Raw genomic sequence first — 224,545 nt, 5'->3', positions numbered from 1 at the left:
TGGAAATAATTATTTACTTAGTTATGTAAAAGTACAATGATGAATTTCTTAAAATTGTATTTAACTGAGTTTAGCTATTGACTGTATATCAAATACAAAATATTATGCTCAAAAAATTAATAATTAATTTATTATTAGATAATTCCAGCTAATCTTTAATTAATGAAGGGGAAACACATTTCATTTCAATTACACTGCAATTCTATATGTTAATATATTTTCGCAAAGTAAATTTACAGGTACTAATTCTCCATATATTTTAAGACATTTTAGTATAGTCAACCATTTTTTTATGATTTTATTTTATTGTAATGATACTCTAGTTCAATTCAAAAAAAAATACGAAAAAATTGTATGAAAAAAAAATTCTAAATACTTTACTTTGACTTTATAGATTAGAGTTTATTTTAACAATGTAAATTTACATATATATATATATATATATATATATATATATATATATATATATATATTCATTGCAAAAATATTAATTTAATTTTTATTAAAATATAATTATAGATTAACAGATTTTTGTAATTCTATATAAAATCTATGAAGATTATTAATAATTTATAGTCTTCATTTACTGGAGTGTATTTTAAGTGAAAGTGTATTGTTCTAATCTAAGTTTATAAGTTTTTATTACATATTTGTTATATTTTAATATACACGATTCATTTAGATTTCTATTATATGATAATAAAACTGTAACTTTTGCATAAATTCGTATAAAAAATCCTATTTATCAAAATCAATTATTATCAATTTATAAAATTTCAAAAGGGATTATTTCAATATTTAATAACATTTGATCCTTATACATAAAAAGGGAAAATACTTAAAATATAATTAATATTTCATAAATATATTTATTATAAATTTCTTACGTATACAAATTTCATGCATTAGAAATACCAAAAACAAAATAAAATTTAAAAAAATATTTTAAACTAAATTAATTCACTTTTTTAATTATTTATTTTTATGTAACTATACATAAGTTATTTGCAGATTAGTAATTTAGAGTTATTTAGAGTAAAACTTGTATTTACATATATTTGCTATACTTACAAATTTTACAAGTATAACAATATACTTATTTGTATATATTTCCCGCAAAGAAAATTTCATGCAGATACAATATTTATCTACAGTTTCGTGTTCGTGACCCAATATCTTCAATATTGCGGGGGGTTGTTGAGTGGGGTCAGAAATAAAACAGAAATCTGTTTACCTAAATGTCGACGTTTTGACTTATATTAAGTCATTCTCAGGACACTGACATGGATTCAATTTCAAATCTTCAATCATTTCAAATACATAAAAAACACTATTAAAATAAATGTTCTTTACCTATACAAAAATTAAAACAACAAAAAACAAAAACCACGACACAGTTAAAATTACATTCAGGTGCAATCCGTTAAAAAAAAATTTTATAAAAAAAAAACAATATAAAATTAATTTTTTATACATTACATCTCTTACCTAAGTCTAGGTTTCTTTAGTAATAATTAAAACACATTTATAAAAGAAGCGTAGAATTATTTTTAACATGGGTTAAATTGTAGGTGTTATTGTGCGCAAACTAGAATCAACAATAAGCCAAGAAACAAATGTTTTTTTTTCTTTCGAGCGTTTATTTATTTAATTTTTATGATTCAATGTTATGTTGATAAGTTAAGGATTAGTAGATAAGGAAGATGTATGTACCTATACGTTCAAAACCAGAAACTTAATTTTTTGAATACACTGTGAGATCTAAATTTGGGACATATACTCTTTAACAAAAATGACATTTTTGTGTTTTAGTTTTTTTTGGTAATAAATTAATTAAATTATAGTAACTTGCACCCAGATCATCGGTGTCTTGTTTTTTGTTAATACTTTCTTTGTACTTTTTTATATTAACCATTTCTAGTAAAGTTCTTTTTTAATAATTTGATTTTCTGCCAATGATCCGAGTGCTGTTAAAATTGGTGTTGTTGGTTAAAGGAGCGTAGTTTGTTGATTTTACGCCTCTTTCGTGTTTGCTAATTCTGGTGTTTAAGTACCTGCCCGTTTGACCCACATATAGACCTTGACAATCAGAACAGAGTATTTTATAAACCACGCCACTTTGTAACTCATTTGGTGTTTTATTTTTGAGTTTTGAGAAGTATTTGTTGACGGTATTTTAATTTTTGAATGCTATTTTGACTTCATCATCAGAACCAACTCCTGTTAGCCTTTCAGACAAACCTTTGACATACGGAATTTTTGCAAATTTATGGTTTTGGTTTTCTTTGACTTTAATAGGTGTAGGGTTGTTGTTAAGGATTTTGTTTAATAGTTTATGAGGAAAATTGTTTTTTAGTAAAATATCTTTAATTTTGTTAAAATTTTTTTGATGAAAACTGGAATGAGATAAGGCTATTGGGCGGGATTTTAGGTTACTAAATTATGTTTAATTTTTGTTTAAATGAGTGATTTGATTGGTAGTTAAGAAATCTCTCAGAGAAAGTGGGTTTGTGATACCAATCTGTGATGATTGTATTATCTTCTGTTCTGATTATTAGAATGTCTAGAAATGGAAGTTTGTTATTTGTTTCACACTCTATAGTGAACTATAATTTAGGGTGGAAGCTGCTAAATGTACTTTTTATGTTTTCTATTTCAGTTTTTGGGATACACGTGGCAATGTCGTCAACGAATCTTTAAAAAAATTGTAACCTAAATTTTATTTTCCCCATGCAATATTTCTGTAATTCTGATATAACTAGATCAGAACATATAGGTGATAGACAGTTACCCATTCCAAGACCATAAATTTGTTTGTAATATATATTATTAAAAGTGAAATAACTATTTTCAAATACAAAGTCTAAAAGACTTAAAAATTTTGTAAGGCCAATAGCATACTCTATATCGATAATAATCTGCTGAAGAGGAAAGTTATGATTATCATAAGGTAGATTAAATTTATTGCCCAAAGCTAAAGTTACTTCTACATTTTTTGGAAAGGTGTACTTTGTTAAATTTTTAAACCATTTTTTTGTTTGTTGTTATACTGTCAATACCAGTCTGCTCTTAAATAAGACTTTGCAATTTCTTTTTTTTGCTTTTGCTTTTGTTCTTTAAAATGACAATTATAGTACGAAAATTGCGATTGCTCATAAGACAAAAATATGTTATGCGGTAAAGTATTTTTAACAGTTTGTTTTATAAATTTTAAATCATTTTCTAGTCGGGAAACTTTCTAGTGTGTGTACGCAATCTCTAAATTAAGTGATTTTTTTTGAAAGTCTCTAAACAGATTAAAACATTTGTTTTTAAATGGAGTCTCCTCTACTAGTAAATATTGCAAACAATTAATTGATCTACTAAGATGTAAGTACCTGGTTGGTTCTACATTGTAAAAGAAAACACTAACTTGTGATTTCTGTAATTTGCAAGTTGTCTGCTGATATTCGCCCATTTTTTCAAGTATTCATAGGTTTGTATTCCATGATTACGTTTTATATTTTCCAAAAATCTCATGTTGTTAGGTTCGAGTCTATCGATGTTCCAAGTTTTGGTTATTAACGTCAACAATTAGGTAAACAGGTTTCTGTTTTTTTTCTGACCCCACCCAACAACCCTCCGCAATAATATTTATTTAATTTTATAAAAAAAAGATATCGAGACATTTTATTTTAATTAAACTGCAATTTTACATAAAACAGTTTACAGAATATTCTACTAATATTTCTAGGCTTAAGTGTATTTTATCAAAGTAAATTTACGACTCTTAACCATGCATATATTTTAAGTCGTTTCGGTATAGTCAACCATTTATCTTTATGATTCTATTTTATAACTCTATAAATCTATTTAATTCTTCTTAAAATCGCATATATAATTATAATTACAGAATCTTTTAATTTGTATATTTATAGATTTCAGTATATTTTTCAAATACAAATTTGCAATAATTATACCTACTACTTATCTTAAATTTTATTTAAATATGATTATAGCTTTATAGATTATTGTAATTTTACATGAAACCTATAAAGAATACTAATAAATAACATATTTTCATTCTACATGTACTGGCTAGAGTGTATTTCATTGCATATTCATTGTATTTTAATATACTAATCCATTTACCTTAAATTCTATTTTATTATTTTAATACTGTAATTTTTACATAAATTGGTACAAGAAATCCCATTTGCTAAGTTATATTAAGACATAGTGTAAAAGTAATAAACATTTCAAAAGGGATAATTTAATTTTTTTAATGATATTTGATATATACAATATATATTAAATATTATTAAATACAATAATGGGAAAACTGAAGATATGATTAATATTCCATGCATGGATTTAATTTACAATTTTTACATGCACAGAAAATGCCAAAAATAAAAAAAAAATATTTCACATTAAATTGATGCATTTAGAGATATTTCTTATTTTAATTATATATTTTTATGTAATTATACATAAAGATATATAAAGACTATTAATTTACAGTATATTTTATAAAATTTATATTAACATGTATTTCGTATCCACAAATTTTATGCATAGAAAATTCTAATAAAATAAAATATTTATTTTATTTTGCAATCATCTTGATCCTAATAGTTTAACATTCACCTGGTTCCCTTATCTTAAACCCGCCATTTAGTTAAACATCAAAGATTTTCAAAATTAGAAACCAGTTCAGTAGTTATCTCTATTGTTTGACAATGATAACCTTCGCAGACTAAAAAATAATTATCTTACACATTTTTTAACTAATTATTATTTAAATATATGTTTTAGAACTATGAACCGGATTTTTAATCATAACTGATGATGCAATAATGCGGTTTTGGTACTCAACTTCTGGGTATTTAATGTTATCTATACGAAATTTTAAATATTTAGTAAAAAATGACATAACATGATAAGCTTTTTACTATGAAGTTCTTTGAAGTGATATAAATTAAGTAAACATATGTTAGTAATTAAAACTAAACAATATTGTTGATTAATAATATTTTGATATTATATAATGTTAGTTTGGGTTATTTTAATCAAAAGAGGTCAAAATGATACGGAATCCGGTTTTGACTAATATCAAATCGTCCTCATTTTATATCCATATATTAACACAAGAAGAATAATTTTTTTGTAGTATTATAAGATCGCTAGACGAAGTAAGGTGAATTTACTTAAGGCGTATAAAAAATTACTAAATTTTCATGCGGTTTTTATTAAGAATTAAACTACAGCAACATTCAAAAATTATATTTCTTATATACAGTTTCTGACCTCGAATTTTGTATCTGAATAAAATTATTGCATGAACATTATTTATCGATATCACATTTTAATAATTACTATACTTTTTGTATATAAGTCATCTGGCTTATATGGTTAGGACGTTAGACTATGCACGTGACTGGAATGTTTTACATTGACTAAGTTTTCTCTCAACTATATTGATTCCTAACCTACAGAATTTTCTCAGTAAAATATTCCCTAAATCACTGTAAAATAGACATTTTTCCATCAAATTCTAAATATTTTAAGAACATTGCTAAAGAGGGTGCACCCTTATTAAATTTTATGGAATCCATTTGCGATAAGACTGCAAAATCCAAGCGTACCATCCATACAAACTAGGATTTTCCAATAAACCCTTTAGAGGAAAGAATTTGTCTGGGAGAAAGAAGAGAATTTCTGCGAGACCCTTAGGGAATAGATTTGTATAGACTGACATAGTTTTCAGGTCATTTGCTTAAACCATTTTATCTTTTAAACAAAGAGTTGTAACAAAGTTAAATAAATAAAATTTTATGATACTGAAAAGGTTCCGTTTATGTTAGGAAAAATGGATTTTATTGTAAAATTTTTCTGCAGTAGGAGAAAATGTACTTTCTTGCCTCATAACGCAATCAAAACCCGATAGTAATAAAAGCAAAGAAGCCATTCTTTGGCAAATAGAAATGTAACAGGTGTAATAAAACCGACAGGCGGAAGCTTTAATGGATTTTTCTGAAATTGATGGATCGAGAGGGTTCTTATGATCTATTGTTTCAAAAGACGTAGCTTTATGGGCTTTTTTAGTATAGTGATACATAAAATAGTTTTATTTATTACTATGAAAGTATATTATTGTATAGCGATATTATGTAACATGGTTTTACACTATAATTTGATTAGTGTCTCGGCAACATTTTAATATTTTCAGAAAAGAGTTGAAATTATCATCATTATCTCTATATTTGGTAATAAATCTGCATTAATCATTATCAATATTTAAATGGCAAAGGCTATCATTGTCAATCGTTTATAAATATTAATTTTAATAATTCGTGGAAAAACATGGTTTCCGAAAATTTGGATAAAGAAAATTCTAATGCATAGATTTTGTTTATCTGAAATTATCTCGTTTTGGACACGATTTTTAAAAATTCCTTTAAAAAATATCCTAATGCTTAGATTTTCGTAATTTTTTTATGAAGACTGAAGGACATGCCAAGGAAATCTTTGAAATAAAAATTAAGGTCAACTAAGTACTAGAAGTTGAGTTATGATGTTACAAGTTATCTGAATTTATCTGCGAAAAACTTGATTTTTTAATATTCAATTAATACAAGAATTACAATCACAGAATTATTAAGATTTATACAAAAGCATTTTAATAATTAATCGGAAATTTTTAATCTATTCCCAAAATACTCAAATGCACAATTCCTGGATTTTAATAAAAAGTAGAGCAACTGGACAACTGTCAAAAAAATCCAGAAATTAAATCATGAATTTAAAATTCTTAAACGAATTTATAGCTCAACTGCCTGGAATATTGATTTAATTGAATAAACTCAATTACTTCAAGTTTGACAAGACTCTAAAAAAAATTTATTCATTGCTTTATAATCTACGACAAAATCCTGAACTACATGATTTAATTCCTGGAAATTCCATAGCTCAACTGCCTGGAATTTAAGGAAAAACTCACTCATTTACCTGAAATTTGGCAAAATTCTCGCAAATGAAATCTATGGCTTAAGTGCCTGGAATTTATTACAGAATGGATCAACCAACGAAAAAAAGAAATAAGAAAAATAAAAACGAAAAACACAGATTTAAATTTGAGATAAGCTGTGATGAAAGTAACCTAGAGTTTTTGGAATATGAAATATTAAAGGTAAGAATGTATACAAATACTACGAATAATGTTTCCGATGTTTCCTCACACGTGGCAATGATTGGCGACGCCTTAGTCCGGGAGTTACTGTTCAAAATCAGCAACAGATGGGAAAGAAATAAAGTCTTTTAATTTTCACGTTTTAATGAACACTTTATTATGTTATATAATAAAAAGTTATTAAAATTAACTCAATTGCTTGAAGTTTGGCAAGATTCTAAAAAAAATGTACTCATTGCTTTAGTATCTACGACAAAATCCTGAACTACATGATTTAATTCATGGAAATTCCATAGCTCAACTTCCTGGAATTTATAGAAAAACTCACTCATTTACCTGAAATTTGGCAAAATTCTCGCAAATGAAATCCATGGCTTAAGTGCCTGGAATTTATTACAGAATGAACCAACCAGACATATAGGTAGGCCAGCAAGGTCTCTCGATCTGACCAGACGTGTCTTTTTCTAATGGGGATATGTAAAGGAAAAATATACTAAACAACTACTGCAAGTGAAAACATTAAAATCAAAATTCAGCAGATTTTTCAAACCATTTTCGACGCCAATTAGGCTGAGAAATGGTTAAGTAAACTCATCCAATATCATAAACATAGAATATGATGTGATGGCTAAGTTCGTAATAATACGGGATCATTTATAACTAAATGTGGTAGTTTTTTATAGGAAATAAAGCAAAGATTGGCAATGGCCAGATTAGCAATAACTGAATTTATAAAAATATGGAGAGATCAAACCATTACAGAAAAAGTAATGATGGCCAATTCCTTGATCTTCCCAATTATTGCACAACCTAAAGTACTACATCCTCCAGAGTGTAAAAAGACTGAGATGAAATGGACAGTATCTCTAGTTATACAGAAATATGTCAATTAAGAAATTCGTTTATTAAAAATATATTTATTGTATTAATAACGAAATACAAAGGACTTAAAGAAATAAGATTTACAAAATATGAGCACTTTATTATTTTATATAATAGAAAGTTTAATTTATGCCTGAGTAGTAAATTTTTCTATCAAATTGATATTTTTTTGGCTAAAGTACCCGGACTACAACATTAGGCTCGCCCAATCATACGTCGCAAAGTTTGCGATCATATTCCCTCTTACTTTAACGCACTGACGACGCTTTAGTCCGGGAGTTACTGTTAAAAAGCAGCAATTGATAAAAATGACACAACCCCATCCTACTTTATTTTAAAGTATTCGTTACTCAATTTTTACTTGGCAAATCATATGAAATATCAAATTCGTCAAGTAAATTCAAAATCATGCGAATATCTGTATATAAAGCATAATATAATTTAAAAAAATTAGACTACTATGTACAAAACATTTTCTTCGAAGGTTGTCAACTTTTTAGACAATTCAGAAAATTTTGAGCCTTAATGTACCTTTTGGTGATTTCTTAGTCAAAGCACAGGAAAAACTGATCTTGTGAAATTACTAAAAGCTTATAATTTAGAACAATACATTAATATGCAGGTATATTTTCCTAGAGATAATTTTACTTGATTGGATTTAAGTTTATTATTTCTAGTAAGGCAATAAGTTAATATTTATTGTTTTATTTACCCATTTACATCATGTTTTTAATAAATAAACAACTTCCCTTAAAGCAGAATATAATTTAAGGAAGACTCTTTATGCCTTGAATGACGTATAAGATTAAACTACGTTAAATTACAATAATACAATGAATTTTTTTAACGCATGATATAGCCTGTGAAAAAATTACGTAGTTTAAGTCAATTTCCAATAAATAATTATTGTAATAACTCTATTTCTACAGCATACACAATATCAAGTCAAAACGAAAATTTCTATAAATAAAATAGATACGAATCATCTAAGACTAAATTGAAGTTCAGTTAAACTAATAAAGAATTACTAATACAAATTTTAAAATCCAATAGCACCAATGCTACGTGTAAGGACATTTTATCAAAACCTGAGAAGAAATAGTAAGACAAAGAAAACTAAAAAATTAAAAATGACTTTCTTTTTCCTCCTTTAGAACTTTGTTTAATTTCAAAACATTTGTAGAGTATGTTGATATGATATTTTTTTAAATGATACAGTAAGTAAAAATCTCTTGTTAAAATTATAAATAAGAAAGCAATAGCGCCATCTAACGGAATTTCACTTATGATGTAAAACATCTCAGGAAAATCTCTTTGTACATATTGCTTTGCCTTATATCGAGTTTTCCTGCCAAGGTTTTATGATGTACTCCAGGGCCAAAAGATGGTGCTTTTAACAACTAGAAAATCGATTTTGCTTTATAGATTTTTATATAGAGTTTGTTTCGAATCAATAATATATAAAAAGTAGACATTCTATTTTTTTAAAAGCTTTTGGACGCTGTGAATTAAAGAAAAAATGGAAATTGGTTTAAAATTTGGACTAACTTGGACATAATTTATTTATAAATTGTTTATTAGCAAATAATAATAGAGATAATAGATTAAAGCTAATTCTTGTACAAATCAAAAATTCAAAAGTTGTTGCGCCTAATTGCTCAAGCATCACCTTTTTCTTTGGTGTATTTCCTTTCTTTTGCATTTACTAAGTGTAAAATTAATAGGAACATTTTGTTTATCCTGTTTTAATTAGGACATTGTTCGTTTCCTTCTTTTGTACCCTTATGTCTTATAAAAGGATTAAATTAAAATTAAAAACTTGGTAATTTTTAAATAAAATGTTGGTGCTTTTTTCAGCTATAAGTAGAGACTAATTAAATGTAAACATTTAATATTTTATAAAAATAAACAAATAATATTCTTATTAACTTCTAAAATACTGAGTAAGCGAAAGATAAATTGGTGCGGGCGAAAAAGAAGAAGAAAATAATAAAGCGAAAGCGAAAGATAAATAAAGGTTAAAAATTGAAGGAAATGGACATTTTGTTAATTATTTAAAATGTAAAGGAATTAAGAATTAGAAAAGTAAAGGTATTAAAAATTAAAAAAAAAAATAATTTCTTAATGAAAAACAAAAATGTTATTTTCTAGGAAAGTATAAAAAGTTATTCAAATTTATATTTTTTTTAATATATATTAAAAAAAAAAAACGGTTAAGGCATTTAATTTTTTTTTACAATTTTGAACATTAAAAATATTTAAAAATAACAAAGATAATTAAATTTATTCTTTTATTTTCTATATACATCATCACTTTGTTTCCTCATTGTTTTACTTGAATAAATTATTTAATTATATAAAAAATACATAATTTTATTACCATTTTGTATCCCCGGGCTAAGATGATAATATAAGAAAGAAAATTTTATTTATCCACTTATTATATTCTTTTTAAACCAATTTGAAATATGAACAATGAAAACAAGCCTTGTATTTATAATTTGTAAATAAATTAGCATTTTATGATAAAATATGGTTACAAAATTTTCGATGCTGTGAGCAGGAAAATGTTATACTTTACAGAAAGAAAGTTCATTTGAAATCTCATCAATCCTAACTCTAAATAGCCTTCTAATTTAAAAAGATAAAATATGTACGAGCACCTTTCACACAAACTTTAATTTAATTAAAATTATTAATAAGGCACTCTATCCATTTAAGTTATGCTGTTAAATAGGCAATTTGTTACGATAAAATATCTATACATTTTCATTTAGAATTAAAATGTAATTTGTACTAGAATCATAAAGAAGCTAATAATAAATAATAAATTTGCCATGTTTAGAAAATATAAGTACGATTGACAAAATAATTATATATAATATAATAAGTTTCCTTATATATAATAACAATATTTTGATTCGTTTTTTAAATAAAAGGTGCATTTGCAGTGATTTTGCTAAGCAAACATATTGGGAAATTTACATTTTTTAGATAATAATTACTATAATTTTTAAAATTAAACTGTTTATATATTTATATTCTTTAGCGCAATTTAATATTAAAAAATTTATTTTAAAGAGCTAATATAAAATCATAAAAAAACCACTTGTTTCAATGCTTAAATCTTTAAGTATGTCAAACATACATATATATGTAGGTTTATATAATGTATATAGAAGAATAAAACCCTCCCAGCTCATCCCATAAAGTCTCGGCATTAATTTAAAAGCAGCACTTAACTTCCGACAGGATTTTTTGAAAGTCGGATCTCGCTTGCTAGAAATTCTCGTTTTAATGATATGCAGTAATTAATCAGTGTTTTACTTTCCTTTTATTTCGGTACACGTGCATTGGAGGAACTTTTTACAATCTTCACTAACTTTCTGTTTTACTTTTATCTTTACACGGTTGCTACCTCTTAATAAAGAGTTTTTCTGTCAGGAAAAGTTTGCATGAAAATGAGTCTTTCGGTTTTTTAGACTCTGCATGTAAAAGTGAGATAATTTAATACATTTTCAAACACAAATTTTGTTTGCTAATACCAACATTTTTAGAAAACCTTCAATCAGTTTTTATAAAGGAAAGCTATCTGTAAAGATAGATATTTAATTCAATAGACTAAATTAATAAATAAAGTTAATTTTTAAGGGTTAGGATAAGTTTAAATATAGAGGCACTGAGAAACAATAAAAGATGCAATTTTATTGTGTTTCATGCAAGAGAAAAAAAGTATTTTGTTATGATACTAAAAAATATGTACCTATTCATTAAAATATGTATGATTTATTTCGATTTATATTTACTTTTTGTTACTTTAATTTTTTCGAGCACAAGTTGTCATATCAGCGCATCATAAACAATTTTTTACCCTAAAATAATTTTGTATACATTTCATACTTAGACATATCTTCTTTTTAGCTTTATTTAATTTCCAGCTATAAAACAATTTTTTTTATGTTTGCAATATTTTTCTTAATATCTAGTCGCAATATTTAATAAAAATGTGCAAAAAAGTAACTTAATTTTAATTATTAAGTGTAAAAAATTAAAAAACATAATAAAGTACATAATTACGTACATAAGTACGTTAAAAATTAATCTGAGCATCAGCAGATCCATAAATAAATACTTAAAGACAGTATCTTATAATAATGTAATCGTGAAAATGTTTATTAATCTGAAGATGCCCAGAAATGTGAAACACGTGTAACCTTTGACACATAACTTTTAATTAAGCACTTATGAGACTTTTACTTGGAGATTCCTTTATTTTGATTATTAAAACGTTCGTGGTTCGTATGTTTGTCAATAATTAACTATTTCTTGGAACTGTTTTAATTAAATCTACATTTTGCTTTAACTGATGTTTGCTTCGTTTAATTAGAAATTGTTTTCCAGTTTATTTGAATATTTGATTTTTACGCTTTTAGAAAGTCGTTTTAATATTTAAAGCTCTAGGTGAAAAATGTGTAATCAAACATGTGTAATCTTTAACATAAAACTTTTAATTAAATACCTATGAGATCTTGACTTTGAGTTTTCTCTCTTTTAGCTATTGTAGCGTAAATCTATTTCAGAATAATTGACTATTTCTTATAACTGTTTTAATTAAATCTAAATTTTATTATAATTGCAATATTCTTCGTTTAATTAGAAAGTATATTCTAATTTAAGTTTTTAATTTTTTTGTTTAAGTATTTGAGTTTTACCCCTTCAGAAAGTAGTTTTTATAAATAGATTTTCCTTTATTTGTTAACAAAAATAAAAACTTACATAGCAAATGATAAATAAATTAAAAGTAATAATATTACCTAATTAAATTCTTAAGAACTTCAAATATTTTTTTTAATTACTACTTTCAATTCCAATAACTTTCTTTAATTTTCTCAACTCTTATTAGTTGTTTTAATTTTTTAATTTTGTTAATTAAATATTCAATAAATAAACACATTTTAAAAGTTTTTTATTAAAATTAAATGAATTGGGCTATTTTTTGACCGTTTTTTGAATAATATATTTAGTTTGTTACCTGTTTTTTTTTAAATCTCTTTAGAGCAAATTTCTTTTAATTTAGGTAATAATTTTTTAGCCTTTACTAATATTTCAAAAAATGGAAAATTAAAACTTAATAATACGAAATAAATTATTTACAAAATCTTAAAATGGAAATTTCCTCAAAAAGTTTATTTATATTAAAATTTCCTAACTATTATATTCACATTTTAAATATTTTTTTTGTATTTTTTCTAATTTTTATTAAAATTGTTTAAATAATTTTTAAATCTTTCTTTTATTTAATTCCCTTTTAGTCTCTTTAAATATTTTTTTAGTTTAAAGTATTAGTTACGCTTCACTAAAATGTCTTAAAACTGGCAAATGTCAACCTAATAATAACAAGCAAATAAATTTTTATGATACAAAAATACACATTTTTGATTTACAAAAACTTAAATTACAATTTTTGATTTCATTTATTTTCTGTTTATTTTTTAAATTAAGTTTTTTAATTTTACTTTTTAAATTAATTAGGAATTTTATTTTATACATCATTTAGATATTCGATTTTAAATATTGAATACATATAATTTTGGAGCTTTTTGAAATTTAACTTCGACAAAATTTTGTATAAGAATAAAATCTGAAAATCTTCAAAATAATTTAAATAAAATAAAAAATGTTTATTTGTCCTAAAATTTACATATATACCTAGTTTACACAATAATAGATAGATCATACGACTGTGACAAAAAAAAAAAAACAAAAATAGCTAATACTACTGGCAATTGTATACATACATACAAAATACACTCATTCAAGATAGTATACCAATTATACAAATATTAATTAATTATATACAAATGGAAAAAGCCGTATTATCATTTATTTAAATGTGTTGTTTTCCAGCCGTACTTATAATTCTGGATTTATACTTTTATTTTTCCTGTTATGTTCTTCTTCAGTTCATTGGTTATTTTGTCCATTTTGTGTATATAGAAATTCTTATGAGCATTTAAGAAATCATTAAAACTCTTTTTTTGCTAATTTATATCATTTAAACTTTGTTAGGTGATATATTTTTAGTAGCCCATTTTTCTGAATCAACAACCACTAGTATATATACAATTTGTACCGGTAAAAAACATTGTTTTATACTTTTTGACAACCTAATATTTAACTTTATTTTCCACAAATATAGAGATACTTTCAAATAAAGCTCAAATGTTAACAATTACAGGTCTACGTAACCCCTTTAATTCAAAAGGTTTATTTTGTAAATTATTTTATATTTTTCTATTAGTTTAGTTATTTTCTTTAACCCTGATCTATTTAAATAAGGTATTTATTCTTTTAATTTTTGTCAATATTTCTAAAAAAGGCAAAATATTTTTAGCTATGATGAAGTTAAAATAATAATTAAAATATAAGCAAAAATTATATCAAAAATAAAACTTGAGAAACCCTTAGAATTCTTAAGGAAAATCAAATGCTATCAAAATAAATTCTTAAATATGCTACATAATGATGAATGGTCTAAAAAAATTAAAATTGTAAAATCATTTTGTACTTCAATATCAAACAGATCTAAAAAGTTTTAAAGTTAATAAATACTCTTGTCATTCAAACAAAAAATTCCGCATTTCCTCTGCATGGATTTTAATTACCATAAGAGATAATACAGGCAAAACCTGACCCATAAACGCAAGCAACCAAAAGTTTAATCTTTTAAACTTCAGGCACTAAAACTATTATCATACGCTGCAAAAGTTTCCAAAAGTTTCCACGCTACTGGAAAACGCGCCGTGCTTCCACCATTGATCGTTTCCGAAAACAATTGGAATTCAAAAAATTATTTTCTCGAAATGGAGAATTTAACAATGGAGACTTATTGTCGGCCTTGGTATTGTTACTATACCTTTTGCACTTATTGTTACGGTAATAATTTTCCCTTTTCATTTGCCCACTGTGTGTTTTAATGAACCTATTTTAGCTTGGGTCGAATGTAAGGAGCTTGTAGTATGGAACCGGCAAAGTAGCAATTAGAGCGGTGGATCTCTAATTGCTGTTTCGCCTTTTGCGTTTTATTTTGCGCACAACAGAGGGGAATATTAATTACCTTAACGCAAATTGTATTTAATATAGATAGTTAGAATCGCTAATTTTTAACATACAGAAAAAATATATATAAATTAAGTCAGTTCCATAGTTCTTTACTGCTTTTAGGTATAAACTGAAAATGGCTTTGCCACAGGCGTGAAGGTGAGATACTCGTAGTACACTCTACTGGGCATGACTTTTTAAAATTTAGATAAATGTGCCTGAAGTAGATTGATTTTTTTTATTATTTTAATTAATTAAAAAGAATATTTAAAAAAAAATTAAATAAATATTAGAAATAAAGTTATGACTTCAATTACCTCTAACTCCTGTCTCTCCTTGTGAAAATAAGCAAATATGGTTGAAAATTAATGAAATGAAAATTATTTTATTTTTTCAGAGTAGTTTTAGTAAGTCATTCGTGGTTATTTATGTTTTTATAATACTTTTATGACTATGGCATAATGGCGAATACTAAGTTTGAACCCCAATTAAAAACTATTTGTAATATGTGACTTTAATAATCATATTGGCGATGTTTTTAATATAAAATATATGTTTCTAATCTGTGAAAGATAATGATGTAAAAACTAGGTAAAGAAAAAAATGAGAAATTTGTAATAGAAGATAGCGGTTATGTAGAAAAAAACCATCTGCAATAAAAGATAAGAAATTTGAAAAAACCTTTGAATATTGATTAAACCAAAAGAAAATTAATTAATTGCAAAAAAAATGTCTAGTAGGACTTCGTTTATTTTTTTCCTAAATCTTTTAAACTCTACAATTTTTTGCATATTTTTGTCCAAAAATCTATAAAAATCAGGCAGTCCAACAATGCTTTATGCAATTCCTTAAATTAGCCAGGAATTCCTGAACTAGTTTAAGTTATTTTTTAATTTCCTTTAACTATTCGCTAATTTTAACTATTCGCTAGTTTTTAAAAAATATTTATAGGTTTAGATAACTTTTAATTAGAAATTTAAAAAAAATTAATAATTGTAATTTGCATGGATTTTTAAGAATTTTCAGTAAACGGCGAATAACTTACTAAAATTACCAAAATATCAAAAGTTCTGTCTTTTTTTCTTGATTTAGAAATTCTTATACTAAAGTATATATTTTTATTTAATTATTAAAAACTAAAAAATTTTACAAAATTATATGACTGTAAACTACATTAGGAGAAGTTAAATAAGATGTCCATTAGATACAATAAAATTTGTGCATCTTCTAAGTATAGTTTTACTCATACAACCAATAGCTCGTTTGCTTCTGGGTTTTTTAATTAGTTGCAACTGTAGTTTTTGTATTTCTTGAAATCAAGTAATTTTTGTTGGCAAATAAACACTCTTATTATTTTTAATGGTTATTTTATTTTTTTAGTTCCTTTTCTTGATTCTCTCTTACTCCTTTTCCCTTGCATTTAATATATTTCTTCTTCGTTGTTTTCCTAAGTTCTTTCAATTTTTTAGTGTGATTTTTATCAAAATAGATTCTAAATTACTATCTCATTCTATCACATTCTGTATAGAATATATAAGCTCTAAATTATAAACTTACTGGCCTTGCTGATTATTTTTATTTTCCTTTTTTTCTCATTAGAAAACCATTAACCTTCGCAATTTTCTTTCCTGTTCCAATAACCATTTTTTTAAAATTCTTGTAAGTGATGCAATATATAAAAGCTTCCGTAAGATCTTTGGTACAAAGTGGTATACGTGGGGTTCTAAAAACACTACAGATCTTTGTCCATTTTTTTTAAATGCCCATCAGTCTTCTTTGTCTTCTTTTTAGTGATGACGTGGACTGTTTTAGGCTCTATTTTTGTGTGGTGCCCTTAGAACACTGAAATGCTAGAATTAGTAAACAGCAACTTTGTTTGAGTTCAACAGGTGCACAGGGGCAAAGGGGGTGTTCCGTTTACAAACATATTCATCGATTCACTGTTGTCAAGTTTATACGCTTTTTCACAAGAGAGAATTTTTAAAGTGTATGTCAACACATATAATAATGTTAATTTAACTTATTGATGCTAGATTTTGGATCGAAACTAAATGGTAGAAATAAATATATGTTATTTTTTATTTCTACCTTTGCGCAGAACTTACATGTTTAAAGCAAAGAAAACTATTAACATTCTTATTCTTAAAACCGCCTATAAAAAATTTGAAATGTCAATCTTGCGAAATGTCATCATGACAAACGACTTTGTGTTTACCTTCGACCTTTGTGAAATCCTGCGTTTTTTCCTAAGTTTTTGGTTAAAAAAAGGAAAAAGGTTTAGTTATTTCAGTGTTTTTGTAAACTATTACGATAGTAAACACTTGTGCTGTTTGTGCCGCACCTTGGGAAAAAAAAAGATTTTAGCCGATATTGTCATAACATCATATCAAGGGACAACCGTCATCATTAACGTAGAATAATAAAAAATTATTAAGTTTTTATCATTTTATTAAGCAAAATCTATTAATAATAATTATATATCATGTAAACATTTTTTGACGACGTCACTGGTAACTAGTTTTTGCATTAATTACAGCTCTTCCAGATTGAATATAAAAATATACTAATGAATAATAAAGTATTTGTATCTTTTTTCCCACTGGTTGCCTCTTTGTTAAGTGTAAAAGTAGCAGCAATGCTAAATTAAGCCTAAAGTGGTAAATTCTATGTACAATTCTAGATACATGAAAGTTGTATAAAGCAACCTATATTAAATGTAAATTTCATCTCTGTAACGCATGTATATAATTAAAAAAAGTTCATTATTATTAAATTAGTAGTTCAGTAACCATCTGACCATCGAGACTCCCAAAGTCAAGTGTTCGCTCAAACACCCCTCCTCCCCCTCACTTAAATTCCATAAATTATGACAGAATCAGCAGTATTTGCATGCCAATAAACCGTTAAACAACTGCATATACTGCATTTCTGGATAACAAAGGGGCTCTGCCGCTCTGGACCTCAGGTTAAACGCGCTACTATACCTCCACAAACACGGTTGCTCTCGTCTCGCGACGTTGCGGTACTGCGCATGCGAAGAGCAGCCGATCCAGAGAGGTCCAGCCAGTGTGGCACATAGAGCATAGCGGTGTCGATAGTGCTAAATCCACGTCTGGATAGCGCGGTCCGGGTTCGCTCTGACGGTCCGGAGTCAGAGTTCAGATACCTGTTAACCTCACTCTTGCGTGTGCTCTGTCATCTGCATCGCGGGAGGCTAGTCGGTGAGTAGAGTTGAGATCTAGTAAGATTTTAACTTATAAAGTTGAAAAATTTGAATGTTGATATAATTAAGGATTTATTTTTTTAGTGAAAACTGCATCTTATATTTGGTTATACAGGATTCAGTTTTTTCTAATAAATTTAAAATTTTTCAGCTATGGGTCTGTTAGTAGATCCATTAGTCATTAAGATACTTGTTTCTAAAAATAGAATATTTTTACTGTGAAAATTTTAAGAAATATTATTAATTAATTTATTTATTTCTTTATTTACCTAATGACTAATTGAAAATTCTTTATAAAAACGACAACTTATGGTTGACCAAGAAGTAATTAGATAAAACAAATATCTTTATTTAAGATTTATGTTGACACATAAAATGAAATAGTGTCACGCAAAAAGTACATCACAAACATATATAGGAAAACTCTAAAATCTATTCACCCTTTAAAAATACGCGTGTGAAATGTATAGTGCAACGTTAAGCAGGAGTTTAAATATTACTTTCTCCAACAATTCGCAACAAGCAAGCAATAAATGAAGTAAAATCTGTATTGTTGTGACGAATTCATAATGAGTTACTTATTTTATTGGGTCATATATAGCAATATCATGGTCATAAATATCAACTTAAATCTGTAATGATACCGTTCGATATACTTAATTTAATTTAAGTTCATTAAGTTTTAAATACAATAATTTACTTGAGGTGTAATAGATTTTTTATATACCTAGGAGCTAAGGCTCAATCTATTATTTTCTGAGCTCGTTTCTTCTTTTCAATTTCCTACCTAACTTTGTTGTGAATATTAAAATTATTAAACGATAAAAACAACAAAAAGACCTACTTTTTAAAAAATACTCAATTTGAATCAACGTTTCGGTAGTTATATCTACTACCGTTGTCAAGGTAATTGAAAATAAAACTAAATTAAATTAAAAATAAAATATACTTATCTTGTAAATCTTCAGCTATGTAATTATTCTGAATTATCTAAAGATCCTACAGAAAAAATTGAAAGACAAATTTATAATTTATTTATATACTGATAATGATAGATTAAAATTAACTCCCTTTAATAATAAATCACTACATTTTTATGGTTTACCAAAAATACATAAAATAAATGTTCCTTTAAGACCTATAGTTAGTAGCATAAATTCACCTACTCATCCTCTTGCAAAATATCTTTTAAATATCTTAACTCCGTACACTAATAATTCTGATTCTTTCATTAAAAATTCTCAACACTCTTCAGAAAAATTTGCTAAAATTTCTTTTAACCCTCATGATCTATTGGTAAGTTTTGATGTTATAAGTCTTTTTACTAATGTTCCTGTTAACAAAACTTTAAATATTGTTAAAAATAAATTAGAGAATGATAATAATTTTGCAGAATGTACAACACTAAGTGTACAATTTTAGAACTTTTAATTTATTGTGTAAAAACTACTTATTTCCAATACAATAATGAATTTTATCAACAAAACTTTGGTATGGCTATGGGTTCTCCTCTTTCACCAATTTCAAGTAATATATTTATGGAAAATTTTAAATCTGAAATTATTATTGCATTTAATAAAAAACCTAAAATATGGTGGCGATATATTGATGATATGTATTCAATATATCACCATAGCGAAGTAGACCTTATAAATTTTTTAAATTACATTAACTCCAAAGAATCTACTATAAAATTTACTCTTGAAAAGTAGGCTGATGTCAGCTTCCTTTTCTTGATATTTTAATTAAAAAAGATTTACACAATTTTGAAACTAGAATTTACCGTAAACCAACTCATACTAATAGATATCTTAATTTTAATTCTAATCATCCAATAATGGTAAAAAGAGGAGTGGTAAAAAGTTTCTATGATCGTGCAAACATTATTTGTAATAATCAATATTTAATAACTGAAAAAGATTTTATTAAAAATATTTTAATACAAAATAATTATCCCAAAGTATTTTTGGAAAATTGCTTTAAAGAGTTTGATAATCCACGTATAAAATTGAATCAACCAATATTTACGACAAATCTTATTTTACCATTTATTCCAGGTTTTTCTGCTAAGATAAAAATATTGCTAAAAAATTTAATATAAGAACTATTTTCAAATCATAAAACATATTACGATACGTATTAACAAAAACTAAACCTTTCAATGAAAATTAATTTAATAAAAATGTAATGTATAAAATTCCTTGTACTTGTGGTGAATTTTACATAGGTGAAACCCGTAGACCATTACCAAAAAGAATTAATGAACATAAATCTTACATAAAAAATAATGATTTTTAAAAATCCAAAATTACACAACATGCATTCGACAATAACCATAGAATAAACTGAATTGCTTTCTCAATTTTAGCAAAGGAACCATTTTCAAAATTACGTAAACTAAAGGAAAGTGCATTTATAATGTTAAATGAAGATAAATGCTTAGCTACTTGTTCGGTTGATTTTAATAATACATGGATTTCTTCGCTAAAAAGAGAGGTATATTAAGGTATTCTCAAAATTAATTAATGATTTAAAATATTTGATATTCATATATTTTCTATCATTATTTTACATTAAGATCACACCCCTCTAATGATAAAGAAGTAACCTTTGAATATTTTGTTATCTTTCCAAATAGTTTGTCAAACTATATATTAATAAACCGTCAAATCATATCAAAAAGTATTTTCGAATTAGGAAGAAATTTTGATGGTATTACAAAGCTGAAGATTTACAAGATTAGTATATTTTATTTTTAATTTAACTTAATTTTATTTTAATTACCTTGATAACGGTAGTCGATATAACTATCGAAACGTTGGTCCAAATTAGGTATTTTTTAAAAAGTAGGTCTTCTTGTTGTTTTTATCGTTTTTTAATTTTAAGATTCACAACAAAGTTAGGTAGGATATTGAAAAGAAGAAACGAGCTCAGAGATTAATAGATTAAACCTCAGCTCCTAGGTATATAAAAAAATCTATTATACCTCAAGTAAATTATCGTATTTAAGACTTATTGAACTTAAATTAAATTAAATATATCGAACGGTATCATTACAGATTTAAGTTCATATTTCTTTTAAATACGTGAATAAGTCGGGTCTGGTAAAGTTAAAGGGACGTCTAAAAACCGATTTTTTTTGAAAATTTTTACATAGAATGTTGAGTGTGGTCAAAATATTGATAAAAGAGTGAGGATGATTGAAAAAAATACAAAACTTTGGAATTTATGAAGGTTTTTCTATATACGTTAAATACGTAATTATTGCCGGCTTGCACAAGGTTTTTTAGCTCTTGATTTTGGTTTAATTAAAAAATATATATATATTGGGGCAATTTTGGAACTTTTTGGGGGCTATTATTGTAAATTGATAGCATTTTTTATGACTTTGTACCCCTTTTAATTACATATTTTGTAATTGACACACAAGAAAAATAAAAGGATAACCTTATTCACAAAAATGGCAGTGGCTTCACTATGTTTCCAGTAGTATTTTTTGGTTTTGTCTGGAACACTTTTTAGTTAGATGAGTTGGCTGTGGACTCAATTTTAGATAATAAAGGCATAATATAGTTAGACTTTACATTACATGAACAAAATACATTTGTCAGGTGTTCAAAATTAGGTATTATTTATTTAAATTAATTGATATTTTATGTAATTTAATATATTATAATAAGTATATATTTTGAAAAAAAAATCTTTTTTTTTTAATTATTAATAGGTAAATAATAACGATGAGGTTTAATGTACATTAACTTATAGTCAAGACAATAAATATCTTTAAATTCATTATAGGCATTAGGAATAGGAATAAGGCATGGGAATTATAGGTACAAACACATGTTTGTGCCTTTACTCTAAGGTACAAACAAGTACGTACTCTGATAGTACAAGTGATATTTTTGACAAATAGAGAAAATAACAATAGGTATTGTTTGCTTTGATTGCTTCCTTCAAACGCATCACTCAGTGTTAAACACAAATATAATTTTTTGAATGATAAAACCATATTCCAACCTATCGAAGGCCTTCGAAAAATCTGCATACATAACATCTCCTATGTTCCATTGATTCATATTAGTATGAAAGGAAAACTTTGGATTTCAAGGTATTGTTCGACTGCGACTTCCACAGCTTCTTTTACTGCCCTTAACTGTGCTAATAAATATCCTTAGTTAATAGAGACTAACTATGTATTTTTTACTAGAGGGTACTAAAAGCTTAGTGCCTTGAAAAAAATACACATTGTTGTTGAAGTTTCATTTATTCTTGTCTTGGCATATATAGAATATATAAATATTTCAAAATTCAAAATTCTTAAAGACATTATTTATTTGCTTTTTTTCAATCTAAATTATAGTTAGCTTCTAAATAGTGACCATAAAACAGCAACAAGAACTTTAATTTGGCCAAACTTTTACTGGGTTAATTAGTTAAACTTAATTCTATTTTAGTACCAGCATCCGCTGAAAAGTATACTGGGAAGTATTTTTTTATAAACATTAAAAATTTAAAAATGTTTCATCATTTAAATACTTATGCATATTATAATACCCATATAATTAGCACATATATCCAATACAAAGCATTTCTTAAATTACATTTTCCCATTAAATATATACCCTTATAGAACCATCATTTGAAAATAAATCAGAAAAATAAATTTTCACATTCATTAAAAACCTGACGACCGTTAATAATTTTACTCATCCATCAGATTTTTAGATATTAACGAGAATTTACGTCAACATTTTCAAGATGTGATTGATTATGGGCAATTTTTTAGCACCTGATTAATTGCCTTTTTTTACTCTCTCCTATTGTTTGCTTTTTTGGGTAATATTTTAATAAAATCGGTAAATAACCCTTTTAATTAAATATTAGAAAATAAGGCCTCTAAATAAACGCCCTTCGATATACTTCCCATTAATTATCTTTGCTCTGCCGATATCCCTCTCTGTTAAGCCTCATATCAGATTTTTCTTTGTTTTCTTTTCACGGTAATCCTTTACAGTCAAGCCAAAATAGGATTTTGTTGAAACCTGTTATCGTTGCGGGAAGGGGGTCTTAAAATAAATAGAGCGAAATGGGCAATATTGGCTTTCCACTGTCCGGTTTTTGAATGAGAAAAATTGGGAGACTTTTTCGACCTTGTTTGTTTAACAGATGGATCCAATTTATTCGTTTTTTTTTTAAATAATAATATTTCTAGTAAAATATTTTATCCACTTTCATTTATGCTACAGAAGATTAATAGTTCTTACTTGCCATATGAATCAGCATAAAAACGTAATTAAAGTAAGTACCGAACAGAAGTAATTTAATAGCTTTTTTACCCTAATTTAATTTAGAGCCATTATAAAGAAACATTTTTTTAAAATAATTTTTCATTATTTAAGAACTTTTTTTAGGTGTATTAAAATATAGTTAATTTATAAGGTAATTATTTAATATAATTATTCGTATTATACATTCTCATGAATATTAAAGTACTGCCAAAGGCACACAAAAAAAGATCGGTATTAGGGCGGATATTTATTTAAATCAGTATTACCGTGATTTTTTCATCAGTGCCAAGTTAATAAGAGAATCTTAAAAATGTTTTTTTTACTGAAAATCACTGCTTAGAAAAACATTTTCTAGCATATAAACTGATATAAAAATAAACATCTAATTCACCTATTTTTGGTCGTTAAACCTTTAAGCTGATAAAATAGGTATTTTGTCATGATGATTTTTTTAAAGGTTTGAATTTTTTAAATCACTGCTGTGTAAAACATTTTTTTTAATGGAAGGTTAAGACTTTTATATCACTTTACTCCTATAAGACAAGGCACTATGGGCTTTGTATCGTTAAGCTTTTTAAATCACAGCTGTGATAAAGGGATCATAGAATAATTTTTTTAGTAACTTTCAGCAGTTTGGGTTTATTGGACCTTAAGTTTAAAATTATTTTTGTGATTTATTATATTCTATTATATGTTACCAAGTGTTTTTATGTATAAATTTTATGTGTGATATTGATAGTGATTTTAAAGGTAGTGATTTTTAAAATTTGCTGTTGATTAAGTATTAACTCAGTAGTAATTTTAAAAGCTTGAATTTTTGCTTATCGCTTTGGAACTACGGCAAATTATTTAGTATTTCAATGAATTATAATAATAAGTATGTATTTAGCTGCAAGGCTATAAAAGATGTACAACAGTTATAAAAAATATTAAGGCCACTTAGATATAAGAATAAAATCAAAATTTATGGATTGTTTGTAAGGAAAAACACTAATATTTATAACTAAACCTAGACTAATGAAAAAAGTTGATTATAACTGTACAAATAAAATTAACGTAAGACATACAATGTAAAGATAAAATAAGATACATACACTCGCACATTAAAACTAGACTATAATAAATTTGCTCAAAAGCCTCTTAAACTACGTCAAATTATCACATGTTCACAGGTAATTTATTGAATTCTATTTAACCTTTTTACAGAACAGAGCAACTGATTTGTTATATTTATATCTTTCAAAACAGTTTGTCAAGTTATCATTTAACCATAAAATTATAAAAAAGTTATTTTAAGTATTGTCGAGTTTTGAAGAGAGTATAAACGAAAAATTGAAAAGATAAGTATATTTTGTTCATATTTTTAATTTTATTTAATTTAATTTTATTTACCTTGATTACGGTAATAAATACAACTACTAAAACGTTGGTTCAAATAAGGTATTTTTATTAAATAAGTAGGTCTTCTTATTGTTCTTATTGTTTTCAATTTTAATATTCATAACAAAGTTAGGTAGGATATTAAAAAAAAGAAACGAGTTTAAAAATTAAAAGATTAAACCTCAGTTCCTAAATAGATAAAAAAAATTAAAATTATTTTACCTCAAGTAAATTATTGTATTTAAAATTTATTAAACTTAACTTTAATTAAATATAACTAAAGGTATCGTTAAAGATTTAAGTGAATAAGTCTATTTTCTTATTCTTTTTAATTTTTGAGCATCTGAGATGTGCCATTTCTAGTACCATAGTTATGTACTTTTTCAAAAACTTTTAGTTTTTTGCAGATATAGTTAAGTTAAAAATGTTGTTTTACTTAAGTGCGCATCTAAAATTACCCCTGGATATTTAATTTCTTTTTCGTAAGCAAATTTTCCCTGTTTTCAGTTATCGGTACGTTATCAATATCCTCCTGATTCATTTTTGATTTTTTACTAAATACACAAAATGTTGACTTGCATGCGTTTAAACTTAACTTATTATTACCAAGTCAAATAGGTTGCTAAGTTCATTATTTAGAATAATTGACAATTCATGGAAGTTTTTTCCAATTATATAGGTCATGATATTATTTGCAAATAATACAATTTTACATTTTTTGAGCTCTTTCTCCATGTCATTAATATTTACTACAAATAGTAATGGTCCTAATACGTTCCCTGTCGTTACTCCAGATAAAGAATTCATAAACTTATTACATTGGACTGTATTTGACGAATAGGGCCATTTTAAAATAATATCCTAAATTCCCAATTGCTTTAATTTTCTAATTAAAATTTTCCTATCAATAGTTTTAAATGGCTTCGATCAAAAATCGTGGAAGATAATTAGAATGGTAAAGAAATTATAGTTAAATTTAATCGAGTATATAACTGCTTTTACAGGACTATCTTTATTGAGTGTATACACAAAAATAATAAAAGAAAATAATTTAAACAGATTTGCCGAAGACTCATATGCTGTTTGGCATTTGTATAAATACATAAATACATTGTGTGTTTGGTACATGTACGCATAATGTTGATTCAAAATAATTCGATATTGTATATGTAAAATAAATTCGCCCCTCACCCTCCTTATCTATTTAAAATTTATTCCTGCTATTTACAGCGTATTTAATTATTTTCATAACAGCATTTTTTGATGTTTATTAAACTTATTTCCTGTTTTTTTTTAATTAATCATTATTGTTTTTCACATTTCATTGCACTTAAATTTACTTTTATTTAATAGTAACTAGATTTACGTAAAATCGCTGATACATATTGAATTTTAAATAACTTATTTTGGAAAAATACGTCATGTACTACCTACTTTACTTCCACTCTGCTTTATTTAGTGTAAAAAAAAATTAATAAAGTCTTTCAATTGTATATATAAATTGGTATTTTTAATTTCACCATTAATTTCTTTATATGTGATGAACTAGTTTTCAACGTATTTTAAATATCTGGTTTTAAATTAAAGAATTTTGTTGACCAAATAAATAATTTTGCAATTTTATGTCTTTTAATTTATTTATTTGGTATTTACATATTTTGAATATTTCATAAACCTATTTAGCGATTTAGCTATTATTGACTCGGTTGACTTAGATCTCTATGAAATTCGATCAATATAGCACTAACTTTAATAGTATTCATATTAAAATTTTAAATAATACGCGTCTAACATTATAATGTGTTTTTTATAGTACAAAACAGAAATCGATAAAATCGCAAGTGGTACAATAAAGAAACTAAAAAAAACATTTCTAAGAACTTGAAGAAAACTGGAAATTAGTTTTTTTTAGAGAATTATGGTTTCGAATTAATGAGGTTACGTAGCTAAGATAGAAATCAATATCAAATCCGACCCGTAATCTTAATTGGATAATATGTGTCTAATGCCATAATGTGTCTTTTATATTATAAAACAAAAATCGAAAATATCCTATGTAGTACAATAAAAATATAATTTTAAAATGATACTAAAAAACAACATTTCTAAGAATTCGAAAAAAATTTAAAATTAATTTTTTTAAGGAGAATTTAGAGAATTACAGTTTCAAATTTATCATAAATACAGGGATATCTGGTCCCAATACGTATCTATAACTTATAGGTAGTTAATGTCATACCATGTCTTTTATAATTTAATTAAGTGGCACAATAAAGAAATATCTAAAAATTTGAAACTTAAATACAACATTTTAAGAATTCGAAGGAAACTGGAAATTAATTTTATTTAGTAAAGTTGAAATAATTACACGTTCAAATTTATCATAAGATTAGGAATTCCTATTCCCAGTACGTAGACAGAACAAATATCAAATCTGATCAAATCTCAATCTTTTTTATTAAGGAAATGACTTATTGTTTATCTAAGAAATGATTTTAATGATGGTGTCCAATCTTTGAACCGAAAAAAAAATTACTTTTGTTATTAGGTTGGCTTAAATTCAACTCAACTCAATAGTAATTGTAAAGATTCAAAGGTTTGGTCATTTTAAATAATTTATTGGTCCAAGTAATAATTTTAAAAACGAAACAACTTAAAAGCTAAATTTTTTGTTAATCGGTCTCGAAATAGAGTAAATAAGTAATTTTATCGATTATTTGATAAATGATTGAAAAAAACCCTTTTCAAAAAAGACTCTATAAAAGTCAGCTTAAACCACTAAAAAAATTTTATAACATTTTCATATATTCTTTAAAAAACCACTTCTAACAGCCTTATCTCTAACGGTTATTTAACTTAAAGCAATTTTAATTAAACACCCTATCGGTCGGTCGAATGAAAACGACACACAGCTCCAATTCCTTCCTTTTTGCCAGTTAAGAAACTCGAGGCGACTACAAGCAAAAATTCTCAGACGAAAGAAATAAAAGACGCTCCCGTAAGGACCCTCTCGCTTAGTTTGGACCCTGTTTTATGTCAGTTAATTTTGAGCGAAACGAAGAAACGGAGAATTTTGGAAACTTTTGCTGCCGGCATACATTAGTAAAAAAGCAATTTGGTTTTCAGGCGAAGGATAACGAGACCGCGTCATGCTGGATTACCAATGTTCTTTTTGCTAAACTTTTTAAATTTCCTGAATTATACATGTACCTACATCTAAAGAAATTACTACTATAACGTACATTAAAGTTATGCATCCAATTCTCAAACGGCTTTTTGAACGAAAACCGCATCTCGTTATATTTTAATTATTTTTACAAGCTTCGGCTGTTCCATCAGCGCTTTTAGCTTTAATCAAAAAACTTTCCATTCCCACACTAGAACTCGTCAAACCGCTAACGATTCCCGCTTCACAGGCCTGCAAAATCTAAATTTAACTTGTGCCATTTAGATACGGCATATCAGTGAAAGTTTTGACAGGAAAGCTGTAAGCCTGGATGGATGTATCGCAACGGCTTATTTGTGTATAAACTCCGTAGATTAATGATATTATTTACTAAATTTGCCAACATTGGTCGTCATAAAGTGATTATGGATAAGGATTATTAGGATCAATATTAATACATAAATTATAAATACTTAGACGGGTTATAGTAAGTCTTTTTTCATTTTGTCTATAGTTTTCTGCAAAGAATTATTCCGACAATGTCCAAGAAATCGCAGTTTCTTGCCAAATTTTTCCTGAAAAGTCTGTTTCATCCTTAATCCAAGTGCTTTAATGTTTCTCCGTTGTCCTTCCTCTCCTTAGAATTAAGCCACACTTTCAACTCTTGAACACTTTTTAATGAAAAATTTGGAAGCAATTGAAATTATGCATAACTTAAATGCATACTAGTGCCATTTTTCCATGTAGGTTTAATTGGCAATAGTTCAAAAGCCATTTTATTTAAAATGATAAAATTCTTTAGTAAAGTAGTTTGGTATAGTGTCATTGTACTCTCAATGTTTCAACTTTCTGCGTATTTTCAGCAGAAAGTTATTTGCAGAAATTCGGTTAGTATACATAAAATTCTATCTATTAAAGAGTTTAACATAAAGCTTGGGTTTTTTCTACGACAACATCGGTTGTTACAATTTCTTGAGTAGACGTTTCCATTTCCAAGTTTATTTATACCCCAATAAAGCGACATTATTCATTATTTATTCAGTAAAGTCGATTCGTAAATCTGCGTTGAGATATCCGTGACATGAGAAAATCGCTATGGCGGATCCATGTTCGTTCGCTGACGTATTTCGTAAAGACTAAAACTGGATTTCATTGCTAAGTTTATTATTAATGGAGATTGTGCTCGAGTGCGACAGCTGGCTCGGCATAATGTATTGACTGGGTTCAATTTTGTGAGTTATGTTTTTCTTGCGTACATGCTAAGCATTTTTTTGTTTTTAATGGAAAAGCGATTAATTTACGGGAAAATTTCTATGTTAATGGATTAAGAACAACATCAAAATGAATATAAGAATTGCTTAAATAACTTTTTGTGGCACAAATCTGGATATATAATACTTCAATAATACATATTCTATATTATTAGTATATCAGAGTCTATCCAGGAAAGTGTATCTTTTTCAGTAAGTCTATTGTCCTAGTTACTGTATAGCTTTTAGTTTTAGTAAGATTTTTCTAAAATTAAGCAAATATCATACTAATGAAGTCCCAAAGATCCCAGTTTTTTTCTCAATTATCCTAGATAAGTCGTTGAACAGCACATATAAGTTTCACTCTCTCAATCGAAGTTATGTAATGTTTACTTGAAGTCTTGGTTACATGACTATGAAGTCCTTAAAGACCTCTGCATTACCCTTCTTTTTATTAGGATTAGGCCCTACCTTCAGCATTTAAACACATTTTTAACATTCCTTTATAAAAACATGTGAGAACAATTAAAATAGTGCATAACTTAAATGCATACGAGTACCATTTTTTTATTTCAGTTTAATTTGCGATAACTCAGAAACCGTTTTATATAGAATGACCAAATTATTTAGTTAAGTAGTTCGATATAATATCATTATATTCTCGACGTTTTAAATTTCTATGTATCTTCAGTCGAAAGTTATTTGTAGAAATTCGGTTCGTATATATAAAACTCTATCTATCAAAGACTTTTTTTAGGGGCAACATCGGTTATTACAATTTCCTAAATAGACGTTTCCATTTGCAAGTTTATTTATATCTCAATAAAAGACATTATTTATTTAGTAAATTCGATTCGTAAATCTGCCTTGTGACATCCGTGACATGAGCAAATCGCTATGGTGGGCCCATGTTCGTTCGCTGATATATTTCTGAAAGACTAAAACTGGATTTCATTGCTAAGTTTATTATTAATGGAGATTTTGCTCGAGTACGACAGCAGGCTCAGCATAATCTATTGACTGGCTTCAATTTTATAAGTTATGTTTTTCTGAGGAATATCCTAAGCAATTTTTTTGTTTTTAATGAAAAAACGATTTAGTACACACAAAAATTGATGAGTAATTATATTAATGGATAAAAATTAAAATCAATTAAAGAACTTCTTAAATGAGTTTTTTTGGCACAAATCATCAAACATATTATTCTATACTTCATTATCTCATATTCTAGATTCTTGGGATATTAGAGTCTATCCAGGAAAGTGTGTCCTTTCCTGTTAGTCTGTAATTCTAGTTACCTTTTAATACTTTTAATAATTTAATTTAAGAAATGAGGATATAGAAGCCATAAATCTTTACCTTGACCTTATTTATTTTTTTTAGGTGATCCATAGTTTTCTGTAAAAAACTATTTCCCAAATATCACAGTTTTATGTTAAATAATCTAAAAAAGCCTGCTTTGCTAGTTGAATAGGACATCTGGGTTTTACACTCAATCCAAGTTGTATAATGTTTACTTAAAGTCTTGGTTTTAAAACTTCTTTGTTACACTTCTTATTCTCAGGACTAAGCCACACTTGAGATTTCATTAACAAATTTTTAATTATCTATAATTAAAACATGTAAGAACAACTTAAATTAAGCATAACTTAAAAGAATTTTTTTAATTTCTTATTTGAGTTTAATTGGCAATAACTTAGAAACCTTTTCATATAGAATGATGAAATTTTAAAACAAAGTAGCTTGGTATAGTGCTATTATACCCTTAGAGTTTCGAATTTCTGTATATCTTCAGTCGAAAGTTATTTGCAGAAATTTGGTTCGTACATATCAAGCGTAAAAAATGGGTTTTTTATATAATATCAGTTGTTACAATTTCATTATTTCATTTTTAATTTTTTGTTATTTATTTAGTAAAGTCGATTCATAAGTTATTAAGAGTTTTGGCAAGGAACAATTTCCGAAAGTTTGCAAATTTTTGCTTAATTTTCTTGGATAACATCTAGATTTCATCTTCAATCAATGTTCTATAACGTTTACTGGAAGTCTTGGTTATACAACTATAAAGTCTTTAAAGTTTCTCTGCTTTACCCTTTCTATCCTCAAAACTAAGGTCTAAGCGACATTTTTAGCTTTCACATACATTTTTAATAATCTTTTATGAAAACATGTAAGAACATTTGAAATAGTGCATAACTTAAATGCATAGCAGTGCTATTTTTTTATTTGACTTTAAATGATGGCAACTCGGAAACCGTTCTATATAGAATGATCATTTTCTAGTTAAGTAATTCGGTATAGTGCCATTGTACCCTTCGAGTTTCTGTATATCTTTAGTCTAAAGGTATTGCCGGAAATTCGGTTTCCATACATAAAGTTCTATTTTAGTTCTATTCAAGCCCTATAGTACGGGCTTTAAATACATAGGTATTGTAAAAATTTGCAAATATAGTAGCTAGGTGAATTGCCTGATTTGAATAGTTCGACCGCACTAGAAAGTTCGTGGAAATTTTTTTATAAGAGGTTTTATTTTTAGGTTTATTTACCGTTTTCTGTATAAATGTTTTTGAAACAATATACTTATGAAGTGAACTTTTTAATGAACGCACAATTTCCTTATAATGTGCATAATTCAAATATATGATCTAATTTTAAAACTTACTTAGCGATTGTATATTTCCGAGACACTTATGTAATTTCGACGCCAGTGCCAATAATTGTAATAAACTTTCCTATCAGAAATAAATCTAAATTTAACCTGAATCGACTTAACTTTATCCGAAATAATGGATATCCATGGCCGTGGATATCCATTAGAACGAATGTCACGTAATACATCCAAACGGACAGGCCCCGGGTGGTTAGCCGGGAATAATCGTCGAATTCTCGGCTATATATAGATTCACAGGTGTCTGCCAGTATATCTCGGGTATTTTGAGGGATTTCCACTATAAATAGAATTTTTAGACAGCAAAAGGATTTTAAAGTTCATTTAAAATTTATGACGCCGACCCGTTGGGACTACGAGTTAATTTTAGAGAACATTTTTAGGTTTGGTGTGACCTCATCCATATAAAATTAACTCCTTATTATAGAATTCATTTTCTCAATCGATCTATATAAAATATAGGAGAATTTTCTTGCATTTTACTTCCTTAAAAGATTAAATAAAGATTCCAATCGCAGAGCTTTTCTTTATTACAATTTAAAAAAATAAAATTTTTGTATAGGTCTCTCTATAGTGTTTTTTTTAGCTGTGAAACAGATCGAATTCATTTAATTGTTCCAAACATTTCATGGTTTTATTCTATGTGAAAATTTTTAAAAGAATTATAATAATATTTAAGCGTTCACTATAAAAATAAGATATTTTATGTCCTTAACAAGATTAACAATCCTTACAATATCCGATATCAAGTGGATCTTTTTTATAAAAGCAGCTTTATTAAAACTTATGATTTTTTGGCAAAAAAGCGGTTTTAATTTAGTACATATTTATACTTTGATTTGTTTGGAAATTCGTTTTCTAACTCTAGCTGTAAATAGTATATGTAGTACGCAGATTAATTAATAATTGTGGTGTATCTCATATGCTAGGACACGAAAAATTATTCAATGGCAAATCTTCACGGAACATTCAAGAGGAATAATTTTTTCCAGGTTTTTACTAATTCCAGTTAATTAATGGTATAATTGATTAAATAATTCTCAATCCATTTATACTAAGCCATTTTATTTACTCTCACATGAAGTTCATATCTTCCGAAGTTCATTAAGGTCATATTTATCCAAACTCTTTCCCAAAAAGCTAACGCAAACTGTTATACATCTCGACGCGTTAAACTATATAAATATTCCATAATCTGGCACAACAATCTCAAACTTCGCACTCGAATATTATCCAGACGTTTTTGTTAATTAACCCAAACAGACGAATTACCATTAAACATAATTCGAGTTTAAACCAAAAAGCGCAAGAAACGTTGCAGAGGGGAATTTAAGTTTACAGTTTTAGCTCTTAAAGATTAAAACTGCTAAGCCAAGTTTAATTATTTTTTGTAACTATTACATGTTTATCACTTGTACCATCTATAGAGGTTGTTTTATTTACAAGCCAAACAGCGATAAGCTACCCTAGTGTTTACCCTTTCAGAGGTAAGCAAAAGCTAACAAAGCTTAAAAAAAAGAATTTTCACGGGTATTTGCCGCTATTATACTAAAACAATGTGTCCCAAAGCCATATTTGGAATTTAAATTTGCCAGGTCGAGCAGGGGTAATGGACACGGTCAATAAGCCTACACAAACATGTGACCTAAGGCTTGTATTATTGACGCATTCTATGAATTGCTTGATTAAATATTTTATTTATTTGCGGTTTCTTTCCAGATACAAGCCATAAATAAAGTGCGATATACGGGTAAAGCCCCGTCATAAAAAACCGAAACGATTTATATCGGAGCGATACTTCATTTTAAGATAAGAGTTCCATGAAAACCGAGTTCTTAGGGAGCGAAAAAGTATTTTTGGCCATTAGTAATATAAGGGTGAATGAAAATAATTGTATAGAACGGTTGAAAGGGGATAATTTTGAGAGTTTAAAAAAAGTCAAAAATACTTTATTTAGGTTTGTCAAAAGATGGTAGATTAGTCTTTAGGTTAAGTTTTACCTACCTACCTGAAATTGATTGATTAAAAAAAAAATATGCCAGGCATTTGAAGGTTATATTTACTTTTGACTCTTTTGTCAAGAATAAAACGTTCGATTTTATTTTCTTAAATAATTTAGGTCTTAAGTATCCCAATTGATGTGTAAACTATAGCAAGGAGTCTACAGTGTGATTATTGATATTGTATTGACAATATCAGAAACTAGGAACAGTAAGACAAGACCAATTATTAGGTAAGCAAATTTGAAGTTGAACTATTTGTTACTCTTTCTGGAATTTTTAAAGAAAACTTGACCTAAAAAAGCTTTACAAATACTTTTAAAGAATTTTAAATATTTAGGGTGGGCTCTGTTTATAGGGTTTGTATTGAGAATATCAAAAACTAAAAAGGATAGAAAGATAATTAAAAAGGTGAATTCCAAAAATTTTTTTGACATATTCAGAAATAATCTCAATGCATTCTGGTGTCAGAAAAATGGTCTTGACTTCAACAGTTTCAAGACTAATTCTTCACCCACTTAGGATATGAGCTTCTTTCTGAGAGATGGTTCTTATAACTTGTTCCAGTACATTCTCCAAAATTTTTAGGCAATATTGTTTTACAGTCATTTGTCTTGTTATGACCAGGGATTCAGTGTGCAATGTGCAATTGTCTCGAAGCAAATTTGCCATTATGCAGTTAAGAGATTGTGCTGATTTCCTTAGCTTAAAAATATTGTACTATTCTGCAGTTCATTTAATCCCTTCCTATGGTTTGAGTGCTTAAGAAAATTCCTGCTATGTTGAGAGAGTACTAATATGTCAAAAACGCATTATTCGGTCGATGCGTAGACGTCCCAAATGGAAGTGTACGAAATGTAATGCAGGTCTCCCTAGGTTTAGTTCTGTTTATTTGTCAACTGCCTGGAATAAGTCGAATAATTTCATTTAATTTACATATTTGAGATAATTATTTTGTAAGCATCTTTTTCTCAGATTTTCATAGAACCAGGTTATCGGACTTAATTTCATTGATTTATTTGAAAATTCGTTCTCCCAATCACTGTATTTAATACATATGGGAGTATACACAGTTGGCCACAGGCCTCTCCAGGTTCAATTTTATTTCTTTATCAACTGCCTGGAATAGTTCAAATATTTTTGCCTAATGTAGACATTTGAGACAAATATTTTGCAAAATCTTTTCTCTAAAAACAGAGATATGGCTTAAATGAGATAACTATTAGAAAATTCGTGAATCTTTATTCTTTTAATTCTTATCTGCTGTTTGTTTAATTTTAGGCAGTAAAGTTCTTATTTTCATTTTTCTTGGAAATTCTGGCTATTTCATGCATTCCACGCATTCCTGTGTTTCGTTCTCTAATACCTTATTTTTAATGATTTGTTATAAGAGCGTGGCTCTTATAGAGGGCCGCTTCTTTTTGGAAGTTTTCGCACGACCTCGGGACTCGTCGGATAAAAGTGCCTATAACTTTTTTTCTAATTAGGATAGAGAAGTGACTTCTACCTTTTTATAATCTAGAAATATAAGGCTACAATTTGGTTGTTTACAGATTTTCATTTGTTTTTTTGTTAAGGACTAGGACGCCTTCAAACTCAATTTTTTTTTTCTCCAATTTTTTCAATGGGAATTCGCTACAGGTCGCAACGCTTCTTTGAATGTTATGAAACTTCACGGATCGATTAGAGTTTATGTGAGATAGGGCGTTATAGTTTTTGGTTATTCTCAACATACGGGAAGTATTTTTTTTTAACGTCAAAAGTTTTAGACATAAGTGATATTCTAGCCCCTCTGACGGTTTAACAGTTGCTTTCCGGAAATAATGACTCACAGAAGATATGTTTGCCTTATCGAGAACTACAATTTTTATTAAGGACTTTTTTTGAAAAAATGTTTTTTTTCGGGAAAAAAATAAAAAAAAACCAAAAAAAAAATGATTTTTTTAGTTGTTTCTGTGTAAAATTTTATGGTACAAAATTTAAAAAAAATCATTTGGATTAATTTAACTTACACTCTTACCGAATAAAACGAAGTATTAACTTTAACATTATCTTTTATACAGGGTGAGCAGTGCTCAGTTGAAAATACCCTTTTTCACACTTTTTTTTTCCAGCCTTAATAACTTTTTAGTGGCGCCACTTAGAGCCAAATGGCTTATAGGCGGTTTGTACCATGCGATAAGCAGAATATTCTGCAATTTCAACCGTACTTCTAAGTAAAACCGTTTTTGAGTTATAAATTTTTTTAAATTTTTTGTCTTTGGAAATTAACTGTGCACACTTGGTATGTGATAGAAAAACCAAAACTAATCGAGCAGATGCGCCATTCATTTTGCTATAACATACTAAAATCTAATTTTTTCGCTATTTTTACAAGTACCCTAAAAGTAATTTTTTTTAAAAAAAGTCCCAAGCACAAAAAATCGCTAAAAATCTACCCACACAAGAGCTACTATTGAGTCACTTACGGCCGGCGTCTCCATGGCAACGAAAACGGCGATTTTCGCCGAAAAAAGACCCTTTTTATAATTGAAATTTAACTACTAAAACCGATTGAAATCGGTCCAGAATTGATGTTAAACTGTTCCTAAGACTTTATACTATTTTTCCATGTACAAATCATAAGGTGAAAACCTTTTTTTATACCCGAAATCACAGACTTTTACGGCGGTTTTGACAACTTGGCGTCAACGTGGATGAATCAGCTCGGACTTGCTTTCTAATTTCATTGATAAAATGCTTAAAATATCTCAGAACTTCCTGAAATTGATACGGAATTATTCAAGAGACTCTGGAGAATCCGAATATGTGCATATCTTTTACCAAATCGGGTTCTTTTAGCCGTGATAATTCGGCAACGTTTTGACGTTTTAGCATTTTCCGTGTATTATTATAATATTCATGCGACACAATGGTCTATACAAGGCATTTTGCTAGACAAAAATTACAACACAGTGGGTCCTAATGATAAAAAAAAAATCTAATCGGGATTTAATGGGTATTATTATTTTATGTGATAATTTTTTTTTGACACTTATTTGGTATTTGGGTTTGGTTTAGGATATAATTATTATTTTTTTGAAAATTTTTAAAATACTGACTTTTAGGGTTACGTAACAACCAAAAGTTTTTTCCTATGGGTCTGATTTCAGTAAAACTTGGTATTCGAGAGTTTATTTAAGATAAGATTTTTCAATTTTTGCAAAGTTTTGAAATATTGTGCATATGTGTTTTTACGTCAAGCGCTGCAGTCATATTAAATATTAAAGCATAGTTAAATTCGAGCGGAGCTCTTCTCACATCATGGTTCTGTGAAGCATGATACCCCAAAAATCGTAGACACAAAGCTTGTAAGAAATATAATGCGGTGAGTAGCGTTGTCGTTGTCAACAATCTTCAATGGTTATTTCAACTTGAATTGTCTTTAAAAAACTTTCTACTGATCAATATTAAGGAAAATTTCTACTGGTCTCAACTGATCAAAGTATGAGCGAAGCTCGTACTTGTTCAATTTATGACGATCGTGGAAGAACCTAATCGTTTTAATCTAGTCGCTTCTTACTTTTACAATAAAAGACGTTTAAAAAAAAGGAAATGACGAAAAACTTGATTTTTTTTTCCAAAATAGTCTAAAATAAATTATTAATAACTTCAGGAACTAGAAATAATAATTAAATAGTAAAAATTGGACGAATGTTAAGTTAAGACGAAAGTTACTTATTCACAAAATATAAAACCTAGCATTAGGAGAATAGGAAACGCAATTTTTTTTTAAAAGCTTCAAAAATTTTTCCATTTCTGGGCAACTAAAGTAGTCCTTAGTATATTTACTGGAATTTTCTAAAAAAGCGTTATCTTTCAAGCTTCTCTAGGCTTAGTACATTACCTTAGTACACTTAAGAAAATTATTTAATTTCACATAAAAATATATTATTGAACTTATTCATTTAAATAATTTTAAAAACTCTTAAGCAACCACATCTTGAACAAAAAAAAAACTGAAAAAAAATGCATTTTGTCTAGGAAAGCTTCCCATATTTATTTTTTTTCAATTCCAGGCAGTTTATATACACCAGATAGCTTATGAAATTTTTAAGAGAAATGGCTACAGGCCTCTCTAGCATTAACTCTGTTACTTTTTCAATTGCCTGGAATAGATTAAATAATTTTCCCTAATCAAGGCATTTAAGAGAAATATTATAAAGTTTTTTTGTTCACAATCAAGATATGGGTCAGGTTAAGTATTTATTTGAAAATTTGTTCTCTCCAGTGTATATAAAGTGTATTTAATGCATAAGAGAGTATATACAGGTAGCTATTTAGCCAACAGAAAATTTGTTAAAGCAAAATTAATGAAAAAAATATTTCCTGAAGAGTAAATGTTATAGTAATCTTAAGTGACTCTTTTTATCTTAATTTTTTTAAACTTTAGACAATAGAGTTGGTATCAGCCCTAGAAAATCTAGAGAAAACGATATTTTTCATGCATTCCTCTATTTCATTATTCCAGGTATTCCTAAGTTTTATTCTCTAAGACCTTGAATTCTTTATTTCTAAGGTGCCACAGATAATAAAGTGATCAATGTTGATGATTAATGATTTGTCAAATTAATGAAAATGGTAGATAGTTCTAGCAAGCCTAATAAAATCTCATTGTTTCCAAGACATCGACTTTTACAAACAAAAGACGTTCTGAGAAAAGAGAATGACAAAAAAAATTAAATTTTTATTTTTTATTTAATGTTCAATTTTACTAATAGTTATTTTTGGTCAGATGCTGTGCTAATTTTTTCCAAAATACTGACGACTAAAAGTATCTATATTTTTTAAGGATATACTTCTAAAAAGTTAAAAAACAGCCAAGTTAATTAAAATTATTTTTTGTAATGTCAAATTATTTGAATTTTTGGAGGACCCAATTATAACAGTATGAAAAAATCAACAAGAACTACATTACTAAAAAAAATTACGAATAAAAAACTAATCAATTCTCTTGTTCTCAACTAACTATTACATACAGCCATGTTTCGTTACCTTAACATTTGTCTTTATAAAATACGTTTCATTTCACTTCTAAAACTATTTCAGTATTTAATTAAAGCAATTCTTTTAATTTCAGATTAACCATAGAAGTGCGGCTTTTACTGAGCTATTAAATGAAAATAGACGGCTTAATTCAAGAATACCAAAACGTTAACGACTCCACGTCTAAGCCGAATATAAAATGAATTTTATTCTATAGGTACGTAAATTATTTTTATTAAAATATATATAATCCTGACTAAAAATTGAATTTGAAAAGGGAATATTTTTAATAAAGCATAAATTTAAAAAGTAGTACAGCGATGAAAAAAAAGCATTTTTAGCTTAAGCGAACAATAGCGGAATATTGTTTACGTCTCCAGGCGTATACGCATTTCTTGTTTATTATTCTTTTAATATTTTATGTGATTAAAGTAAAATTTTTAAAAGCTTTTTGATGTTCCCTAAGGATATATATCTAAGAAGAGTTTAATTTTTTAAAAGCATAACTAAAATGTATACAGTGCTCATGTATAAATATGTAAGTTAATATAATCAGGCCATGTTTTTTTTAATATTATGAACATTTATGTTCTTTTTTTAATGTACATGCTTTTAAACTTGTTTAAGTGAAGGCAAATTTGTCATTACTTGGGCTTTTTCAAATATTTATTAAAACCTATAAACAGAAAAAAAGTCATATTCCATGGAGGTGTTACGTATTTTATAACTCTGAATTTTGAGTTTGTTTCTTATGTGACTAACCTAGTAATAAAGGCAAAATTTTGATACCATTAGTGATATTCCCAAGACTACAAACTAAAATTATCATTTATCATATAAATGGACTTTTAAAAAACTATTTCTTTGCATATGTATTTATAATATTGCTTTCAGATTTCCGTCTTATAATAACCAGACCCAGCAATGAATCATTTAACAATAACTGCTCACCGGCTCAATCTAACTTCGTCAACGACCTAGTGGAGACTTGTTAGACCAAATATATAGAAAGGCGAGCGGGAAAAGCGGGATTTAAGCACAATGGCCGACCACGATCCTTTTGACGACGAGGTAAGCAAAATGACAAAATTTTAGTCCTTTAGAGCCATAGTCTGAGTGATGGATGGAGCCTCTCCATTCTCTTTGGAGAATTTCGCGCCGAAGCCGTTGGGTTTTACCGCCATTCAAAGTTTTCGTAATTATAATGTGTGTGTGTGTGTTAAATGAGATAGTTTTGAGGGAAATGTCAATTTCGAAAGGATAATTAGGACCAAATAGACGGGGTTAAGTAATTAAGCTTATAAAAATATAAATGTAGTCAAAACATTTTTCTTAAAGAGGGTTACTTATTGCAGAAAAACTGTGTTTGATCAAAAGTCTCGAACTTTATTAAATATTTGTAGCATATCTCATGATTTCCAATATTTCGGTCGTTTTAAATTGGCACAACCTTTACGATAACGATAAAAACCTAAGGTTTTACATATGTGAGACTTTCGGCCAACTGCATAACTTTAATGGATCGGATGCTTATTCCTGACCTATTAGGAAGGTTTTACCCTCTTTCCTCGCGCCACTCTTTTTAAGATTAAATTATTAATTACTTTTAAATATGCTCGAGTTACTTTGAATTTAATAAAACAAGAAAAATGAAAGAGAAATATTATGAAGAAATTATATAAACATATTAAAAATTTACTACTCTGAATTATCTTTACCTTATCCAGGACATTTTTATTTCACAAAAGCTTATTTTTTGACGATTAGATTATAATTCTGTTAATTTCGATTGCAACCTGAAATAATAAATATGAAATGTAGTTTGTAGATGGGAGGTCAAGTTTTTTACATATTGACCATTTGCCTTATATAGTTTTAATGATGTAAAGCATTTTTTCTTTTGATTCCCATGGGCCGAATATTGCCTTAGCAACTTCATTAATGAGTTTAAACATTTGTATATTTTCTTTGGAGTTTTCCCTGCGATTACAGCATTTGCACAGAAAAAAATGACTTTGTACTATATGCATAAATAGATATAAAAAAATATAAAATTTTAAACGTACCATTCTTTTAAAAATGTCTGTTCTCTTTTACTTGGTTGTTCGGAGAGTCGGAGTTCATCTATGAATTTTTCTCGCTCCATGACATAATCAGATGAACATAATTTAAAATTTTGAAGAAGATTCTTTATGGTTGAAATCTTTAGTGTGACATTCAAATCACGAGACAGTTTTACCACTAACCAAAATCCTTTAATTTAATCTCAATACGTGTTTCGCTAATGACGTTAATCGTTAGCGAAACACGTATCGATAGGAAAATAAAGAGGTTTGGTTATTGGTAAAAATGTCTCTCGTGATTTAAGTTTTTCTGTGTTTAAAAGTTTCTGTGACATATCCTTCAAGCAAATATATATATATATTCTATAAATAGTTCTATAAATGCTACTATGTTAAGGTTTAAGTGTGCAAAAAAATATATAAAAAATTCAGATTTTTTACTATACAGAGCATTTTAAATTTGTGGGTTACCTTTGGGATTTCGAAAGCCGGCAAAGATACAAGGTCAATTAAACCGGACATAAAAAAATTAAATGTAAATGCATCATTTAGCTATGAATCTGATTGAATTTAATAATGAAACTCTATAAGTCAATAAAGAATTAAATTTTATTTTTGCCGCTTGGCTAAGACCTCTGTTAAATACGAGTAATTGCTGTATACTTCAAAGTAAGTTAAAAGAACTCATCGTCCATTATCTCAGAGAAACCTAACGACAAAATAAAAACCTCTCCATCTGAAAATATTTTTATGTCTCAAGGGTTACATGTTTCGCTTAAAATAAAGCATTATCAGAGCTTTATGAACTAGTAGTAGACTTAGTGCTTTTAATTTGTCTCTTCAAAGTAAGTTTTCTGAAATTTAGAAAAAAAAAAACTATTATTAAACCTTTATCCAAAAAATATATATTTCTACAAAACCCAAAAATTTAAGGCCCATAAATAAATTGCTTGTGATTTCTGAAATTTTAGAAAACGATATTTAGAGTGAAATATTTCAGTTTTGAAACTAATATAATTCCTGAATTGCCAGTCCGGATTTAGAGAGTAAATAAATACTACATCTAGTCTTATTAACTTAGTTGATGATATAAGACTCAATGAAAGCTTTTGATAATTCTAGTCACACTATATTGCTTGCTAAACTAAACTGTTTCTTTTTTAAAATCTCTTATATTACTGCATACAAATAGGACAATATATCTTGAAATTGCAAGATAGTTTTACTATCAGCCAAAACTCTTTTATTTTATTTTCGACACGTACTTTGATAATGATCTTAGCGTCTTCGGGAGAAGATTTTAAGAATGCCAATACATGTTTGTTTTTACCTAAATTAATTCCCACGGGTTATGGAAGTAGGCATAACTTAAATGGATGTTATTTCCAGTTTCTTAGAAATTATTCTAGTACATATTTAATAAAATAAAAAAATATTGATTATATGTTTTTCAACTTTACTACTTTTCTACTTTCTATACTCATTACAGAAAACTTAAGTTTTATCATTTAAAAAAAAAATAGGTAGCTATTTGCTAAAAAACTATAGAAATTCGTGATTACTGATTTTCGCCTGATTTCGAATTATTACTAAGAGATACATTTTTAATCAAAAATATATTAAGCAAAAAACGCAGAAATCGTAATTTTTACCTAAAACTAATAATAGTAATATAGCAATTACGTTTAAGTATTAAAATTAAATTATTTTCGATTTTTTATAAAATTATTTTAAGGTTCATTACTTTAATCTTGCATAACTTAAAGGAATTATATATACTTTTTTTATAATAATTCTTTAGTATACACTGAATAATGAATTAATTAATTTGTTTATTTACTTATTTATCAACAGCTATTAAACCTTAATATACAATCGAATGGGAAAAATATTAAAGGATCATTTGAACGGATTTGTCTGGATGATACATGTAATCCAGTTCTATCAGGAACTTCAGAACAAGTACTGGGAATGTAAAATATCCTAGAAGACTCTCATGTCATAAAAATAGTACGTTTCAGATAAAACATCAGATTTAAATTGCTGGTAAACTATAGGAAGTGGAATGTTTCTTTTATGAACAATGTACTTTAGGAACTTATACTGAACCTGTTTACCCAGTATAATATAATTGTTATACTGAGGGATCCACATACATGATCTATACTCAAGGTGAGAATCAACTAGGGTGCAGTAGAAAAGCTTAACTAAATGAACACTTTTACAGGCTTTTGTGCGTATTTTGATTAAACTCAGCTACAAATGCTGGGACTGTGAAATAGTACCCACAATACAAGAAGAAAAACTAAGCTTGAAATCTAACACAATGCCTAGGTCCCTTACAGTAGGTACAACCTCAAAAGGACTATTATTAAAAGAATAGATATATAGAGTGACTTTTTTGATATTAAAGTCCATATTGTTGTTAATACACCAAGCTGTAAGTTTAACCAAATCCGGTAGTAAGATAATCTCTGCAAATAAATAAAGCCACGGTGTAAAAAGCAAGTATGAATATTGCTGTTATAGATATTAAATAAATGCGGTTCCTTATTATCCTTAAGAAATTCCAGCAAAATATAAAAAATTACACAGTCTGGCAATTTGCATGCTATCATGATTTACATAGTCAAACGCTTTTGAGAAGTCAGTGTAAACAGCGCGTACCTTTCAATGACAAAATAATAAAATCAGCAAAAGTGAGAAGATTCCACGATTCACTAAATAACTTCTTAGCTAATTATAGAATGATGTACCGACGGCACAACGATTGATTTTTATTGAATATAGTTTTATGATTTACAAGGTCAAAGACTTTTGAAAAGATTGAAAACATCATATGATTCGTTAAGTAACTTCTCAGTCAATTATACAATGAACCACAGGTGCCCTTATGATTTAATTTCTTTAATAAAGTTTCATGATTTATACAGTCAAACACTTTTGAAAAGAAAGTCAGTGCAAATAACATGTAACCTTACTACTGTCTTCAAATATATAAACAAAAAAACAATTAACTCAGTGTACCTGCCTGACATAAAGCCAACACGTCTATTACTAATCGTAGAACCAAGATGAGATATTAAATAATGATGTACTAACTTTTTGAAAATGGATATATCAGAAAAGGGGGTAAACATAAAGTCCAGTAGGAAATAGATTACATGAAGAGCAAAAAGCAAATACTGGCTAAATTGCAGTTGATCCATATTTTCTATAGACACCATCAATAAATAAAAATAATTGCAGCTTTCCATCAAAGTACTCTTCAGTCACCCAGGTCTTGTTGACAATCAACATATGATAACGAAACTTGTAGGAAATAGTACTCTCAAGCACTTGGTCATGCTTCGTGCACAAATAATATTTTCGAAATGCGTAATTATTAAAAAAATAATAAAAAATAATAATTTTCTTGAAAATATTTTAATAAAATACCTCTTTATTCTTTTATAAAATAACAAACCCAATTAACTTAATAATGCATAATTTAAATGAATAGGGTATCCACTTTTTATTACATTGTTCTAAAAAACTAATTCCTAATATTTTACACTATTTTCATATTTACTTATATTACTGAATAATGATTATAATAATTTTAAGCCTTTCTCATTAAAAATAGATTTATTTAAACATTTTAATGTTAACATAAATTTCTTAGTTTTCTTTTAAATAAAACTCCTTAAACCTAAGATGATTTTAATTTTTATATTCAAGCAACTAATTTATTAAGAAGCTCACTGAAACTTCTAATACTTTACAAAGAAGTTTCTTCTAATATTTACAAGTAACATCCGCTTTGCAAACTGAGCAGAAGCTCCTTAATTACAAACTAATTAAAACTCTTTCAAATTATTTATATTTTTTGTTCGTATTACATTTTTCCTAAAGTTGTTTTATATGTTTTTTTTTAAGAACCGTTTCAAAAGATAAGTTTTATTAAAAAAAACTCAATTTCCTTTTAAAAAATTTTACGAGTCATAAACAAAACTGCCATCAAGCGCGATGTTTCACTTTATATTGAACGTAAAATACTTCAGAAAAAAACGCTTTACTTTATCGGTACTTAAGGAGAAAAATGCTTTTTTTAGTTTTATAATACTTAAACATTTTACGTTACAAAAAGTCATATTTTATATCGAAAACAATACGCGTTTTACCTTCTCAATTTCACAAGTCATAACAGTTTACGTAGCAAAGATAAAAGTTAGCAACTCGATACATTAACTTCCGTTTGTGTGACAGAACAGTTTCCGTAAATGATACTTTGCACTTCCACAGCTGTCGCTATGTAGCTATCTCTTACCCGTCCAAAGTGTTTGCTCGAAAACTACCCCATAATTTGCCGATAAGGGTGTTACGTTTGAGACACACAAAGGGCTGTCTTCTTTTTAAGGTTATGTGCTATTATATCAAAAAGGTTATGGAAGGTTTATTTGTTAGAAAATTGGTATTGTTAATATGTTGTCGCAGAAGGGACTAATTATGAATCAGTTATGGCTCCAAAATGTATACAAAGCATTTTTTTATTATTAAATTTTCCTGAATAAAATTGCCTACTTATAAATTCGCATTTTCTTAGAATATAAATTAAAAAGTATTAAGGGCATAACTTAAATGAATACGATTTCAATTATATTATTGCATTGCTTAATAGGACACCATTTTTATTTTATAAATTGTAGTAATAAAAGGAGCAAACTCAACGAAATTAATTGGAAAAATTCTTGTTTATAAGTTTTACAATTATATTGTCTATCTATTATTAGTTTTTAAAAGAGAAGCACTTACCGAATTTGAAATAATTAGTTTTTGATATAATAAAAGAAGCAAACTGAAATTAAATAATTAAAAATATTTCTTTTTAATGATAAATTTTCCAGTAATTTTATCAGTTAATTGTCAGATTTTTAAACAAGAAGAACTTAACAAATTTAAAAAATCAGGTTCTGACATAGTTTTTAAGTTTTCCTGTATAGGCATGTCAATGATAAACACCTGGACTTTTTGTTGTAGATTAGTATTAAAAACAGTCTCCTGTTCATAGAAATAATAAATGCAAAGGACCAAGAATTATTCCCTAAGGAACTCTATTTACAAAACTATTTAAACTGCTTTCTATTTGACAATTCTCCATATCTTTAAAATAAATGTATAATAATTTAAACATCATATTTTTAAATAATAAATTTACTAATATTTTAAGTAGTTCACGATGATGGTTAACTTTATCTATTTATTATATTAGTATTTATTGAATTTTATGTACTAAATTCACATTACTCAGGAAACATTAATAAAAAGAAAAATTTTAACTGTAAATGTCTTTTGTAAATATATTTGTGTCAATTGTATTTAAATGAATTATTACGTTTTGTTTGTATTTAGTTTATTAAAGTTTCCTTAAATTAATGGGTTATATTTAGTAAATAGAACTAATGAATGCACAACCTAATTGGACATGATTAATATTTTATGAGCTGTAAGAATAAGAGACGAAAACTTAAAGTAAATAATTGGAAATATCCTATTTTTATGATAAGTTTTTCAAGTACATTTTCAGTTAATTGTAATTTTTTTATCAATAAAATTTTATCAAATTTGAAAAAAAAATATTTTTTTATTAATTTCTGGCATTGGCAAGGTCCTGAATTTTTCTTTTTAAATTAATATCCAGTACACTGTACTTTTCACGTAAATGAAAAATGCAAAAGGCAAAGAACTGTTACTTGAAATTTATAAGTTTATTATTACTAAGATTTATTACTAAAAGTACCTAAACTGTCCTTTATTTGACATTTTTTCTTATTTAAAAAATAACATTATATTAGTGTAAACTTTACCTTCTTAAATACCAAATTATTTAAAATTTTCAGAAGTTCACGATGATTTATGATAGCAAAGGCCTTGGACAGGTCAATAAAAATGCCAAAATATCTAAGAGGCTCCTATGAACATATCCTAAACTCCTTAGATTTTATAAAGAGTAGTAATACCTCTTTTTCTTTAATTAATTAGTATTTCACTAATTCTCTTTATAAGGTTACCTGTAAATTTATATATTTTCTACAAAAGATTTTTTTTTAGTATAAACTAATATTAAATGTAACTAGTAAAAGCATAACTTAAATGAATACGATTCCAATAATTTAAATAATTAGACGAGCAAACGGAATGCAAATAATATTTATTGAATTTCATGTACCAAATTTAAATACCTCGGGAAACATTTATACAAATTACAATCTAAACTATAGGTGTTCTTCTTGAATAAATACCGTTTTTATCAGCTGTGTTTTAATGAAATATTATTGGAGAAGGGTATCTACGCTTTTTGGAACACCATTTAATACACAACATGTTGAATGATGTTCCGCTAATTGTTCGACACCGAATGTATTTTCAACACGATGTCTTGCCTTATTTTAGTCGCCGAGTGCGTAATTTCTTAGAAAATCATTTTCCTGATCGTTGGATTAGTAGAGCAGTACCTCAAGTTTGGCCACTGAGGTCACCAGACTTAAATCCACTGGATTATTGCCTCTGGGGATGGATGAAAGCTCTAGTATACGAAGCACCAGTAGAAACCGTAGAATTTTAAATTAGTGGAATTTTGTTTTTTACTAGTATTTGTTTGTGTTGCTTTTAAAATAAAAAATTTTACAAAAAACTTCAGAACCGATTATTTCAGAAACGGTTGAGAATCAGATTAAAACATATGGGTTAATTTACCTTATTTTGACCTTCTAAATATGTTCCCAAAATATCTCCGTTTCCTCCCGAAACACCCTGTATACAGGGTGTCCGAGATAAAACAGTCCACCCTGAAAAACTTTAAAAATAAATTGTTTAGCCAAAAACGACCGAACACGTCAAATTTAATATTATGAGGGACATTTTTATTGACAGAAATTGCGTTTCTCTGACGTCATTCCCTCACCCCCCCAGACCACATGTCAATTTTTTAGATGGAATTAGGGGTCGAGTGATACCTTGAATTAAAAGTAATTTTATTTTCTACATAGCCCTATTTTTATTTTTTTTTATTTTATCAATTCATTCTCAAAAAATATGAATAAATATGAATAAAAATTTACCTTATTTTAAATGGAAAAATTAAAAAGTGAGATAATTTTACCTATTTTATTAAATGTTAAAAATGATCTCTGTTGACCTCCATCCAAAAATACGTCTGCGCACATTAGCGAACATTTCGGGCGTTAATAACTGACATTCACAGAAAACAGACCAATGATAGAAGACAAACCTCTGAATAAAGTTCTGCGGAACAAAACGCCACAAAAACGGTGGATGCGATCCGAACTAGCAGAGATACCTGTAAAAATGTATACCGGCCCCTTTATCAAATATTGAAAAATGAACATTAAAAATGTGTTGAAATAATAATAGACAATATTAATCAATTTCAATCAATATTCAGGTAACCTGAAGAGATATTATTACATTTCTTTTAAAATTCCAGTTTACCTCCGAACACCAATTGAAATATTATAGAAAAACTAATTTTTGTTGCCTATTATTATTTTAATCAACGATCTGAAAAAGACATCATCAAGAACATAAATAAAATTCAAATATAGAAGTAAAAAAATATTTATTAAAATAAAAATCTTAAAATCAGTAAGTACTACATAATAATATGCATTTAAATATGCATTTACACGGTATTATATTTTAAATTTAAAAATAAAAATATGAAGGTTGGCAACCTTTTGTATGTATTGTCTATTTTGCATAGTTTGTTTAAGTTTCCTTGACTTAATGGGTTATATTTTAGAGTAAACAGAAAGTACATGATTGGAAGTATTCTTATCTATGATAAGTTTTATAATTATTTTTTCAGTTTATTGTTTTTTGCCACAATGTTAAAGACTAGAATCTGTCATGGCAGAATTCTGAATTTGTAGGCCTTTTATTTGCGTAAATTTATTACTAGATTTTGTAAACTTGTATTTTTTTCTTTCTATGCAAATAAAAAATATTTATTATTATTTATTATTATTAAACACGAAGAACTTTTTTTTTTAATTTTCCATTATTTTGTGTGTAAATAATTTCTATGTTATTATTTCATCGTGTTACTTGCAAGCATTTTACACTAGTAAACATTATCAAAGGCCTTAGGTATATCAATAAACGTGCCAATTTAAAATCAAATAAAAAGTTTCTTGGATAATATATCCTAAACTCCTAAGATCTTAAGCACAGTGTAATAAATATCGTGATTAAATTTGTTCAAATTATCATTTATTTTTCAACTAATTTTCCTTATTATAATAATATAAAAAACACTGTTTTCTTTACGTAAATATTAAATGCAATAAACTAAGAATTGTTCCCTGAGGAATTTCCTTAGATTTTACTTAAACTGCTTTTTATGTGACATTTCTCCTCATCTATAAAACCACTTTATATTAACCTTAACCTCATATACAGGGTGTCAATTTGAAAACTTCCCACCCCTATTATCTCGAAACGGGTTAGGTTTTTATAAAATCGCTAGGACACGTCGATTTTATTATCGAGGGGGAACAATTTTTATGCAGAAATCACTTCGCCTCTTTCAACCCCCTACCCCCCAGAACCTCCCTCTCAAAAATCTTAAATGGCAATAGGGGTTGAGTGATACCTCATTTGAAAGAACTTTTTATTCTCTACATTTTGGCACCTTATTTTTTAAATTTGAGTGCTGCGTTGCCAAGTTAGGGTTATTTAAACATTGTTAAATTACTTATTATTAAACATTATTCCTGTAAGTGTTTTAAATACGTTAAAGCTATGATTTGCATTGAAACATGTTATTTAGGTTAATATTACATTGAAACATGTTATTTAGGTTAATATTATTTTTACTAAACATTTGCATAGCCGTTACAATTATGGTCTTTACAAAAGCACGCCTAAAATTTATTTTATTAACACATCTACTTTAAGAGGTGTTCAAAGTGTTCTCAATTGTTCTCCAAACAAAAATAAAGTCTATTCTCAAATTCTTCCCGAACATTCTGAAATACCTCTTCTGGAATAGCCCTACTTGCCTCTGTAATTCTTCTTTTTAAATCTTCGATATCATCAGGCTGAGTTTTGTAAACAACCGATTTTATGTGCCCCCATAAAAAAAAAATCTAACGGCGTTAAGTCTGGTGACCTAGCAGGCCATTCTATCGGTCCCCTTCTACCAATCCATTGGTTAGGGAATCTGTTATTCAACCACTCCCGCACTGGCCGAAAATAATGCGGCGTAGCTCCATCTTGCTGAAAGTGTAGTTCGTTTTCTTGCAAAATGTTACCAACTTGATTTTCCAGTTCAGTTGTTATCAAAGGATCAATTACATCTTCAAGTAGGTGTAAGTAGAGCTCTCCAGTTAAGTTTTGTTCAATAAACAACGGTCCTATAACAGCATTTCCAAGAATACCGGCCCAAACATTAATTTTTTGTGGCCGCTGTGTAGCACCCTCTCTGAAAATGTGGGGATTGTCCTCACTCCAGTATCGACAATTCTGTCTATTGACATGGCCGTTTAGGAAAAAGGTACATTCATCACTAAAGCAAATGTTGCTTACCACAATTGCACGAGTGTTTATTAAGTTGGACATAATTTCGCAAAACTCTATTCTCCTATCAAAATCGTCCTCATGAAGTTCCTGTAAAATTTGCATCTTGTACGGATGATATTTATGTAACTGTAATGCTCGTCGTACAGTTTCATGTGACATTCCAGTTAGACGTGCTACTGTACGGAGAGAATTGGTGGGTTCTGCAACGAATGTTCCCAAAATCTCTACTTGAGCATCTTCGTTTAAAACACACCGACTTGCCCTTTTTTTGTTTCCAACTGAACCCGTTTCATTAAATTTAGCTACTACGTCCAAAATGTATCTGTGACTTACATTACAATTAGGATTTCTATTATTAAAAACTTCTGCCGTTCTTCTTGCGCATCTTCCTTGCTCGCCATAAATAAAAATCATTTCAATTCTTTGCCTAAGCGTGTATACCATAGTAACTAACAATAGCACACAAATTATCGAAATAAATTATAACTGATTTAAATACCTAGTGACATTGACTGGTAGGAAAGTTCACTAAATACTATTTTAAATTTCGGATCATATCATCGAACTGTATTGAGACGAATTCCATTGCAAACGAAAATAAACAAAAAAGAAAAAAAATTAAATGTTTATCTTTCATGACCAAAAGAATTTGTCGGATTGATAAACACTTTCAGTGAGAAATGCACCGGTTCGCTTTATGGTCAAACACGTTCCAATAGAAATCATAGCTTCGACGTATTTAAAACACTTACAGGAATAATGTTTAATAATAAGTAATTTAACAATGTTTAAATAACCCTAACTTGGCAACGCAGCACTCAAATTTAAAAAATAAGGTGCCAAAATGTAGAGAATAAAAAGTTCTTTCAAATGAGGTATCACTCAACCCCTATTGCCATTTAAGATTTTTGAGAGGGAGGTTCTGGGGGGTAGGGGGTTGAAAGAGGCGAAGTGATTTCTGCATAAAAATTGTTCCCCCTCGATAATAAAATCGACGTGTCCTAGCGATTTTATAAAAACCTAACCCGTTTCGAGATAATAGGGGTGGGAAGTTTTCAAATTGACACCCTGTATTAAAACACTTATTTATGTCATACTTTAGGTAGTTCAGAAAGGTTAACGATATCAAACGCCTTGGCAGATCTAACTATCTTTATTGAATTTGTTCTTATAATTACTTAGTTTTTCACTAATTTTCCTTATTAAGGTTGCGTAAAACTTAGAACTATTTTGGAACATAATGTAAATTTAACTAGTAAAAGCACAATTTGAATTAAAATGATTCAAGTTTATTAAATTAAAATAGTTTTATAAGCAAACGTAATGTTATTAATATTTTTTGCATTTTAAGTACCAAAATTAAATAACTCGGAAACATTACTACAAATAGAAATTTAAACTGCAAAAGTTCTTTTTGGCTCCATACCATTTCTATCAGATGTATTTTAATGAAATATTACGTTTTGTTTGTATTCACTTTATGAAAGTTTCTCAAAATTAATGAGTTATATTTAGTAAATATAATTTATTATTATATAACATAACTGAATGTGATTGTTAGTTATAAAACTGTAATATTAATTGAAGCACAGTGAATGTAAATTATTGGAATTATACGTTTTTATGATAAGTTTTCTAATTATTTTGTCAGTTAATTGTTAATTATTTAAAACAGAAGAACTTATCGAATATAAAAAACTCTATTTATGATAAACAATTTAGGTTTTCTCAGTCATCTCCTGTATAGATAATGTCTATATTATTAACAGTATCCTAAATTTTCCTTTTTAAATTAATATCAAAAAAACTGTACAGGTAAATAGCAAATGCAATGCATGACTTAAATAAATACTATTTAAGTTTATTTAATTAAAATAATTAGATAAGCAAACTGAATTTAATAAATATTTGCTGAACTTTAAGTACCAAATTTTAATAACTAATCGGGCTACAATATTATGGTATTTAGTTTATTAAAGTTTTTTAAAATTAATGGCTTATATTTCGTAAATAGAACTAATTAATGCATAACTTAATTGGAAATGATTGGTATTATATTACTTGTAGTTGTAAGAGGAGCAAACAGGAAGTAAATTACTGGAAGTATTCCTCTTTATTCCTTAATTAGGCTGCTCTAAATTAGGATTCTTTTATAAATTAAAAGTAATGTGAATAAAACCTAACTTTAATCAATACGATTCAATTTTATTAAATTAAAATAATTAGATGAGCGGACTAAACGTAAACAATATTTGTTGAACTTTAATTTACAAAACTTAAAGTACTCAGAAAACATTTATACAAAAAAAATAATTAATCATTCTAATAAATTTAATTTATTTGATGAAATATCATGTTTAGTACGTATTTTGCATATTAAAATGGTTTTTAATCAATGCATAATCTAATTAGACTCGATTATTATTCTAAGAAATCGGATAATAAAAATAGGAAATGGAAAGCGAATTAAAATTAAAAATATTCTTTTTTGTGATGAGTTTTCTAATTATCTTCTAAATATAAAGTTGGTTATAAGGAAGATATTTTTAGCAAATTGGAAAATTGAAAGCATAACTTAATTGGATACGATTGTAATTAGTATCACTAAAGGTTAAAGTTAAAATAGTTTTCTTTTTTATTGAGAATAGCTTTCATGCATGAAAATATGTATTTACCATTTGGAACAGTTAAATAAACAATTTCAATCAAACTAAGCAGTTATACAATTTACAATTCCAAGTAATAGAAAAAGTTTCTTAGTCTAAGGAAATAATGGCCTTAACGTCCTACGCAAAACCCCTAATTGGAAAAGTTTCCAAGAAATTTATAGAAACAAAAGTTTACAGAATCAGATTTTATTGGTTGGCTTACTATAAAACAATATTATTTTTTTAGGTCCTATGGGAAAAATAGCAAAATTAATTAATTTTTCCCAAACTTTAATTTTATAATATTCGCTTCACTGATTCATTTATATAAACCAGTAGAAATTTTTGAGAAAGCATCATAACGAACGTCACGCTATAGCATATGCGGCAACCTGCATTTTAATTGCAATTAAAGTTAAAGTTTTATTTGTGTTTAAAAATCTATCCTGAGAATTTTAATAACTGAGTGCATTTAAAATAAACTATTTCAAAAATACACGTTTTATTTAAAGAATTTAATAAAGCCAGTTTAAGGGTTTGAAGGCCAGCTTTCTTACTATTTAAATAAACTAGGTCACTGAACAGTATAACCGCGGTCCATACGGTGGAAATTTGAAATATTTAACTAGGCTTTCTCAGCCTTTAGAATTCCCACATTTTCCTTTGTAGGTTTTCCGCCGAAATGTGAATAAAACTTTAAAGGGAAATGTATTTTTCATGAAATAAAAAAAAAGGTGAACGACTAGTGCATATTTCAAGAGTTAATGTACACCCCTTCAAATTTAAAGTATTTTTGACACTTCAACAAACAAGAATTATTTATTATATCCCAACAGGAAGATACAGGTTAATCGGCAATATCGGAACCCTATAAATATATCGGTTTGCCTAATATTAAACTATATATTTTTCACTGGTAATTTATGTATTATAATAAAAGCAGCGATATATTAATATGTCCGTTTGTAGCCAAATAAACCCATATATCAACATAATAAAAGCTCGCGTAAATTTAAGGGAAAGTCTAGTAGCGAGATCCCCATCCGAATTAAGTCAATTTGAATATCAAATGGGGTTTCCTAATTAAAATGTGTTAAGTGAAGGAGTCGAGAGTCAATTTGAATATCTTGCTTCATGTACTTCAAGTTTAGGGGGATTGACAAATGGCGTGTCGGCTATTACTACTGTAAACTTATTAACAATGGAAAAAGGATTAAGAAAATAAAAACTTTTTGAGAATTATTTCAACTTAAATATTTTGTTTAATTTTGCATATTGTTCTTATCTCAATAATTGATTTTTTGTTACTCATTTTTACACTAATAATTTAATTGTGGAGAATAATTTTTTCACATAAACCACAAGGCGTTGGGTACAAATATATAATATACAAATTCCAAATATTTCTTAAGATCAGTGACAAATTCTGAATATTTAAAATTTGTCCAGATTTTTCAGCAATTTGGCAATAGCGTCATTTATTAACTAAATTTAAATCGTAAGAAAATTCCTTTCATAAATTTGACTTAACGATTAAATTAAGTCATGGGTTTCATGTTCGGCCTTTTTAACTTTCCGTTCTCGTAACTCTTATAAGCCCTAAAAGTTTCGTATTTGTAGGTTTTATCAGCCAAAAGTTATGAGAGTCCACACATCATAGTAGTATGTAATAAAATTTCAATTGATTGTTATTTGTTAATTTTTAAATTAAAAACTATTTAAGCTAAAAAGCTGATATTTTCTGGAGAGATAATCTAGGGTACTACTTATAGGTGCCAAAAGTTTCTTACTTTTAGGTTTTGTCGGTCAAAAATTATTAAATTCTAAACAATATATGAATGCACAATTTAATAATATTTGAAGCTAGAAAACTAAAATTTTCAAACTTGAGATAACACTAATTTACTATAAAGTTTTGAACTTATAGGTTTTATAAGTGAAAAGTTATTAAAGTCCACAGATCATAGTAGTGCATGATTAAATTGTAATAATTAATCGTTTGTTAATTTTTAAATAAAAAACTAGTTAAGCTAGAAAGCAAACAATTTCTGGAGAAATGTACTAAGATACTGTTGATAGGTCCTATAAAAATTTCATATTTGTAGGCCTCATTAGCCAAAATCTATTTAAGTCTAAGCATTATATAAATGCATAATTTTATTGTGCTTGATTGCCGTTTGTCTATTTTTTGATTAAAAACTATTTAAGCTAGAAAGCTAAAATTTTTTACAAAGTTGGTCTAAAATACCACCAATTTACTGTATAATTTTCGTACTCAGAGGTTTTATCAGTGAAAAGTCATTAAAGTCTGCATACCATAGTAGTGCATAATTTACTTCTACTTGGTTGTTATTTGTCATTTTTAATTTAAAAATGTATTGTATTTAAGCTAGAAAACTGAAATTTTTCAGAAATATGGCAAAAGATACTGCCTATAGGATCTAAAAGTTTTATATGTATATAAAAGTATATGTAGGTTTCATAAGTCATAAGTTATTAGAGTTCACAAATTATAGTAGTGCATAATTTAATTCTACTTGATATTCATTTGCTTATTTTTAAATAATAACTCTTTAGGCTAGTAAACTGAAATTTTCTAGAGAAATGACTTAAACTACTGCCTGTAGGGTCTGAATTAGTTTAGAAAACTGAAATTTTTAAAAATTTAGTCTTATATCACTAATATAGACTAAAAGTTTTGTTCTCGTAAGTCTTATCAGTAAAGTCCACACAATATATTAATGCACAACTTTTTCTATAAATTGTTAATATTTTTAAAATATTTATTTGTTCTCATTCAAACCATCAATATATTCAATTTTTTACCATTTTTTAAACGTTTTGTAAGTATCTCTTTCTTTTTTTTGTGCTATAATTCTGAACTTAGCACTTAATAAGTTAAAATTTATTTAACATTTTTTTTACTAAATTTGCGTAATTTTCTAGTTTTTCTTTAATTTTTGAATAGCTTTTTCATTAAGTCTCTTAAGTTGTTTTGTCGGTTAAAAACCAATTTTTAACTTCGAAAAAACAATCCAGAGAGCATTACAATTTTTTTTAACGGATATCCTAATACTTATTTTAAAGCTTCCCACGTAATCGCATAAATATTAACTATGAAATTCGAAAATGCTTTAAACGTGACTTAAACGACGGTTTAAGTGTGTAAGCTCCCTTAAGCCTTTATACGCAACATTACCTGTCTGTACTTCCTGAATCCCTTTGTGAATAATGTATTAAAGTGAAAATATCTCGCTTTTACTCCATGCTTTGGTGCTAAGAAATTCACAATTCCTTATTAAAGACTGAATTTTTAAACTTTAAAAGCAAGCAATTTATTACAAAACATTGCAATTTTTGCACAATAAATATATTATATATTAATAATATATTATTGCATTTACGTAAATATGCAGATATATAAATTCTCAATTTCCTTTAACGTGACTTAAATAACGGTTTAAGTATGTAAGCTCCCTTAAGCCTTTATACGTAACATTACCTGTCTGTACACCTTCAATTCCTTTGTGAATTATGTATTGTGGTGAAAATATCTTGCTTTTTCTGTAGGTGCCAAGAATTTTATAATTCCTTCGTAGGAAAAGAGTTTTAAGTCTTTGTACACCATATTCACTTAAAGGTGTCTATAACAAAAATTTGTAACCTATTTTTAAGCTTTAAAAGCAAACAATTTTTGCAAATAAACACCGTCATATTTTATAAATAATTTACTGCCTATTTGCATTTAATTTATAACCTAAATATGCAAATATTAAAAGTTCCAATGGACGAAAAAAGTAAAAAACAAAACAAGCAAATTTTATAAAATACGGTTTATTAATTTCGCCAAAGGGGTGCTTTTAAACTTGTGCCTTTTTGAATATTCATAAGCATAAAACGGCAGTTAAAATAACAGTTTGACGATAGTTTCGGCTTTGCCAACATCGGAAACAAAGGATCGCTGTATTTGAAAAGCATAAAAAAACAAAATTAATTGCTTTGTTTTTTTTTTCGCTTTTGTGAAATAAAAAGGACGTGGTTGGAAAACAGATAAAATATATATATTTAATCTTTCAAAATTGTTTGTGTATGTCATAAGGAAAGCTATAAAAGAATAATGAAATATTTAAAAAAAAATTAAATTAAGAGAGAGAGAGAGATATAAGCCCGAAGAATTTAAAAAAAAATCGAAATTTCAAATCAAAACTCGCAATTAATTTATTTATTCGGTAATATCTAAATCAATTATTAGAATTTCCTTAAAATTTCTAAGAAGGTTTTTCATTAATTTTAGACAAAGTACTATACAAACTTATATCTTCATAAGCCAGCCAAATCCTTAAATATTCGAAAGGCAATTCATCCAAATAGTCAATTATTTAGTCAAACGTTTCATTAATTTTCGATATTGTAACAGAAAAAAATTTTAATTCACAAAAAAGCCCTGGTGAGTTTTTTTTTCAAAAAGGAATTTCTCTGTTTTTTACTTACTAAGTTTGACAGAATTGCTTATCTCGTTCTTTTCCATTAAAAGCAAGACCAAAATCTATTGCTTTTATTTTTATATATTTTATGAACAAAACAGGAAAATTGCATTAGAAAAATGTCAAAGGAGTTTAAACCAAGAAATATTTCTTATGGATTTAAGGTAAGAATTTCTATAGAAGCAAGCAACAAAAATTAAAAGGAAAAAAAAAGAAAAATATTAGTGAATTTAAAGCATTCTATGCTATTAGCTACTTGGCAATTCTCCTTTTTTTTACATTGTTTATATTTCATTAAATATTCAGTCTCTGGTCTGATGATGTTTCTCAGTAAAGTTGTTCAAATAAATCATTAATCTTCAAATTTTTTAGCATAAGTACTTTTTTTCCGTACTTTTTATGGATTAACAGTCTTATTAAGTCTAATTACAAATACTTTGAGAATAAGATAATGTCATGTGTAGCTCTAAATTTTTTTTGAAAAAAATGATAGACATAACATAAAGAAATGCTAAAATAATCCAGGTTTTCCTTGGAGTAGTTTTCAGATTATTCCAGGTACTCCAAGTTATCTTCAGTTACTCAGTTCCATTAGCTCTAAAGTACTTTTTCCTTTCTTCTATTTATTTTATAGGAAAAAATCCATGTAGTAAGAAAATATTAATTTAATTCCTATATTTTGTGAGAGAAAAAGAAAATAAATAAAAATTTGAAGTAAAAAGAAATACTAAAGAAAGAATAGAAATAACTATGCATAGTATTTTTTTCTCATTACTTTTATTTTTTTTCCGGTTTGTTATTTTATTTTTTATATATAACTCTTATCTTTGTTTACCTAATTAATTTTATGATTTGTACGAGTTAATAATGTTATGTGATAATATTAGTAGAGTAGTTATATTCATGTTGACAATTGCTAGAGCCATTAATTTTATAGAAAGAGGCAAAAATAATCAAAAAGATAAAGAAGAAGAAGAAGAAGAGAAGAGAAAAGAAAATTATTGATGTATAAAAGTTTGTTGTAATTAAAGTTACGACATTTTGATTTAATTCAATTTTCATATAAAAGCAAGAAATTAATTATTTTGCATAAATCCTTTCTTTACAATGTTTCTATCTTATTAACGGCTTTAACTATCTTTAATTTTATTTTTTTTTTGAGAATTATTAAAATAATTTAATACCTATTTTTTTCCTTTCTTTAATGTATTTCTTGAGGAAAAGGAAAAAATGCCGATAGTAAGAAGAAATAAATTAAGATTAAACTTGGAAACAATGGCTTTATATGCATAAAGTTATGGTTCTTTGTTACACGAATATGAGGATAAGTATAAAAAAAGAAAGAAGAAATACTAAAAAAGAAAATAGGAAATTATTCGCCAAAACTCATTTTTAATTAAATAATAATAGGGTCAATTGTGTTAGTGGTTTTTCACTTATTAATTTTGATTTTTTTTTTATTTTTTAAATATAAAACTTGGACTTTTAGACTTTTGATCATCAAATCAACTAAAGTAATTTTCCAAGATGCTCGTAACACAATTTCCATTCCATTAACATTCTCCTAAAATAAAACTGATATATCGTAAAAATATTTTTTTTTTCTAATTTAGCTAGAAAAACTTTTTCGACTTAAAGAAACTCACCCAAGGAAACTCATCTATTGAAAAAAGGTTCATTTGAAGAAGAATCAAATGAGGACAAAGAGAAACAGAAAAAAAATTGAAGAAATTAAAGAAGAAAATTGTCCTTAGATCATTTACCAATACTTTTAGAGCTAAATATAGAAATACACTTTCTTGGATTAATGTTAATAGTTTTAAATAGGTATTTAATAATGTTGAGTAGTGCCCTTACAGCACTTTAATCAAAAATAAATTATACTCATTGGACATCGACGAAAATAATAATACTATTACTTTAACTGATTGATTTGATTTGATTATGTAATATCCAAAGTACAAACTTATGAAGGTTTTTGATCAAATTTCACTTTTTTGATTATATTTTAATTTCTAAACGTAAGTCTAATATAATATTTTATTTTTTTAGGCATTTTAAAAAAATCATCAAAATTTGCTCATTTTAATTTGTTTAAGAAATTTAAAATATTTAACGTTGGAAGTAAATTTTTTTTGATCAAATTTTAATGATTTTGATTGCACTCGTTAAGATATATAAGAAAATATTTAGATTTATAAGAAGAATTATTTCCGTCTCTGCACTAATAACTACCTCTTAAAATAAGCACACAGAAAATAATAATAAGGTGAAAAATAATAATATTACTAAACAAAAAAACGAAACAGCTTGCATGAAACGCTAACAAAATTGGTAAAACAATAATTTTAGGTGTTACAAATCTAAAAAGATATATATGAATGGGCATTTTAATTAAATAGTTTTTAATTAATTAAGATGCTTTCATAAAATACGAAGTTATATAAACTAATAAGCCTAACACCAAAATAAAGTAATGTATTATAATTTAAGCTTTTTTAAAAAAAGAAGACAATAAAACAATTAAAGTTAAAAAATAATAAGATCTTTAAACAAGAAAATCGAGAAAACTAATACGCTTATAATAAAATCCCCATAGAACTAAAAATTATACTCGTAAGTCGACAATAATTAATGCAACTAAATTAATTTAGAAAACTTTCTTAAATAACTTTGTCAAATTCATAAAAACAAACCCTACATTAATACGCAAACATATTAATTAAAGCTGAAAGGCTAAAACATCTACCTTAAGAAAAAATTTAATTGGAGAAACAGGTGCAGTATTTTTACACTATATTCCATGTCTTGGCAACTAGTTGAAAATATAAATTTAAGAATGTCGCTCCCTATGAATTCCAAGTAATTGAACTGAAATAAATAATTGTAATAAAAAAAACAGGATACTTCACCTGATCTGGATTGTGTACGGTATACGTTACTTATCAAATAATGCCAAGAAACTTAAATGTAATACTTTTAGTAAAATTTTAATAAATGGAAACTTTCATTCTGTGATCAGGGCAATGTACCTTTTACACAAGATAAAGGCAATTGAAAATCCGCACTATGTAATATGCAATTATACAAGTACTGTTAACAGTCTACCATTGGCTCTTTGGATGTCACTCAAACCAATAGGCATCCATTTTTTTAAACCAAGAACTGGCAAAATTATATCTACCACCAAAAAATTCATGTAATGTTGTAAATATCTCGAAGGTAGACAGTACAGTTATCCATTTATGAGTTCAATTTGTACAAATGGTACAAAAAAGATTTAATTGTGTTTTCTTATACCTTGTAACTTATGTAACAATCCTTACCTTGCCAATCGGTTCAGTATTGTGTGTATATAAATCGCCTTGATGGACCCATGGGCATAAAAATTGTGTCCATATTAAAGTTCTCGTAAATAGTGTAGTACAATAAATAACATATAACATACATATAAATAAGGTTAAGGTAGTAGCTGAAAAAGCCATAAAAAATTGTCCTCCGAGGCTATAAGACTCATTTTAATTGTTTCGTCCAAGATACGTAAACACTCAAATAAATCAGCACTAAAAAATCTCTTTTCTATATCTTCTCTAACTAAAACCCACCCTTTCCTAATTCTACTTAATGCAGTTGTCGTACATAGGGCGTAACACGGGAAGCAATTTGGTAAACCAACCGAAATGTCCCAAAGTTTCCCCCAACCGTCAAACCATAATTTGTTGAAGTTCTAAAATATTAAATTGCAATAGCTTTATTACATACATCGTGCACAACCTGCTCCTCTCATATATGAAAATCGAAACAACTTATAAGTAAGCCAGTGACGCAATTACCAAATAACATTTTGATTACCGCTAGGGAAATTTCGGGAACGACGATGCATCGTGGCATAAATTTTGCATTAAATTTCATCTGTTTTAATAAAGTAGGTAACTTCAAAAATCAACGGTAAGTCGTTTTTAAACGTTCCTGTTTGCGGATTTCAAAGTAAGTCTTTTCTATGGGAAAACATAGGCGAAAAATCCATTTCGAAAGCGAGCCACAGTAAAATTTTTCTCTTTTGATGCGAAATTGTAAATTTCGAGGCACAAAAGCTCGGGGCCCCCCCACTTGAATGCATTATTCAAAAAGGGATACAAGAAATTGCTTTAAATATGAGCAGACAGGTAATTTCACGTAAAGGTCTGCAAAAGTTCATGTATTATTCCGGTTTTGAATATTTCAGTTCAACTTAGGGCCGGAAATTTCCCTGTAAAATGAAAGTTTTCGTATAGAAGGGCCTTTGCGGTTTATTTATATTTTCAAGCATTTGAGGGAAACACTTTTTTTACTGGTTATGTCGAACCTTTTATGCCACTGTCAATGAATATTTGATCATTTCTAAAAAGATAAATATTAAATTTAATTTTGTACTCCTTTTGTATGCACTATCAAGACACATTTTTTATATGTAATTATATTTTTATACTTATTACAGGCAGTCGAACCCCATATATCACTATCGATATACACATTTAATCATTTTTAAGAAGATAAGCCTTAATAATCGTTTTTCGTCCTCATTTCAGGTAGATTTATCAAACCTCTCAAACTGGTACTAAAATAAATTTTATATATGTTATTATTTATTAAGTTATTAAATTTCCTAAATAATTTTTAAGAACATGAAGCATGCAAACCATTTTCATACTTGTTTCGGGTGAACAAATATTTTAAATCACTGCTCATATATATATTTAAGTTATCATGTAGTAAATTATATAATAATTTCTGAGCTTTGGTGTAATATACTTATTTACTGTCAAAATATTTGTTTTATAATTTTCATGTATAAAAGGATAATATATGATTTTATTGTCTACAGGTCGTTGAAGCTCTTAAACGATTCTCTATAAAAATATTTGATTATTTTCAGGAAAATACTGTAAAAAAAGAGATTTTTAAATTGATTCTGGTCGGTTAATTGTACATCCTAAATCATTGCTGAGATTTTGTTTGTATTTCCCTAACCCACTCTAATGATATTTTTCTAATTATTTTTGTGAAAAAGAAAAAAAGGTTGTTTTTACTGGTTACACGTCATTAAACCTTTGTTTTCTAACCAGACATAGAACGAAAAAATTTTTTTATGCATGTTCTGCTTACTCAAAGTCTTTAAGCCATAGCTGTAATAGGTTTGTCTTATAACCAATTTTCAAGACAAACAAGATACAAATTTAATTTTTTTCATCAGCAATGGCGCAATATCGATTAGTTTGGATTTCTTTGACCTTTAAAATCATTATCGAGATAAATATTTTATTAGATCCAAATAAAAAAAGGAAATTTTATTTTTAATTAATTACAGACTGCGTAAGGAGTAAAAATTCTTTTACAAAAATATTTTTAAAAAATTTTACGTGATTTTAGGTCTTATATAGCAATTTTATTTAATCAAACTAAATAACTCACTAGTAAGATAAATATTCTTAAAGGTGATAAAATAATTTCTCGAAGCTCTTATTATCTTACTACACCTCTTACGTTACTAACGGTATACATATTTTATTAGTGTTAAATAGGAAAAATAAAGAATATTTATAAGTTGCTTATCAGGTCATCTAAATGATTAAATCTCCGTCGAGAAACATCTTTTTGTAGCTTTTTATTTGAATATAGGGACCAAATATTATTCGTTTTTTATTAAACTGAACTTAAATCAAATGTGTAATGTAATAAATCAATTCTGAAATAAATGTTTCATTAATATCATGATTGTAAGAGATTTTTTTTACTGGATAATTCAAAAACACTTTATTTTTTTTTTAACTTTTTAATTTTTCTTGAATAATTGTTTGTTAGTCGCTTGTCACTTTAACTTAATAATTTTACATATTTTTCTATTTATTTAGTATTTTTAATCCTTCGTTTTTTTTTTAATTGGGTTGGGTTCGTATAAATATAATATAGGGATTCTGTTTTTAGGATCTCTTATCCCTATCAATATCTTACTTCATTTTCTGTATTTAGCATTTAAAATGTTAATGACTTATTATTTCTGTTGTCATGCTTTTTATTTATTTTGTCAGGTTTTTCATTTCTTTATTCTTTACTGCTTTGTTTTCTGTGTCCTTTTTAAATATATTTGTTAACACTATAATAAAATTAAGCCTAGATACAGCCTCAATTTTCGGTTTTAATTTTCGTTCTCATTTTTAATTTGTCTTATTATAATACTCTATCTTTATTTTATTTTTAATGTTTTTGATTTAGCTCAATTTAACGGAAGTTAATTAAATTCTTATTTTTTGCGTTACTCTGGCGTTAATATTTTGTTTTTTCTTCGCGGTTTTACTATTGCTTATTTCATTAATTTTTTTTTAAATAACCTTTGTCCTTATGTCCCCCTGATAGAACTCGATATTTTTCTTTTATTCCTGTAAATTTTTTTAGTATTTTTTTTGTTGGTTTTTTGTAATATAAATTTTGCATAATAATATTTGCCTTCATTCTTATAAAAAAATACTAAATAAACATTAATACACCCTTGCTATCCTAGTTATTTTCTCTGTTCAATTTTAAGTTAGTGAATTCCTATTATTACAATTAAATAACGCACGAGCATATAGAAGAGCCACTTGCGGCTTAAACCATTATATAGTCAGGGCAAAACTAGTAGTCCCGTTCATATCTCAGAAGTTCACAGATATTAAGAAACAGAGAAGTGCCTAAATAACCAAACAATATAATCTATACAGTCTAGATAATGAAAGTACCTAAATTTTGTAGCAGAACATACTAGATGAGAAACTTTATATGACAGTACACCAATAACCCAATATACAAAAAGTATATGACAACATAGTCTACAAGCAGTTCTACTAAAAACTGCACAGCGTAGTAAGAAACTATGGTGAAATGATAAGATTGAAGAATTAGTATATCAGAAAAAAACTATATCAAAAATAGCGCTCAGCACTAGAAAGACAGAAAACAATACTTAATAAATAAAAGAGCAACCGGTAGAAATATAAATATAGCACAAAAACACCTGAGACAAAAAGTGTAGGGAAATTAACATCTATATAGCCTGAAAAAAGTGCTCAGAATCCTGGAAATTTATGAAAAACGCCAACTCAAAAATAAAGCAAATGTTTAAATTACTCCAATAAAGAAATAAATTGATCACTGTCATACGATGTGATGGTAGAGCGTTATACAATTAGCGTCAATATTGACCAAATGAAAATTGCAATACGAAATTTGAAGAACGGTCGGGTTGTGGTCCAGAAGGAATTCCCGCTGAAATAATCAAATGTGATTAAGAAGAACTGTTTCAACAACTGATTTAGTGCAATAACCAATACTTAAATAGAGATTCTGTCCTTGCAGAATGGAATGAAAGCATATAAATCATCCATCCATAAAAAAAGGGAAGAAACTAGAAGGTTCACCTACAGAGGTATATCTATAACCAGTATCATGAAGTCGTCTGTATGAGAGAATTCCAAGCCAAGATCTCATTTAACAGGAATATATAATTAAAGAAGAAGAATAATATATGGATAACATCTTCTCTTTAAGACAAGTTATAGAAAAAGGGTCAGCCGTCAACCAAGAAACCAACTTATGTTCATAGATCTCCAGAAAGCCTCTGATACAGTCTTTGTCAAGAAGTTTTGGAAGTTTTATAGGACAGCAATCTTCAGCAATCTACGAGGAAAAATCATCAGGAGTAAAAATTTGTAATAACTTGTCAGAGAAGTTCCCGGTAGATAAAGGTTTACGCCAAGGCTACTGTTTATCACCTACATTGTTTAAGGTCTATATAGCGCGGGCTCTGTACCAATAGAAAAAAAGTGTAACAGAGTGGATATCGATATCGCAGACATTTTACACTTTACAATTTTTTGACGACAAATTTATCAAAGCGACTTACTATATACGAAAATTGCAGAAAGGGTGTAAAAACTAGGGGCTGGAAATTAATACATAGAAACCGAAATATCTGCCTATAGGAACAGAACCAACTTACATCTAACATTTTTGGTTTCAATAATATTTGTCCTTTTTTTTTAACTATGTAGTTTTTGTCTTTTTTCAGGTTGGAAGTAAAGGTTTTTCACCTAATTTTAAGCTTCTTGTTCAGATTTCCTTGTTTAGTTTACCTGTTATTCGTTTTTTGCTTCACTGTTAACTTCTGTATAATTTTTTCCTATAAACTGGCATTACTTCTATTACTTTTGATACTTCTGCATGTTTGTGATCTTCCTAATCGCTGTCTTACTTTTTAGCTTCTTCATGACGTTAACAAACTTTCATTCTTAAATTCAATTAATCCTTATTTAATTTTCTGTTTTTATTTCTTCTATCACGTTTGACATGTCCGTTTAATATTTAACTTTAATTTTTAGTTTTTTAGCTTAGGTTGGTTTAAATTATATTAAATTCCTCATTTTATTTTAATACATTTTAAGCTTGAGGTATAGTTTGAAAATTTAATAGTAAAAATCTTTATTTACAGAAATTCATATTTTTTTTAAAAATTTTAAAAAGCTAACTGGTATTCCTGCATATTCCACGATTTTAAAAGTCCTAAACGTATTAAAAAGTCTGCCAACTATTGCCATATTTAGCCCAGTTTCGGCGGACAATTTCCAAAGGGGTATTTGCATTTTGCGTGCCTGTAAATGCAGGATCTAACCGTTTCCGGATTACGTAAAAACTCACTGACCCATTTGCGTTGTTCACTTGTTGATTTTGTCGTGGGAAAATTTTCGAAATGAACATTTATTTTTACATTTTCGAGTCCAGTAATCCACTTTTAATCTAAGAGTTTCTTAAGCTTGTAATCGCAGTAAGTAAATATTGCCCTTACGAACTAAAGAAACCGTTTCAGGTAACGAGTTTGCCGATCGATTTTCGCGTTTTTCCGATTAAAAATTGAAAAGAAGCCGGATAAAGTGGAATGTAATAGCCCCCCTTCCTTTCATTACATTTTCAATAACACCGAGTGCACCGAGAGTGAATCTCAGGTAGCGGCTCGCAAATAAACCCAAAAGAAAAGTGTCTGGAAAATCGCTTTGGTTGATGAAAAATAATTTCATTTAAGGATAAATAAAACTAATTTAAATTACAGTAAGAATTTAGTTCAAAATGTATAAGCAAGAAGACATTTACAGACCGTGTTCGTGCTTAACGAAACAGTGAACTGCCTCTTTAATGGTGGTTAAAATCTCTTCTTTTTGGACAAGACATTTTCTTAAAATGGATGCTACGTTAGCCATATTGTGCTCATCGATGACATCTTTCATGTCAACTTCGAAATTGTCCAGGGTCACGGAACCATCTTCTTGCATTATTTTCGCTTTTTTTGCCGCACAGAATAAGTGAAGATAGAAGCTTTCGTCATCACGAACTGTTCCGTCTAAGGCTTCGATGAGGGCATCTTCGTCTACGCCATGGGCGTCGAGACACTCGGAGTGGAAATCGATGACTTTTTGACGTTGGTCAGCATTGATCACCTTAAAAAAAATGCAGGAATAGGTTATATAGGTGAAATAAAGTAAAAAAGTTTATATGAACATAATTTGTATGATTCTTGGAAATACAGGGTCTTATTGTGGGCACTTTTGCATGGTATCTTCGTTATTTTTAACGTAACAGTCTGCTACTTTTTCGTGAAACTAAAGATGGCATTAACAAAATTTTCATAGGCCTTTTACTTCTTCAGGTACAGGGCATTTTTGAAAATCTTGCATTTTGAGACCCTCTTCATATCTCCGTGATTCTAAAACTCATCAAACAGGTAAAATAATATACTTATAGATTTTTTTTCATTAAATGGGGTAGATAATTTTTACTAAATATTTACTGTTTTTGAGTTATAAGCCACATATATATTTTTTTAGACGAAACACCCTGTAGATTTCTAGATTAAAAAAAAAAACTTATTTTACCGTTTCAAATATATATAATTGTATGCACCTTTTCTCATAAATACCCAATAAATGACAATTTTTTAAAATTAAATGCATAATTTAATAGTAGGCTCATACCATATTTAATATCATTAACCCCTATAAACTGTTTATCTATGGCTCATACTATGTTTGTTAATTAGGTCAAAGCTTTCATGTTTGGCTTGCAGTATTTCTAATTCTTCGCATGTCTCTGCTGCTTCTGTTTCTTTAACTTTTCTAATCTTTTTTTTTTATCTGTGCCTTTAGTATTTTTCATAAGTTCTTCTCTGTTCCATTAATTACAAAAAAATAACTGGTGATCAAAGATTTCTTTTTGATTTAAAAATTTTTTTTTTTTTTAATTTATTATCTTGGTGTTTATAATTCCTTAATCTGTGTCTACATGTCATTCACCTCTTTCAATTTTTTTACCTATGCGTTAACGTATTCATTTGCCTTTTCTTTTATTAGAGGTTGTTGTACAGCCTTCACGTTATATTATCTAATAATTTTCTTCTCACCTTTTTTTAGTTTTATTCTTATAACTCATAGAAGATATATATGATTTGATTTAGTGTTCACCCCAGGATAAGTTTTAATTTAAATAAAGCAGTTTATGAACTTCTTGTTAACTAACATATGTCTTCTCTATTATTTATTAGTCTGAATCTAATTTATTCAATGTTTTTATACATATTTTACCATCCTGTAGTTCAAAATTAAGATGTCTATTCATTCTAGCATTACGTCCATAAATTTTGTTGCAAAATTTAAAAAATAACATGCTGTTTATGAAGGCTTCTTTATTTATTGGTTTTTCTTAATGAAAATGAGTAGAAATTGAAAAAACGGCAATTCCTACATATCTTGAAAAATTTAATGAAAATGTATGAGAAAATTAGATTTTTATTTCTGCTAAATGAAAAATCCCCTTTTTTCAAGAAATTAACTAACAGTAACTTAATTACAAACATTTAACTTGGATTACAAACTTTTAAATGGAAAATTTTTAACTACTTTCGCCTGGGTGAAAAAAAGGTTTTATAAGAAAAAATTCAAGAGCCAAAAAGTTTGGATAAAAAAATATATTATAAGAAAAATACAAAATTTCATGATAAAAAGTTTAATTTCTAATAGAAAATGGTGCAAAAGAACTTGTTCCAGTAGGAAATTTTTCTTTCTTCCTAAAATTCTTCAATTCAGTTTAATTAGGAATTTTCTAAACTCATATATTTTTAAATCACTTGGGTATTTCTGAAAAGAGGAATTTTGAAAAAAAACTAAATTTTTTAAGCTTCTGCATACTGATCCAGTACTAACAATTTATAAAATAATAAATACAAACTAACTTATACAATAATAAATTTAAATTATATTAATAGCCATTTGAATTTCTTCAATGCTATTTAAGTACGAGTTTTATAAATTCCAGGATTTTTATTATTTTGAATTCCTTTTAAATACCAGTTTTTGGAAAGTCTTGTAGTTTTTGTCTTGTAAAATATTTCCATTAATACTTGACTAGGATTTGGATTTGAGATTCGTGGATTTTGAAACCTTTTTGATTTTGTTTATTTATCAAAATGTGAAACTCTTATTTTTTGAAATAAAAATTTAGATGAGATTTAGATTATGAATTTTATTATTTTTTAAGTTCCTATAAGTTCGGATATCATGAATTTGAATGCCTTAGATTTTGTAAAAATAGCAGTTTTCAAAAATTCTTATACTTTTTAATATTTAGGATCTCGTTAAAATAACAATTCCTCAAATGCCGTAAAGTATTAGTCTTATAAATATGTAAATTCTTGAATTTTTAAATGCCTTATACAGCATTCCACAATCTATTTTTAACATTTTTTAAAAAATCTTATGCTAGCAAAAATTCCTAGATATCGGTTTATTCCAATCTTTTTATTTACCAATTTTCTAAATTAAATTATTTAGAATAATGGTGTTGGCAGATAACATAATTATAGTAATATAATTGATAAAGTTCTCATACTTCTTTAACATTTAAGAATTAAAACCTTCAGTTCGTTAAAATAACGATAGTCTTAAAAAAATAACCAAAAATTAAAATAACTAAAAATCTAAAACATAAAATTATCCCTGACAAGCCAAAGGCACTAAAAAATCTAATAAACATGAAAGAGAAAGAAATCAGAAAAAAAAGAGAAAAAAAAATGACAACACATATAAAGAGAAATTTTAAAATTATATATCAAGCAGATAAATGAAAAAAATATCATAATAATTATTAATTGGTTGATAGATTTAATGCTTTGACTATTTTTAAAAAATTACATCTGCATAAGACTAATTCATTCAGGATAAAACAAATTTTTGAAAAAAAAATTTTTTTCATGAAGAAATCAAAAAATTTAAAACATTTAACGTTTTTTAAAATTTTGACATTAACAAATTTAAAATTTATTAAAATTCTTTATTCAAGATAAAAGAAAGATTAAAATAGAAGAAAACGATTTTTCTTTTCATAAAAGTGCTAAAAAGTTTGGAAAAAAGCTAACTGTGGGAAAAATATAAAAAAATTTCTGGTAAAAAGCTAAATTTTAAACAGAAAATGGTGCGAAAATTTTGATTCAGTAAGAAATATCCAATTTTTTTTTAATTTCTTTTTTTATTATTTATATATTTCTGAAAGCCATGGATCAATTCCAAATAGAAATTTTGAAAACAACCTGCTTTTTTTTAACGATTGAATACTAATTTAGTACTAATATTTTATAAGCAATAATTTTAAAGATTTATGACTATTGGAATACGAATTTTTCAAAATTTTTATACTAGAATAATTTCATTGTTAATTAATTAAAATAGCAATTTCTGGATTTTAATTTTTTTTATCTTGCTTTGCTTATAAATTTGTTCAATTTTTTGATATAAAATATTAGATGGAATTTTTAATTTTTTTAAATCCTGAAGTTCGAGTATTTTGGTAAAAAAGTAATTTTTGGAAACTCTTATACAGTGCTTTCATTTTAAAATGATCCACCCTTAATATCTTTCTAAAAAAAAAAAAAAAAAAAAAAAAAAAAAACACGTCAAATTAGATATAAATAAAATATTCATTATTTCTAGACATTTTCACTATTTGCTTACACATTTATCGATTTCGACGTGTTTTTTTTTTGTCATAAGAATGTTATTAAGGGTGGATCGTTTTGAAATGAAAGCCTTGTATATTCCAATATTTAGGATTGTGTTTAAGTAGTAATTTTCTACCACTAAACAAATGGAATCTTCTTTAAATAGCATAATGTCTAAAGATTTACGAGATGAATTTTAAATAATAATTATTTGTCTAAATTTAATCTAGCAGGTTAGCATGCTAGCTTGTTAGCATTTTTGTATTATTTATTTTTTAAGTATCACTGTTATAACTTTCTGGGTTTTTAAATAACTTTGCAATCCGTTTAAGTACTTTTTTTATTTCAAGTGGAAATTTCCGAATTTGAGATTTTATTGAATATTTTAAGTTGTTTAAAATATTGTTGTTCAAAAATAAACAATTTATCAAAATTTCTGATTGGTAAAAATCTCCTGCATCTTTAACATCGTTATAAGAAAATTAAGGAATCTATGAGGAAATAGCTCTAAAAATATAAAAACAAATCAGAAAAGAAAACAGGAAGACTGGAAAAAATATAAAACGATAAAAAATCAAAAAGCATAGCTTAAAGAGAAACAATGTAATAAAAAAAAATATCCTACTTACAATAAGCATTGATACTAAAAGCAGAGCACTAAATCCACACTTCACGGTAGTCAACATATTTTCAACCCAAAAGAAACCAAATGCAAATGATTCTGGATTAAAAATGCAATTTTCCAACTAACCCACCCGTCATTTTATATCTATATGCTCACTTGTCACCGTATAATTATAAATCTCTCGATCGACCATTTTTACTCGATAACCGTAATCACGGTGCATTTCTTAATCATTTTCTAAATTAGCCGTTTATCTGTGTATTTAAAGACATGCACATTTCGGATTTTATTAAATCATCGTCATTTTTTTAGGTAATTACATATAGGTACATGCTTGGTTAGTTTAACGGAAGCCACATGGATTTAAAATTAATAATTGTAACTGTGAGAAAACATTTTATTTAAAAAAAGTATAATAATAATTAAATGTTTATACACTATAAAATCTAAATTTAATGAAAATTATATTCAACTGTTTTTTTATGCACATTTTTTTAATTTATTTAATCTTAGGAGGAAATTAAAACAAACAATTACCGGCTTAATCATAGCTTTAATTAATTACACTACATATCTGACTTAATTATAGTTGAATAATGCACGTTACCTATTTAATTGCGCATCCTTAAACAAAGCAATTTAATTTTTCCAAGATCAATTTGGCCTCTAATGTACCATTAGCGTAATTACGTTTAACATTTATTTAAGTATAAATTGATATTACAGTACTTTTGTGTCATTTTTAAAAAGAAAATGTTTTCCTAGAAATTTGTGGAAATCATTAGGAAAAATACTGAATTAAACTGGTATACAAGTTGACTTCGTCAATAGTAAACACATTTTAAAAATGTTGCTCCATATTTAAAAAATATATCATTGCATAATTGCTTATTCATCAGTAAGTTCTCTGACTTTTCCAAATTATACTAATTATGAAAAAAAAACTAAAAATTTGCTGTCTGGTATCTAAGTAAATCTTGATAATGATATGGTTTTACTAAAGTAATAAATAAACAACGAAACTTTTCTAGATAAATCTAATTTAAAAAAAAAAACATTTGCCCTTGTGATTTGAAGGTCTCAAAAGGACACAACTTTTAAAGGGAAGTAGTGAGTGATACCTTTATTTAGTTTGTGCCTCCTAAATGGGCCTTTTAGTTGTCCGTTATTGGAACTTCTTAAATTAATTATATTGAACCTTTATGTATAATTGTTTTAATGCGAAATCTGATTTGTGTGTTCGAAATTATATTTATAACAATTTTTCCCGATTTTTTTGCTTTCCTCTTTTACACCCTCCTTATATAAGTATCCGGATAAAAAAATTAAAATTCCATCACACGCCTCTAACAATTTTGAAACTTGGCAGCAAATTTAAATATTGCCTGCGACACACTTGTGGCGGGCTGAATATTTCACCCTTGTGGCAAAATGAATTTGGTTTTTTAATATTTTGTTAAAACAACTTTGCAGTTTTATCTATCGATCTTTCAGCTTTTTTATTCTTTTCGATCTTAACTTTATTTTTTATTGAAATTGAAAAAAAAAACGAAAAACCTATTAATTGAATAAGAAATGTTAATTTGAAAACTCTTTTCAGTAGTTACATCGATTACAGATCTACGACAGATACCTATGATAAAAACGGTACCCAGGGATGCTCAGTACATCAATACATAAATCAATAGTTAACATAGAAAGATTGAAATCAAGCTTAGCAGCCAATGAGGAAAACTTATTAAAACTTTCACTGAATTGTGTAAATCATTTTTTTCACACAGTTGAAGCAATTTTTTGATTTTTTCCATTCTATTGTGTTTTTTAAATTAATTAAAACAGCTGAACAAATTCCTTAAGCTGGCAACCCCGCTTTTCTGCAACCCTTGAGTATTATTGCGTCTTAGGCAAGTGATTGGTCAGTGGAGGATTAGCGGACGTTAAAGGGCGTTACCTTTGTAAAACCGACGTTGACAATGTGCCTTTTTCTAAAGTGTTTCTTTTATTTATTTAGGAATATATAATAAAAAGAGACATACACATACAGTGCTGTGATTTCAAAACAAGCCACTCTTAATAACTTCTAATAAAAAAAACACAATCAATCTAGATATAATGTAAACAACCAGTTATTGACATTTCACCAATCATTGACACCATTCTACAATTTTCCCTAAAATAAGAAAACGCATTTGAATTTTATATTAAATGTGAAACCTATGCAATCCTCCGTAAATCTGGCAACCCTGAACATATTCCCAGAATTTTCTGGTCAGTCATTTTGTCAGGTCAGTTCATGTTGTAAACCCCTGTTCCAAATTTTTGGTGTTTTTTGTGCTCCTTAGTGTAAAAAATAAGGTAAGTAAATTTTAATGACCCATTTTAAAAATTTAGCATTAGTATGTATTGTTATTTTCTGTGGTTTATTTTTGTTAAAAAAGTTAAAAGTAGATAAAATGAATTAAAAAATCTCCAAATATTTATTTGTTTACAAGAAAATGGAGGTGTCAATAACTGCTTTCAAGGACTATTCCTTCCATCAGTTATTGACACAACTGTCAACTATTGGTGTTTAATACTTTTGACCAATCACATTTTGAGTATGAAATACGTATCAAGACAATGTTGCCAATTACTGGTTTAATGATGACAATATTTGGATGAGCCAAAACTAAATAAATTTAAGTCCTTCTGCTTTTTTAGAAATGTCGCCTAGAAGAATCTATACCTCTGACCAAATGACAGCTGGACTGGCGGAAGTAAGAAATGGTGTACCAGTTACAGTGGCTGCTCGAAACCACCATGTTCCACGGACAGCCCTACTTCATAAGATGCAAGGAAAGTCTGAAGTTGTTTGTACCATGGGGCCCTCAACAATACTTAGCAAGCATGAGGAATCCCTTTTGGTTAAATGGATTATTGAACTATCTGAAAGACATTTTCCTGTTTCAAAAATGCAGCTTTTAGATTCAGTTCAAAAAAACCATGAGTCATTCAGAACGGGCCAAATCGCTTACTAACAATAACCGTCCTAGCGACAAATGGTTTTCTGCTATTTTTGAGGAGACATTCGCAAAATTTCACAAAGAATATCACAGAATTTGACAACATCCAGAGAAAGCGTAACTTCAGGACAAATTCGTAGATGGTTTCAGGCAATAAAGGAGTATCCAACATCCCATGATCTCAATCAAGTAACTGATGACCCCAAAAGGGTATTTAATGCTGACGAAAGCGCGTTTTACCTCTAACCCAAAGAAGGAAAAGTGTTCAAAAAAAGGAGACAAAAACATTTATCGTGCAGCAGGAGATAAAGAAAACTTAACTGTACTGGTAACAGCTAATGCAGCTAGTAATATTGCACCGCCGATGAGAGTTTTGGTCTATAAGCGAATTCCATCTGCCATAGCTTCAAGTGTGCCTAAAGATTGGGCATTGGGTACATCCGAAAATGAATATTATGAATATATCACAAATATATTTAATCCATGGCTTATAAAAGAGGGGATTCAAAGACCTATTCTCTTTTTTGTAGATGGCCATGTGTCCCACTTAACTCGCCATTTATCAACATTCTGCAGTGATAATGGCATTGAGTTGATTGCTTTATATCTCAATGCTACACACATCCTTCAGCCTATGGACACTGCAGTAATTAGGCCCCTTAAATTAGCCTACAGAAATGAGGTACAAAATTGGAGGATGGAGAACTTTGGCAATAGGCTTCAGAAGAAGATGCACTTTGGAGGTGTGTTTAAAAAGGCCCTGGAACACATTAAAATAGAAACCATTCAAAATGGTTTTAAATCTTCAGGTTTATGCCCCTTTAATGTTGAAAATGTCCATTTTAGTAAAATTTCTGCCAAGAATGACGATTCAAGTGACATTCCTGTAGCTGCTATGGCTTCAAACGCTACAAGAGATAAGTCCCTGCTTGCCTTAAAAAATGTTGAGAGCAGGATTGACCAAGAAAAGCTAACTACCTACAGGAACTCCTTAAGCCAACATTCTTGGGATGGTCCAGTGGAAGATAAGCATTTATTAGAAATTTGGAAAAATTGGACACTAGAAACATGTTCAGATGTTCAACATGCAAAAGTAACAAATGAAAAAAGGGCCATGGACTCAGTTGCAGATAATCGATTTAGCCATTCTCCCACTAATCTTGCTCCTGCTTCTGTTGCCGGAGATCTTTGCACTCCAACAAAAATACATGACCAGCCAAGCATCTCCTTTCAAACCCTTGATACATCAAATGTTCCAACTCCTTTTAAGAAGGCGTTATTTTGGCCCGACCTAAAACCTCAAACAAAAAAAAGGAAAATGAAAGAAAAAATTCCATCTCTTTTCACCTCTGACGCATGGCGAAGGTATCACGCCAAAAAAGAAAACGAGAAAATAAAGAAAATAGAAGAAAAAGAAAAAAGGAAATTGGAAAGGGAACAAAAACTTTTAAAGAAGAAAGAGAAGCCGCAAGAAGAGAGTTCTGGTGAGGAAGAAGAATGGATAGAGTGTGGAAATAGTTCAGATGATGTAGACCCTTTTGAAGATCCAAATAAATCATTTTGCCAAGTTTCTAACGGAGACATTCAAATAGGAAATTTTATTTTAGTGAAGTTTCTTGGCGGCAAAAGAAAGAGCACTACATACCGATATGTTTGTATTGTGCAGGAACTAGTTGACAATGATGACATTATGTCACGTGGAGACAAAAAAATGCTTGTGTGTGACGAAAATGATGTGTCATATATATAAAAAAAATAGTGTTATTGGTGTGTTGCCTACCCCTGATTTATTATCTTCTGGTGAGCGAATTAAATATGAATTCAAATCACTTGTGGATGTTTTTGAAGCTTAAGTACTAAAACAAAATAATTTATGAAGGCCAATTCATGTCATTGTATGCATGTACATAGATGTTTGTATTTGAGTATGTTTAAATGAAGCTTTTGTAGTATATTTCCAAAATATACAATATCACAGTACTTTTAACTGGTCTTTTATTAGTGTCTACTACTGGCTGTCAATCATTGGTTTTTTTGGATATGATGATGTCAATAACAAGTATTTTGACAAAACTGATTTTTAATATTTTTTGCAACGCATATTTATATTCTTAAAGCGTTTTAACATTAAAGCGTTTTAACATATGTTGTAGCAAAATTTTACTGCAAAATGTTATGTAAAAAATATTTATCATGGTTTGCATGAAATACCCCCATTGTACTGTCAATAATTAGTCATTTGCCTTACAGGATGACATTTTATTCTAAATTTGACATTTTAAATTTATCGAAATTCAAATTAATCTGATAATAAAATGTTTTCAATATGTTTGGTTAGTCTACTCCTTTTACAGATTTTAATTACAAAATATTATGCGTAATTTTCGGGTAAACTCGTTAATTTTTCTTTGTAAACAAACAGGTACTACTGTTGATTTTTCCAATTAAACACAGTATTTTATTAGTCTTTATAAAATAGTTAATGATATAATTAAATAGTATTAATAATAATTAAATAGTATATGGCCTGACAATTTAGTGTTTTTTTTCTCTTTTAAATTGTTACTACTAATACAATTTAGTCTATATGGAGTAAATGATGATAGAGAAAAAAAAAGAAAAATGATGATGTCACCCTGAAGTAACAAAAAGATAGCAATAAAGTTATATTTCTAAAATGTAATTAAATAAAGTGCTAGAGAATTTTAGTTTGCTTTAACGAGTAAAAATTATTATTTATGTTGTTTTTAGTTATTCTTTTTTTTAACAGTTTGTATCTTTTAATTATTTAGTATGGTTATTTTGATTAAAAAATCACACAAATGTATCAAACATCACGGTTTTGATAAAATTACTATAAAGTTTAATTTCTATACACTGGCTCTATAACCATTCTCCAGAAGCAAAATGTTAAATCAAAAATATCACAACAATAAATAAAAAATATTTATTAAGGTTGAAGTAATATAAAAAAGTTATAAGGAAATGAATACATAAAAAATTACAAATAGAAGTAAATAATAAGCAAAATATTTTTTTTCAAATAATTAAGTGATACTTATTAAAATTCAACTGAGTGAAGTTCCTTAGTATAAATCCTTATTAAAATAATAAAAAAATAAGGTTAATTACCGATATCGAAGCTTCTTCTCTAATGTTAACACTCTTATTAGTAAAGTTTAAAACGATCAAACTACTTCTACGCAAAAAATTTACAAACTTTTCACTTTTATAGTACAACCATCAACCCTAATTACACTAATGATATTAAATCCTAAGACGCCCCCTCAATTCCAAAAATCACTTGTTACCTTAAATAATATATGTGATTATTAACAAGGGTGCCTATTTAAAAAAAAAACATTTAACTTACAATAGCAATTACTCTTATTATACGGAAATCTACTCCACTAATTTTGTCTTTAAATAGACTTTGAAAAAAAATATATTGTTTTTGTTTCACGGGTTAGTTGTGAAAACATTTTGTACTATCTAAAATTAATTAGGGTAGTGTTTGCTATATAAATAATCTGAAAAGGAAGGCAAAGAGCCAAATAAACCCCATTTAAGGGCTCTTTGGGAAAAAAGGTCCAAATTACGTTCTCACTAACAGACTACACCAGTCTGTTAACGTTACATCACCGACATTTTCAGGTTTTGTCCTAGGGGAAAAAATATTGGGCCTATTTCATTGTTCTTTAAAGGGAATCGGAACTTTTTCTTTCAATAAAAACGCTGTGTATTTATTAACATGATGAGGAATTTTAGGAAGAAAAGAATTTACTGAGTTTTGAACTTAAATAGACAAATCAATTTTAATGAAATCATATATTATATTTCTTTAACAAGGAGTAGCCTATATATTTGTAGTCATCACTTTTTACTTGGCTCCATGAATTTCATTAAAAGCACACTTAGCACTACTAAAAACTCTCTCTTCTAAGGTTGCAGCATCAATGTAACATTTGTCATATACTTTCAAGGCTTTGGCTTCATCACCGAGTCTCATGGTCATTCTTTTAATAATTTTATCCTTGATTGGGTTTCCGTTTTCGTCAATAAGTCCGGCCGTTTTTGCAAAACATACTAAATGTGTTTTTAATGCTGGATCGTCTGGAAAATTGCCCGTCATAATTCCTTTAAGGACTTCTTCGGATACTCCCGATTCCTTTATACATGCTCCGTTGATTTCCATGATACGGGTATTCTCTTCTGGAGATAGAGAGATGTCCTAAAAAATAAAAGTTATTCTGAAAATTATGTTGGCTAAGGTATTTTTTTATAAATGTTACCTGTTTGAAATGTTTTACTTAATAAGTTATTTGTTTTTGGTTTTGTTAATTTTAGGTTTTAAGAAACTAAAACCAATAAAGTTGTTAAATTAGTCTTCAATATATTGAGATTTTTATAAAGCCTTTGACAGCATCATTACTTTTGTCAAACTATTAAAAAACTACTCATTGATAACTTCAAAATAAGTGCAGTTGCAAAGTAACATTAACCTTTTTGGTGTTTGTGTGAATTTTTTCCCATTTTCGTTCTTGGGATTTTAAAAGTGCATTTGGGAAAAATAGAAAAGCAATTGGAAAAAAGAACTCACAGAAATAATTTTGGTTCTCTTTTTATTATTTACTAATGACTTAATAATAGTCGATTTTCATAAAATATGTTTTATTTTTATTTAGTACTAATCATTTCATTTCATCATTCATACGTTTCTTATTTTTATTTGTTCTTGTTCTTATACGTAGCTCTGATGCTTAACGAATACTTTAATAATTAATTAATTACTATTTGATATAAATAAAATATAAAGAATATGTTTATAATACGTGAAATTAAAGTAAGCAATTTTAAAAATAAATTAAATCCCAATATATATTATTATAAATATAAAAAGTCAAATCAAAATTTATTAATATTTTATTTTAATATAAATTAAAAAAATTATTTTAAGCTAAAATTGATTTAAATTGTATGTAAAAAATAAGTTAAAAGATTAGAAATGTTATATGCAACTAATAAAAAAAAATGTCCTGCAGGTTATCAGTGGGACAAAATCTAGAACAAAGTAATGGTATTTTTATAATTACTGAAGGAGATATTTAAAAAAAGTAAATATATGTGTACATTTAAAAATTAATATATTAAAGGTTATTTCTTTTAAAATACTTACGGATTTGACAGCAGCCGCAACAAAAAGCACCAAAACCAGAACTTTCATTGTAAATTAAAAACTTTTCAAGTTTAATGGAGATATTTACTTCAAAGGGTAAAGTGATTCTATGCAAATTTACCAAATTTTTTCCTATTTATACAATAACAAGCGAAACTAATTACCTCGACAATAATAAACCATAAACACTCCCCTTTATTTCCAAAAATAATGTTGTCATCCTGTTAATAAAAAAATCACTAATATGTGTTATTAATACTCGTTAGGGTAGGTGCCTATTTCAAGAACCATTCACCATAAAATGGTAATTACATTAGGACTTCGTTATAAATGAGGTTAGGTAATCGCTTTTTTATTAACGGAAATGATTAACCCTAACTAGATTTCAGTCGCGTAAATTCTTAGAATTAGATGAAAAGATGGGATTAACCGCTACTATTATGGAAATATAAAAATGGTAATTATTTTCTTAGTTTTTGTACTTTTTTGCTTTTACTTTGTTGTTTAGAATGACTAGTTAAGTTTATTTATAATTGGTTTACTTATTTCTTCTATAGGACTTAGATTTCCATAATTTATCTTGTCTTAAAAAACCATTTAGGCCTTATTTCAGGTTATTTAATTGTAAATCCTAATAGCCTGAAAAAAATAATAATTTAATTATTTATAATTCGAAATCTTACGATTTTAAAAATGCGTATTTGATTCTGAAGAAGTGTTTAAAAAAATATAATAACCGGGTTGTGAAATATTAAATAATTAAAAACATATTTTTTTTATATAAATTGGCATCGTTTATTTTCTAATTATTTTCAGCACCTTATTCTATTATTTTCCAATAATTTTTTTAAAATTTTATTTTATAGTATTTTCACCAATTATTCGACAAGTATAAAAAAAAACATAAATTCATTAATAAATAAGGCATATGTATTCACATAACTATAATGATATTATTTTATTAATTTAACTAAATTCTCATTTAATTTTCATCTTTTCTGATATATTTATAAATTCTTCTGAATTGACTTTACTAAATTTATATACTTAATTAATTTTTAACTAATTTTTAAACTTCTTATTACATATTTTAAATTTAAAAGCAAATTAAGGATTTATATTAATAACAAAGTATTAAACTAATTTATTTATTGATTTATAATGTATGAATAATAATTAATTGAAAGTAATAAATAACAAATTAAGTTAAAAATAATATACATTCACTGCAAAAGAAGCATACAAAATACAAAATAACTATTTAAATAATTATCATTAAATTAAGTTTAGATTAAATCTTTAATTCTTTTAGTTGTTTGATTAATTAAGCAGACACACAAAGTATCATATGAATATCATTTAATAATAACAAATAAGGATGGGCTTTAATTTTAACTATGAACTGAATTTTAATTAAACATATTTTATGAATACCATTAAACTAAAATGAAAATATAAATTTAATTAAAGAATTACTAGTAGTAAACTATTTTTTATTAGAGCTTATAAAAATTAATTAATCAAAGGTATTACCTTTGATTAATTAATCTTTATAAGAAATCTTTAAAAAATAATAATATATTTGACTAAAAATTGTACTCATAGTATTTGTAGTAATGAAAGCACATAAAAATAATTAAAATTTTAAAAAACTATATAAATCATAATTGTTTAATTTATTCTTAATTAAATCTTTAACTAGTTTATTTGATTTTTTAATAAATTGGCCAAAAACTAAAAACATTATAGGAAAATCTTGGAAAATATTAAATAACAATGGTTTTTAAGTTTAATTATGAACTGAAGTTTAATTTAATTAAACTAAAGCTTTATTTAAAATTTAAAAAACAACAATATATTTTATAAACATAGTAAAATGAAAATGGATGGAATATAATAAAAAAATATTATTAAGGAATTACAAGTAGGTAACTAATTTATTTGTTGAAGCATGTAAACATTAATTTATTAAAAGTAATAAATGACAAATTTATCTATTATTAACATTTATTGCATTAGAAGTATTTATTTATTTATCAACATATAAAATTCATAAATAAATCATATCATTAAATTATTTATTTTTGGAATAAATTTTATTAGTCTTTTTAATTTTTTAATTAATAACTAATTATTAGTTTATTTCATTTAGTGTAAAACTACACTTAAAACTCACAAAAAAAGAAAAATAATGAAAAATTATTAATTTATGAATGCTATAAAATTGAATTTAAAAGACATATTTAATTAACTCTTTTGATTTTTTAAAGTATTAAGCACATACTTAAAATATGATAAGAATATCATAGAAAATAAAAAACAAGGATGGATTTTTATATCAACTAAATTTTAATGAATTTAAAACTACAAGTCTTCTTATTTTATCAAAATGTTAAAATTCTAGCTACAAATAATGAATTTATATTAAAAAATAAATATTTTTTACTTAATTTAATTTTTAAATTAAGATTATTTTTTTTTAATCTTTGCCATATTCTAGCCCTAAAAGATTTTATATTTATTATTAAAAAAATTTAAATTATTCTGGATCAGATTTGAATCCAAATGAAATTTAAACTAATTAAATATAATTACAAAAATAGAAAAAGTTAACTAATTAATTTATTAAATTTTTAATAATTTAAAGTAAATGTGTAAAATAAATACTAAATTTGACAAGAATTTACAATAATATTTACGAAATTTATTTCAATATAAATACATAAAAACGTTGTTTTCTTAATTGCTTTTTATTGAAAGGCTCTAGTCATAGAGAAAGTAAAATAAGAAGAGTTATCACATTTATACCAGATGGCATCACGTTTCCGACGCGTCTACAGCGCACCCTTCGCAGTCATTGGAACTATTTAAGAAATAAATATGAATAATCGATATTGCAGGTAGTTACAATACCGACTGAGTGATGTCAAAAAAAGCAGGAAATTCGAATTCAGTATAACACGGGAGATTTAAATTTACGGCGTGCAGGCTCTACACATTTATGACCAATATATCTCACGAATTATTAGAAATAGGTAGAAGGTGGTAGGGAAAATATTTGCATATTAGAGCAAACTAAGCTTTTAATTTTTCTCAGCTTTAATTATGCTACATTTTTATATTTGTCGCTCTTTATTATGTTACATTTCGCCTTTTGGAATACTTCAAATCTTCCAAAAAATAAAATAAATTTACAGAAATAAATGATTGTGAGAAAGAATCGATAAAAATTTCCAATTCATTTCAAAACATGGTTTATAAAATCAGTTAAGCCTTTATTCAAGAGTACTAAAATGTAGTTATAAATACACAGATTGGTCTAAATTATAACCTTTTCCTAAACAAAGTATAAATATAATTTAATATTTTTTGTGATTACAATATCTTTGGCCAAATTTATTAAAATATTAACAGAAAATGTTTTCTTTGAAATTATTTATATATTATATAACTTACATGTAAGGATTCTTTAAGATAATATTCCAAACCTAAAATTGATCAAGCTGGTAATATCAAGTGCCATTTCAATCACTAACTGTCAAGTGTCAAAACTAAGGTGTCTGAAGCGGGTTATCATTTGACGTCTCTTTTAGGTTTTAAAATTTAAACAACTAAAGCCGTTAAGAAATCCCCGTTTTTTAATAATTAAATTTTTTATTTTATAATTCCGATAATGAATGTTGTTTAAAACCTCAGTAACTCCTCAAAAATGGAGTTAAATTTTATCTCAATAACCACTCAACTTCTTTTATGGTTTATTTAGTTTCTCGTTTTCTTGTTCGGTCCCGGCCCAAATGGCAGATAGAAGACGCCCCTTGAATTCTAATACTCCTTGCGAATACCGACGAAGCACTATCGAGATATTTTCAAACAAAACACATTGTACCTCTTTGGTTTTTATTAACTTTGTAATTTTTAGCTTTAAAAAAAAAACGACACTTTACTCGCTTTTGACCTCGAAATTAAATGTGTTTTTAAGCAGTTTCTGCGCTTTTTAATTTTTTTCCATTAGGGTTTTAATTCGAGCTCGTTTCCCGAGGCCGAAATTGCATTACGTTAACTAAATTACAACAGTTCCATTTTTAAGTAAGACAGATATTCGCGGAGAGCTTAAGATAGAACTCGAAAAGATTAATTTTGCAGTTTCTGGAACGGCCAAAGTAATAAGTAACCTATTAATTAATGAATAATTACGTTCCAGGGCGACAGTTTGATTTACTTTAAACGATCTTCTTTGGAGCTTTTAAAAGAACTTACTGGGAGGCATTTTTTAAAAGATTTAGTAAAGAGAGGTTATTTGTAAGGGTAGATGGAATGATTAACTATGTCAAAAGCTTTGCTAAAATCTGTATGAACTGTATGTAATGCGTGTATTTGGCATATAAAAATAGATTTGTGTCAAGCCAATAGAAATCCATTAATAGTGTTTAACCAGATTTGGTATTGAAGACACTATACTCACAAGAAATTATTTTAAGTCTCACGTTAAAGTTAATATTGATTCTCTAATATATGATCAATAAATAATGCTCTAATAATTTATTTCGGACGTCATATTTATTTTTCGGATACAAACAAATAAAAGACTTATTTTTATGGAAGTATTGAATGGAATTAGTGTAATGGTTATTTTAGGATAATTTAATGGAGAATTGAATAGATGATGGTGAGTTAAAAGAAAATGTGTTTTTTATAGCGTTTATTTAATGATAGAAGTAATTCATACATATATATTAATAAAGCTTATGGCATATTAAAATGCTTTGCCAATATTAAATTTGGTATAAAATATTGTGTAAATAACATTAATAACTTTATGAGTTATTTGACTTTTAATTGAGTCCAATCATTGGAGTACCGACACATATAACTGGGAAATTTCTTGGAAGAACTGCGATAACTCACAAACATCTTGTCAAAACATTTTGAATTATCATAAGAACTTACAGCATAGACATTTTTTAATATTTATGTACTAATATTGTGAAAATAACATAACAACTTTATGAATTATTTGACTTTTAATAGAGTCACATATTTGTAAAAGTGACACAAATTACTGAAAAATCTCAAGTAAGAACCATGATAACTCAAAAACCTTTTGTTAGGAGTTTTGAGTTATTTGACGTTTAGTGGAGTCAAATCCTTGAAAAACTGAGGCAAATAACTGTCTCAAGCTAAGAGTCTAAAATGCAGCCCTCGTAGACCTTCGTATGCAGCATCCGTAGCTTAAAAAAAAATACAAAATACATCCTTTAGTGCGTTAGATGCTAAAACTTATCTTTAGTAAATTTCATTATTGCCTAATTTTATTCTTACTTTATTTCTACTCCTAGAACAGATCTATCAATTTTTTCAAATAGTGTGCGAAAATGATCTGGCGCTTGGCTAATTAATTATACATACAATTATACAGAAAACAACCTTGACTGCCTTTAATTAAATTCGAAAATAGGCCTTTACAATATTGACGAACGAAACAAATAAACTCTTAAAAAAGCACATTTTTAAAGCTCTTAAACCCAACTGGCATCCCTAAAATCAATCAAAATGACCCAATTTCGGCTATTAATATGTATCTCCCGTCCATTCCACTTACGTGCTAAGAAAATTAAACTAAACCAACTCGTTTCTGTTCCATTTCAAACCGCATTAAGATAAAACTCATTACTTATCTGATTCTCTCCAAAAAAAAAAAAAGAAAACCGGCCCTTTTTCGTATATCCCACGATCTGTCTTGATTAACCTCATAACTGTTTCTGGCATTTTGCACGCACTTGCGTGTAATTTGGCCCTTTTATGTCTGTTTTTTTTTAACTTTATTATGTTGATAAACCTTCGTTTGTTTCAGTTGGTGTCAGCGAATACCACACAGAAGAACTGGAAGGGCATTTTTATTGCTCTATTGGTCATCGTAATCGTTTTGTCCCTTATAGTGACGTCAGTGGTTTTACTTACGCCACCAGACGAAGGGCCAAGGGTCAAAGGGACGAGGTTCGAGTTGGAAGACATTTTGAGTCATGAGTTTCAGCCATTGAGGTTTAATGGAACGTGGGTGTCAGGTAAGTGATTAGTTTGTTACCCAACAAATAAAATGTAATGAGAAACAATTTTATTTGTTATAAGCCAAAAAGCCTTTAAGTAAAAGATCGACGTATATGTAATTCTAGGTTATAGGGCAATTTAATATTTTATAGATGCATTTCCAGGGCGATTTACCGACAGAATAAAACAAGCTATAAAGCCTTGTGTTTTATGTTATTGCTCTTTATTGATTCTGTAAATAATAAAAGCCTCGTGAGGGTATAACGTTTAAATTATATAGAGGAAGAGTTTTTTATTGACTTTTTTTTATTTGAAAACAATAAATTTAAATAATTTAGCTAAAACTACCCCAACAGCTTACGCTCGTTTTATATAATAAATTTAAGCCAAGGATAAAATATTCATCCATTTGTTTTTGGCTCCAGGGTTATCTTATTTGATTTACTTTTATATATCTGCATTGCTGTAAATCATCAGAAAGAAATTGTTTAAAATTTTATATTTATTTCAGATGACGAACTGCTTTTTAAAGACCAATGGGGTGGAATAAGTATCTTGCATGCCTCCAACTTGTCAATAAGAACCATCATGTCAAATCAAACATTTGTAAGTATTTACTAAAGCTCAAAAAAAAGTGTTGAAAAATATCAAAGGGTGAAAATTGTACATTCTTTTATATTATATATTTTTTCTACAGTTTCAAAGTAAGCAACTTTTATATTTTATAAATATATTAAAATCAGAGGATGCTTTATTCAACATAAGAATAGTCAATCATTAATTTTAAACTTTGTACATAGAATATTAAACAATTCAAATTTTGACATATTTTTTTAAATTTGCATAAAGCCTTTTTTTAGTGTTGGCAGCTTTTGGATGCGTCAATATTTGTACAATTTTTTTGCTGGTATTTTAATTTTCAATTTGTACAAAATTGCTCATATATACCCTCTGGCCACGCATTAATTAGTAATTGTACAGTAATAAAAGAATATTATAAAAAATTAAATTTCTATTATTCTGGGCTAAGCAAGAGTTAAGAATTTTATAATTTTCTTAAAACAGACCTTTCAAATATTTAAAATTTATTAAACAATGGTACAAAAATCATCAAAAAGATACAGATAACGATTTTATTATAAACGGTAACAATTGAAAAGTAAGAATGATTGGAATGGAATGGAGTTTACATTTTATAAGTTTGGTGAACTATGGATTATCCGCTAATTTGATGGCTTTTGTGGGAAAAGTTAAATTGGACTTCTGAAGAATATTGATGCTGAGTAGACAATAACCATGTTAACGTGGTTATATAACTCATTTTTCCTTCAGTCAAGTTAGAGATTTTTTGAAATTGGAATAGGCTCCTTGGCAATTTGGATCTTCCTTGCGGTTTCTTTATGATAGTCTGGAGAATAGCAACCCTCCATTGGAATAGAAACTCATTCCTCCTTAAGTCAGAGATTTTTTGAAATTGGAATAGGCTCCTTGGCAATTTGGATCTTTCTTGCGGTTTCTTTACGATAGTCTGGAGAACAGCAACCCTCCATTGGAATAGGAACATTACAATGATTATCAAAATTTAGAGTGTTATGGCAACAGATAAAAATAATTATAGGTAACCGATACGTTAACAAATTCTTTTAAAGAAGAAAGTTTTACTCTTAAAGGCTCCTGGTTTTTTGGAAAAATTGACAATTTTTAATTCAGGTAGAATAAGCGCCTTTTCATACTAAATATTGACATTGCTATTAAACCTTTTTTGCCCAACTTGAATTGTTCAATTTCTTGGCATTTTGAGAACAGTAGGGCCTTCCAAGTTGAAAGATTGCTCTGTTTTGAATTGTGTCAGCACTTGAACTTGAAGATTTTTCAGCTGTAACTTGTTCTTTAATATGAGCTTTAATGATTTGGTAGCTATTAGGCTCAATACCATCCAGAATTTAAAGAAGGCATGGATAAAATGCTGTTTTTGCTCTTAATAGGTGGACAACCATTTTCATCGAAGTGGACCTTTTCGTTTGTATGTACTAAGTATTGGTGTTTAGTAATCATCAACTGGGTGCTTTGGTTTTTAGGAAGGAGGTGATAAAAAGCAAATATTTGGGGCTTTAATATAGGTACATACATTCTTTTGTCGGCTAAAGTAACCTGAGTTCTAATAAATTGATAATAATTAATCGAATTATTAAATATTGGCAGATTACCTTTATTATATATTCTTTTTAAGACTCTATCATATTTTAAAGGGTAAAGGAGCACAAAGTCAACGGTCTCAGATATGTTTATTTTATAAACTATTGTAGTGAAATATTATTAGGTGGTCTCTTTGAGAAAAATGGACTAGTTTTTCGAAGTTCATCGTATTTTCTTATTTAGTAAATATAGTAGTGTTAAGCCAAGAATTTAATTTTGCAAGCATCAAAATTAATAAGATTTTAACAATCTACAAAAGGCTTTTTCTTTTCCATAATTTGAAATTTAAATTATCTTGTGACAAATAATGTCATCCGTCAATCGAAACGAGACAGGCATGTTTGTTATGAAAGTAATTGTTTTAGAACCACTGACATTTATTAATTGTAGCTTCTGGTCACAAATAAATTAAAAGGTTGATATAATATCACTAGGTATTAGTTGTCTATTTTTAAAAAGCCGATTATTTAATTATTTTGATTGTGTGAAAAATTATTACGTGATATATAATCTCTAAACACAGCTTAGTTATCGATGGTACAAAGTTATAAAACATGGAAAAATGGACATGAATCTCCTGGGATTGACAAAAATATTCAAAAAAGCCTTATATTAGCCTAATTAGCTTATATTATGCTGAGTGAATCATCCAATATATTTAACAATTTTTTATAGTAAATATAAGCCAAAAATTTATACAAAAGCTTAATTAACTTCTGGCTATGGACACAGGCCATTATGTACATTTATTAATGAATTTCTATTCTTTTTTAGCTACGATTAAATCCTAATCGATACCAACTATCAGCGGACCAAAGGTATCTCCTGTTAGCTCAAAATGTACAAAAGCTCTTCAGACATTCCTATCTTGCTCAGTATAGTATTTATGACATTCATACAGGGTAAGACGATTATAATTTTTATTTTTCTTAATTTACTTGCTTATAAAATGAATCAGCTAAATATTTTATAGATTCACTTTCTAGTTCAAAATTGTTTCAAAATCTATTTATATCCAAAATAAAGCGGTTTTATGTCCGATCTAAAATATCCAATAACCCAACTCCAGTTTCCGCTTTAATAAAAGCGCCTTTTTCCTTTAAAGACCATTTATAACATTTACGTCATAATTTTAGCCTAAATAAAGACACAATAAAAGTATTTTTGCCGTGCCGAGACGAGGGTCCTTTGTGGAGGACGGTCGTCCCTCTCTCCTGTTTTTGCATAAACCTGAATTAATTAATTCGACCCTTTTTTTTTAATTAAAGGACCCTTTTATAAAAAATTATTATGTTTTTTTTTTTAAATAAAATAGTTATAAATATTTATGAAACTTATCAACACCTCAAAAATGTATTGTATTTTATGTTGTTTTTAGTAATGATTTTGCTCTTCGTCCTCTGCCAGAAAACGATGATCACCCATTCCTTTTACGTGCTCAATGGGCCCCTAAGGGGCACAGCCTCATTATGGTCCAGGATTATGATATTTATTATAGGAAAACACCCACTTCACATACAGGTTATAGGTTGACCACCACTGCTGTTCCTGGGGTGGTAAGCCATGGGGTACCAGATTGGTTGTATGAGGGTGAGTTAGAATTTTTAATACTTTTTAATGTTTCTTACCATTTATAAGCCAAAAAATCTTTAATTTAGTCAAAAATCTTAAGTGTCAAAATATTAGTGCTTCTTGATACATTAGACCTGCCTAATTGGTGTTTCAATTCCAAGTACGTGGAATCCTTATCCATTTCAATCATTAAGAGAAAATTGAATTATAGAATGATGGTTGAATATTGTTAATGCTGTTGACGCTTTTGTAAGCCAAATGAAAGAAATATTGACTTTTTTTAAGTTAAATGCTAAAATTCGGACTCTTGAAAAATTCTTGCACTTTATTCTTTGTTTCGAGAGATAGCTTAGATTTAAGGTGTTTTAGAAGATCTTAATTTTTATTACCTGCAGTTAAAATAAACTTAAGGTTTTTTAAAATATGAAAACAGTCATTTAAAAATGTGTTCTAATAACTTGACTCGTATATACTTTAAATTCAGAAAAATATCTCATATCCTTTTATCAAATATCTTCTAAAACGGTAAATATTGCACATTTTATGCATTGTTATAAATATAAAGAAACCTAATAAAACCTGAGCTATTTTTATTACATTCCATAAGCTCAAAACCATTTTTCATAAAAATATTTTCGATATAATACCCGGAGAGCACACTGGGAAAGATCTTGGCAAAGAAGTCGTTGCGAGGCAACTAATTTATTTTTCGCTGTAAATCCATGAAATAACTCCTTTTTCCCATAACACCATTATGATAGGGTGGCTTAATGGACTTTTTAGCATTGTTATATGGCAAATTGCCTTTTTTTATTGCATACTCTTAAAAACCACTGTAACAAGCAACAGACTTTGATGATGAAATTGTAAGATATTCTTGGCATGACCCAGTCATAATTCCAGCATCGATATTGCAGTAAAATATGCCAATTTTGGCAAAAGTTCCAAAGTGCCGAAAACTAGAGCGAGATTTAAGTCGAGTTAAGGGGTTTCTAGCTTGCGGAGTAAAAGTTTCAAGCCAACTTATGCCAACACATCTTTAAGTTCAAAACTTAAAGTGATCCTTTTAAATTGAAGCCTCACATAAACATTGAAAAATCGATACGAACTTATGCAGTTATCCGGCTTTTACTACTCTTAAATTGTTACCCTCGTAACTGATACACTGCAGACTACACTGATTTATTGATGATAAGATTCGATAGCGGGCATAAAGGATGGTTTATTTAGTAATTGTATTGATTTTGCGGGATTACAGATTGGGTAAGCCAATTAAGTCAAAAAATTTATAGATGGGGGACTGTAATATCGGTGTTCGGTAAACAAGGGTTTTGTTGAGTTTTTTTCGCGAGGGTTATTTGGGAGAGTGTCACTGGAAAAGGGTAGATTTATTACGGTTGGGGATCTGATAAACTGTTTGCTTAATAATTATTAATGTAGATTTTATTTTATTTCAGAGGAAATACTTGGCTCTAATTCAGCTATTTGGATGTCCAGCGATGGTTTGTTGGTAGCGTTTGCAACTTTTAATGATACTTTGGTAGAGGAGCTTAGATTTCCCTGGTACGGGTCTATAGGTAAGGAGTATTTAAAATTTTAATTTTACTGTTGTTAAAATTAAATCATTTACCATACTTTTGAAATTAATTAAATCACTATAACGTAATTTAAAAAAAAAGTTTAATAGACTTAATCCAAGCAACACATTATATAATATTATCGTTAAATATTTATTCAACGATTTTTTAGTAAATTTTTGGTTTTGGTATATTTATCAACCATATATGGTCAAGGTATATTTATTAAACTGTAGAATATACGTATATTATATACAATTCTGATTGACATATAAAAATATTGACTTGGGATTTACATATGTAGTCCTTAAAGTCTACTACTACATCTCAGATATTTGATGAAAAATCACTGTTTTTCCTCCATATTATCCAATTTAATAACGCTGTTTTTATACTAAATATTTTTATACAAAATTATATAAAATTTAAATAAACAGTGTTATTAGATTAAATATTGAATATATATGTTCTGCAAAAATAGTATTTTTCATCAACATAACCCTTGACCCCCCACACACCCCAAACATTTGCCCCTAAGAAAGTTTTTTAAAAATCATAGTTTTTCATTTATAATATTCAATCTCATAGCACTATTTTATATAAGGGTAAGTTGGTAAGTATATATATATACTGGTAAGTTGTGTGGGGTTAAGGGTAGGGTTATTGAAAAAAAAATTATAATACTCTACTCTTGGAAAACAAAAATAGTTTAACTGAATCAAACATCGTAGCCATTTAAGTTATGCTATAAAATTATGAAATCTTAACTTACGACTTATCATTACTATTAAAAAGCATTTATTATGAAAATAATGTTTTTTACAATAGAAATTTTAAATCTAAACGACTTGTCGAAATGCCTTCAATTATTTTTCATAATGATTAAACAATGTCATTCCTTTCTCAATATTTATATTTTTTATATGTAATGAGTTATGTGAAAGTGTGTCTTTTAGTATCCGAATTTTTTTTAAAGTTGTTAAATTTCTATATAAATAAAAATAGTGATATAAGTTATTGCTGTAATAATTAAGCGGCATAAAAACTGTTTTTGTAGAATTAATTATTGTGTTGCTCTATTTGTGCTAAAACTTGTTCCTTTAATACTTTTTCGATTTTTTTTTGACAAATTGCTAATAAGTTATATAGGTCTATAAATTAAGATTTGAATAAAGGTCTTACAATTGATTGTTAAAAAGGTGTAAGAAATTATTCATCCTTGATTTGTATTTTTTGATTGAAATTATATTCATTATCTCTATGTTGGGTTTTTTTATTTCTTGTTCATCTACTGCATTACAAAAAAAATTCATTGATTTTCAATTTAATATTTTAGCCTCTGTTAGGCAGCTACTGTTATTTTTAATGTGTTTATAATCCTGCCTTTGAACTTCTGATATTTTAATTTTTTTTTTGTTGTGTACATGACTCAATGCTTTGTTCAAAATAGGTATAAACTGCGTAACGTAATCATTCAAGACTGCTTCATTACACATTGCAGCCCAGTTTCTTCTATTTATTATATTATTTAATTTAGTTTTGTTAAGATATTTTTTTCCTATTTTTAGTAAATTTTAATAGATCTATATGACATTTTCCAAAAATCAAAGTAACATTTTTTTCTCTGTATTTTATTTAAATAGCAATAAATGCTCTGATTGAAGTCTACTTTACCAGTAGACGGTGATTTGTAAAAGGAAAATAACCGATTTCGTATGTATAGTTTAAACTGTTTAAAACGAAAACAGTCAGACCATCACTTTAATTAAAATTTTAATAATATTCTAATTTGATGCATCACCTATATGCGTTAATTTATTATATAATTATCAAATACTCCTTTTTAAACATTTTTACTATTCAGTTTTTAAATGCTTTAAGGAAAGTGGAAATATGCTTACTAGTCTTAAAAGGCAAAAATGCATAACTTAAACGCACATGATACTTTTCTTATAATCTTAAATATTTTATTTAAAATCATGTTTGAATGCCTGGTAGTAGTAAAGAATTCTTTTTACTGCAGTGGGAAAAGAGCACATATATTAAAAAAATAGATGCTACATCCTCTTAAGTTAAGCCAGAAAAATGTTTAGTACTTGATAACTTTTTGCTAAAATTTATAATTTTTTTAAGCTATTTTTTTGGGTGTCACTTGAAAGCTTTTAAAATAATCACCACTATTAATAATTCAGTACCCCAAAATAAAAAAAAAAGTTCCTATAAAAATGTATTAATTTATCCTCCCTAATATTTTTTCCTATTTTTCCCCCAAACATTAAAAGTTCTATATCATATTTCGCCATTTCCATTATTATACCACACCTTTCTTCCGTTTTTATATTACTTCCGAACCATTTATTTTAAAACACTTGTCACCGAAACGCATAAAAAATTGATAAACCGGAAACAAAACGTAATCCAGATTCCTCCTACTTGATCCCGACAGGTGAAGGTCGACTTTATCCCGACATACGATCGCTACGATACCCGAAACCGGGAACACGGAATCCGGTCGTCAGCCTTACGATCGCGGATTTGGCCGACATCTCGAACGTTAAGATGAAGAAAGTGATACCGCCGACTGTGATTGCGAATTCGTAAGTATTTTTTGAATTCGTAGTAGTATTTTATTTTGGTATTTATTTAATATTAAAACCTTTTTTTTCATTCAATAAACTTATAAATTGGTGAATAGTTATATATATACCCGTCGTCCATCAGCCTAGGTAAATTTTTCAATTATATGCAATATTTACAGTATGTAGTATGAATCTAAGTAAATAATTATTTTGCGTATATTTAAATTTAAAAATATTTTGGATTTTGTTACTGTTATAGTTTCTCGAATGTCGTGAAAATGGAAAATCTGTGCCTGGAATTTCTGTTCGCTCTTGTTTTACATAGTGACTTTAGGATCTCCATGCTGTGTAGTCTTGAACCAAATGTCGTGTTGAGCTGATAAAGTTTTTTATTGATTGGTTTAATTTCCCTCCTTTGATAGAGCTGTTCGTTTCTTGGATTCAAAAGTGGGTTTTGAGGAAGTCACCTTTTCATTAAAACTTACTTAAAGAGCCGAAGGTTCAGCAGTGGTTCTGGTTTTTAGAGCAGTTAGTCCAAGATTAAGAAATATTGTGTGGCCATATTCTAAAATAAGTCTGTAGATTTATAAGTTTTTATGGTCGTTCTGATATTAATTCTCTAGCTCTTGTACGTTAATGCTTGGAAATTCTTTGCTTTGTTACGGTCAACTTCAATTCCCAGATATTTTGCTGATCGGTTGGTTGAGGTGAAGTGCTCAAATTAAGTGATTGAATAGGAAGAATTTAGATTTTGATAGATTTGGAGTAAACCGCTATTTTCGGAAGCAGCTTTCAATTTGTAAGATATCTTGTTGAAGCTTAGTGGTAGCTCCTTAAGTAGATTTTGCATGTCTAATTAATGCAGTGTCATGGGCAAACTGCAAGATATATTTGTTTGCATATATATTGATCATGTTTTCTGTTATGTTGTAGCAATATACATTATACAACAAGGGTGGTAGAGATGAATCCTCTAAAACTCTTTATTGTGACTTCTTTTGTATAAAGGAACTTTTCGTTTGTTGAATAGCTAGGATTATTAGACATTTTCTGTGCAATATCACTTCTTAATAATTGAACTCTATTACTTAAACTTTATAAATTTTTAGTTTTATTTGGTCTGGTTAGTAACTCTTGTGTTAGACAATACATAGTCCTATAATCCAAAAACCACTTGTTTAAAGCATATTTTAAACTTACCTTTATTGTCTCCTTTTTCCACTAATTTTTCTTAATGCTTTCGAAAATATGATTATTTAAATTATTATCTAAAACACATCTATTAACAAATGTAATCAATTTGTTACAATTAAGTAGCGTTTAATTTTCTGATATAAAAATTAGAAGTTAGAAGAAGAAAATAAGACAAAAGGTAGAGAAAGAATCCCAGAAGATGTCATGACTCAACGTCTTTTTAAAAAAGTAATTTGGTTATATAGCGGAAAATTCCTTGCTGGGTCCTATTTTTTTGCTTTATATAAACTAACTGCGTTATTATTAATGCGCTTGTAATATCTTTTGTAAACGATACGTCTGTATTAATATCAAAGAAATCAGATAATATGCTTACCAAAAAAATTAACCAAACATTAACCCACGTAAATAATTTGTTTTGTTGCAATTCCTTATACCTGAATATATTAAAGACAGTGCATTAGGTTTGACACTCGACAATGAAACTATATACCTTACAAAATAGATATAAATGCTAAAAGGATAGATAGTCTGGATTCTGTTAAGTGTTTTCTCTTAAATGTTAGGATTATACATTAAATCATGCTTAACATGGAAAAAACACTGGAGCGTAATATATATATTGGTGGTGGTGGAGGTGTTTCAAATTTGACCCACAACATGAAGATTTTCAAATTTGTAAAAGATATAAAGACGGTTAAATTGCGGTAAAGTTGAGAATTGTTGAGCTTAACAATAGGCCGCTTAAAAAATTAAAATAATTCAGAATATATTCGAAAACATCCGATATTTTAAAAAATCGATTTAATTTTTTCTGAGCTTATTTCTTATGCGATTTTATAAATAACATAATTTGGACTTTTGCATTGTGCCACTTTTTTTGTGCTACATGATTTTTATTACGACATTTCGTTTTTTGCATACCATCATCAACTTTGTTTTTTCTTATGGGCGCAATATTGAATTTTTACATTTTTGAAATCTGTGGAAAGTTTCTTCAAAAAAAAAATTTTTTTTAACGATGTATCACAAGATATTTTTATTTTTTGTAAAAACTCAAAATTTTAGAAAAAACTAAATTTGCAGCAGATGGCTGTGATCAACTGACAAGACAATATATAAACTGTCATAAATATTACATGTTTTAAATATTTGTATGTTTTGTACAAATTAACAATTATTTTACTAATTATTTAAGTAATTATGGTATTTACGAATGAAGAAAAGCAAGATATGATTAAAATTTATTATAAATGTTATATAGACCAATAAAAGTACATTTACAAACTACAGCATTTTTAACAGAAATAATAAACGCATTTGGAACCAAAATAATCCCGACAATTTTGGGAATTTATAATTATTTCAAGAAATCGATCTTTTAAATTTAATGATCTTAAATAATTCTTTGGTTAAATTTTTTAGATTCTTTAAGTGTTTTTATGATAGTCCAGGCACATGGATAAAATCTTGTTATATTCCAGGACTATGGGTCAATTATCACGTCTTCCAGGTATTTCAAATAATTTTTCTTTTCATTTTAATGTTTTAAGATGTTTTTGTTTTTAATTTTTAATTTCAAAATTTTTGAAATTTTTAAACTATTTTTTACATTTTTCGGATTTTTCTATAATTCCAGGCAATTGGAATTTAGTATAATTTTGTTCCTTGGGTCATCTTGGGGTCATTTTCCACTTGTTTCAAGTATTTCAAATAACTTTTTTTGTAATTTTATGTTTTCAATTTTTAATTCCAAATTTTTTGGAATTGTTAAAGTTTTTCAGATTTTTTGAGTATTTTTATGATAAAATTATGATAAAAATTTTGTTTACTTTCAAGACTTTGGGTCAATTATCACGTTTTCCAAGTATTTCAAATGATTTTTCTTTTAATTTTAATATCTTAGGATAAGATTTTGTTTTCAATTTTTAATTTCAGATATTTTTATTATTTTTATTTAGAATTTTTATAATAATTTTTGAAATTTTCATGATTTTTTTTTAATTTGGGTTATTGGGCAGGATTGGATTTTTTTAAATTCCGGTTAATGGAGTAAATTTTTAATTTTTTTTGGGCATTTAAAATAAAGTTTTATTTTATTCCAAGCTTTTAGAATCAGTCTTTTCATTTTCCATTTTCCAGAAAACTAGATAAATTTTCGATATAATTTTAGACATTTGAAGGGAATTCTTATGACTTGCCTATTTTTTTTTATACTTCAAATGCCTGGAAAATTCAAAATATTTAAAGTTGCCAGATGACAAAAAAAAATTAAAAAAAATAAACATTGATTTTCTGGAAAAATTAGAAATTTACGTCAAATACATGTAAATTATTATAAATGTCCAAAACGATAAATAAAGTTGCATATTGTTAAGCTCAAAAATTCTCAACTTTGCCTCAATTTAACCATCTTTGTATTGTAAAAGAGAATTAATTATATCGCTAGAGTAAAATAATGGTACATCGTGTAGAGAATATTTCTAAAAATTCAATCTTTCGTAACATAAACAGGGCTATACATTTTTGAATATTATTTACATGTTTATAAAAATAGAGATTTTTTTATGACGAATAGAGATATACACTCTGCTCATACCAGGAAGAATAACAACTTTCACGTATCTTTATATATTACTTAAATAAAATATAAATTTTTAAATATTAGAACAATAAAAATGTCAGATTGTATAAAACAACTGAACTTAATAAATGCTTTTAAATTTTGCCCAAAGTCAATGCTGGTTTCTAAATGCATATTTAGTTTAAACGAGTTTCTTTCATAATAATATGTACATGTTAAGTGTTTTTGAGCTAAATTTTATTAATTTAAGTAATTTGGTTTTGCCTCCTGACTATTCCAGTATGACAATTTTATAGTTGTCATACTGGAAAATCAATAAATAAAAAACTATAAAACTACTTATAGAGCTCTGTAAAAAAAATCCCTTCTGAAGATAAACATAATTCTCCCTAATATAGCAAATGTCAAGAAATTGCCAAATTACCCATGAAAACCGCCCCTGCAGTAAAATCCTTAATTATCCCCAATTCAAATTATCTTTTTTTTTTTTAGTAGAGTCTCGTTTCCGTTACTCTGGAAATTTACCCTTTTTTTTTGTTCCAGAGATTACTACTTTACTGCAGTGTCGTGGATAAGCTTGACGGAAATTTCCGTGGTGTGGCTCAACCGACCGCAAAATTTGTCCGTGGTGACAATATGTTCCAGTCCCAAATGGGATTGCAAAGAGGTGAGTGTCTTTTATTATCACATAGGGGATTATACTTCAGATCAGTTTAATTTTTAATTGTGGCCCTCATCGTTAAATTTTCGGCAATATTGAACATTTTCATACAGGCAAATATTTTTTTTTAACGGGTTTGAAACAAAAATGAATTTTAACCGTTCAGGGATTAAAACTGTCGACGAACAGTTTTTTTTTACTGTGCTGGCGTACTCAAATTAAAAAACTAAATTTTCAGCATGCGGGTAACAGGGGCACGTTTAGCCTATTTTTTTTTGGTGCATAACCTTAATGGACGTGAAATGCTTTTTTGTAATGTTCCTGTAAAATTGTTTTATTGTTAATGGATTTGGAATTTATAATAGTTTAATGGCTATTTTAAATCGATGTAATGTTTGTTCCAACTTACATTTATGGGTACTCTTTTACTGTTTTCAGCCTCATGATAAAGTAAAAAAAGGTATAAAGACAAATTTCTAAATAGGGTACTTTTCTGTGCCCAAAAATATAAAACATATATAGCCTAATAAAAAGAAATGAACAAAGAGGGGACTTTCGTTAGGAGATTACATGTGTACAATTTCAAAATAAATAGAAACCTTTTAAATTACTTCTATAAGAGAGATGTAATTTTTAAGGGATTAAGAGAAAAATTATTATATGCATAACTTAAAAGGATACTTATACAATTTTATCTTTTAAATTTATTTAGCCATTAATATCATTGGGTAGGAAAGTTAAAAAATTTGTTCTGAGAGTTATAATTTATTTCAAACCGAATGTTAAAGAAAATCGTAATGAAATGAAGCTTTTGAAGTCACTAAATGAAAAATCTGAAAAACCCAACGTTGAACCCATTTAAGTTATGCACTTAAATTAAAGGTCATTAAACAAAAACTATATTTAAAATTGAAGTTCTTTCAACTACATAAACAAAATAAACTCTATTTTAATCGTAAATTTATATTTAAAATAATATATATATTGTTAATGAACAAATTAATTTTATATGGTTCTTTGTTGATATAATATGGATTTTTTTTTAAAGACTTTAAGTAAAAATATATATATTAACAAAAACAGCTTCAATAGTAAAAACAATGTCACAATAAAAAAAATATTTATATGGAAATACATTTAACCCTATAAAATTGTGCTTTAAACGCATTTGTTTATTTTCAATGAAAAATGTACCATTTTATTTTATCTTCCTTATTTTACCTTATTTATAACTAACTGGCAACTAAGTAGCCTTACTTAATCCTTCCTTATCTATTTTACTATTTCCATTATTATATTTGAGACTTTTGACTTTAGGTCTATTATTTTAGTGCATAACTTAAATAGCGACGATGCTCATTTTATTAAATTACGTATTTTATATAAAATGTTTTTCGAATGTAGAAGTATGTACTTCTATTTTTTAAGCAGTAACAGGAGAATTAAAAAAGAGCCAAAGAATTAAATATTTTTTTTAATTTCTGGGATATTTAGGCTACATTAGACCCAAGTGTCAAGGTAAGATAGTCAAACATGATTTTATTAATTTTATATTTTTAATTATGATGCTAGAAAAAAATTTACCTTTGTCGTTTCTAGCGAATCAAATTACTTAAAAATAAATAAATTTTTATTAGGATTCGCAGTGATAGGTAGATGAAATTCGATAAGAAAATTTGAATTCTTTTTTTATTTCTGAATAGGATCAATCCATTTCACATACGGAAATTATAAAAAGTTTTCAAGTAATGATGTCCCTCGTAGTAAGAAAAATCACCAAAGAAAATTTAATTTTACGTCCATTTACCTTAAGTATATCCAAGATTTATTTGTATTTCATAAGAGAGCTATGATTCATGTGGAATTAAACGTACAATAACCTTTTTTAGCATCATGCATGATTTAAACTTATGAAGAGTAGACAGTTAAAATTACCTAGCTACTAATGAAGTAATAAAATGGGGTAGAAGAGTTATAAAATTAAATATTTTTTTTGGAAATCATAATTTACTTTAAACTTAATATCAAAGAAAATCATAACGGAACAAGGCTTCTAAAGTCAGCAAATAAAAAAGCTGTCACTACGTAACTACGAGACGTTGGACCCATTTAAGTTATGCACTAAAATTGAATTTCATTAAACTAAAACCAATTTTGAAATTGAATTGCTTTATACTGAAATTGCAATTTTGAGCACTTTTGTATGAAAATATTTGAAAGGAATAAAAAATAAACTCAACTGCCTGACAAAGTAATAATAATTTAAATAACAAAATAAATATCTAAATTCGTGCATAACTTAATTTAATATAGTGGTTGATTTGTATTAGTGAACCGACATAACTCATTTGACCATGCAGACAAAACTATAAAAATGATCCCCAATTATATTAAAATCAAAAGGAATTATATGAAAATTTGGATTTTTTTTAAAGACTAAGTTAAATTATATGAATTAATAGTGTTGGCTTTGTTAGTAAAACATTTTTAAAAAATTCCCTTAAAAGGCAATTTTTAAGTGTAAAAAAAATTCATTGATATCGATAATATGACAATGAAAAAATATATACAAAAATATATATAAGGTGATACATTTAGTTTAATAAAATTCTACTTCAGACAAAAACTCAAAAGGGTATTCTAATTAAAAAATTACCATATTATTTTATCCTTCATATTTTGCCTTACTTATAACACAACAAGCAACTAACTAGTCCCTTTTAACCTTTTTTGTCTATTTCACTATTTTCATTAATATGACTTTTGTTTTCCTTAATATTTCTTCCTAAGTGCGCTCTATATTCCTATATAACTAAAATATTCCTTTTAAATAATCTTTCCTGGTGCATAATTTAAATGGCTACGATGCATATTTTATTTAAATATGTTTTTTAAATAGAATGTTTCTTTTTGGAATTAGAAGGACGAACTTTTATTATTTTAGCAGTAACAGAATAAATAAAAAGAAAGAAAAAATTAAATATGTTTTGAATTTTTTATAACTATAGATCAAACTAAAACATATCGTATATAAAATGCAACACAAAATAAAAACACAAAGTCACTAATAAAGGGATATATCCAGTTAATTACACGTATTTCTCCCTGTATGAGTGTTATTAAATCTAAAAGTAAGATAAAAAAATCACAAACATAAGCCTAATCAAGTACATGAACTTCCAGACCCTACCTCCTAATAAGAACACTTTACTTTGAAGTTAAACCTGTCTAAAAATCTCAAATTATTAAAAATAATGTAAAAAACAAACACTACATGTTTAACAGAAGTACACAATAAAATAGGATAAAGTTATAATAATCTTTTGCAAAAATAAAATTAAGTTAAAAAAATTAATTAAACAACTAAGTTAAATTACACAACAACCTCACTTTAAGATTTGATGATACTCTGATTTAAAACAAAGTATTTGTAATAAACTTAATAAACTTCTTTATCTGTGACTTTGAGTTTGTTTTCAATTTTAAGCATTTGCTACAATAATTTTTTTAATATTTTCTTTCTCTCTTTTATAAAGATCAGGCTTCTTTGAGGCCCAGCAAAGCTTATATCTTTTTCTTATTTAACTGCTGCGAAGGAAAATAAATATTTTGTCAGTTATATGTAATTAATGAAATTACTCTTATGACCCTCTCTGAAGTTTATCAATGGGAAAAACAATTATTTTCATACTCATATTAGGTTTTTTCCTGATATATATGCTTGAAGGAGATAAAAGAACTATCTTACATATTGGCTTTTGATGGAATCGCCATTTCTAAATTTCTTAGAAGACTCCATTGTGTTTTCTCTCTCTCAACTTTAAGTTCCTGGACGAGAATGTTATTTTACTACTTCCAGGCAGTTAATGGCTTGTGAAACTAATTTTGTGATCCTGAAATTTTCCATCAAATTATTTTTTTTCAGGAATGTTTATGTTTGGATCTCTTTCTGTTTTAACTGCCTGGAAGAAGATACCTGTTTCAGGAAGTTGACCGAATAATTTCTGAATCTCTTTTTCTCTCTCTGATATGAAGATATCTTTTAGGCTATTTAGATGTCCATTTTTTGTTTAACTACTTTTAAGGAGAAGAAATACTTTATCAGTTGCAGCATGAGATCTTACAAATTCTGGGCTTTCTTAAATTTTACCAAAGACATTTAGCTTTTTCTCTCTCTATTTCAAGTTCCTGGGCGAATAATATTTTACTGATTCCAAGCAGTTGAGATGTACCAAATCAATTTTCTGATCCTTTGAAATTTGTATGTGTTTTTATCTCTCTCTATTTCAACTTCAATTTTTGTTTTTTTTATTTTGTTTTGTATTTTATATGCTAAGTCGCTTCAAAATCATTTACTTTTTTAGGAAATTATCATATCTAATTAGTAAAGATTCTTGGGAAAAATTAGGTATTGTCACATACTTTTTCCTCTTTTTCGACTTGTTATATTGTTCATATTTAATATATGTACGCTGCTTTAAAAGCCCTTTAGAAATTCTTCTATATTTCTTTTATAAAAATGGTCTACTTCATATAGATTTAGAAGAAAAAGAGCTCTTACTTAAATATTGATGCATAATTTAAATGGGCACGATGCCTATTTTATTTTATTATGTATTTTTTACGAAATAGAGTGACAAGAATTTTTTCGCTTTAGTAAGTATATCCAGGAAGTGGAATATCCATCGAAAGCAAAGTTCTTCTCTGGGAATCTACAGTGCAAAAATAAAACTTTTCAAACTAATTATTATAATGAATTAGCTAAGACCCATTAAAAATACAAAAATTGTTAAAATATTTATCCAATACAAAACCCATTACCGTTTTCAACAACAATATTTTAAATTTAATTCCTAGTTAGTTATTCCCATTTTCGTAAATTATTTTTCGCTTATCCCCATCGTTGATAGACTAAACCTGGGATCCAGGCCGTGATAACACACGGAAACATGACATTTGACGTCAGTAGAAACCACAACGCTCTCGGCTATTTAATTTGCGACACGTATATGCCATTGGTGTCCCAAAACGACAATGTTTGTACACGAAATGAGGCTTCGTTTCACAATATTTATAAAGTTTTATTTATGTATGTATTGTGCTTTTGTGGATTATTTTAGTTAATAAAGAAAAACATAACATAAAAATGTATGTGGAGTTTTTGAAAGGCATCTCAATCCTTTACCATATAAAGATTCGCCTCAGTTGTTTATACTGTAGAATAGATTTCACGGCACATTAGTTCTTTTCTCTAGGGAATTTCATGTTTACTGATTTTTAAAGGGATATTAATTTTTATATATAGTCTGGCCGTGTTCAAAGGCCTAAGTCCAATCGATTGAAGGCTTATTTATTCTTTTGTGTCAAAAAAGCGAATAGTTTTGATGGATTTAACTTCTCTAAAAATGTTTCAATATTCATATAATTTTTATTGTTTGAAAAGGCTAATAATATCTCAAGTTGATTTTGCATTTAACTTTATTATACTCTACAGCTTTTTTTCATTTATTAACTTTTTGAATAGTCATTGAACTAATTTCAAAGTTGGTAAAATTTTTATTTTCTCTTCTCATCTCATAATTTCTTATTAAAGGTTTATAAAAACTTGGTCAATGATCTGCGCTTCCGGTTTTATATTGTCACCCTCTTATGGGATAAATAATTTTTTCGATAGTGATTTATAGGGTTCGATGAACGGAAACCGTTAAAAAATGTTTTTGCTTCCTTGTCGGTTTGGACGCGATCAAATATTTATCTCAGGGGTGAATCAAAAAGATCGATGACTAGAATTAATTTTTTTTTATTTCTGGGCTTAAAACTGGTAAAATATTTATTTTAGAAGCGATTTAAAAAGTTCAGTGATGAATTTTCACCCTTATAGAATAAATATATATATAAAGACTTGTACACTAAAAGCTATCGATTTTTTATTATTTTAAATTTATCATCTTTGTTGCGACAAAAAAATATTATAAATTCTAATATTAATTTTACGCATTGATTTAGTATGTGCACTGCAACTGGTGGAAAATTGTAATGTTTTTGGATGCAAAGATAAAAATCACTCTTGTGATAGAAGGTTTATTGGATTAAAGTGTGATTTAAACTAATAAATTTAAAAGGTTTATTAAACTTAAAAGTGTGAACAGTAAGTCTATTAAACCATCTACTGAAATTTTTGAAAGGATCTACAGGATCTGTAGACAGCAAATAGTACCTACACAATTTGGTTTTATAGATGCAGTAGGAAAACGAGAGGTTGTATCTAGACTTCAAGTTTTATCTCAGCAATGGAGAATCTTTGTTATGTTTTGTTACTTAACAACGAGCTAAAAACATCCCTAAGTTCACTGTTGATGCATAACTTAAATGGACGCGATACCCATTTTATTTTATTTTTTTAACAATTAGAGTGACAGGGGAAAATTTATAATTTTTTTTTTAATTTTGGGTATTATCTAAGATCAAGGAAAAATGTAACAACTAAAATAGGATTTCTAAGTGTCGCTTACCAAAGTGTAAGAGAGATAAAATTCGAGAAAAATTTAAAAAATTATAAATTTGTTTTCCTATTTCTTTGTACTTACAGAAGATATAAAAAGTTGTCCATAAATGAAGTTTTTTGTATGCAGTAATCGAAATTACCATAGAAAATTAAATCTTACGTTAATTTTTTGTAAAAAAAATTATGCATAACTTGAAGGGATACTTATGACAAGTAGACTTTAAAAATTTTTCATCCAGTAATAAAATGGGGTAAAGGGGTTAAAAAATGGAATATTTGGTCTGAGAATGATCATTAATTTCAAACCGAACATTAAAGAAAATCATAATAAAATAAAGCTCCCAAAGTCAGTAAAAGAAAAAAACTGAAATACTAAACGTGGATCCATTTAAGTTATGCATCAAAATTGTATTTTATTAAATTAAAACTAAATCATAAATTTAATTTATTTCTACTGAAAATGCAATTTTCTTGGGGCACAATATAAAAAATTATGTTTTAATTAATTATTTATGGGTAATCCTGAGCTTTTTGTAATTTTCTTATATGGTAACGAGTCTTCACCTTAACCTCTGGTTATAAGACACTTAACACTTTTCTTGTGTTTACCAAAAATCATCAGTTTTGACTTATGACTCCATAGAGATGAGGTTATAAGAAGACCACGACGATTTGAATGTAATAACAATCTATAATTATCTTTATTTATGGCTCTCGCTGCATTAATATGTTAAGATCAAGGAAAAGAAAAATAAAGCTGTGTATTTTCAGCATTTTGATGTACCTTGCAGAATCCGTACAAAATTGGTAACTGAATATTCTTATAAAAAAAATGGTACGCCGCTACTTTTTCTAAACACAAAAATTATTTTTTAAATCCTCCTTCAGTTTGGAGTTAATTTGACTCTTTTTCTTTTGTTCGTACAATGCAAGCTTTTAAGCTCTTGACACCTAGTTTAAGACCTGAAACCAAGTTGACTCATTACCATGTTCAAGTTTTTAAGTTTTTTGGCATCTGATTACTCTGATATAATAATAGTATCAGCTCTAGTTAGAATTTATTTTAAGAAGTTTAGACATTCTATGAGATGAGATAAGCTAACACCCTTACGCCTAATCTACAAACGTATAACTATGGCTGATTGACATTTTCCAGTTCTTTGACTTCTTATATCTCTTGATGGGGCTCTAGAAATCTATTAAGATTCTTAAATAAACTTCTGGTCGTCTCAGAAGTTCCAATTGACAGAATCCACTTATTATAACGTAGATTTTTAAGAGCGAACCTAAGTTTTCTCACGAATATCAGTTCCAGTCAGAGTTTTCGAGCTCAAGCCCTTTAGACCTATTCAAGATGTAAAACTAAGATAACTTTTTGCCTTTACTAACCTTTTAATTCTAGGTGATGTTTCATAAATTAATCAGGATCTCTACGTGAATTCTGGTTCATGTCAGTACCTCAGAATCTATTTACGCTTTACAGCTTACTTAAGGACAAAATCTATGAGAGAAAAACACCTTGATGAATTTTTCTTAACTTTCTTTGAAGTATGGAAACTTTCAATGAAATTACAGTACTCCATCCTGAGCCTTATAACAGATGATTTACATTTTGTTTCTTACAGTCTTTAACAAATGATTTAAGCCTGAAGAGAGCTGAAGATTCCAACACATCCAAGAATTCTTCACATTTTAGCTGGCTTCAATTTCATTATTTTAGTAATCATTCAGATATTTAACCGTTTTTGTGCACTTTTCTAATGAATAAAATCCATCAATGAATCAATCGTTTCTCATAGTGAATTATGACCTTCTGTCTTAAAATACGATATATCTTATCCAGTAATATTAAGTAGTGCAACTCTTCTGCAAGCAACCTGTTTATTCTTATAAAAACTCACATAAAATCTACAGGAGAAAGAGAGGCCAGAAATTTAATTTTGTTTAAACTAAATGAGGATCTGAGAAATAATTTTCCTTTTTAAAAAAGCAAAAGCGTACCATTTTTTCTTTAAGAATATTTAACTAGGGCATTTAAAAAGGCAAATTCAGCCTAAAAAAATCCTTTTGTTACTCTTAAGTTGTGTACCAAATTTTATAAAAATAATTGTATTGTAAGTAATAAAACGTATTTGAAATAATAAACGTGTCTTTTTCTATACGAATTTCCAGAATATATACCCAATATAATATGCATCCAAGTTTAATTTCTTTTCAAAGGAAAACCACTACTATTTCAAACATAATATAAAATTATAATGGAAATGTCTTTTTGGATCAGTACAGCAGAATCAATGTTGCCATTGACTTTAAATTTAAACTTTACGTTTGTTCGATTTCTTGACAGTTCCGCTATTTCCTTGTATATTGAAATGTTATCTTAAAGGGCAATTTTTAGAACTTCGTAGAAATCTGGAATCGTATTCCCTCTCATCAATTTCCGTAGGTTTAAAGTGTATTGATTTACCTCGGGACGATATTATTTAGAGCAATGAAGATAAGGAATTCACCAATAAATATTATTCCAATATTATTATTAAAATTTCTTCCAATTAAATAAGTTTTAATTTTTTCAATTCGTGCCTAAGTAACTATTTCTTTTTAGACACAAAGAATAACGAGTGATGGCCAAGGTTGGGTCGATATGGGTGATAGTCCAGTCTTTGGTACAGATAGTAGTAACTATATTACCATAGCCCCAGTTAGGGATGGGCCCTCGGGTACCTTCAGGCATGCAGTATCAGTAAACATACCCAAAAAACGAACAATCCCATTAACCCATGGAAAATTCGAGGTGCAACGTATACTAACGTGGGATCATTCAAATGATGTTATGTAAGTATACACATATAGAAGATAATTTAACGCAAATGGAACTCAAACCGTTTAATTCTCATTTGATTGAAATGTAGTCGTTCGCAGCGAATATTTTTAATAATAGTTTTTATAGTTCATGCAAGGGAAATTCACGCTGACCGAAAATGGAAAATAATTTTCATGTCAATTTGTGAGTGGGCTAAAATGGAAATTACGTGGAAATCGTCAGTGTTTCCTCTAGGGGTAAATTATTGGCACGCTATAGCACAGTTTTTTTTTTATATATTTACTCCGAAAATGGTAATGTTTTAAACAGGGTTAGTTAACAAAACTTTTAAGTGGTCAGTAAATCGAACTGTCTTAAATTATATGTTTTCAATGGTAAATAAAAAAAACTTGTATTTCTAGATTTTTTCTTGGTGTACCAGAAGATAAACCAGGTGAGCTACACCTTTACAGAGTTACATCAGTCCCACCTAGAACAGGAGCTACCCTACCACCTCCAGTATGCATATCATGTGTAAAAACACCACCACCAACTTCACCACCATACATTACGTTAGATGAGAGTATGTTTAAAGGAAAAAAAGGTAAGTATCTAGATGAGTAGTAATAAATAATATTTCGAAAAAATTAAGGTAATTGGGAAGACGAAGACGAGGATACTGTGATAACCACCCCCGCCCCACGCAAGCGAAAAAGACAAAAACAAAAATCCTTATCAGAACAAGATTTGCCTTGTTTGTATCATAACGCCATCTTCAGGTACAACAGAATCTATATTTATACTTTTACCCTAGTGTCTTTTTTAAATTCTAGCCCAAACTCTCAGTATTTCGTTCTGGAATGCTTGGGTCCGGGAATTCCCACAAGCAGCTTATACAGAAACACCATGCCAAAGCCAATATTACTCATGTGGCTACAAAACAATACGAAATTAAGAGAGAAAGTTGTCAAAATGGCCATGCCACAAATCAGAACTTTCCCGGTGCAGATATCGGGCGGGTACAAAGCGCACGTTAGGTAAAAGATATCTCGTTAAAAAACGTGTTATATAACTAAAATTTGTATTATTAAATTAGGTTACATTTACCTCCGGGGTTACGAGAAGACGAAATAACGAGGTATCCCATGGTTGTGCAGGTGTACGGAGGCCCAGGGAGCCAATTAGTTACTGAAAGGTGGAGGGTCGATTGGAATACTTATCTGGCAGGTACAATTTTATTTATTTGCTATATATTGAACTAAATAATAGTTAAAGATGTTGGTTATAGGTAATTAGGTTATCTGACTGGTCTTGTTATTCTTTAGACGGATAAAGATTATGAATCTTACAACAACTTTTTTCCACTTTCTAGAGAAACCCAAATGCTATTTTAAGTGTAGTTTTAAGGGTCAGCTGAGCGGACTAGAGAGGCTTATTATTTCAAATATAGCAAAATTATAAATATTTTAATAGAATTTATTTTTAATGCGTTTGATGGAATAGGGATAACCTACTATCATTGAATTTAAATTTAAATATTATTTTTCTTTGATTTTTTGACGGTTCGTTTATTTCATAATGTTAAAATATTATTTTAAAAGGCAATGCTTTGGAGAATTTCGAAAAAAAAACGGAATCTAGTACATTCAGATAATAATTAAATCCCTTATTATTTAGAGGGATTAGCGTAATAAATCTTACAATTAAACATAATGATCATTAGTTCGGCCAACGAAGGTCTTAGGGGCGGAAATCATTGTAATAATTTGCAATAAGAAATGGAAATCACAAGTTAAAAGGAAACCAATCTTGTTTCTTTTACTCCTCAGTACTGACTGCACAGCCCGATATAATAAAAACTTTTTAGAAGCAGGTACATGTGCGGCATCAGAAAATTGATAAATCATTGTCGTTCTTTCTTTAACTTAAGCTTTGCCTATGAATTCTTGTTGTATCTTATTCAGTACGGTTTAAAATGTTAGCAGACGATAGGATAATTAGCTTGAAATCCAAAACTATATTCTTTTAGTATCAATATTTTATAAAATAATGATGATAATAAATTTTCGAATAAATTAAATAAGGAAATTACAGGGTATTTTCGAAAATGTAAAATTTAACTTTTTCCTCAATATTTCCAGAACTATAAAAATCATAATTGGAACTTAAATTGCCTTAGATAGTTTCTATTTAATCTTTTTTCCCCATTTATCTTCGAGAGTGCGATAAAAGCTTCAACATCATGATTAATCTATTTATGGAAAACAAAAATGCTACGTTACCTCTATTTGCATTTTGTTGTTGAGACCCCCTCCATTAATTGGTCATTTATTTGCTAAAGTTAGGGTAGCAAAAAAAATTAAAATGGTATGTATGTATTGAACTAAATAATAATTAACGGTGTATTTTATAGGTGATTCTATGTTATCTGACTAATTTTGTTATTCTTTAGAATGATAAAGATAACAAATCTTACAAATACAATAAATTATTATTTATATATATTTTTCATCTTGACTTTTCGGACAAATATACCCAAACTCTATTTAAAGTACGATTTTAAAGGTCAGCTGAGCCGAAAACCTCACTATTATTCCAAATATAGCAAAGCCATGAATATTTGAATAAAATGTGTTTTTAATGTGGCTCTGGTACAGTAGAACGGGATTACCTACTATCATTGATTTCAAATTTGAATATAATTTCTATTCGATTTCTTGACGGTTTTGTTATTTTATCACAATGCTTTAAGAAAGATAATACTAAAATGTTATTTTAAAGGGCAGTTATTAGGTGAATTTTGAAAAAAAGATTCTCTAATAAATTCACTTAATATCCGATTATTATTTAGAGGGATAAGGGTCACGAATCTTACAATTAAATTTGATGATCATTGTCTCACATAGGTCTTGGGTGCGGAAATCAATGTAGTAACTTGCAATAACAAGTGTGTGTTTCTTTAACTTCTCACTACCGACTTTATAGACCGATTTCAATAGAAGTGACCGAGACATGCGAAAATCGATAAAGCATTGATGTTCTTTCTCTAACTTAATGCTTTGCTTACGAATTTTTGTTGCATGTTAATGAATGTGTATTTTACCACTCAAAAACAAAATTTACCTGGCATGTATATAAAGGATATTCGCAAATTGGATCTCGTTCAGAATGGTTTAAAATAATTTTATACAAAACTGAAATTCCATTTATTAAATTTAATCATTATTCTCTAAAGTGATAGTGATAAGAAATTATCGAATAAAGTAAGCAAAGAATTTGCGGGGTATTTTTGAAACTGTAATATTCATTAACTTTTCTTTGAACATTTAGATAAATATTTAGCAAGAGTTGGTCCTAAACTTAAGCTATCAGAAGCCAACAACTCAACCTCGTTTATTTTTAATAATTATTAATGATAATTTCATGTTTAATAAAAATGTTGTCATTAATTTCCCGAGCCTTTTTTTTAAATATATCACCGATGTCTCTCCTATGCATTTTTAAAAAACAAAACATTTTGAAGGTAACAAGGACTTCATAATTGCACAAATTGACGGCAGAGGCACCGGAGGCCAAGGCCATCAACTGCTTCATAAAATTTATTACAAATTGGGTTCTGTAGAAGTTGCTGATCAACTTGAAGTTACTGAGTAAGTATTTTTTTCTCATTAGTAAAAACTATAAATGCTTTATATTTTTTATGAAAATAAAACAACATAAAAACAAATTCCATATTTTGAAAAACCCATCATTTTATGCCGAAAAATACCGAAATCCTCCTTGATTTACATAACCTATTTACCTAAATCGGCGAACTTTTATAAGTATCAATATTTTTCGGATAGTGATATTCGTTCCCGGGGCAGAAAATGACCGTCGATTTGGCGCGAAAGGAAATTGAACTGGAAATTGGTTATCTTCAAGGATGACTATTTGCAATCTAAATTTTCAAATGGTATATTAGCGACACGTGGAGAATCCATGAGTGAACAGGACAGTTTAAGGTCATTTAAAATTTTTTTTTTTCGGTATTCGCGTTATATAGCAATAAATTTTATCTTAAAACCATTTATTTATAATCGGGAAGTGACTGTTAGTCGAAGAAATATTTAAAAACTAGGGGTATGCAAAGTAGTAAAAAATTGTTTATTAGTGTCTTAGCAGAGCAATTTTTGGGTTTTACGGCATTATCAGGACTTACCGGAAGTAAGAACGAAGGTCTATTATGAAAAAATTAACTGCTGTCAGGATATGTAGTATTTAGTTCTCAGATATGTACAGTGCATCCCAAATTCGAAGGGAACTATAATATTGCGTAACTCTGACTAAAATTTTGCATTCTCTTTGTAGTTCTTCGAATTTTTCGCTCAAAAACCGCCATAGGAAATGATCAATTTTGAAAGCCAAAAGCCGCAGCATTAACCCTAATACGAAATATCCGGCACAGAAACTAAAAGGGCATGTGTTTGTGTTTGGAAAACGTGCGGTCCGTATTGCCTAATCTATTGTACCCTTATTGTTGTTGTTATGGCTTATTGTTATTGCTTGATCGTTTGGGACGATCTCTAGTTTACGCTACAGTCATACGTTTGCGATTATATAATTTAAGGGTTGGTGTTTAATCGGGGGTATTTGAACGCATGCTTTAACGCTATTTTGGAGTTGACATTTTTTCATTGTTCTTGCAATCAAATTTTCTGACAAGTTCTTCATGAGCAATATTATAGTATGCACTGATGTAGCTTTCATTTATAACAAAGGCTGTTACAGAATACTTTTTATCTATCTTAAAATCAATAATAAACATGAGATATAATTAGTAAGTTACAACCTTATGCAGATTATAAAATTAAAATTATAAATTAAGGAGGTTTTAGGTTACTGTCTTGAGATACCTCAGATAATCCAAATACTTTATAAGATTAACCCTATTTGTAAGATAAGACTCTATTAACTGCATAGCATGCTTCAAAAATCCAAGCATACCTAAGCTGTCAAGTTATTATTAAGCTGCTGTTTGTTATTTATTGCCTCTGTTGTCACTGACTGATTGTCAATATACGAGTAGATTTTCGATATATCTGATAAAAAGCTATGCTGCTGTTAGGCAAATTCTGACTGAAATTGATTGATTTTATTGTTATCAAAGATTGAATTAAAGATTTTGGCTAAGAAATTTGAAATTACTTATTGGTATATAATTTTGAACAAAAATCTTAACATCTGTCATAAAAATAGGATTATTAATAGATCTTTTAGGAACATTGGTAAAAACCTCATTATTAATTGACTTATTAAAAAGTTATGTTTATTGTTTTATTAAAAATCTAAGCCTTCGCAGGTACAGCTAAAATACTGTGCAAAAAAAGCAGTTTTTTTATTAGTCTTAACATTGTCGTTAAGTTACGTAGTTCGAGGGATAAAAGACCAAAAGCTGCTTGAATTCTTACTTGCTTTTTGTTCAACAAGAATTTTGATATTCTAGCCGAGTTTGAACTTAATTTTTTTTTAAAGTAAAATTTAATTCCACATCATCTTCTATTATTATAATTTTTATTATATTATCATTTTAATCTAATTTTTTGGATTTCCTTGGAGACTTTAAGGAATAGCTATAGTAAGAGACTAGCAAGTAATAGATTACGGTTTATTTAGCTCAGTTTATTGAGCTCTAGTCATGGCATTTACTGTACCATGTTTTATACTATTATACAGGGTGTTACTTAAAGGCATGTTATAATTTAAAAGGAACATTTCTGGACCGATTTTAAGTCAAAAAGTTCATATAAACATGGGTCCTAAAATGATTAGTTTTATTTTTTTTTCGTTTTTATTAAATTTTTCAAATACGGTTTAAAATATTGAACTGAATTTTGGCACAGGATATTATGGCATAAAAACACAATTTTTAGATGTTCATCTACTTTTTTTTAGCAACCAGTGGCGTAGCTATGATGAATTTATAGTAGCTACGCATTTTACATAGCTACGCCAGTGGTTGCTAAAAAAAGGTAGGTGAACATCTAAAAAATGTGTTTTTATGCCATAATATCCTATGCCAAAATTCAGTTCAATATTTTAAACCGTATTTGAAAAATTTATTAAAAACGAAAAAAAAAAATAAAACTTAAAAAACTAAGCATTTTAGGACCCATGTTTATATGAACTTTTCGACTTAAAATCGGTCCAGGAATATCCCTTTTAAATGATGACATACCTTTAAGTAACACCCTGTATTTGCGGGTGATTTTAATAGATTATTTTCTAAAAGATTCAAAAAAAATAAAATAAACTGCTTGAAATGTTTATTCTTAGCCAATATATTCTTACTTCAACCAGCATTAATATTTATATAGTTTCAAATACGTCAAGTTCCTGTCAAAATTGAAACTGTCAATTATTGTTCCTATTCCCAAATAGGTACATGTAAGTTAGTGCTATTTGCAGATGACACAACATTGTATGTAGTACTATTAAATATACATTATTTATTTAGCCATAGCTTATAATTCTTTATTTATTTTGTTCATTTTGTATTCTAAATTTCTATTTAAGCTTGATTTACTTTATAAAGAGTTTTATGATTAAAAGCAAAAAATAGCGTTATGGCGTAAAATTAAACGAAATGGATTTAGTAGCCATTCGGGATTAATCGATGACTAATTTTGATTTGACTCGCGTTTACTGGCAGTTGCAGCTTCGCAAATTATCGCCATAAAAAATTAACTGTTGCTGATTTTACCTGTTAAAATAGCTTTCGGTAAAATATTAATATTAATTTACAACTGGGTATTTTGGTATAATAATGTGGATTTGCTGTGTACATTTTTAAATCGGTCAATTTAATATTATTTACCTATAGGATTTCAACTAAATTAAATATATTATTGGTTAATTTTGGTCAACGTGTCGCACAGCTTAATATAGTTTAAAGTAGAGAATTAATAAAAATATTGTTATTTGTTAAATAAAAATAGGACGTTTCTTATTCCTTGTTCTTTCATTAAATTAAATATTATAAATTAAAATAGAACTTAAATAAAATTTAATATATTTCATAATTTTTTTTTTCTTATTGAAAATAAAATGAAAAAATCAAAATCGAAAAGTTTATATTTTTTAAATATTTAAGAAACAGCATTAGTAATGAAAAATAATTATATAAGTGAATAAAGACTTACACCGCGATTTTTCAAAACCCATTTAGTGACATTTTCATAACGTAGAGATAATTAGCGACTTAACTGATCAACTAACAATTGATCTTTTATATACTTAGAGAATTTCTACATAGATAAATGTTTTACGCTACTTGAAAGCTCATTTCACAGCTTCATCCAGCCATAGCTAATTAGAACGTGGCACACAAAATATGTATTTAATACATAATAAAAGTTTAATTGACTTTGTATAAAGACCACTAAAACGATTAATATAACTTTCGTATATATTGGACTGCGGGATAAAACTACGGTAACTGAATAAATAAATTTATTACAATGAAATAAATATGAAAAAATTATTCACTTGTTACTAGTTACATAAGATAGTAATTTTAAATTGTACTCGTAAATTGTCTTTAATACTTTTTGTAATTAATAATTTTTAATTCTAAGATATCTAAGAGACACTCAGCATTTCATCGATCGACGTCGTGTAGCAGTCTGGGGATGGAGCTATGGAGGTTTCGTCGCTTCCTTAGCGCTAGCTTCGCCAAAAAGCGTCTTTCAGTGCGCCATTGCGGTGGCACCAGTAACTAATTGGAAGCTTTATGGTAAGCTTATTGTATATTCTTTAAAGGTTTTCTGAGATTTAGGGTAATTTATGTGTAGGCCTTCAGCTTTTAGATCTCTTAAAAAAATTGACTAAAATACAGCTTCTTTTATTTTTTTCTTTAATTAGGTACGGTAATATTAAATCTTTGGAAATCATTGTTAAAGAATACTAAAACATCTTCTGAAATTCCTAACCATTTTTAAGATAATTTAAAAAGTAAGTATTGGCACTTAATTTTTAAATTATCTCATTTATACAAATTAGTGTTATTTTATCGAGTAGAAATATTGTTAGTTATCTCTACAATATTTAATTTTTCAAGATTTTAGATCTAGAAGAAGCTAATTCGATATGCAAAAAAATGATTACTTCAATTAGACTTCTTGAAGCTGAAAATCAATCATACTCTTGTGAAATAGCTTCTCTCAAAAATGACATGGAGGTATTTAAAGCCTCTAACTCACGCGAGGAAGTTATCGAGGATTCTTCGGATATCGAATTTAACACTCATTGTACACTTAGTACAGAACTTGACAATCCTTCTAGTACCAAGAATTTAACAGTACCTGATGTTAAAGAGTTTTTTGTGACAAGTAATCCTGATGTCAATGTATGCAGAAAGCAGGTTCTGGTGTTTGGTGATCAGACTGCAAGTGGTGTAGCCTCTGGGATGACACATTCTTTGGACTCTAAGATCTATTCTATTCACGGTGAAGTTCACTCCAACTATACTTTATCCCAGATGGCAAACCGTATATTTGAATTAACCACTGACTATGTTAGTACGGATAATATTATTGTTTGCTTAGATTTAAGATCAACTTATTTTGACTGTCACTCCTTTTATGGTTTACTCTGTTTGGGTAAATTCACTAATTTAACTTTAAGCTTAACTTACGATGATACAAATAAGTTTAATTATTTTCATGTGGTATCTATTTGTAAGAGATTTCTTAAGTCCCAAAGGGCTTCAGTAAGAATTTTCAGCAATAACTCTCAAAATAATAAATTTAGAATTAGTAAGAGTGCTCTTTGTGTTCGTCTGGTTTTGTTTGTTACTGTTAGTTATGCGTTAAAAAGAAATTTTGTACTCTCCCCCGTTCCATTATCTAATATTAATTTTGATAAGCATTCCAGTGGCTCTAACTCTGATAGTTTTCCTCTTACTCTTAACTCTACTTCAGCTGATGCCTTGGTTAATTCTTCTTTTTTAGGGTAGGCAACTTTGACGCATGCATTTCTATTATGCTTTTGAATATTCAATCACTGCGCGGTAAATCTGATGATTTGTATATACTTTTAGACAGTTTAAATTTTCCAAACATTGTCTTACTTACTGAGCACTGGTTGAGAAATGAGGAACCAATTTCCCTTCCTGGCTACTCTGTAGCTTCCAAATTCTGTAGGGCTGGCCTTGGATATGGTGGCACTGTGGCTCTTGTGCATCAATGTTTTTGCGACGGCTTTGTTGGTTTTGGCGATTTTAATGATCTTACTGTCGAAAAGGAGTTTGAATTCTCAATTGTTTATTCTGGTAAAGCCAATTATTATATTGTGTGTATGTATCGTTCCCCAAATAGTAGTATAAGTACTTTTTTAGATAGGCTTGAACAATTCCTTTTAAAATTTTTTCCTAAAAATACTATAATTCTTACTGGCGATCTTAATATAGATTTTGAAGATGGGGAGAATAGGGCTACATTGGATTTAATTAATTTGCTTTCCTCTTTTAATATTTCTATGCATGTTAACAGCCCTACGCGTGTAACAGGTACCACATCAACAACCATTGACTATGTTGCCTCCAATATACAGGAGAATGTAATTTGTAATGTATTTGATCCAGCTTTGTCCGATCATAATGCCATCCTGGCTCAGGTGCCATTCAGAAAAAGATACAAATCCAGAGGTTTGGGTAGAATTTACAGCACAAGGAACTTCCGGTCTTTTGACGCAGGATGTCGATCTTTTAATTGGGACTCAATATTTTGTGAGCAGGATGCTCTTGCTTCATTTCACGCATCTCTTTCAAAGTTAGTCGATAGATACTTTCCCGTTCACCCATTAAAAAATCGATTTAGGGACCGGAAAAGATGGTTAACTCCTGGTATTCGCATTTCCGGTCGTAATCTTAGATTTTTTGGTATTTTAAAAAAGTTCTACCCGATAAATAATTTTGTATTGTCGCTATTCTCGAGATATCGAAAAGTTTACCGGAAAGTTGTGTGTGAAGCGAAAAGACTCTATTATTCCAAACGTTTGAAATATTCCTCCAATGAGCAACGCGAAGCGTGGTCAATTGTTAATGAGGTTGTGTCCAAGAGTAATGGCTCTCAAGAAGTGCGGATTGATTCTGACATATTAAATAAGTACTTTTGTTCGGTTGCTGATATCCTCACAAAGGGTCTCTCTTCCACTTATGACCCTCTCAAATTTTTACCTACCACTAGTGGAAACTCATTTTACCTCAGCCCAACTACTCCCAGGGAGATTTTTTGCACTATAGGATCGATGAAAAAGAAAAGGGCATCTAGTGACGATGGTATTTCAGTAAATTTATTGGGAAAACTTCCTTTGAGTGCTATTCAGGCTCTTTCTGATGCTATTAATATTTCATTTCAGTTGGGCACATTTCCTCTTTGCCTAAAATTAGCAAAAATTTTGCCTCTTTATAAGGGTGGTGATCGTTCTAGTCCATCCAACTATAGGCCGATTTCAATTTTGTCTACTTTATCTAAGTTAATCGAAAGACTTATGAAGGATCGTCTTTTAAGGTTTCTTCTGGGGGAAGGGGTTCTTCGAGATGAACAATTTGGTTTTCTATCAGGGAAAAGCACCTCTGACGCTATGTTTGATTTCTTGTCCAAACTTCTCCAGGGTGTTAATGGAAGAGAGGCGACTGCGGCGGTGTTCTGTGACTTGTCCAAAGCTTTTGATTGTGTGAGTCATAGGATACTGCTTCAGAAGCTTTCTGCTTATGGAGTTAGGGGTGTTGCACTGAAGTGGTTTGAGTGCTATTTGTCTGGTCGCGAGCAGTCTGTGTACCTTAATGGTGACTTTTCTGGTAGGGAGTCTGTGGATTGTGGTGTTCCACAGGGGTCAGTTCTTGGTCCCCTTCTATTTCTTGTATACATTAATGATCTTATTACTCTTAGCATATGTGGACATTTTACATTGTTTGCTGATGACACAACGGTTTTATGGTCGAATAAAGATCCCAAGCAGCTTGTCAGAGATGTTGCAGCCGATCTCCTGAAATTAAAGCAATGGTGTGATTCCAATCAACTTTGCTTAAATATGTCAAAGTCCCACATTATTGGTTTCAATTTTCAAGCTGAGAGTCTTGATTTTGGTGAGAACGCATTGGACATGGTAGACAATTCTGCATTTCTTGGTTTAGTCATTGATAAAGATTTAAAGTTTTCTGACCATATAATAAAGTTAAATAAAAAACTTGCTTCTGGCTGCTTCTCTGTTAGGGCAACCGTTCATGAACTGGGGAGAGATGTTGCTCGTGATGTGTACTTTGCTTTGTTCGAGTCGCATTTAAGGTATGCTCTTCCATTTTGGGGTGCATGTTCAAAATATCTGTTTCAGTCTGTTTTTGTGCTGCAAAAGAGGGCTGTCAGAAGTTTATTTAGGGCCCATTCTAGAATGCATTGTGGTAATCTTTTCAAAGAGAGCCGTATTTTGACCCTACCATCATTATTTATTTTGGAAACTGCATGTTTAATATTCAAAAATAAGAACAGTTTTCCAATCCGACATCACAGTTATCCTACCAGACAGATTAATAATATTCCCCTTCCTATTCCTCATTTTACATCTATCAAAGATTCATTTATATATCGCGGTTTAATGATTTATAATCACATTAGCGTGGAATTAAGAAGTGTTCAGTCTTTGCGCCAGTTTCGTTGTAAACTGAAGTCATATTTGCTTCTAAAAGCCTTTTATTCGATTGAAGACTTTTTTAAGGCTGAGGATGTTGTGTAGTAAATGCTAAGTTTTTAATCTGTTAATTTTAATTTTGAACATACCTTTATGTGTCCCTTTGTCTCTGCTACCTTTGTCTACATGCATGTATTTTATTTTATAAAGATTTTGTTTGTAACATTTTCTCTTGCATTTTTTTTTAGGCATTTTATATGTTGTATAAATTTTTTATATTTGCTTTGTAAAATCTGATTTGATTGTATTTATTTTCTGAAGCTTTGTCAATAAAATTCGTGTACATGTACCAAATTTTCGACAATAAAGTACTTGAAAAAAAAAAAAAAAAAAAAAGATTTTAGATATAAAAAATATTTATATATTTTTTGGAATTATTTTTAATATTTCGCAAGTATGTTTAAATTCATGTAAATAAATCAGACTTGAACTTTCTAAGGTAAATTGGTCAAGTACCAAAAAAAAAAGTTATTTGTTCCTTACCAACGGACAGATTTCAGGTGCTATAAAGAAACTCCCTAAATAAGAAACCCTTATTTTAATAGGTTAAATTAAGGAATTATTAACGGAAAAACATTTAATAGGAAAAGTGTTATTTGAGTTAGATGGGCTACTTTTTAAAATTAATTTGGTTAATACAGGGGATCCTAAAAAAGCGTGATATATAATTTGATTTTTTTTTAAATGCAATAACCGATATTTTGGTTCTGAAATGGGAGTCTTATTTGACTCTGTTTTTTAATTATGTAGAGTCGTTGGCTTACTTAATTTTACCTTTCAAAATGTATGTTTGTTTTAGACACGGGGTGATCAAAATAGTTACTCAAATAATGCTATTTTTAATTTACTTTTGCGCTACTTTTTTTATGGAACATCTTGTATCTATTAAAGCGTTTTGATTCTTTTATTTTTAATTTGATACTAATCAGCTTGCCTTTATCTCTAGCAGTTTTATCAAAAATTGTTCCTAAAGGAAAAATGACAGATTTTTTCATAGGCATAAAATATAAATAAAAATTTAACATTTGTATTTATTATAATCATCAAATTAATATTAAATTACAGTCTAGAACTTTTGGTGTAATTTTTCATAACATAACATAACACTGTGAATTTTGTACTTATATATATCGAACTTAATTTGTTATCGAATTTAATTTTTATAATATTACGTAAAATTAGTAATTTTACTTTTTAAATGAGTCGTTAATTAAAAAATTTCCAAGACGTTTATTTTTTATTTTTTGTTAGAATTTTCAAATTTTTATTTAACCCTTTTAACTATTTAGTTTCTGTACTTTTAATTAATAGAAAGTTCAAAAAAATCCACCGAATTGCAATGTCTCTTTTGCAATTAACTTGCTTAACAAATGCTTTAAAATAACAGGAAAAAAGTTTTTTTTTTCTAGACAACCCTACGTTGTCTCATAAAACTTTATTTTCTTCACACTCATTACAGATTTTAGTATCACATAGGTTTTTTTTTAAATGTATTTTTCCAGACTATTTATTTTACTTTTATGCACTACAGCTAAAACTAAATGTCACTGTTTTACGTCCCGGTTTTATCCCGTTTTCCAGACTCAGCATACACGGAACGGTACATGGGACTGCCGAACGTGACCGAGAATTACAAGGGTTACGAGGAAGCTGACGTGAGCAAGAAAGCGGCTCAGCTCAAAGATAAAATGTTCTTTTTGGTACACGGCTCGGCCGATGACAATGTGCACTTGCAGCAGAGCATGGTCCTTGTAAAAGCTTTGTCTGATTCCGATACGCTTTTTCGGCAACAGGTTTGTAATATTTTTTTTGAAAAAATCAGCAATTTTTATAGGATAAAGAGAAAATATACCACCAAACACATTTTACAACATTTATTGCCTTCAACTTCATACGAGTTAACTTTTTAGTTAGTAGAGAAGATAACGCTTTCATTCTCTATTTCACTTGTGAATTATATTTCTTATTGCTAGTTAATACATGGATTTTGGCACCTAAGACCTCATTTTGTCATGCATGTATTTTTAAACTAATAATATTTTTATCTATGTAAACAGGACAAGTCATTCAAGAAAGTAGCTCATCTCAAAGGTAAAATAGAGCGATGGCAATACACAGAGCACATCATCAGCAAAAATTTCTCCACTTTGTTGGGCGCCAAAAAGTTTAAATTATAAATAAGATATTAATGATCCCAATAAGATATAAATAATCCAATTTCCATTTATTTATTTTAAACTTTTCGCTTCAGAATCCACATTAACCCCTAGAGGCTACTTTTTAACTTACCAAGATTCTTTAGGACTTTTCCGGCTAATTCTATTATTTCGCAAAAAGTTTTGATAAAATTTATAGCGAGCAGGAGATTTAATCTAAGTTGCTTAATTTATTATGTTGGTTTAGAAAGAATTACGCCTGGGTCTATTAATTTCGAACAAGAGACGTATTAGAGGGCCGACGCTTATTTTATAAATTATCGTTCAATTTGGTGAGTTTCTTTATTCACTCATAATTTCTTGTTCTAAATGAATTTTTGCATAAAAGCATAAAAAATAAAAAAGAGCGTAGCTTGTGATGTTTCTGAATTATTTATTTATTTTATTCTGTTATATTCTGTAAAATATGTTTATAGTTCAGGTATTATCTAAGTATATAAAACCCTCTTAGAAAATTTTGATAAATAAGATTTCTCTGCTCGAAAAAGATCCGAATGCTTTGTATTCTGCCAGAGATGCTAAGCAGTGATGTAGTGAAGTTGATAAATTATTCATTAAGTTACGCAAAAAATTAAAAACAGCGAAACAGCGTCTTTAAACAGGAAGACTCAAAACTCAGTTGCCTAGAAGGAATAGAGAGCTAGTATAGAAATTTAAAAAAAATATCTCCAAGGAATTCAGTGGAACATATTAGCCTAGAAAACGATTAGTATAAGAAACCATTGCGGATATTATTTTATTTAAGAAAACAGCAGAGGATAGAAGTTGAATGGAATCTATCTATTATCACTGAAACATCAATCTATCATTTGGACTACATCAAGTATTTCATATCTTAAGAATATAAAGCTTGGATCCCTATTAGTATAACATAAGAAACTGCCTGATATATTTAAATAAATAAATAAATAATATATTTAAAAAAATAGATAAATTTGTCTGATCATAACTGGGTAATCGCTGAGCGGCATAAATTAACACCATCAGCTTATTTTGCATCAAAATCAATTCCTGTATGCTAGGATAATCGAAATCTAATGAATATTCTGGACCAACATACATTAGAAACATAGTGCATCTACTGCTTATACTTTCGCTTGGGATTTAGAGACGCTTTATGAACTTAAAGAGTTTTAAGCATTAGCTAAAACTGACCACAAGAGTTTATGATATAGCACTTGCGACCTGAAGTGCGTATAAAAGAGCGCAAAGTGGCTCTTCTTACTTGGGAACTGGCTAGAATGTTATAATTGACAAGGCTTAAATCATAATTTATTTCTTCCAGGCAGTTGATGATGGAAAACTCTTAAACAATTTAAGATTGTAGAGTTCTATGGGGTTAAAAGAAGACAGTTTCAATGACCTCGATGAATTAAATCATTCTTCCTCTTCTTTTTTTCATATTTTATAATTTTCATCAAGGCCCCTAGGCTTAGATGATAATTAATTTTCTCCAGGTAGTTCATAATAAAATGTTTGAGGCAATTTGAGAATGTGAAGCATCATGGGTTTGATAGAATGCAGTTTCGACTACCTGGACGAATCAAATTATTTTTCCGCATCTAAGTCCCTGGGCTTAGATCACAATTTATCTCTTCCAGGCAGTTGATAATGGAAGCATTTTAGGCAATTTGTAGCTCCATGGGAGTAAATTAACGCAGTTTTAACTGCCTGGATGAATTAATTCATTCTTCCTTTTTTCTTTATCATATATTTGTCAAGGTTAGAAGTCTCTAGCCAAGATCATAATTTAATTCTTCCAGGCAGTTGAAATAAAAACATTTTAGGGAATTTAAGTTTATGAACCTTCATGGAATAAAAAAATATCTGTTTCAACTGCCTGTACGAAATAAATCATTCTTTTTCTTTTCTTTTTTAATTTTTTATCAAGGATTTAAGTCCCTGGGCTTAGATCATAATTTGCATTTTTCAGGCAGTTAATAATGGAGACATTCCAGGCAATTTAAAAATGTGAAGCTCCATGGGTTTGAAGAAGATATTTTTTCCCGCCTGTATTAATTAAATGATTCTTCTTATTTTTTTTTTAAATTTTTATTGAGGATTCAAGTCCCTGGGCTTGGATCATAATTTAATATTTTTCAGGCAGTTGATAATTAAAAAAATTTAGGTAATTGGAGACTGTGGAGCTTTATGGAGTTAAAATGAACTAAATTATTCTTATTCTTTTCTTTTTTAGTTTTTTGTCAAGGATTCAAGTCCCTGGGTTAAGATCATAATTTCCTTTTTTCAGGCAGTTAATAATGTTAATATTTCAGGCAATTTAAAATTGTGAAGCTCCATGGGGTTGAAAGAAAATATTTTCAACTGACTGGACGAACTAAATTATTCTTCTACTTCTCTTTTTTAATTTTTTATCAAGGATTCAAGTTCCTGGACTTGGATCATAATTTGCTTTTTTCAGGCAGTTAATAATAAAAACATTTCAGACAATTTGCGATTATAAAGCTCCACGAGGTTGAAAGAAAATGGTTTCATGGTTGCCTGAACGAATTAAGTCATCCCTCCTCTTCTGTTTTTTGTATTTTCATCACGAATATAAGTCCCTGGGCTTAAATCATAATTTAGTATTTTTCATGCAGTTGATGATAAAAATATTCAGGCAATCGGAAACTGTGGAGCTCCATCGAGTTAAGTGAACACAGTTTCAACTGCCTTGGTGAACTAAATCATTCTTCCTCTTTTATTTTTCATATTTTTATCAAAGTCCCTTGGCTTAGATCATAATTTAATATTTTTCAGGCAATTGATAATTAAAAAAATTTAGTTAATTAGAGTTTAGGAGACTGTGGAGCTCCATGGAGTTTAAAGAATGCAGTTTTAATTGCCTGGACTAATTAAATAATTCTTTCTATTCTCTTTTTTTTATTTTGATCAAGGTTATATGTCCTTAGGCTTAGATCATATTTAATTGTTTCCAGGCAAATAATAATGGAAACACTTCAGGCAATTTTAAATTGCAAAGCTCTATGCTGAGTTTCACTTGGATGAAAGTGGCATTACAATTAATGAAAATTTTGAAAGATGTATTATGTAGTGTAATAAAAATTTATGGTTATCGTGTTACTGCAAAATATGTTGGGCTGGTTAAATAAGATCTTTTTAGTTTTCCAGTCATTAATTAAATGGTATTCAGAAGAGGTGCGTGAAAGCCAATACTTGCTCCAAATTATAATACGTAGAAACAATGAATGTTATCGTCCAGAAGTCTCCTATTTAGATAACAAATTTCTTTCCCCACTATTAAAAGATACAATTAACAGTTGATGACCTGGTTCTACGTTTAAATTCTTAAGATTCCTACAAATGCCATACAATTAGTTTTGTCTTTCAATGAAATTAAAGCTATCAAGTCGAATATGCAAAACGTGTGGCCTTTATCATGCATCTATTAAGTCACTAAATTATTAAATTGCCTACATTTAAATAAAAGTATATGGACACTGATATAAAAGTTTGACTTATAAGAGTGACTCCTTATCGTGCTAGTGAGCTGATGTGCATTATTTAAAATTTGGAGCACCAAGATGTTGAGTGGCTCGATAAGAACAATGTAGACATTCCAAAATTAGATGAAAGTAAGCAGATACACAGCATTGAATAGCAAACTTCTAATGTCATCGAAAACTTAGAATCATGAAACATGGACTGAATTAATATACGTATATATCAAAAATTAAAAAAATTTTTTTTTTGTAACAGTATTTAATAAGATTATAATACTTTAGTACCTTACTCTATATTAAATGCTGTGTCAAAAAAATGTGTTCAAATAAATATTATGTGCATTAAAGTCCCCTATCCTAAGCCTCTTTTTAAGCTTCTGCTCATAATCATTTTAAAAAGACATAATATGATGTGCCAATGTTTAAGTAAGCATGGGTATAAGTGGGAGGAAAAGTGTGAATAATTGCAATAAACTGCTTGTAAAAAAAGATATTAATCTTTGCACAAGAATTAATTTATAGAATTTGAATTTTCCTATTTTATCACGTTTAGTTATACAAATATGAACAAAATAGTATTATAAGAGTAAATTTTCTACGTAATTACGGTTACAGGCAATGACAATCATAACGTTGTTGTAATTTTTAATAATATTTATATCTAACGATATTATGTTTAAATGTGATACAACGTAGTTTTTATTTCTTTAAATCAAAGAGTGGTGAAATGGTGGTTTACTTAGTTACACTCACAGCTTATTTTATTGCAATTTATATAATTTTTAAGTCTTAAGTAATTTATATTTCCTAAAAATGAATAAAAAGCAGAAATTTTGTAAATTTATTTAGTTTCGAGTAAATTTTTTAACATAAATTTTGTGTTTCAAATACAGTTTTTTAAAAACGTTAATTTTTTCAGTTTTGTTATTATTTTTACTTAAATCATCTTCAAATATTAGTAAATCAATAAAAGTTGTTGCATTTGGGTAAATAAATCACTTATTTAAATACTACTTGCATATATAAGATCATAAAATTCTCTATAAATACATTTTTTTTTAAATTATTCTATTCCTAGATACTTCACGCCAATAAATCCAGTTCTGATATATAGTTCTAGAAGCTTAATTACATCAAATGTAGAGATTGATTGGTTATGCAGCCTTGTGTACCTTGATTCAGTAGGAATACCTGATCTTCCAAACATATTTAAACAAATTTTTTTTAGATTTACATTGTTCTTCAAGTATTCTGGTTGATTGGTGAAGGAACTAATATTTTGCTGTAATGATGCACAGATCTGGGAGGAATTTTCCCTTAAACCAACCTCTGGACAAGTAGGTGGTGATCATTGAAAAACCTTCGTCATAGAAGGAACTAATGCATCAGTCACAGTTTTGAGGTCCTTTTTGTATATATGAATAATTTACAATTTTCTTCGAAAAACTGTCTATATGGAATATTGATTGTTGATAAATATATTGTGCTGCACGTTTTAAAGCTTATGTTAGAATCTTATCAACTGCAGATGAATATTTATTCGGTAGACTCATTCTTAGTCTAAAAACTTCATGGAGATCCACTGGTTCCAGAAAAATTTGATTGACTCCTATTTATATTCTTATTGACGGTTTATTGAAGAACTGAATTAGAAATATCTGTACGATTTTTTCTGAATCATCTACATGGTGACTCTCCTTATCAACTAGATCTATAGAGCAACTCACCTTTGACTTTTTATTAGACTCTTGATCCAAAATACTCCACATTATCTTAGCATTATAAATTTTGCTTTTCATACAGAAAATAATGTTTTAATTCCAGATTTATCCAGACGAAAATCACGGACTAGGCGGAGTTAAAAAACACCTCTATAGAAGCATGGACCAGTTCCTAGACGACTGTTTCGTCAAGCAAGTGCCTCCTCAGTTCAAGGCGGGCCTACGCGACGACACCGACGAAGAGTAATACACCATTTACGACTTTTACTGCTAAGTCATATGTGATATAATATAAAAAAAAAGATTGGGCGTGTATATATGATCGGATATTTGTTATATGTACATTAAGAACACCCTGTATTTTTGTTTATAAGTCCAGCGCAACGATATGTCTATTCGTACAGTGTGTAAATAAATGTGAAGTCTCCTCCTCTAACGAATTTAGATGAGCGCAGAGTGATCAAAGTGCCAAACGATTATCGTGAATTAATATTGTAAACATGTAAATTATTGTCAGTATTGGTATGTTCAGGGACGAATTATCAAAAGACGTATAGTGTGATTTAATAACTTGAAAAGCAAAATTTGTTGAGGGAAATAGGACTTTTTTGTAGCAACTACCGTAGATTTATTATTTAGTTTTCTCATAAATTACTCAACGTAGCAATAATTTTTAAAAGATTGACTTATAGCTAAAAATTCTCAGCACGTCATTAAGCAAGTAAAAATTTTTTTAGTATAGTTCATATTCATCCCAATTTTCTAGGTTATAGTAAAACTTTAATGTGAATACTAGCAATTAGGACTTTAAAATGACCAACTCTTGTTTCTACAATTAGTATCTAATTTATTAATTATAACCATTAACATAGAAGTTTCTAGATTCTAGTAACACGTTAATAAAACGAAGAATAAATCTTCTAGAATAAGTAGGTTTTTTGAGATTGCCTGAATTCGGCCTAAAAGCTTATGATTTAATCCAAAAACAAAATTGACACCATAATGTTTTTTTCCAAATAGTGGACCAATATATTTCTATTTTTCCGCACTAAATTAACGCACCAGGATTATTAATAAGGTGGCTTCAACTTTAAGCAATAAAAATTACAATCTGACATTTTTAGTGTATTATGGTCAAGGCGTTTTTTAGCAAAAATTACAGTATTTGTGAAATATTGTAAAAATGTTACACTTGTATTAATCCAAAGTATTTAGGAAATTAATGAGCTAAATTAAGAGCTAAAATTCCTAAATATTTTCGAATATTTGACTTTTAATAATTTTAGACGTTAGAAAGGATGATGCGGGTTACTAAGATACCTAAAAAGAACCTGATGCTGGAAAAGTGAGACATTTAGTGAGATAAATATACCTCTGTTAAGTTTTCTAATATTATCCTCTATGAATTTTGTTTAAAATATATATAAAAATTATAATAAATGACATATAACGTTAATGAAATATTTTTGAATTATACTGTTTTGGTTTTCTCTACTATTCTCTGCTTTATTATATCGCAAAATTGTTATTTTTTGCGCTAAAGATGCAATAGTTTATTTATCTATTTGCGATTTAAATTTACGCCTCAATAATAAAAAACTCGGCTACGTTATAGTAAGCGATTTTATCGGTTTTGAGAACTTGATGTCAACTTAATATTAAAATAAAGCAAAGGTGGCACTCATATCTATTTAAAATATGCTTAAAATGAAGCTGAGAATCGTATGCAATTAAATTATGCCCAAAAACCCTAAAACTTAATAGTTTTTTAATCTTATTGAATGGCGTCGTAGATTCACAGGTTTGTTATATACTAACAAGTACATAAAGTCTTGGAACCTGTTAACTAAAACGTAACATATGTTACGTATGAGGGATGAAAACAGATCATTTCTAACCAGTTAAAATACCATTCCAAAATTGGTTTTAACGAATAAAAAATATTTAAATTATATTTTTGGTCTGTGGGTCAAAAGTTATTAGGAAATACATTCTTTTATAGGCAAAAATCTTACTGACACTGAGGAATTCTGAAAATATAAAAAAACTACATTCGGTCAATAAAATGAAATAAATGAAAAAAAAAATATTGGAGATAGTACTCGTAGCCATTAAAATTATGCTTTTAAAAATTCAAGATCGTATCCAGCTAAGTTATGCCAAAAAACCCTAAAATTTTATAGTTTTTTATATAATTTTATTTTGGCATACAAGTTATCAGCCAATTTTGCTGTATTTTCTTTTTAACTAGGGATCTTCTCGAGTAAGTATATTTTAGAACTTTAAATTAAATGTGGGAATTATATATAAAATTTTTTTTTTGGAAAAAAAGGGTATTTTTGAAAATATTTCCTTACACAAAGGCGATTTTATTATCTACATTTTAGGGAGTTAAGTTATTTGAATATATAACTTTTAAATACCGAAAAAATATTATGCAGAGGTTTTATAAGAAAAGAAGTCACTGGGGTAATTTAATGTACAACAGGTAGGTTATATTTTTTATTAGTATTGGAGTATTTAGGAGAAAATGTAGGTTAATTTGGTATTTTTATGTATTAAAATGGTTAAAGTTGCAAAAAATAAACTTTTTATTTATCCTTGAGACATTTAATTATACAACCTGTGAAAACGATTTTTTCGGAGGAATTTTTAGATATTTTAAAATAATGTTAGTATTAGTATTTTATACGAATTTTAATTACTCTTGATTGCCCTGAACTGCCTGGTATAAAAAGAATCATTTAGGCAGTTTTACATTAGGTAGTCACCGAACGTCTCTTTTTGCTAACAACGCAAACTTATTTAAATAAAATGAAAATTTTAAAATAATAATGCATAACTTTAATGCATACGATTCTCATTTTTTTCTCAATTAATTATTGGAATTATTCCTCTTGGCAGGTGAATTGTATTGACGTAATCAAGTACCTGGAATAAAAATAAAATTTGTCCAGGCAGTCGAAGTACATATTTTACGATTACAATTACAGATATTCTTTCCAATTGTTAAAGTATTGTCGCAATCATTTGATTAAATTAAATAAACATTTTTATGAGATACCTATAGATCCTGTGGACTTTTCTTTAGAATTTTGGGTAATTTATCAGAAATTTTGGGGAAATTTAAAAACTGCAAGAAGATCAATTTAAAACAAATACATATTGTGTTTAAAAAAAATCGATCTTGATAATTCCTTTACATGAAGCTTATTTTATTATACAAATTTTACTAATCAATTTAATATTATTTAAATAAATTAAAATTTATGAAAAAATTTCTTATAATTTTTAAAATTTTATTGTTTCAAAACATATGATAAAATCACAAAATAAACTGCAACTTGAATGTGTTTTTTAAAAAATGTTGCCATCGGAAGATTTTTTTCAAACTTTACAAAAATTAAAGGAAATGCTTTTAAATTAATTTTTTTTAAATAAATACTCTAATGAGTATGGATTTAAATAAGATGGTAAATTAAAGTGTTTTTTATACAAGGTTACCCACAGGAGGCCTTTAAATTCATTTTTCATAAATTTATATATTTTTTTTAAATGTATCTTGATATCAAAAATGTTTTACTTATTAAAAAATAAATATTTTAATAAAAATAATAGCATTTACATGAAGTCCTAGTTTGTTTATATAAATAGAGTTTTGACGAAATGCTAATAATTAAAGGAGTTTATGGGATACAACTCATACGGTACTTTGATTTTTACCTTAATTTTTTTATTATAACCTTTTTTAATAACTGTAATACTTAGATGTTTTTTAATAGACTACAATTAAATATAATTATGATAAATAATAAAAACATTTGACTAAACTCACGCTTTTCAAAAATAAATTGATCAAAAAAATCCTTCAAATCCAAAAAATGAAAAGGGAATGATTCTTTTTAAAGTGCGTTGATATCATAACGTAATAAAATTTGATAATAAGCTGCATCCAGAGCATGTTTTGCAAATTATACACAAAATTTTCAAAATCTTTATTTTTCTAAAACAAGTCAATTTTTTTTCAATTGAAAATTAATAAAAATCAATTATACATAGAATCATGTAGAACTTTGTATACATATATAGATTTTAGTAATAAAAAAAAAACTTTGATTAAACACACATTTTTCACCTTAAAAAAATGCTCAAAAAAATATAAAAGCCAAAAATTTCCTGTAATTTCCATTATTGAAATCTAAGATTCAATTTTTTTTCCAAAAAAAGCCAATGATTTACCGTTATAACATCGCATAACAAACTGCATCCAGGGCATGTTTTCCGGGTTCTTAGGATTTCAAAATATTTATACATTTTCCAAAATGTTAATTTTTCTAAAATTAATTTAAGTTAATTAGGCGGAAATCAATACAAAATTAAATTGTATATAGATCTTTCTGTTTATATAAATTTTAGAAATTTGAAAAAAGTTTGATTTAAAGCACGTTTTTTACCTAAAAACTCAATGTTAGACATGCACTTACAAATTTTTTTTTTAAATATTTGAATTACAGAAAAGGGAGAAACGCCTGTAATTGCCAAGAACAGAATCCAAAATTTTGGTATCATATTTATGATATGCCACTAACTAAAATCGATAAAATCGCAACATTTTAAAATACGGCAAATTAAATTAAAACTTTGTAGAATTTTCTATTTAACTTTAATTTTTTTCTCTCATTGAATCCTTAATGATCCTTCTGTGTTCTAGACACGCTACATTTTTTTTATCAAAAATAAACTATTGCCCTTTGCGCTGCGTTAAATTATTTTAAATACCATATTCAAAAATTTACCTTAACAAAAATAATAATGCAAATATATTGTACATAATTTTCATCATTTAGTAAGTAGTTTTGTTTCCTCTTTGATAAAAAAATTATAATCAAGTTTGTCAAATTTAGGTTACAAATAAATAATTAAAAAATTACTCAAGACTCTTATTATTATCCTATAAGTTACAACAGAAAAGGTACTATACATCACAGAGCAATTAATCCTACTTGTGCACATTTTTTGTAATGTTCATATACTTAAATAATAATTACTAAATTAAATTCTTTGTGGGGAATTTTCTCTTATCCAAGAAACATACTTCTTAGTGTTCGTGTAAACACTGGGTATGCCTGGTGCTCCACACTGGTCAGATCCATATGATAAAATTCCAACCTAAATATTTATTTAATTAATTTTTTAATTATAGGGAATTTGTATGTTTTTTTTTACCTGATAATAGGTGTCGCTGTGCTTCACTAAAAGTGGAGCTCCTCCAAAACCGCTGCAGGCATCTTGACCACTTTGACCTCCTGCACAAATCTGATCATCTGTTATGGGAAGAGTTTTCCCATAAACTTTATCACATTGACTCAGGCTGGTTATAGGTAGGAAGAGGTGTTGTTGGTTATAAGGAGTTTCTATAAAAAACATTATTACTTTTCAAAATAAATGTAAAAGTCTATGACAGAAAAATAGATTTTTAAAAACCAAGTTTATTCTAGCTTAAGTTAGGATTTTTTAAGACATATAAAGTCCGTTTACTGTGACTTCTTGAGACAACTTCCTCAAGTTAAATTCTACTTAAAAATCACCAGTTCACTATCGAATAATAACGAAATATGTAATTAATTAAAATTTGAAAAAATTATAATATTTTTTACATTTACCTGTTTGTCCAGCAGTTTTTCCCCATCCAATCAGTACTGCATTCGTCCCGGTGACCGACCAAGATTCCGGTAGGCAGATCGGCTGCGTCGTTACTAAATGTGACAATAAATCAATTTAATTACATTGAATTTTTATCACAATTACTTTACTAGGAAACAGATCATTATTATAACGGGAAAATATAAAAGTGCTTTATTATAGAGAAAGTTTTAATTTTTAACATAATTAAAAGTGAAAGTCAACATTATAAAATTAACCTTACCTCCGTACTTAATTTTTGACTTTAATGCCAACAAAGCGATGTTGTTACTGTAGGTCTGCTTTTCGTACCCTGGATGGACAATTACGTGACTTATAGGGATATCTTGTACAGGTAAACCGCAAAACTCTTCGCCACAATCTATATCGGTGTTCGTGCTAAACTCTCCTGCCCTTATCATGGACCTAAATTTATTATAATTAAAAAAAAATATTAACTAATTAAACTAACTTACAGTTTATAGTTGTCTGCTTTGGCCAGAGCACAATGGGCAGCAGTTAATACAACTTTACTACTGATAATCGATCCGGTGCAAGGAAACTTAATTTCTCCACTTAAAGTATCTTAAATAAAATAATTATTATTTATTAAAATATTTTTAAAATTGTTAAAAGTTACTTCTAAATCCGATTCTGACCACCCATGGGTAAGCACCGATCCCATCGTATCCTTCTCCCTCCACTTGGGACTGACCGCACCTAACGCCATCTACGAACTTTCCTGGGATGACGGTACTAGCGATGTTACCAATTTGATTGATGGACATTATTTCTAGGTGTGGACAGCATATTAAACCTGAACCTTTGGACCCACAGCTTACTTCGGCCAACCTATTTTATTTGTTATATTGAGATTTTTTGGATATTTTGGAAAAATTCTGCTTACTTATTTTCCAGGACACACTGGTTATCCAGAATACTTGATAAGATTGGACAAGAGCTTAATGGAACGCACTCGCTGCTGGGAGGGCATATTGCTCTCTTTCTTAATCTTCTTGTGGTAAAGTCTGTAAAGACACAAGGGTATACTAGTCATAAGAAGCAAATATTTATGTGTAAATTCTTATATTACTTCATTTTATGTAAATAAGTAAATTGTATAAAACAGTTTTTATGCATTTTACCTTGACATTGGGTTACCCGAAGATTACAAGGTTGAATATATTGAATGAAATAAAACTACCGAAGACGTGTGTTTTGTTAAATTGTTAACAATGAAGTTAAATAATTGGTTTTTAGCGGAATGTTATATAAGAGATATTTGTTTGCATGGTGCAGGTTTTTTTCTATTAAATCCTGATTAAATTGCTTTTTTTCATTCTGTTATTAATCTTATAATTTTATTCAGTTTGCAGCTGTTGAAATAATTTTATTGCATGATGTACATGTAATAAAATATCAGATTAATAGGGATAGTGGTGAAATAAATAAAGTATGCGACATGTAATTTAATTCATATGTGATCATAATTTCAATAACGTAGAAGAAAAACATTTTTTTGACTCCAATTTTCTTTTTTTTTAATTTATTGTTTCTTTTTTTTTTATACAAGAAGATTAACCTAATCAATAGGCATTAATGTAGTGATAAGCTCTTACAAATATCTATATTAAAATATTGAATCTACCATACTAAAGAGCTGTTTCTACTTAAATAAACAATAAATATTTTAATTAACTGAAATTAATACAAAAAACTATTGTTTAACTGCTACAAAGAAAAGATTGGCTCATTTAATTTAAATGATCCAATTCTTTAAAGTCACAAAAAAGATTGGAATTGTAAAAAATCAATTTTTCAACTTCCATAAAAAAAAAAACATTTAAAATATCTAACAAACTTTAGCGTTATTTATTAACTGCCTAAAAATAGAAAATATCATCGTAACTACTCTTTCATTTTTATATATTTAATATTCTACAATTTGTTAATTAAATTTTTTATTATTTTTTTTTCACAAAAGTATATGAAAATTATAAGAATTTCTCTTAATTTTCATTTTATGCAGAAAAAATATTAAGAGAATTTTATAAGAAATGCCTATAATCTACCCCAAACTAACTACAAACGGGTAAATAATTATTTTTTTATGCATACTATTTAAGTAATTAAAGACTCTGTACTATAATTATATTTTATCTTCGTATAATTACTATTTTGTTGTACAAATATAATAATAATAATAATTTTAATATACCTATCTACTTTGTTTTTATATTGTATTCTTTGTATGTTTTTTATTAGTTTACTAGCTTTGTCCATTTTTTTTTCACAGCAAAGCCAATTATTAATTTATTTCAAATAATAAAAATCAAAATAATTATGTATATCGTATACAAATTAATTTCGTTAGTTAATTTGAACCTTGATGATGCATGCTTTTAATATTGTCTTTATGCTTTACAGTTTTATATTGTTCATTTCCATATAATGCATCCTAATTATAATTTAAAAAATAAGAAAAATATTTTAATTTCCAATGACAAATACTAATAGAAAATTGTTTATATATTAATTTGACATTAGAAAATGGTTTTAATTAATGACTCATAAAATGTAAATTTTCGTTAATTTTCATTTATTATTTGCTAATATTTTTTTAATTTTCAAGAATATTTTAATTTAAAAACTGCTTTAAAGCATGTATAAATGATTCAATAATCATTGATTCATATATCATCTAGTAGTGATTAATATATGAACACATTAATTAATAAAAAATAAATCAATGACGCTATTTTTATACAAGCCCATCTCATTACTCAATTTAAACCTTGATGATGCACACTTTAATTATTGCCTCGACGCATTACAGTTTAATAATATTTTATTTGCATATAATGCATCCTCATTGTAACAGGCCAGCTAAAAAAAAATATGTTCAATGGTAAACAAAGTATATATCACCATTATCTCCTTTTATTTATAAAACCTATAATTTCGCTCATATGTTATAGCAATTTTCACCGAAAAAACCCGTCATAATCAAGGTCCCTCCCTATCTAAATTAGGCAGTGAACCATTAAATATCTGGTCACATATTGTCCATTATTATTTATGAACCATGCTTAATTGATTTTTGTATTTATTTTTGCACAGTGTCATTGTCAATGATATATCGTTATATAAAAGTAATTAAAATTTTTAGTGAACTTGACCAGGTCTTCGGTTGACAATAGGGAATATTCTCAGAATTAAACAGTATATAAAATGAGAGGTCAGTGTGCTACATGAAGCAAAACAAATTAGGTATTGAATTATGGTTTTTAAGGAACAGCATTTTTTAAATTTTAAATACATAAGTTTAGTTTTATGATCACTTAATTGCCGGATGTGGCAAGTTTGCACAGAAAAAGCATATATATACACGGGGCGACTAAAATGTGAAATAGCATTTATTTTTGTTAAAAAATTTTTAAATTCATCCCTCATTATCTTAGATCATTATCTTTATCAAGGCTTCTACCTTGTGTATAGAATAATCATAAATTACTCTTACCGGAGAGTTACGTTCATCTGATATGTTTTTTATTATTCAAAGCGGCCATAACTATTATTGGGTACCAGAGTATCCGGTTTAATTTTATTTATTTGTATGTTATCTCATATTTTATTCCTATTTTAAAATAATGATTGTCTATCATTTGTATATTTAATGAAATAGTTTTGTATCATCATACGAATGCCTAGTCTATTCAAACAAAAATTATTCTCAAATTTCATGCAGTTTGTCTAAGACCGCAAATTTAGTCAGACTTTTCTTAACTAAGTCAGAGTAATTTGTGGTATATTTATTATCTTTATAAGTTTTGCAACAAAAAAAAATAATTAAAAAAAAGCTATTTACTTAAAACAATTATTTTATTAACTTGTTGGCAGTTTTAGTTTAAAAATTCTTTGGACATATTTTTAATGATACTTGCACAAGTTTTTATTATTTGGGATTTTATTAGAGGCTTAAGATCTTTTCTAATCAACTTTTAATCCATATAATCCTTTTAATGCATTTGCATTTTTTTCCCAAGTGTCAATAACTAGTTTTAAAATCAACTTGATCCATATTTTATACCAGTTATAGTTCTGTGTAAAAAAATGTGAAATAGAAAGCTATAATAATGAAAATTAAAAAAAAAAAATTGCACAAAATTTTATTGTATTTGTCATTAAGTATGAGCTCTACTTCAAAGATTTCTTTTAATTGTTTTTAGGTTATTCTTCAAGTTTCCTTAACCCTTTCATATTTTTAACCTGATATATTTGTTACGGTATAAGTTATGTTACGCAGCAGCCAACCAATAGAGATAGTTACAATGAAGCAAAGAAAGAAATGAAATTCAAAAAAAAAAATAAACTGTGGGACAAATATAAAAGCAATAAAACTAAAGAAAATTATGAGCCTCATAAAATACACAGTAGCATTTAAAAGGAAAATTTATATGAGACTTGCAGAACTTATTAAAATAGTTTTGTCACCTAAAAGTCGCAACAAAATAATTATAAATATATGGGCAGAAACTTAAATATAAAAGCATTAAAAATACAAATCATCCTTATCAAAATTTGATAACTAAATGAACCAGAATTACTAAGAGCGACAATTTACAAGGGCTAATTTTAGAATAATTCTTTTTTTATTGAAAAATTGACACTATTTTCTTGTTTCTTCAGTTTCTCCCCTAGTCTCTTAATTAAATTTAAAAGTTTTCTTCTTTTATTTTTCTTTCTTTCGTCATAGTTTCAATGATTCCCATATATTTTTATGCCTGTGAATCCAATAAAAACATCCACAAGATTCAATTTCTTATAACTTCCGGTATATGGCATTTCTGAAGGTGAATTTTAATAAAACAAATCTACGTAATTATAATCTACAAATAATTTTATTTCGTAAGGTTAAAAAAAATTAATAAATTCTAAGACTTTCTGAAACTATCGCTAGGCAATATTCTATTTTAACAAAGTCATTAATTATGAATATTTGTTCATATTCTGATTCTTCTGTATCTATCCGAAAGGTCAAAAGTCATATAATTTAGAAATATTTAAAACTTTTAAAACGAATTTTAGTCCAAAAACATCCCAATTTTGAAAAGTTAAAATTTCTATAAAAATCACTTATAGAAATAGTTATTAAAATAGATTAAATTTGCAATTATGAAATAAATTAAATAATACTTAATTTAGTTTAATTTAATTAAAAAAAAAATTAATTCCAAAAAATTTAGGCAAAATTATTTTCCAAAAACCCCTTTTTTTGATAAAATTTCGTAATAATAAAAGAAAAAAAAATGTTTTTATAATTAAAACCATTTAATTTGGTTCAGGATGCACTTTAATCTATGGTAAAAAATGCAATTTTCTAGCTTTAATTACTACCTTCATATAATGAGTTAAAATTAACATTCGTGAGTCATTAATTAAAACGATTTTTTGTTAGGATTTCAGTGGAAATGGATAATAATTAGTCCTGATTAATTCTTTGCTGATTTGAGTGATAAGCACGCACTTTTTTTCATAAAAATCAAATTTTTGAAATCAAAAACTGATATTTAAAATATTTAATTTTAGAATATTCTATTGGCAAATTGTGCGGTCCAATTAAATATAGCCTTTGGGTTGCATTTTATGATACTTTATTTATTTTAGGACTATTCTTTGCATATATAAAAAAAGTTTAAAGATTATTTTCAATAAATTTAATACACAATAAGTTAAAAAAAACATCTAACCAAAGCAGTAATTAAAAATCAAAAAACTTGAATAATGTTTACCAATAAAAGCAATAAAAATTACTAAAACATTTAATTTAAATTTCTCACCATTTCCAACTACCCCAACCACCAGAACCACCAGATAAACAGCAAGCAATCGCACTTTTTTAACTTCACACATTTTACTGGCCAATAGCGTCAGTCTAGTGAAAATCAACTCGTTGAATAGCAAAAAAAAATCATCAGAAATGTCTAATGTAATATTATGTTGACCTTCCACCTGACAAAATCATCGTATACATGCGTAGCGCGATGCTAAAGTACATCAGTTTATGGTACTCGGGTACCCATTTAATTTATTGTTTCTATTTTTGATGAAGGAGACCATTTTCGAAAATACCTCACAGGTTAATGGGAATTATATGCATAATCTTTATGGCTATGACCTACTTTTTATTAAGGAAGAATTTATAGGTAAGATTTACAAAATCAAACTGCTTCAACAATTGAAGTAGTCGTAAATCCATAATTTTTAGCACCACTGGCAAATTATGAAATGCCTAATAACAGCTCATTTTTTTTTAGCTTTTTCTTCAACATTTTCATAAGTAAGTTATTTTTTAACTCTAGTCTATAACTTCACTTAAGTGAAATTTGAAATTTAAGGACTAAAATTGGAATCTTAAGAGACCAATGCATCATAAAGCCTTTTGGAGGAATTTTCTTTTCTTTATTTAAAAAAAATAATAATTTCCGGTGTTTCTGTCTGAGTCTCTTTTTCCACTTCTGCTGCATTTTTTGTCTTTTGTCTTCTCCACTCCTCCCTTCTCTTTCCTTGCATTAACAAGAAAGTTAATAAATAGGAAAACAAATGAACTAAGCCTAAATAACAAATTTTTTCTTTAGCAAATATTAGGTCTTTGCATATCTTAGCACCAAACAAAATATTCTCTTTTCCTTCCATAAATACCATTATTTACCCACCCTAACTCAAACACATCAAAGGCAATTTTTTACACAGTAAATACAACAGACAGCAAATATTCCTAATAGCTCATGAACTTCTTAAAAGTCCATTTTATAATAAATTGCCACGATGACATCAGCTATTGCTTCGCTTTTGAATATTTTTTTTGCCACTTACTTTTTTAATTCGCGATGTGTGGTGTTGGTATCTGATGATATGAAAGATTTGGATATTTCCAATGCAAAAGCTCCATTATTGTTAATTAACAGCGATGACCACAACAATTTTACAAGTTTATTTAACTACTCTGGATGTCAGGATTTTGTAGTTTTCGCAAAGGATCCCGTAAGTTTATTGCAAGTAATTGAAGAACAGATTCAGGCACATCAAGATAGATTTAACGAGCGAGGTTATGTGTTTTTGCCTAAAGAGGATCCAGTTGAAGATTCTTTAAAAATATTTAATTTGGAGGAGATAAGTTATATTAGTGATCTAGTTGTGGTCACTTTTGATGAAATTTCATTAAATGAGCAACATAAGAGTTTTAATATTTGGACGCACCAATATATTGGGCAAGGTGAGAACAACAAGCCTTTGTTAATGGATAAATGGTTTTCTGTAAATAAATCCTTCTTATATGAAAGAAATTTATTTCCTGATAAACTAACTGATCAGAAGGGTCGTGTAATCAAACTTGCAGTATTTAATTACGAACCTTATGTTATTATCGGTAAGCATTTAGAGCAATAGAATACCAAAGAATTATGAGTGTTTTAGAGGGCCTTATGGAGCTGAAGGTCTTGCTTACTGAAGTAATCGCTTCTAATAAACATTTGATCTTCTTTTTAGAAGAACAAGGTAATGGCTCTTACTTCTACATGGGTTCAGAAATGTTAACGATGGTCCATTTTGCTCACCACCATAATTGTACAGTCCAGCCAGTTATTAATGAAGGATATTGGGGTGACATTTTTGAAAACGGATCTGGAATTGGTCTTCTGGGAAATTTGGTTGATGACAGGGCTGATATAGGAGCCGGTGAGTTTTAAAGGTTTCATTAGTTTCTGGATTAATATGAATTGTTTAATTATTAAGCTGCTTTGTATACTTGGGGATTTGCTTATAAGGCTTTGGATTTATCCAAGCCTATGGTAAGAACAGGGATAACATGTTTAGTTCCTGCTCCAAAGTAAGTGACAGATTTGAAATCAGGGTTTTCTACTTAGATAGTGTGTTCAAAGGTTTTTTTGAAGCTTCTTACATCTCATATAATTTTATTTGTCATTCCTCTTCAGTTCCTTAATTGCATTTTCTTAGTCTTTACTTCTTATAACTTAATTTTTTACTATTTGTTATACAAAAAATTAATGAAATAAAATACTAAAAGAAAATATGGAAATACTAAGATGAAGATGAATGAAATCATCAATCATAAGCCAACATTCCAACTAATTATTAGCTCCTGTTTCAGTTTCCTCTTTTATATTTCCCTTGGCCCTGAAGGAGCCAATAAGCAGAAATAATCAAATCAATCAGATTTTTCTATATTATTAAATTGATTCTAGACTGGCAGCAGGTTGGCTTACCCCATTCTACGTCTACGCACCCCAAACCTGGTTAGCTGTTATAGCAACCTTTCTATTATCTTTAATAACCATCTATTCCCTGGATATATTTCAAATTTCAATATACTCCAGAAGGCCTAAAAGCCTGGATGCATCTACAAAAGTCAAAGTATTTGGAAAAGCTTTGATATCAGTATCGAAACCTTTTATAATGCAAAATGTGACTGAAAAGGAAATTACAAAAGGATTAATGGGACGCTATTTGATGGGGCTGGTGTTTATAACCACTTTGGTACTCAGGTAAACTTAAAATATAATATTTTAATAAAATTTTAACTGGGGATATTCTAGTACCACATACGATAGTGGTCTTTCAACTATAATGACTATACCGAAATACGAAAACTCAATAGATACTGTAGATGATTTGGTTAAAAGTGGACTCGACTGGGGGGGTACTTCTGACGCATGGATCAAGTCCATTGAGGACTCTGAGGAGCCTAATATGATAAAACTGGTATCCAGATTTATGGCGAAATCTGAAGAACATTTAAGGCGATTGTCGTTTACTGGAAAATTTGCACTTTCTATAGAAAGGCTACCTAAAGGTAATATTGACTTTTACGAACTAAATGCGTTAATACAATAATACTTAGACTAGTGCCTATGACGCCATCTAAAAATCACGTTTTAAAATACGATCTAAGGTCACTGGATCGGATAAGGTTAACTATTCGAAAAAAATCTTTATTTATAGATAACTTTGCTGTTGGATCTTATATCCAAGAAGACACCATAAAGAATTTCCATTTGATGACTGAAGATTTATATTGGGAACAATGTGTTATTATGATGCGTAAAAGTTCCATTTTGTTACCATACGTCGATATGTTTGTTTTGAGGGCTTTTGAGGCTGGATTGATTTCTTTTTGGCAAAACGAGGTAGGTTTATCACAATCGTTAAATATATATTTATTCAACGTTTTTTTAGTAAATTTTTAGTTTTGATATATTTATCAACCGTATATGGTCTATTTATTAAGTTATAAAATATACGTATATCATATACGATTCGGTTTACAAAAGGGAGAAAATGTCGGCATTTGATAAAGTACACCCTAAATATTGAATGAAATTCATCTGAAAAATAATTGCTTTTCGTCTATTATCCAACTATAAGGTCTATTTATTAAACTGTAGAATATACGTATATTATAAACGATTCTGTTTACATGGAAGAAAAACTTTGGCATTTAAAAAAATTGACAAGGGATTTATAAAGCTAATCACATAGCAAACACTTGATCACTATATTTCAAATATGTGATAAAATGACCACGATATCACATATGCCACTGTGTAGGATACGATATACTTTTCATACACGTATGTATCTTATAGTGTAATACTGAAATAGTATACACAAAGAAATTAAGAAAAAAAAAGGAAAACTTTATAAAACAATAATTATACCAAATAAGATATATACATAAATAAAAAAAATCAAGAATACAAATTTGCTGAAAACTAAACAAGGAATTGAAACATAAAATTTATTTTAGAAAAATGCCCTTTAATGCATAAACCACATCTACGAATTTAAAAAAAATCTCATTCCATTAAACACATTTTGTAAACGTCTTTAAATAATATCGAATATACCCTAATTAAACGTTTAACTTTTATGTAATAATAGTTGCATATTATTATTAACACGCTATAAACCTTCTTGTTAAACGTAAATAAAACACTAACATAATTATAAATTTCTTAACGTATATCACGCGAACATTTTATCCGATATGTATAGTTGAAGTTTAGCCAAAAATGTACATCTGGTGTAAATGGTCTGGTCCAAAAATAAACGTTTTTCAACTATTATCATGCATTAGTGAATTATTCTATTTTTCTCTATATTAGGCCGCCACCCAATACATGGATCCATACGTTCAAAAAGCCGTCAAGTACTTCGAGCACCATCAGCAAGAACGTGGAATCATCAAATTGAAAATGTTGCATGTACAAGGAGCTTTTGGGATATTAGTCCTAGGAAATTTTATTGCTTTATTGACATTTATTGGTGAACATTGCTATTATAGATTTTTTAGCTCCAAATTGCCTTAATGCATATTAAAGACATCAATCTTCTTACACAAAACTTAATATTATTATATTGTTATACTAGTATAATAGATAATGTAACACGCAAATGCAACTAATAATTTTAGGCAAAACTTTGGTTTGTGCTTTAATATGAATATAAATATTGACACGCTATTTAGTGTATTAGTTTATCAATATTTTGCTCCTCCAAATTGTTTAATAATTATTTCAGACTCTAATACGTTAAATATCCCAGTTGGGGTGGTAAGCGTCAATGTAGATGTAACACGTAATATCTCCCAGCAGATCTTTGGTAACTTTGGATGTCAAAATTTCATCCTAAATGTGGAAAATCCAAAAAATGTGTTTGAGGAAATTGAAGATTCACTGTGGCATAACTCTCAGGAAAAATTCAACAAAAGAAAATATTTAATTTTTGATCAGAGTTTGAATATATTTTCAAGTACTGCAATGAAATTTGTTGCTAATGTACTTTTGGTACAAGTGAATGAAAGTGATTGCCCTAGACTTTTAATGCATAATGATTGTGACATAATTGCAAGCTTTTGGACTAACCAATATACCAAAAAATCTAAAATTCATCTATTAGATCAGTGGTTCTCTCACAACAAATCATTTCTCCTCAAAAACAACTTATATTACAATAAAATTCAGCAGCAAGACGGCAAAAAGATTTTAGTTGGAGTCTTCGATTACAGACCATACATCATTATAGGTAATTACTTGTCACTTCATAGTACGTTATTAAAAAAGTAAATTTTAGATAAAGATATTGCATCAGGGCTAGAGATTCACTTATTAAGAGAAATTGTTAGATATATGAATGCGACGTTGGAATTGGTCGTCCAGGAGGACCTATGGGGGCTAGTTCATCCTAATAAAACTGGTTACGGCTTAAGAGGAAATCTTTATTTTGATAAGTTGGATATTGGAGCAGGTATAACATAATCAATAATAAATTTGGATTTTATTAAAACCAATTAATGTTTTGATTTAGCAAATGAGTCCTTGGAGTTTGGTAAATCTATTCTTTTTCAGCTTGCTGGTTTAATAAACTTGAAAAACTATGAGAAGCTAGATACTTAATTGTATTTACCGAGTCAATTTAAAACAATGTTAATTTTTTAGGTTCAAGTTAGAATTGTGCGAGATTCTTTTTTATTCTTCTCTTTTCCCTTTCTTTTCTTCTCAGTTGAGTCTTATTCAGTTGAGTGTAATTTCTCTACTTTCTCAGATAACAAATAATAAGTTTCTTCGTTGCTATACACTTATGTATAAGATACAGATCCTAGAAGAAGATTCACCATGAGTTAATTCTCATTCTTTTATTGTTAATTTTTTAATGCAAGCTTTATGTGTTGCTTTATACAACTCACTAAAATAGTACGAATCAATGCTCAACTGTAAGGTGCATTATGTGATTTTTTTATTATTAAATTATATTTGATTGAATATTTGAAACTAGTGTTTAATAAAATTTTCTGTAAATTAATATCGTTTGCTTCTCCTATTTTTTTCAATCTATTTTTTTCTTTCTTCTTTTATTATATTACATGAATTACTTAAAAAAGTAAATATTTATTTCTATATATTAACACGTATTTTCTTGTTTGCATTATAAACTAATTCCTGAGCTCTTTTCTTTTTGATTTTTCGTTTTATTTAATTTTTTAGTTTGTCTAAGCTGTTTGTGCTTTCAGTCCTTATCATCCATGTTGCTCATTATGCAATTTTGTTAGAGTTTTGGTAATCAGTTCTACAACAGGTTTGATGGATAATACTGACTTAAAGAATTATCTTGCCTTATCCTTAAGACTGATTACTTTCTCTTTTTTCCTTTTTTATCTTCTTCTTATTCGCTATCATCAGCATCTATCAAAGATAAACTGCTGTGAAATGATGAATATCTACTTTAATGTTCATAATGTGATGTTTAACTTAGATGTTCAATTTAGACTTAAACCCTTTTTTCTAATTTTTCTAATTCTTCTTTTAGTTAAATGTAATTGATCTACGTTTGTAGATTATGAATAGTAGGTTACTTCGTTTCCAAATACTTTTGTAAACGAATCAAATCATAGAAGACCATTCACGATCGTTCTTTTATTGTTGATTTTTTAATGCAAACTTGATCTGTTGCTTTATGCAACTCACTATAGTAAGAATCAACTTTATGCTTAATTGCAAGATTTACCATGTGACGCTCAACTTTTTTTAAAATTAAATAATATTTGATTCAAGGAGTAAACAGGTTTTATACTAAGGCTTCTCCTAAATTAGTATCGTTTGCTTCTCATAATATTTCTTCAATTTATTATTCTCTTTCGTATTCGATTATAATTACTTAGGATTGTAATTATTTATTGAATTTCAACGTATTTACGCATATTTTCCTTCTAGTTTTATATGCAAATTTTTCAGTTCCATCTTTTTTTATTAATAGTTTTAAGTTCCCTTAGAGAATTTTCTATGCTTCATTCTTCTTATTGCTTTATTAATATAGTGTTATCGACGATGTTGCCTATAACTCAATTTCTCTAGAGTTTTGGAAATCCATGTATATCAGATTTGATGCATTGCTAGATAAAGAATTTTTTTGCCGTATCCTAATCCTAAGGATATATTACTTTTTTTTTTTCTTCTATATATTCATCATCATCATCATATTTTTCTACTTTTTCATCTTGTTCCTCTTATTCTTTATCTCCTTGCTATTTTTTTTTCCTCTTGAGGGACTAGTCCTAAGACCTAAAACTTGCTAGTATATCATAGCCAATTTTATGTATTAGTGGCATTGGCATGATTTCCTTGATATTACAAGAATACCTTATTTCCCTTAACGTGAACATATACAAATGTAGTTTAGAATCGCTGAACTTTTCTATATTTCTTTTCTAGCTGGATTATTTATGACCTATAGTGCCTCAGAACATTTTGACCAAAGCAGAGGGTATGCTAATGCTGAGTTAACTTGCTTAGTACCTGCTCCAAGGTAAGTAACACTTTTTTAAAACTCGATTAAAAACAAATTGTCCATTAGATTGGCAGCTGCATGGCTTTCTCCAACATACAGTTTCTCACCCCATTTGTGGTTTCTTTTATTTCTGACGTATGTTACCCTGATAGTGATCGTATATGCTTTAAACCACTATCAAATGTCTATAAAAAAACACAACATGTAAGTTCTTTTTATTAATTGATCTTATTGTATAAAACATTCTTTAGTTCCAGATTTATATCAAAAACAACCATTCTAATAAGCTCCATAGAATCAGTATGCAAGCCTCTACTGGGCCACAATTTTTCCAGAAAAAAATATTATTTCAAGCCCCTAATGGGATTGGTGTTGCTAAGTACATTAATCGTTTGTACAGCGTATGTTGCTGGGTTTGCTAGTGTGCTAACCAAACCGATTTATGAGACTTCTATTAATACTATGGAGGATTTTTTAAGTAGTGATATTTCTTGGGGTGGAGTCCAGACTGCCGACTACATTATGAGTTGGGCAAGTTCAGAACAGGTAATAAAATTATTGTCCAAAAAGCAGTTCATAAAAATACACAGTTATATAAAAATCCAGTAATCCATCATGTACAATTTCATTTAACTTCCAATTAACACAGTAATCCATCACTGTCTATGTTGCCATGAACGTCCTGGATATAAATTAGGATTTGGATGGATCTATAATTGATGTCTTAAAAAGCACTTAAAGGATTCTAATAAAAACAGTAAAGTAATTTTTTTAAGGAATTATATAGGAAAGCAGCCGAGCGATATGTTGCCACAACCCCCGCACATTTGGAGTATATTTTCAGGCATAATAGAAATTTTGCTTTTAAAGTGGAACGTGTTAATGGTAAAATTTCCTTACACTTTTTTTGTTCCGTATAAACTTATTTATGTAATTTTCTAAGGTCAATATCATATCGACTCATACATACACGAACAATCAATGAAGTACTATATGACCATGAAGGATCCCATACAAACCCAGTATGTAGTATTGATATTTAGGAAAAATTCTATTTTATTACCTGTGGCAAATAGGATTATTGAAAGGCTTGTGGATAGTGGAATTATACTTTATTGGACTAACGAGGTAAAGACATGGTTAGTTTTTGAGAAAAAAAAGTTTAGTTTAAAATCATTGTAAGTCGCATTTTTTCTTATGGGTTACAAACTCTATAGAAAAGATCAATTATATGGTGATGGAAAAAAGGTGAAAATCCGCAGTACTCGAACTAGTCGTAAAAAATGAATGATGATCAAAGATCAAGAAAGAACTTTTTCTGTTTCTCTATATTCTTATTCTGGATCTTTAGAAACTCTAAATCTCTATTACAGGCAATTGACACTCTTAAAATTACTGGCTAAGTATATTCTTATATTTCCTCTTCAACTATAAGGCGATTTATTTATCTGGTAGTCAAGTTGCTGGACTTTCCACTTTGTTACTTATTTTGGTTCTTACTCTATTGCACTTGAGGGCAAGTCAAAAACATGGTTATGAAAATTAAGAGGAAATAACCAATCTGAGATAAATAAACGACGATCATAGAAATCTTCTTGGAATTTTGCTTTGACTATCTGTTTTTGAATAATGTTTCAGAGTATCTTTAAAAAATCTGAATCTCTTTTCCAGGCAGTTGATACTCTTCACATTATTCCCGGTCAAGTATATTCTTGCCTCCTTTTTAACAATCTAGAAAAAAAATAAATTGAATAATATTTCTTTAAGAAAAAAAAGGCAACAAGAGTTGAGTATATTAAAAGACTACATACAATTTCTTTTAAAACTTCTTTTCTTTAGGTACTTTATTAATATTTTCTAGCACAGATCTTAAAACAAAAGCTGGTTGAATTGACCGGCTATCAGATCAGTGTCATCTGCGAATAACCTTATTGAGATTATAATCTGTCACTTGTCAATGCAGTATCACTTATTAAGGAGGTTGGGTGATTGTTAATTTGAGATGCGCAGGACTGGATTTAGTATCATTAGAGAAGAATAAAAAATATTCTCTGTAGTACGATGTTTCCTGTCTGTGATATGCCTTTCTTTGTTTTGCACATTGTCATGAATATAAGTTTACCTTTCTGTAATAGGAAATACAAGGCCGTATAAAAAAAGTTGAATAGAATAAAGAATTTTTATATATTTTTTTATTATCTGCCTGCATCAGTAGTATTTGCATTGCAAAGATGCTTGTGATTGCAATTTCTTTTAATTCCACATATCCTTCCATTTTCTTTCTAAATCTACTGATTAATGAGAAATTCCTTAAAAAACTAAGCAACATTATGAGTCGATTTTGTAATTTTTCTTCTGTAATATCTGCATACATCAGTAGAGTAATTGTCATTTCCTTTTATTCAATTTATCCTTCTCTCTTTTTTTTCTAAATCTACTAACTGATGAGATATTCAATTGAGAATTAAGCGACATCATGAGCCGGTTTCATTTTTTTTTAATAATAACTTCATGCATTAGTAAGACTTGTGTTGCTAAGGTGCCTGTGATTGTAATTTTTTTTATTCCATGTATTGCTCCGTTTTTTTCTCTAAATTAACTCATTGATGACAAATTCAGTGAAGAATTAGATGGCATCATTAATCGATTTAATCTCTGATTTCTTCTTTATACTCTGCATGCCTCAATAGAGCTTGAAGTGCAAGAGTGCTTGTAGTTGTCATTTCTTTCCATTCCATATATACTTACATATTTTTCTCTAAATCTACGCATTTATGAAAAATTCCACTGGCAACTAAGAAAGTAATAAAAAATTTGTTAACAGTGTTAGATGAAAGCATTTTCCTTTCAAGTCAATTTTTCTAAATATTAATAATATTTGATCCTTGATATTCCTTTATTAACTATTGAAGAACTATGGTGTCCACCTACAGTAGCTGTAGTTTTACAAATTAGGAATATTGATGTTATATCTTGATCAGTAGATGCAATAATTCTGCAGGTAAATATTGTGAGATTTTCTCTTTGGCTAATTTGAATAATTCGCCTACACTGTCATAGAGAATTATTCATTAGCCTGTAAAGAGGTTTTCATGTTTTTTTCTCTAAATTCTCCAATTAATCAAACATGTTGAGTAATGAGTGAGCAGAATGGAATTCAATTTAAAGAGTCTTAAAATTATCCTCTGTTTAATAGCCTTAACCGAAAGTTATTAAACACTATTTTATTTTTTTTTAGTATTCAGGACATCAGGACTACGTAATGAAAAAAAAATTGCAATATGCTCATGTCAGACGAAATAACGAGAACGTGGCAATCACCTTGTCCCACGTGGTTTCAGCGTTTTTCATTATTGGTTTCGGTAACATTATTGCTAGTGTAGTTTTTCTGTTTGAACTACTACTGAAACGTCAAATATCTCGAACCTAATTTACTAATTATATTTACTTAGGCATTAGCAGTAAAATTATTTCAAAAACTACCCTTAGTTTTACTTTAACTGCCCCAAAGCAACATGCATCGTCCAATAACTAAGCTGTTTCAAATACTGGTCTATCAATACTTTTTTAACCCTCGATGCCTAATATTTATTAAAAATTCTACGAAGGTTAATATTGATATTTCTTTCGGTAATTTAGCAACAATTATTGATATACATAATAATATTTCTATAATTAGACATACAATCACGCGAAACTTAGGCTGCAACAATTTCGTTTTAAGTGTGGACAGACCTGCCGAGATTTTTGAAGCTATCGAAGCTCAGCTCAAGCAAACTGATACAGGAGGTTTTAATCATAGAAAATATATAATTTTTAATATTCGTAATGCAGAAAAAGTTGGTTTAGAAGTGTTCAAAACTAAGGCAATAAATTTTGTGAGCAACGTCGTTTTACTGATGATCAGGAGATATAAAAGAAACGACACCAAAATAATACCACAAGAGGATATAAATGTTAATATTTTGATCCATCCCTATGGCAAGCGTACAGGCTATAATAAACCAATTCTTTGGGACCGGTGGTTTTCTTGTAATAGTTCCTTTCAGTTTGGTAGAAAGCTGTTTTGGAATAAGATTGAAGACTTGCATGGAAGGACTATTAGAGTTGGCACGTTTGAATATTTTCCACATATCAAAAGAGGTAAGATTTACTTTTGAATACATATCTCATAGAATTTTAGAAATTTAAAAACTAATTAGAAGCAACCTAGCGAAAAGTTTTTTTTACCTTCTAAACCCAAACTACAGTGAGTATGTGCTTTTTCATATTGAGATATTGTCTTTGTTTCCAAAATCAAGAGGAACAATAAGATCCATTTTTAAATATAACTTGGGCCATATTACATCTGGTTCAGAACTTCGGATTCAGAGATCTAAATAATAAAAACAATAGACATACATTTATTATCTATCTTATAGATGACGATTATTGTTGGAGATCTTGAATTTTATTACTACTTTAGTAGAACCATTAGAACCATTTAGTTACACCAAGTTTAGAAATAAAACGTTGTGACAAATATACTAAAATCAATATAAATAAAACAAACCTACGTCCTCATACTTAAATGTAGTTTTACAAATTAAAATTAAATAAACATTAAAACAAAACTTAGGATTTTTTTTAATACGTTTTGGTTATTCTATTCTTGGTTTCGACTTCTTAAAGATTTCTTTGTAGGATTTTTTATTTCACTTTTAATTAAACACTTTTACTTAGTAGTTTAATAAACCATAAATATTTCATATATTTTGAATCTAGCAAATATAATTAAGAACCCTATACATAAATAGGGTACTTATCCTATAATAATTATCAGCGCATTAATATACATCATACAATCTTACATTAACTAGACCTATCCTAAGGTAGTTTTCTAATAATTAATCTTAAAGAGAGTCAAAGGAATACTCAAGATTTCAATATCCCTATTATTAATCAGTCTTCAAGTTCTTTCTATAGTTTCTATATTTCATTTAGAAATTTATATATTAAAAGAAGATCTGTGTTAATGCGTCTCTGATGTATATCTTTAGATGTAATACATTGAAAGCATTATCGTATATGTGGTTCTCGGGGATTCCTAAATAAAATTTATAAAGGCAAAACCTAATAAATTTATTTTGTACTCTTTCAAGAGCTAAAGAGGTGAAACTGATAAGGCACTATCAATCCGTACCTACTGAACCCTAGTAGAAAAAACACTTTCAAATCAATAAACCATACTATGAGAAAAGCCAAATTGGAATATTGTATGTAACCGAATATTGATATCAACTCTGTCAAAAGCCTTGGAGAAGTCTGTTTATATCACATCGACTTGTTGCTTCCTCTCCAAGCCTCCAAACAAATTATACTGAATTAGCAGTAAATTGGTCCCGATAGACTTACCATAACTAAATTAAGTAACCGCTACAATAAAAATATATTTGGTCATAAGTAAAACTGCCCATAATTTTAGGAATGACTGCCTGTATATGCATACTCCTGTAATTACCCGTTTAATATTTTTTTCGGAAATTAAAGATTGGCATCAAAAAACTCACTTTAATAAGTTGATAAGTCAAATATTTATTCTACTGTAAAATATGGATTAGAAGTGGTTTTACCCTTATTAACCTATTAAAAAAATTTGGCAAATTCAAAATATTGTATGACATATAACAAATACCTGTAATAACTTTAATATCAAATTCTTAGTCCTAAGAATACAACAATCAACAATACTCTAACCACATTCATGATTTCTTAATTTAGCTGAAAACCATCTGGGAAAATAAGATGTTTCAAATCTCTTAAGAAAAGCAAATAGCGCTATGGCCATATGCTTAATATGATTGAAATCTAAAATTGCAAGAATATGGTCAGATGAGCTTAGAATGAAATCCCAATTAACTCCAAACAAATAATTATTAATCCCAATTTAATCACCATTTTTAACATCATAAAAAAATTCTGCATAATTTTAGGTTTTTTACTCTATTTTTTTCAATTTTATTTAAAAATTATAAGCCATCAACAACTTTAATTAAAATTAAATTACTTTATATAGAAATATTAAATCCAAATACAGAAGCCTCTGATTTCGTATTAATACCCTTTAACATAAAAAAAGCATAATTTTTGTCGTAAAATTATCCCATTTGAAATAATAATTTATCTAAGTTATCTAACAATCACCCCAGAATCATTATTCTCCCAAAAGGCATCCGAAATGTTAAAATCCCTAAAAATATAAAAAGTACGCAGAGCATATTGTTGTGTAAGAATGTTTACAATGTAATTATGAATGAATATTCCACCTATAATAAAGTTATTGCAACCTTTTCTTCAAAGTTACAATACCTGCGCGACTCAATCGAATTCGAGACTAACTTTCTTAGCTCTAATGTAATCTTTAACATAAATACTTTCTTCTCCTTCACGACATTTATTGCTTGTAGCTCCTAATCTATCATGGCAAAGCAATTTAAAAAAGTCACAGCTAATTTCGCATCAGAACATCATCATTACTACCTACCTCACTGGAACCAATACTCGCACATTTTTTGCATTTGATTATTTTACACTCAAAACAAGTACAACCAAAAATCGCCTGGGTTTTTTGGAGGATCACGTTCGGCATATTTACCAGAATTGGAGAGCTGAGGCACTAGGATAGATATGTTTTGTCAGTAATTGCACTTTAAATAGCGATTCATATACAGTTTCTACAAAAACATACTGTGAAATAGTATCTGGCACCCTATAATCTGCTCCATACACAACAAAATCAAATATATTAGTCAGTATTTCACTTAGAAAAGTTATTTTTTTAGTTGATTAAAAATCAAAACAAACATCACAAACAATGTTCTAAAATAGATTTTTCCTGGACATCAAAATCAAGATTGATTCAAACATTTAAGACGCACTATTTCTTCAATTACCTTAAATAAAACAACCAAATAGATTGTTTTCAGGCAATTTGGCATTCTTCGAATTATTCCAAGTAGTTAGGGATGTATGACTTTTGTCCTTTGCTGAAAAAAAGGGATTGAAAAATTACATTTTTTCCCAGGAATTTGGCATTCGTGGGCATTTTTTTACTTCTTTCTTTTTCTTTAAACTATGTTATTTTTGCGTCTCATTTTCTTAATGAATTATATGACAATTGTCCTAGAAAATTCAATTTTTTTTATGATTTTCCCTTTAACTATTAAAACATCAATTAATATTTAAAACAAATTTAGTGTATTAATACTTAAAACAAATTCAGCTTAGAACCATAATTCACAATGGGTTTTAGATCATTCTTCAAAATTCAACTACTCCGGTTCCGATATTCGACTGTTAGAAGAATTTGCAAATCGTTTAAATGCCACTTTGGAAATAAAAATGTGTAATAGTGAATTCTGGGGCTACGTATACAGAAATGGTACTACAGGAGGCTTAAGGGGAAAACTGTATCATGATGATATTGATATCGCTGCTGGTAAGTACTCTTATACCCTTGTGGAATATAAATTGGAAATATTATTAATATTTTTAGCGGGGTTTTTTGTATCTTATGTACATAAATTTGACATCACTGCCCAGTATCATCTTACTGAGGTAAAATGTTTATTACCAGCACCAAGGTAGTATAAACTTATTTAAAGTTTACTAAAGGACTAATTTTTTTTAATTTTTTCAGTTTAATAATCCCATGGTTCACTCCTTTTGCTGGTATTTTATTATGGTCTATATGTCTAATCAGCTTCACTTGTATTGCTTTAACGACAATTTTAGTGTTTTGTGTTGAAAAGAACATTATTAAAAAAAAGTTTAAGATTAGGTAAGCCAACTGTATATCAGCCAAACTATTCTAAAAAATATTTCTTCGAATTTTAGCACAACTACTCTTAGAAACGGTATAGTTTTCACATCTTTTGCAACGACTTTTAAGCCGCTTCTCAGGCAAACGATAAGATCTAACAGCATTATAAACAGGGCCCTAATGAAGTTAGTTTTGCTGAGCACGATATTGATTTTGGAGTCTTATAATGCCGTATATATTTCTGCGCTTACAAAACGTAATTATGAAAAGTCTATTGATACTTTTGAGGATTTCCTGAATAGTGATGTGAAGTGGGCGGCCGTCCATGGTGGAGCTTGGGTCGATCAATGGAGAAATTCAAAATGTGTAATGAAAACCTAAAAAATTACTAAATTTTAAATAATGTGACAATATTTAAGGTAAAACTTCAAAACGCTGCTAACAGGTTCGTGAAGGCTAACATTGAAGCAATGCTTAAATTTTCTGAAGAAGGGAAAGTTGGACTGGCTATCGATAAGCTTAAAGGTAATTCATAAACTAAAAAGAGTTTTAAAGACCATATATGGGTAATTTTAGATCATCACTATATGCTCCCATTCGTAAACGAAAAGGCACTTGACCGTTACAGATTAATGAAAGAAAGATTGACCAGCCAATATGTAGTGCAAATTTTAAGAAAAAACTCTATTTTAAAAAATGAATTCAACCGCGTTATTTTCCGATTGACAGAGGCTGGCATAATTTCTTATTGGATTAAATTAAATCCAACCAAACATGAATGTGCCTTTCAAAGTAAAATCGAATCCTGGAAAAGTGAAAAATTAGCTGGAAAATATTCGCAGTTAAAGGTGTTTCAGCTCAGTGGTACATTTTACATTTTGCTATCGGGTTATTTGCTTGCCATAATAGTTTTTATTGTAGAACATATTCGATATAAGATGTTTTAGAAATTGTATTTTTTTCTTGCTATTTAGGAGTATTTGTGGCTTTTAGAAAATCTGTTATGATTGCCTTTAAGGTGGTTAGTAATATTATTTTATAAATAAAATAAACACATTGCACAATATTTGGAGATTGTTTAGTTTTATTAAAATTTATAGATTATTTTTCGTCTATTTTTCTTTCTTTTTACATGTTAACAATTATTCCTTAGATGGTTATAAATGTCATATAAATTATAATATAAGGAGTATAAACGAAATAAATTTAAAGTATATAAAAATTGTGAGACTTTTAAGCATACTCCTATTTATTCTTTTTAATTAATTTGTATTGTTTTTTTTAATATTTTTTTTTATTTTAACTGTTGCATTATTTTCTTTCTACTATGACTCTTTTAAAGTAAATTATTTTTTCGGTGAATATTTATTGGATAATTTATTTATTACAAATGCCACGTAAATGACCTTAAATAAAAGGGATTTTTATTGAGGGATATTTGTTATATTCTTATATAAGCAGACTTTTATTTATTTATTTTTAATTAATTTTTTATTATTAGTTTCTGACTCACTCTATTGTTTTTTGTACAACATATTTCTGTTCGTCATTTCTGTTATATAGATTTGTAAATCCAGGGATTTTGCAAAAATTTCTTGTTAAAGTTAGTTTCTTTTTTTCTTTTTACTGTCTTTATTATTTTCTTACTGCTATTAAGTACAATATTTCTTTAGTAGATATTTTGCGTTCAATATACCTCCCAACAAAATGAACGCTTTTTTATTTAAATGTCGATGTTTCGACTTTCATACAGCCATCTTCACTACAGTTAATGCTAACTGCTTCAGTTAAAATTTCATTTAATTTATCAACATAAGACAGGTGCAACGTTATTGTGTTTACATCGTACATAAGTTTATGTAAGTTTAAATAAAAAAAGCTTTTATTCAATTTTTTTATATTGCTTATTTACGTCTTTATATTTATTTAATGAAAAGGTTTTTTTGAGTAAACGCCGTATAGTTTTCTTGTTATTTTTTTTATTTATCCCTCTTGTATTCACTTTTGTGCTTATATTATTTTAAAAACTGGCTCATGAGTTTTAAATTATTAATCTGTTCATATTGTTATTTGCTAATAAAAATATACAAATAAAATAAATGCATTGCTTAAAATTTGCAGTTCCTTTGCTTTTTTTAAATTAATTGATCCCTTTCTCAGTTTTTTAGATTTTACTTTTTTGAATTTTAATTTTTTTGATATGTTTTATCCTATTTTATTTTTGTTTTTTTTTACACAGCTATAAATAAAATATAAAAGTGCAAGCAAATTTTTTTTTTAAATATAATTGAAGCACCCGGTAAGTTTTTGATCGGATGCACTGTGACGGCCATATTGCGTTCTCTGTTAATTCTATATATTTTATTACTTGTGATATAGAATTAGTTTTTAGTGTTCATTATTATTATTTATACATAGTTAATATTTTTGATGTATAAGTCTCTGTGGTGGATTTTGGGGTATGTGGTAATGTGCGGGGGAGGCGGGGGGGAGCTGATGGGGATTCCTGATGGATGAACGCGATATTTTGCGGGATGACGACATGCGTAGCGCCCTGGTTGATGATAATTAATAAAAAATATCGGGATAAATAATTTTGTTGAAACTTGTTTGTCTTCAAATTGTGATAGTAATTTTTATAATATACCGGGCTATAATTTCGTGAGAGAGGATAGAGTTGGATTTTATATAAAAAAATCTTTACAATTTTCTCGAATAATATTTGACAATGTCAATTCTTCAAATTTTGAACATATGAGTGTTGGGTTTGAAGTGAGTGGTAAGCGGGTTTTGGGCCTTACTATATATGAAGAAGGTGGTCTCTTCTGAAAATACCGTCACTTTTTTTGATACGTTAGAAAATGTACTGGCGCTATCAATGATGCTTTGCGATTATATTTTGTTACTTGGTGATATAAATATTAATTTACTTAAAGAAAATGTGAACACAAGAAACCTTAAAAATGTTTTTAATGTCTTCAACTTAAAACAATTAATAACTGAACCTATACACCATAATTTGTTGACAAATAGGTCAAGTCTTATTGATGTGATTATTTCAAGTCAAGAACTTGAAGTGATAAAAGCCGTTTCTATACCTGTATCAAGAAGCCTAACCGACCATAATTTAGTAAACACCATATTAAATTTTCCAAAAATACAAAACAAAGTTAAACATTTAAAATACCGTAATTATAAAAACATTAGTCCTGAGAATTTTCGCAGAGATGCTGAGCAAATAGAGTGGAACGGAATTTATTTCACAAACAATATTGATAGAAAATTAGATATTTTTAATACAAATATATTAAATTTAATAAATAAACACGCTCCACTTCAACAAAAATTAGTTAAAGAGAAAAATTTTATGCCCTGGATAACTGATAACATAAAACTTTTAATGCGTTTAAGGGATAAGACACACAAGAAATATTTAAAAAACAAAACTTAGAATATTATAGACAGTTAAGAAATTTTACAAAACATGCTATTACACGGGAGAAAACTACTTGTTTTAACCAATTTTCTTTAAAAAAAGGAAAAGTTGAATGCTACAAAATTAAATATATCATCCAATAAGACAGTTGAAATTCCCAATGAATTATGTGATCCAGAAGAGATTTGCAACTTTTTTTCATCTACTTTTCAAGCTCCTAACTCTGCGTCAGATGACAAAATCTTTTTTTATTGTTCAAATGTCCATCCCAATGTTAATATCAAACTATATTTTACGCTTCCAGACGAGAATTCCCTGTTAAAGATTCTGAATCGTATATCCACTGGGGCAATTGCCGCTTTTCGCAAAGCCCCAACTTTGCTTGCCATACTGCATTCCACCCTTATTAAATATAATAAATTCCTGTATTTTAGAAAGTTATTTTCCATTTTCATGAAAAAAAGCAATCGTGAAACCGCTAGCTAAAAATACGAATCTAAGGAAGAATCGAACATTAGATTATAACATTTAGAGAACATATTAAACCTCATTTAAATAATAAAAATATCCTTAATATGAGTTACCGCAGAAAACTTCATTTTTATACATTTTTACATAGAATCTTAAAAACTGGCCAACCCTCATACCTTGCAGCGTTATTTAATCCATTTTTACATCAGCATCAGCATTTTTGCATCAACATCGCAGTGCAGCTTTTCAGAAATCTTTTACATTTATAGGGATTAAATTATGGAATGATTTATCAGATGAAGTTAAGGAATTTACTTATAAAAGATTCCTAAAATACGCTAAGCAATTTCTTATTAATGAGGAAAAATAACCTACATTTCTTCTAAACCATGCGTGCTGTGCTGTTGTCAGATTTTCCCGCAAAAATAAAATAAAATAAGATAGGATATACTGTAAAATTAATATATTTACTGTAAGCTGCCCTTGTTTTGTCTCGCGCACGCCTTTCGCCCTTTTTTCTGGCATTTGCTGTTATATTAAAAATCTTATTGACTTATTTATGTATAGTTTAGGTGATACAGGGTTACCGCGCACAAATTCACATGATTTGTATATTTTGTGTTATCGGCCACTATGGTCGCGCTGTAGTCCTTTTTGTCCTCGGGTTATGTAGTATATAGTTGTAAAATTAATTGTGTATAATTTGTATATGTATATATTGGGCAAATAAAGAAGTTTGATTTGATTTGATTTGAGTTTGAAAATAGTATATAAATTTTAACTTATTTATTTCTCATATTTTTATGTAAGCGGACTCCAGTTTATTAATTTTTAATTAAATTTTTATAAGGAATTTCTAAACTAATTTATTATTTTTTGTTTTGCAGATTTTATTTTTTAAATTATTTTATATTATTTTTATGATTTTTTTTTAATTTTTTTGCTGCTATAACTTTTTTTATATTGCCTGATGTAGTTTTATTTATTTTGTAAAAAAGGATTTTTTTCACAAACACCATATATTTCTCTAATATAGTTTTACCTGTATGTAGTTTTTATGTTATTTATTACTTTAAATAATAGGCGATAAATGCTTGACAAATATAAATATAAAAAATTAAATCTACCAATTTAAAAAATAATTTTTATTTATTTGAGAATATGAGAAATTATTTAGTTCTTAGTTTTGTACTTAAAATTATTAATTGCAAAAATGTTCTATAAGTCATTTCGTCATTTTAATACATTAACCAAATAATTGCCTTCACTTTAGTTGTTGTTTTATTAAGTTTTTTCTTTTGTTCTTTTTATTTATTATACTAAAATTCCAATAAAATTGTCTTTTTAATAAATTTACTCTAAAGCATAACTGATTTTAATATTATTAACCATATACACTGCTTTGGAACAATTTTTGGAAATATTTACGCAACTTTTCAAAAATAAATATTCTATAAATTTTTTAAATAAAATAATAAAAAATACAAAAAGCTAAGTGACAAAAATGTAACGATATTGTTAATGGTAATGTAAATCTAAATTATATTAAATTATTTCAATATTTACAAGTAATATAAATTGCTTTAATTATTTATAAAGCAATATTTGTATATACTTTTGAAATTTATTCTATTTTATATATGAGACTTAAAAAAATTAAAATTCTTAGTAAGAACCTAAAACTAAAATTCTTTAATTTATTTTAATTTTTTATAATAATATAAAATGCTATAATTATACAGTCCATATTTTTTAACCCATAAAATTAAAAAAATATATTTTTTACGCTCTATACTGTAAAAACAACATTATAAAGCAATTACACTTACTCCATAAAAATATTGAAAAAAAAAAATGCTTTTTTTTAACCCTACATTTATTGTACCACAAAACCTACATTATAATAAATTCTGTGTTTACACACAAAATTGACGTGGAAACTGTTTTAAAATCATTATGTAAGGTCTATTACAGCCAATTGTTTTGTTGTTGGGGCTTTTTTACTTATCTGGGACAATCTAAAAACACTAATTTGTTACCACGTATACAGAATTAAAAAATATATAATTTTCTTAATATTTTTGTTTTATCCCTCATGTTTGCTAAAAACAAGGGTGCTCAATTTTTATTTGACTCCTTTAATCATAATAAATCTCAACTCATTTCATTGAATTCTTTGAGGGTACTTTGATTTTAAGAGCCTCTGTACAAATGCAAAAAAACACTTTTTTTTATATTATTTTAATATGTAGTAACTACTCTCGATTTTAACTTAATTTCTACCCTTGACTTGTATCATAGAGTGTTCTTCTCCGCTTCTTTTTTCGTTCTTTTTATTAGTGAATACACAAGTGAATCTGATGATGCCTAGTAAAGGCGAAACACGTGTAATCCTTTGGCTTTAATTTAATAAATTTGAGACCCGTGACTTAGAGTTTATTACATTACTATTTAATGTAAGCCGGTCTCTTTGAGAAAAGATGGACTAATTCTTAGAGTAAGAATTCTGTTACTAGTATCATAAATTTTTTAATAATAAAATTAATAATTCTTAAATTATTAAGAGGTTTAGGCCCAGATTAATTTTTTTTTTCAGAACAAATAATTTCAAATTTTTTGATTTTTGGCTAAAACTCAAATTTAAGGATTTTTTAAAAGTTTGTCCACCTAAGAAGCTTTTTATATTTTTCTGTAATTATAGTTCTACTGCCTGTTATACTATCATTTAAAACCGTTCCATGATAGTTAATATTTATCATAATATTTCTTCTTTTCTGTTCACTATCCCTAATATATTATTGCAAAAACTCTTGAAACTGACGGAGAACTCATAAGTACTTAAATAAAACAACTAAAATACTAAATTTATATTTCACCCTGTACTCTTGATACAATCATCCCTCCAAACCAAACCCAGCGATACTAATTGGTCAACACTTCATCACACCCCTCATTAAAACTGAAACATGTAATACGACTCATCCTTATCATTATTTAACACGAAATGCTAAAAACATGAACGCTATTAGCGCCCTACTAAAAATAATCCTAAGTCAGTATTTTTTATCAACCCGTTGCATTTTTTTATTTACTTCTGATGCCAGGGATCCGGTTCTAATTCCGTTTGGATATGCAGTGGTGACAGTTAATATTGATTCGGTTTCCTATAAATTAAATGATGTGATATTTCGTAATCATGGATGTCAAGTTTTCTTGTTTAACTTGGATGATCCTACAGAGGTTTTTCAAGGGGTTGAAAAAGAGTTGAAGATCCAGAATGAGACTTTTTGGAGTAGAAGTTATATTTTTCTTAATAGTAAGCATGAGGCCATAGGAAAGCTGTTGAGCACTCAGGAAATTGATTTTATTTTTAATTTCTTGCTTGTGACTGAAAGTGGTCCAGAAGGAAATGAACCAAGCAGTTTGCTTCCTACTTGGCATAAAACATATGTTCTTTGGACTCAAATATATACTGGAAACTGTACTCTGGAATTCCTTGATAAGTGGTTTAGTGGCAACAAGTCTTTTCTGTTCCAAAACAATTTGTTTCCTGAAAAAGTAAATTATAAATTTGGTAGAATTTACAGGCTAGGATTCTTTCCATACTTGCCATATGTGTTTATGCGTAAGTTCTAAAAATCGTTCTCATCCAGACCTCAGACCCTGTATAATTGCATTATTTTTAGCTAAGAAAAAGCATTTTCAGACAATGGTTCTGGATGGTGTAGAGGGTACAATAATAAACCATTTTTTTGGTAAATTTAATTTAACTTGGAATCCGATTTGGGTGAAAAAAGAGTATTGGGGAGACGTGTTCGATAATGGATCCAGTTACGGCTTAAGGGGGGAGCTCTTTAAGGATAAAATCGATTTGGCAATTGGTTAATAATTATATCAAAATAATTTAGTTATTTATTTATTGTATTTTAGCTGCCAACTTTATGACCGATAGAATGTACAGGTTTTATGGCATGACGGTACCGATATTACGAGTGGGGATCACATGCTTAGTACCAGCTCCAAAGTAAGAAGTTTTCTTGTATATTTTTGCTTTATTTTTATTTGATTTTTTGAGGATATATATGAATTTTTAACTAAAAATTAATTGCTACAACAATATTTTCGCATTAAATTACGTAATATTAACATTCCTGCTTCGAGCAAAATCGAGAAATCTAGAAATTCGGATTGAAAAATGCAACTCGAAGGGCCAAAAAAAATTGAGTAAAAAATTTTTCTTATTTATTTCCTAATGGCTAAGAGAACTATTCTTATACGAAATTCCCTAAAACACAATTTGGGTCCTTTGAGTCGGAGTAAAAATTATCAATTGATAGATATTAAATCTTAATTTTTCCAAATTAAATTATGAGGAAATTATTATTTTTTAAATTAGATTGACTAGAATATCAGTTCGGTCCTTCGACTCAGAATCACAATTTTACTAGGCTTAAATAAATTTTATTAGAATTATATCTTAAACGTAAAATAACTGTTTGGTCCTTTGAGCCGAGAATATATTAAAAGACTATAAATCTTTTTGATTTTATGGTACTTGGATAGGCTTATCAAATTCTTTCAAAATATATTTTTGGTCCTTCGAGCCATTCAAGTCTCAAAAGTCTATTGATAGATATTCAATCGCCTTATCCTACAAGGTGAAATAATAGATTCAGTGATAGATAATAGTTCTTCTTAATGTTAGTCTATTAGTGATCCACTGATGGATAATTAAATTTTCTTGATGGTATTGTATGTAGATATGCTTATGAAATTCTTCAAAATTACATTTTTGGTTCCTCGAGATGTTCGTGTCCTTGTAGTCCATTGATAAATATTCAGTGAAATTATCATTCAAAATACATTTTTGGTTCTTTGAGCGGAAGTTCTGGTAACATTATAATAGATAATCAATCGTCTACATACCACTTAACTGTATAATCAATTAAGTTATCAAGAACTTATAATTTTCTCATATAATTGTCTAAAACAACATTTTGGTCCTTCGAGTCGAAGTTATGTGAATCCATTAATTGACAATACATTTTCTTGCTTTTACTGAATTGTATACTTAATTAAATTATAAGAAATTGATTTTTTAAGTGCAAGTTTGTCTAAATTAATAGTTTGGTCCTACAAGCCGAAATGATAGTGATTGATAGATGATAAATCTTTCTGCAGTTATTCTGCGTAGATGTGCTCACAAAATTCTCCAAAAGACATTTTTGGTCCTTCGAGCCGTTCGGGTCTTAGTAGTACATTCATAGATAATAATTTTTTTTGTCCTACACTAGCCTGAATCATAGTCATTTATTGATAGATAATATATTTTCTTATTTATAGTGTAGGTAACAAGAAAATTTTTCAAAATATATTTTTGGTCCATTCGAATAAGACGAGCGGTCGAGCGGAAATTCTGGTACCACATTGATAGATAATCAATTTTCTTGATGTCACTGTGTAATCAAATAAATTATAGGAAATTAATAATTTTTAGTTATAATTGTCTAAAACTACTTTTTGGCCCTTTGAGCCGAAATCAGGGGAATTCATTGATAAAAAATACATTTTCTTAATTTTAGTAGACTATGCTTAATTAAATTATAAGAAATTGATATTTTATGTTCAAATTTGTTAAAATTAATAGTTTGGTCCTTCGAGCCGGAATGATAGTGATTAATAGATGATAAATTTTCCTGCGGATATTCTGCGTAGATGTGCTCGCGAAAATTTTAAAAACACATTTCTGGTCCTTCGAGCCATTCAGGTGTTAGTAGTCCATTTAGAGAAAATGAATTTTCTTGTCATATTAGCCTGAGTCAAAGTCATTCATTGATAAATGATAATTTTTTTAATTATAGTGTAGGTAACAGTAAAATTTTTCAAAATGTATTTTTGGTCCTGAAGGACGAGCGGTCGAGCGGAATTTCTAGTACCACATTGATAGATAATCAATTTTCTTGATGTCACTGTGTTATCGAATAAATTATAGGGATTTATAATTTTTACTTATAATTGTCTAAAACTACTTTTTGGTCCTTTGAGCCGGAGTCAGAAAATTCATTGATAAACAATACATTTTCTTAATTTTAGTAGACTATGCTTAATTAAATTATAAGAAATTGATATTTTATGTGCAAATTTGTCAAAATTAATAGTTTAGTCCTTCGAGCCGGAATGATAGTGATTGATAGATGATAAATTTTCCTGCGGACATTCTGCGTAGATGTGCTGACGAAAATTTTAAAAACACATTTCTGGTCCGTCGAGCCATTCAGGTGTTAGTAGTACATTAGGAGAAAATGAATTTTCTTGTCCTATTAGCCTGAGTCATAGTCATTTATTGATAGATAATAATTTTTTTTTAATTATAGTGTAAGTAACAGTTTGACACATTGATAGATAATCAATTTTCTTGATGTCCTCGAATAAATTATAAGGAATTTATAATTTTTATTTATAATTGTCTAGAACTACTTTTTGGTCCTTTGAGCCGGAATTATAGTGATCTGCTGTGATTCTGTGATTTTAATTGTCTAAAACAACACTTAGATCCTTCGAACCGGAGTCATGAAAATCCATTAATGCATAATATTTTTTTTTACTTTAGTTGACTGTATACTAAATTAAAGTGTAAGTAATTTTTTTTACGTAAAATTCTCTAAAATAACTGTTTGGTCCTTCGAGTCGAAATCACAGTAATTAATTACAAGATAAAAAATATGTTAAATGTTTCTGTAAGTAGATTTTTGTGAAATTCTCCAAAACACATGTTTGGTCCTTCGAGCCATTTGAGTCTTAGTAGTCCGATGATAGATAATCAATCTCCTTGTCCTTCAAGCCAGAATCATAGTCACTCATTAATAGGTAATACATTTCCTTAATGTAAGTGTACGTAAAAGTGTCAATAAAATTCTTTTAAATGCATTTTTGGTCCTTCGAATAGAAGTCATGGAAATCCATTACATTTCAAGACAAATGTAATGTATTTCAGTTATATTATAAGTACTATGAATTATTTTATAAGTAATTTATAGCATAAAATTGCCAACAATAACAGTTTGGTCCTTCGTGCCCAGGAATCATAGTATTACATTGATAGACTATAAATCTCCCTGTCATTCTGCGCAGATCGGCTCATGGAGCTCTCCAACACATTATTTTGGTCCTTTGAGCCGTGGAATTTCGTTATTAGTCGATTGCAAGATGAGTAAATCTCCTTGTCTTTTAAGTCACAATCATAGTCATTCAATAAAAGATAATAAATTTTCTTGATGCTGGTGTATGCAAGTATCAGTTAATCATTTTTCATTTTTGGTCCTTCTAGCCGAAGTTAAAGTTTTATAGTGATGGCAAGTATCATTCATTCTTCGCTCATTATGTAGGACTTTCCGATACTCTTAAGGCATTATCTATCAAATTAAAACATTAAAAAATTATATTTACTTGAAATGCGTAATTTTGCTTCTTACCCTGGCACCTGATCTTCAATGGATTGCATATTTAATTAAATTACCTAGGTATAATTAACAGAGAAAAATTTGTGAAAAACACATTTTGATCTTTTGAATCAAAGCGAAAACATCATTACAGCTTTAGACGAATATTCTGGAGCATTCGCCACAATATCATCTTGATACTTTGGTGAATACGAAAGGAAACAAGCCTTACATCACGATGAATAAATTTTATATTTTAGGCCTATACCTAGTTGGCTTACCCCTTGGCATGTCTATAGTAAGCTATTATGGTTAGTGATTATTTTGGCTTACCTCCTAATAGTTTGTGCAATTTTATGCGTTTATTGGACAACAGAGTCCTGTACTCGCGAGGACTTTCGGTAAACCTTTTAGATAATATGGATTTCTTGTTGTTGATATTGAATTTTTAGTGAGAATGGATTTTATAAGAGATTGTCAAACATTGGCGAAACTGTTTTTATAGTGTTCACCCACCATTTTACTAAAAATGGGATTTTGCGAGGTCACACCAGGAACATTTTTGTGACTTTGACTTTGTTCGTCACGTTTTTCTTGAGCAGGTGCTACGAGAGCGGTTTATCATCGATTATGACAATTCCCAGGTATTTTTTACGATTTTTTCATAGTACCAAAATATTTACTAACTATTTACTCTCGGTTTTTTAGTTATGGAAGTTCAATAGAAACCAACCACGACTTTCTAGAAAGTAACATTTCTTGGGGTGGCATTCAAGTTGCCGATTGGATAATGCATTGGCAAACAGACAAAGAGGTAAATTATCAAAAATTTTTTTAATTATGCATTTTTTAATTTTCAGGAAAGGTACAGAAGGGCTCACAGAAGATACGTGGCAGTATCATCTCAAAATGTCCTCAAAAAACTTATGGCAGCTGGCAATTTTGGGTTGCTCATCGAGAGAATTTCACCTGGTAAAAAGTTATTAAAATAAACAGTGGAATTTTACTTTATGCGATGGTTGTTTGCAGACATTTTTCATTTTCCATTTTCAAACCTAGAAAATGCAAAAACTCTGAGACTTATGAAAGAGGACATACAATGGGAGTATACGGTGATTTTTTTACGTAAAAGTGCCCCTCTGATTCCTTATTTGGATAAATTTCTTTTGGAGCTAAAGGAGGGAGGAATTATTAAATATTGGCTTGATGAGGTATTTTTTTGCTATGTTAATTTGTATTGTTTTTAAAGATTTTTGGTAACATTTAGGCTGCAGCTAAAGTTTTACCTCGTACAGCCCAAAAAGAAGTAAGACGGTTGTCTCTACACTACGAGCCCGTTGTGGAAAAATTAGTGCAGCTTAAATTAGTACACGTAGCTGGAATATTCGGGATCATGGCTGTTGGCAATTTGTTTGCTATAGTAGCTTTTTTATTAGAATTAATTTATTATAAGAGATTTTCGTAAAAATTATTTTAAAAAAGAAATTTTATTTATTGTGCCTTTATTTAACAAAAATACTTTATTCGTATGAAACAACTATTATAATTAAATATATAATAATAAATACACAAATGATGTTTATAAACTATGATATTGGGATAAATATCTGAGTAATAGTCTACATACCAAAAATTATAAAAAGTATTAATTATAAACATTTACTGCCTTTTAACTGGCAAATAAAAAGAAAAAAAACAATATATAGGATATGACTTAAACATACAGTAAAAGGGATGATTTTCAAAATAATTATAAAATGAAAAGATAATATGAATATAGATTTAATAATGCTTAAGCATCAAGATGGAGGATCTAAAAGTTTTTTTTTGTTTTTTTTTTGTATTGAAAAAAAACTGTATGTAGCATAAATTATCAAAAACTGTAAAGCAGTTTAATATTTTTAACATATAGAGTATAGTAAATATTCTCGTTTAATAATGTTTTAACAAATAAAGTAGAGAGATTTACTGTTTATTTATATGGGAAACACCTTAAAAATATTATACATTCGAAATAACTAAGGCATCATATTTTTCGCACTTTTTGATTAAAAAGGACCTGAGAAGAGGATATTTTATTACGTCCTTTTAATACAATTTGATTATATAATTATATATATTTTTTTTATTTTTTTTTTATTTGAGGATTTTTAAAAGTGTTCACCAACGCTTTAAAAATAAAAAATTATGACAAGTTTTTATTAAATTCCAGACTTTTAAATTCAGGCAGTCTCTAAACAGGAAGAAACAGAAAATTTCATCAAAATGATTTTTTAACTTTTCATCATATAAGACATATAAGGCAGCCGAAGACACTGTTCTCTCGTCTCATCATCATCATATGCTCTATTGTTAAAAAATTACAAAATTTTGTAGACAAAGCTAATAAAAAAAAACATATAACAATAAATATACAAACAAAATAAATACATGCAAAACTGTACACCAACAATGTACCCGGTCAATATACATCATGATGTATAAAATGTCAATAAAAATAAACACAATAGTCAATAACATTTAATCAATTAAATATAGAATGAAAGTGCAATTTATTTACTAAAAAAAAAGTAATATATTCTCTATTTTAAGATATCAAAAGAGCCAGTGTGTGTGCGATACCCAAAAAGTTATCCTAGAAATAAATCCTCCACTGCGAACAAGGCTTTTTCCAGAAAGTACGCCTTTAAAGCATTATGAAATCGAGGAAAAGAAGTAATTGATTTAATTTCCAAGGGCAAATGATTATGCAAGTCCAAGCAGATACCGAACTGCTCTCTTTTAGAGTTTAAAGATGCGCTCAAATTGAGTCACACCGCATGTGCCCCAGAATGGAAGAGCGTAACGTAGATGTGACTCAAAAAGAGCATAATAAACTGTCCTTGATGTTTGAAAACTTAATTCCCTGGAAACTGATCTTAAGGCAAAACATGCTGAACTTAATTTTTTATATAAGGCATCAATATGCAAGTCCCATTTTAGGCAGTAGTCAACATTAAGTCCCAAGAACTTCACAGATTCAACGACGTCCAAACTGGCGTTGTTAAGTACAAAGGGTTGAATAGTAGTTTTATATGATAAGACTTTAGTTTTTGAGACAATTAGGCACAGAAGATTAGAATCGCACCACGGTTTAATGGTAATTAAGTCATTAGAAATAGTATAGCATGTAGTGCCCTAGCATCCGGATTGCTCCATGTAAAGCTAATATCGTCAGCAAAAATACAGATTTTGCCACTGATGTTAAGATTGGCCATGTCATTTATAAAGATCAGAAACAAAATAGGGCCAGGGACTGAACCTTGAGGTACCCCACATTCTATGGGTTTGCAAGAAGACTTCGTCGTATCAACCTTTACAAGCTGATTTCTGTAACTGCGATACGATTTAAACCACTCAAGGGGCGTTCCTCTGAGCCCATAGTGATTCAATTTGTCAATTAAGATGTTATGGTTTTCACAATCAAAAGCCTTGAAGAAATCACAAAAAATTATTGCTGTTAAATGATTATTATTTATACTGGTGTAAACACTATTAAAGAGAGAAAACATAGCATCATTTGTGCACTTGTTACTCAAGAATCCAAGTTGGTGAGGAGTAAGAATTTTATATTTAAACAGAAACGATAAGAGTTTTTTTTTAACCAATCGCTCAATGATCTTTGATAAAGTGGGAAGGAGTGCGATTGGGCGATAGTTTGAAGCTTGTTGTTTATCTCCTCCCTTATGCAAAGGAATAATTATTGCAGTCTTAAGGCAGGTAGGAAAGACTCCATTTTGGAATGACTTGTTAATTAAGTTTGTTAGATGGATTAAGGTGTAATTTGGCAGATTGGAAAACATTTTGAGGGTAAGCCTATCTGTTATTTTATTTATTGTAGTTTGGAGCTCTGTTGATACAATGAGGGTAAAAAAGAAGCTGTGTAAATTTTCATTTGGGAGATATGAACGAGGATCGTGAGAAGGTGTTATGGTAGCCATTAGATTTTTAGCTACATTAACAAAGTAGTGATTAAGGTCCTCAGGTGAAGTAGGGATAGTGCTAGATGAAGAAGTCTTATTTCTTAATTCATTTACAATAGACCATGTTTCTTTGGCAACATTACTTGATTCGATCATCCTTTTATTATAATAAATATATTTTTCTGCTTTTATAGTCTTATGGCACTTTTTGCTATAAAGCTTGACATACGCTGTCTGTACATTTTTTCAGGTGTGATAATGAGCGCATGTTTTTTGCAGAAACACGTAGTCTTTAGTGGTTCATGGCTTATGATGTTTAATTTTGATAAGTCTAAGAGGAAACGACTTATCTGCAATACTTAATAAAGACTTTAGAAAACTAGAAAATTCACTATCTATATCGTCAGAAAGAAAATTCCAATCAGCCGTTTGGCATAAGTTCTTGAATTGTAAGAAATTATTTTTGCGAAAAACACGGCCTAATTCACGTAACGTATTTTTGCCTTTAGAATTTATGGAAAATTTAGTTAATGCAGCTTCATGATCAGAAAATCCGGAATTAAAAATCGTATTATAACGTAAAATTCAGGAGCAAAAGATGACATGACATAGTCGATGGTACTAGAACTATTTCTAGTTATTTCTGATGCATTACTATACCCTTTGAGACGAAAATAGAGTGGAGAGATTCTTGAGCAGCACACACACTGGAAAAATCAATATTAAGGTCGCCACACAAAATTAATTTACTTTTTAAGGGCTAGGATTTTAGCAAGCTTAGTAGTTTTTGAAGGAAAGTCTGTAAGTCAGCGTCAGGTGTTCTATATACACAAATAATATAGAGGTCGTATGTATTATGGTAAACTATGGAAAATTCAAATACTTTTTCTGATAAAAAGTTATCAAACTTAGTTACCGGTGAAAAATCGTTGTTTATAGACATAATTATAGTGCCCCCATGAGATAAATTAGTTCTATTAAATCTTGCTATTGTAGTGTAATTTTGAACAAAAACAGGTTCATCAACGTTTAGCCAGTGTTCGGTTATAGCAACTATTTCTGGAAAATTTAGCTCTTTTAATAAAATAAATAATTCATTAGTTTTGTCTCTTAAGGACTGAATGTTGAGAAGAAATACGCTAAGCTTGCAATCATCCGATTTACCAGAGGGTGCTTGATTCTCTGGTCGCGTCACGTTATTTAAAAAAGTTATTTACGTTATTTAGAAAGAGGTAACTACAACAATGAAGTTTTATTTGTTTCTTGAAAATTTATTTATTTCAAGCTGTTAACCTAAAAGGAGTCTACAATAATAATAAAGTCGTTTTTTATCTACTTTTACAGTTAATTTTTTTATTTTTTTATTTATTCCTCAACTACCTAAAATTAACAAGAAAATAACATCAAATTTTTTTTAATTTTTTACTTTTTTTTGATGAGTTGATGATCTCAGGCATTAAAAACATTTTTAAATTTTCTGCTGATATTTTTGTCATTTTCCAATAAGTTAAAGTTTTTTTTAAATGTTTTTTCGATGCAGTTGACTGTATTTTTTTCCATTTACTTTCAATACACAATTAGAGTAATTCCGGGAGAGATGGCCCGCCGGGTGAGATGTATCTTTCTAATATTTCCTAAATATAATTTTTTCTACACTTTAAGGTAAGTTTTGCTAAAAAAAAATATTTTACAAGCATTAAAAATATTTAACCTTAAAAGTAATGTATAGTTTTTTTCTGAAAATTTTGTTTTTTTTTCAAGCTTTTGTTACTCCTTTTGGGTTTGTGCATTTTTTAGGTTATGTTAATGCACCCGTACCTCTAAAATTTAATAAATCTTAGGAAATATTTAGTGGGCCATCTCACACCCTGATTTTTGGGAAAGATGGCCCAACTACTAAATGGGTTAGTTGGCCCATGGGCCATCTATCCCGGAAAATAAAAATATTTTTTTTATTTAATCCTTACAAAAATCTAAGTCTACAATTGGCATTTAAGTATACAATTTAGACATCCAAAGTATATGAATGTATTTTTAGAGTAATGCCGACTGACTACATTAGAAAAGGTTCAAAGAGGAAACTGGACTGAAGAAGATTTAGTCAATGCTGCAGAAGCTATCAGAAATGGTGTTATGGGTATCAGAGAGGCATGCCGTAATTTTAACAGCATTCCACCACCAACATTTCGCAGGCGCTTCAAAAACAATGATTTCCAGAAACGAGCTCTTGGTCCATCTTGTGTTCTTGGTATCGAAAATGAGAAAAAAATTAAGCTACATAATAATATTCAGAAATTACAGAAACATGGATTTGCACCAACTCGTGAATGCGTCAGAGCAATGGCATTTAACTTGGCAGAGCAGTTGAAAATTAAATACACATTTTATAGAGAGAAAAAACTGGCTGTGTATGATTGGTTAACTATGTTTTAAAAAACGAAATCCCGACCTAAGTCTTAGAAAAGCTGAGGGGGTGTCACTAGCCCGTTGTAAAGGAATGAATAAGACAGATGTTTCTGTGTATTTTAATTTACTTGAAACCACATTAATCGAAGAATAAATAATGAAAAAAGCTGGTCACATATTTAATATGGACGAAACGGGCTTACAATTAAATAATAAGCCTGGTTATGTTATTGCTACAAAAGGCTCAAAAAATGTTGCTGCAATTACTGCTTCAGAGAAGGGAGAAACCATAACAGTAATATCATGTTATAATGCAGAAGGTTATTACATACCACCTACTTGTATATTCAAGGGAAAAAATAAAAAAGCTGAGTTTGAAGATGGAATGCCCCCTGGCTCAACTGTTTATATGAATGAAAAATCAGATTACATTAACACTGATATAATGTTTGCTTGGCTAAAAAATCAATTTATACCACGTAAACTGCAAGGAAAAGTTCTACTTTTACTGGATGGGCATGCTAGCCATTGCAGCTCATCAGAGATGCTTGAATACGCTGATGAACATGGTGTTATCCTCTTTGCCTGCCTAGTTATACCACACAGTTTCTCCAACCTTTAGATAGATGTTTTTTTAAGAGCCTTAAAGCTTTCTTTAATAATTCTTGCAACACATTTATTAGAACAAATCCAGCTAGGAAAATTAACCGGTTACAATTTGGCCAGCTGCTATCTAAGGCATGGTCAAAAGCTGCGACAGTTGAGAATTCTGTATCTGCTTTTAGGCCAACAGGTGTTTGTCCCTTTAATCCTTCAGCCATACCAGAGTACGCATATTTGGGATCTGAAGAGGAAATGATAAATTTGGGTAAGTCCCTCGAACAAATGTATTTTTATTTATTTATAAAAAAAAACATTTTTAGATAATACGGCAATAGTTAATAATGGTAGACCTATTTGCGCTAATAATGATGAAAATCAAATGCCAAAACAAGAACAAGCAATACCATCCACGTCAACGTCAGGCTTGAATAACAAACCATCGGAACGTGATGAAGATCAAAATCAGGACACACTCGGAACACTGTTAAACAAATTTTCGCCTGTTCCAAGCACATCAGCTAATATTGAAAATGCACGAAAAAGAGCAAAACAGGTAGCTTGCATCCTAACATCTCCGGAAAATATTAAAAAATAAAAATTGGCTAACGCGCGTAAGAAGGACAAAGAAAAGAAAAAAGAAATTAAAAAAAATACGATGATTATAAACAAAAAAGTAATGATGATGGGTCAAATGATTCATGTGTAAAGGAACAAACTAAAAACATAAAAGGGAAAAATAAATTAAACCTAACCACCCAAAAACCAAGAGCGAAAAAACTTAAATTAAATAAAGACGACTCATCCACAGATCCTGACACCTCAGACGACTATGTTTCCGAATCTGAGGATTACTCACAAGAAGACGATTCTACAGAATGCCTTGGATGTGGCGAGATATACAAACTCACAATTAAAACTGATGACTGGATTCAATGTATTCACTGCACGAGGTGGTTTCCTGAAAGCTGCTCTAAATCTTTGAATCTCTGTGAGCCAACTAACCCATAGCACCTGGAAGAGTAGGCCCATTTAGCTTATTTTTTTAAAACAGTTTGTAGAGTTAGATTTTTTAGTTTTTCTTTAAATGTTACTTTTGACGTTAACTGGAATAAATGCTTATGTTAAATATCTTTTCTTTGGTTTGATTAACTTTTGGGTTATCATTTTATGTCATTTCAAGTGAGCCAACTATCCCGGACTTACCCTACAACAATGAAGTTTATAAATTTTTTTAAGGAGTAAATATTCTTAAAATAATTCCCGGCAATTGAACGCATTTTTTTAATTTCACATTAACTGTTTAGTCACTTTTTCAAAAATTCTTAATTTTATTCCATGCAGTTGATTAGCATTTAATGTTTTAAAATTTATACGTTCATACATCAACATATTTTCTTACCTTTTTGCAATCACTTAAGGTTCTTTAAGTTTATTCGATGTAGTTAAATTTATTTTTGTCAACTACCCTAAATTCAAAATAAATACAATATAGTTTCTAGTTTATTTCAAAGTAGTTGTTTTTTATAAATTTGTTCCAGGCAGTTGAAAACTCGTTTGTTATTTTCACTTTAACCGCCTGGAAGAAAGAATATATTACTTCAATTAAGTTTTTCAACTATTTTTAATCAGTTAAAATTAAAAAGAAAAAAATGGACTCAAATTTATTCACCATTTAATATTTAAGGACTTAAGTTCATTCCAGATAGTTCCTGAATGTTTTTTCATCTACCTCAAAAAATAATCAAATAGAACCATTAAGTTTCTTAGATTTTCTCTAGGCAGTTAAAGATTTCTTCATTAAGTAATTGTAATAATTAAAAATTTGCAAGAAAAAACTTTCTTTTTTTAGATAGTTGATGTTCTGAATTTTTTTTTTCAACTGCCTGTAAAAAATACATATCTGCAATAATATTATATTTTAAAATTATTCTTTTAACTGCCTAAAAGTAACTACTGTAAAAAAAAGTCACTTCAAGCAAATAATAATTTATTTAAATATATTTTAGGCATTTTTTTCCGTTTTTCTTGACATATTTGAAATAAATACAGAACTAATCAACATTGATAATAAATGTTCAACTAACTATTAAAGAAGAAAAAAAGCTAAAAATAGTTTTGTTTTATTTTTTAAATATTTTCCTAATGTTTAAAATATACATAATACATTGATTGATACATGTATATCAGTTATAAGATATGTTTAAAAAATCTATCGCATGGACGTAAAATAAGATAAAAATTACTACAATGAAGTTTTTTAATATTGGAAAGTGATATTCTTAAGTTCTCTAAAGGAAATACAAAATGAAATAATATTGTTTTGCATCTGTTTTAGGCAGTTAAAATAATAAATAATTGAAGTTAAAAAAAATATTGTGATAAACAAGCTTATTTGTAAAGAGGTAAGTTTCGTAAAATATAACTCAAGAATTATTGAAGGTATAACTTTAGGTAAAAGAAATATAAAAAAAAAATTAAGTCGGTTCGATTAATATTTTTATTATCGATAATTTTGCCTCCGAATATTATTATTAAACTAAGCCTTTTTATAAGGACACCCTATATACCCGAAACCTGTTCAAGGCAAATAGACCTTTCCACGGTCTAAGTACCACGTGGGTCATTGTCATCAAAAAAAAAATTTTGGGCTGCAATTTTCTGCAACGCCATCCACCCAAATTGCAATAAGAATGCAATAAAATTTAGTGTATTCATTAAACCCGTTATATTGCATGATTGTCTGCCCGGTTTAATTGACATTTCCTCTTGTAAATTGCGAAAAACAACAATTTCGCAACGCTTTACCCTTAATTTGAGCAGAATATATTATTATAAGGTGGCACTTTTTACGACCAAAGAAATACTCTTCAAATGACTCATTAGCATACACCAAGAACTCTAAAAAACGAGAAGTAATAAAATCGTAATGATATATACGTTCGTTACTTTTCTAATTTGTTACGCGCCATGAAATTCACAAATAAAAGCTCGATATTTGAGTGCAGTAATGGTGGCGGTGAATCATCGTCGCACCGTGGTGGTTATAAGCTTCGAATGCTACCTATAAAGACCAACGTACCAAAAGCGAGAAAAAAGATAAAGAATAAAGGCGGAGCGATTTCTTTAAGAATGCCGATGAGTTATATTAAATAAGGATGAGTCATTACCCACGGGAACTGAGCTTTTTCACACACACGTGTATAATTTGGTGACTAAGTTAAAAGTACCTTGATTCTTTGTGGGGACACGTGGAACTTGATACGTCATAAATGCAGTTGATTTATATCTATAAGTATTGGCTAAAGCCTTTTTAGTATTTATTAGTCATTAAAAGGGATAAATTTTATAGTTGCTTATAAGAAATACGTTTTGATGTATGGGGTCTGCTTATGAAAAGTCTTGATAATAATGTTTATCAAATTAATTGGTTTTGCTGTTTTAAAAACTTTAGAATTTCTATATATTTTTTTTTTGAACAAACATTTGGATTTTTAGACTTCATGAAATACGTGTATAAACAAGTTGAGAAATAAAAAAATATTTAAATAATTTTTTAGCAGTTAATTCCAATTCAATTGAACGTTTTTCTCTAAATTTGTAAGTCATAAAGTTAAATTAATCGGAAAATAATTAGGCAAAAGTATGTTTTTATTAATGCTTGAGTTGCGTTTATATTTAACGCAATTTACTATACTACAAATGAGCTGGTTTAATCCATTATCTGAAAAACGAATTATTTTTTATTATTTTTACAGAAACACTTAAAGAAGTAAACACTTATCTGTCTCAAATAACCAATATTGACTTAATTTGTATTTATTCTATAAATCTAATAAAATTAAAATCAAATCTGCAAAAATTAAAAAACACTTTGTTATAATTTTCTATTTCTTTGAAGAAAAAAAAATCCTTAAAAAAGTACTTTTAAAATAAATTTAAAAAAGCTGCTTATAAAAATAAAAATCTTTCTTAAAATCATATTATTTGGGTATATAAAGATGAAATTAGTGATTTAATTTGAGATCTTCAACTGCCTAGAATCCATTTAAGAACATTTACGACTTAGAAGAGACGCTTTTTTTATATAATATATTTGTTTATTTACTTCTAAATTTGTTAAATTTGTTTATTAACTTCTTAAAAGACTTGTAATTATTTATATATTTTTGTATAATTGAGTTTATTAAGAGCCTTTATTAAAAATTAAATATATTTTATTCTTTTAATACCTGGGCTGTTGCGTAAAAAATTTAATAAAATCAAGTATCGGGAATAAATTAAAGAACATTAATTATTTAGAAAAGAATTACAATTTGTTTGTTATCATTTTTATTTCTTCCAGGATTCTAAGAGGGAAGTAGAAAATATCATTAACTACCTGGAAAAAATCTAAGAACAACAAATACCTGTAAAAAAATACAAATGTCTTTGTTGTAATTTTTATTTGTTTTTTCACTTTCAGGAATTAATTTAAGAATATCAACTTTATTATTTTATTGAATCTTATCTACGATATTTAATTTCATGTTGAAATAATAGCGTATATATGGGATATAAGTGTATATATTTTAATACGAGAGCAAATGAAAATCTTCGAAATAAAACTGCTCAAACAAAAAAAAATAAGATTCCTATATTAATAGAAGTGTTGAAATATATAAGTTTTTATATAGCTCTTCTTATTGCCAATGAAAAAATTAATTTTATAAAACTCAAAAAGTACCTAAAAATAAAATACTAAATAAAACCAAAAATTAATATCTATATACTATTAATAAGACTAAACAATGTTCTTCTTATAACTACAAAATTATATTGTTGTAAATTTGTTAGAAATGGATAATTGTTCTTAGTAGCATGAAAAATGATTGTTAAGGTCTTGGTGTCAGGTATTTTGTAACTATTTTATGGTCTGTTAATTAACAAAATAGTTTTTTTCAAGTAGTTGACGTTCTTAAACTAATTTCTGTCAGCTAAATATATTATTAGGAAATTTTCCTTTTTCCATGTCAGAAACCTAATATAAATAACAATATTATCAAAATAGTTATGTTCTCTCGAACAATTGTTGTACTTTAAATCATTCTAGGCAAATACACCAATAATTTCATAATTTTTTAAAGCAGTCAGTATTTTCAAATTTATTCCAGACATTTGATTATTTTTTAAATTTCTCATGCAAATATGCAACTGTCGGGATATGGACTAAAATATGTACAACAATATATTTTAATTTTAATTAAGGTTCGTAAATAAAGTAAATTTTATATATATATGTAGCTAATAATTATGTGTCTTATATAAGCTGAATAAAGGAAATTTATATGTAAAGAAACAAATACGTTAAAAAAAAAGCATTTTTTCCAAATAGTTGATGTTCTTAAATAGATTCTAGGCAGTTAAAGATATTAAATTTAATCAGTTAATAAATTAAGAAAAATAAAATATGACTAAGAAATTTTTTTATTTTTCTAAGCAGCTAATGTTTTTTAAAATTATTTATTAAATCAAGGTACCTTTTAGGATTTTTTTCTTTAACTGCTTGGAAGGAATAAAAAATTAGAGCAAATGAATTTATTGGTATAATATAATTTTTTAAATCTTTTCTTAGTAACCGTAGACAGCAAATTGTTCTTGAAAATAAATTATAAAACATTAAAAAAGTAAATTCCGGTGTACCTCAAGAAAACACCCTTTGCCTTCTGTTTTCTACAATATACTAGGGCGGTATCTGATCGCTTTCGAACCACTCACATTTATAAGAAACTCCTATATATTTTACTACGAACTTCCATTTATTTTAGATCACACAGTATTATATCGAAGATGAATTTTAGGAGCCGGTACTTATTTAAATACGCACTCCTACATTTATCTTCTTGAATGTAGATATTTAGAATGTCGAATGAATAAAAGAACAAAAAAAACCAATTCAGTTCCAGTAGAATCTTCACTTTGTTTGGTTTTTTATGCACTCCTTTACTTTTATATATATTCAAATTACGAACAATTTCTAGTTATACCAGAAAAAGCCCTCAATTTTGTTTCTTCATACACTTTCAGTTATACATATACTTCCACTTATTTTTTTATACCGTCTAGTTATTTTTTTTTTTAAAACTCCAGTTTCTTTTATAATAACCTTTTTTATTTTAACCACTCTGCTATCGTGAACTTCAACCCCTTTTCTTCCATTATACAGTTTGAATTATGTTCAATTTATGATGAGCCGCTAGTAAATTCTTTATAAACCCCTAGTTTTTGTATGATGAATTTTTTTAGGCATTTTAATAATTTGTCGTATGAATACTGAACCACCTTTTTTATTATTCTATGCATCGGAATGCTTTTAAGTAAGTTTTAACGCCTTGGACTGTACAAGTTGAATTAGGTTGGTTGGTTTAAGTTTGATTTTATGGAATTGTTATCTGAGTTTTATCAATATCTTGAATTTTAGTAATATAATTTTTATGCAGATGACACACAACTCTACTGCTCATTCTTTTTAAAACAGCAAATACAACTTACTTATTAAATGCTGATTTGACTAAATATCAAAATCAAATCTTGAGTAATAATCATTGGTAGCGAACATCAAAAGTTGATAGCTCGAACTGAGTTTAATTTAAATAAAGCTAATACTACGTTAAAAATTTCAAACTTAATAAAATCACTAGGTTGAATTGTGAACTCTGGCTTTCGTTTCTCTGATTAAGAGTATATGGCGCAATAGGTCAGAGATATCACTTAGATCAAATAGTAAGACTAAACCAATTTAATGATTATAATGTAGTTTATGGTTGAACTATTTGAACTAAAATTAATCTAAACGTAAACACAAGGTGTAAAATTCCTGCTAAAGTTTAATTTTTGGTATTCGGAACATAAATCGAATTTCTCATCAAATTAAGGGCACAGGTTGGCTTAATATGGCAAACAGAAGGGAGACACATTTTGCTTGCCAGTGTTACAGAGTTATTAAATTTGAATCTCCGAGTTCTCTTTAAAAAAAAATTATTTAGAAATGTTGTACACGAACGGCATCTACGAAATACAAGCTCCCTTAGTGTTCCTCATTATCGACTAGAACTTTTTAATAGATTTTTTACATACAACGTTGCTTACGTGGCAAATTCTTAATAGATCGACTTATTTATTATGTTTTGTTATGCCTTTAAACAAAAACTTGCTTACTCCAAATTCAATGAACATCATTCACACAGAAAAAAAAAATGTGTTTAAATGTAACATTGGGTATTTCTAATTACATTTATATATTATATATGGTGATATAGAAATTATTTTGTAAACCAAGTTTTCTTACTAGTTGTTTTTATTAATAGTTTTGAGACTTCATCCTTTTAAAACATTTAACTATTTAATTAATTAATTTTCTATGTTACTTTGTAGTATTTTTTGTATTATTTTGTAGTGTAATTTTTAGGTTTGCATATAGTAGGCCTAAACAGTATCTAGCCTAGTATAGACGTCTGAAACAACATAGAATTATATTTTTCTCATAATTTATTGATATTTGTATTGATATTGGTTAATCACATTCTTTGTATTTTTGGCGAGGTATAAATTAATTTAATAATATTATTATGATCCAAGTTGTTTGTTTATATTTTTATATTAATTCTAATGGAAACTATTTAAATTTCTTCGTAAGCTGACTGTAAAAAATAAAAAATATCAACAATGAGTTTTTTATTTTTTTCGATATTTTTATTTTAATATCATTTAATTGCGTGAAGAAATAAAAAAAAACAAATGAAAAGAGTTTTTCATTTATTTTTTTATAAATGTAAAAACTTTTACAAAGTTAATGTTTTACATTTATATTAGGTAGTTAAGACCTTTTTAAGGTGTTCCAGATTTTACCAGGTCTACTGAATTTTAGTTGACATTCATAGAATATCCGACTAAATTGTTCCTATAATGTTTCTAATAACCAATAAATAAACTCTATACAGGGTATCCCGAAATCGGTGTTCAAACTTTAAAAGTGCATTTTGTGTTCAGAATAATATCTCGTAAACCACTTGATTTTTGAAATTCAGTGTCTTAGAATGTTAATAAAAAAAGCCTTTAGTCGTTATTTTTTTTATCACTTGCAATATTTTTATTAAATTTGATCTACGGCCTTGAAATAAAAAAATGCATTTTTTGATCTGATAGATTTTTTAAATGTTCTATAAATATTCTCAGACAAAATTATACGTCACTGGTTTTTTTAAAAACCATTATTATTTCTCAAAAATCATCATTCAGTTCACAGCAAATTTGATTTTTTGCCTTTTTTTAAGTAAAAAAATAAAAATTATGTGTGTTTTTCAAGGCAATTATTCATTTTCCTTAGTGAAGATTTAAGCCTGGTCCAAAACGTGAAACCAAGATGACCTATTAGCAGTTTCAAGTTCTTTGGTGTCTGATAACTCCTCAGGAATCAGAAGCCGCACCTTCTGATTCCTGTAAATACCTTCAATGAACCGAATTCATTCATTAAGTACTTATTTTTTGAAACTGAACCCTAAATTTTCTAGACCACCTTTCAGGATCTCATCTATTTTACGAATATCAGCTTCAGTTAAAATTTCCTTCAGACATTTCATAAGAGTGACATAAACTATTATCCTTACACCTAGTCAAATACAGACGTAAAACCGATAAAACTCAACAATATTTTTAAGCTTTGTCTTCTGATAACTTTTGATAAGACTCTAGAAATCCAATTTCAATTCCAATTGATGAAATCTAAGTTTTCTAGATTGCCTTTCAGGATCTCATCCAATCCATAATTTATAGGCTTTATTTAGAATTTCCACTGAGTGTAGGTTATCTGTAAAAAAATTCTTTATTTAATTAAGAGAAGGATGCGACGAGCTCAACTGATTCTCAAGATGACTTATTGAAATTTCCAGATTCTTCTTATAACAGTTGGGGAGACTAGAAAAATTCATTAGAATCCTTATGTGAACTTCTTCTTCATGTCAGTATCTCAGAATATTATTACGCTTTACAAATTGGCCATGCAATCCATTACATAAGGATACTTCATTGGCTTTTGTTTTAATCCTTTAAACTCTGGGAACTTTCAGTCATTCAACACAAGTCTTATGTAACATGTTTCGCATTTGGTCCTAAGAGTACTTAACTTTTAATTTAATTTTTTTTTAGATATGACTTAAGTCTCTAAATAGAGCTGAAGATTCCAACATATCACAAGATATCCAGCAATTGTTTACAATTTGGCTTATTTCAATGGTGCACTCTTCCAATAGATCGTTCGGTTCAAAACTAATCGTTTTTGACCATGAATAATGAGTTTCTGTCTTAGAATTATAGATACGATGCATCTCATCTCCAGTAAAATTTTTCTTTAGGTAGTGCAGATCTTATCGCAAATAAATACTTCATTTCCATGTAAACTGACATAGAACCTATAAAAGCAGGTTTTTATTTTTTTACTCAAAAACATTGCATCGTACGAAAAAAAATTCAGGAATCAAATTTGCTTCAAACTAAATAGATAATTTATAATATAAAATTATTACACTTAATATTTAAATTATAATTTATATATTTTTTTATTTATTTAACAGTAAAAAATACAATAAAAAATATAGGTATAAAACTTTTGTTATTTTGATAAAGTATTTACATTAATTATTTTATTCTAAATAATACAATATCAATATCATATAAAAGTACTTTCCTGAAAAAATAAATAAATTAATCGATTAAACAATAGTTACTAATAACTTAAAAATCAACCTTTTTAAAAAATCTGTAACATAAATAAACTTACTTATTTTGAATAAAAATTAATGCATTTATCGGTTAACCACAATCGCTAATTAGACCCGATATTCGAATGTAAACATTTAAAAACACGTCCGTAAAAAGTGATTCATCCTGGTCGTCCTCATTTTTTCGCGATTTATTAGGTAATAACAATTTTATCAACTGACCTGGAACGGGGTGACTCACACGCCACTCACCTTTCTTCCGGTTATCTTTGTCTTCTACACATTTATAAACAAAGAAGAGTAAATTAATATAAAACCGATTTAAATATTGTGGGTCTTCAGATTTCTTGTCTAGACGCGGATGTTATCGTGTTTTTTTGCATAATAAATCGTGATTTCTTCGAAAGAGAGCTGAACAGCAATTAAAGTAATTAATAAAATGTTTTGTTTGTTTTTTTTTTAATTTTGGTACGTTATTTTCTTTTGTTGTTTAATTGACTGCACCTGAAAGGCGTTTTATTAAGACTTATCTTGTATGATCTTAGATTTTATGATTTTTTAATTTTTTTTTTAACGTAAATAGGCAGTTTGTCAAGTGTTTTTGTATATTTAATGCTTTTGTTAAATTTAATTTTTGAAAATAAATTTTAAAAAATCTGCATAATTTTATTCATAAAAATTTAATTTTATATCATTGCTTATTGCGGTTTATTAAATTATAACGTAACCAATAGATTTATTACCTCCATATACGGGTATCAACTCATATTTATTTATATTTATTATTATTTACGTTTAATTTTTTTTTACGTCAACACATATTTTCCATTTAAAAGTTGCAACATTTAATCATGCCGAACCTTAGCCAGGAGGCAGAAATGTGAGGTTATTTTTTAATTTACCGCACCGACGGGGCTTATGTGTATATATGCAAATGCCCGGTTTATCTAACATGCATCTCTTATTTATCCAATTAATTTAAAATATCATTGTCGTAAATATCGCGGCGAAACCTCCGCCCCGACTAGTAACATTAACATAATTTTATTTTTCTCTTGTGGTAGCGGTTGCATTTATTTATTATAATTTTATTACCCAAGAATGTGCGGTTGGATATCTGCTATTCTAATATTAAATTTATAATTTTATGGTTATTTTAAACAAGAGGTATTTAATAGTATGAAGAATTAATTGGTAAAAGTACTGCCACTATCGCCATCTATTGAATACAAATTTTATAAGGCTATTGACATTTTTCTTTTAATCTTTAAGTAGAATTATTTAGTTAGGATTCAATGCTATTCTATGCTCATTATATGTTGTAGAATTCAGCAAAGGCTTGACGAAATTATGTCGGATTATGGACAAAGTAACTCACTATTTCCAGTTTTTTGTTAATTTTCTTGGAGGAAATTATCATTTAAAAACCAATTTTGTTATTAAAGTTTCTCTTATAAATATATATATATATATATAATTACCATAAATTTCTCCAGGGTGAAGTACCATTATGCAAAGCAAAATAATAGACGAAGGGTCCTGTTTACTTCACAATCCTTATTTCAAGAATCCCGATGCGTTTCGGTTGTTAAACCATTGTCAAGGGAAAAATGATATTATTACAAAATATCCATAAAAAGGTCAAAAAACGGCACACACATAACATGACCATACACCAACCTAAAAACATGTCATCACACCATATTTACAAACAGGTGTATTGTCATGTTATGTGTGTGCCGTTTTTTGACCTTTTTATGGACATTTTGTAATAATATCATTTTTTCCCTTGACAATGGTTTAACAACCAAAATGCGTCCGGATTTTTGAAATAAAAATTGTGAAGTAAACAGGACCCTTCGTCTAATATTTTGCTTTGCATATATACAATTATATCAATAAAATAATTTTTTTGATATAAAACTAAATTCAAATTTCTTGGAAAATTCTTGATTTACATCGCTCTGTATATTATTTTATATCCCTACTTGAAATTACGCCGGACTACGCTATTTTATATGTTTTAGTCAAGATTTCTGAAAACGCGTAAAAGTTATTTTTCCGACAAATATGTTTAGTAAGTGGATTTTCAATCTTTGTAATTGGAGCAGACTTTTATAGGAAACATTTTAACTTGCCTAACATACAGACCCTTTTTTGAACAGAGAAAACCATATTGGCTAAAATGACAATATAAATAATAAATACTGTTGGTTCTCGAACAAAGTAATTTCTCACAACAAAAATATTTATTTTCCTTTTTCCTTCTTTCGTTTTTTGTCCTTGGGCTTGGCACAATACGCCACTTGCTTTATTATAGAAATACATTAATAACAAAAAAGCTCGAATAAGGCTAGTATAGCATTTAAATAATAATACTATTGGGCAGTATAACATCAGGCAGTATTCTGTGCCCTAACTAACTTTTAAAAAAGAGAGTAAACGAAGATCATTGCAGAAGAACCATTAATACTAGGGACCTTACACAGGATCATACGCTTTTATTTCAAGGGCCAATGCAGGACATTTTTTAAATACAAAATATAGGAACTTGGATAAATAGGTTAATAATAAGGAAAAAATTAAGGGATTGCCAAGTAACTTACGTAAAAATAGTAAATACGTAATTTATATTGGATGCTTTATAATACATTCTACTTTATAAAAAAATATATGATCGATGTTCTCGCAAAAATCAGTAAATCCATGTTTGTCATTATTTATTCATATGTCATATCATAATCTAGAGAGAGAGAAAGAGCAATTTTATAAAGTCTGGCCATTCTATAATGGTTACCATTATTACCGAGTCTTTTAGGGCTTCCATCCTAATCATAGTCTGTATTTATACTTTATTGTCAATAAAGGATAAATACAACTTTCTTTATTGATAAGTAACGCTTATATGCTTAAAATATCATATTTATTCAAAAAGACAAATAAAAATACCACTTTTCTAACGACCGTTGGGGTTGAACTTCAAAGTTTATATTTAACATTTTGATTAGCCTATTTGAATGAGTAAATTCGGTGTTTTTGTTTGATTGCCAAAAAGAAAGAACAAGAAAGGAAGACGTATATCGGATTTTCAATTATTAGTCTTTAGACATTAAAAGCGCCCACATAAGAGCAGCCTCTATTGCCGTATATCGCCACGTTTTTCAAATTTTCTGACGGTTTTAAAAGGAACTGTATTATTTGTTTCGTTATCGTGCATGTGCAAATACAATAAAATGAATGGAAGAAATTAATAAAGAATTATTTATAGCACAAGAATTTAAGAATATTTCTTACATTTACTTTTCAATCAATACTTATATATAGTATTCTTGTTTGGAATGAGAATGCTCTTCACGCGCCAAGTGTAATGCAAAATTTGTATTAATGATCATATTTATGAAGGATAATTTTTTTCCAGAAATGTAGTAAATAGATATTTCATTTCTGCAAAAAAGGCTAAAATAGTCTTTAGACTGGTACATAAATCAATAATTTTAAAATTTTGGTTGCTAGAACTCAAGATATTCACTTGTCAATGAGAGACGAATATTTTTCTTCCTTACAGGCATTTTTGTGAAAAAAAGAACCAAAATTTTGACTCTCACTGGATCAAGGATTTTCTCAACTTTTTTTTCTGGAAAGACTGAAAAATCCTTTAAAGACTCATTGAAATCATAAATAACAAAAAAAATTAAATTTTTCATTCTCTTTTAAAATAAAATAAATCTAACTAAATAATACATTAGCGCACTAAAACTGACTGCAACGGGCTGAAAATATGCCTCACATTCCTGAAAAAAAACATTTTTAATGCCTGGGAAACCTACAAATTATTGTAAGTCCCTGAATGACTTCATAGATGATGTCAAATGCCTTGCAGATATAAAAAATTACGTCAAAAAACTGGGATATAAGCTGCCTCCGATAGGCTGACAAATATGAAGAAAATTGTTCAAATAACTGCAAAAACATACAAATTTAAATTATTTCAGGAAAAACGACTTGGTTTTAGCATGTTGTCTTCCAAGCATCACCATTCCCTCCATTAACCAATCCGAAAAAAATACGTGAAATTTTTGAAAAATAGTCTGAAGCTAAAGAACATTACTTCGTAGTGATATGCTATGATTCATTCAAATTTCTGAAAGATATATGGAAACACTTTTAATTTGATTGGTACTAAAAATATGACCTTCTGATTTATCAGCAACTTGAAACTTTGCAAACTTTTCAACTTTGCCCAAAGAAGAGATATTATTCCAGGAGGTTTTTATGTACTCTGAACTAAACCAAAGCACAAAAATTCCTGAAATGACTCTCTTTGCTACTTTCAACAACTTATACAGCAAATTGACTCACTTTACATGCATAGTACCAATGAGAATCAGAAAAAGCATTTGGAAGTGTACACAACGAATGACTGTATAAATATTCTTATAATGGCTAGATAATAAAAGAAATATAAGATAGGAAAAAAAAATTATCCATTGTTTGTCAAAGAGTAAAAATATTTTTGAGTTTATAATTTTAATGCTTTTGCTCTTTGACAGTCCATCTTAAAAAACAGAAGACTTAAGGAGAAAAAGTTAAGTGGTTACTTGTCAAAAAACAAAAAAAAATCAGGAGTAATTAAGTACAAGTATAGCCACTGTGCTGTCTCTCTTTGTATGAATATAAATGGATGGAGAAAAAAAATTATATTTTCACCTTATTTTACATTTGGCAAAGCCGATTTTCAAGTTATACCAATATCCCCACAAAAATATAATGACCTAAAAAGCTATATATTATTAATAATACTAATACCCTCAGAGGTTCGTCATAAATTAATGTCTTTACCAATGTTTAATTTTATAAGAAATCGCAATGCAAAACCAAGTGTAGATATTAAAAGCAATGAAGTTAAAATTAAATTTTTTAAAAGGGCGATTTTTGTTGTATTTACAAGTGATTACGTACTTACATTATACATTATTATATTTCATATATTTATATCGTAACCAGAGAGAAGACAAAAAATTATAGCAAATTTTTTCATTTCGGAAAAAACTACTATTAAAGTCTATCAAATACTAAGTTCCAATAGATAGGTCCCCTACTTTACCTTTTTATTTACTTCTTAAGGGGCTAATTTGTGAAATAAAATTTTGCCATAATATTTATACTTTAAGCGCGTTTATCTCAAAACTAACTTTTTCAACTTAACGATTTTTATTACGATGATTTCTTGTAAAATTCGTTATCCACTTCGCTTTGCAGTATAAGCTAGTTGAAATTACGCTGGAAGTAATTATTATAGCTCTTAGTCAATTTTAATAATAAAAATAATTGTTTTTGACTTGAAGCTATTTGAAAAATCAATCCTCTCTTTCCCTTAAAAAAACTCTTTGATAAATTTTTCATTTTCTTCCACTGCCTAACGTTCAACTATGGTCCTCCCTTTAAAATATATTCGCCTCATTCCATAAACCTTTTATGGTTTTTTTTTCTCGATAGGCCACTGTTAAAGAAAACAATATTTAGGATCGTTCGCCTCGAGGCGTGGAAGTATCTGTCAACTGTGACACGTTGGTCGGTGATGGAGCCCTTGGGAATTTGATAACCTGCGAATTTTCAAAGTCATCATCGGGCCGAATCGTTTTCCGATATTCCTTTTGTCTCTGGGGAGGTTTCCTGGATCGTTTACTCCCTGAATAAACTTTCAGAGATCTATGAACAATAACAGGTTAAATATAAGTTTGACACGATAATAAAGTGGTCATTTTAAACTAATTACTTAGCACTGTAATAATAAACAAATTACAAATAGCATAAACGATAAGCAATTTTCTAATTGATGATTCATCTGGTTATGACTAAAATAATACACGATGGAAGTAAGGCACCCATCAGGTGACTCACGCCTATGCTAGGGTAAATAAAGTAAATACATGTGCATATTATAGTTATTATAAAATTAATTAAACCTAAACACGACCGGAGTTTGCATAAATTAAAAATCTGCGGCGGGTATTAGCACGCAGGTTTTTGTTGATGGAGTTGGTTCTTCCGTGTTTCGCTGGTACGATAATGACCACACGTGGATGTAATAATTAATCAGTGAAATGATAAATTTCTTTTTATAATTTAATACATATTTAAATTTAAATAAATTGGAGAGCTTTGATAGTTCAACGTGTAAACTAAAACTCTTTTTTTTTTAATAAATTTATAATAATTTTTATTGGTATAAGTATGTCATTTGATGATATTATGGTGTTGAAAAATTTGGTTCAATACGTCACTGATTGTTTTTTTTTTTTTTAGATTTTCTTATGGCAAAGGAAATAATAATGCTGATTATTCTTATAAAAAGAAGGAAATATTAATTAGTTTTAAATGTGAAAATTTTAAATTATTAAACTCTTAAAAACAGGTTTATTTTACGCTTTTTAATCCAATATTTCAATCATCAAGCCAGAACGTTCTATCTCTTTACTAGATACAGGTTGTTAAACTTAAATAATAAAAATGGTTTTTCGCAAATTACTTAAATCTCCTTTTTTTATTTTGTTGTTATTTAGCGGTGTAATTTATATTAGTAAGGTGTTGACTTAGTCTTTGTTGAATTACATTTTTTAAATTCAGTAGCCTCCTTGGTGGTTATATATACGATTATTTTTGACCTTAAAAGGGCACGTCACCGACATTCATGAATTTTTTTATTTTTCTTTAGATTAAAAATACAGCTTTTTTGTCTTTTGAACTTTTACAGACAGAAAAAATAAAAGCACTTAATTGTATATCATTAGACGAGATAAGAAATATGGACGTTTCTTTTGGAAATTTTTTATGATTTATAATTTTTTAATACTAGATTTAATTCAAACCTTGACAGTTTATTGTAGCCCTATTTTTGTTATCGTAATTTTTATTATTAAATCTTGTTAACCCTTATTAATGTATTATTAGTTTTTGGTAGGTGTTTTGAAACTCAACCCTTATTTGGCAAAATTATTGAAATCGCTATATTTTTGTTATTTTTAGATTTAAGCTACTTAAGCTAAGATAGTTTAAGTTATGTAAAAAAAAAATTATTTATAATCTTTGAAGGAATTTAAATTTTGAAGGCATCACGAATACGCACAAAATGCTGGTTTACCCTAAAATAGATAGATCAAATATAATTGTAAAGATTAAGGAAATTTTCAAAATATTTAATTTTTTCTGAAATTTATAGGAAAATAAGCACAAAAAAATCCTATAAATAAAATAATAAATATACAAAAAAAAATAAGGAAGTTTAAATACTTGCTGCTTTTAATTCCTTTATACTTGAGAATTTTAATGAAATTAAGTTTTTTTGTTTATGGTGTATTTACCTACGTTAAAAAAATATATTTAAAAGTAGCTCAAACACTTCTTGCACTAATAAATTACAGTTAAAAGCCAAAAAATTAGCAGAAATTTAAAATATTATCCCTTTTTTATGCTTGCTAATTTTTATTTAATTTTTTCTAAAATACGTGTATTAACTACATTAAAAAAGAATAAGTTTTATTATGGTCCAAAAAATAAACAATTACAAAATTTAAAAAAATACAAGAATCAACACTTTACCTATTTTTCGACGTATTTATAGTTTTCAGATTCAACAAACTTTAGTCCAAAAATAAGAAATTGACGTTTTTTCTTTACTTGCATATATAAGTTAAAAATAATGCTAAGAAGTAAACTCTTATGATAGTCTACACACTATCTAGAAATAGCCAAAAATAGCAAAAAAATCAAATTTATCTATATTTTCGAGAAGGTTATTCTTTTCAGATCCAATATTCGTGGACAGTTAAAATAAAATGACGTTTTTGTGTTTAAAGTGTATATAAATTAAAATAGCAACTAAAAAGCAATACTCTTCAATTTTTTTTTACAGATATATATATATATATTTTTTAATTAAAAAGTGTAGAAGAATTAAAAGTTCTGAAAACAACGTTTTTTATTTAATCTAGTGTATTGGTACAAACAAACTCCTCAAAATAAGATGCAATTGAAACCTAAAAATAACAAGTAATTTTTATTTTAAAAGCAATCTAGATATTATTAACTGAGATTTTTTTTTCAAAATTTGTTATGGAAATATAAAGAAAATATTTGAAAAATTCGACATATTATTTTTTTAATCGTAAGAAATCTTAGCAAAATTACGTTATTTTGTTTTAGGGGCATATACCCAGACAGCAGCAACATATTGCATTTATATGACCAAGATATACAATACCTTAAATGTCACTTGATATATGCTTGGAATATTAAAGGGATATCTAAGGTCACCATAAAGCCTAAGCCAGCTATATCTTTTTATGTTCGATATAATTATATGTAGGTATCTAATTAAATATACAGGATGTTTGGCGAAGGGTTAGCCAAACTTGGTGGGCATATAGATAGGCTCAGATAGAAGATATTTTCTTAATAAACTTGTGTTCTAAAAGTCTCGGGTTTTTTTTTATATCATTGATTTTGTGTTATTTTCAGGATTTTCAAAAAATTATGCCTTTTGACATCTTTAAATTTTTTCAGCATATTTTTCACGTTTTTTTTTACATTTGTATTTAGTCTGTAATGTATCCTGAATTAAAAAAAATCAATATCAGGTACAAATAATACCGAAATAATTCGTTTTGATCTCAAAAAGTTAATACAAGTAGCAAAAAAAGTTATGAAAGGTAACTTTAAATTGACGCAAAAAAAAACTAAAATCTATCAAGATGTTCAGGTAGTTTTAAAAATATCTCCAGTTAATACTCTTTTCAATGATATATGATGTGTAACACAAAGTAGTCGGCTTTGTGTCGACTTGCCACAAAGCCGATTCATGACTTTAAAGGAAAATAAAGTAAAAAAAAAATATTTTTTACATTTTAAGTATTTATTTCAAAATTACAAATTTTGTTGAAACTGCGCTCACCTGGCTCTTATACATGCCCTACATCGCCGTCGCATTTCTACTGTCGTAAGGCGAAGTTGCATTTCTACTGTCGTAAGGCGAAGTCGCATCTCTTTTCTGACGGTTAGAAAAGCGGCAGTGATTCTTTGAATTAAGTGGTCTAGATTGTCAATTTCCACCTCGTACACGAGTTCTTTCGCACGTCCCCATACGTAAAAATCGAGAGGGGTTTAATCAGGGGACTGTGGAGGCCATGCGATCGGACCTGCTCTTCCGGTCCACGAATTAGGAAAAGTATTGTCCAGAAATTCTCTAACGGCGACCCGATAGTGTGCAGGACACCCGTCATTCTGGAAGACGATTGGTCCGTCTTCATTAGATATGGGTATATTAGCCAATAATTGTGGGAGATTAATTTTTAATTTTAAGTTAAGTAATTGTCCTCGTTGAGGTTTCTCGGCAAGTAGTGTGGACCGATGAGGTCTCTCCCAATCACACCTGCCCAAACATTAACACTAAATCTTGTTTGGAAAGACTTGGCTCTGGTCAAATGCGGATTTACGTTTTTGTTTTCCCAATAATGTAAATTATGTTGGTTAAATATCGCCGCACGAGGAAATATTGATTCATCTGTTCATAAAATGCTTTTTAAAAAGTGTTCATTTTCAACGGCTGCGTGAAGCAAAAAGCGGCCAAATTGTACCCGTCGCTCATAGTCGGCTTGTAGAAGACCTAGACCAGAGTATCACGATGCCAGTTAGAATTGCGGAATTAAGTTGTTGATGTAGTATGAAATTACCTTGCACTGGGGTGTAATGGAAAGGATACCTTCCTTCTGCCTTGACAACTGACCATGCTTTCCATGTAGAAATGTTCAGATCTGTAGCTACTTTCCTTGTACTAGTGGTGGGATCCTCATCGAATGCGCGAATTACGTTTTCATCTACAGCAACATCATACTGCCTCCGATTGATCCTCCGCTCTTGAATATTTAGATTGGCTGTTTCCCTTAATCGACGAAAAGTGTGAGCAAAAGTGTTGTGGTGGGGCACACGCCTATTGGGGTATTGCTCCTCATAAATTCTTTGTACTTCTCGCGTATTACCTGCCATTGGCTCTTCCATACGCAAAGACAATATCGGCGTTTTCTTCGGTAGTGTATGCAGCCATTGTGGCGATAATGATACAAAAATAAGGAAAGTCACAAAAACAATATAAAAACTTAATTAACAGCAACAATAACAACAGTATTAACAATAACAATAACAATTAGAGAAACGATACAATACTAAATTAACTACTTGGGTACGTAAGAAAGTTCAAAAAGTTACACCACGACAAATGATAAATGTCAAATGACAACAACAATATGTAGCACATATTGTTGTTATCACAACAACAATCCCATAGCATGTTCCACGATCTCCTCATTTAACCATTCAAAGAATCGATGCCGCTTTTCAAACTATTAGAAAAGAGATGCGGCTTCGTCTTACGACAGTGAAAATGCGACGGCGACGTAGGGCATGTATTAGAGCCAGGGGAGCGCAGTTTTATTAAAATTTGTAATTTTAAAATAAATAAAGTCATGAATTTGTGTTACACATCGTATATCATTGAAAAGAGTATTAACTGGAGATGTTTTTAAAACTACCTGAACATCTTGATAGATTTTATTTTTTTTTTTTTACGTCAAGTTAAAGTTACCTTTTATAACTTTTTTTACTACTTGTATTAACTTTTTGAGCTCAAAACAAATTATTTCGGTATTATTTGTACTTAATATTGATTTTTTTAGATTCAGGATACATTACAGACTAAATACAAATGTAAAAAAAAAACGTGAAAAATATGCTGAAAAAATTTAAAGATGTTAAAAGTCATAATTTTTTGAAAATCCTGAAAATAACACAAAATCAATGATATAAAAAAATCCGAGACTTTTAGAACACAAGTTTATTAAAAAAATATCTTCTATCTGAGCCTATCTATATGCCCACCAAGTTTGGCTAACCCTCCGCCAAACACCCTATGGTCTTTTCTGGAAAAATATTCTCTGCATATCTGTTAAACATAAAATATGACAGGAATTTGGCTTTTGACATATACGATACTTGACATATTTGTGGGATATGTCAGGCATATTGCAATATATTTCTTCCGTGATATAGGTGAAATCTATTCCATGGATATTCCATGGGTGTTGTATGTTAGTTACTAGTTAGAAACAATAAAAAACAACTAGTGTACTAGTTATAAAAAGTAACGTGTTAAAGCGATTTACAGCGTACCTGAAAATTAAAAAAAAATATAAATTTCTTTCATTTACCGATATTAATATACTTTTCAGATCCAAACATTGTAAGAAATCTCAACAAAATTACGTATTTTGTTAAAAATAAGTTTAAATACGTTAAATACGTAATTTTTCAAAATAAATCAAGTAGTGAAAAATCATATACAGTGGAAACTTAAAGAAATACCAAAAAACGGATATTTAATTACATAATCGTACAACCCTTTTAGTTTATAGCTACTATAACTACATAAGAAAAATAAAACTTAATAGGGATTTATCTGATAATTAAAAAAAGAAAATGTGGCAGAAACTCAAAAAGGGATGTACTAAATCAACCTACAAATTATGTTTCTGATTAGAAAATTTATATTTTTTCAATATTTATGTTAAAAAATTGAAAAAAACTGTAATTTCTTATTAGAACTATAGGAAGTTGAAGATTATCAATATAGTTAATTATATCTACATTTATTATGTTAATTTTCCTATATGGTACGTATTTAAGATAATATCCATTTTTTAAGTAAACGCGATAATTTAATAATACTTCCAAGGGAAAAAAATTACCAAAAATAAAAAGAGAAAGAATGAAATCACATATTTTTTTTGTAATAAGAAACAGGTTTATTTATATTTAGAAAAGTTGGTTTTGGAAATATTACCTAATATGTTTCTTTTCAAATAAAAATATAAATCCCTTTAATTCAAACTTTTATTTCAGGTTACTTAATATCTCCCTTATATATTTTAATTTCACTAAGCAGAAAACGGCTCTTTCGTTATTTTTAAAAATTATTCAGAGGATGACCACATAAGCATTTAAAATATTAATATTAAAAAAGGGATATAACATATTTTTTCCTGTTTTAATTAAATAAATACGAGAAACATATTCTACTGTACCAAAAATAATTTTTACCTTTATTTTTAAATTTAGTTTTCTTAAACAAAATCAAAAATCCATTTAAAGCCGTGCCTGTTTTCCGTGTGTTTATTTATAAATATTTGCTTCGTACCCATAAAATTTCATACGGCGTATAAAATTTTCCGCTTATGCCCTTTAGCCGAAAACAGCTACATGTTTTTTTATCAGAAAAGAGAAAATATGCTTATAAGCTGTTTATTCAGCATATAAAGCCGAATTTAGATTCTAAATCAATATTTTTCTGGAAGGTATACACCTAATAAATTCCCTTGTGTTTTCCTTTTTCTTGGCAGGCCACACAGTGGGACAAGTTAACTATAAGAAAATTCGGAAAATCTTGATAAAAAACTTCTTAAAAAAATATATCAGTTTCGATCTGGTATACTTAGGATATATATATTATATATTTGTGTGATTCTTGGATTACTAGTTTTGTTTTCTTTGTTTCTAAAACTGTAGCAACACAAACGTTTTATTTTAAAATAGACAAAATAAAAAAAAACAATGAAAAAAGTGGCAAGCTATCTAAATGTTACAGGAACACAAATCCATCTTCAGTAATGCTAATTAGGAACATACTAAGCATTAATATTTCCCCTTAAGCTTAATAGGAGACCAACTACACCTACTACTTCTAAAACGGAATTTACTTCCGCCCTCGACCCTTAATACCCCTATAATAATAATTACAATAATAATAACAACGCCAGAGGGAACATAAAACTTATTTGGACTGGACGTGGAAATAAATAACCGTAATTAAAGTTATTTAGATTCACATCGGACGCAATAATGCGTATAACAAAATCCGAATTAGAATTTTTAATTGCTTCATTTTGGCGGTTTCGTGCGTGTTGAGACCCGGATCAAAAGGTGCGTACAGGCCCCGTACACCGGAAACTAAAATAGCACTGAATAAAATATGAACCATTCCACACGATTTATTTCGTGTGGTAACGTAAAATTTTTTTTAGTAGCGTTAGTTTTCTTTATCTTACATAAATATCTGTGTATAATAAAACTTAAATGTGGTGTTAAATTTGAAGATTTTTTTTTATTTAGTTTATATTTTGAACGATTTGTTTCGATATGCTCTGATTATTAACTGATGAGTTGAAATTTTAGGTATAATTAACAATTTTATAATGAAAATACCAATATTTTGGATTAATGTTATTAAATTGAGTCCTAGTGAAGATAGTCCACTCATGCGTTTTTCTTGCTTCTAGTTATTTCTAGATTTCCTACAATACGTAACTTATATCTTTTGGATTGAATAAAGTAGCTTCAAAGTGTATTAACCAACTGATCAAGTGGCCAATCTATTGACATCAATATAATCTAAGTTTATGCACCTTAACTATCGACAGACAGACGAAGACCTGGAACTATTGTACCAACAAATAAATAAGAAAAAATCCAACGAAATCAATATCCTCGTTAGTGAAAGAGGTGCATCTAAACGATATCCAATGAACAATCAAACGACACACTTTTGCACGTTCATTTGGACTAGTTTTGGACCCATTTTCTCAATGGGTCCAAAACTAAAAAAATCTGCCCCACTTTCGTGTCTACTTATACTCATAAAAAATGCAAAAGTCTTAATGGAGATTTGTATTTAAATTTCTTATTCTTAGAATGAATTCCCACTTTATCAGTTTTTTTTCCAAATCAAAAAGGTCTGGATATTCCACACCAGTAAATAAGTCTTTCCCAATGAATGATTAGGGTAAGAGGGACTGTGAATTGGTTACCTAGATCTTCTGATCTTAAATCATTAGACTATGTTCTATAAGGTATAATAAGGAAAATGCATACAAGCTTATTTGGCCTCAAACTATTAAGGTATTAAAAGGACCTATAAGAGATATCGCAGGAAGTATATCGTAAATATAATTATGATTGGTTAGGACTTAAAGTAAATAACGGAGGTCAGTTTGAACGTTTACTGTAGTTACATAATTTTTATTGAAGTTATTATTATGTATTATTTTAATAAGGAGAGTTGATAATATAATTTTTTCCAAATTTTCTGTTACTTCCAAGCAATTGGGATCACCCGTATTTGTCTATCTTACTGCTATCTTTTCTATCTGCCTGAAAGTAAAAAATTACCGCAGCATTAAATGCAGTCAATTACCTAGAAAAAAATTAAGAACAACTCGACTGGTTATAAAAACACAAAAAATTACTTTAAAAAATGAAAAAATTTAAAAAACCACATCTTTTATCGTGCATTAAATTTTAAAATATTAATTAAAGAAGTATTAAAAAAGACACAAAATTATAATCAATTCCCACAAAAGACAAAGTAGTAATCTTGGCGCCCAACGTGTGATGACTATAATTAGCAGAGAAATTATTTAAAAAGTGCATACTAGCTAGAAGCGGGACAAAAGACAATTTTGTAATCAATACCCTGTATTAGAAACCCAACTTTAAAAAAAATTTGAAAAATTAAAAATCCATTCTGGAAAAAATTGAAAAATAACTTTCACTACCTGATATTATTGAAAAAAGGACTTAAAAGGTATGTCAAACTATCAAAAAGTTTAATTAAATTACAATAACTGCCTGGAATGTAGTGAATAATGATCTTAACTGCCTGGAAATTTTAATCCCTTTCTCCTATTTCACGACGGCTTAAGTAATTTTTCTGTCAATTTCAGGCAGAAATTTTAAATTTATTTCTCCAGATGAGTTCAGGTAATTTTTTTATTTATTTTTAGTTATTTGAGGTCAATTTTAAAAAATATTTTATTTTCAGACCGTTTAGTGCACGTTTTAAATTTATTTTTTTAAATATAGATACCATTTTGCCAACTCTTTAGTCAACCTCCTCCTATTATACAGGATGACTCCTCTTTGAGTCATCCTATATAATATATTCTTGTTTTAAGAAATTAGAAAAAAAAACAGACTGGCCCGAGCTTTTTTAAAAAATATACAAGGTTGTCGAGAAAATTGCAATATTTCATTCTGTCGAGCTACCCTGTATATCTGTACAGATTATAACATAATTTTTCTCATATTACAGAATATCAGAAGAGAAATAAGGAAGATCTCTTGAAAAGCACTAGCAGACGCAACAAGCTGCTGGTGAAGTTAGTTTTATAGAAGACTATCCACATGATTGTAGTAATAACTATTGTAAACCTATTTATCAAGGTAATGGATAATTCTATTTTAAATATTTTTAAAATTCTTACCCTGAGACTTTATCTTAATATCTACAGAATGTGAAGGATAGCGTTGGGAACATGAATTGCAGTCAGCAACATCAGAGAAAATAAAATCATCTTTATTTTTGATCAAATCAGAAGCCTTTTATTTATGCTGCTTATTTTATAATTGCTGTTCCTACTTTCTTCCTTTCTTTAGTGCATCTTTTTTTGGTATGATGTATTCTAGAAACACTTTCGAGAAACTATTCAGATAAATGTGAATAGTCAACTAAATAAATCTTGAAATACTCTTGAATGTTAAATTAAGGTTCAATTAATATATTGATCAATGTTTAGACAGGGTCTCTCCATTAATACAAGATGACTTGCATAGTGTTTGTAAATGGTGCAATCTGATTTAAATATTCCGAAGGGTTATTCAATAAATTTTGGAAGGATTCGCAGTCTTACATTATTTGATTATATTATAGGTTCCTTTATTTAAAAAAAATAAGCAGAAGTTATAGATCTCAGAATAATTTTCAATTCTAAGTTGACATATGTATCATAAATTGAAAAGTTAGTTCCGAAAGCATATAGGAATTTGGGATCTATAACTTGATGCAGTCAGGACTTCTCATACTCTGTCTATAAAGTCCTGCACTATTCGTTAGAACGTTCTAGTTTGGAATATGTTAGTTCTGTATCGTCTCCATTTAATAAGTCGCATATGGAACATATTGAGAAAATCCAAAATAAATTCTTGAGAAATTGTTCTTTTAAACCTAAAGTTCCATTAGCTAATAGTCACACTGATTACAAATCGGTCATGTCAGTTCTCTCTTCGTACCCACTTGAGTTAAGGCGTAATAATTCAGACTTGTGTTTTATTTTTAAATTAATATCTGGCATGACTGATTATGATTATCTTTTAAATAGACTGAATTTTCGGGCGCAAAAATTAAATAGACTTAAAAAACTCTTCTATGTAGATTTTGATAGTAGCTTTTATAAACAGCACAATTCTATAATAAGATTGCGATGTTCTTTCGATAGGTATAGTCTTGACTTGCACGTTTCTTTAAGTAGATTTAGGAGTTCTCTTAAATTCATCAGTGACTCGTGACTTTAACAGGTTTCTTTAAATTAATTTGCAACATTGATTTATATCTTAGTATGATCTAGCTTAAATTGTATTAATATTAGTGTCTTTTGTATTATTTAATTTTTGTCAAATTGGTGGATACCGTTAATAAAGAAATAAATTAATAAATAAACATAAAGCTACTTTACAATCACAGGTTGCTCATTAGTAAATATCTAAGGAAAGTTTTATATGATAGTCTTGTATTGTCTTATTTCACTTATTATGATATTTATGGTACGTGCCTCCTACCAAGAGGATTTATAAATGAAATCAGAAATTTTGATTAAGATGTGGGTAGTGAATAGAATGACTAAATATTACCAAAAAGAGGTTACTTCAAAGTCTATTAAAAACATATGGAAATTTGTTATATAAATAGGCACACCTAAACAATGTTAATCTAGTCAAATTTTTATTGTCCAGTATTTGACAGAAGTTTCTAAAATCTTTATAATTACCTCAATTTGATTTATATAAGTTTGAAACTAAAATTCAACTGCGCTATTCATAATCTATATTTTTTGCTTTTATAGCTACAAATTTTAATAAAGTTATTATTATCATTATTACTCTTATTCTTGCAGGGAAAATATATTTATAAATATAGGTTGACTTAAGATCCTACATTCAGCCCTATTTCAATTAAAGAAACCCAATCGGTTAGTAGCATAAAAAACATTTTTTTATGTAAACAAACATGGTATGTTATTTACATAAAAAAACAACCATGATAATTGATGATGCCAACTTCCTATCCAGACCAATTAAAATCACTTTGACCAGACAACTTAATAATCCAAAACCAAAAAAAAAACACTATCAGATTATTAAAAAATCATACGAGAACCTGACGTGCTACAAAGATATAATGCCGTTTACGCACCTTGGACAAGACTTGATTTATTTTTCTAAAGTTACTGCATCAAGATGAAATTAAGAAACATTATTTTCAGGTGTTTTATGAATATTTATATTTTTTATTGTTTTGCAAAGCGTTCTTACTCGGATACGTGCTAATGCAAATGAACCACATACAAAAAAATAAAATGTTCTTACCCACATCAGAAAATCTTTGGTTTGGAACGCGAAATTTTCGTTAATAATTCATTATTTACGTTACGTTTCTACGAAATATTCTTGTGTTGTTTAAAACCTCTTTAATTATACCATTTCTTTTGTGGTTTCATAAAGTAGAAAAGGGAAAACTACTAAAAATTTAGACTTTTGCATTTAAGCTAACTCTTAACAATTACTCCTTCTAAGCTAATACATTAATCCTTATGAGAATATCTTTTATTTTTATTTCTATAAGATTTACGTGTTGTATTACAAGCCTTAATATATAAACCATTCGTTTATTAGTTCTTCAAGCATAATTCATGCTTTAAAAATAGAAAGTTTAGTCAAAAAGCCCGTAAATGGAAAAAAAATCCGGGAAACAAAATCAAGACAGATGTTCAGCGCGTTCTCTAAATCAGATCCCCCAAAAAAACTCTTACAAATCTATGTTATACTTTAATGGATTTATAAGAGGATTTTTCGGCACCCCTGTTTTACTATGTATGCATGTATATAGGCCCCCAACAGGGCTAACTCGTACGTTATAGTTATTATTTCACATACAAAAAAGGGCTTTTAACCAGACCCTCAAGTATACCCGCTGGACTTTTGGGTGGGGCTATTATGCAAAATTAAGACTTACCCAAAAATGCTCTATAACTCCATACTAGAGAGATAATGGTACGTTTTTCACGAATGGGTGGGTTCGATTTTTTTCTCGACGGGGTGTGGACCAAACCAACTGGTTAAATTTCTAAATTATTCAACCCCATACGAGCCTTAAGTGAATGGTTATCTATCGTTTGGTGTTTTATTTCTTGTATTGTTAGATGGCCGTTTTACTAGCTTTTTTTGTTAAGGTAATTATTAGGTAGCCAGACCAGTTGTGTTATATGGGTTTCGATTTGCGTTAAATTTGGATAGTTGTGGGAAAGTTTTTTTCGTAAAACTGATGCGTCTTTAGAGAATTTTAGTTCATGTCAATTACTGTATTAAAAAATCTTATTTAAAATTAATTTTTAATTATAAAAATGTATTAAATTCTTAATTTGAGGAAATCTCTTTATAATACACCCAATTATTAATTACTTTTGCTGGGTAATTTATTTTGGACACTAACATCTAGAAATATTATTAATCCCCTCTGGGATTCTATGGTATTACTAAAGACCCGGGTGCAGTTTTTAACTTTTAATCCATCAGCATATTCTATAGTCGGCTAATCCTCTATGTGATCAAAAGTCTAAAAAAAAATTATATAAATGAAATTAAAGTAGGGCCTTAGCTTATATGAGTTTGAAAAACTAAATAGTATAAGCGGTTTAATTATAATAAAATCTTATATGATTTATTTATATTAAAGCGAATAAGCTATTGGTTTTACTTTATTTACTTGTGTACCAACTACTTAATTTTATTTCTAATGAAGACACAATTGTTTTAAAAATGTTCTGAATTAAAACAAATTAAATTCAATATTTCTGCCCGTTAAAAAGTAACGTTGGCCAATTTTAAATAGGATGTTTTATCATCGTTTTTAACCTGCTACTTATCAATTTATCTATAACTAATATTAAAAATTCTTTATATAAGGTAAACAGTAATTGTTGTAGACAAATTAGATTCAAGATTTTGGATTAAAAAAAAAAAGAATGTTTTAGTAGTTTGCCGTAAAATACTATGTAAAGCAATGGTGTCGATATGTTAACTAATTATTCTATAATAATATTTTAACAATATTAAAATAATACATGTTGGTATCATTTTCGTAATGCTATTAAAAATTAAATCATGCTAAAATTTAACCTTATAAAAAAGAGTACATAATCCATTTAGATTATGCACAAATCTTATATGTAATGAGAATTTTGTAAGTAAAGGAGAACGTCTTACAGTTTGTTTAATAAAAATATGTATATTACGTAATCTCGATTTACCACATTAATTTACAATAACCCAATTATTAATATTATAAAGATATGTATACAAAAAGGAAAGTTTTTAGGCCCCTTAGGTTTTTAAAAGTTGCTTTAGTATTAACTTAATAAATGCAATATTCCTAAGATACAAAGGCAGTTATTGCTCATCTCTTTAAAAAACAAATAGTATTTATTAATTTGTGTATTTTTTTATAAATATCTTAAGAATGTCTTTTAAAAGTTAAAAAAAAATATTTTTATTTTTTCCTTATCAGCCATTTCCTTGTCAAATATAGACAGTCATTTGAGACGCATAGAACTTTTGTATAACAACAAAAAACATACTTGTAAGCTCATATCCCAAGCAACACATCATATATTGTTATCGTTAAATATAGATTTATTTAACAATTTTTTAGTAAATTTTTGATTTTGGTATATTTATCAACCGTACATGATCAAGGTATATCTATTAAACTGTAGAATATACGTATCATATACTATTTTATTTACACAGGGAAGAACATTTCGACAATTAAAAAATTGACACGGGCTTTACTTAGGTAGTTTTTAAACTCGATTACTACACCTGAAGTATTTCTTGAAATTATTTTACAGAATCACTGTTTTTTATTTATAATATCCAATATAATAACGCTGTTTTTATTCTAAACTAGCTGACCCGGCGAACTTCGTACCGCCGCGCCGTAGTTAATACCTTACAATTTAATAAAAAATCAAAACAATATTACAAAAAGCTAGTAAATATTTATTGTAACGCTTTTTGATACACAACATTGTTAGTTTTCTTTCCTGAAGCGAAAATAAATAATGTGGAAGGTTTTCCAACACGGGAGCAGGCCACATACTCAGATTCCGAGTACGAGTACTTCCCTTTCAAAATTGTTGCTTCGATGACATTGTTCATCAGTTTCTTCACCGCAAGGCGGGTGCCATTGCAAAGACGTGGTTGGTTTATGTTCCGCAACATAATAATAACCGATCCGACTCTTAATTGCAGATTATGAGGTGGAAGTCCGAGTATTTCCAGCGAATTTAAAAATTCGGTTGGATAGTTAACGACATCATCTTGGTTGGTAACGGAATCAATGGATTTATTCATACATATTTATTGCAAAAACATTGTTATTCATCAACATAATCTTTACATTAATTATTTAAAGGTCAATGTTTTCCTTGGGTATCACTACTTAAAATGTAAACAATATATGCTTGTTGTTTAGTGTGATTGGCAATTTGGTATTTAATATGACTTTAGAATTACTCACAGTCAACTGCTTCTTTGGGTTGCTATCTACTATAATCCAATTACTTGTTTGCTTTTACTTTATGCATTTCATTTACTTTGTGCATATTTTTAGTTATTCAGCCATTACCCTCTCGATTATGCATTTTTATGGTTCTTGTGGCTTTTTTTGAAATCCGGACATTACATTCATTTTATGCAATTATCGTTTTCTTTAGAGGATTTAGCATAACCAGCAAAAAAAATTTGCTTTTCTTATTATTGGCTGTAATATGTGTCAAGGGTGATTTCAAGGTTAATTGAATTTAACACTTTTCTTTTAAAGTAGTTTTAAGTAAGTCAAAATAAATGGAAAAAATTCCCTTGTCAGTCGGTTTCTTAGCAGTAGTAATAAAAGTTCGACAACTAGTATAACCAAAAGTATGGTATGTCGTTAGAGGTGATACACTTTTTGTAAAATACTATGAAATAATAACATCTTATTTATGCTACATAAGAGTGTTTTTACCGCATAAAATTGTATTTGATTAATAGTTTTAGAAGTAACTGATTGAATGTTTAGACAGTCATACTATTGTTTAGTAACTTTTACTGTTTACCTGCGTAGCTAGCTGCCAATAAATTCTGTTACGTTCCTTTTTGGTTACAATGTCTGTATTTGTATATGTTCTGTTTATCAAATAAATAAATATTCTGAGTTTTGTTTATTTCTATTTCACAACTCATAAATATAAAATTTAACGTGAAAATTGGCACAGAAACAATTCCACGGTAACGTTAATATAAAAAAATGTAACTTAACCCTTTTTTTTTTGAAACACGACACACGGATCAAATTTACATGGCTCTGTGCTGGCGTTACTTTATCTGCCTAGAAAATACCGTAACTCAAAATGTATTCCCTAATTGAAAAAAAAATGGTTTCATTACGGTGCAACCCACAAGGGTAACCAGACAATAAATTTTAGCGGAATTACAGGAAAAAAAAGTAGGCAAGACCAATAATTAGAGGGCGCAGTTGGGTCCGAAATAGCTTTTGGAAAAAATAATAACCTGAGGGTGAGACGGTCGATCGTGCTGCTGATGCGGAGAGAACTCGGTGTGGGCGATCCGTTTTCGAAAACAGCGGAAACGGGTGTGCGTCGAAGGAATTCCGGGCCATGATTTGCGGCTCATGTGACCGTACTATAAGAGCCTTCTTCCCCTCGTATTTCAACCTCCGGTAGCCAAAACGTTCGTATTGTACTTAAATTAGTACAAAAATTAAGCAAGGGAATAGGACCAACATGACCCTTAATAATAGAAACGTATCATCCATTTTTTTCTCTAAGAGACCAAACGGAAACAAAACAAAGGTAAAAACACAAAGTCACGGTCTCATCAAATCCATATAATTTTTTAAAAGCTACACGTGTTTCGCTGCTATCGGAGCATCATCAGGCCTAGACCTACACAGATCACATTACAACTATAAATTGTTGTTGCATGAGTTTCTTAGCTTTTGTATTTTTTTTTTTATTCACAGAGTAGATATTTAAGCTTAGAAGGGAGATATTGTCTTAAATGAGAAATATTTTCTTAAATAGGCCGCGGTTAATTTTTTGTTGATATGGTTTACAAATTTTAATTGGATATCCATTAAAAGTCCCAAATTCTTGATTTCGTCAGTAACTGATATTACTTCGTTTTGAATTTTAATATTAATTTTGTTTTTTTTTTAGTCTTTAATCTGACAGTTTAAATAATATATTATTACTTGGAATTTAGAGGCATTGATTACTAAATTATTACCATAGAAAGAAATATTTTCCAAATCTGAGTTGAATTCTAATTCTGATTGTTGATAGTTTTTGAAATTTAAAGTCGAATACAGCTGTGAGTCATTAGCATACTGTAGAATTTGAGAGAATTTTACGGACTCTTTCATATCTGCAACATACACTGAAAAAAGTAGCGGTGACAATATTGACCCTTGTGACGCTCTTTAATAGGCTAAATTTTGATTTTAAACTATGATTTTATTTTATAATACTTAATAGCTTTAAAATAATTTAACAGAACTGTGAGAAGAACCAAAATAATTTAGTTTTGATAAAAGCAGGTCGCGTTCACAGGTATCAAACCCCTTACTAAAATCCAGCAATGTAAGGCACGTTAAGTCTCTTTTTTCTTCACTGCATCTTATGTCATCGGTTATCTTAATAATATATGAACTTGTGCTAAAACTCTTTCTAAAGCCAGATTGAGTCCAGACACTCTGGAATCAACTGATATTTTTCAATAAAATTTTCCATTTCTGTATATAAGAATTTTTCTGATATCTTGGATACAACTGGTAAAATGCTTATTGACCTGAGGTCCTTTTCTTCACTGGGATCATTATTTTTTGTTAGAGGTTTGATATTAGCCTTTTTCCATATATTTGAAAATACACCGTTTAAGATTTATAAATTTTTTATGTTTATTAGATTAGCCAGTTTAAACGTGTCAATCGAGGTGAGATGTGATCCGTAGAACTCTGCAAATGATTTTTAAACATGAATTTTGAATTTTTTGAATAGAGTTACTGGTTCTTCCAGACAGGATCTAAATACTCAATCACCATAGTTGAAAAAACTCAAACCCAATGAATTACGTCATTTTCTCATTTTATCTTGTGTTAAAATATGCCTATTTTTATAAAGACTTTAAATGGAGAAATAGGATTCTCCCACTAGCTAAACGTGTGTGTAATTATCTAAATATGTAAAGGATAATTTAGAAGTATTTTTTTCGTAAAGTCAATAGAAAGCCTAAGGCAGAATCAAGAAGTATTTAACCATATATCCAAAAGGTATGCAGAATTAATAAACATCAATATACTGGATTCCCTAATGGAAGAACCTTTGAATGTATTGCTTCAATGATGATATGGCAACAGGATGTTGCATCACCCCATAATAAAAGATTTGTCATCAATTTATTAAGTAAATTGAAAACCAAAACCGTACGTTGGCCCGCTAGAAACCTCGACCTAAACCCTCTACATTAAATTTTGACTGGTTAAGGTCAAGATTTAACAAGGGAGATCAGGTATAGATCGGGATATTTTGTTAGTTTTTAAACTTTCTTTATTTATGTGTTATAATAAAAAATATATTTGTTTTGAATCCTTTTAAACATATATTTTGTATCACTCTCTAATACATGAGTTCTTTTGAAAATCCATGAATATATATTTTTTAAATAAGTGGAATACATATTTTTTGATGACGTACCTAAGTTGATGACGAACGACATATTTTGATGATGAACATAAGAGGCTTTTAAAATCTGTAATAAAACATCCAGGGCCGTATTTAAAAGTTGATGATGACAGTTCAAATACGAAACGTCGGTTTGAAAATCTGACAACACCATTTTTTAAAACAGCTAATAATGAGAATGTGATATTTATTTTATTTATCAAAATCAAAATAAAATCGCGAGTATTCGGTTTTTTCCAAAAGTTCCAATAAAAGAATAAGGGTTGTTATAGTGTTAGCTAGGTTAAGCAGTATTCCAATTATTATTATTATATTTTATTCATCTCGCACTTTATTTTTCCAATACTAATTACCAATGAATTAGAGGTATTTAAGTTAAGACCACGTTTAATTGAGTAGTCATATATATTTTAAGAAACTTTATTTAAATTTTTAAATGATGCTTACTGTATTAGATAAATTCGTATATATCGTCCGCGAGTTTGTGTATTCAGTAACCATTTACAGATTATTCTAAATCCATTATGTATAATATAAAAAATAAGGGTCCCAAACCAATATCTCAGCGTTTTTCATTGTCATAAACAATCTGCTTTTTACTGTAATCAGTTAACTGCCCAAGATTTGCAACTTTGGAAAAAGTATGTCTGAAGCTATTTTTAAAGATGTTGGAAATTTACCAGCTAAAACATTCGTTAAAAATATGTGTCATATTGGCTATAATATATTTATCACATAGTTCTATCATTAGTTATGCCATCAATTCCAATGGCATTTCAATGAATTAAAGCAGTTGCAAGTTTATTCCGTTTGAGGTCCAACAAATGGAAGGGTAGTTATTATGTTTGTTAATTACAATAAAATTCCTCAATGTCTTTCAGGTCTGATGATTCGATCTGCCGCACATTATCAGCTGCACGCGTTTTGCCCCTAGTATCATCAGGCATTACATTGACACAGTTTAAATTACGTACTTAAATCTGAATAGATCAGTGTCACTTATAGATAAAAAAAATAAAAAAAATAAAATTAGAGTAAGAATTGATAAGAATAAATGCGATCACTCTCATTATTCTCTATATTAATTATCACCAAGTTATCTAAGGAGTTTATTTGAAATTAGATATACTATAGTTAAAATCATTGTACGAATTGGCTTTAACAAATGCTGACTTTATTTTAATATTTGGATAATCTGCAAGCAAAACAGTTGCTAGGCATATTGAGGTAGATCTTATTATTAAAGATTAATTGAGAATAAAAGCATGAAAGCCAAGGAATAAAATAGAAAAGGTCACGTTAGTTTAGCATACAAAGGAGGGAAAACTCCTGTTCAAAATCTTTTACTGTCTGGATATCAGCAAGTAACCAAAATATATCCTGTGTAGATTTAATTAGAAAAATAAGATAGTATACAAAAAACGAGTACTGAGATAAATTAATCAGTCTTCTAATAATTAATTTAGCAGCTGCACGTGTTTTGCCCCTAACGAAGTGTCATCAGGCCTTAGATTTATACCAGTACACAGTTCAAATTACGTATTATTTAAGAGATTAACGGCTCGTTGTGAAGGCTAAATTTGGCAAAAAATCTATATTCTTTATATAAACCAAATTAAACATGGCCTCATATTGTACTAAAGATATCTTAAAAATAATTTGTACAATTCGCCATTCCCTTTAGTACATCTTTCCCTCGGTATTCTCGCTCTGGTTAGAAAGCGTGTCCCTTGGCAAAATTAAGGTCGGTGCGTTTGTAATTTATGAATGGAAGGGCTGGCATCGTAGTGGTAAAACAGTCATATTTATACACGAGGGAAGCGGATAATATTACATGTAAAATGTTGCAAAAGAAACTCTAAACTTATTGTATAAGACGCGTAAGGACTTTATAAATTCTTTTTTACGGCAGACTGCTTTCATATACTGGGTGCCTTTTGGTACATAAAAGAACAACCGGAGACACCCATCGACCCATCAGCTGTTTTCTGTATCAGCTGGTTGGGTTACCCGAGGTAAAACGCATGGTATGTGGGCCTGTCGACCTTCGGTATGGCATTATTCTGAAATAATTTATCGTTAATATTAACTTATTTTTACAAAAAAAAAACGTGTATGAATGGGTACCCTTACCACTATATTACCCATTTTATCTTTATATCATTGACATATTTATAGCACAGGGTGTTGAAATAAGTAATTACTTGTTTTACTTAAGTAGTTTTTCTTATAACGTCCCAAAAATGATAAATAAAACATCTAATAACGAGATTACGAAAAACATGCTCCTGTCATGTCAGACTGTCGTAAGTTAGTTACCTACCCGAAAGTAGATTTTTATTTATTCATAGACCGGAGTCAAAGTAAATTAAATGGAGCCCCTTCTAATTCCCATTTAGATAATGTAGACTAATGCTTTTCGTCTACGGAGTATATAAATATAACGTAAAAAAGGGACCCCCATAAGAAACGGTGAGTTTCATTTAAATAGATTAATTTTTATAAGAATGTATGGGATCCATGCGATCAGGTTATTTAATACCCAGTTTGTTTTATCTTAATTGGTAATTGGTTTAAGCACTCAGTGGCGCCGGGAAATTTAAGATTTTTTTTAATAAAATTCATTAATGTTTAAGGTGTAGTCTTTATAATAATTAGATTTTATTGAAGAAAAATTTGAAAATCTAAGAACGACAAAGAAATCATTTTAATTAAAAGGATTCTTATGTAACCATTATTTAATCAAGTATAAAATTTAGACCTGAGAAAAATGAAAAAGTGTGAATTTTGATGTTATGTATTAAAGTGTAGTAGGTACATATGTATAATTAAATTATTGGTATTGCTTTATCTAATTTATTTTATTTTATTTGATTTTTGACAAATATATTACTTTTTGTGCTAAATAAAAAAGATTATTTTTAATAATAATAATATTATTATTCATCTTAAAAATAAGCTTTTTTCTTTAAAATGTTGATGAATTTTTGAAGGAAAAAGAAAAGTCTAATAAGAAAATACCCTCAAAAAAGTTAAACGAACATTGAAATTAAAAAATAATTCAATAAGAGGCGAATCTGAAGAAATCGATTATAAAAATACATTTTAAGATTTTTATATTACCTAGTTATTTCTTTTAATCTTCTTTAAAATTATAGTTATTTCTTTAATTTAGAAATTTGTACCAGTATTTTTCACCAGTATTTAAATAAAAAACTATAAACAGCCATATTCACTTTATAAGTAGATTTTTAAATTTTAAATTAAAGAATAATTGAATCAAAAAATAATATTATATTAAAAAATATATTTAGTTATTTTTATCCTACCTAACTTTGATTAGTTTTTTTAAATTAGGAAGAATGGCAGCAATTTTGCTAGTATTAAAACAAAACATTAGATTGTTTTAAAAGAAATAATTTCTTTTATATTTTTTATTTTAATTTTTAGGATTCTGATTAAAGATTAAAGAAAAACTAGCAAATATACTTGAAAAAATTAAAAAATTATTTAAATAAACAAGGAAATTAATTAAAGAATTAGGTCGAGATATTTTCCTAATAACTATGATTATTTTTTTAAACCAAAATTTTGAGTGATTTTAACCAGTATTTAAATAAAAAACACTTGAAAAATAGAAACCGAAATTTGAAATTAATATTTATTTGATTCGAGGAAAATGTTGAAAAGCCCTTTCTACCTTTTTCAAGAAAATAGTTTTGTTATATTCTTTGAACATGTTTAATTAAAAATTATTATAACAAAATGCGAAATTTAAGGCATCAATTATTGCGACTTTGTAAAAGCAAATACTAAAATTTTAAATCGAAAATTAATTGAATTAAGGGAAATTTAAAAAATTAAACTAAAATTTTAATGAAAAACTAATTAAATAAAAAAACGAGTTTTATTATTCGATTTAAAGAATATATTTTGCGATACTTTAATTCTAATAATATAATTAAACTATAAAATTTTAATTCAAGAATAATTAAATTAAAGTTAAAATTCAAAAAATATTTCAACTAATACTAAACTAATAACTAATTTTAATATAACAATTAACTGAATTAAGAAAAATAAAAAAAAAACAATTTAAATTATTTAGCGAAATAATGACTTTTAAAATTTTTTTTTTAGTATTTCAATAATTCAACTTAAAAATATTAGATTAAATATTTATTCCATAAAAATCAACTTAGAAAATATGTACGCACATTTTGAAATATTTATGTCCTCATTATATAATTTTTTTTATTTGGAAATTTTTAGTGATTTTGTCCAGGATTTAAACACAAAAAATTATAAATAAAAAGTTCACTTATAAAATATATACTATTAATTAAATCTTTAAATTAAGAATTCATCAAATCATTAAAAATTTGGGAAAAAACGTCCTAAATTTTTGAAGGAAATTATTTTGTTTAATTTTTTTTATAATTTTATATTTAATATTTAGGATTATTTTCATCAAAATTATTAAGAACTGTAAATAGCAAATATATATTTTATTTAAAGTTGTCATTTTTACTATATCACCAAATATATTTCTTATATCACCAACTTTATCTAAGGTTATTGAAAGACTGGTTAAAGAAAGGGTTTTGTCATTTTTGCTTAAATATAGAATTCTAACACCGAATCAATTTGGATTTTTGAGTAATAAATACACCAGTGATGCTATGTTTTTGCTCCCAAATAGTGTTTATTCTAGCCTAAACAATCAACAGTCCACAGCTAGAGTTTTCTGCGATTTCTCAAAGGCATTTGATTCTGTTAATCATAATATTTTAATTAACAAACTGCAACACTATGGGTTTAGAGGATCTTGTCTCAAATGGTTTAAGTCATATCTCAGTTTCAGAAGTCAACTCGTGAAGGTTGATACGACAACATCTTCATGCCAACCAATTAAATGTGGTGTGCCGCAAGGTTCAGTTTTGGGCCCTATTTCGTTTCTCCTATTTATTAATGACATGGCCAATCTGGATATCAGCGGCAAAATTTGTCTGTTCGCCGATGATACCAGCTTTACTTGGGGCACTCCAGATATCACGTCTCTGCATGCAACTATATGTAACGATTTACTTACCATTAAGTCCTGGTGCGATTCCAATCTTCTATGCCTTAATATCTCTAAAACTAAGGTTGTATCATATAAAAGTACCATTCAACTTTTACTCTACAAAATACCAGTTTGGATATTGTTGAATCTGTCAAGTTCTTGGGACTAATTTTAGACAGCTCTCTAAAATGGGAATCTCATATCGACACCTTATCCGCAAAGTTAAGCTCAGCATGTTTTGCCATAAGATCGATTTCCAAAGAATTAAGCTTTTTACCATCTAAATCAGTTTATTTTGCCTTTTTTTTGAGTCACATCTTCGTTACGCCATTCCATTATGGGGTTCATGCTATGCCACTCAATTTGAGCGCGTATTCAAGTTGCAAAAGAGAGCGATACGCTATTCACTGGGACTTCACAGTACAGCTCACTGCCAAGAATACTTTAAAAAACATAGAATATTAACTCTTCCCTCACTGTTTATATTTGAATCTGTTTGCTTAATCCGAAAGCATGTGTCAGAATTTCCAAAGAGTCCTTCTCATAACTATCCACTTAGAAAAGCAGAGCATGATATTTATCTGCCAACCACAATAAATAAATGCACAATCATCTTCCTTTTACGATTAAATCTATGACAACGTTTTCCTGTCTTCGCCATGCCTTAAAAGCTTTACTATTGGAAAAGGCTTTATATACAGTAGAAGACTTTTTTAATCTTTCCTACCACACACACACTGGCCCTATTTACTTTATAGTCTCCATCCCTAGAATTAGTTATACCTATATTGTGATAATAGTCGTAATTTAACTTCAACTTATTTTGTATACTTCTTTTACCAAATTTACATTTTATTATTGTTTTATATTCTTTTTAATATCTTAATTAACTTCTGACTTTATAAACATTTAGTTGTATAAGTAATTTGACCATGTACAATAGGTTACCTATTTTGTATAAAATCTAAATGTCTTGTATTTTTGTTTTTTGTGTACTCATGTGTTTACTTGTATGTGTTTATTTATTTATTTATATTAGCTTTGTCTACAAAATTTATAATTTTTTGACAATAAAGCGATTGTATTGTATTAATATTAATGGGTTTAATGAAAAAAAACTTAAGGTATTACTAAGTATATTTACAATATTATTTTAATTTTAACATATTTTTTAAAATTCTATTAATTTTGGCATATATTTAAATAAATAAATAAAAAAACAAGTTTATTTAGCATAATAGCTACATACATTACAATAATTATAATTATAATATAAAGCAGTACTAAAGTCTACAAAGAAAATAAACCACAATAATAATAAACCAATAAAAAAAAAGTTCATTACATACAGGGCTACATTAGGTATAATAGAGTGGTGATCAGCGTAATAAAAGAAAACGTACACAACAATTATTGGTATAAATAAAACCTAACCTAGGACAACACAAATGGAATAATAAAACTTATAACTAAAAATCATAAAAAAAAGAATATAAGGTACAACACAACAAAAAAAATTAGAAATACCCTTAGCTATGCCTATTTAAAAGATGTTTTCTCAAGAGCCTCCTAAACTGGTTAACATTATCACTTAATTATCACAGGCAATTTATTAAATTCTATTGAGCCTCTAAATAAAATCGAATTAAGTAAGTGAACAGTGTTTGTTACACCTATCCACTATGGCGAAATCTTGACGATGTCTTGTATTGTATGTGTGTACATCCTCAAACGATTTTAACTTATCACAGATATAGCTGGGTAACAAACGATGTTTCAATTTAAATATAAACAAATAGACATTAAACTTTATACGTTCAGTCGCAGACATTATATTTAGGACACTTAACATACATTTAATTGGTGTATATCGATTATATTTTAAAATCAGTCTCATAGCTCTATTCTGTATTACTTCCAACTGGTGTATTTTATATTGTGGCAAAGTGCAAGAAGAAGAAGTGCAATGTTCATAAACAAAAGCAACTTTGTGCTCATTAAAGTAACAATAAATTAGATAGATCCATTAAAATTAAAATAGGAAACTATACCTTTAAATTAAAGATTATTTTAAGTAATGTGCAAGAATCCTTTTAAAATTAATAAATTGATGAAAAGCTAATTTGTGATTTTGTTTATTTTTTTATATGGTATTAGACAAAAACTCAAGCAAAAAAATTAATTTTGACATTTTATTAAAAAAAATAAAAACCCAAATTTAATTTACAAATTTGAACTGAAATTACAAATTAATTAAATGAAGAATAAGTTGCAAAAAAAGAACATTTTAATATTTTTCAGCAAGATAATTTCTTCCAATTTTTTTTTTGTTATTAGGATTTTATTTGAATTTTTAAAGAAAATTTAAATTATCAAATAGGCAAAAATTAAGTTGATATTTAAATTAACATTTAAGTTAATAAAATTCAATTATTATTATTATTATTATTACTAATAAAAAACAAATTTTAAGAAATCGATTTAAAAATATATTTTAAATTACATTGAACCATAAGAACACATTTTGATATGTTTTGATCCTAATTATGATTATTTTTAAATTTGGAATTTTTTATTGATTGAATAATATTTAGCAAAAAACACCATTCAAATTCACTTTACACATGAAAACTAAAAATCTAAATTAAAACTTAATATAAAAAAAGCAACAAAAATTTAATAAAATAATTGTAAAGTTTTTTAACGAAATAACTTCATTTATATTTTTCTATAAATTTTTTAATACTTAGAATTAAAGAAAATTGTTTAAATAGTGATTTATTGAAAACATAAATAAACAACAATATGTAAAAACATTAGACAAGAATGTTAATTAAATATTAGTAAAATAAATGGAAAACTAAGCGGCTTCTAGGAAAGCATTTAAAATATAAAGTGAATTTGAGTATTTTTATTTTGTTTCTAAATTAGCTATTTTTCACTAAGTTTTACATATATGTGTAGTAACAATAAATCAGATACAATCTTAACGAACTCTTTTAAATTGAATGAAATTTAATAAAAGGAAATTTTGGGTTATTTTAATTTTTATTATGAATATGAGTTTTTAGAGTACAGATTTAAAAAAAAAAATAAAAATAATATTTCAAATATAATAAATTAAAAAAATTAATTCCAAAAGTTAACTACGTCGCTAATGTTTGTTCTTCTTTTAACTTACTAAAAATATGAATTTCGAGGTATTCTCATCTTATATTTTTTAATTATGAATAATATGATTTTTCATTATTTTAATATTTTTACGGATCTTAGGCAAAAATATTTAAGTGTAATAATAGTACTTTTCCTTTAAACTCTCTTGAATATTTATAAAATATTTTCAAAAGTCACATTCTACAGTTTTTTCTTCTGGAGAAACTGTCCCTTTCAAAAGGTCACATCTAAATAATATAATTGCACATACAACAAGACAAATATCCCAAAATCCTATTCAACACAAAATTATAGTGATCGCGTGATCTATTTGTTCACAAACAGACGTAGATTTCCTGCTAAAAATCTAGGTGAAGCGGCAAGCGATTATTTGCGAGATAAACAGAACCGCTAATTTAGTAATTTGTTGGTTTCCTCTTAAAAATGACAAGACGTTGATGATGATAACTCGTGTTCGGTTATTAGTGTTAGTTAAAGTCGCTTGCAATTATTTTAATACGGACAAGATTTTAAGTGATGGTTTGCTATGATAGGTGAATGTAATAAAGTCTCGACGACATCTGGTATTATTGTGTTAATTAGAACTTAGCTGTCGTGGGAGTAATTTTACTTAAGTTCATCGGGTCGAGAAAATACAGGTTTTTATTATAGAAGTTAATATTATTGGGATTAAAGAATCAGGCCAGTCATTGTGAAATCGTTAGTTTTTGTTGGCATGAGCGTGTTCAATTTTGGGATCAGATTAAGGGGCAACTCCTAAGGGAGTTCTCTCTAACAATTTATACTTATGAGACAAGTTAAGTGTATTATGGGAAATAGAGATTTTTCTTTTAAGATTATTTTTATTTGTTTCTTTTTGTCTTTCACTATGGATGATAGTTAAAAAAATACGTTTTCAGATGATTTTGGCAATGAGTGTCTACCCCATCAAAATAGGGTAGAAAAGCGAAAATTGTTCATTCATCAATTCTTTTGAAATCATTTTTTTTTGCCTGAAAAATTCTGATGGTTTTTTAAAATATTAATGAATTCTTTGAAAAACTATTAATATATCTTAAAAAAGTCGCTAAATACGTAATATCTTACAAACCCAAAACCCTACCCAATGTGACCCAATTTCCCCGAAGAATTTCCTATAATTAGAACCGCCCTAGCGAAGATTCTATTAAAACCTTCAGAAGGGCCGTCGCATCTTAAATTGGTTCCAGGTGACAGGAAACATGTGATCCCGTGACGTCACAAGGTTTGATTACTTTACTCGGAATACTTTTGAGCGTATCAGCTGTGCTGCATGCTATTTAGAGTCGGAACAATACAAGGGGGTTTTGTTCTTGTAGGTACATAAAGGACCGAATAATGATTGTACGTTGAATTTTTTAAATGCTATCAAGTACCGAATGTCAATCATAGAAAGTATTATAAGAAGGGCGTTTATAAGAAGAGTAAAATGCTTTAGTATAAGCAAACTTTACGTTAACGTATGTTATGTTAAAAATAGGAATAATGTTAGTAGGAAAAGGTTTTACTAATAAAACTGTACTTTTCTGAGGTACTTGGGTGAATATCGCTACATACAAGCATTATTTGATTATCAGTTTTTCTTCCTTAATATATTTGCGTCTATCACATCCCAAACTTTGACTTTGGCCACCATTCTTTTAACTCAAGAAATATTCTTCAAAAGATCTTTAAAGCTGTATAAAATAAAAATTTCCTGATAGTCTCATTAGAATAAGAAGGACCGAAATACCCAAGAACTGATGAAGAAAAAATCAATAATTTTCTCACAATCGTCTTCCAAACTTCTGGATTATTCAAGTTTTAGGTTCCAGGTATACAAATTTAGCCTGGCGTCAAAATCGCATTACATAGTTAAGAGATCTATAGGAATTACTACTCCCTAATTTGAGAATTTTTTATAATTTTTAGTTTTTATTTTCTTACTCCCTTACGAGAATCATTAAAATTATAAAGCAATTAGTTTTTTCACAATTCTCTTTTAAATTGGCCTATCTAATAATTTTTTTAACTGAGTACTTTTACCCGTAACCTGTAAGATACTTTATGAACCTTTAAAACCTATCCGAATGATAACTCATAAACATTGAAATAACGCACTTTTAAATGTTTATGGGTATTCATATTAAAAAAAAATATTTTTAGGATATAAAAATAAATTATTGCTTCATTTTTTTTTCTTTAATTATCGGAGACATTTCCGTAGGTTGTCTCTGCCAAGTTCTGATACTGATACTAAGATAACAGAGTTTTCAAAATTAAAACACAATAAACTAAACATATTGAAACATATAACTTAAAGACAAAATCCTATATAAAACAACTAAACTAAATAAAATACATCAGGTGGTGCAAAATTAAAATTTTTTAATATAAAATCAGGATTAATTTTACAGCAACAATATTATACTAATGTAAAATGAAGTAAAATATTTAACTGGTCAAGATCCAAAAATTCATTTAAACTGTAGAATGTTTTAGTCAACAAATATTTTTTTACACAGTTGTAAAATAGTTTTTCATTCATTCTCCTATTATGTCTAGGCAATTTATTAATAAAATTAGGTCCTAAATAATTCAAACATATACATGATATATTAGTCTAGCATTTTGATCATGGCGGTTTCTTTGCATTTTATATCTCTTATCTTGCATAATCACAATGAGACTGAAAAAGTATATTTCTTAAAAGGAAAGTGAAGGAATTTAATTTTTTAGCAGTGTGACCTATGGGGTACATATAGAAAAACCTTCACAGATCTTGTCTTGGAAAATTCATTAGGCATCGTATTTTAATTGTTCTTAGACTAAATAGGTTTTTTTTGTTTTATTGTTATTAAATGATAACATATTTCTGATATATTGAACCTGTATTACAATAAACTATTCATTTCACTAACGAGAGACCATATATTTTTGATTTTTAAGAGGGCTATTATGCTATCAGCAAAAAGGACAATAAATGATTCTATCTTAATTATATAAATTAGAAATATGAGTGGCTCCAAGATTGATACCTCAGAAACTATATCTTTTATATTTAAGGCATCTGGCGTTTTGCTACAAGAGAAAGTTTGTTGTATTCTACCTGATCAATAGCTGCAAAATAACTTCTGACTTAATATTTTTAAACCCATATTGCTTAAGTTTCAGTAGCAATATATTATTGGATATGCAGTCCAAGGCCTTGGAGAGACCTCAAAACTTCCGTCCACATACTCCATAATAGACATTAGCTCTCATGGAGTTTCACATCCTATTACCTCTACTTTAGAGTTCAGAAGCAACTGGAAAAAACACATAAAAGTCTATACTTCTACTACTGGTTTGCGTGGAACTTTTATTTTAAATTTGTAAATTTAAATAAATTTATATTTTATTTAGGATTGTACAACCTGTTCAGCAGCTTAGGAATTGTGAACTGAATTCTTACGTTTTAATACATGTCACATATATCAGTTCTTTTGGTATTTATATGAATTGGTGTTAAAAAGTGTATCCTTCCAATAATCAGGAAATTTGCCTAGTGTCAAGCAAATATTAAAAAGATTGTGCAAACGGGTTACTCAGAGTACATACATAGTTCTTAAGAAAAATAGATGAAATGCTATCAGAGCCAAAGGAGTTGCTGTAAGTCCATACTGTAATCAAGGGGATACCTATGTGCCTATTTTTTTTGTGGCTTCCATGTATTTTATTATTTTTCCAAATTACTTGCATGTGCATGTGCAAAATCACGATTTTTTGCACATATTATTTACACTAAATTAGGCATAACTTAAATGGATACGATTCCCATTTCTTTTAAAACTCGTGTAAAGCTTAAGGTAAAAGTTCTTCTATCATTTAATATAAGATAATAATGTAATAATCTCCAAAATTATTGATTTATGCTCTGTTCACAAGAGCCTTACTAACAGGTTCCAATATTTTCACCATTATCAGCAATCTTGACTTATAAATGCATGCTATTGAGAAACGATTGATGTTTCCAAAATGAAGAAGAATTAGGACAAACTTTAATATTAAATCTTATATCGATATATGACTTAACACAAGCTACACGATATACAAACAAATATTATTTAATGCATTGGCTTTAAATAATATCTTGCTGATTAAATGCAATATCCCAATTCATGCGAGCAAGGTAATTATTAATAGCCACAAAATCATAGTTTCTATAACCATAATAATAAACATCGTCATAATAATAACCATCTAAAATTACAATTAATGGAAATACTAATTTCATTAGCAGGATATTGATTTGAAACAGCTGAAAAATTTTCATTGGAATATGAGACTTTATATATACCATATAACATTATATGCATTTGAAAAACATTGATCAAAAAATTTACCAAACAAATTTGGTGTATAATTTATAATAATAATAATAATAATAATAATAATAAAAATCGTCTTTTATTAAAAAAAAAACAACAAATTGACAAATATTACAAATGAAAAAAAGGCGAAGTCTAGCCTAAGGCTACTCAAACTTAGTCCTAATAAATAATAAATAAATTTCGGTAATCATACATAATAACAATAAGAAAAATAATATAAAGATGAAATATTATAAAGAAACAATTATTCCCAGCAAAAAAATACTTATCCCCTTCTTTATACCCAACACGGGGGAGATATAAAATTCGTAACCCGCACCAAAATAATACTGTACACAAATACCCTTGTATGCAATAGTATACAGCCATCATGCTACCTCTGGAGCACACGATACTAGTGAGTTAAAAAATAGGAGCTCAACTGTTCTCTAAAGCAATACAACCTTAATCCTGACTTGAACTTAGTTAAACTATGAAGTAGTAAATCATTGTTTGGCAAGGAGTTACATGTTTTAATCGCATTATAAGTAAAAAAGACTTCTTGTATGGTCTTTTATTATGTCGAGGAATAACATATTTAAATTTATTTCTGGTATTTATATCATGGCCGCTCAAATTGGTTTTAAATTTATTTTTTAGAGATTCAGATATTTATTTTGAATTAGTCATTAAACCATGCATAAAAACACCCAAATGTTAAGTTCTACGATTTGACATATTTAACCAGTTCAAATCATTGATTTTATGTGATACGTGATCTGATTTTCTTAAATTAAAAATTGGACGAATACATGTATTTTGCACCTTTTGAATACGATATTGTTTCGCTTGACGTAGACAAGGGCCATAAATAAAATGATAGTTAAAGTGGGAAGGTACAAGAATTTCACATAACATTGCCATTAACTTGATACTTAAAAGGTTTCTATTGGAATATAGTTGTTTAAGCGATATACGAGCCCCGTCTCATTTCAGTTGGCCCACTTAGTAAAAAACGAATTTAATATTCTTTTATCGAATCTTTATTCCAAAATATTACAATACCAAAAAGTATCTCATATAAGCATTATGTGTTATCTCTAAAATTAGATTTTGATTGATCGATACATTTTTTAATCATATTTAAAATAGTAGAAATAAATTTCTTGTTTCTATTTTTTATTTTATTTTCATCTTATTTTTATTTTAGTTTAACTCTTTAGGCATATACAAGGGTCCTATTCATTAGGTCTGAAATCAACTAGCAAGAAATTTGGGATAGTTTTCATCAGAAGTAGTACCAGAACTTATCAAACACCGTGCCTTAAAGAATTGCGGCTGTTTTAAAAAATAAAATTATGTTCAATATAAATGTGTTTACTTTCCCATTTTGTTGTGTTTATAGAATAAGTAAAGCTTATTATTTGTTTAAAACTATATAACACTATAAAATTTGTCTATTTTTGGTGGTTTAAATAGAAATTATTAAGAATTTTCAATTGGGCCAACTGAAGTGGGACGGGGCTCGTATATGACCTTTGTAGAAGTTGCTTGACATGATCGGAAAAATTAAGCTGACAATCAAGTATAACACCCAGATTACGAGCAGAGTTACAAAATAACGATTATTTTTTAAATATTCGTTTTGATTTCTTTTGCCAAACACCATATGTTTTGATTTTGATGGATTCAGTTGAAGGCCGTGTTTTTTAGAGAGATCTTTTAGTTCATGATTAATAGTTTCGTTACAAGTAATAAAGTCTTTTAAAGAGAAGTGATAGTACATCTGAGTATCGTAAGCAAAAGCTTGTATCTTTCCGATATGAAGAGAGCTTATAAGTTCAGACGTGTAAATAAGGAAGAAAAGAGGACCAAGGATAGAGCCCTGAGGTACTCCTGATACTATGGCACTAGACTCCGAGTGCACACCATTAACAAATATTTTTTGTGAGCTGTTAGAGAAGTATGATGCGACAAGTGACAGTGAGTCGACGTCAAAACCGTGAAATCTTAGCTTTGCCAACAAGAGTCGATGATGTATAGTGTCAAATACCTTGGAGTATTCTAATAGTATAAGAATACTTTTAAGTCTATGATACAGTGCCTCTATTATATCATCAGTTACTACAGCCAAGGCGGAGGATGTAGAATATCCCTTACGAAACCCGTTTTGTAATTCTGAGATCATACCATTATCATTTGAATATGAGCACATCTGGCTGTATAAAATTTTCTCCATTATTTTCGAAATGGCAGGTAAAATTTCTATAATGCATAGGTCATTAAAGGTCTCTGGTTTTTTTGATTTTGGTAAAAGTATTCCTATTGCAGTTTTCCAACTTTGAGGAAAATAATTTTGCTCTATGCAACTGTTAATAATATTAGTTATGTAAGGATCAATAAACGGACTGCAATATTTTAACATAGATGACGTGATTTTATCTGTGCCACAAGCATTAGTTTTTATGTTTTGAATAATTTCATGAACATCTTCTATAGAACACATGGAAAGTTTAATTTTTTTCGATGCGCTGAATTTGTTGTTTTCGTAAAATTCTATAGTTTCATCACAGTCATTAGATCTGTTATTAAAAATTGAGAAAAATGCTGGTTTATTAAGTTTGGATCTGTTAAATTAGGAGATAACTTGCTATCATTTGAGTTTAGGACATTTAACCCTCTTAGTGCTGATCATATTTTTTCGTCTAGAAATAAAATTGAGATAGGCCTTTTTTCGGATTTAGTACAGAAACTGTAAAATTATGTAGTTCTTTTTATCAGTCCCAATCTTGAGGTTCTTTAGTACGCTTAAATTTTTGTAAGGCTTTATCTCGCTCCTTCATGACAGCCTTCAAATTTTCTGTTAGCCTTAGGACTTCTTATCTGCTTAAGATTAAAATAGTTACAATAATTAGATAGGCCATTTGCACACGATATAGTGCATACAGTCCGTTCACGCTATAAGGCTAATTATGACTAAAAAGTTGGGCTATTATCTATTTTTTATTGTAATTTGTTTTACTATAATCATTATTTCATTAAGATTCTTAGAAATATCTCCATCTCATATAATTCATCATGTAGCTCTGAACCTAAGGTCATTTATAATTAGTGTCCTATATAAAGCATATATTGTGACCTTTTGCAACCACAAAAATATATTTTTTTTTAAATATATTTTGCCATCCTATAAATTTAATAAACGAATATATAACATGCGATTTAATAAATCACATACATGCTTTCGGCTTTTCGGCCGCCCAAAGCCTTTTCATATAAACGGACCGTGATTTTTCACGCTTTTCTTTGGCACGTTTCTCGCCTCCAAGCTAATAGAGAAATATCGACTCCCACTCACCAAAAAAAAAAAACAAACCCTAAAATTATCGGGTCTATATACGAGTAAAAAAATCCATTACACCAAAACAGAATCGCATGCTCCGTTCTATTATTTACAAAAGTTTAGCACGGTCGGCCAGTAAATTTGTCAAAATTCTTCATTTAATCAGTCTTAAAAGTTCGCGTGCTAACCGAAGTTATTTATAAAAATCACCAGATGGCGCGGAGCCGCCTGGTTTTGTTTTGTTGCACTGCCTCGCATTATTTTGCGGGACAGATGTTTATGGGGCCGACGGGAAAGAAACAAAAAAAAAATAAAAAGAAATTCTGAAACAAATGACGATTATTTACGGATAGTGTGACTGGAACGCTTTTCGTGATAACAGTTTAGAAACCCTTTATTACCCTCGGTTTTAGTTTGTCTTGCTTTATGACCGGGACAAAGCTAAAGGTCTCACGTTTTTCAAGTAGAACTTCTTAGAATTCCTTTAACTTTTAAATTACTTACTTTGTTGCAACTTTTTCGTTAAACTTGAATTTATATTTCATTTTGCTTCATTAAGCATCATTGTCCACAAGTCAAATGATCAATGGTTCCTTCTACTCTACTTCATCGTTATTAAATGAAGAAACCTATATACTTTATTCTTTTTAAATGACTAAATAAATAAAGATTTACACACAATTAATCTAACACACAATTAATATTAAAGGCGCTAATATAGAATGTAAGTAATAACATCATCCAGGAAGCTCTCATACCAGCATAGTTTTCCTGTATATTCTTCGATTCCGTTTGAACCACTCAATCTTCTATTGTAGATATCCCTTGAACAAGCAGAATTTACAAGAGGAAGAAACACTAGGAAGCAAATTTTGAATATTAGACAAATCACTGACAAATCCAGGGAGTTGTATACTCCCACGTATTTTGTCGGTTATAGCAAAGCTTTTGATGAGTTACTTATTTTATTAGATATTGCGTCTAGGTATAAGAGATTTTTTATATACCTAGGAGCTGAGGTTTAATCTATTAATTTCGCGTTTCTTCTTTTCAATATTCTACCTAACTTTGTTATGAATATTAAAATTAAAAAACGATAAAAACAACAAAAAGACCTACTTTTTAAATAATACCTAATTTGAACCAACGTTTCGGTAGTTGTAGCAAACTATTTTGAAAGATAACAAAAATTTCAAAGGTTACTTCTTTAAAATTAAAGGGATGTGATCCTAATGTGATTTAATGATAGAAAATACATGAATGTCAAATATTTTAAATCATTAATTAATTTTGAGAATACCCTGATCTACCTCTCTTTTTAGCGAAGAAATCCATATATTATTAAAATCAACCGAACAAGTAGCTAAGCATTTATCTTCATTTAACATTATAAATGTACTTTCCTTTAGTTTACGTAATTTTGAAATTGGTTGCTTTGCTGAAATTGAGGAAGCATTCCAGTCTATTCTATGGTTATTGTCGAATGCATGTTGTGTAATTTAGGATTTTTAAAAATCATTGTTTTTTTATGTAAGATTTATATTCATTAATTCTTTTTGGTAATGGTCTACAGGTTTCACCTATGTAAAATTTACCACAAGTACAACGAATTTTATAGATTACATTTTTATTAAATTCATTTTCATTGAAAGGTTTAGTTTTTTTAAATGAGTATCGTAATGTGTTTTCTGATTTAAAAATATTTATAAGTTCTTATAATACAGTTTCTAGCAAATCTTTTTATCTTATCAGAAAATCTGGAATAAATGGTAAAATAAGATTTGTCGTAAAAATTGGTAATTGGATTGGATAATTATTTTGTATTAAGATATTTTTAATAAAATCTTTTTCAGTTGTTAAATATTGATTATTGCAAATAATGTTTGCACGATCATATAAAATTTTACCACTTCTCTTTTTACCATTATTGGATCATTAGAATTAAAATTAAGATATCTATTAGTATGAGTTGGTTTACCGTAAATTCTAGTTTTAAAATTGTGTAAATCTTTTTTAATTAAAATATTAAAATTATTTTATTAATTATAAATTAATTATTTTATTATAAAAGTTTTGGTATAAGGATAAAGTGCAATAGTGAATTATGTACTATCAATAGTTATCAATTATTTATTTCAGTTTACTTTTCATTCCATGTATTGTGATTACCTACATCTTACAAATGGAAAGAGTTTAAATATGAAAAAATAGGTCAAATATAATAGTTTTTAGTGATAAATACTTTATAAATTGTCGCATTTCGTCTATTAATTAATGTTTAAATTTGTTTTAAACGTTATTTTTTTAGAGTCTCATGCTTTCTAGAGACCACAGGTATTATTTTATTATGATCGCTAATGAATATGAACTTAAGAAGGGTTTAAGTATGACAAATACATATCGGTTTACATTTTTTAATTTATATCGCAATATTGAATTATATTTGAATTATTTTAAAATTTACTTTTTTTAACGTAATGGAACTCAATAAAGACAAAAAATAAGTATTTACAATACTTGTAACTCGTCGTATGCATTAATGTGATGCAGTATCTTATCCATCTTAGCATCTTATCCAGAATAAGTGGTAAAAGAGCAATTTTAAAATGATTGGAATTTTATTCTAATTTTATATTATGCATTAAATAATTAACCAGAAAACGCAAATCGTATCCATTAAGATTATGCACTAAACAGATTCAAAATAATAATAAGAAAATGATTATTTCAAAAAGGGAGCGAGAGTATGTGACAAAAAAGCAATTTTAATATTATTTGCAATTTAAATAATATTGCGTTGCACAAATTGGATCAACAATTGTTTTGCATTAAAAAAATTCTACTGAAATGTTTGTTACATGTAAAGATCCAAAATATACAGGTTGTCCCAAAAGTGATGGATCAAACTCAAACAGAGGATAGAGGGAGTCATGTTCAATCAAAATCACCCCCTATGTTGTTATGCAATTGTGAATAGTTTAAAAGTTATAGCCATTTTTATGTATTTTTTCAATTCAAGCACACTGTCAAATAAAAGCTTATAAAAAAATTATACAGTGGATTAAACAATGCGTTTTTTTGTTTGTTTTTACCTAGAAGTGATGTACCTTT

The 224,545-nt window shown here is 28.1% G+C and overlaps 5 protein-coding genes and 2 long non-coding RNA genes across 8 annotated transcripts; 3 read left to right on the top strand and 4 right to left on the bottom strand.

Annotated features, from left to right (window-relative positions):
- Positions 1 to 18,220: 18,220 nt before the first annotated feature.
- On the top strand, positions 18,221 to 128,273 carry LOC126742707 (dipeptidyl aminopeptidase-like protein 6). The gene is made up of 20 exons (XM_050449490.1): positions 18,221 to 18,375; positions 39,252 to 39,374; positions 40,052 to 40,228; positions 85,640 to 85,850; positions 86,345 to 86,439; positions 88,804 to 88,931; positions 89,408 to 89,619; positions 91,059 to 91,178; positions 93,625 to 93,775; positions 98,079 to 98,202; positions 107,307 to 107,536; positions 107,927 to 108,108; positions 108,157 to 108,283; positions 108,338 to 108,541; positions 108,601 to 108,731; positions 111,028 to 111,154; positions 115,121 to 115,278; positions 120,813 to 121,024; positions 126,736 to 126,875; positions 127,919 to 128,273. Exons 3-20 carry the CDS (start codon positions 40,199 to 40,201, stop codon positions 127,923 to 127,925), a joined length of 2,589 nt encoding a protein of 862 aa, XP_050305447.1. The 5' UTR covers positions 18,221 to 18,375; positions 39,252 to 39,374; positions 40,052 to 40,198; the 3' UTR covers positions 127,926 to 128,273.
- LOC126742711 (uncharacterized) lies at positions 49,953 to 51,050 on the bottom strand. Its single transcript, XR_007662702.1, has 3 exons — positions 50,947 to 51,050; positions 50,809 to 50,889; positions 49,953 to 50,749 (listed from the first exon to the last, which is right to left on the bottom strand). It is a non-coding gene; the product is annotated as an uncharacterized LOC126742711 (long non-coding RNA).
- Positions 67,047 to 71,778, bottom strand: LOC126742709 (uncharacterized). The gene is made up of 2 exons (XM_050449493.1): positions 71,615 to 71,778; positions 67,047 to 67,437 (listed from the first exon to the last, which is right to left on the bottom strand). The coding sequence occupies exons 1-2, from the start codon at positions 71,669 to 71,671 to the stop codon at positions 67,090 to 67,092; spliced, it is 405 nt and encodes a 134-aa protein (XP_050305450.1). The 5' UTR covers positions 71,672 to 71,778; the 3' UTR covers positions 67,047 to 67,089.
- On the bottom strand, positions 78,428 to 79,939 carry LOC126742710 (B1 protein-like). The gene is made up of 2 exons (XM_050449494.1): positions 79,789 to 79,939; positions 78,428 to 78,843 (listed from the first exon to the last, which is right to left on the bottom strand). The coding sequence occupies exons 1-2, from the start codon at positions 79,834 to 79,836 to the stop codon at positions 78,493 to 78,495; spliced, it is 399 nt and encodes a 132-aa protein (XP_050305451.1). The 5' UTR covers positions 79,837 to 79,939; the 3' UTR covers positions 78,428 to 78,492.
- Positions 98,505 to 138,330, bottom strand: LOC126742708 (phenoloxidase-activating factor 3-like). 2 transcript variants are annotated; one of them, XM_050449492.1, is made up of 9 exons: positions 138,155 to 138,330; positions 133,222 to 133,342; positions 132,955 to 133,166; positions 132,791 to 132,899; positions 132,559 to 132,740; positions 132,296 to 132,388; positions 131,859 to 132,046; positions 131,670 to 131,801; positions 98,505 to 98,517 (listed from the first exon to the last, which is right to left on the bottom strand). In XM_050449492.1, exons 1-8 carry the CDS (start codon positions 138,225 to 138,227, stop codon positions 131,685 to 131,687), a joined length of 1,095 nt encoding a protein of 364 aa, XP_050305449.1. In that variant the 5' UTR covers positions 138,228 to 138,330; the 3' UTR covers positions 98,505 to 98,517; positions 131,670 to 131,684. The 2 variants fall into 2 exon arrangements, with proteins under 2 accessions (XP_050305449.1, XP_050305448.1); XM_050449491.1 differs by lacking the exon at positions 98,505 to 98,517 and having other exon boundaries at positions 131,560 to 131,801.
- Positions 138,331 to 139,059: 729 nt separating this feature from the next.
- Positions 139,060 to 166,294, top strand: LOC126743299 (uncharacterized). Its single transcript, XM_050450328.1, has 28 exons — positions 139,060 to 139,743; positions 139,863 to 140,051; positions 140,109 to 140,202; positions 140,579 to 140,878; positions 140,930 to 141,186; positions 141,336 to 141,520; positions 142,499 to 142,685; positions 143,292 to 143,417; positions 143,466 to 143,639; positions 145,601 to 145,694; positions 145,743 to 145,880; positions 145,928 to 146,222; positions 146,453 to 146,561; positions 146,620 to 146,804; positions 148,915 to 149,038; positions 152,968 to 153,153; positions 153,211 to 153,298; positions 153,355 to 153,495; positions 153,552 to 153,843; positions 153,897 to 154,002; positions 161,071 to 161,265; positions 161,315 to 161,408; positions 165,084 to 165,224; positions 165,276 to 165,467; positions 165,532 to 165,637; positions 165,684 to 165,795; positions 165,853 to 166,034; positions 166,091 to 166,294. Exons 1-28 carry the CDS (start codon positions 139,143 to 139,145, stop codon positions 166,286 to 166,288), a joined length of 5,091 nt encoding a protein of 1,696 aa, XP_050306285.1. The 5' UTR covers positions 139,060 to 139,142; the 3' UTR covers positions 166,289 to 166,294.
- LOC126742885 (uncharacterized) lies at positions 153,684 to 154,281 on the top strand. Its single transcript, XR_007662732.1, has 3 exons — positions 153,684 to 153,843; positions 153,897 to 154,002; positions 154,054 to 154,281. It is a non-coding gene; the product is annotated as an uncharacterized LOC126742885 (long non-coding RNA).
- Positions 166,295 to 224,545: the final 58,251 nt, after the last annotated feature.

The sequence above is a fragment of the Anthonomus grandis genome, chromosome 12, assembly GCF_022605725.1.
Source record: "Anthonomus grandis grandis chromosome 12, icAntGran1.3, whole genome shotgun sequence".
Lineage (NCBI taxonomy): Eukaryota > Metazoa > Arthropoda > Insecta > Coleoptera > Curculionidae > Anthonomus > Anthonomus grandis.
Note: the sequence above shows the minus strand (reverse complement) of the source record. Positions and strands in the feature narration are given on the sequence as shown.

Coding starts and splice junctions, on each gene's coding strand:
- LOC126742707 (XM_050449490.1), top strand. CDS start 40,199: ATGGCCGACCACGATCCTTTTGACGACGAG. Junction 89,620..91,058: donor ACCAGATTGGTTGTATGAGG/GTGAGTTAGAAT, acceptor ATTTTATTTCAG/AGGAAATACTTGGCTCTAAT. Junction 91,179..93,624: donor TCCCTGGTACGGGTCTATAG/GTAAGGAGTATT, acceptor TGATCCCGACAG/GTGAAGGTCGACTTTATCCC.
- LOC126742709 (XM_050449493.1), bottom strand. CDS start 71,671: ATGTTGACTACCGTGAAGTGTGGATTTAGTGCTCTGCTTTTAGTATCA. Junction 67,438..71,614: donor TTTTAGTATCAATGCTTATT/GTAAGTAGGATA, acceptor ATTTTTTTTAAG/GTGATCAATGCTGACCAACG.
- LOC126742710 (XM_050449494.1), bottom strand. CDS start 79,836: ATGAAAGTTCTGGTTTTGGTGCTTTTTGTTGCGGCTGCTGTCAAATCC. Junction 78,844..79,788: donor TTGCGGCTGCTGTCAAATCC/GTAAGTATTTTA, acceptor TTTATTTTTTAG/GACATCTCTCTATCTCCAGA.
- LOC126742708 (XM_050449492.1), bottom strand. CDS start 138,227: ATGTGTGAAGTTAAAAAAGTGCGATTGCTTGCTGTTTATCTGGTGGTT. Junction 132,389..132,558: donor GTCAAAAATTAAGTACGGAG/GTAAGGTTAATT, acceptor TGTCACATTTAG/TAACGACGCAGCCGATCTGC. Junction 132,047..132,295: donor AAAAACTGCTGGACAAACAG/GTAAATGTAAAA, acceptor TGTTTTTTATAG/AAACTCCTTATAACCAACAA.
- LOC126743299 (XM_050450328.1), top strand. CDS start 139,143: ATGACATCAGCTATTGCTTCGCTTTTGAATATTTTTTTTGCCACTTAC. Junction 154,003..161,070: donor GGCTATCGATAAGCTTAAAG/GTAATTCATAAA, acceptor CATTATTTTTAG/CTAAGAAAAAGCATTTTCAG. Junction 166,035..166,090: donor TTAAATATTGGCTTGATGAG/GTATTTTTTTGC, acceptor GGTAACATTTAG/GCTGCAGCTAAAGTTTTACC.